The 252,811-nt window shown below is 41.9% G+C and overlaps 2 protein-coding genes, 4 long non-coding RNA genes and 2 pseudogenes across 7 annotated transcripts; 1 reads left to right on the top strand and 7 right to left on the bottom strand.

Annotated features, from left to right (window-relative positions):
- Nucleotides 1–11,490: 11,490 nt before the first annotated feature.
- On the bottom strand, nt 11,491–19,816 carry LOC108699953 (PR domain zinc finger protein 12). The gene is made up of 5 exons (XM_018232699.2): nt 19,056–19,816; nt 16,271–16,461; nt 14,579–14,734; nt 12,871–12,982; nt 11,491–12,347 (listed from the first exon to the last, which is right to left on the bottom strand). Exons 1-5 carry the CDS (start codon nt 19,276–19,278, stop codon nt 11,962–11,964), a joined length of 1,068 nt encoding a protein of 355 aa, XP_018088188.1. The 5' UTR covers nt 19,279–19,816; the 3' UTR covers nt 11,491–11,961.
- Nucleotides 19,817–43,264: 23,448 nt separating this feature from the next.
- On the bottom strand, nt 43,265–92,726 carry fubp3.S (far upstream element binding protein 3 S homeolog). Of its 2 annotated transcripts, NM_001089921.1 has the most exon segments (18): nt 44,653–44,912; nt 51,191–51,318; nt 51,525–51,596; nt 53,302–53,378; nt 54,006–54,079; nt 54,248–54,408; nt 56,198–56,339; nt 56,453–56,553; nt 57,670–57,772; nt 59,486–59,590; nt 60,759–60,857; nt 61,668–61,830; nt 64,921–64,978; nt 65,632–65,703; nt 66,678–66,727; nt 73,456–73,489; nt 80,350–80,455; nt 92,488–92,695. In NM_001089921.1, coding segments are annotated over 18 exon segments (1,641 nt in total). In that variant the 5' UTR covers nt 92,575–92,695; the 3' UTR covers nt 44,653–44,903.
- On the top strand, nt 92,656–158,992 carry LOC121397671. Its single transcript, XR_005963822.1, has 4 exons — nt 92,656–92,789; nt 101,471–101,544; nt 142,217–142,281; nt 156,573–158,992. It is a non-coding gene; the product is annotated as an uncharacterized LOC121397671 (long non-coding RNA).
- On the bottom strand, nt 122,801–166,116 carry LOC108700512 (annotated as a pseudogene).
- Nucleotides 166,117–178,981: 12,865 nt separating this feature from the next.
- Nucleotides 178,982–209,125, bottom strand: LOC108700645 (annotated as a pseudogene).
- LOC121397692 lies at nt 193,660–196,094 on the bottom strand. The gene is made up of 4 exons (XR_005963835.1): nt 195,598–196,094; nt 194,997–195,156; nt 194,646–194,717; nt 193,660–193,809 (listed from the first exon to the last, which is right to left on the bottom strand). It is a non-coding gene; the product is annotated as an uncharacterized LOC121397692 (long non-coding RNA).
- Nucleotides 199,866–201,006, bottom strand: LOC121397694. The gene is made up of 3 exons (XR_005963837.1): nt 200,233–201,006; nt 200,023–200,119; nt 199,866–199,932 (listed from the first exon to the last, which is right to left on the bottom strand). It is a non-coding gene; the product is annotated as an uncharacterized LOC121397694 (long non-coding RNA).
- LOC121397693 lies at nt 202,371–205,132 on the bottom strand. Its single transcript, XR_005963836.1, has 4 exons — nt 204,851–205,132; nt 204,072–204,492; nt 203,184–203,364; nt 202,371–202,484 (listed from the first exon to the last, which is right to left on the bottom strand). It is a non-coding gene; the product is annotated as an uncharacterized LOC121397693 (long non-coding RNA).
- Nucleotides 209,126–252,811: the final 43,686 nt, after the last annotated feature.

The following is a 252,811-nucleotide window of genomic DNA, read 5'->3' as shown; positions in this document are numbered from 1 at the left end:
ATTCGCAGCGACTAAGTTTACTAAACAGCGATGCGCTCAGAAGTCATTGCGATCACTTGCGGTAACTACGTTAAGGAACCAGCTTACGTTAGCGGTAATTTTAGCGAGTTGCGAATTTTCTGGCGAAAAATTACGTTTTTGCGAATATTTATGCTATAAAATAGTCTTGTTTTATGGCGGTTATTATGGCAATTTTTACTGTGACATTTATGGCCAGAAATGCATCTTCAAAACTTATAAACTTTATTGACTGATGATTATACCATCCAACAACATCACCAGAGTAATACCAATCAAACATGTCTGCATCATATAAACTCTTCTGCCAATAGAATCATAGGAAATGATACCAGTCAATCTCTTTGCTTCATAGAAATGCACAGTTTAATGTAGCCAATCCCAATGAAACCAAAAAGTGTAGAGGCTGACGAATCCTTGGACTGTGATGCCACTGCCAATAATACGACTCTGAGCTGAAACTGCTGCTGTTGCACCAGATAGAAGCAGAAGCCAAAACATCCTGTCAGCAATAGCTACAGATCTCTCTCCTGTCAGCAAAGAATGATGGGTAAAAAAAAACATTATTATGGGATATTTCCTGCCCCTTGAGAATTTTCTGGCAGAAAAAATACTTTTACGCCACTTCATATGTGGCGGTAAAAGTTTGCGAATATTCTGGCGTTAATTTTGTCTTTAGCACATTTCGCTGTTTAGTAAACCATGCGTTAATGTGTACGTAGCGTTATTTTCAGCAAATGCGATAACTGGCGAACAATTATTCTTGCGCAAGAAAATTCGCAAATTTATATTTACCGCAGGTTAGTAAACTGGCGATAACATATTTGGCGAAAATTCTGTCTATATATTGTGCGAATATTTTTAACGCACTTTAGTAAACGGACCCCTTAGTGCGTTATGGAATAAACAATTGTAAGCAACTTATTAATTGGTCTTCATTTTTTATTTTTTTGTAGTCTAATTATTTGCTTCTTCTGACTATTTCCAGTTTTCAGATGGGGGTCACTGACCCCATCTAAACAACAAATGCTCTGTAAGGATAGAAATGTATTTTTATTGTTACTTTTTATTACTCATATTTCTATTCAGTCTCCTCTCCTATTCATATTCCAGTCTCTTATTTAAATCAATGCATGGTTGCTAGGGTCATTTGGAAATATTAATATATTTTGTTTAAAAAAGGACAACTTAAACACTAAACTGAATTTAATGTGGGGCCACAGATTTGTGGCAAGGCCACTAGGTCGGCATGCCACCCAGCTGCAGAGTGAGGGTGAGGCAAATCCAGCCCTGATACCCAGGCCCGGATTTGTGGAAAGGCCACCTAGGCCCGGGCCTAGGGTGGCAAGATTTTAGGGGGGCAGCATGCTCCCAACCACACCCACATTGGCTCAAAAACACTGGGGATGCCTTGGAGATACAATCATTTTTTAAATTTCCCGTGCACCAACCCCCATTGTTCTGGTCCAGATAATGAAAATTTGCACGAATAAAGGGGAGGGGACAGGGGCAACGAACGGCAGCGGGCCTAGGGGCACCCACTATGTAAACCCGGCCCTGCTGATACCACTGGGCACAGGCTGGCATTGGGTATGGGCATTGATGGATCAAGACTGCAGGGTTGGAACTAGGGGTAGACAGAAGAGGCACAAAAGTGAAGTGGCATGTACCTCTTCTAAGCACTTACCCCTAGTCGGGCCCCACTTCCGCACACTATGTGCGCTCCCTGGCACGCTTTCCTGACGTCAATTTGCGATGGAGCACTCACATGTGTGACATCAGTGTGCCAAAGAGTGGGCATGAGGGAGGGGGCAAAGTGGCCAGCCTGGTTGCCTAGGGTGCCTGGCTGGCTTGGCCCGACTCTATGCCAACTTGTGCTTCTCTAGATTTTGCAGAATTGCTTTGTCAGCAGCTTGAGCTGCAGAGAGAAAGGGTAGGAGATCATTTTTCATCTTGGATTTGGATTCTTTGGTCCTGGTTCACATAATTTTGGGAGCTGGTCTCTATAAAGCTGGCCATAGATGCAAAGATCTGATCGTAAGAATCATCGTACGATCTGACTTTCCCATCTCCTGACCCGCCACTAACCATTCAGATCAAAGTCTTACCAGTCAGATTAGTTAAAGAACAGATCAGCACTGAAAATCGTACGATCGGCAATACACGCAGAGATATTATCGGCAGCCGACAGAAATTTTCTAACCTGTCCGATCGACCAAACGACCGATCTCCGCCGGACGAAAAATGTCGAGACTCTCCACACACGGTCCGAATATCGTACGAATCCTCGATTGGTACGATCAGATCTTTGCGTCTATGGCCAGCTTAAATGTTAAAGGAACAGTAACACCAAAGAATTAAAAGGTTTTAAAGTAATGAAAATAGCATGTAATGTTGCACTGCACTGATAACATGTATCTGTTTGCTTCAGAAACACTACTATAGTTCATATGAACAAGATGCTGTGTAGCAATGGTGGAAATTGAAAAAAGGCTATATGGCAAAGGTTAAATAGTTGATAATGGATAACACCATTATGTTCTACAGAGCTTATCTGCTATCTGCTTTGTAAGCTGAGCTTTTGCTCCATTGAATAGCTGCCCCCATTGCTACACAGCAGCTTATTTATATAAACAATAGCAGGGTTTCTGAAGCAAACACAGCAGTTTTACCAGTGCTACACTACATTATATTTTTATTACTTTAAAACACTTTCATTTTTCAAATTTAATGTTCCTTTAATCAGAAACAGACACCCCAGCTGCAGTTCTCTCTTTCATGCACCAGGGGGTGCTACAGCCTAGGACTTGAGGCACATTTCTGGAATTCAGGGTCCTTGCCTGTGACACTGATTATTATTATTATTATTATTATTATTATTATTATTATTATTATCAATAAATATCTATTTGTAGATAGATAGATAATGGATGGATAGACAGACAGAAAGATAGATAGACAGACAGACAGACAGACAGACAGACTGACTGACAGATGGACGGACAGACAGATAGACAGACAGACAGACAGACAGACAGATGGATAGGAAGATAGATAATATCCAGTGTTTCATCCAGCTCACTATCACGTTCATCATCATCATCCCAGAAAGATAAAACAAATTCCAATTTTATCAATTAAGTTTGTGTGTGTGTACGGAATAGTTGGACGGACACACAGGCAGATCAGATATTAGAAGATAGAGAATGAGATAAAACGACAGACTGGTAGATATATATATATACAGGAAGAGATCATAGAGTAAGAGATGAAGAAAGAGAAAGAAAATAAAAGAAAGAGACAGACACATAGATAGATAGTGAGATAGATAGATAGATAGATAGATAGATAGATAGATAGATAGATAGATAGATAGATAGATAGATAGATAGATAGATAGATAGACATAAAGATAAATACTGGATGGATAGATGGATGGGTAGATGAAGAAACAGAAAGAAAATAAAAGAAAGAGACAGACACATAGATAGTGAGATAGATAGATAGATAGATAGATAGATAGATAGATAGATAGATAGATAGATAGATAGATAGATAGATAGATAGACAGACAGGCAGATAGAGAAAGATAGATTGGTAGGTAGCAAGATAGGCAAGTAGGTAGAGAGATAGGTAGGTAAACCAAGAGACAAAGAGTTACTCACTCCCTGGGTTAATTAAATGTATTGTATTATATCATTTGGGGGGTTTACTTCCATTTTAAGCAGAATTCAACATACTCTCGTGTATTAGGCGCAGATCCAGGACATCACTCGGACAACAGCGTTAGATGCATAATTCAGGCTTTATTTCATCATACACACAGGTAAGGGTTTAGGCGGTGGGTGTGCACGCTGACTTACACGTTTCTTGCCGGATCCACCGGCACTTCCTCAGAGTCACGATGCGAACCGCATCTTTTTCTTTTTTCGTTGAATTCCATTTTAAGCACTCTGAAAAAATAATGTAACGTGATGTCACAATACATGTATTATAATTATTATGGCTTATCTATGGAATAAGTTGCACTTGTGGTGGCATAGGAGCTAACCCTCTCCTGCCTGGGATTGAGGCCGTGGGTGCCTGGGAACTGGGGGCATCTAAAGAGCTGAAGGGGGGGGCACAGACATTTGATAATACAATTAGTAGTGAGCTTGGGGAGAGAGTTAAATTCACACCCAGCAAATGACAAAGAGAGAAGCTTTCAGCATCACATAGAGATTTTCCCCATCCCTCCATCATCATCTTGTATTACCTGTATTTTGTAACATTTCATGTGGGCTCCCTGCTGGGAACAAACACAAATACACAGGCAAATGGGGTCAGGCTGTGAATGGATTCTAATGTCTGCCATAGGCGCCTATTCATTGGCAGTAATAGGTGCGGAGCGCCAACATTGATTCCTCCCTCTGCCCCCCTCCCTTGCCACTTTCTCTGTTGTCTCTGTCTGTCACCACATTGTCCCATCGCACAGCTGAAATCATAAATAAACCCATTTTTACAATAGATCCATATGTGTTATATCTATTTATTATCCATGGAAACTCCTGCGCCCCCATTGGCTCATAGACAGACAGACAGACAGACAGACAGATGTTTGATGAGATAGATAGATAGATGGATGGATAGATAGATAGATAGATAGATAGATAGATAGATAGATAGATAGATAGATAGATAGATAGATAGATAGATAATGGATGGGTGGGTATATAGACAGAAAGAAAGAAAGATAGATAGATAGATAGATAGAGAGGTAGGTAGAGAGGTAGGTAGTTAGGCGAAGAGACAAAGAGTTGCACACTCCCTGGGTTAATTAAATGTTTTGTATTAAATTATTTTACACACCCTGAAAAAATGATGATTTATAGATAGATAGATAGATAGATAGATAGATAGATAGATGATAAATAAAAGGATATATGGATGGAGAAAGATAGAGGGGGATGGCTGGAGAGAGAGATAAAGAAAGAGAGGAAACTAGATAGCTATATAGACAGATAGATAGACAGACAGACAGACAGATAGATAGATAGATAGATAGATAGATAGATAATTAATAGATAGATAGATAGATAGATAGATAGATAATAGATAGATAAATAGATAGATGATAGATAGATAGATAGATAGATAGATAGATAGATAGATAGATAGATAGATAGATAGATAGATAGATAAAGAAATAGAACTAGATAGATAGACAGACAGACAGACAGACAGATGTTTGATGAGATGATAGATTCCCATTTACACACCCTGAAAAAAATTATGATTTATAGATAGATAGATAGATAGATAGATAGATAGATAGTGGATAAATTGAAGGATATATGGATGGAGAAAGATAGAGGGGGATGGCTGGAGAGAGAGAGATAAAGGAAGAAAGAGAGGAAACTAGATAGCTATATAGACATATAGATAGATAGATAGATAGATAGATAGATAGATAGATAGATAGATAGATAGATAGATAGATAGATAGATAGATATAGAGAAAAATATGGATATATGGATAGAGAAAGAGAGAGAGGGATGGACGGCTGGGGAGAGAGGAAATAGAGGAAACTAGATAGATATACAGACAGACAGATAGATAGATAGATATATAGATGATAGTTAGATGATAGATAGATAGACAGACAGACAGACAGACAGACAGACAGACAGACAGACAGATAGATAGATAGATAGATAGATAGATAGATAGATAGATAAAGAAAGAGAACTAGATGGATATATAGACAGACAGACAGACAGACAGACAGACAGACAGACAGACAGATAGACAGACAGACAGACAGACAGACAGACAGACAGACAGATAGATAGATAGATAGATAGATAGATAGATAGATAGATAGACAGATAGTGGGGGTAGATGGATGGATAGAAATGACAGAGTATAAGATAGAAGGATATACACAGACTCAGTGGTGTAAATATAAGACCCTGGGCCCCCCACATAAAATCTTCAGAGGGACCCGGGGTGCACAGCCACAACTAGCCCGCCCACCTCTATAGTTGCGCCACTGCACAGACTTATATAAATCTATATTCCATTTCACACACAGTGCACAACAGCAGAGAGGAAACTAGAAGTAACTGGGCCCCACAGCAAAATCATTTTAAGGACCCTCTAAACTTTTGGAATAATATATATATTTCACAAACTTCTTATCATTCATTTTTCCACTGGACCCCATATATCTCCTGGGCCCCCCATCAGTTGCTGGGTCCACTTGCTTTTTAGTTACCCCACATAATGGAGTAGAGAAATGGCTGTTGTTCTAAATGTTCCACAATTTTCAGGATTCCCAGCAGCAAAATCTAAGTGTGTTCTAGGCTGTAATGTACTGCGTCCTGCTGCTGCTTCTGCTCTCTGTGTATTCCTGATATAATGGGCTATTATGTACCCATAACATGGGATGGAACACACTGTTACTTGCAGGTAACCTCCAAACAACATTCTCCTTTTATCTATTCAAATGTACTCCAACTGTACTCAATACTATTGTGTTTGTAATAGATCCACAAAGCTGTGTGACAACTGAAAGATATCTCTCGACTCTGCAGCAGCATCTCCTTTTGTAATACTGGGGATAATAACTTCTACCTTGCATAGTAGGGAGAGATGATGCCTATAGTAGCAGTAGGATAATAGTCTCCAGGAAGAGACTGTGGTTGTGGAATAGCAGGTATAGTAGGGGAGAGATGATGCCTATAGTAGCAGTGGGATAATAGTCTCTGGGAAGGGACTTTGGGATAGCAGGTATAGTAGTGAGAGATGGTGCCTATAGTAGCATTGGGATAACAGTCTCTTGGAAGGGAGTGTGGCTGTGGGATAGCAGGTATAGTAGGGAGAGATGGTGTCTATAGTAACTGTGGGATAATAGTCCCTGGAAGGGACGGTGGCTATGGGATAGCAGGTATAGTAGGGAGAGATGGTGCCTATAGTAACAGTGGGATAATAGCCTTTGGTAATGGAGTGTGGGCAGGTCCGGACTGAGAATTAAATTAGGCCCTGGCATTTAAGGTACACAGAGGCCCACTCAGTCCACACAGAGGCCCAAACAGCCCCACCAGCCCACTAAATACTGACATTCAATTGGACCTTATAGCAGCCCCTCTGGCAGAACCCACAGATTGCCAGTCCGGGCCTGAGTGTGGCTGTGGGATAGCAGGTATATAAGGGAGAGATTAATAGTAACAGTGGGATAATAGTCTCTGTGAAGGGAGTGCGACTGTGGAAATAGCAGGCATAGTAGGGAGAGATTGTGCCTATAGTAGCAGCGGGATAACAGTCTCTGGGAAGTAGTGCAGCTGTGGGATAACAGGTATAGTAGGGATAGATGGTGCCTATAGTAACAGTGGATAATAGTCTCTGGTAAGGGAGTGTGACTGTGGTATAGCAGGTATAGTAGGGAGAGATGGTGCCTATAGTAACAGTGGGATAATAGTCTCCGGGAAAGGGCTGTGGCTGTGTGATAGCAGGTATAGTACCGAGAGAGATGAGGATATTATATGCACAGTTATGTTAAGATGTTAAGAGGAGGATAAAGATATAGAGGATGTCGGCTGTTGATATCAGTGGAGCTGTTACATTAACCGGTAACATTAAATGTAGGAATTAAAATGAATATGGAAATAATTAGCCATAAGCACACTTTATGAACACTTGAATTTTCCTATTAAAGCATTTTCATTAATCGAGCAACCTAAAAGCTTATTCTTCTGCGACCCTGGAACATGAGGTCAAACAAGCAGTTCAAATCCCATTTATTCTGCGACAATGGCACAATCACAACCTCGGTCGCTGCCTTATAAAGTGTTGTTGTGGGCTGCGGATGGTATAACACTCTCCTTCTATAAACCTGCCATTGTCAGGTGTACATTGTGCCACTTCAGCAGGTCGAGGTCACTGCAGAAATATTCCATTGTGCCTTAATGGCTGATGCTGGGATTATGCATTTTCTCACATTCTTTGTTGTTTTTGTAAATATATGTTTTAACTGAAGGAATGGCTGTAAAAATGCAATTATTCTGCGTCGCTTTGTCCTCAAAGCCAATCGCTAGCAAATTGTCATTCTCCTGTCATCTTCTGTTTTCTATGATTCATTTGCCCTTTAACCTCTCACCTTAAATTAAAAAATCATTGTTTCCTATATCCTGCTAAAATATTTCCTGTCAATGCATCCTCTATCAGTGTTTCCCTTTAGTTCCATTTGACTGTCGTACTTTCAGTTCTCATATTTTCATTTTCCCCCAGAATTGTTTTTTGCTCGTAAAAACTTGATTGACGTTCCAATTTCACCTACAATTAAATTTGAAAATATTTAAACAGCAGGAAACCCTGGTCTTTTTTTTTAATCTATAAGATTTAAAATTAAATAATTTCATGCTCTGATTTTAAATGCTATAAGGAGGAAGAATTAGATAATAAAGAAAGTCAAAAATATATATTTAAAATAAATAAAGAGAATATTAAATAAAAGAAAATATTTGGGAAGGTGTCTGCTATTAAAACTCACTATCTGGCAGCTACAGCCAGGAACAATGTTTATAATGCTGGGTTAGAAAAGCAGAATAAATGTTTACATTAAAAAAGTTAAAAACAAAAACAGATTCACAGATTGTGAATTTCACCTAAAGTTAAGTTTCAAAATTCTGTTAATCTCAGGATGCCCTGGTTTTTATTTATTTTTTTATTTTTTATTTACAGGACTTGTGCTTGAAGATTAAATTATGTTTCAATACGGGTATGTTTCAATGAGGAAGAAATAAACAAGGGAGAATTTTTTAATATTTTAGGGAAAATAGAATAAATTGAAATAACATTTTGTAACGATCCTGGCTAGTAGGCATATTGCCAGCTAGATAATTGTTTAAAATACTGGATCAAAAACAAATACTATAAGTGAATTACAAAAATAAGGAATACTCCACGGGAGCACTACATAGATTCATTGCTGCAATAACATCCAATGTTTATAAATTACCCATTATATAAGAAAAAAAAGTCCTGTATAAAAGGGTGGAATGTTGTAGGAGTTGTACATTGTCTTTGAAGTGGAAATTAATTTATTGAAAATGCAATTATTTAAAAAAAAAATTTAATTTCTAGGCCAGATCCTAGGCCCATTTTTTGTGTAAATGGTTGCATTGATAAAAGATAAAGAAAGGAACTAAAATTGTCAATAAAATTGAAAGCGGTATTTGTTTCTTACTTTCTGTTCCCTAGGTCTGACTCTTGACACAATGTAGAAAAAAAAGTCTGGTCTGTTAATCCACTGGCTCTGCTGACTTGTTTCTGGAGTCGGAAAAATGGAAACAGCCGGACGCATGCAGCTTTCAATATAATTTTTATTTACCAATTACGGATATTTTTTTAATGAACATATATTTCTCATTTGCTTTTGCATGATGAAGGAAAATGCTAAAATATGTAAAATTGAGAATTTGGAAATTATTTGCCGTGTAGTATTTATAGATTCTTCTGCGAAATCCTCCAGCGCCATTCCACGTGCAACGAGAATAACCATTAATAAAAATGTTAATAAAAAAATATATATGGTTGTTATTTTCACACCAATGAACCTGCCTCTCAGGAACACCCTGTCAATAGAATAATATATAAATGCATGTATATACACAGGTATGGGACCTTTTATACAGAATGCTAGGGACCTGGAGTTTTGCCAAATAAGGGGGTCTTTTCCATAATCTGGATCTCCATACCCTAAATCTACTGAGAAAATCATTTAGATATAAATTAAACACAATAGGATTGTTTTGCCTTCAAAAATGAATAATTATATCTTAGGACAACGTACAAGGTCATTTTATTATTAATTATTATTATTATTATTATTAATAACATGTATTTTTAGAGCGTCATCATATTGCGCATTTTCATTATGACAGAGAAAATGGAAATCATTTATCAAAAATGTTAATTATTTTGCTTAAAAAATGGAGTCTATGGGAGATTGCCTTCCTGTAATTCAGAGCTTTCTGAATAACGGGTTGCCGGATAGCAGATCCCGTACCCCACGTAGAAATATATTTGTAATAGGAACACTTATTTTTCAGCTCCATGTTTGCTCCTGATAACCCATAATCCTTTTATGCAGGGTCGGACTGGGCCGCAGGACACCAGGAAAAAAAATGATGGGCCTGGGCCTTCATGGGCCCTGCTGGCCCAGACCTACTTCCTGTACATAACCCTGCTGCTTATGACCTCCCTAATTGGTCCCGCCACAAGAAGAAAAAAGTAGGCACGGGGTTGGGATGGAGGGGGGTTGTGGTTCAGGAAGGGCTCCAAAGGGGGCCTTTGCGGCTGCAGTGGGGGCCCCACATTCTGATGCTGCTCTTATGAGTTTTTATAGTGCAGCACTACATAAAATTACCGATTAAGGGTTAATGATACATATAACAGATACATTTTTTTCATAGACAACTATTATGATCATCTTTCAATGCTGAGTTGGTCAGGGACATGACAAGTTCTAGAGCCTTGGCTTGAGAATACTGTATATTAGCAGCTCCCCGGCTGCATGTCAACAAGTGCAAGTTATATGGCAGCTTCCCAGTTTGGCTGGCAATGTAACAACAATATAAATTGGAGCATCCAGTCACCAGCACTATACTGGGCACATAGTATGGAGCTACGTGACATGTAATTTCCCCTTTATTTGGGAAGGGGAACGAAAATAGAAAGTTTAGTGCTGGTGGCCATTTTAAAAACAGAATTCTGTTGTTTTCTTGCTGACTGATTTCCCTGCCAATAAAAATAAAATATATAAATCGCCTCTAGTTCTGCTATGCCTACTGATATTGCATGGATTTCCCCCTTCATTTGGGAAGGGGAACAAAAATGGGAAAACTGTTCGGTGCTGGCAGCCATTTTGGATACAGGATTCTGCTGTTTTCTTGCTGACTGATTTCATAGACAATACAAAAGGAATTCCCCCACCCACATCAATAAATAGCCTTTATTTTTCTTAACATTGCAGTCAGCTTCATTCTACTCACTTGTTCGTAGCACCAGCCTCCATTTGCAGCACATGAGTAGGGACTTTATTGTAATTATTATATAAACATTCGTGTGCAGTTCCCTCTTATAAATCTTCCTTTTGCCTGTGCTTTATACTTGCACTCGTTTTGAACCGTGCCCTGTTGATGCTTCCCTGCTTCCTATTCCCTGAAAGCAGCCATCTTGAATTCCTAGCCACCTACACTGCTTTGAGTCACGGTAACCCATAGCAACTAATCAGCAATGAGCTTTGAGCAGCTTACTAAAAGCAAAATCATGACAACAAGTGTCTGGTTGGTTGCTGGCGAGGTCATAAACAAATCAGGTAAAATAAGTAAACCAAAGCAAAGATGTGCAAATTAAGGAGAAAAACTCACAGGTTACTATGCAAAAGGGCTCAGTCCCCTCTTTCAGAAGAAATTCACTTGGACGCCAAGTAAATTTTTGCTCCTTTATTTTGGAATAAGTGATCACTACAGAAAGGTAGAAATTTCTTACAAATATTATACATTTCATGGGGGACGGCAGGTTGTACATATATACAGAAATAAAGTGACTCGTTTGGTTTAATTTTTTCCCATTCCGAGGTTAAAACCCAATACATATACATTAGAGGTAATATACGTTCATTTCTTTGTGTTTTTTATAAGATATTTATATATATATTTATTTATATATTTATTTATATAAAGCTTTTATACAAGGGGGGGACGTGAACGTCAGCTAACAGGATTTGCTGGAGGACCCCTGTGTGAAACAGGCCATCTTCCCAAAGGCTTGAGGGCCTGGTAACTCCCATTGGCCACCTGCAGAATTAACATAAACAGACATGGCAGCTCCATCCAATACCCAACAGCACAGTCCATATTGAAGCTGGGGGTTCAAATTCAGTGCAGTGGGCATGGTCTTCACAGCACCATGGTTGGAATGTGGTGTGCCAGAGTGGCATGGTGTGGCACTGGCAAGTTTGGAGAGTGGGCCTGCAAGGAACCACTGGGTGGGCGATGCCTGGCACTTTTCTGATGAGCCCGCAAGCCAGCCAACTGCGAGTAAGCGCTCTGGCACACCTGGCATTTGTATGGGCGCTCTCCAGTGTGCAGGCGGACATGGTTACGCAGGGTAGAGGACTGGCTGAAGCGGCGGTTGCAGAAACGGCAGATAAAGGGCTTGTCCAGTGTGTGGATGCGCATGTGGGATCGCAGGTTACTGCGGGAATTGAAGCCACGGTGACAAATGACACAACGCATGCGGCTTGCTAGCGATGGCCCGGTGGAGTCCACGCTTCCAAAATCCTCTGGGAATGGAGAAAAAAAATCACGATTAGTTTTTATTTTCCTTATTAAGATTATAAACTACAGCTTCAAGCATTCTTTGAAGGCACAGTCTATTCTATATTAGATATCCAGTATATTCAATATCAAAATATCTGAATCTGTGGGAGGACTGGAACCAGGCCCGGACTGTAAATCTGTGAGTTCTGGCAAATGCCAGAGGGGCTGCTGTAAGATGCCCTAAACAGTCTCTGTGAACTTGAAAACCAGGGCCCATTTTGAATCCCAGTCCAGAACTGATTGGAACTTGTAGTTCAACAATAACCAGAGGGGCCCCCCTTTTGGGATTCAATCATTCATATACAGAAAAAAAAGCATGAGTTGTTTCTCATTAGCTGGGGGGGGTCAGATTCCTGAACACCCTTCTACTTCCTAGAGCCTCCTGACCAGGAAGTGCCACCAAAACAGCTTCCCTAGGAACACACTTGCACTCACTATTGTGTCACGTTTATAAAAGTGAGTCATAATCCAAACAAAAACACTCACCATTCTTGTTCTTTTTCTGTTCCTCTTCCATTCCTGGTACCCCGGGGATTCCAAGAAAGCTATTCAGGGAGTTTCCATACCAAACCAACAACTCCTGATCCGGTGGGATAGTCTGCAGAGAATGAGGCAACATTATGGCTCTCCCCATTGATTGAAAAATACTGATTTATAGTAAATATACACATTTTCACCACATAGAGAAACAACTAAAGGTGTCCATCCATAATTTATGTGGTGCTACTTTCACCATCTCTCCCTACTATACCTGCTATCCCACAGCCACACTCCCTTCCCAGAGACTATTATCCCACTGTTACTATAGGCACCATCTCTCCCTACTATACCTGCTATCCCACAGTCACACTCACTTCCCAAAGACTATTATCCCCACTGTTACTATAGGCACCAACTCTCCCTACTATACCTGCTATCCCACAGTCACACTCCCTTCCCAGAGACTATTATCACACTGTTACTATATGCACCATCTTTCCCTACTATAAGTGCTATCCCACAGCCACAGTCCCTTCCCAGAGACTATTATCCCACTGTTACTATAGGCACCATCTCTCCCTACTATACCTATTTATAATTAATAATAAATAAAATAATTTTGTGTTTTGATATCATTCTGGGTTTCTCCTTTTGACTCCACACTGGTAGCTCCTTGGTTACCAAGGCCACTGGTGAATACGTTATTTTACACGGTTCCATTAAACAAACGCACCAGGGGGATGCAGGATAAAAGCAGTGAATGGGGAGGGGGTGCGGTTCATTATGTTGGTTGCTTGTGGCCCCTAACAATGCGTGTGGTGACCTTGGGGGGAGAAGAGAATTAAAAGGCAGGGCAAACCTAAGTTACACCATAAGGGGGGCATCATAACGAGTTAAAGCCCTGGCTTGTCAAGAAGAAATATAGAAATCGTAAGGTACGTAGAAGGCTTTTATTAGGTAACTGATGTTTATATTAATGAATTTCAGAAGCACTTAATTCTCTTGTCCAAGCTTGGGCAAAGAAGACATCTAGAAGCCTCTATTAGTTCATGAGATATTCTCTGTACCCTGCCATTTGTTGGATGACAAATTGATTTCTTGTAAGACAAGAGAATAACCTTCCTGCTGTGACAGGAGTATGAGAGCACCCAATTCTAGCTGCTGAAACTCCGCAATCAGGACTAACAGTGATGCTCAACTGAAGCTCACAAAGGCCTTCTCTGCTCTTAAAAAAGGAAAAGGAACGTTTGTTTATTTCCCCCCATTTGATATTGTTTGGCCCTTGTGCTTAGAATGTGGCCAAGCAGTTGGGAAAGTGGGGGAATAGCAGGTATAGGTATTTGTCTACTTTGCTGTGAGACAAATAAAATCACGACACAAAATTGAATCACCCATCAAGTGTGCTGCAGTTTATTGGACTTCATAGCAGGTATAGAAAGGCATGATGTGCCAGTAGCCTGCTGCTAATAATGAAAACAGGGGAGCCCAAGAAGCACAGAAGAGCCTGGTGGTAATCCTAAATGCAAAATGAATCATCTCCCTGAAAGTTTAGGGGTGATGGGAGAACCCTAAAAAGAAAAAGGTGCATCCAACTGAACTGGATGGAGCTTAGAAAAATGGGACATTGAGGATTGTTCCAGTTGGCATGAAGAAAAGGTCATCACTGAATATGCCTAGGTCAATCAACTCTCTAGCTAATCTCATCTGAACTCACCTCAGTGGCTTTGTAGAAGATGCTGTTCCCGATCTGCACAACTTCCAAGTTCTGCTCTTGCTCGTTCCGTGCGCACTTGATGTATGTCATCCAACTGCGATGGTCCTCTTGGCTGGCATCAATAAAATAACGTACGGTGCCATCTTCATTAAACACCTGGTGGGTCAAAGGCACACAATAAGGGTTATGAGGAGCTCCAGGGGATCATTAGAACTTAGGCCCATAACATGACATGAAGCAGTAATCCTTACCCTATGTCTAATAACTCACTGCAATCCAATTAGCAAAAGGTTTTTTAATGGTTAACAGTTTGAAAGCATCTGATTGATTGCTATGGCTTCCTAGACCTGATCAATACCAATCCTCCAAGTAGGAATCCTTCTATGTAGCTGATCTTTAACTGAATGACGGCCTCAAAGGGTAAGCGGCATTTGGCTACCAAAGGATGCTGGGAGTTATAATTGTGCAACAATTGATTTAAACTCAATAACAATCTGATGGAAATTTAATAAGCTTGACAAATATACATATATATATATATATATATATATATATATATATTATTTTTTTTATATCTAAATGCCCATTATACAATGCAGCTACTAGCCCACAGAGCTTACACTCTAAAATCTAAACTGCTATTTGGTTCAAAGTTTGGGCTGTGATGGCAATTTGTTATTGTGACTAAAAATAAAATCCACTTATGACATCAGAAACTATTATAGGAAATAATACTGATATTTGTAATTTTGTGTTATATTATGCATAGGAAGGTAAGGGGGGGCAGAATATCTCATCACATATCAATGCGTATCTTCTATTGCTCTGTTTCAGGCCTTTTCATGCTAATTGGGTTTTTATCTAATTTCTTTAGTGGTAAAACTGTCTGCCCCTTATAATTACATAAAAAATTGCCGCCTTTGTTTCCCCTCTATTAAAGTCATCATTAGTAAAAGAGATAAACAGTAATGAGTGATCTGCTCTTTACATGAGATAAATGACTTTGGGGTGTGGGTCGTGTCATTACACTGATAAGCTTGTCTTTCTCTCTCTATCTTTTCATTTGCTGGCTGCAGAAGTGCTAGGGGCGTCGGGTGGCAGGGTGGGGCAGTTGGAGTCTTGTAGAGGAACCAGGTGTCCATAAGGTGGTGCTGCTGCTATACAGATCTTGGTGTAAAAGAGCTGGCAATCACTATGTACATTTAAAAATTGGACACATAGAAAAGAAGTTAGAGAATGTAAGTAAAAGTAGAAAATCAGAAAAGCTTTATAGGTTTAGGGCCCTCAGCATTATAAAACGGGCAGCGATGGACCCACAATACAATAAATGTTGCACCCTTCCACATGGCACATGGTGCCCTTATTTTACATTAATATGGGTTTCTGCCCAACTGCTGCCTCAGTTGCTACTATTATGCCCTTACCACCAGCCCACCTTTACTCCAAATGTCACATGGACGATTGAGGATTCACCTGGACGTGGGTGATACTGAGTTTAAACGACATGACCTCCTATTCCCATTGGCTGTGTCCTTCTGGCCTGAGACTTGCTTTCAAGTTCTATCTACTCAAGTGCTAATCTGATTCAATTAGCTGCCTCCTGGGGCTACACTTCCTGCCCTCTCTCCTGTGTAAATCATCAAGAAGGGACCAGAGGTCTGTCTGTGCACCCCACCAGTGCCTGGGACTCACCTCCCACATCAAGTTGTTGTTCTTGCACAGATCCACATGCTCTGGAGAAATGGCTCTGCCAGTGAAAGGACCCATCTCTGTGCCAGCTTTGATCCAGGTCTTGGAGAAGATGCCCAGTCCCTCACCAGGAATGGAGCTCTGGGCTATGATGACTTCAGAGGGCAACACCAAGCTGGAGAGCTTCTGGACTTCTGAAGACAAGGGACAGCAAGGGGTTAGAATAAAGAGATGCCAACTCATGATGGCAATGATCACGTGGGCACCTCTGGGGAAGAGGTCCATACAGAGAGCAAAAAAAGTCAGTAAAGGTTAAAGGCTACCTTTATAGAACCTATAGGCAAGGGGTCATTAGGAAGTTAATGATATGGTACCCTGGATTCCTAACTAAGGCTGAACTGAGCAATAAATAAGCAGCATCTATTTATACTGCCATCTGGGTGCTACCAGCTTCATGCTGGGATGCCCTGGGATATATATTAAGAAAGAAGCACTGGGCACTTACTAATAAAATCTTCAATTGATGCTATATCTATGCCACATAGATACAGATAGAACAGAAACGGGAAATACTAACGAAATAAAAAAGTAATTTTCTTATTAAAAAATATATCTATATGAAAATATAATAGTTATGTTCGCGAGATTAGTCGTTCTTAGATTCGTTTTGAACGAATTTCGCGCAGAAGAACTGCACAGAAGCGATTGCGGTGCATTATAATAAAAAAAATTCAATCGCATTTGTTTCTTGCGCTTTTTCTTTTCTCCTTTTTCCCGACAATTTGCAGTCACGCCCGTATTCAAATAATTTGGATCTCGTTGTATTTCCATTTTAAAGTTTTGATAACTAAAGCTTTCTGTACCAGTATTTACTTTATAAAAGTGCAGCGTCCAAATGATCAATTAAAATAAAAGCTCTCTCAGTCTACAGATCGCTGAGATTTTACCGACTTTTAAATCCCATTGAAATATCCCTTTCAGACTGTTTTTTTAAAAAAAATGGGGGAGACATTTAAAAAAATGATTTGAATGGAGAGGGGTTAAATAGTGTCACCCATATTTGAGGGCACCAATTTGTCACACTGTTAAAGTGATAGGCATTCATGAAACTCAACAAGAAAGGAATGACTAATTCTAAATTCATTAGCCTTTATGAAAGCCGCAGCGATACATTTCTGTTGCATGTACACAGGGGGGTCTATAAAGGCTCTGGAATTTCACAGACAAAATGGGGAGATTAAATGGTTGACATGGTATGAATGCAAATGGATTTTTAGTTTTCATGGCAAATTAAGGAAGGAACAGTAAGGAGAATGGCTGGAGACAAAGCCCGGGCAATAGATGCCAAGAGAAGGGAAAGAGATTGATGAATGGGGGGAATAAGATCTTGAGGCATTTTTAAAGAAAAGGGAGTTTGTATTGTCCCCCTTGCCCTGTCTTGGAGTTGGTTTAAGTGGGAACGTTCTACAGGTCAAGCCCAAGTTAACTAAATGAATTTTAAAAATTCCTTGCAGTCTGCAACTATTACACGCCTTGCTAAGCTGGAAGAGGCACAGTGAGAGACCCCTCCAAAAATTCATATTGACAAGGAGATAGGGAGGGGGTGAGAAGAGAAAGGTGGGAAATTGGGGTTGATGGAATGGGAAAAAAGTCAAAGGGGATTTTGTGAGGGAATCTGAGTAGAATAGAGTTGGGGTTTTCAAGGGAGGTTGGTAAATCTCACAGAGTGCTGGGAAAATGCCAAATCCACAGCGTGAGACTGTGTGAATGTGTGTGAGTGTGCACTAATATTGTGTATTATCCACTACACAGGTACCGACATTGTCTGTCTGATGTATGTCTGTATTAACACCCAACAGTCGCATCTGTCTATGAATTGGTCTACTGTCAATATATCTATATATCCATGTATCTATCTATCTATCTATCTATCTATCTATCTATCTATCTATCATCTATCTATCTATCTATCTATCTATCTATCATCTATCTATCTATCTATCTATCTATCTATCTATCTATCATCTATCTATCTATCTATCTATCTATCTATCTATCTATTTATCTATCATCGTTCTGCATATCTTTAATATATATGAATTGCCTGTATACCTATATAATATATCCCCTGCTATTCATTATCTATCTATCATCTATCTATCTATCATCTATAATGTATCTATCTCTGTCCATCTATAATCTGTCTGCCTATATTTAATATATATTCATTTCCTGTATACCTATATATCATCATCCATCCTTGTTATATTTTCATTAATTATTTCTATTATCTATCATCTATCTATCTATCTATCTATCTATCATCTATCTATCTATCTATCTATCTATCTATCTATCTATCTATCTATCTATCTATCTATCTATCTATCTCCATCTAGAATTTGTCTGCCTATATTTAATTTATATTCATTACCTGTATACCTTTATATCATCTCTCTCTATCCCTGCTATTAATTCTCGCTATATCTATCATCTATCCATCCTTGATATATTTTCATTTATTATTTATATTATCTATCTATTATCTATCTATCCAACTTATCTTCTCATTCTCTATTTCATATCATCTATGATCTATCCTTGTTATCTCTCTACCCATCTGCCAGTGACAACAAGGAAATATTCAGTGCCCAGTAGACTGGTTAGGAGCACAGGTGTTTGGGAAGAGAAGGAAGAAGTTGGGGCACCAAATAGAGAATTGCTGCTCCTGGGCACCCCACTGTGTGTTGCTGTCCACCCATCCCTTCAGTGTTAGCTGGGTACTCACCCCCCGAGAAGGACTGTGCTAGGACCTCTGCGGTGAAGGCAGTTTTGGGGCTGATGTGATTGTTCTTCTCCTCAAACAGTTGCTCCCCTAAGACGTTTCTCCAGCGCCCATAGAGGAAACTGTGTAGGATGTCCGAGGTGATCAGTTCTGCCAAGGAGAGTCCTGGCTGTTTGAGGCCACCCTTCAGCACCAAGGCTTCAGCTGGCAGCACCGAGCCCATCATGAATTCTGCCTGAGAGTATTGGCAAGCGGACGCCAAAGGGAACCAAACGCAGGTACCACAATTATATAGCTGTGGGAGCCCACCTTGAGCTTTCCACCAGGTCTGACTGTAGTGGGAGAGTTTGCTGGATAGAGAGAGAGAGCTAGAGACACAGAGAGACCCCCCTCGTCTACCTCTTCCAAACAGTAGACTTGCCAGAATCCTCCTTTCCCTAAGCCCCTACCCTCTATATATGGCTTTCAGTGACCCTCCTAATTGGTTATTAATGACCTCCCTGACGTTGGAAGATAGACTTGTTCCACCACAGAAATAAAGAGCCAAACCTAAAGAGATCCCCTCCCTCTCAGAGGCAGAAAGTAGGGGGTGGGTGTAGGGGGGGGGGGGGGTTAGGTTTTCACATCCCACTATTAAGCCCCTAGTGTTGGAACAAGGTCTCTCTCTGGACACCTGCTCCTTAGCCCACCTAAAAATCTCACATTCGGAAGCCTTCTTTTTACTCCACTTTCCCCATAATTTAGTTTTGTGTCTTGCGCTCTGCGCTGAACATCGCACCTTAAATCCACGCATTTTACTAAAAAAAAAAAACAACCACCTGCATTTCGCATATAAAGGATCTATCCAGTTAAAATAATTAGCATTATTCCACAAATGAGTTTCAGTTAGTCACTTTGCTCTAGTGTTTATTTTAGGGATCTTTCGCATACATTTTCCTTTTCTAAACTGTATTAGATCAGGTTGCGCACACTAAAATACTTATTTGCTCTTTATATTCTTTCCTACTTAATAAATAATATATATATTTCTATTACAATTTCGTTTCCTAACCTCATTAGATCACCACTGATATGGTTTAAAATCGTTACTGGAAGTTGAAGAGGACGATCGCTTAAAGCGCTGATCTTTATCGACTTCTCTTTTCATGTGCAAAAAAGAAACAATTCCTAATCTCGCCTAATAAACAAATAATCTATTTTCAAAGCGAGGTTTGTTAGAGGGGATTAATGCCAAACGAAATATAGTGTTTCTTGCCTCGGGGATCCACGAGAGGTGGAATTTTTGGGGGGATTTATAAAATGATGGATTGCTTTAACGGGATATGTTAAACTGCGCTAAACCAGTGTCGGAAAACAAATGATTGCTAAATTAAATAACGAAATTTGACAAATGAGAGAGATTGACACATTAGGATAAACTATTTTGCTCTCGTGTATATTTTGTGATGATTATATCCCAGTCCATTGTTATTAGGATTACTGCTAATTGGCACTTTAGCCGAGCAGTGTCCCTGGCTCTATGAAAGAAGCAATACAGGGGTCTGGGGTTGGGTAAATAGACCATTCCTGGCACAGGGAGAGAAGGGAAAGAAAGAAATAACGAAATACAACCTTTACTGAAACAAAAAGGGTGAGTGAGGCTTGCAGAAAGAATAAAGTACTGTTGCTGTATACAGAGAACACATTCACCTCTGTGTGTGTATAACTGTGAGCGCATATATATATACACAGACACAGTAGATAAGGTTGTATCGCTCAAACAAGCCATGAAGACAATCGGGGGGCTGCACCCAGCAAGAGACACAGAATAGATTACTATAGGCAAGTATAGGGGTGGGTTATTGATACGAAAGAGAGAGAGAAAATGTAGATACAAATGCACAGAGTAAAGAGGGTTCATTAAATGACAGACTCGGATAAATACAGGTAGACGATAGAGATCAGCTAGGGGTACATATTGATATGGATGGATCGATAGATAGACAGACAGATCAGGAAATGGTACAGCCTGATATGGATGGAGATGATGGATAGAAGAAAGATAGATAGATAGATAGATAGATAGATAGATAGATAGATAGATGATAGATAGATAGATAGATAGATAGATAGATCAGCAATAGGTAAAGACTGAGGGAGGGATACATAGATATTGTAGAGAGATAAATAGACATACAGACAGATACACATATATAGACATATAGACAAATAGAAAGGCAGATATAGATAGATATGGACAAATAGATCATAGAAAGATGGATAGATAGATCAGCATTAGGTAAAGACTGATATGGAGGGATACATAGATACCGTAGAGAGAGAGAGAGAGAGAGAGAGAGAGAGAGAGAGAGAGAGAGAGAGAGAGAGAGAGAGAGAGATAGATAGATAGATAGATAGATAGATAGATAGATATACATATATACTGTAGATAGAAAGATATTCAAACAGATAGACAGACAGATAGACAGACAGACAGACAGACAGACAGACAGACAGACAGACAGACAGATAGATAGATAGATAGATAGATAGACAGATAGATATAGATCAGCAATAGGTAAAGACTGATATGAAGGCATACATAGATACTGTAGAGAGAAAGATAGACATACAGGCAGATAAACATATATAGACAAAAAGATAGACAGATAGATAAGTCAAAAGAAAAAAGTATGGCCCATACTTAAACAAATAGACAGACAGACAGACAGACATATATAGACAGACAGACCGTGATAGATAAATAGACAGACAAACAGACAGATAATAGATCAGCAGTAGGTACAAATTGATATGGATAGATGTATAGATAATATAATATGGATAAGATATCAGACAGATAATACACTAATAGAGGGATAGGGGGGGAAAGGGTGCTATGGACACATATACTAATGATAGAGAGACAGACAGAGACCTAGAGAGAATGGCTGTAGGTACATAGACTGATATATGGCAGGTGGGAGGTTAGTAATAGACAGAGTGCAGGTATCTGACCCTGCCCACATACAGCGTCACACAGGTGTATAGAGCAATATTGAGTAGTTGAGGCAGAGGAGGGAGGTGGGTGTATCAGGGACTTTGCCCGAGTAAGAGATGCCAGAGCAATTAGAATGCACATAGCAACAGTGCAAGGCAGCCTGGGGCACAGATATGGGGCCAGCATTGTGCAGGTATCCTCCCTACCCACCCCCTCTCCCAGGTGCGAGCTGTAAACCTTCCTGGATTGTTCCCCCTCAGGCACTGAATGGGTTAAGAAGGATGCTTTCCTCATAGGAAATGCAAAACACCCCCAGATATAACGCACATTGTCCTGCAGTTACATTGCATTAGAGTTAAATTCTTTACAAAGTGCAGTCAGGCACTTCATAGGATACAACACAGGGATTTCTGCTTTTGGGTGGTGGCTGGGGGGGGGGCATAAAAAGAGGCATCTGCACTGGGTCTCAAAGATTGTGGGAATATAGAGAGCTGCTGTGGTTGGTAGGAAGAGTGATAGCAGATATAGTAGGATGTGAACAGTTGGGCAGTATGGAGGCAGTGAGTCAACATGGAGATAGTAGAGTAATAAGACAATGAGGCAAGAGAGAGAAGGCAATACAGAGAAAGTGAGACAAAATGAAGACTGTAGGGCAATATGGGGACTGTAGGACAAGATGTATATATTAGGGCAAGATGGAGACATAGAGGCAAGATGTAAATAGTAGAACACATTGGAGATGGTGAGGCAAGATGGAGATAGTAGGGCAATACACAGACTGTACAACAATATGGAGACAGTAAAAAATGGAGACAGTAGAGCAAAACAGAGACAGTGAAGAAAGAAAGAGATAGTAGTGCAACATGGAGACTGTAGGGCAATGTGGATATAGTAGGGCAATATGGAAGTAGTGAGGCAAGATGGAGACTGTAGGACAATATGGAGACATTGAGGAAAGATGGATATAGTAGAGCAATATGAAGGCTGTAGGGCAAGATGGATATAGTAGGGCAATATGGAAGTAGTGAGGCAAGATGGTCATAGTAGGGCAATATGGAGATATTGAGGAAACGTGGAAATAGGGAAAGATGGATATAGTAGGGCAATATGGAAGTAGTGAGGCAAGATGGAGCTAGTATGGCAATATGGAGGCTGTAGGGCAAGGTGGATATAGTAGGGCAACATGGAGATATTGAGAAAATATGTAGATAGTAGGGCAATATGAAAGCTGTAGGGCAATATGGAGACAAGCAAGATTGTAGAGCAGTATGGAGACTGCAGGGTAATATGGAGATAGAACAATATGAAAACTATATGGATACAGTAGGGCAAGGTGGAAACACCAGGAGCTGTAAGAAGTAATTCTAAAGGATATTGGGTCGGAGAGGCCTGCCATATATAAATAATGGGGCATTGCAATGTCTGTTTTGCCTTGGGCTCCATCACCACAACTAAATATGGGACACTCCACTACTTTAAGAGGGTGGTGGGGGGTGAATGAAAGTAAAATTTTGATGCCAAACATAAAAACTCTGGTTTTGGGATAGGGACCAAATCTGGCTCATGCAACTCCAATTGGAAAGTCCTGAACTAAGTGCCACAACTTTAATCTCCAGTCCACTAAAGCAAAGCTATTTTGTATGGTTTAAAGCGCTATCCTTAAAACTCTCACTACCCCAACCCCTTGTGCCCATTTCCCAAGTACTTTAAATATTCATGACAATTAATAGAGCTGCACACTATATTGGGGTATTGTTAGGAGGTATATATCTCCCTTGCTTTGTCAATGGCCTAAGTTCCTCCCCCCTATTCTCCCCATTCTTCTCGCCTTTTCCAGGGTTGATGGGGCAAGAAGAAAATGCACCTCTTTTCTCTCCATCTCTTCAACCCTCCCCTTTCAGAAAATGTCTCTATTTACTGCCTATGGACTCTCCGTTTTCATTCATCCCCCCGCCTCTCTTTTTTTTCCTCTCCTTTCCACAATGTCAGGCAGAAGAATTGTGAGTGAAATCAATCTCCTGGGGTCTTTTTGAGTCCCATTTGACATGTAAGGATTGAGACTCTTTGAGAGCCTACAAGGGGATGGACAAAGTTGGATGGCTGGGTGATGACATGGCACCCAGTCCTGCAGGGAGCTAGAAGAAAAGCCTGTCCCACCACCATCTATATTGGCTTCACAAGTGTGAATGACAGAGGAAGAAAGGGGATTAGTATTTACAGCTGCTTTTTTTTTCTTCCTCTTCTCCATTCCAAGAGGACTGGGTTGAAGGGGGGGGGACTTGAGCCCTATTTCTCTAGCACAGGGGTCTTTCAGTCTTCCAACATGAATAGGATTTGAACAGCCTGGTGCTGATTTATATGTATTGCGGTTAAACATTTATTGCTGTCAGTGAAAGAGTGGGAAAAGAGACTGGCACAAAGGCTTCTTTCTGTATGAAGTGGTGACTGGGGCAGGTAGCACACAATAATGGAGAGCAGATGAGCCATTTCATTAGCTTGGCATTTCAACCAGTTGGCGATAAAGGGTGGTGCGGGGTTTGGCAGGGCAGACTCAATTATACAGGGGCAAGAGTTCTGAGTGCACTCGCTCACAATACAGATATCTCTCACTAAACTACAACCACTCTCAGACCCATCACTGAGTTCACTCACTCTCAGTCCTCATGCCTCTCACTCATCCCAACTCTTCCTAACTCTGAGGCCACTCTCTTGCAGATGAGTCTAGTCACACTGAGTTTTCCAGAGTTTGGCCAAGACATAATGGTGCCCAAGGCAAATTCAGTGCATCCCTAGTATACACTGAACATACAAATTACATCAACAAAACAAGTCAATAATCAATTCAAGAGAGCCCCAAAAACCCAAAAGTGGTTTACAATCTAAAATACATTAATATCTCCCTTCCTTAGCTTTAACAGCTAAGTTTTTTAATACCTATCAAGATCTAGGGGGAAGGGGGGTAACATTTTATCCAACGAAGGTGGGCCTAATTACAAAAAAAAAAAAAAAGACTGAAATTGTCTGTCATATTGGTTTCAGTTTACACTTAGTACTTTAGAACATTAAAGAGCATATATGTGCATTCTCTTTGCAGCCATTTGTTCATCTAAATTGGGCCAAGTGATAGGGGTCCGTTGTACTTTCTAATACAAAAAGTGTCTAGCCCTGGAAACCACTTCATATGACTTAAGAGGCATGACATTAAAATGATTCCTAATGGAGCTGCGTGACTCAGGCATGCTGTGTATAATTCTCCCTCATTGCCCGTTCTGTCATATCCTAAGCTCAGCTCCCCCCGTAGCAGAATGATGCCTTTTGTTAATCCTAGAAAATACAATTTTAGTAGAGATGGATCTCTCTTTTTTTTTCTTTTTTTACTGCTCCCTTTTCTTTGAACTTTGAAAGAAAGTCTCCAATATCCTCACCCCATGTAAGAAGAAGGGCCTGCTTCCCCTCTATGCTCACCCTTTAAACATCTGCTTAGGAAATCCACCCTTCAGGGCAAATTCTGTAAACACAGCAAGTCATTAAAAAGATATTAGTTGAACTGGGAAGGTCCATCAGACTGTATTGATCAGGGCTAGGCAGCGATGGCAGAGAAAGAGACAGAGTCTGTATGACAACGCAGAGGAAGATTCGGGACCTCTGCAGTTTACTGCTAATTAAATAGGAAACGCAGCAATTTATTCAAATGATGATGGATTTGGAAAGCTGACAATGTGCTGGGATCCAAAGAAGGGCAATTATTGTGTTTATTTTTAAAAATAGATTTACATATGCTGTTTATAGACACCTATTAGCACAATGGACAGGGAATTTATAAGAAGGATCTGGAAATGATGGCAATCTATAAATATTAATATTAATATTGCGCCTGAATGTTGTCTTGTCTAGATGACATCCATGAAACATATATTTAATCGCCTTGTTCAGAAAGGTATCCATCGAGAACAAATTCTTTTTTGGTCCTACATGGTGTAAGGACAGGGATCCCCAAACATTTTTTTATCCGTGAGCCTCATTCAAATGTAAATGAAAGTTGGAAAGCAACACAAGCAAAAAGAAAGTTCCTGGGGTATTGTAACGATCGCCGCCCGGAGCAGGCCCAGGAGCTCCGGGCGGCGCGTCCATCTTCGCCGGCGTCGCTCCCAAAATGGCGGCGCCCATGGCCGCCACGTGGGTAGCGGCGCCGGGCGATGACGTCAGCGCGCCGACGTCGGCGCAAGAGCGTCAATGACGTCAGAATGGCGCCAAATTTGAATATAAAAACTCCAACTAGACGCCAGAATGGCGCCCAAGAATAGGATTACTTTCCTGAAGTATATCCTGGGTTTCCTGTGTGCCTTATTGCCTAATATTGTTCCTGCCTTGTATCCTGACCCTTTGCCTGGACTTTGGACTTTGATTGTATTCTGCCTGCCTGTGAACTCTTGCCTGATCCTGACTATTCTCCGTTTAACCCTTTGGATACCGCGACCTTGTTCCCTCAAGAGGGCTTCCTCCTTGATCCAGACAACCTCCCTGGAGGGAGCTCCCGGCTCCCTGACATTATTCTTGGGCGATGGATCCTTCTGAGGAAGCCACACCTCATGTCGGACGAGCGCTCCGCGGACTGGCATCCCGCATGGAGGACTACGAAAACCAGCAGGTTCGCATTGGGCAAGCACTCGATGTCCTGCTGGCTCAAGTGCCTTCTGCGTCCTCCACTGCTCCACCTACTGGGGATCCCCCCATGGCGGCAGCCCCCACGAACACAAGCTACCCGACAGGTGAGCCTCGCATTCCTCCTCCCCCTCGTTTCAGTGGGGACCCACAAGCCTGCAGGGGATTTGCCACGCAATGCCAAATTCAATTTGAGTTCCAACCCACACAGTTTCCAAGCGAGCGTTCCAAGGTGGGGTATGTGATGTCTCGATTGGAAGGCAAACCACTGGAGTGGGCAACGTCTCTTTGGGAGAAGAATTCCCCGCTGACTTTCGATGTTAAAGACTTTCTCCAAGCTTTTCGTATAGTCTTTGATGCTCCAGGTCGGGTTACGAACGCCCCTGCCCGTCTCTTGCAGCTCCGGCAAGGAAGCCGCAGTGTCAATGAGTATGCTATAGACTTCCGAACACTGATGGCGGAGACTTCCTGGTGTGATGACGCTTACAAGGCTGTATACTACCAAGGCCTATCCATCCGCATCAAAGATGATCTCGTCTCCAGAGAGACTCCTGACACCCTGGAAGGGTTGATCGCTCTATCCATTAAGGTGGACACTCGTCTCAGAGAGCACCAGGTGGAGAGAGAGCACAGTAGACGATTTTCTCCCATGTTGGCCCCTCGCTTTCAAAGGCCGATTCTGCAAACTCCCGCTGTTCCTGTGACCCATGTGTCGACGTCTCCCTTGGAGGAACCCATGCAAGTAGGAAAGACTCGCCTCTCCGAGCAGGAAAGACTCCGAAGACGTATGGCAGGTCTCTGTTTATACTGTGGTGGGCATTCCCATTTTGCCAACGCCTGTCCTGCCAAAGCCAAGAGTTTTGTACCCCGAGGTATGTCTCAGGTTTCTTATGTAGGGGGCATCACTCGAGGTTCTCTGGAGAAGTATCAAGAAAATTCACGCAGGCTTCTCCTTCCTTTGCAGATTCACCTGGCAAGTAAGTCTATCTTCGAAAGGGCCTTCCTCGACTCCGGAGCGGATGGCAATTTCATGGATGCCTTTTTTGCCGAACGCATGAAGATTCCTCTGCTTCCATTGTCTTCTCCCCTGCGAATTACTGCCATAGATGACAAACCCCTGGAGTTTGAATTCGTCACAAAGTTCACGGCGGAACTATCTGTACAAGTTGGGGCGCTGCATCAAGAAAAACTTTCATTCTTCATCATCCCCTGTCCTTCTACTCCAGTGATATTGGGTCTTCCATGGTTACGTCTGCATAACCCCACCATAGACTGGTCCACTGGGCAGATCTCTCGTTGGAGTTTATTTTGCCTGCAACATTGCCTTCCGCCAAAACCCCTCGAGAAGGTGAATGTCTCCTCTGCGGAATTGAAGACTTTGCCCTCCACTTACAAGGGATTTTCCGATGTGTTTTGTAAAAAGTCTGCAGAGTTCCATCCCCCACATCGCTCCTACGACTGTCCGGTTGAACTCCTGCCTGGAGCTATGCCCCCAGAGGGCGTACCTACCCTCTCTCTCCTGCAGAGACTACCGCTATGAAGGAGTACATCCAAGAAAATCTCCAGCGGGGGTTTATCCGCCCTTCTACCTCTCCTGCAGGGGCTGGGTTCTTCTTCGTGGAGAAGAAGGACGGAGGCCTTCGGCCTTGTATAGACTATCGGGGTCTGAATAAGATCACCGTGAAAAACAGATACCCTCTGCCCCTGATTGCCGAGCTCTTTGACCAGCTGAAAGGGGCCAAGGTTTTCTCCAAGTTGGATCTCCGGGGGGCCTACAACCTCATTCGCATCCGGGAGGGTGACGAATGGAAGACGGCATTCAACACTCGGGATGGGCACTATGAATATCTCGTTATGCCCTTCGGCCTATGCAATGCCCCTGCCGTCTTCCAGGAGTTTGTGAATGATGTGTTCCGAGATCTCCTAGGAAGGTTCGTAGTCGTATACTTGGACGACATCCTGATCTTTTCCAAGGACCTTGAAAGTCATCGCTCCCAGGTGAAGGAGGTACTCTCTCGTCTGAGGAAGAACTCTCTCTTCGCCAAGTTGGAGAAGTGTGTTTTCGAGGTATCCAAGATCCCCTTCCTAGGATACATTATCTCTCCAGAGGGATTTGAGATGGACCCCGTGAAAGTGTCGGCCATCCAGGAGTGGCCTCTCCCACTGAGTACCAAAGCAATCCAGAGATTCATCGGATTTGCTAATTATTATCGACAGTTCATCCGGGGGTTCTCTTCCCGCATTGCACCTATCCTGGCCCTCATCCGAAAAGGGGGTAAACCCAGCCTGTGGCCTCCATCTGCTATAGAAGCCTTTCAGTCCTTGAAAGAGGCCTTCACGTCCGCTCCTGTTCTTCGACATCCCAATCCTGCACTACCCTTCTGCATCGAAGTTGATGCTTCTGAAGTCGGAGCCGGAGCTATCCTGTCTCAGAGACATTCCTCTGATGGAAAATTGCACCCCTGTGCGTTTTTCTCCAAGAAGTTCTCATCCGCAGAGCAGAACTATGACGTCGGGAATCGAGAACTCTTGGCAGTCAAGCTTGCCCTTGAAGAATGGCGTCACCTCCTGGAGGGTTCTGAAATTCCTGTCCAGATTTTCACTGATCACAAGAATCTGGAGTTCATACAGTCCCTCAAGAGGCTAAATCCCAGACAAGCCAGGTGGGCCCTTTTCTTTTCCCGATTTAACTTTGTTTTGACTTATAGCCCAGGTTCCAAAAATCTGAAGGCCGACGCCTTGTCTCGTAGCTTCACTCCGGTGGACCGTGACCCTGAGAGACAGGAACCAATCATTCCACCAGTCAAGATCATTGCCTCTCTGTATCCCCAATTTGCCGACCAGATTCTGGCTGGGCAGTCCTCGGCTCCTCAAGATACTCCGATTGGCATGGCCTTCGTCCCTCCAGAACTTCGCCTGGCCATCCTGCAACAAACCCACTGCTCCAGGCAAGCTGGACATCCTGGTTCGGCTAAGACCCTTGAACTCTTGAGGCGCCTAGTCTGGTGGCCTGATATCCGCAAGGATGTAAAGGACTTTGTGGCTGCTTGTAATGTCTGCGCCACTTCTAAGCCTAGCCATTCCCGCCCCAGTGGGTTGTTACAGCCTTTGCCGGTACCCTCTCGTCCATGGACGCACCTCTCTATGGACTTTATTGTCGAACTTCCTCCCTCCGGTGGGAATACTGTGATCTGGGTTGTTATTGATCGCTTCTCCAAAATGGCCCATTTCATCCCTCTGAAGAAGTTGCCCTCTGCGGTGGAGTTGTCCCAGCTTTTTATCCAGTACATCTTCCGCCTGCATGGTTTCCCGGTGGAGATCGTCTCCGATAGAGGCACCCAGTTTACTGCCAAGTTCTGGCGTTCCTTATGCAAAGACCTGGGAATTGTTCTTCAGTTTTCATCTGCATACCACCCGCAAACGAATGGGGCAGCTGAACGTGTCAACCAAGCCCTGGAGCAGTTCCTGAGGAACCACGTATCCCTCTGCCAGGATGACTGGTCTGATCTCCTCCCATGGGCGGAATTCGCTCATAATAATGCTTGTCATTCCTCTACAGGAAGGTCTCCGTTCATGTCGGTGTATGGTCAGCATCCTCAAGCTTTTCCCCAAGACTTTGTGCTATCTGACGTCCCGGCTGCTGACGACTCCGCAGCCCATATGTCTGCTATTTGGGCTGCGACCAAGTTGAACCTAGAGAAGAGTGCTCTTGTTCATAAGACTTTCGCGGATCGTCGTCGAAGATCCTCTCCTCTCTACAAGGTGGGTGATAATGTCTGGCTCTCTTCCAGGAATATCCGGTTGAAGATACCATCTCCCAAGTTGGGTCCAAAATTCGTGGGACCATTTCCCATCTTGGAGATAATCAACCCTGTGGCTGTCAGACTCCAGCTTCCACCAGAGATGAGAATCCCCAACGTGTTCCACGTGTCTCTGGTGAAACCCGCCATCACCAACCGGTTCTCTGGCGGTCAGTCTCCTCCTCCTGCCATCTCAGTGGAGGGTCAACTCGAGTACGAGGTGGAGAAAATCCTAGACTCCAGAATCTCCAGAGGGTCCCTTCAGTACCTCATTCAGTGGAAGGGCTTTGGCCCTGAAGAATGCTCCTGGGAAGGACACCGTGATGTTCACGCTCCTCGTCTGGTGAGGGAGTTCCATTCCAAGTTTCCCCAGAAGCCAAGTCCTGGTGGTCCAGAGGCCCCCCGTGAGGGGGGGGTACTGTAACGATCGCCGCCCGGAGCAGGCCCAGGAGCTCCGGGCGGCGCGTCCATCTTCGCCGGCGTCGCTCCCAAAATGGCGGCGCCCATGGCCGCCACGTGGGTAGCGGCGCCGGGCGATGACGTCAGCGCGCCGACGTCGGCGCAAGAGCGTCAATGACGTCAGAATGGCGCCAAATTTGAATATAAAAACTCCAACTAGACGCCAGAATGGCGCCCAAGAATAGGATTACTTTCCTGAAGTATATCCTGGGTTTCCTGTGTGCCTTATTGCCTAATATTGTTCCTGCCTTGTATCCTGACCCTTTGCCTGGACTTTGGACTTTGATTGTATTCTGCCTGCCTGTGAACTCTTGCCTGATCCTGACTATTCTCCGTTTAACTCTTTGGATACCGCGACCTTGTTCCCTCAAGAGGGCTTCCTCCTTGATCCAGACAACCTCCCTGGAGGGAGCTCCCGGCTCCCTGACAGGTATCAGTTATGAGCTGTGTTTGACTATTATAAGCCCCTATGTGGACAGGCTGTCCACAAGAGGGTCTATTTGGCAGCACACATGGTTTTTATTAAACCAAGACTTGACCCCAAACCAGCAATTGAAAAATAAGCACCTGCTTTGAGGCTACGGGGAGCAACTTCCAAGTGGTTGGTGAGCAACATGTTGGGTTGGGGACCAATGAAAAAAGTATATTTATCTTGAACAAATTAGATAGGAATCCATAAAAAAATCAGGAATGTCATGCAAGAGATCAGATGAGTTTTGGGCTGGCAAAGTGCCTTTTTCAGCGGATAGTGAGCCAGACTCTGCCCATGGCCATCAGCGGCCCTTGACATTAGTGCATGGAAACTCCTTCTATATTCATACTGAGGATATCTGCCGTCATTCATTTACTTGCACTTTTCCTTACCATATGGTGATTTCACAGATGGCGGTCAAGCAATGGTATACAAGCAATGGCAGGTTGGGTTCAGATAAGGAGAGGGTGGCTTTGGGCCGACTGGCCGAGTGCTGGCCAACTACTTTTCAACCAGTATATCACTACTAAATAATTTTGTTCCAATATTGCCCAGTTTTGTGTAAGATGCAACTAGATGGGATCTATTGAAAACTTTTTATACCCTTATATTGCCCTGTTCATTGAGGGATCCATCTAGAACAAATTAGATAGAAACCCACAAAACGTCTAGTTTAGCGCAGGACCGATCTAGAACAAATTATTCAGTAATCTGAAAAAAACCCTAGATTGTCTATTTGGTGATAAATCTAGAAATCTATATTAAAAACTAGATCCTCAAACATCCAGTTTGTTGAAGGATCTATACAAAAGAAAAAAGGTTGAAATTCAAGATTCAAAATATTTTACTTATGTTTAAAAAAAACAATAAAAAACAACAGTCTTCCTAGATTAGTTTGTTTCATCAGTGGAAGCTGATTTGACAGCATATTGTATTGTTAAATGTTTTGCCTGAATGTGTCCGTTCCGAGGTCCAGCATAGGCTCACTAGTACAAAAGTAAAAAGGTAATGTTGATGAGGCTTTTCTAATGGAAAAAAGGGTACTTAGGAGCCCCCCCCAGGCACCCGAGACAAAAGATCTGCAAATGTTTTCAATGGATTTACTCAATGAAGAGTACATTTTCCAAAGTATTATAAAAAAAAACCCGAGTGAATGCTGATTGTTTGGCTGAAAAGCGAAGCTGGGGAAAATGAGGGTTTGTTTTCTGGGATCAAATTTAATTAGCTTAGTACAACCCTTAGAGGACAAAGGAGTCTCAATCTGTACCCAATCTAAAGTTCATTTTCTAAGGCAGGCCTTCTGCAAAAAGTCAAAAGAGGAACATGGAAAGAAAATGGAAAAAAAAGATACTTAGGATCCAAGGGAGAAGGGCGGGGGGGCCTGCAGGTGACTGGCACGTGTGAAAACAAGAGGCTCCTATTTGGCACAAGGTTCCATTGAAAGAAAAATAGAAACAAATGGAGTTTCCCTCAGGTTCTCCCTATTTAGAGCATCTAATGGAGAATAGGTTGAAAAGGCTGAAAAGGGGGAAACGCTCTCATAAAGCAAACAGAAGCCATTAAGAAGGCACGGGAGCAAAGGCTGGACACACTGCTGGGGAAGGATTTGGTTATGGGAATGTGTCCAAATGGTATCTGACCAAGCAAAGGAGATACTATATATTATTACAGAGCCTCCAGAATGCTCTAAATATGCTGTAACGTTTCTGGTAGTTAGACAGCCACAGCCACAGATCACTTAATAGATGGACAGAAATCCTAAACAAAAAAAGAAAGAGAGTGATGGGGCTGTTTTTTCTTCTTCTTATGGATGCTGCCACCAGTCTTCCCAACTATATATATATTTTACATTTATTTGTTTCCCCCTCCACTACATGACAATTAGGCATTATTACGCAGTCCTTAGACACAGTTCATTATGCTTTGATAGAACACTGCAAGGCAATGCATATCAATGAAAGGGGAAACTCTTTCATCCCAGGGCTAAAGCCACTGCTAATGATTAGTTCACCATCTGAAAGTACAAGCAAAAGATTTAATGGACCATAAACTATAAATTAGCTCCAAACAAAAGAGCATATTGCAACATACTGTTCCTTTCCTCATCTCTACAGCTGTTACAGTAGCGCTTCAGAGGGCCTCAAAAAGTTGAACAAAAATAAAGATTCCCTCTTACGAAAATGATCAAGCCGGACCTATGAAATGAGGCATTATTTCCGCATCTAGTTTATGACAAGCTTGCTGTGCAAAATAAATAGAATGTAGTGTGCTCACTGGTAGCCAGCAAGTCTATATTTCTTTATTTTTTTAATTTGGACCATTTACGGAGCCTTGTTTTTGCCCAAACTATTTTGGGCTCTATTATGAGCCCATTTTCTTGGACGGAGCCATTAAGTCAGGAAACCTTTTTTAATATGGCATCACTAAACTTGGGAATGCACGATATTTCCCTTAACAACTTTACATATGAATTTGGTTATTGGGAAGGTAGAGCATGACAAGGGCCAACATTAAGAAGCAAAATACACCTGATGGTAATAAAGAGGGAGAACGCCAAAGGGAAGCAGAACAAACTCATTTACCAAAATGCTCCTTCTAGAGACCAGGTTTGGTCCAAAGAGATAAGTTCAAGGCATATTGTAACCTGTCTAATGGATAAACAAGAGGAAAATCCAATTTTTGGGTCTCTTCCAAAGGGTGATCTCATAACAGCCTGACTTACAGGGAATGCCCTGTAGGGTTTAGGTATTGTTTTGGTTATTATGACAACTACCACATGTTCTGGCTCCAGTGTTCAGAAGCTTAATATCTCTAAGTGAATGGGAGCTACAAGGAGCCCTGCAGATCCTAGTGTATCCAGCAGGGCCCCTGACAAGTGACTGACAATTAGAACAAAAGGAAGGGACAAAATAATCTTCAGAGGGTAGACACCTGCAGTATGGCATAGCTTGGATTAAACAGAGAGTTCAACAAAGGACTGATCACAAGAGCCCCTTTAATGAGAGTCCAATAGGATTTCCATCCAGGGCATTAGAGGGAAACGACAGCTAAGATTCAAGTAGTATCTACATAAAAAAGAGCTTAAAAGAGAACCTAAACCTATGTCAACAAGCAAGCTTTGTGGGGTGTACTAGGGTTGAAAGTTCATGCAGTGGAGTTGCAGGAAGAAAGATCTTGTTATAAGGTATAATGGGGAAAAATGCAACAGCAACTTATGACCCTCCGATGTCAGGGGTGCTGTTAATAACTATAAAGAGGGATATTACAGTGTGTATTGGCCAACTAAAGACAACCATGTCAACAGCAGTATAATGAAAACATATATAAGGTTGTACAACACTTTACGATGGCAACAGCGCGACGCCTTTTCCCTTCACATTAGGCACAATGGCCCAGGGAAGCGTCTAATGCTAGCGCCACCGAGGCGCCAAATGCCATTCTAATGGCTTCAAGTATATGTAAGTAAAGCATACTGGGTTTTAGTAACATCCAGTCTCAACCCCCGCCCTCCTAAAACCCTTTGATAAAAGCTTGAGTCCTAATAAGTGATTTCTATAATTCATAGTATGGGAATACCACAGGGGAAACGTTGCTTAACTGTACTTACAGATATATTTAAAAGATTGCATCCGCCTGCATATTCTTAGGCATTTATGACTTTGGCACAATTTGCAATGCTCAGTCTTCAATTACAGGACACCTCAGAGTTCATTATCGCTCAATTACTCCCTCTCAACCATGCCAAATGTGATTCTGGCACAGAGCTCAGAAGATAAATTAGAAGCAAAAGCTTGCTGTAATTCTCCACTCTCAATTCCCATTCCAATACTCCGCATTAAAGGCTTGTCTCAGCAACTCAAGTCTGTCAGGGGCTCGGAGGGCTCTCACATCATCCACCACTCGCCTTAGACGGATATCGCCTGTGTTGTTTTTATTCTTTAATATCCAGATATCAATCAGAGTCTGGTTCTACAACCTGCAAGATAATGATATGATTAGATAATGTCTCAATATCGCGCTGAAATTGATTTCCGATAACAAGGATAATGGACAGTAATGAAGGCCTTGTATCCGGCACTTTTCCCCGAATAAGCTTTTGGAAGGTGCTTTTAGGTAACGTTTCTTGTACGTGCTTTTTAAAGACAAGAAAAACCCAAACAAGAGGAGGTGGGGGTGGTGCTTGTTTTGGCTTAGCTTATTGTATAATAAGTGACTTGAAATGCGCAGAATTCTGCAAGGATTAAATACAGTTTAAAGAGTTGGCGAGTTTAGGAGAACGGGTGGTCAACTCCACACCAACGAGTCATGTTTTTCTTAATATCAACAAAACAACACATGTAGCTCAAGATACTAGGGCACTGCTATTTCTATCAATCAACTTAGTCACTGACCAGGAACCTCTATGTTATTGTGTTGACTCTTGTAGTCAGTAGAACTTGCCCAAGCCTATAGAGCTCGAACTGGAGTGTATAACTACTGCAAAATCACTGTAATCCTCCCCAGAGTCTACAAACTAATGACAGCCATGGATACCAAGTAATATACCCAAGGACGAATTGAAATGGTGACATCATAGTTGTAGTCTATGATCTCATTCCAATTACTAAAAATTAAGGTCTTTAGCAAACACGTGCCAACAACAACTTTTTATAGGTTTCCATGTTCAACATTTCAAGATGTATTTTGTCATATCAGTCAACAGTGACTGTCCATATATGTCACCAGCATACAGGAATGGTGGCGGTGACAGCAGCATACTTCAGTGACATGTCCTTCAAGTGACACCAATCAAGCAGAGCAAGGTTTAAGCCATACATTATTATGTCTGCTCATGTGGCGAGGTTGTCAAATTAGCAGATCTTTTGCCAATATGTCCATTTTGAAGTTTGAAATATTGTGCTGATCATATTTGCTGCTATGGTAGTGGTTGAATCAAGGACTGCATCAGATGTGGACCTCAATCCAACAAGAAAATCAAACATGCCCGATTGACATCTGGATGATTTTCAGCCAGACATTGGTCGGGTGAACTCACCAGAAGCCCCCATACATGGGCAAAGGCCCTAATCGTCAGTTTAAAATGGACCTATGTATAGCCACTTTTAGACAGCCGCATTATACACACAAACATCAGCTTTTAAGGCCGATATAGAACCTGCCATTAAATGGAGTCCTGGTAAATGGAATACAGGGTGACCCACAATAAACTCCCAAAATATGCCCCTAAAATTGGTCCTTGCTGGCTTTAGGACCGTATAATGTACTCAGTATTTCCCTTCTGAAGATATGGAGAAAGATGGAAATAGAAGGCATATACATGCACCTTAGAAGCGTAGTGCTCAGATATGGGCAGAAACCCCATATCTAGTCAGTTTTGGGTTACAGCTTAGGGGTGTCATACATGTAAAGCTGGCCAAACACAGTGTGTTGAGGTCATTACTAGGATACCGGGGAAAGTCCAGGACGGAGCATATTTATGCCCCAGGTTCCTAAAAGAGTGGTTCCGGGACTGCTAGTCCAGCCCGGGTGTTTTGAGTTGTCCTGAGGCATCTCAGGTGGTTAATTAAAAGGCAACTAAAGCAAGAGAAGCTGTCTGTGTGAGCCCAGAGAGATTTTTGAATCCCTACAAGGTTGGAACTTTGTTTGTACTTCCTTTTCTTATGTTTTAGGGAGACGGGCAGTAGGCCTACTCCTGGTTAGTTAGTAGAACGTACATGTATTAGTTAGAAGCCCATTAAGTGGCAAGGAGTTTATTTTTGAATTGTTTATGTTGTTTTGCTGCAAGTGAAAATAAACTGCCAGAAAGAAACAACCCTCTTATGAATTGTGATTGTGTCGAGGGCTGCTTTACCCCCAGAAAGCTGATCCCAGCTAACTAAGCCCTTACATATGGTGGAGGGTGCTCTGGCACAAAATAAAGCAACAAAGGGCAGTATAATATTGCAGAGACTGTGAATTAAAGGGTTAGTTATCCCGTAAGAAGCCGGCCATAATGCCGCACAGCAGCAATGCTGGTCCTACAGTTGCAGCAACAGACAATGGCCCAGCAACATGCACAGCAACAGCAGATAATGACCATGTTTAAAAAGCTGGCAGAAGATACAGAGGAAGACCGGCAGGTACTGACAGGATTGGTCCAACAGTTGGCACAGAGACTCCAGGAGCCACCTGCAGTAGTTCATAGCAACGTACCCAAAATCAATGTAAGCCGCTTCCTCAAAAAGATGACATCAGAGGATGATCCGGAGGCATATCTCTCTACATTACTGCCAAGGATTATGAGAAACTGAAAAAAGAGATTCTGGCCCACCTTGGCGTTACCCTGGCGCTTCGAGCCCAACGAGTCTACAGCTGGACTTATCACCAGGACAAGCCTCCAAGCTGACAGATGTTTGACCTGATCCACCTGGTGAGAAAATGGTTGCAGCCAGAGTCCCTGACCTGACCGGAGATTATTGAGAGGGTGGTGCTGGATCGCTACCGGAGGTCCCTTCCTTTTGCCCTGCGCAAATGGGTGACCCATGGAGACCCTAAAACAACAGATAACCATAAGGAGTTAGTGAAAAGGGAGTTTGCCGCTGAGAACTTTGGCCCCTCTTCCTCATTGTTCTCTGAAAGAGAGGTACACTCAGGCAACTGGTAAGACTGTTCAGGGGGACATGGTTGGTGGTAAATCACCCTTAAAGGGAGAGACTTTTGGAAAAAACCCAGGAGGCTAGCAATCTGAGACTGGAAAGTCTGTGACTCTTAGGTTTAATTCTGAGACTGTTAAATGTTTCCGTTGCCATGATTTTGGTCATATTGCGGCAAATTGCCCTTTGCTTGATGATCCTATGCAATGTGATTTCTCTTCCAGGAACAGACGCCAGTCCCTGTTTGCTACTGTTACCTGCACTGCAGTGCCGGTTCAAGAAAAAAAATGTGTAAAGTGAGCGTGAATGGGATACAATTGCTTGCATTGCTAGACTCCGGTAGTCTAGTCACTTTGGTAAAAATAGACTCAGTAGGCCCTGTTAAGTTCCTGTCCAAAAGGGTCTATGTGGTTGTATTCATGGTGACACACGGGAGTATCTCGTGGCAACCCTGAAATTTAGAACGAGCCTTGGTAAAGTGACTCACTCTGCAGGGGTAGCACCACACCTGCTGCATGATGCTATAATTGGGAGGGATTTTCCCCAGTTTTGGGATCTCTGGGATCAATTAGTTTCTCCCTGCTCTGATTCAGTAGGGGAAGGACATGTGTCCACAGAAAACAGGTTCAGAGGATCCTCCTCAGGAAACCTCAGCTTTCCATTTCTCTGTTTTAGCGGGAGACTTGGAGGACCCTGCAGATGGTCCAAACCCTAGTGGGGAAACCAGTAATTCAGTTAATAATGACGATTTGTGGATTTCTCTGACTTGGAGGTACACAAAGAGAATTTTGGTACAGAACAATTAAAGGACCCTATTCTTATAAAAGCTAGAGAAAATGTGAAAGTAATTGATGGGAAACCCATTCAGTCAGGGCTCAGGATGACCTATCCTCACATGGCTTTAAAAGGGGATCTACTAAACCAATTATCAAAAAAATCAAATGAGGGGATTGAACAATTAGTGGTACCCAAACCATACAGAAAAATGGTGTTGGACCTTGCCCATGGTCATGTAATGGGGGGACATTTGGGTGTTGGAAAAACTACAGAAAGAGTTTTGCAGAGGTTTTTTTGGCCTGGAGTGTATCAGCAGGTAAAGGATTACTGCAGGTCCTATCCTGTTTGCCAGATTTCTGCTCCAAGGCCACACTTACATAGTCCCCTAATCCCATTACCTATTATTGAAATACCCTTTGAGAGTATAGCCATGGAATAAGTGGGCCCAGTCTGTCCGGGGACATCAATATATTTTAGGGATCATGGATTATGCCACTCGCTACCCAGAAGCTATTCCTTTGCGTAACACTTCTGCTAAAACCATTGCCAAAGAGTTACTTCAGGTGTTCAGTAGGGTTGGGATCCCTAAAGAAATCTTCACTGATCAGGGTACCCCTTTTATGTCCAGAGTAACTAAGGAACTCTGTAAACTGTTTAAAATTTCACAATTGCGAAACTCTGTATACCACCCTCAGACAGATGGTCTGGTAGAACGGTTCAACAAGACCCTAAAAAGTATGTTGAAAAAGGTAGTGGACAAAGATGGGAAAGGCTGGGACGGCCTTTTACCCTATCTTATGTTTGCTATTAAGGAAGTTCCCCAATCCTCCACAGGTCATTACCCATTTTAGTTACTCTACGGGAGACATCCTAGGGGGCTCTTAGACATAGCCAAGAAAACCTGGGAAGGGACACCCCACAGGAGTGAAATTGAACACATATCACAAATGCAAGACAGAATTGCTTCAATTATGCCCATTGTAAGAGAAAACTTGGCCTAAGCCCAGGCTGCCCAACAAAGGATATACAACCGTAATGCTAAAATACGTGTTTTTTCACCTGGAGTTTTGGTCGTCATGGTGGAGAGTAAGTTCCTTGCAAAATGGCAGGGACCCTTTGAAGTCATTGAGAGAGTTAGGGAGGCAAATTACAAGGTACACCAACCAGGCAAGAGGAAGCCTGAACAACTTTATCATGTTAATTTACTTAAACCCTGGAAAGACAGGATGTCATTGATTGCAGTACCAGACTATGCTGTTTTTAATGTAACTCGCGAGACCCCCGGTCCCTGAGGTTACCATTGCAGAAACTTTGTCCAACTCCCAAAAGCATGAGGTAAAATAATTTCTAATGAGGAATAGGGATACCTTCTCTGACTTCCAAGGAAAGACTCCCATTGTGGAGCATGATATTGTCACTGAACTAGGGGTTCGTGTTAAACTCAAACCCTATAGGATTCCCTAGACGGAAAGCTGTGGCTGATGAAGTGGCAAAAATGCTTGAATTAGGGGTAATTGATTGCTCGTTCCCAAGCCAGATGGTAGCCGGCGGTTCTGTAATAATTTTCGCAAGCTTAATTCGGTGTCCAAGCTTGACACATACCCAATGACTAGGGTAGACGAGCTCATAGACGGGCTTGGTACTGCTCAAAAGGGTATTGGCAGATACCATTATCTGAACAGGCCAAGGAAAATACTGCTTTTGTCACTCCTGGTGGTTCTTTCCAGTACAAATTAATGCCCCTTGTCCTACAAAATGCCCCAGCCACGTTTCAAAGGGCTATGGATAGAATATTAAGACCTCCCCAACAGTATGCAGCTGCATACTTAGATGATGTGTTGATACACAGTACGGATTGGGACTCTCATCTGCACAGAGCTCAGACTGTGTTGAATGCGCTCCGTAAAGCAGGCCTTACTGCCAACCCCAAGAAATGTGCCATTGCTTTGGAGAAGGTCAAGTATTTAGGTTACACGATTGGCAGAGGTGTGGTAAAACCCCAGGTACTCAGTTGAACTATTTGCACAGGGTATACATCACTCCCCAACGACTTCACAAGTTTAAACCCAATCAGATTCCAAAATGTCCTAGATGTAATTTTAGTCCTGCAGACTTTATGCATATGGTGTGGGGCTGTCCAGTTGTGCATAATTATTGGGAAAAGGTGGTGCAGCTGATCCGCATAAATACAGACATTGTTCTACCACTCGACCCTATGGTGCTAATACTAAACCAGATTGAGGTACTACCCCTACAAAGAGCGCACCAGACATTGATGTCAATCCTTTGTATGCATGCGAAAAAAAATGATAGCGATGCACTGGAAGTCTCCACAAGGGCCTACCTTGCAAATGTGGGAGCGCCACGTTGAAAAGAGTGTCCCTTTATATAAATTGACTTATATAAAAAGAGGTTGTCCCGGAAAATTTCAAAAAGTCTGGGATATCTGGATAGATGACGATCCTGAGGTAGAGCCTGCTTAGAGAATTCGTGGTTTTTCCAGGCTGCCCATAAGGGTTTGCAGGACTCCCATGGCTGGCTCCACTCGGGGGGTGGGGAAGGAAAATCACTCAATAAGGATAGGTTTCTTTTTTACATCGTGCTCTGATCTGTGCTCGGTGGCACTGTACCCTAGGTTGATTATGGGTGGGGGATGAATGAAGACACCATGGTAGTTTCTTTGAATATATTTGTTTTATTTTCTTTTAATTTGTTAAAAATGTAATAATGACAAACTGTGTTACAGTTTCTGTGCAAACAAAGACCATTATAATGTCTTCTGCCTCCTGTGTACTACTGTATTTGTTTGTTCAATAAAATAAATGTTAAAAAAAAAAACCACAGGTAAATAAAACAGCAGCCATTCAACAGTGGCCACGCCTCTTAATAAGAAGCAGGTGTGAGCTTTCATAGGTATCACTGGCTATTACAGAAGGTTTATTCCTCATTTTGCCACCTTGGCTGCTCCCTTAACAGACTTAACGAAGGGAAAAAACTGTCATGATCAAGTGATCCCCTGAAGCAGAAAAATATTTCTAGGCCCTCAAAGATGCGTTATGTGCACAACCAGTCTTGTATTCCCCAGATTTTTCAAAGGACTTTGTGGTCCAGACAGACGCATCAGATGTGGGTTAGGGGCAGTATTATCCGAGCTTTATAACAGGGAAGAGCATCCAGCGGTGTACTTAAGCAGAAAGCTGAATGATTGTGACAGGAAGTATGCCACAATTGAAAAGGAGTGTTTGGCCATAAAGTGGGCCCTAGACGCCTTAAGGTATTACCTTTTAGGCAGAAAATTTGACGTTATTATGGACCATGCACCGCTAAAATGGATGGCCCAAAAGAAGACCAATAGACGAGTGAATCGTTGGTTCCGCACGCTGCAGGACTACCGTTTCACAGTGAAACATAGGCCCTGGTCAGAAATGAGCAATGTTGATGCTCTGTCCCGGGTTCATTCCTGCTGGGCCTCAGTTGTTCCAACCATTGGTTTGAAACAAGGAGGGGGGGGTATGTGGTAAGGTCATTACTAGGAGATCGGGGAAGTCCTTATTTATGCCCCAGGTTCCTAACAGAGTGGTTCCGGGACTGCTAGTCCAGACTGGGTGTTTTGAGTTGTCCCGAGGCATCTCAGGTGGTTAATTAAAAGGCAGCTCAATCCAGAGTGTAGAGCAGCAGTCTGAGGGAAAACAAGACACACTGAAGCTGTCTGTGTGAGCCCAGAGAGATTTTTGAATCCCTACAAGGTTGGAACTTTGTTTGTACTTCCTTTTCCTATGTATATATTGGGGAGACAGGAAGTAGGCCTACTCCTGGTTAGTTAGGAGAACTGACCTGTATTAGTTAGAAGCCCATTAAGTGGCAAGGAGTTTATTTTTGAATTGTCTATGTTGTTTTGCTGCAAGTGAAAAAAAAAAACTGCTGATTGTGCTGTGGGCTGCTTTACCCACAGAAAGCTGATCCCAGCTACCCAAGTCCTTACAACAGGTAGATTTTAGTTGCCCATTCAGTCCCTTCAGACAGAGGTACCAGCCTATCTGACCATGTGTGGACCATCCCAGCAAGTTTAAAAATCCCATCAACTCATCAATATGGTCCTCTCCCAACGGCCTGTATTGGCCTCTATGATTGTTGGCCCAAAGTCAAAATGATTAGATCAGCCTGATATGGCCCAGCACATAAGGGGGGAAAGGTTATCAACCACTCATTTGGTGACCTCGTAATCAGGATTGGTGACTTCACTAAGCGAACAGATCTTTAAGTTTATGGCCAGTTTAAGAATATCTTGAAATTGCACACAGAAGCCCACCTCAGCTGCTTTTGGGTGCTTTCATCCTGTTACTATGCCATCAGGTGTGGCTAAACTATAGAGAAGTGCCTGTAAGGAAACTTTATTAAAGAAAAAATAAAAATGGAGAATTCAGGCAAGGGGATTTTGATCCACAAGAAATCTTGTGACATTTTTATTATATAGAGTGTAAAATGCAATTGTCAGATGAATAACATCTCTCTGTAACATACTCAATATAATCCAATCGTGATTTTATTTTTAATAGCTAAACATTTTTTTTAGGCATAGAAGAAAATAAAAAGTCAATGATTTTTTCCAACCCCACCCCACAAAAACAATATGGAGAAGAAAAAAAAACCAAACAAACAAAACAAAAACGGGAATGTTCCCATGGATTAAATTTAAAAACACTCAAAAAAAAATTAGCTCGGATTCCGTTTTTAATTAAAAAAGAAAGTCATCTGTACAAGAAAAACCCCCCACAAACGTTCAAAATCATTTCCCTTTTATTAAAAATCAAAAAAATGTTTTTTTAGCACATACTGTGGTTAATAATAGTTTTTATTTATCATCTATGGTAAATCTGACAATTAGATAAGAAAATATTTAAAACGAAGAAAAACCAAAAGGAGAAAAAAAAAAAAAATTCCAAACCAAAAACAAAACCCTGGAGTTAAAAAATAGTTATTACGATTTCTTTTTTTAAACTTCATACTGTTAAATGTTCCACAGTGTTTGCATTAAAGATTCTAAACAGCTGATTTATTCATATTAAAAATAATAGTATTTATATTTCTAACAGCACAGAAAAAAAGTAAGTATTTTTTTCCCCTGTTATTATAGCTTGGATGTCTGATATACAGAGGCAACAGAATAACTGATAAACATTGCTTTATAAAATGAACCCAATGTCCTGCCAGAGAGAGAGAGAGAGATCTGATGCACTCTGCTCAGCAATGTGTTACCCTCCTCTCAGGCAGGTAAAGGGTTAACAATCAAAGTTTTTTTATATTAACCCTTCAAAACCCTAGGTATTATACAAAGCCTACAAAATATCACCCTGCTCCCTGTCCCATTTTTTTATCCCCCCATGCTCCCGACACAATACTTGTCTCAAGAAATAGTTTCAAATATTCGTATGAAACAGGTAACACGGATTGTTAACACGGATTTTTCTTCAGAAAAAAAATAACGCAATAAAATCAAATAGTTATAATAGCAGAAAAAATTAGACGTAAAACACTTCATGAATTTACAGTTAAGAATATTTAAATACACAATTAAAAAAAAAAAATTTTTAGGAGCTGTGTTCTTTAAATTAATTTTATCATTGTGATAAGACCTCAAAAACTGTATTGTCCAAGAAGACAAAATGCTACACAAAAAAAACAAAAACTTGAGACAAATATGTTGCAATATCAGCACTGTGGGGGAAGCAGGGGGTTACAAAGTGAATATTTTTTTTTTCTATTTTTTATCCTTTTAAAATTAATCAGTTCCGTTTCAAAAAAGAATTCATGTTAACACTTTTTTTTTTTTTCAAGGGTAGGAAACAAATACAAAACAAAAAAAAAAAAACCAATCCCAAAATAAAATTTTGCAAAAGTTCAGTAAAGAATTAACCCTAGGACTAGTGTTTTATAAACATAACATGTCTTCATCAAAACATCTAGAAACCTGTTACAAATTAAAGTTCTTCTTCTGCAGGGATTCCGAGGGAAACGAAGAAAAGAAAAGACAACCAAAAACCAAATCTTGCAATCAACCGGACAATTGTTCTACTGCTCCTGAAATAGAGGTAAAAAAAAGGAATTTTGTTATTGGAGAGGACAAGAGGCAGCTACTGGAGAACACAAGGGTCAAGAGAGAAGGCGTGGCATGTCATGCAAATTCATAATCATCATTTGGGGTATTAAACTGGTACAGGTATGGGACCTGTTATCCAGAATGCTTAGGTCCTGGGGGTTTCTGGATAACGGATCTTTCCATAATTTGGATCTTCATGCCCTAAGTCAACTAGAAAACCATGTAAACATTAAGGGGCAGATTTATCAAGGGTCGAATTGAAAATTAGAATTTCAAATTTGCCACCTAAAACCTCCCGAATTGCTGTTTTAGTCAATGGGAGACATCCTGAGATCAATCTGGAGTTGTTTGGTGCCTTCTTGACATTCAAGTTTTTTCCAGAGACTTTTTAAGACTCAAATCTAATTCGATTTTAGTTTTCGGGTCGATCCTATTCACCCAAATTTTAAAAATTAATTTTTTTAAATACATTTCGAATTTCATGGGAGTTTAAAAAAACAACAAAAAAAAAACCTCCCATGAATTCGAAATTTGACCTTTGACAAATCTGCCCCTAAATAAACCCAATAGGTTGGTTTGCTTCCAATAAGGATTAATGATCTCTCAGTTGGGATCAAGTACAAGCTACTGTTTTATTATTATAGAGAAAAAGGAAATCATTTTTAAAAATCTGGATTATTTGGATAAAATGGGAGTCTATGGGAGATATCCTTTCCGTAATTCTGAGCTTTCTGGATAAGTTTCCGGATAACGGATCCTATACCTGTATTTGGTAAAAACGCCTTTGCACCAAAAACTGCCCATCATAAACCGCTTGTTCCATAAACACAGAAAGTTCAGTACAGGTATGGGACAGGTTATCCAGAATGCTCAGGACCTGGGGGTTTCCTGATAACAGATCTTTCTGTTATATGGCTCTTCACACGGTAAGTTTACTATAAAATCATGTAAACATTAAATAAACCTAAAAGGCTGGATTAATTATATCTTAATTGCGATCAAGTACAAGTTACCATTTTATTACTACAGAGAAAGGAAATTATTTAAAAAAAAAAAAAATCTATTTGGATAAAATGGAGTCTTTGGGAGACAGACTTTCCGTAATTCAGAGCTTTCTGGATAACGGATTCCATACCTGTACTACAAAATAATATATCATTAATTGAATATATCTCCCAAAAGTCAGTCTAAATCTGTGTCCCAGGGCTCACTGGAAAAACAATAATTTGTGATTAGATGAGAATTAAAATTCAACAATGAATCAGGCTACAAATGCCAGTTCTAATGTTTCTGTGCCAGCCTAAGGCCTCCAAATGCCCCCATTTTCTGCTCATTCATAGCACATGTCTTGGGCTGCTGTCACTTACCTGAACTAAGGGAACTGGGGAAAGACTCACAATTTACTGTATATTAGGGGTCACCAACCTTTTTTAGCACTGAGCTAAATTCAAAGACAAAGATTTGGGGAGCAACACAAACATAAAAAAAGTCCCTGGGGGTGCCAAATAAGGGCTGTGATAAATTGGAGTCTATGAGAGATGGCATTTCCGTAATTCAGAGCTTTCTAGATAATGGGTTTCCGGATAACGGATCCCTTACCTGCAGTGACAAACATCAGAACTGAAATGGGCGGATTTATCAAATGCATTCCTGTTAAAGTTGATTTATTTTTCAAATTTAAGAAAAAGTTCACAACCTTTCACTGAATTTCAACAATCTCGCTCAGTTACCAAAGGAATTCCTAACTCCCCCCAAAGTTTATCATCAGTGGATAAAATTGGGAAAAAGGTTTAATGTTTTTAAGTAATGTGTGTAAAAAAAAAATTAAATAAAAATAGGTTACGTTTTTAAAGTACAGGTATAACATTTATGGTTTTACTAGGTTTTACATGGCAAACTGTTCTTTGAGTTTTTTGTGCTAAATCTTGAAAATTCGTTTCAGAAACCTGAATTAAGAAAATGTGGCCCCCACATCTGAATTTTGATTTGAACTTATCTAGGTTGATTGAAAAACAAAAGAAACAAAGCAAATAAGGTTAGAATTTAACAGTAAGAGGCCCATTTATCAAAGGTGAATTTTGAATTTATTCGAATATATAAGAAAAAATGTCTAATATTCGATCAAATGGTTCCGCCCAAAAATTCGTAAAAAAATTGTATTCGATTCGCATGAACCAAAATTTTCTCCCGAAAAAACCCCCTTGAATGTCAGGAAGGCTATTAACATCTTAAAATGGCTCAACGGACCTCTACCATTGACGTGTACATGAACTCGGCAGTTTGTATGTGATAAATCACACATTAGAATTTTGTGTACTTAACGTTAAATCTCTCTCTTCAGCCACTTGGGGGACACAGGGACAGAGGGTATAGCTGGTACCTCTAGGAGGGCAGGACACAATAGGAAAAAAATAGCCCCTCCTCCACTGGCTATACACCAGCAGGCGTAGCTTAGCTCAGTTTGTTCCAAAGTCAACAGGAATTATAACAATTAAAAAACTGACCTTAATAACTGAGAAAACAATGTCAAAAAAACATATGTCTGACAAAAGCGAGGGCCTCAATCCAGGGAGGGAAGCCCTGTGTCCTCCAAGTGACTGAAGAGAAAGAGATTTAACGGTGAGTACACAAAATCTCTTTTCTCCAAGTTAGCTTGGGGGACACAGGGACAGTGGGGATGTACCAAAGCTGTCCCCTAGAAAACTCTCGGGTGGGAAAGTGAGGCCTATGTGGAAGTAACCACTGCGGCTTTAAGCACATTTTTTCCAAAGCGAGTGTCCGAGGCTGCAAAGGTGTCAAAATGATAGAATTCTGAAAAGGAGTGAACAGATGTCCAGGTATGCTGCCCTGCACAGCTGATGCCTGGCTCCTGAACGCCCAAGACGTACTCATCCCCCTGGTGGAGTGGGCTCAGAGTCTAGCTGGTGGCGTTTGACCTCGCTTGCTTGATCCAGCGGGAGATTTGGTGGCCGGTGCCCCTTGGTGTGGACCTGAGGGAATGACCAGTAGTGAGTCAGTCTTGCGGATGTCCTGAACACTGTGCAGATAGAACTTTAGAGCACAGACTTGACTTTGTTTAATGCTCCTCTGCTTCTTGTGCCCCCTTGGTGCTTGATGTAGGCGACCGCTGTGGAGTTGTCGGACTGTATCTTCACAGCCTGACCCCTCAGACCTTGCTGCCAATGAAGCAAGCAGAGCCGGATTGCCCGGATCTCGAGCAAGTTGATCTGTAGCTTCTTTTCCCATGAGTTCCACTGTCCGTCCTGAGTGTTTTTCAAAAACTGCTCCCCAGCCGAACAGAACCAGCCCAGTTCCTGTAGGTTGTCTATGTTTATCTTGAGCGATCTCTGAGCTTCCGCAAAAGGAGGGTGCTTCGATTAGCAGGTCGTACAGATATTGGGTGATGGAAATCTGCGCCGATCATTGCTGCCATGATCTTGGTAAAGACTTGAGGGGCCAACATTATGCCGAATGGGAGGCTTGTGAACTGGTAATGACATTTCTAGAAAGCAAATCGCAAGTGTTTCTGATGTGGAAGGAAAACGGGTACATGAAGGTAAGCGTCCTTTATGTCGAGAGAAATCAGAAAATTGTCCAGGGGACATTGCTGTGATGACCGATCTGAGTGACTCCATTTTGAATCTCCGTGGACGAATGAATTTGTTTGTTTTTTTCCTTGAGATCCAATATGGGTTGGACAGACTTGCTCTTGTAGCAAGTCTGGATATAAAAAAACGATGGGGGGAGGTAAGGAAGATTCTAGGCGATAACCTTGGGGGAATCTTGGATAAGTGAGATCCATGTGTTGGCAAAGAGATCCAGCCTCCCTCCTATTGGCTTCTTGTCTGCCAGAGTGAGATCGCCGGTCTTGGGAGGGGGGCGTTTCCGGTTCTTCCAGGGTGGTCTTTGCTTATTACCGAAACGTCCTCGGTTGGTAAAGGAGTGATGTGGAGGAAACGACCTTGTGTATTTGGTTTTGGGGCAACGAAAAAACTTGCCCCTGCGAAAGGAGGAGTGTGCTTTAGGTTGCGGTAGCAAGGTACTCTTGCCCACTGTTGCTTGGCTGATGATCTTATCCAGGTCGGCCCAAAGAGAAGCTTACCTTTAAAGGGAATGGAAGATTTTTTTAGAAGAAAGGTCTGCTGACCATAATTTCATTCAGAGTGATCTATGGGCTGCCACTGAGAGTGCAGATGATCGACTGATGACTTGAGCTGCATCGAGAGAAGCTTCAGAGAGATATTCATTTGCTTCCTTGATATGGGAAGCCCATTGGGAGAGTACATAGCGGGGTAACCCAGAGGCAATGGAGTTGAGGAGAGCATCGGACCAGGACTGGATAGCTCTGCTGACCATGCTGCCGTGGCTAAAACAGGACGTAGGGAAGTGTCAAACGCTGAGAACACGGAGCGTAGAAGGCTCTCGAATTTTTTGTCCATCAAATCCCTGAAGAAGGAAGAGTCAGGGAGGGAAAGGGCCATATACTTGGAAAGCAGGGATACTGGTGCGTCAACCAAAGGTGGAATCAACCATTTTTCTGTGAGCTCTTTAGGGAAGGGGTAAGGCTTCTGAAAACGTTGGTTGGTTTGAAAACGTCTCTCAGGAGTGTCCCACTACTGCTGGATGATCTGGTCAAGCCGAGAGTGAGAAAGGAATACTGGAGAGGTCTTGTTGTGACGCTTACCGTAAAAAGACTCTTCGAGGAGACGAATGAGACATCCGGTTCTTGAAGGTGGTGAGTCTCTAGTACACAAGTGATTACAGAATCTACTGAAGAGTGTTTGGGTGAATCCTCCCCCTCTTAGTCTGAATCGGGGGACAGTTCACTCTCTTCATCGGATGGGGAAGGAGCTCTGCGTTGAGACACTCTCCCCCTGGCAAGGCAGAAGAAGAGTTTGTCCAGTGAAAAGGCTAATTTTGGGATCCCAGTGGCTAATTGTGACGCCAACTTTGGGGTGGAAGGCTGTCTGTGTGGTGGGGAATCCCTGTCGGGAGAGGACGATTCCCATTGAACAGTCTGGTCCACTTGGGGAGAAGCAGGTCCTGGGGAGTCAGGGGCCAGCTCAGGTGGTTTGCATTTACTGCATATAGGGTTTTTGTGTCCCCTTGGCTAACGTTTGTGACATTTGGCACATGTTAGAAATTTAATTGGAGCAGCAGGTGCTGTCCTGGAAAAAAGTCTGTTGCTAGGCCCTTCAGACATGGTAACGGAGGTTACTGTGTCACTTGGGTAGACCGGTGTAAATCAGCAGGTCTCTATGAGCACTACCTACTGTGGTTATGAGCCAGGAAAAAAAAAAAAAAGAGACCAGTTTTTGTCCTAGAAATGTCCTGAAACAGCACTAGCACAGACCCCCTGCCTGTGTAGACACTTGGCGACTTGTGGTAGCTGTCCCCCAGTCATCGCTATAGTCGTGTCAGCCTGCACCTAGGTGCTCTGGTGGTGGCTTCCAAGATAGCAGCCGCGATAGAAATGGGGAGTAAATATCAGACACGTTTCTTCTACGTGCAGAGGAAAATTTATTCAGGCTGGATGGTCTGTGTCTGGTTGCACCCCGGAGACAGCTCAGACGCTGTGGGATGCCAATGGGAATCCTCTGCTCAGTGTAGAGGTCCTGGGTATCCACTGGTGTCAAGTGACGAGTAGAGAAAAAGCAATAAGATAAAAATAAATGTCATATCCTCCTGAGGACACAAACTGAGCTAAGCTCCGCCTGCTGGGGGTATAGCCATTGGAGGAGGGGCTAGTTTTATCCTAATGTTGTGTCCTGCCCTCCTAGAGGTACCAGCTATACCCCCAGTGTCTGACTTGGAGAATATTCAAATGTGTGAATTTTGTATGTCTTACTATTTGACTCTTGGAAATTTTGGTTTATTTATACAATTTTGATCATTTTTAAACAGTAGGAACATTTCCCTCGTTCTGTGACAAAAAATACTTTGGTCTATTACAGTTAACAATTGTTTTCTGTAAGTATGAATAGAATGCAAATTTCATGGAAACTGATGGAAAAAGCCTGGTAAAATTTCAGAAATAGGCAGATCCAAAATACTGGAAACAAAAACGTGTTCAAAGTTACTTAAAAAAAAATAAATATATATATATATTTTGGAAAGATTTGTTGAGGGAGTTATTTTAAGTAAAATAATGGGCTCTAAGGGAGCATCAAATTTATTTTATAGTTTGACAAGATGGGAGGAGTGAAAGAACAGAGATGGAAGAAATGTGTCCCCCTCCAGAACCTTAAAGCTCACTCACCTGGTTGTGAGAATGAGTCTGCCCCAGTGACTGCCCATAATAAGCGGCCTGTTGCCTATAATACTCAGCCCATGCCATCGTATAGTCTGGTTGTGAACTTGCCTGGGAAGTGGCGCTGGCAGCCTGGTCTGAAGAAGGCAGGAGAGAACCGTTATCCATTTATAAGTAACCCCAGGGACATTGTGATTATAAACAAGAAGAGGGGCACTAAGCAAGGTGCATATGAATATCAGGCAGCGTCGACCCCTTAGGATAGACAAAGAGTAATGGACAGAACCTTAGCTTTGGACTAGCTATAGCTGTGCAACAGTTAAGACTTGGTAGTAAGACTTACTCTGCTTCTTGTAATACTCTTCCCAGGCCTTGCTGTAATCGGGCTGTGCATTTTGCTGCTGGCTTTGCGGACCTGCCAAAATAAAGAAAGATAGTTTTACTCCATAAGCTTAACACATCTTGGCCTAGGATCAGTTCCTCAAACATGGTCTGAGCACAGGTGCAATATTTTGATAAACTAAAAGGAATAAAGCAAATGCCACACCAGGCCGTTTCTCCGCCTGCATCCAAACGCAGATGCGGAGAAAGCCATTTGAGGCATTAGCTCAAGAGACCATTAAGACATTCTTATAAGATAGGTTACTTAAAAGCAAGAAGAAAACAGCTCCAGGCTCAAGGTAATTTTTCAAATAACTAGGGTGCAATGAGCTAAGAAGCATAAGAGTGCAGCCCTTAGAGCTCACTTTCCAAGCTCTTGTTCCCTAGGGATTGCTGCCATAGCATTTGGTGCAGAGAAGAGCATAGGCAGTTCCTTACCCATCTTAGGGTAGTTGGTAAGAACAGGGCCCCGATGTGGGCTGTGCCTCCGGATACTCCGTAATTTGTGAGTCTAAATGGTATGCAAATTAGGGGGTGGGTGGAGTGGCACCTCATAGCGCTCCTGCCACTCTTGGGATTAAACACAGTGCCCTGCACTGTAAATTACCCCTACAAAGCCATGGTGATGGCCCAGAATGCAAGCTCCTACCTATAACTTAATTAGCTATGAATTTAGAATAAAATACTAGTTGTGCAGAGTTTTTAATGCTGAATAAAAGGACATCTTTGCTCAAAAGTTACTTGCCAAACAAACATTCCACCATGCTTTATTCATATAGCAGAGATGGTCCTTGATAAATAAAAGCCCGATATTGTGATTCAATTATTTTGGACCTTAACTAAATGTTAAGCGGCTCAGGAGAATCTGAAAACCAAAGAGTTAAGCATGCTGATAAGGAATGATGTGGAGTACCACTGCCTGGATAGGGCGTTTCGGGACTTGACCGATGCATCCAGTCAGACCGCTGTCTCTTTGTGAATAGCTGTAGGGTCACACAAAGTGCCCACCTGCTAATTCACACAAAGAAAAAAAATAGACCTACATGAATGGCCTTTCTTCTAAGAGTCATTGAGGGATACGCCAATTAATGGACTGCAAGCCGGCATTGTTTTACCTCATTGGACACTTTATTTAGGTGCTGAAAGGGAGGGAGGTGTAGAGGAGGCAATAAAATCAAAATGTTTAGATCATTCATTAGGATGGGAGTGGGCGGAGGACGGATTCGCTGAATTTGTTTCCCATTTGGCCTGCGAGTGCTTACAGACATTCTTTTTCTTTTGCTGGTTGCATACAATTAGGTCTTATTTAACAATAATGAGGGGCTCTGTATTGTGTCTTTCACTGCAAGCCAAGAAAAAGGGACCTAGTCCCTCACAAAGACCATATGTCTCTAACCTGGGTCATTATAGCCTTTTCATTCTAGGACAGTGATATATAACCTCTGGCACTTTAGCTGTGATCTAACTAGAACTATAAAAAAAAAAAAAAAAAAAAAAAAAAAGGATATTTCCAACAGGCTATTTTAGCATATATGGTGGACCAAAGCAAATCATATAAATCCGAATAAAGAGTAAGTGTTAAACGGAGTTTGAATGGTCTGCACCACCTAACCCTTGCATATTCATGTCGAACCAAAAACGGAGAGCAGCACAGGGAAAGGGCTTGAAAATGGAAGCATGGGCCCTTTATAAACAAGCCATTCTATTTTCAATGGGAAAAATTAGTGTTTACTACTCACCTTGGATCTGCTGTGCAGTTTGCTGCCATGCCTGGTAAGTGCTACCCCAACCCTGTGTTACAAAAGCTTGAGGACCACTGCATAAATAGAGGGTAAAAAAATAATAATGAACAGAGATTACATCTATTGCACTCCTGTTTCAAGCAGACAAAACAACTGAAAGATTACCAATAATGTGCAGCTTCCTGCAATGCTCTACCTAGCCTGTATGAAATAAACTTGCAGCTTCCGGACCAAACAAGCCTGTGCATAATAATCCTCTATTTGCAACATCCTCTTCTAACCAGCGGCTAGCCAATAATGTTACAGTTCTGTTTATACAGTATATTATATGATATATAATACACAAAAGCCATGAATATCCTGTAAATTATATCCTTATAAACGGTGAGTTCTGATGTCATCAGTTATAAACGGTGAGTTCTGATGTAATTTCTGTCACATGACTCATTAAAATTTGTGTATTATAATAAATAAAGTAACCCCAGTTGCAAAATATGAGGATATTAGAAGTTACCTCGGAGTTCCATGACCTGTATAAAAACACTCGGCCTTCGGCCTCGTGTTTTTATATGGTCATGAAACTCCTCGGTAACTTATAATATCCTTATATTTTACAAGAGGGGGTACTTTATTCACTATATATTTAACCACATGACATTCCAAAACAAAAATCGTTCTATGACGAGATTTAAACAACTTACTTTTGATGAGGTGTAGCATGTGCCTGGCTGAAAGCACTCTGACCAAAGCTGCTGGGGCCACCTATTGTAGTACCCTAGAAAAAACACAAAACGTAAGAGTCTCTCACAGCAACAAATAAGCAGATAACATACTGATCCCCTTAGTTGCCACAGGTTACTACTCCTGGTGCAAACTTTTCAATATAACAATCAACAGAAACCAGATACAAACGTAATCAGAATTAGAAAACCAAATTACTTACCCCAACTTTCTCATCGATGAGATGCCTGGCCAGCTCAATCTGCTGGGGGACACCCCGGATGGTAAATATCCTGACAGCTGGGTCTGTGTTGGGAGGGGGGTTTCTCTGTAGCTCCACATGAGCCCCTGACTGCTGGTTTATATTTTTGATATTTTCACCACCTGTTGGATGAGGGGGAAGGAAGAGCAAGAGTGAGGATCTTTCAGCATCAATGTTAGTAAGCAGAGAAAAAGTTGGATTTCAGTCTAAAACCTAAGATGTGACACACAGAGGTTGTAAACAGTAATTAGTAGAGTCCATAGCAAGAATAACTGATTTAAACGTGACCTCTGCAATACACTCCTTGTCAATACCTCTTCTCCTCCCAATTAAGCACAAAACAACAAGGCCCAGCCCCGGGAGATAATATTGGGACGAAACATTCTTATGTAGGAAACCAAGGGCTCCTTCTCCCCCTAAGCAATAGGTTCTTATAGGCACCATGCTACTAGTTGTATTGGTTTCTATTTAGTTCCTATTTCTCATGCAACCAATGGACCATCTCTTATTAAAACCGTCTTGCAGAATAGAGAAAAAGCGACAGAAAAAAAAAAAGAATATTTCATATTTTATTAGTTAAGGTCTTGGTGTGTTTTTGGTAAGTTGCTCATATGCACTATCGTCCAGTTGGATTTTTGGTTTTCGTTATTGTAACTGTGCTACACCAATAAACTCAGACTATTGTTTGGTTGCTATTGATTGGCTATGTTATTACACCAGCCCTAGTGTGCTACGATATCCACAGAAAGGCAAGCAATGTTCAACTTCTGCTCATCCTGTGGCCATCAATTCTGAATGGCACAAAAGAGCTTGGCCGCAGCTACTCTGACCAATTAAAGGAGAACGGCACACAGCAGGGGGACCATGTACTCACAAAAGAGCCTCTAATTACTTGGCCTATTCACTGCCAAATGGACCTGCAAAGCAATTGACTGAAGAATTCAGTTCAGCTTGGGGAGTAAAACAGATATTAAATGGTTTATAAGGGTGATCGAGGCTCCCAGCTGTGAAGCTGTGAACGCCTAAGTAATGGTATATTGCAGTGGAAATAAATTGCCAGTGGTGAGTTCTAAAAGTGCTAGGGTTGTTAAACATTGAGATGGGCACAATTTAAATCAATATGCCAGTTAGAATGTAACGCAAAGCCAAGTTAAAGAGGTCCTATTTATTGAAGAGAGTCTATAACAATCCCCCATTTATGTTATTATTTCAGACTCCGAATAATGGGGTGGTTTGGGGGTAAAAATCCTCTCCTCCCTGTTATTCCCCCTGCCAAGAACAACTGTGGATACCATGAGCTCCCCAGCTGGGTGGCAAATCGTAAAGCAATAAATCAAAGCCGCTAAAAGGCAGATTGGACAGGCAGGGACATTGAACCCCCATCTGACAGTGACACACTGTTTATCATGGAAATGTGAATGGGAAAGTTGACAGGGGGAGGGGCCGCTTCAGAGCTGGCCTGGTACAAATGCTCTTGCTAATCTAGCGGCTTCAGGGTTAACCTCATTTTAAGGCTGAATGAGTAATAACAAGTACAATGTAAAAAGCTGGCTGCCATAGTACTAGTGTCTGTCATGGTTTAAAAGATGCAAATAGTTTGCTTTCCTGTTATTATTGCAATTCTGAGCAATTCGGGGCTGTGAAAAAAAAAACAAAAAAAAAAAAAAAAAACTTTACAGGGCTGTTCCATGCATGTACACTAGAAGCATCCTTAATTCTGCGCTGCTTTAGGAAAAGCAAATTTTTCCTGCTGTTGGCAATGCTCTTAGGCATGATCTGCACTTCATAACTGCGTACACGGAGTGCAAGATTCATTAAGAATACCTAGCATATGGAACAAATTGATCAGAAGTTACTGACAGCACGAAGGTGTGCACAGGATTAAAACTCCTCTGCCCAAAGTGTTCTAACCTTTGCCAATCACGAGACCACATTTGTCGGCCGGCACAGTGTAGTTGATCTCTTGCATGCTTCCTGGGGTACTGAGGTTCCAATCACCACGGCTCCGTCCCCTTCCCCGTGCCAAGGAGAGACCTCCAAAGCCATCACGTTCCTGCAGCACGGGAACAGACATGACAATTATGATCAGATATGTCAGTTGAGGGTCACAAATAAGTATGGATAACAGCTCTTTAGAGATATTGATGCCTACTCAGGAAGGCTCACCTGTGCTGTAAGAATAAGTTCATTGATGATATGAGCAGCATGCTGACACCGGTCAGGGAGGCCCATTACCTGTGCCACTCGCTCAGGGCTGAGCCCATCATCTGCAAGAGGAAAAACATAGTGCATATTTTAACATTTAAATCATATGTGCTACTATTTTATCAATATCTTAACTGTAGCATTAGCTGTTCGTATCCTCATAGTAATCAAGCTTTAAGAGAAAACTTTAGCAATTACAGCTGCAAATAATTGCCCCCTAAAATCATATCTGGCACAGACATGGTGTTCCCGGCTTACTTGTATAGAAATTATGATAAAGAGAAGATCATTCAACATGAAAACCTCTGCCCTTATATAAAGTAAGGTGCTGCCAGAAGACATACTGGCAGATATTTGACAAACAATTATTAAACATAAGGAAAATATCTACACTTGCAGGTGTTACCTGCCATTTAACCTTATAGTAATCTGTATTGGAAACAGAGACCAATTCTTTCTTTTTACATACATAAGATACAGAATATGGGATAAAATTCTGCCCAACGGGTGAGAAAATCTTAAATTATTAGTTGCTTGGCAGGTTGCATTGGCCAGCCAATGCGGATTAATCCATCAATTTGGTGAAACGACTGGATCGTATGGGTGAGCCTGTGCAGAACCATATACATAGGAATCATCCGCACTTCGTCAATACAATAAACTTATCATCGGACAGGCTTTTTGGATAGTTTCCAAAAGATAATTGAGCTGTACAATGAAATGTTGGTTAGAAATGCTATTGTTTTAGCCCCATAAACGGCTGGTCAACAGCTTGGTTAAGAGTGACCAAGTTGGGAGCCAACACTAGACCATGTGGAGCCAAATATATTCTGCACACCTTAGGATAGCTATACACAATCACCTCTGGAGATAATGTAGTAAACTTTTTATAAATTAATTTCAGGCCTCATTTGCCGTACAGTGCAATGAGGAATATTCTAGGAAGGTAGATATCCTACATTACAGTGGAGAATTCCCACAGGCTTGGCACTATATGATTGCAGAGAGCATTAGATAAGACATGGATTTTGTTCTAGGACTAGCAGGAAAAGGCTGCATAGGCCACAGGATAACGACTGGGCCTTGTTTAATAAGATGTCTAGGAAACAGCTGTCTAGATGACATGGATTGATTTGTCGTGGAAAAGAAACAACTGCAGAGAAGTTAAGGTCACAAACCTGGCTTAAACTGAATCCTCACTCCAGCATCATTCTGGATCTTTTTTATCATTTCACCATTTCTTCCTATTATGATTCCCACAGCAAACCTAGGTACAGACACCTGTTGGAAAACACAAACTGTGCTTATAGGGGAAGCTTCATGAAAACCGAGTGTAAAACTCTACTTGCTACTAAAGAGAGGCCTGTCATTTGACAAGCCGTTACATTGATACAACATTGTATTTCAAACATCAGTTTTACAGTAAGGCCCATTAATCTTTGGACAGAGACATTTTTCTAATTTTGGTTCTGTACATTACCACAATGAATTTTAAATGAAACAACTCAGATGCAGTTGAAGTGCAGACTTTCAGCTTTAATTCAGTGGGTTGAACAAAAAGATTGCATAAAAATGTGAGGAGCTAGAGCCTTTTTTTAAACACTTCATTTCAGGGGATCAAAATTAATTGGACAAATGAAAAAACTGAAAATAAAATGTTCATTTCTAATACTTGGTTGAAAACCCTTTGCTGGCAATGTCAGCCTGAAGTCTTGAACTAATGGACATCACCAGATTCTGGGTTTCCTCCTTTTTAATGCTCTGCCAGGCCTTTACTGCAGCGGCTTTCAGTTGCTGTTTGTTTGTGGGCCTTTCTGTCCGAAGTTGAGTCTTCAACAAGTGAAATACATGCTCAATTGGGTTCAGATCAGGTGACTGACTTGGTTATTCAAGAATATGCCACTTCTTTGCTTTAATAAACTCCTGGGCTGGTTTGGCTGTATGTTTTGGGTCATTATGAAATGCATCCCAATGAATTCGACTGCATTTAGCTGGATTTGAGCAGACAGTAGGTCACCTCAGAATTAATTCGGCTGCTTCTGTCTTGTGTCACTTCATGGATAAACACTAGTGTCCCAGTGGCACTGGCAGCCATGCACGGCCGAGCCATCACACTGCCTCCGCCGTTTTACAGACGATGTGGTATGCTTTGGATCATGAGTCCACACCTTCTCCATACTTTTTTCTTGCCATCATTCTGTTAGAGGTTGATCTTGGTTTCATCTGTCCAAAGAATGTTTTGTCCAGAACGGTGCTGGCTTTTTTTTTAGACTCCTCCTGGAGTGTTGTTCACTTATTTGGCTGTTGTGAAGGGGTTTCTCTTCAGCATGGAAATTATTCTGCTATCGTCCACCAATTTTGTCTTCCGTGGACGTCCAGGTTTTTTTGCCTTGCTGAGTTCACCAGTGCTTTCTTTCTCATGATGTAACAAACTGTAGATTTTACCATTCCTGATATTGTAGCAATTTTTCGGATAGGGTTTTTCTGTTTTTGCAGCTTAAGGATGGATTGTTTCACCTGCATGGAGAACTCCTTTGACCGCATTTTGTCTGTTCACAGCAAAATCATCCACATACAAGCACCCCCCCCCCCTCAAATCAACTCCAGGGCTTTTATCTACTCAATCGATAATGACATAACGAAGGAATTGCCCACACCTGCCCATGAAATAGCCTTTGAGTCAAAGGTCCAATTACTTTTGATCCCCTGAAATGAAGTAATTGTGTTAAAAAAAAGGCTTTAGTTCCTCACATTTTATGCACTCTTTTTGTTCAACCCACTGAATTAAAGTTGAAAGTCTGCAGTTCAACTGCATCTGAGTTGTTTCATTTAAAATTCATTGTGGTAATGTACAGAACCAAAATTAGAAAAAAAGTTGTCTCTGTCCAAAGATTTATGGGCCTAACTGTATGTAGGCTGCTTTTTATCACTGGTGTCACAGTTGTACTCCTGACTGCGGAAGAAAAGGTTAATACAAGGAACACAGCAACGTACCTCTACGCTACCCCCACCAATCCTTGAGCTGAAATCACTTCGGATGCCCCTGAAGTCAGCCTGGTCTTTTTCTCGGATGATCTCCAGGACCAGATCTCTTGCTTGCTGCATGGTAATACAAGAAAAAGTGAACTTTAAAAAGATACAGTAGCACAGTAACCTTCATGCTGGGAACAGGAAAGTGAAAGGGAGGGGTCATGTGCACTTGCCGGCATTAAGGCTTATATCTCAATTAGTGGGGTTTCCACTCACAATTTACTTTAAAGTAACCCTCCTATTTCTGTGTACATGGGGCGGAAAATGCACATAGGGACAAATTGCCAAAAAAAGTAAATTTCAAGCAAGCAAGGAGAAATAGCGGCATAGGATCTACTTAGTGTGACATTAGCCTAAGGCAATGAAGTTAATCGCTAAATGCAAAGCCACCTCATGTCTATGGACTTAACAGTCCAATCACCTTGCAGATGTTTTAAGAGATTGTTGCTTACCAGTAAAGGACTATTTACTTAACTAAAGTATTAAAGTAAGTATTAAAGGGGTGGTTCACCTTCAAGGTAAATTTGACTATGTTATAGAATGCCCAATTCTAAGCAACTTTTCAATTTGTTTTCATTTTTTTTATAGTTTTATAGTTGCCTTTCTTCTGACTCTTTGCAGCTTTCAAATGGGCATTGTTGACCCTTTCTAAAAAGCAAATGCTCAGTCTGTATGGCTACAAATGTATTGTTATTGCTACTTTTTATTGCTCATCTTTCTATTCAGGCCCTCTCCTATTCATATTCCAGTCAGTGCTTTGGTAATTTGGACCCTAGCTCCCAGATTGCTTGAAATGCAAATTGAAGAGCTGCTGAATAAGATAAATAACTAAAAAAAACCCTTCAATAATAAAAAAATAAAACCAATTGTAAATCATCTCAGAATATCACTCTCTACATCATACTAAAAGTTATCTCAAAGGTGAAGAACCCCTTTAAGGGTTTGCGGCATCAAACATAATTTAGTTCCCTGCTGGCATCTTGATCCTGCATATTCCCATAGGGCAGTTCTGCCCCAAATGGTTAGTACTTCATTGTGTGCACCCATGAACAGGGCAAAATTTGACCACCTCTGGTCCACTACAAAAAAAAAAAAATATATATATTTTCATCCATTCTCCCTGTGCGTACACCTGGTGGTGTGGGTTCTCACAAAGCCCCCCACTGCTGCTGTGGTGTCTTCTGCCCCTACAAACACACACTGTGATATTAATCACAGAAAGGATGAGCCTTCATACCTGCACTTTGAAAGGGTCACCAGTTATCCTCAGAGGCTTGTCTGCACCAGTTGGTAAAGGACCATCTTGGATCATGATCATTTTAACACCAGTCCTCTCCTGTAAAGAACATTTGTATAATGCAAATTTATCTTGAAAAGTCTTGTATCACCCAAGGATGCCTATGTTCAAAAATTAACTTCCGTAGCCCAACATGAGATACTTGCTGCAAAATCTAACAGTGAAGCTGTGCTTTTGAAGTTAGCACACTACAATCTAATCAGTGCATGTACAACAATCTACACACACTTGCCAATTGGATTTGAAAACAATTGGGTGAGGGAAGTAGTGCAAACCTATTACTTCCCATTTCGGGCAGCTTCTTGTGTCCAACTTATGCTCTATGGTACCAGGACATGCATTTGTGTCCCTACGGTCCTTTAGGGTCTGTAATGTGCATGTACACGGTCCATGAAACCTAGTTTTCTCGACCTGCGCCACGGTAAAAGAATGGTGTGTGTGTGTGTGTGTTTTGCATTAGAACTTACTCTATGCTTTCTGTGTCCTGGTCAGGACACAAGGTCTCTCTGGCATACCTCCACTGCATATCAGCTAAGAATGCTTATCTGGCAAAACCATATCTTGAGCAAACTTTGAACTCATTTACTACCCTACACTTTCTACTGCAGAAAAAGACAAAAATTTAAGTGATAATTATAAGCAAACTCCTTTGGAAATTAACATCCTACAAAGCCTGCAGCATATGGAGCATAATTACACGCTACTACCTGCTGCTGAGCAAAACTATTAGCAGAATGAAGTGGATGGGGCAGGCAGGGTGGAAAAAGGGGAGAGAGATGACGGGCCAGACTAAGATATAAGAGCCCTTTGGTTTAACGCCTTTGGAGAAGAAGCAAAGGATCAACACACCTGCAGCTGTTTGATGGTTTCCCCGCCTTTGCCGATGACTAGGCCCACTTTTGAAGCCGGGATGAGGATCTCCTGGACTGTGGTGCTGCCGTCCATGTCATTGTGGAACCCTGGTCCATTCCGACAACGATCCACAATCTGGCCCAGGAGTCGTTTTGCCTGTCTGTAGAGAGTGATGCAGAATTACCAACTACACCAGAATAATCAGTATTATATAGACAGTACAGCTTATTGTGCGCCCAGAACATTCTTTTAATATTTCTACTTAGTAAATGCGGATGGGAGTTGCCATATTGCTTCCATAAGAAGGAATGTTCTGGGCAGACAAAAAGCTTTACCCTTATACTTTACTGTCTAAGGCAGGGATCACCAACCTTTTGAACCTGTGAGCAACATTCAGAAGTAAAAGGAGTTGGGGAGCACCAGTAGCTTGAAAAATGTCCTTGGGGTGCCAAATAAGTGCCGTTATTGGCCTTTTGGTAGCCTCTATGTGAAATGTCAACCTACATTGAGGCTCTGTTTGGTAGTGTACCTGGTTTTTATAAAACCAAAACTTACCTCCAAACAAGGAATTCAAAAATAAGCTCCTGCTTTAAGGCCACTGGGAACAACATCCAAGGGGTTGGAGAGCAACATGTTTTTGCTTCTCCTACTCAATGTAACTGAATGTGTCTCAGTGGGAACTGTATTTTTACTATTAAAGGAACAGTAACACCAAAAACTGAGAGTGTTTTAAAGTAATGAAAATATCATGTAGTGTTGCCCTGCACTGCTAAAACAGAGATGTTTGCTTCAGAATCACTACTATAGTTCATATAAACAAGCTGCTGTGTAGCAATGGCGGAAATTGGAAAACGGCTAAATGGCACAGGATAGATAATGGATAACAGATAACACCACTAGACAGACAGAGCTTATCTGCTGTGTCACTTGAGCCTTTTCTCCTTTAAATGGCTGCCCCCATGGCTACACAGCAGCTTATTTATATAAATAATAGTAATGTTTCTGAAGCAAACAGCAGTTTTACTAGTGCAGGGCAACACTGTATTATATTTTTATTACTTTAAAACAATTTAATTTTTTGATGTTACTGGTCCTTTAAGTGCTGTTCTTAGATCTACCAGTGAGCTGTAATCTTGTTAGTGAGCTGCTATCTGGTTACCTTCCCATTGTTCTGTTAGGCTGCTAAGGGGAAACGAAGGGGTGATATCACTCCAATTTGCAGTACAGCAGTAAAGAGTGACTGAAGTTTATCAGAGCACAAGTCCCATGACTGGGGCAGCTGGGAAACTGACAATATGTCTTACCCCATGTCAGATTTCAAAATTAAATATAAAAAAAAAAAATCTGTCTTTAGAGAAACAGATTTCAGTGAAAAATTCTGCTGGAGCAGCACTATTAACTGATGCGTTTTGAAAAAACATGTTTTCCCATGACAGTAACCCTTTAAAACTAACCTCTGCTCTCCTACCACTAAACAGCCCTGCAGATTGCTTTGAATAGCTAGCAATATATATATATATATATATATATATATATATATATATATATATATATATATATATATATATATATATATATATATATATATATATATATATATATATATATATATATATATATATATATATATATATATCTATATATCTATCTATCTATCTATCTATCTATCTATCTATCTATCTATCTATCTATCTATCTATCTATCTATCTATCTATATCTATATCTATATATATATCTCAAACAAAACAGAAACCCAATGACTTTAATGTAATATGCAATTGGCGATAACACTTTTTTTTCCATCTCATCGCTCACAGCAGCTGAGGGGGGGGGGGGAGGGTTCTGAACACCTTAACAGCTACAGAGACTAGCTACAGTGCAGCAAAGCCAGTCAATCTTTGGGTAGACAGGGAACTAGGCCAGCTGGCCAATACCAACAACTGTCAGAGAGTGTGATGGCATGGTGGTAAAACTGCCTCCCTCTCTGCTGCAATACTTTCAGGAACTTTTGTGTTTGCTTACTGAGTGAAAACGTACAACAATTTTTTAAAGAGAGTGGATAAGAGGAGGGGAAGAAACCATGGGAGCAGGGCTCTGATTTGAGTAAGTTTATACTTTGCAACACTGAAATAATTTCAGCTGCAACATGCAGGTACAGCAACAACAAACATAGGCTGAAGTGATTTACATGGGTGCAGCCATGATCTGCATATGGATTTGTGTTCTGACCACGTAGATCATCCGGTGGAGAAACAGTAGAAGACAAAGTACACCTGTCGCAGATATTACTTTTTATAAGGAAAATGCTTGAATGCTTACAGACAGCTATGGTGTTTCCCATTTAATAATATCAAGGGGCAGATTTATCAAGGGTCGAATTTCGAGTTCAAGGGAGTTATTTAAAACTCCTATGAACTCGAAATGCGACAAATTTATTTTAAATTCGAATTTTTCAAAACTCGGGTGAATAGGATCGACCTGAAAATTCGAATTAATTCAACTCAAGTCAGGAAAGCTGCAAACAACTCCAAATTGATCCCAGGACGTCTTCCATAGGCTAAAAGAGCAATTCGGCAGTTTTAAGGTGGCGAATATTCGAATTCAAGTTCTTAAAGGGCCAGTGTATGAAATCTTGAAATTCGAATTCTTAAAGGAGAAGGAAAGGTTAAAACTAAGTAAGCCTTATCAGAAAGGTCCATCTAAATATACCAGTAAACCCCCAAAGTAATGCTGCTTTGAGTCCCCTGTCAAAAGAAACACAGCATTTCTATCCTTCTATTGTGTACTCATGGGCTTCTGTATCAGACTTCCTGCCTTCAGCTTAAACCTCATTGCCCTGGGCAAGAGCATGCTCAGTTTGCTCCTCTCCCCCTCCCTTCCCTTCTCTACTGTAATCTGAGCCCAGAGCAGGGAGAGACTCAGGCAGGAAGTGATGTCACAACATGTTAATACTGCAGCTCCTATCCTAAACAAACAGAGTTTTTAGAGGTATGGTAAAACATTCTACAGAATAAATATAGCATTCTAGCTTGCACTATTGCAGCTAATCTATTGGCAATAAAACCCCTCCATAGCTTTCCTTCTCCTTTAATAAAAAATCAAATCGAATTTTAACAATTCCCTAGTCAAATTTCAGAGTTTTGGCCATAAAAAAAAAAAAAACTCGAAAATTTGAATTTTCCCTTCGACCCTCAAAAAATCACCCCTAAGAGAGGTGACAGGGGGAGAATGTTTTGCATTACAACTTACTCTATACTTTCCGGTGTTCCGGTCAGGACACAAGGTCTCTCTGGCATACCTCCGCTGTCTGGAAGGCAGGAGAAAAGAAGGAAAACATTAAGGTGCAATTCATGGCAAAAGTTAAATTTTTCAATGTTTAATAAACTAGAATAACCAAAATGAGACCTTATTGTTGCAATTGACGGAATAATCAAAATTAGGGATGCACCGAATACAATATTTTGGATTCGGTTGAATCCTCGAATCCTCCAGGAAAGATTCGAATCCTAATCCTGTTGAAAAAGGCCGAATCCCAAACCAAATCCTGGATTCGGTGCATCCCCAATCAAAATATCCTTAATGGTTAGTTTAGGCATTGCTTCCCACAAGAGAGTTGTTGATGTGTTTTACAATGCAGACTGCTTTGATTGTTCTACATAAATCTAATCCTATATGCTTAGGTTGAAACCACTTTGGAGAATGACCTAATCCAACAGGAATATACGGTTATTAATGGGGGCATGGTATATGACAACAGGTAAAGACTGATACCAGTGGGGGAATTGCCTAAGTCAATAGGCATTTACTGCGAGTGAGGAATGGCCTATCAAATAGTCTGCAAACAAAACAGCAACAGGAACCACCACCTAGGCTGGCTAAGAACATATAAATACCATAAACCCAAGGCTAGCACGATTGTTCCCCATCTGGAGAACACCAAGAAAATGTTGCAATGCCCACCTGGAGCTATCTGTATCTTGCAACCAGATTCTGCTTGGATCCGTGAGATCTGCTCCCCACCTCGTCCAATAACTGAAAGAAAACAATCTATTTGTTACAACTCTTAGTGCTAGAACGTGTGAACTCTGTAGAAAAAGGAACACTTCCCAAAGATGTCCTGTTGCCCAGCCTAATATAGACCTGTAGAAGTCAGCATATCAAGGGCTTGGTTCAAGTCAGCCCAGTACTTCTTGCAGGATCTGACTAAAGCAAAAATAAACCCTTAAATGGGTAAACGTTTTTGTTTTTTTGTTTTTTAAAAAAAGGCATCAGTAAATAGCGCTGTTCCAGCAGACTTCTGCACTGAAATCCGTTTCTCAAAAGAGCAAACTGATTTTTTTATATTTAATTTTGAAATCTGACATGGGGCAAGTCATATTGTCAGTTTCCCAGCTGCCCAAAGTAGTGTGACTTGTGCTCTGATAAACTTCAGCCACTCTTTACTGCTGTATTGCAAGTTGGAGTGATATCACCCCCTCCCTCCCTGGGAAGGTAACCAGATAGCAGCTCCCTAACACAAGATAACAGCTGCTTGGTAGATCTAAAAACAGCACTCAAAAATCCTGATCCCACTGCGACACATTGAGTTACACAGAGTAGGAGAAACAACAGCCTGCCAGAAAGCAGTTCATTCCTAAAGTGCTGGCTCTTTCTGAAAGCACATGAATAGGCAAAATTACCTGAGATGGCTGCATACACACCAATATTACAACTAAAAAAAAAATACACTTGATGGTTCAAGAATGAAAATCATGACAGAATCCCTTTAATGTTTAAATTCACCGGATGTTAAACAATATTTTAGCCAGATGTGATGAATATTTCATATGCTGCAAAACTAAACCACAATCAACAGGCATATGGCATCATTGAAATAGATTAATATTTGAATAAAGCATCAACCAGGAATGGAAGCCTCTACTGTACAAGTAGTGAGAAGAGACCTACAACTTCTGCTAAAGTACCAGAACATTCAGTCTGGGTAGTGTAAACCAAAGGGAACTTACTGAATCCCACCATCTTGTCAGGCACATTATATTCCTCGGTCATCACAGCCCTAGAGCAAAGAAAAACAAATCTTAAAACAAATCCACAATGAATAAAGATAAATATTGCTTTTGGTTGTTTTAGGCTACCTAACCATCCCATCCTTTGTAGGTTACCCTTCTAAAGATCTTGGGGTACTGAGGGTACAAATAAGCACACCCCAAATCTGCCCCTAAGTGGCCTTCAGGCTGGGCCCCCTTAGCTCATAACAAGGTTACAGATATATAGAAACATTGTGGTAACAGTCACAGTCCCTTTAAACACCAAATCTGTACTAGTGTACTATTCTACAGTAGCTGATCTTCTTAACTTTACCCCCAAGGGATTATACAAGCTCTATGTTTAGGAGTCAAAAGCATCTGGTCTCAGGAACTAATGACATTCTAACAATGTGCTCCCTGGCAGCCACAAAAATTTGTGTGATACAATATGGCCCCCCAACATTAGCTGTAGCTGTGCCAGTGCTTTGGTCTTGTTTTTTGCAATAAAACAGAATGCCGCACCAGATCCATCCAGCTCTCCAGTGTTATAAGAATGTGTTACTAAAGCCGGCATAGATGCAAAGATGAAGTCGTATGAAATGAAGGTTCCTACGATTTTCAGACCGTGAGTGGATACCCTGTCGATTGGTGGTTTAGTTGGACGGGTTAGAAGATTTCTATCGGCTGAAGAGAATATCTCTGCATGTTTTACCTGACGATATCCATAGGTGACTGTCACTAGTTATTTGTTGGACATAACTTTTGTACGATTGCAGTCTGTGTTTTCAATGGGTTGCTCACCTTTAAATTAACTTTTAGTATGATGTAGAGAAGTGATCCCCAACCAGTAGCTCGTGAGCAACATGTTGCTCCCCAACCCCTTGGCTGTAACGCTCAGTGGCCTCAAAGAAGGTGCTAATTTTAGTGCCTTGAGGGCTGCCCTACAGAGTATTGATTGGGGCATTAAGTTATCAGCTAAAAACACAGAACAGAAATGGTTGTCATTTAAAATGATATTAAATCATTACTGTTCTCAATTTATTCCATTAAGGAGTAAATGTAGAAGCTCCAAGAATCATCCTATGTGGCTTAATACAGAAGTAAAGAAGTTAATAGGAAAGAAGAGAAAGGCAGTGCATTTAATGAATATAAACACTGTAATAAATGTTGTAAATCATCAATCCGGAAGGCAAAGAAAGGAAATGAAGAGTTAATTGTGGTGGAGTTGAAAAGTAACCCTAAAAAGTTTTTTAAATATATTAATAGTAAAAAGATGCAGGTTGAGAGTGTTGCTCCATTAAATAATGGTACCAGTATGGTTGTAACAGATACAGAAAAGGCAAATGTGCTAAATCAGTTTTTTTCTTCAGTATATACAATAGAGGAGTCTGAGTTCCCAGGCTCACTTTATAGCTGCACTAATGGCTCAGCTCAATCTAGTCAGTGGCTGACTCAGGATATGATTCATAAAGCTTTAATAAAAATGAATGTAAACAAGGCTCCGGGCCCTGATGGCATACATCCCTGGGTTCTAAGAGAGCGTAGTTCAGTTTTAGACCAGCCCCTATTTCTGATTTTCTCAGATTCACTTTCATCTGGTATGGTGCCTATGGATTGGAGAAAAGCTGATGTTATTCCAATATTTAAAAAGGGATTACGATCTCAGCCTGGCAATTATAGGCCAGTAAGTTTGACATCGGTGGTGGGCAAATTATTTGAAGGCTTGTTAAGGTATCGGAATCAAAATTTTGTCCTAGTCAATGGCATTATGAGCAACCTTTATGAAGGTTAGGTCATGTCAGACAAATTTGATTGCTTTTTATGATGTGGTAAGTAAGATTCTGGACAGCGGGGGGGGGGGGGGCAGTAGATGTGATCTATTTGGATTTTGCTAAAGCATTTGATACTGTGCCCCACAAACGACTGATTTCTAAACTAAGGTCTGTTGGGTTTAACAAAGTCGTTTGCACATGGAAAAGAAACTGGCTACAGGATCAGGTACAGAGGGTGGTTGTTAATGGTACATTCTCTACTTGGAGTAAGGTTCTTAGTGGGGTCCCTCAGGGCTCGGTATATTATTTATTTAACTTGTTCATTAATGACTTAGGGGAGGGTGTTGTAAGTAATGTATCAGTGTTTGCAGATGACACAAAACTATCCAGCCCAATTAATTCCATCCAGGATGTGGCATTCTTGCAACATGATCTTGACAAACTGGCAATCTGGGCAGCTAAGTGGCAAATGAGATTCAATGTTGATAAATGTAAAGTCATGCACCTGGGATGTAAAAATATCCAAGCCAATTATACCCTTAATGGGATTGCACTAGGCAAATCCATTATGGAAAAGGACCTTGGAGTCCTTGTAGATGATAAACTTGGCTGTAGCAAGCAATGCCAGTCAGCAGCATCAAGGGCAAATAAGTCTTGAGCTGTATTAAAAGGGGCATAGAGTCACTGTCATTCTTCCACTGTATAGAACACTTGTAAGGCCCCATCTAGAATATGCCGTACAGTTTTGTCTCCATCTCTCAAACAGGACATTATTGTATTAGAGAGGGTACAGAGAAGGGCAACTAAACTGGTAAAAGGTATGGAAATTCTTAAGCTATGAGGAAAGACTGGCCAAATTGGGAATGTTCACGCTGGAGAAGAGGCGCTTAAGGGGTGATATGATAACTATGTATAAATATATAAGGGGATCGTATAATAATCTAATGCTTTATTTACACAAGGTCACCCATTCTGATTAGAAGAAAAGAGGTTCCGCCTAAATATTCGGAAGGGGTTTTCTACAGTGAGAGCTGTGAAGATGTGGAATTCTCTCCCTGAACCAGCTGTACAGGCTGATACATTAGATAGCTTTAAGAAGGGGTTGGATTTTTTTAGCAAGTGAGGGAATACAGGGTTATGGGAGATAGCTCATAGTACAAGTTGATCCAGGGACTAGGCCATTTTGGGGTCAGGAAGGATTTTTTTCCCCCCTCTGAGGCAAATTGGAGAGGCTTCCTCTGGATCAACTAGCAGTTAGGCAGATTAAAAAAAAAATTACTAAAAGGTTGAACTTGATGGACGTGTGTCTTTTTTCAACCTTACTTACTATGTTACTATGCTTATTTTTCCAGTTTCTTGGAGGCAAGTTTTGGTTGCATAACAACCAGATGTACTGCCAAATAGAACCTCCTGTAGGCTGCCAGTCTACATAGGGGTTAACAAAAGTCAATCACATCCCTTTTCTGACACTACCCAGGAACATTTTACATGCTTGTGTTGCTCCCCAACTCTTTTTACATCTGAATGTTGCTCACAGCTGAAAAAGGTTGGGGACCCCTGGTGTAGAGTGATATTCTGAGATAATTTGGAATTGGTTTTCATTATTTTTTATTATTTGTGGTTTTTTAGTTATTTAGCTTTTTATTCAGCAGCTCTCCAGTTCGCAATTTCAGCAATCTGGTTGCTAGGGTCCAACTTACCTTGGCAACCAAGCATTGATTTGAATAAAAGACTGGAATATGAATAGGAGAGACCCTGAATAGAAAGAGGAGTAATAAAAAGAAGCAATAACTATACATTTCTAGCCTTACAGAGCATGTGCTTTTTAGATGGGGTCAGTGACCCCCATTTGATAGCTGGAAAGAGTCAGAAGAATAAAGCAAATAACTTAAAAAAAAAACAAACATCAAAAAACAATGAAGACCAATTGGAAAGTTCCGTAAAATTAGCCATTCTATAACATACTAAAAGTAAACTTAGAGGTGAACCAGCCCTTTAACTGCCAGAACATCCATCGTTGGATTTATTTTTTGCTACTTTATTTAATCTGAAGGATTGGTTGTAGGTTGGGATCTTGCAATGTATGATCACTCGTCGGACATAAGGATAAATCTGGTCCTATGTCAGGATGAGGCCAAGAGAAAGAACGATTGGTCACTTAAACTGATTTTGGGCTGTCAATGCTTATTGAAATACAAAAACAAAGGCATTTAGGGCAGTGATCCCCAACCAGTAGCTTGTGAGCAACGTGTTGTCTCTAACCCCTTGGATGTTGCTCCCAGTGGCCTTAAAGCAAGAACTAATTTTTGAATTCCAGGCTTAGAGGCAAGTTTTGGTTGCATAAAAACCAGGTGCACTGCCAAACAGAACCTCAATGTAGGTTAACAATCCACATAGGGGTTACCAAATGGGCAATCACCCCAAAAACATTTTTCATGCTTGTCTTCTGAATGTTGCTCATGGGTTTAAAAGGCTGGGGGATCCCTGCTTTAGGGAATCCAACTGGATTTGTGGGAACCCAGTATACTTGGTTCTTGGATACTTTTATTTTGGGTACCGAATGCCTTCAATATCACCACTACATTGATGGCACTAAATGAGCAGGGTCACTTCTGCATAATGATTAGGTCATTATTTCATAATAGCTGATGATGTTGCATATTAACAGTCCCTTGTAAACTGCCATTGTGTTTAAAGAAAATGACCATGACATCATGACCAATGTGGCCTTTTGATCCGAGCAGCTCATCGGGGACATATAAAATTCCCTTAATAAATCACGTTATTGACCAATCTCCACTTGTCCCAGTCCCTGGTACAAGCCTCAAAGGCATTAACTCAGTGCCCCCCCCTATCAAAAGAATGGAGAGGTCCAGCCTGAAAAACAACGTGGGCGTAATTTGGGGATAATTATTGCTCTTCTATACATGCCTGAAAGCTTAGAAGGTAAGAGTATAAAAGTATAACTTTTTATACATTTCTATATATTTTTGATGCTATGGCTGATAAAGCAATGTTTTCCTGCATCTGTAACCTTGTTTATAAGCTAAGTGGGCCACAAAAATGTTGAACCTCCAGGGGGGCCTTTAACTGAAAAATGTCAACCATGTAAGCATTAGTATGGTATAGACATTTGTATTTCATATCCTGAATATTCCACAAAGGTTTTGCCCAAATACCGAACCAGGACCTTAATTTGCATTTTCACATTTTTTTGGGGTGTGTGTGTGTGGGGGGGATTTGTATGAATTAAAATGAAATATTGTCATGTTCAGTTACAGAGTCTTAAAGTTTAAGGTAAGAGTCTTGTGTTGGGTTTGGTACCTGCAAAATACCCAAACTATGCAAATGTATAACCAGTATATGCAATATTTTAAATCTGTTAAATGAGCTTACTCCTATACAGGGTGGGCCTGGGTGCACACGCCCCAGACCTTCAGCAAAGGGAGCAAACACCTTGAAACATCAAAGGAGGCTCGCACAAGCCCGGACCCACACAGTAGTAAGATCGGAGTCAGATTGTAAAAGGTTAAAAAGCTTACATTTTATTCTCCATAATTAAGAACCAAGGCCTGACGCATTTTGTGTCATGACTAAGTGTCCCTCGTAGCCATGAAACGCGTCAGGCTTTGGTTCTTAATTATGGAGAATAAAAATTATGGAGAACCTGGTAGGGTTCAGTGCATCCCTAGAAGAAACCAAACAGATCAATTGTGGTAAATTGCCTATTGAGGCCCTCTCCTATTCATGTGTATAGTTCTTCATTCAAATCACTGCCTGGTTGCTATGGCCAGCAAGACCATAGAAACCAGATGTTAAAATCCCAAACTGAAGAGCTGCAGAGAACAAAATTGAATTATAGATACACAAAACTGCTGCCATACTATATGTTTCTATTACAAAAAATGTCTAATTTAAAGGAAAACTAAACATCATCTACCAAAAGCCCCCTCCCAGTGTTGTGCTTTAGTTTAAAAAAACAAACAAACAAACAAAAAAACCCTTTAAATAGTGGTTCACCTTTAAGGTAACTTTAATTTGGTTATAGAAAAGCCACTTCTAGGCAACTTTTCAATTGGTTTTCATTATTTTTTATAGTTATTTGCTTCTCTTCTGGCTATTAGCAGCTTTCAAATGGGCGTCGCTGACTACCTTCTAAAAACAAATGCTCTGTAAGGCAAAAAATATTGTTATGGTTACCTTTTATTACTGATCCTTATAATCAAGCCCTCTCCTATTCATATTACAGTCTCTTATTCAAATCAATGCATGGTTGTTAGGGTAATTTGGACCCTAGTTACCAGATTGCTCAAGATGCAAATTGAAGAGCTGCTGAATAAAAAGCTAAATAACAAAAAACGTCAATAATAAAAAATGAAAACCAATCGCAAATTGTCTCAAAATACATCATACTAAAAGTTGTCTCTCTACATCATACTAAAAGTTCTCTCAAAGGCGAACGACCCCTTTAAAAAAAAATTCTGATCCTTAAATTCAGAGAAGCGCAGTGGACAGCCAGGTCGCCATTTTCTGGCTCTTCGTAGTCTTCGGGTCTCTTGGCCGAGACGAAACCTGCCGGCCAAGTCAGGAATCTGCTTCAACTGTGCACCCACAAATCAGGGGTTTAGACCCAAAGACTATATAAAGAGCCGGAGGATGGCAACCGGGAGCTCCGCTGCTATTTTCAGCATTTAACCATCTGAATTTTTTTAAAGGTGTTTATTTTTTGCACTAAAGCACATTGTGGGGAGGGGGGCAATGCCCGCAAGTTTGGGGGGGGGGGAGCTTTTGGAATAGAGGGGGTTTAGTTCTCCTTTAAGAGGACACAAATCAGCCCCCTCCCGTTGAACTTCAACCCCAAAGAAAACACGCTCAGAGTTTCAGACCTCGACTTGCCTCATACTAGTCATACAAGAGTACAGATGGCAGATCAATAAACAATTAGATCACGATCAATAAATAATAAAACGCAGCCCACTGCTTACCTTTGATGTACGAGGGCCCCTAACTGGTTACCAACTGTGGAAGAGAAGAAAAAAAAGACAAAAGGAAAATGAAAAGTATTATTTCGGATAAGGCAACTTCATCTTGCTGGAAAACACATTCTCCATTTAAGGGGGGGGGGCTGAGGCGTTAAGGCTCACTGGCTACGGGATATGGCCACTTTGTGATCAGCATTCTATAAACTGCACACACCAGCTGGGAGAAAGCAGCAACATTGATCGCATGCTCTCATGCAAGGGTGGGGGGGGGGATAAGAGGCGTACATCTACAGTGACCCTTCCATCCTGAATCCGAGGGGCTTCTTGGGAATATTAAAAAAAAAAATAGGAAAATCTTTAAATCCTCCCCACTGGCCACCAAATTAAACATGATGTAAAGATTAAGCAGATTGCTGTACACATTAATAGAGGCAGGCAGTAACGCTGAAGACATATGTCTGCTTTCACAGCGCAGATCGATTGGCCCGGGACGCAATTTGCTTTCTAAATAAAGAGAGTGAAACGCGTCCTCTGAGAGTTTGTTTGGAGGATTCCTGGTTGGGGGGGGGGGGGGTTTGGAAAACGTGGCCCCTATTTATAAGGCTGGATACTTAAAAAATGATTTGTGGTCCTGACGTTATGTATGCTTGATAAACTCCAACAGGTGCCACAGTGACACGTGCACTTATGTATTGCTTATAAGATGCCAGAAGCAGGACACCATTATAGAGATAGTCATCAAGAGCATTTTCTATGTAGTCATATGACTTCATAAAGGGGTGATTCACCTTTAATTAAGCTTTTAGTATGTTATAGATGACTAAAATAAAAAACGAAGGCCAACTGAAAGGTTGCTTTGAATTATAGTTTAATTATTTGCCTTCTTCCACTTGCTCTTTCCAGGTTTCAAATGGGGGTTCATGGATTCCTTTTAGAAAAGCAAATGCACCAGCCAGGGGTTCAAAGGTTAGGCCTTGCTTTACAGCATATTTTATATATATATATATATATATATATATATATATATATATATATATATATATATATATATATATATATATATATATATATATATATATATATATATATATATATAACATTGATTTCAATCAATATGAATAGGTGATTTCAGCAATCTGGTCGCTAGGGTTTTAATTACCCTAGCAACCATTGCCTGAAATATGAATATGAAACTAAAAGTTAAAGGTGAAGTACCCCTTTAAATATCGGATGCAAGCAAGTATGGTCCGGCCATGATTGCCAGCAGCTCTACAATGAGTGGATGGGAAAAGAAACAATCGATGCAAACAGAGGAAGCAGTCGCTGCAAACATTTACTTTCAAACAGCATTTAAAGGGGAACTAATTCCCTGCAATCAACATCAGTCAGCTGAACGTTGGCTTTCAACCTACTGCTTTGTTTAAAATAGCTACAGTTACAGGTATAGGATCCATTATCTTAAAACCAGTTATCCAGAAAGCTCCCAATCATAGAAAGGCCATCTTCCATAGACTACATTTTATCCAAATAATGCAGATTTTATAATAATTTCCTTTTTCTCTGTAATAATAAAACAGTATCTTGTATATGATCCAAACTAAGATATAATTAACCCTTACTGGAAGCAAAACCAGCCAGGTTTACCATGTTTACATGATTTTCTAGTAGATTTAAGGTATGAAGATCCAAATTGCAGAAAGATCCGTTATCTGGAAAGCCCCAGCCCCTGAGCACTGTGGATAACAAGTCCCATTCCTTATACGCAGAGTTAAACAGAAATAATTTTCAGTTTATATCAGATGCTACCTCTTTGGTTTGGAGGAGACATTCTCAGAGAAAGCAGTGCATCAAACTTCCCTTTCCCATTAAGCACTTGTGTAATATACTCCTTATCTGTAAGCCTGAGACACAGGAGACAAACTGTAAAAGAAGCAGCCATGCAACTAGAAAGCATACTGCCCAACCCCAGCACAAACACAGAGTAGACATGGCTGCCAAGATTCACAGTTATCTATAAGCAACCAGCGATAAGTTCCACTGCTTAGTAAACAGTAATAAAACATATCAGTGGCCACAGAGCAAATAAAGGCTATGTGCTGTACTCTGCTTCAGCAACGCTTTCATATATCAACCATGCCTAGGGGAAGGACAGAAGAAAGGAACTGCTTAAAGGACAAGGAAACAGATTCCTAGGGGGAGCAAAATGTTGCAAAAACAAATGTGAAGATAATTACACAAGATTCAGCAAGGAAGAACACTCCATGAAGGTTTGTTAGTGCCTCAGGCTGCCAGAACATCCTAATAACTTGGATTATATTAATCAGGTGCTCCCTAAACAGGATTATTTTAATATCTCAAATTCTACAGCCTGATGTCTTGCAAACCTATTTAAACACTGGTTATGCAGGTATGGGATCAGTTATTGTGAAACCCATTATCCAGAAAGCTCAGAATTATGGAAAGAATGTCTCCCATAGACTCCATTATTATCAAATAATTCAGATTTCCTTTTTCTCTGTAATAATAAAACAGTAGCTTTTACTTGATCCCAACTAAGATATAAGTAATCCTTATTGGAAGCACAACCAGTCTGGGTTTATTTAATGTTTATATGATTTTCTACTAAACTTGAGGTATGAAGATTAATTATTAATTGAATAGGTCTTTCAATAGTCAGTCCAACTGTACTGCCCAAGGATCTCTGGAGAAACTATAATTGGTGATTTGAAGAGAATTAAAGAAGTAGAATTAGGCTACAAATGCTTTTTCTTATGTTATGGGCTTCTGTGCCAGCCTAAGCGTCCACAGCAGATGCCCCCATTTTCTGCTCATTCACAGCACATGCCCTGCACTACTATCACTTAACTGAGCTAAGGGACTTGTTTACAAAATACTTTATATATTAAAGAATTTATCATGCAGGACTGATCATCAGGATTATTAATCAGCCCAGTTGCATCAGCTTCGAACCTCATTTGTTGCGCAGCAATTTCAAACAACCACTAAGTTTAGCTACTTAAAGGAGAACTAAACCCTAAAAATGAATAGGGCTAAAAATGCAGTTTTATACACTGAACTTATTGCAACAGCCTAAAGTTTTATCTTCTCAAAATCAGCAATTGTCCAGGACTTAAAACTTGTCACAGGGGGTCACCATCTTGGAAAGTGTGTGACACTCACATGCTCAGTGGGCTCTGAGCAGCTGTTGAGAAGCTAAACTTAGGGGTTTTTGCAAATTATCAAGCAGAAAATTAGGTTGGTCTGTAATATAAGCTAATGCTACAGGGTTGGTTATTAAATTCTGATGCTAGTTGCATTGGTTTCTGTGCTGCCTTGTAGTAATTATCTACATTAATTAATAATCAGCTTTAGACTGTGGCAGCACAGAGCATGTGCAGTGAATCGGCAGAAAAGAAGATGGGGAGCTACTGGGGCATCTCTGGAATCACAGATCTTCCCTGCTAAAGGGCTTTGGTTGTCCGGGGCTGGCACAGAAGCCCATGATGTACAACATTTCGAGTTTAACTTTCCTTTTCCTTTAACAGCAGCCCAGAGCACACGGAGCACGTGCAGTGCCAACGACACATAAAAAGATGCCCAACATAATCCAAGATGGGAAGATGCTGGGGACAACTTTAAAAGACCTACATCATTGTCGTTATAGGGCTGCTCAACTTCTGCACTGCTATAGTAAGTACAGCATACAGGCCAGGCATTTATTTAGGCTTTAGTCCTTCCTTACATTTTCATTGAATTCGATTTAGAAAAGGATTTAAATGTGAATGATAAAACAACCTTTGTAAAAACTCTTAAAGAAAACCGTATGGTTAAAGCACAAATGCCTCTATTAAAAAGCATCCAATGCAAGTTATGGATGCTTCCCAGATGCACGCACATGCACACTGGGCAAGAGTGCTTTTGGATGTCATTATAAAAGCAGAGGCAAGCACCAAGGCAGGTCCCACCTATATGACTGTTCCTGAAAAATGTATTTTGCCTTAGACATACAAAGAAAGCTGCTCACAAACAGGGCATACTTTGCTTTACAACGTGCAACGGGTTTGGGACAAGCAACACATGCAGCTAAATGGTTTAGCTCATGCTTCTCATCATGCAAACTACATCTCCCAGGTTTCTGTCTGCTTACAAACAAAAGAATGCAGAGGATACTACACAGAGACGAGACCAAGGAGCAGAGGGGGTTGTTGAGGGGCCGGGAAGGGAGGGTTTGTGTTTTGTCTTTCTTCCCAGCTACAGACCAGGTTGCGGAGGTGCAACATGCAGAAGTCAAACCGTGGACATATACCTGCATGAGATGCAGTGCAAAGTTACTTACGATCATTCACAGGTGCCAATTATTTTTAAAAAATCCGGCTGGTCTGTCAGATGGAGAAGAAAAGAAGAGAGGAGGGAACACACAGTGCTCTTATTCATTGTGAATAAAGGGGGCATGCGGAACCAGCACACAAGAATGTTAGCTAAAGCCATCCAAGCAGGAGTCCAGAACTGGGCCTGTAGCATGCTCTAACCTCAGCCTAGTTGAGTATGGTTTTAGAGAAGACGGCATTTGCAATTTTTCTAGGTCATCTAAACCCTATAAAAATATGGTGTAAAAGTAGCAATGCCACTTTTCCACCAAGAGGATCCCAGATAATATAAAAGGATGAGACATTTATGAGTAAATTGGGTGGGGAATCCATTGAGCTTCCATCAATACTAAGTATCTACCAAAAACAAGGTAAAACCTTAGGGCCCATCATTGGATCGCAAAAGATTTGGCTAATACATGAATATTCACCCATGTGGCCTACAAGATGGACAATGGCATTGCCCAAGATGTCGACCCATTAGATCTCCAGGATAAAAGAACCTTCTACACGTGCAGATGATGGTCAACAGCAAGCAGATGTTGAGTGGTGACATTCAAATTATTATAAGGGGAGGTGTGTCCTTGTGTCTAGGAATCAGGAGAAGCGTTCCTTGCTCCTGCCACCAAAGGTTCCCGCAGTGGAAAGGCAATGCCAGTAAAAGGGACGAGTTCAACCATGTTCAACGTGATTCAATGTATATGGTCACTCATACCTGGTCGGTACAGACCGTTAGCTCCTTAAGGGCATAAAAAAAAAAAAACAATTCCAAATAGTATACGCATGGAGTTCTCTGCCTACAGTATAGTTTTCCTTTGAGTAGACTTCAAATAATGTTACTTGCGTTGAAATGGACTCTAGGACATGGAAGCCAACTGCACTTAAACAAACACTCTATATGCTGCATTACAACAATGCAGTAAAACTCGCTCATATTTCAGGGAGTGTGATTCTTGGTAACAGTTCTTTTTACATGGCTGCCTGTAATAAGTAACTAGGCTTTTTTCAAAGAAAAATCAATAATCGCTGTTTGGACAGCTGCCAACACCTCCACAGGTATCTGCTTAGAAGGTTGTACTGTATTGTGGAAGCAGGCATGGTGTCGACTGTTGTAGAAGTACTACTCAGAAGTAAGAGCACAAAGTTATCGAACTGATCTTGTTGTCCATGACAAACAAGAACATTTGGCTATGTGGCTTATCAATAGGGATGCACCGAATCCAGGATTTGGACTTTTTAAGCAGTATTCGGACTAATCCTTCTGCCCGGCTGAACCAAATTCGAATTGGCATATGCAAATTAGGGGTGGGGAGGGAAAGCGCGTGACTTTTTGTCACAAGACAAGGAAGTAATAAAAGTTTTCCCCTTCCCACCCCTAATTTACATATGCAAATTAGGATTCGGATTAGGTTCGGTATTCGGCTGAATCTTTCGCGAGGTTCGGCCAAATCTAAAGTACTGGATTTGGTGCATCCCTACTTATCAATAGAGAGAACAATGGAAACCTCATGATGCAGGACTGGCTTTCTGGCAAGCATTCAGCTAGAAGTGAAACTCTGGTACCATGAGTTCATCTCATCTATGGGAGAACACGATTTTTGGGTAACTGTATGAATAAACTCATTTTATGGGACCTTCTGCTTTCATCAAATAGAGAACTGTACCATAAGTCAGGAACACATGGACAGATATAACCCAAGCTCTCTAAAATCAAGGATCATTGTGTTTGTATGCTTAGCACCTACGCCCTACAACAGGAATATTATTTAGCCACGCCTTCCTATCATCATTAAACTACAAAGACAAATTGTTTTAGATCGAGCCCAAACCACAGTTATAAAAAAATGAAAAAAAAAAGGCAGTTGATAATGAACATACGATCCTATTGAGAACAAGTGATCTATGTAGCATCTCAGCATGGCAGAGGAAGCCAAATTTCAAGCCTCATCTCCCAATTAGACGTCTTTAAAGCAGACTGGAAAATACAAAGGAGTAGAAGGAAGCATCTTTCTCCATAACAATCACTGCGCTATTGTTGCTGTGATCAGTCTGTATAGTTTCTCCGTAAAGGAATTGTTCAGTATAAAAATAAAAACTGGGTAAATAGATAGGCTGTGCAAAATAAAAACGGTTTCCAATATAGTTAGTTAGCCAAAAATGTAATTTATATAAAGGCTGGAATGACTGGATGTCTAACATAACAGCCAGAACACTACTTCCTGCTTTTCAGCTCTCTTGGTTTCATTGATTGGTTACCAGACAGTGACTTGAGGGGGGCCCCACAAGGGTCATAACTGTTGCTTTTGAATCTGAGCTAAATGCCAAGGATCAATTGCAAACTCACTGAACAGTTATGTCCCATGTGGCCCCCCTTCAAGTCACTGACTAACTAGAATTAAAGAGCTGAAAAGCAGTAGTGTTCTGGCTATTGTATTAGATATCCAGTCACTCCAGCCTTTTTATTTATACATTACATTTTTGGCTAACTAACTATATTAACTAACTATAGTAACGTCTCAATTGTACTTACCAGGATCATCCATGGGTCTCTTTTGGACTCCATAACCATACAAAGATGCGTCCACTAAAGGTCCGGAATTATTCAAGTGGGGGATTCCGTCAATTTTAGCAGCTATCTGTAAAAGGCAGAGTAAAAGAAGAAGAAAAAAACATGAGTTGCAAACACAAAATGATTATAAGGTTATAGAAAAAATGCTGCTGGGGAAGGATATCAATGCAAATTTCAATGGCACACAACGCACTCCAGGAAGGGGAGATTAAAAAACTTGATGTGGCCCTTTGCTAATTGCCTCTCTACTTTAAAGTGAAGCAGATCATTTCTGCACCGTGACGTGGTCCTCTTCCGACGGGTAGAGCCTAGGATCCAATTGTTGACATTAGGGTTAATTGGCTGGGACATCCTGATTTTTTAAGTTCAGTTTTGTATTATTTAAAGGGGTTGTTCACCTTTGATTTGACTTTTAGTATGATGTAGAGAGGGATATTCTGAGACAATTTGCAATTGGTTTTCTTTTTTGTGTGGTTATTGAGTTATTTCGCTTTTTATTCAGCAGCTCTCCAGTTTGTAATTTCAGCCATCTGGTTGTTATGGTCCAAATTACTGTACGGCACACTATCACCGTTGAAAAAGCCGGGACACGACAAAACCGTGTTAGGAAACAGATTTGACAGACTTTATTGATGAACAATCATGTTCTGCTAAATTTTAGATAATTTAGATAATTAAATAAAGGCAGTGTGCCCTGCACTTGTAAAACTCATGTGTTTGCTTCAGAAACACTACTATAGTTTATATAAACAAGTTGCTGTGTAGCCATGGGGGCAGCCATTCAAGCACAGGATACACAGTAGATAACAGATATGTACAACTATTGTTTATATAAATAAGCTGCTGTGTAGCAATGGGGTAACTTGAGCCTTGAGAAAAGGCTTAAGTTACACAGCAGATAAGCTCTGTAGAACACAATGGTGTTATCTGTTATCCACTATTTAACCTGTGCCATGTAGCCTTTTTTCAATTTCCGCCATTGCTACACAGCAGCTTGTTTATATGAACTATAGTAGTGTTTCTGAAGCAAACAGATCAGTTGTACCATAGCAGGGCAAGATATTTTCATTACTTTAATACACTTTCATTTTTTGGTTTTACTGTTCCTTTAAGATAATATACATAAAACGCTTGATATTTAGGAGATCATCTATGTATTTGGTAAGTGTATTCCAGTTTTTACTTTACTCAGCTGTGACCTGTTGGCAGCACGGATACCACAGGCAAGTGCTGACTAAGAAGAAGGGGGCACGGAGCAGAAACAGTTCAGCTGCTCAAGCTCTGGACACTGAATGCCAAGGCTGGCTACAATACATGACAAATAACTCCCAGCATGACTCAACTGAACATTGCTACAAGTTGCCAGCAGACACTGAAGGTTTGGATCTCTGCCTGCATTTATTGTTTTAGTGCATCAGCTTCATGGGACAGGCCATGCAGGAGCCTACAAACAGGAATTGGATTAAGACTGAAAAGCGCGGCATAAAGAGTTATGACTGCAAAAGAAAAAAAAAGGGTGCAACAGGAAAACAGCCCACGTGCATGGAAGCCAGAGCCAACAGTTCAATGACTTGGTGGACAGAAGAAGATAAGAGAGTCAATGTGACACCGGAATATTAGCTGCACCGCTCAGCTCTCCCCACATTAATCCGAGTGTGACCTTCAGGGACGATGCAGGCTACTGGTTCTCATAGCTCTGCAACAGGGATTAACCAAGTTGTTCTCTGTTTTTTTCGTGGTATACAAACAATTTTTTTTTTTTAAATGTTTGATGTTACTGGTAACAGTATTTATAGGGCAATTATACATTCAACCCCAAAGCAGATCAAATTGAAGCAGAAGAAAGCATTTCTGCTCAGTCGTTCAGTTGCTAGGTTGCTGGAAACTTAGTAACCAGATCATTACTGTGAAGTAAGGAAAAAAGACTTGGAACTCCTGGTGAGAGCGGCCATGTCTTGCATAGCACATAACATGCTTCTGTTGCTCATTATGTGCATGTGTCAGCACTGGTGGAGGTTAAATTAAAGGAGAAGAAAAGGCTAAAACTAAGTAAGCTTTATCAGAAAGGTCTATATAAATATACCAGTAAACCCTCAAAATAATGCTGCTCTGAGCCCTCTGTGAAAAGAAACACTGCATTTTTTCCTTCTATTGTGTACACAATGACTTCTGTATCAGACTTCCTGTTTTCAGCATAAACCTCCAGGGCAGGGCTTGAGCATGCTCAGTTTGCTCCTCTCCCCCTCCCTCGTCCCCTCTCTGCTGTAATCTGAGCTCAGAGCTATGACGGAGCAGGGAAACTCAGGCAGGAAGTGATGGCACACCAAGTGAACATGGCAGCTGCTATCCTAAACAAACAGAGATAGTGTCTAGAGCCGTTTACTCAGGTATGGCAAAGCATTCTGCAGAATAACTAGTGTTATAGCTTGCACTATTGTGGCTATTCTATTATAAATAAACTGCTTTGGTACCTTTCCTTCACCTTTAAATAAAAAAAACCTACCTAACCCAACATTTTGGAAATAGACAGAGGGACAAAAAGATTTGCCGCTCGGAGTGCAGCAATTTTTTGACCACACCTGTTTGTGGCCAAGCCCCCTAATTACCATATTCTTTGTACAAACTTTGGCAGGTTATGAAAGTTTGAACACATTTCTGTGGTTTTTAATGTGTTATTACAATTTTGCAAACAAAGGCAAACTGGCCAGTGGCAGACGGAGGGGATTAGTCGCCCAGTGTCAAATCTCCCCTACTTCAGGCGACTAATCTCCCAAAATGCCTTCCCGTCGGCAAAAATAGGAATCTCCGACGGGGTGGCATACATTTCCAAAGTTGCATTGTGAGACAACTTCGGGCCACTTCGAAAATCTGAAGCGATTCTTATGCCATCCTGTATTCTTGCCGGCAGAAAGGCATTTTGGAGAGATTAGTCGCCCAAAGGAGAAGATTTGTCACTGGGTAACTAATCCCCCCAAATCTTCACGTGTGCCACCACCCTTAAACTGCAAGTCAGTTTCTTCCCCAAGAGACCTGCTTATCTTCTATAGTTAAAATTATTTCTTTGCTCATCTTCAGTGGTTACAAAAGTATCTAAAAGCACTTTGCCACATATTCTGGGCTCTCTGCCAAAAGCCAATTGAGCTTTAGAAACTTAGTATCTTTTTCTGGCTGTTCAGTGCAGGAGATTTCCTTTGCATTGGCTAGGAAAATGCAACTGCAAATGAGAATGAATCCATTCAAGCTTTGGTGAAAGTTATAGGACTCTCAAAAACAAACAAGAGGAGAGCACACATTTGTATATGATGCACTGAAAAGAACTGAACCCCCACACTGACAAATATATATGTGAATGATGTATAATATTTGTAATGCAGAATACGCTGGCAGTATATAAATAAAGATGGGGGTCAATAGTATACATATATAACAAACACACCGAATAATATACTGTATTTCCGTTAGCAACTGTCCATAATATAAGCATTAAAAATAAAAAATAAAAAAATAAAAAGCTGTATACAAATCTTTGCACCCAAGTGGTTACGGAACTGATTGTGTTTGAACAATAGGTGCTGTCACATCTAATTGCCCATTCTTTGGTCTAAGGCAGGAATAATTATCAGACTTGGCAAATTGTTGCATTTACAGAAGTTCTTGGGCCACTGTTATGGGATTTGACATTTGAAAGCTAAAGCTCAAAACAGAAATGGAATTTGAACAAAAAAATACAAGTTCAGATGCTTTTCAGCAAAGTGCAAAGTGATATTAACACAGTGTGTGAATGAAAAACACAGAATTTACCTGTTTGGAGTAAGAATCTGACAAACACTAAAGGGAATCAGTGATAGACAGGACAGCTGGTTTCTATGGGTTTTGGAAAGGATATTCGTCCCTGTGACAGAATGCTCTGTTATACAGATATCTAGAATCTCAGCTGCCATAAAGCAGGGCTGTACTGCTGCTTCCAATGTGGATCAGACAGGATCTGTGCAGCCACTGGGACAGAATGCTCTGTTATACAGATAACTAGAATCTCAGCCATAAAGCAGAACAGGACTGCTGCTTCAAATTCAGGATTCGGCCTTTTTAAGCAGGATTTGGCCAAATCTTTCTGACCAGCCGAACCAAATTCTAATTTACATATGCAAATTAGGGGTGGGGAGGGAAATCGCATGACTTTTTGTCAGAAAACAAGTAAAAAATGTTTCTTCCCCCTTCCCACCCCTAATTTGCATATGTAAATTAGAATTTGATTCGGCCGGTCAGAAAGATTCGGCCAAATCCTACTTAAAAAGGCCGAATCCCGAACCGAATCCTGAATTCAGTGCATACCTAATTTGAAGCAGCAGTATATGCAAATTAGGATCCAGATTCAGTTTGGTATTCGGCAGAATCTTTTGCCATGGATTTGGTTGTTTCGGCCGAATGCAAAATAGTGGATTCGGTGCATCCCTACGTCAAATGTGTATGACGTAGGATCTGTGCCCTTGTGTATGCACCAATACAAAGATAGCTAGAGACTCAAGCAGGACAGGCATAATCAAATATGCAGCAGCAAAGGTTACCACTGTTTTTACCATTGGGGTTGCGGTTGATATTTAGTTTATGAAAAACATCAAAGTTTACCAAAGAGCTATTGTACCATCTACAGATATTCTGTATATGTAATCGCACAGGGAAGGTGCACGCTTATTAAGCTATGTTCACAGGGCTTTAGCACAAACAGAAATGTACAGAACAAGATAGCAAACATCTGGGATTGTCATACGTACGCTGATAACATTTTGTGCTGAATTTCACTTTGGTGGAAGAGATCATGCATGGTTGCACTATATAATGCTCTTTAAAGTTTAACCTTTTGAGGTTGGTGCTCCGTAATCAATACGATCTTGGCTGAGGCAGGGGTGAGCTAGTCTGCACACAAAACATATAGATCCGAATCCAACACTTGGACACAAACACAAATGAACAAAACCCACGATTAAAAAGTGTGTAGACAGTGTCTATAAGTGATCATACCTAACTGTATGACAAAGCCTCTACTGAAGTAAAGTTTTATGTAAGCATTGATGCAAAACAGCTCTCTGTACAAGCATGGGACTGTTCGAGGTAATACCAATGTGAAGTTTTCTGGTATCCGTGTACAAGCCAAGAATAAACTTATCCGGAAACCAGTTATCCAGAAAGCTCAGAATTACGGAAAGGATGTCCTCTTTAGACTACATTTTTAAAAATTTGGTTTATTTGATTATAATTTCCCTTTTCTCTGTAATAAAATAGGACCTTGTACTTGATCCAAACTAAGACATAATTAATTATAAACCTTATTGAAAGCAAAACCAGCTTGTATGGTTTAGTTAATGTCTATATAATTTACTAGTAGACTTAAGGTATGCAAATTACAGAAGGATCCGTTATCAGGAAAACACCAAGCATTCTGGATAACAGGTCCCATACTTGTTTAGGGAATAACCTATTGGACTAGGTCAGGGATCAGGAACCTTGGCTCTCCAGCTGTTAAGTAGGTAGTAAGGTGATAAGGAAGGCTGTGAGCAGTCAGCACAAGACAATGGTAGCTTATCCAATAAGGATGAATTCCACCAGTAGAGAAAACTCCTGTGGGCAAATTCACTAAGATTCGTAGTTGCGCCAGGCGTAACTTCGCCGCACTTCGCCAGGCGTAGTTTCGCCAGCAGTTTGCAAATTCACTAAAATCCGAAGTTGCGCTCAGGGGTAGCGTAAGGTTACGAAGTTGCGCTAGCGTTGATTCGCTAAGTAAAGCGAAGTTACGCTAGCGAAGGCTAATTTGCATACGGCGCCAAATTCAAATTTCAATGGAGGAATATGTAGCAGCACTACAAATGCCTAGAAAACCTTCAAAACATCAAATAAAAATTTTATTTTGCCCTACACATGTGCCCACTGTCTAGGTAAGTTGCCATGAGTCAGGAAATGTAGGGGGGAAGGAGGGGAGCCCCAAAAAATGTTTCAATCTTTTTCAGCCTATCACCCATAATGTAGAAAACACGCCAGCGTTTTTTGGGACTTAGAAAAAATGTTGACTTTTTTTGAAGCAATCCCTATCTACTCTATTGCGCTTCGCCTGGTCTGAGGTGGCGAAGGAAGTCTAGCGTAAAAGGTAGCGTTCAGTACACTGCGCGCGTTAGTGAATTTGCGCAGTAACGAAAATGCCAAACGCTAGCGAAGTAACGCTAGCGTTCGGCGCTTAGTGAATTTGCCCCCTGGCGTTCAAAGTTCCTCAAAAATATCCCCATTGGAAGCAGCAGTCCTGCCCTCATTAGAGAAATAGGAAAACATCCCATAGGTCATAGTCAAGTAAGCAATACTTTCCTATAATCAAAGGTGGAGAAAAAGGAATATAAATAATGAACTATATTAGACAAATAATAGGGGAACTAAAAATGATGAGCAGAATTGTGATGCTTACAAGTGGAACACACACTGTAAAAACTTCTTGTGCTATTTCCCTTTCACCTATTTTACACAGAAGCTTTTGCCCTACCTACTACTATCCATGCTATGGATTGTAGAACAATATATCTTTTGTTGCACCAAACAAGCTGGGCTTCATTTAGTGCAGAGGTGTGTTTCACAGTATGGTCACTTCTACTGAAAGAGAGAGCTAGCAATGAAATTAAGCTACAAATGGACAAGTCCAACCCAAAACACAATATAATTAAATATTTTGAGCTTCTGGTCACGTCACAGCAGCTGCAAAACCTTTACATGCACATTCCAATGTATACATAAGAACCTAGCCGTCGTTAACAAAAATCTATTGGGAATAAGTCAATGGAATTAAGAGCACAGCCAAAAACCCATTTAATCGCATACTTAATCCTCTTCCTATAAGGGTAAGGCCAGACGAGGAGATTTGGGGAGATTGTCGCCTGGTGACTTATCGCCACATCTTTTGCGCGACTGTCTCCCTGAACTGCCTCAGTGTTTTTCCCCATTGGCTACAGCGCAAAATCGCCTGCGCTAATGCACCCGCGGTGATGCGTTTTCAATAGTCGCCCAAAGTTGCCTCACTGACGTGGCAATAAGTCGCCAGGCGACAAAATCTCCCCGACTCTCCTCGTCTGGCCTTACCCTTAAACTAGTAACAGGTAGAAACTGGGCCCACACTAATGATCCTACATTCATTGCTAAAACAACAATGTCTCAACCTTTTTCTGAAGTCAGTAAATCAGCGTCTGGACTGGTTGCTTAGATCCAGAGAGTACTTAGGGTGCAACCCGCTCTAAACAGCATAGGGATCCATAGGAAGGAAGTAATGTTTTCCCAAAATGTTCATTGCTGTACCACCCCCAACACCCAATTCTCTAACACATGCACAGACCATAATGTACTAGGCAAGGGCTAAATAAACAACAGTTCCTCAGCTGCTGTTTCACATCAACCTACCCATCAGACACCCGTTGTAGGTGAACAGCTGTCAGAGAATTGGAACGTTAAGTTTTGCAAAAGCCACCCCCCCCCCACACACAAACTCAGATCTTGGTCTTCTGTGCATTTAACGTTCTAATTCATCATCCCAAGACAGCGGCTTCTAAACACAGCAGACACTCATTAGCCGAGGCTGCTGCTGACAGATTAGATAACTGCAGCCACAAACCACAGTATGTGATCAGAAATAGTCTGACGCTGCTTGAGGTCACAGGAAGATGATAAACTCTACAGAAGCCTTAACAAACCTGCGCCCTTCCTTACTAAACCACTGAATTTACAGTCATCGACTCTGTCTCATAGCACCTTGCCCATAAACACTTCCTCCGCCTCTATAAAGGTTTTGCCAAACAGTAAAGGTTTTGCTATACACTGTAATTATAAAAACGTTGAAACCATGTCACTGCTTGTCTAGTTGCCTCTGCTCTCTGCCAGTCATATGATTCTCACCTTAAAATCATTCGATGATCAGAAATAACTTTAACCCACCAATGAGCAAGAGACTTGCCTGGGAATCCAGCACCCAGACAGCCACCCGTTTCTGAAAAGAACTCCAGTATCTCGGAAATGGGCCACGGCTTGAAATTCATGGGTGGCTGACTTGCTGTAAGCGTGAAGATTTCCAGCAATGTTGTCAGAGAGCTTCATTGCTGATCTTGTGCGACTGGGCAAAACAACAGAGGCATGATTTCTCCATCTTCCAAAGGTTGCCTTTGAAGCTACAAATACTTTCATAGACGGGAGACTACCTCCACACTCTGTTTAGGCACGTTTGAAAGGCACCAGATTATGACGCCATTAAAACTTTGCTTTTGGAGGCAGAATGATCCATTTTCCATACAGTGATGCCCTGTCACTGAACCATTCTGTGTCACTTATTCAAGTGCAGCTATTAACTTGTGAAATGCCCATCCAACTAGTGGCCTTCAAAGATGAAGGTTTTGCCAGGGTTTCTAAACTACTCTAAATCCAAGATAGCACCAATCCTCAGAAATTTTTAAGATTCCAATTCACCTTTAACCCTAGGATTAACCTATAATACTCTGCATTTGTAGAAGTTTGGGCATATGCAAATTCGACCAGGTTCTAAATTGGTCACATCTGATATAGAGGAACCTATATACAGCCAAACCCAAAAAACTGATGGATGGAGTAAGTGCTTGAATAGTTGCAATCCATGAGGAAGTGTAAGGAAGGTCCATTGCAACCATGCAAAAGGTGGGTACCAGATTCTAGTAATATATCAATCCCATAAAATCTATACCTGCTATCAGCAGAAGATGTGACTTTATTCATCTATATCATCTATACTTTTCTATTAATATAATGCCTTTACAGTACTGATCAGGTAGCAAAAATACAATAGGAGCTACCAGTGCCTGCTGACTGACATTTACAGCTCAGCATAAAATTAGAAGCTCTATACAATCCTGTATTTAAGGATTATTTTGTCAACTCCACACCCCCCCATATTGAGCACAAGTCAAGTCCACTCTTTTAGAGTTAGCACATCATGACACATTCCTCCACCTCTTCCATTTATGTCAAGTCTCTCTAGACTGACTACATAGCAGGACCGTATTTGTATATAGGCATCAGGAGGGGAGTGCCTATATAGAAATGTAAAAAAAAAAAAAAAAGAAATAAAAATAATTGTCTCCAGCCTGCCGTCAGTGAACCCAGCAGCAGGGCTGAGATTCCCCTTTCTTCCATGGTACTGTATATGTTTAGACCAGGGATGTCAAAAAGGTAGATTGGTATCTACAAGTGTTTAGCTGGTGATCAGTAGTAGTGATGTGCGATCCCTGGTCGGGCCAACTTCCTCAGTACGTCCTCAGGCGGGTTCAGGTTGAACTTAAGCCTCCATTCTCCCCACACACAGCCACCTTCTGCCCCATTTCAGACTCTGGGGCAGATTCACTAAGCGACGAATTTGCGCTAGTGCCCTCTTCGCCCACATCGCCAGGCGTAGATTCGCAAGGACAACGCAAATTCACTAAAATCCGAAGTTGCGTCAAGGGCGCCGGACGCTGGCAAAGTTGTGCTAGCGTTACTGCGGCAAGCGACTAAGTTGAGCTTGCGTTGGCTAATTTGCAAATGGCAGGAAGTTAAAGTTGAATGGATGTATATGTTGCAGCCAATACATTACACTACACAAGCCTAGGAAACCATAATAAGAGAAAATAGAGTTGTTATATTGCCCTACACATGAACCCAGTGTATAGTTTGTGTACCATATGTTAGGAAATTTAGGGGGGAAGCCGAGTACCCCAGAAAAAATTTCCGATGTTTTGCAGCCTATCACCCTGAAAAATGAAAAGTTGCCAGTGTTTTTTGGGAATTTTCAACTATTTTTTTGAGAAACTCCTATCTACTCTATTGCATTTGGCCTGGTCTGAGGTGGGGAAGGCAAGTCTGGCACAAGAGGTAACGTTCAGTAAAATTCGCATCTTAGTGAATTTGCATAGTTTCCCTTCGCCAGAGTGCAACTTTGGCAGGTGTAAGGGAGTGAATTACCGCTAGAGTCTATCTCCTTCGCTAGCGAAGTTAGGCCTGCGCCCGTTAGTAAATCGGCAAAGTAACTAAATGACGTCACGCTGGCGAATTTTCCCTAATGTTAGTCACTTCACCATTCAGTAAATCTGCCCCTCTGTGTGAGCCAAAAGGGGCAAGCCATGCCCCTTTTGTGATGTCACAGCGGGGTGCACATGGGTATATAAAGAGGGGAGCGCGATTAGTTAGGGTCAGGTGTGGGCTGGGATGCAGTGGGTTAGGGTTGGGTACGGTTCTAGTTTTTCTCGACCCGCACATCACTAATCAGTAGATATCAAGACAGTCAACAAACAGCTTGTCTAAACTACCCCTCCAGTTTCATTCAAATATTTATTGTTAAATAAGAAATAGTGGTTTCTTGAATATAGCAATATACAGGGAATTCTCTCAAATATAATAATTAAGGAATATTTTAAATGGGAGAGAATAACAATGCTTTTATGGATGTAGATCCTAATGGGACAACATCACTAAAAGTAAACTCCTGGTTAGTAATACTACTGGTATGGACTATACAATGCATTCAACAGTGGGCCAGAGGAGAGGGCATAGGCCCTAACTAACCCCGTTTGTGCAAGGATGGGACAGAGAGTGCATCTAAGACCCGTGACCCATAGAACTCACTATTACTATGTCCTGCAGGTACCAATGCCACCTAGCGTTGCAGCAAAAGCCTAGTTGCAGCACTCAGATGGAAAGAGGGACTAGAACACTGGAGTAGTTAGCTCAAGGGGGACATTTGTGCATTTCTGCGTTAGTGCCTGCACCTTGACAACACTTGGGGGTATATTTATCAAAGAGTGAAGTTAGAGGTTGCCACAGTCCTCGAGTGAAATTCCGCCACTCTCCATTCATTTCTATGGGATAAAAGTGTATTTATTAGGGATGCACCAAATCCAGTTTTTTGGATTCGGCCGAACCCCCGAATCCTTCGTGAAAGACTCGGCGACTACCGAGCCCTAATTTGCATATGCAAATCAGCAACGGGGAACGTGCGCGGCAAAATAAATTTACTTACTTGTTTTGTGACAAAAAGTCACATGATTTTAAGAATTCGGTCAAATCTGAATCCTGCTGAAAATGCCCGAATCCTGGCCGAATACCAAACAGAATCCTGGATTCGGTGCATACCTAGTATTTATCAATGGGTTAAATTTCATCCCTTCAAAATCCCATAGAAAAGAAGGGAGATTAGCGGAAATTCCATCTAGATGACTGTGGTGATCTCTAACTTCACTCTTTGATAAATATATCCCTAAAGGTGGCCATACACGCGCAGATTAAAGCTGTCAATATTGGTCCTTCACACCCATTTGGCATCTTATCTGCCCGTGTGTGTAGGTACCAGATGGGTCCTCCCAATTGATATCAGGCCAAAAATTGGTCAGATACTGGTCAAGTTAGATTTTATCAACGATCCAGGACCACATCAGTTAGTTGTTGCGGTCCTGCGACCAATTTGTAGCATTGTAATCCAATCGCTCGGATTCACCCGATATCTCCAAGGCCGTTAGTGGGCATATCCGCTTGTTTGGCAAGGTTTTATAGTGTATGGCCCCCTTAACACTAGGATCAACGTCAAGCAGAAAATAAGCTTTAAGTACTTTTGGTGCTGTGAAATATCAGTTTGTATTTCTGCAATGAAGCTGGGGGGGAGGGGGTAGCCTCAGGTCCTTGAAGTGATGCAGCCTTTGAGGCCATATTTTGCAGCACTGCAGTGCAAATGCCCACAACCACTATCTGCAGAATAAAGTGCAGAGCAGCCTTGCTTACATACACTGCTGCAGTGCTTTCAGATGTGAAAGGAGCAGCCAAGTAATTACTGGTAGATAATTAGTAAAGGGGGAGGGGTAGAGTGCTAGCTCTTGAGAAGAGAAAATCTTCTGAAAGTAGCTGATAAAGTAGAAGTCTGCATGGTTATGCGGCCCAGTGGGATGCAGCCGTATAAAAAGATCTCTCTCAAAGTATCTACGGAGGAAAACGTGTCAGTAAAGCAGGGGATGGCTCCCCCCCGCCCCTCAGGCCTATACCACCCCACCCCCCATAAGGCCTGACAGCGGCCTAACTTCGCCTCACCTGTCGGACCCGGTGCAGCGCGTCGGCGAATCCCTCGGCCTTTATCCCTACAGGAGCCGCGCTCTGTCCTTGCACCAGCTCTGCCATGGCACCCGCCGCCCACAGGAGGAGGCCGCCGCTGCTTCCCGACCTCACTCGCTGCTAACCGGGACCCGGAAACGGAAGAACCGCAACTACAACCTCTGAGACACTTCCGTCGAAATAGAAGCCAACCCTTGCGTTTGCAAACATAGGACGCAACCAAGATGACGTCGATGGCAGGCGAGAACGAGGCTCGGGGGGCGGAAGTGGCTGTGAAACATGTGAGTGAGGAGGAGAGTTTAGACCTGTTGGTGGGGGGAGGAGGATGAGTTTCCTGGCTGCTGATGTGTTGGCAGTCCCCTAATAGTAGGACTTTGTTTATCGCTATTAAATAGTTAGGAGCATCTGGGGCGTCAGAATATAATTATATCAGGATAATATGATTGATTAGCATTTTGAGCCTTGCCACGTGTACTGTAGCCTGTAGGGTAGCAGCAGGTCATCTGACTGGAGGGGCTGCAATTAGCATGGCATCACTAAAACTACTTAATGTGCTGTAGTTGTACAGTGTCCATTACCCTAACTTAAGAATTGCTGGCACCATGATATGCGGCTGGATTTCCGTTAAGAGAGGTTTATTTGTCCTTTAAATATATTGATTGTGTTAAGAGTAGAGATGCACCAAATCCAGGATTCAGTTAGGTATTCGGCCTTTTTCACCAGGACTTGGATTTGACCAAATTTAAATGCCCGTATTAACCAAATCCTTAAAATCACGTGACTTGTCATTTCTCCTTTCATTTTGGCTTCAATTCGGAATTCGGAAGAATCTTTCATAAAGGAGTCCGGAAACGGCCTAATCTTAAAAACTATGGCATCATAGGTATTCCCCTGTACTAAGCACAATTCAGCAGAACAGTTCCTAAGTTTGCTCATAGCCTGTACAGAGAGATCCCATAAAACAGTGGCAGCATAGGTATTCTCCTGTACTACGCACAAGTGTTTACTTGTCAATTTATTTTTATGTTGCTGGGGTCTGAGGCCCTAACAACCAGACAACAGTTTCACCTGCAGGCCAGAATCAGAAGTCTATTGATTTGAAAATCATACAAAATACATAATGCAGAACAAGTAAAAAAAATGCTTAGAGTAGTGTATAACATATTTCATAGCAAGCCCTTTACCCAAGAACATTGCTGTCTCCTAATTCTTAGGTCACCCTGGTGCTATAAATAACTTGTCAAATATATCCTTATACCAGTATGGGAACTGTTATCTAAAATGCTTGGGGTATGGGGTTTTCAGCATAACGGATTTACCCTTAATTTCAATCTTCAAACCTCAAGTCTACTAGCAAATTATATAAACATTAAATAAACCCAGTAGGATTATTTTGCCTCTAAATATGGATTAATTTGGTCTTTGTTGGAATCAAATAAAAGCTACTGTTTTATTAATACAGAGAAAAAGGAAAACCTTTTTAAAAATTTAAATTATTTGATTTTAAAGATGGAGTCTGTGGGAGATAACCTTCCTGCCATTTGTAGATAATGGGTTTCTGTCATTTGTGGATAATGAGTTTCCGGATAATGGATCCCATACCTGCACTATGGTTTTAAGAGATGAATAGGGAGAACACACTATTTATTTTCCTTATGCAGGATATAGGGTCCTATTGCCCATTGGATAGCTGCTCAGTAATGCTGACTAGATAGTAGTAACTGACAGTTCCCAACCCTGGTATCCAGTTGATAAAGTGCCCCCCCATCTGCCTGGGCAATGAATCAGCTTGTGAAAAGAGACGTTGGCACCAGTTCATGGCATCTTTCCATGTCGCATCATTAGTCACGCTCTGCCAGCTTTCCTTCTCTACCAGGAATGTAATTGCTGGCATATTAAGAGTTTACTAATCAGAGTACCCGCTTCTCCCACCCGCCCTGGTGGCAAGAATGATTGGCTGAGTTATCACTGACAGACGTGTAAATCTCCTTTCCGTGACTGTCAGCGCCGGAAACTTCCACAGCAGGATTTCCAAACACACAGCTGTGCCGTTACAAATGCAAGAAAATGAATCCCCGCTTTATTTCCGTTTTATAAATATTCATGAGCCAGGTATTCAATTACGCTTTACTAGTGCAAACAGTGCTCCTGCTCACCAAATGTCTCACGAAGGTTTGTGGGATTTAAGAACTCATCTCATGTTATGCAAATGAGAAAACCTAAGGCTTTGTCCCAGAAGGAAAATGCCATTTATAGCCTTTTCTGCATAACCACACCCCTATTGTCACCGTGAGGGACAAAATGGCGGCAACAACTAGAAACTGTGCCAGTGACACCTTCAATGAAACTCAAGAAAATAAATATTCAATGTTTCTACTATACAAGACCAGAAGGATTTTTTTTTGAAAAATGGAGGCCCTTTAAAGGGGTTGTTCACCTTTACAATTTAAAGGGATCCTGTCATCGGAAAACATGTTTTTTTCAAAACGCATCAGTTAATAGTGATACTCCATTAGAATTCTGCACTGAAATCCATTTCTCAAAAGAGCAAACAGATTTTTTTATATTCAATTTTGAAATCTGACATGGGGCTAGACATTTTGTCAATTTCCCAGCTGCCCCTGGTCATGTGACTTGTGCCTGCACTTTAGGAGAGAAATGCTTTCTGGTAGGCTGCTGTTTTTCCTTCTTAATGTAACTGAATGTGTCTCAGTGGGACATGGGTTCTTACTATTAAGTGCTGTTCTTATATCTACCAGGCAGCTGTTATCTTGTGTTAGGGAATTGTTATCTGGTTACCTTCCCATTGTTCTTTTGTTTGGCTGCTGGGGGGGGGGGAAGGGAGGGGGGTGATATCACTCCAACTTGCAGTACAGCAGTAAGGGTAAGGCCAGACGAGGAGATTCGGGAAGGTTTTGTCGCAATGAGGCAGTTCGGGGAGATAGTCGCGCAAAAGACGTGGCGATTAGTCGCCAGGCGACAAAACCTCCCCAAATCTCATCGTCTGGCCTTACCCTAAAGAGTGATTGAAGTTTATCAGAGCACAAGTCACATGACTTGGGGCAGCTGGGAAATTGACAATATGTCTAGCTCAATGTCAGATTTCAAAATTGAATATAAAAAATCTGTTTGTTCTTTTGAGAAATGAATTTCAGTGCAGAATTCAGCTGGAGCACTATTAACTGATTAATTTTGGGAAAAAAAATTCCCATGACAGTATCCCTTTAAGTTTTAGTATGATGTAGAGTAGTGATCCCCAACCAGTGGCTTGCGAGCAACATGTTGCTCACCAACCCCTTGGATGTTGCTCCCAGTGGCCTCAAAGCACATGCTTATATTTGAACTTCTGGTTTGGAGGCAAGTTTTAGTTGCATAAAAACTGGGTTAATGCCGAACAGAGCCTCCTGAAAGCTGCCAGTCCACATAGGGGCTACCAAATAGCCAATCACAGCCCTTATTTGGCACCTCCAGGAACTGTTTTTATGCCTGTGTTGTTCCCCAACTCTATTTATAATTGAATATGGCTCATGGTAAAAAAAAGTTTGGGGGCCCCTGATGTAGAGAGTGATATTTTGAGACAATTAGCAATTTGTTTTCATTATGGCTGAACTCCAGGAGTTTTGACACATATTTTGTGGGATCAACGGCCGCCTACAATATGCACGCGACAAGTCGGATGGAGTCGCATGCGTGAATAATTGGACTGAATGAAAAGTCGTTCTAATTGGACTTTATGAAAAGTCTGAGGTAACAACTACATTACATCCGACGTGACACAACTGTTGTATGTGGACACAGAAAGCAGCGTCTTCATCCTACAGTCGGACCGTGTAGTTGTTAACTCCAATTATTAGACAACTCTCCAGTTTGCAATTTCAGCAATCTGGTTGCTAGGCTCCAAATTGCCCTAGCAACCATGCATTGATTTTAAAAGAGACTGGAATATGAATAGGAGAAGGCCTGACTAGAAAGATGATTAATACAAAGTAGCAATAACAATACATTTGTAGCCTTACAGAGCATTTGCATTGGTAGAGAGGTGCCGAACGAGCATGCCGGGCCCAGGCTCTCCAAAGATTATTTTCTTGCAGGGGGCTTGGCCCATGGTAGTTACACCACTGGCTTTAACCAAGTTGGCCCTGCACCCAGCTGGCCAAGCATGCAAAGATCCTTCTACACATTGGATGAACTCCCCAAACAAGTGGAGCTTTCTATTCACAGCTAGCCATGCCATGCTAACAATGGTCTTGATCAGTGATCCCCAACAGTTGCTCACCAACCCCTTGCATGTTGTTCCCAGTAGCCTCAAAGCAGGTTCTTATTTTGAATTCCTGGCTTGGAGGCAAGCTTTGCATAAACCTGGTGTACTGCCAAACAGAGCCTCCTTTAAGTTGCTAGTCCGCATAAGGCTCAAAGTGATCCAGTCAGCACCTGTGCCTTTCAAGCTGTTTCACACTGATGCAGGTCCAACCGTTTCCCCTCAAAACTTGTTAGCCAAATACTTGTGTAATGGACAGCACCACTCACGATTCTCTTTTTCTTTAAAAAGCCTTTATTCAGCCATGGGCTCTGACCCCAAACAATTCGGCAACGTTTCAGACCGCCATCGGTCTTTTGTCAAGCTTGACAAAAGACCGATGGCGGTCTTGACAAAAGACCGATGGCGGTCTGAAACGTTGCCGAATTGTTTGGGGTCAGAGCCCATGGCTGAATAAAGGCTTTTTAAAGAAAAAGAGAATCGTGAGTGGTGCTGTCCATTACACAAGTATTTAGTCCGCATAAGGCTACCAAATAGCCAATCACAGCTCTAATTTGGCACCCACAGAGACTTTTTATGCTTGTGTTGCTCCCCAACTCTTTTTACATTTGAATGTGGCTCACAGGTATAAAAGGTTGGGATCCCTGGTCTAGATACTATGGAGTATGCCTAGTACAGTTGAAGATTGGAGTCAATAATTTAATTATTGCGGACACAATGCTCCAGTATTTTTGGCAGGCCACCTGGTGTGCAACTGTGAGCCCACCTGATCTCTTGAAATTAAATCAGTCAGGGGGTCCAATACCAACAATATATGAGCATGGATGCAAATTCTTTGTGGTTGTGATTTATTGATTTGGAATATTTGTTGTATGATAAATTTAGAATTGGTTGTTGGCTAAAGGGCCGCCATCAGGGGGTATAAGGGGGGGTGGAACAGGGGCATGGTCTTCCGCCTTGGGTAACTTTTTTCTTTGGGGTCCCATTTTACTTTTTTTTTATTTTGGCAGGTAAACAGTATTTAATAGTTGGGGCTCCCTTGTATATTTACCGGCTGTTCTGCCCCAATTTCTTCAATCAATCCCTTTTAGCTACTCACCAACGCCCTTTTGGGCCCCTGGCTTTCTGCTGCGGAACCTACAAGGAGTAGTGCGTAAATAGTAACCCAAAGTAAGTCCAAAATGAGGTACCTGCAAGGATTAGGCAAGACGTAGTCGAAGATCAAGCGAAAGGGTCAAGGCAGGTGGCAGGAATTGGAGTAAAAAATCAGGCAGGAGTCAAAAATACAGGACTTTAAGCACAGTATAATGCTTAGGGAGGATCTGTACACAGAAGCCAGCTAGGGCATTGTTACCAGAAAGAGCAGGGCTTAAAAAGGAGATTTGGCGTAAATTTTTGAATTTCGCCGCATAAGGACGTCATGACGTGTGTGGACATCGGAAGCCTACGATGACCTGGACCATGAGCCGTGGGACCCAAAGATGGATGCGCCGGGAGGTAAGGGAAGGGGCCGATCTCCCACGTCAATACCCCATCCTTCAGGCGTACCCTCCAGGGACTCCCGTAACTTGTCAGGAAATTTTCTGTGAAAAGCTCTGGGCAAATGAGGAGCATTGGAATTGGAGGCTTTTGCCCAAGACCTCTCCTCAGGCTCAAACCCCTTCCAGTGCACCAAATACTGAACATTGGCTTTAAATCTTTGAGAATCCAGAATCTCTTGGACCTCAAACTCTTGATGATCACCGAGAAAAATGGGAGCAGGAGGAGGTTGATCACAGGAAAAACTATTCCTCACCAGAGGTTTGATCAAAGATACATATTAGGAGGAAGATCCAAATACAGGATTAATGATCTCCTTAATCTTGAAAGGTTCAATGCAATGATGTCCAAACTTGGGAGATGGTAAACGAAGTTTGACATGTTGGGTTGAAAGCCAGACTGAATCTCCAACTTGAAAGGGAGGGCTGGAACAGCGACGTTTGTCTGCCGCCATCTTCTGAAGAAGAGATTGATGAACCTGAGACCAGATAGCTCTAAAGTCACGGACCAATGCGCCTGCCGCAGGAACCTAATAGTATTAGATGGAAGTAAAGGATTATAACCAAAAACGGGGAAAAAAGAAGCAAAACCAAAGAATCACAATGAAGAAGTTTAACCAAGTACTTCTTTTGGGAAATAAAACCTTGTAAGAACTGTTCCAGAGTTTGATTGGTCCTTTCTGTCTGACCATTGCTTTGAGGATGGTAAGCAGAGGAAAAATTTAATTTGATACCCAAAAGTTTTGAGAAGGATCGCCACAATCTGGAGACAAACTGCACACTGCGGTCTGACACAATAGATTGAGGAATACCGTGCAGACGAAAAACTTCCTTGATAAAAACCTGGGCTAGGACAGCAGCCAAAGGAAGTTTCTTCAGAGGAATAAAATGAGCCATCTCTATCTATCGAAAATCTATCGACTACTAATAGAATATTAGTCATCTCGGATGATTTAGGCAATTCCACAATGAAATCCATGGCAATGTCTAGCTAGGGTTGAGCAGGTATAGGCAAAGGTTGATGAAGACCACAAGGTAAGGAATGAGGAATCTTCTGTTGTGCATTGTGACAGAACAGGCTGAAACAAAGATCTTTGGCTTGTAAAGGCCACCAACAGTATCTTGACACAAACCCGCGCAGCTTCTTTACCCCAGGATGACCAGAAATCTTAGATGAATGGGCCCACTTAAGAACTTGAGGAACCATTTGTTGAGGAATAAAAATCTTCCCAGACGGACATTCGAGAGGAGAATCTAGAGAGGAACATTTGGACAACCACAGAGAAGTAGGAGCCACTACAAACTCAGGGGGAGTAATAGGGCAGGGTGAGGAGGGGTCAGCTTCCTTTTCCATGAGACATCTGGATAGGGCATCCGCCTTCATATTCTTGGAACCCGGTCGATAAGAGATTAGGTAATTAAATCTGGAAAAGAAAAGGGCCCACCAATCTTGACGAGGATTGAGCCTTTTGGCAGAAGAAATATATTCTAGATTCATGTGATCGGTCAGAATGGTAATAGGTTGATTAGCACCCTCCAACAAGTGCCGCCATTACTCAAGAGCAAGTTTTACAACCAATAATTCACGGTTGCCCACATCATAATTTCTTTCTGCTAGAGAAAGTCTGTGAAAAAAGTAAGCACAAGGGTGAAGGGTTCCTTGGAAGTTTACTCTCGGGGAGAGAATGGCACCTAGGCCCACCTCAGAGGCATCAACCTCTTCAGTTGTTTATGTAAAGAGAGAGAGAGGAAGAAAAGCTTAATTGATTAGTAATTAGTTTGTAAAAGGAGCTAGTTAGTCATGGTGCAGAACACAAAGCAACTGGATGATATATCTGTGACCTGTATGGTGGGTCATTTGGTGACCCTACCTGCAGTGCTTTTCTGCTCCCCACCTGGAGAGAGATGTTGGCCTGTCACTCAATAAGATGGAGAGGGTTGCTCAGCGAAATAACCTCATAGGCCACCGTACGTCTCCCTGCAGGTGGGCAATGATTTGTGGGGTAGTTGACATTATATATGTGCCGTTCTCTTCCCAGGTGCAGTGATAGCAGAATCATATGCCAAGACCCTGACAAAGTGATGCTGGCCATAAGAAATGAAGTGGAAGTTCACAATAGAAATGAACTTTTACTGTGAACTAAATGAAAGCCTAGACTTTTACAGATCTTCATTTTGTGTCTTTTTATTATTTTATTTTGATGTTAAACAGAAAGAGTGGCTCCCTACTAGTGACACACAGGTCAGGAATAACTTTACCCACACCCAGCCCTAACCTACAAAATGTTTCCATTGTAGGACCAGTGCCCAACCTGTACCTGCATATTCTCGTTCTGTACACTACTTCGGTGTGTGCCTCTTGGTTCCAAGACAGGGAATCTTCAGGAGAGGTGGAGGAGTGTAATCTCCTTGTCTGTCCTGTACTCAACCTTAACCCGCCAAATTTCAAGCCAACCAGTGATCTACCCACAGGTTTTGAATCAATTAGCACATCCAGGCAGACCCACCAGCGCTCATCTGGCAACCCTTTGGACCTGCTACCTGACCTGCAGGTTGTTTTTAGGGAAGCAAACCAATAACCCCCCAGTGGGCTGTGTAACCAAAAAATTAGATTACTCCAGGAGTCATATTACACAGGTACAGAAGGTCTGTGACTTACTAAGGTCCAAATAAGGGTACTCGGAGAAAGCCTGCACAGTAAGTGTTATTCTCTTTGAAAATGAACTGCTTTTCAAGTATTCTGATGGTATCCAGCCTGGTGCAGGACTTCTGTAGAAGTGATGTGCGGGCCGGCCCAATACCCGCGGGTCGGCAGGTTTGGGCCGACCCCGCACCCCTCTTCGCTGGTGACCGCCACCTTGCACTACCGAAGAAGGCTGTTGGCTTCAGGCGGTTGTATTTAAACAATGTCTGAAGGGCCATAGTTTGGACAGTTCTAGTTTATATAAATAATAAAGTCACACAAAGTCTGGTTTGTCTCTTCCATTTTAAAAGACAGCCACTTGTCCAAATATTTTGTGAAATGGAAAATGCTGTTTTTTATCCCCCCCAAAAGATAATAATCATAACCCACGTACAGCTTCACTCTGTCTCTTTCTTTCTGCGTATAATAATTTACTTGTCTTTCATGTCATTACAAACATCACTTTCCTTTTATGTTCCGCAGAGTCCTTTATTTCTTCCTATGCAACGACTACACACAATCTTGTCTTGTCTGCTCGTCTAGTCAACTCACCCAAGGTAAGTGGCTTTGTTATTTTAAAATGCTCTTCTGAATTGAAAATAGGACTCAGCAAATCATTGTGAATCAGCTACATTAATATGAAACCCTGGAATTTATATGATTTCCTTTTTCTCTCTCTGTAATAATTAAACAGTAGCTTGTACTTGATCCCAACTCGGATACAATTCATTTCTATTGGAAGCAAAACCAGCCTATTGGGTTTATTTCATGTTTATACAATTTTTAAGTAGACTTAAGGTATTCAGTTGGTATCCAGCCATATCTTGTGAGGCAGATCCACTGTCTGTGCAAATCTTAAATTTATCCCTTTGAATATAGCTTTCCCACAGTTTCTCTTGCTTTTTTTCCCCTAAAATAAAAGTTAAAAAGTTAAGGAAAAAAGTAAGAGAAACCTACTGGGAAATCTATTTTCAAAGGGATAAATTTATGTTTAAAGGAGAATTAAAGCCTAACTAAAGAAGTAGCTAGAAATGTTGTACATTATGTTTTGGGCTTCTGAACCAGCCCAAGGCAACCACAACCTTTAGCAGTAAAGATCTGTGTCTCCAAAGATGCCCCAGTAGCTCCCTATCTTTTTTTCTGCTGATTCACTGCACATGATCTGGCTTAGGGACCCACTCACAATATATAGTACACTTAGAATATAAATGTTACAATATATGGCTGATTAGTAATTAATACAGACAATTACTACATGGCAGCACATAAACCAGTGCAATTAGCATGATAATTTAAAAATCAGCCTTGTAGCATCAGCTTATATTACAGGCCAACATCATTTTCTGCTTGATAATTTGCAACAACCCCTAAGCTTAGCTTCTCAACAGCTGCTCAGAGCCCACTAAGCATGTGAGTGTCGCAGACACTTTCCAAGATGGTGACCCCCTGTGACAAGTTTGAAGTCCTGGATCATTGCTTCTATTGAGAAGCTGAAACTTTAGGCTGGTGTAATAAGTTCAGTATATAAAATATGGCATTTTTAGCCATATTTATTTTTTAAGGTTTACTTCTCCTTTAAGACAGTAAATCCTCCTCACAAGATACGGGTGGATACCAACTAAATTTGACTCCACATTTTAACTTAGTTTTAAGTATAGGTATGGGATCCATTATCCGGAAACCTGTTCTCCAGAAAGCTCTGAATTACGGAAAGACTGTCTCCCATTGTCACAAACCTTGTCCGGAGCGCCGGCAGGCGCGTCTATTCCCTGCGGTTCAATGCCGTGTTTAGGTTCTGTTTGTAAACGTTCCTGGATGCTCTATAATTCTATTTGGATTGATTACTGGACTTTGACCTTGATTTATTCCGCCTGTCTTCGAACTCTTGCCTGGATTTGGATCACGACTTTGCTTGAACCCTTTTGTACTGCGATCTTGGACTTTTCCCCTAAAGGCTTCCTCCTTGGTCTTGACTACTCCCCGCATTGGGGGCCGATAGGTCCCTTGACAGTGTACATGGGCCATGGACCCATCAGAGGAAGCTCAGCCTGATTTCGGCAGGGCCTTTCGTTTTCTGCATTCTCGCATGGAGGCTTACGAGACTCTGCAATCCCATTTCGGACAATCATTGGAGGCGATCCTGGAAAAGCTATCCATTCTTACACCAGCAACACCAATGCCAGTTCCAGTCGCTGCTCCACATTCTCTCACCGTTAAACCATGTATTCCGGCACCTCCTCTCTACAGTGGAGATCCCCAAGCATGTTGTGATTTCGTGAACCAGTGCCAGATCCAGTTTGTTCTGCAACCCACTCAATTTGAGTCAGCGCAAGTCAAGGTGGTATTTGTAATTACTCGTCTGGCTGGGAAAGCTCACGAATGGGCATCTCCGCACTGGGAGAAGGAGTCTCCTTTAATTAATGCCAAGGCGTTCCTCTAGGAGTTCCGGACTGTGTTTGATGCTCCCGGTCGGGTTGCGGCCGCTTCATCACGGCTGTTTCAGATTCGCTGTTTTCCCTTTTCTCGGTTACATCATCTCTCCAGAAGGTTTTGAGATGCCAAAGTTTCTGCGATCCAGAAGTGGCCCTTCCTTTGAGCACCAAGGCCATCCAAAGATTCATCGGATTTTCGAACTACTACCAAGGGGTTCTTCTCTTGCATAGCCCCTAACCTTGCTCTTATCTGTAAAGGAGGAAAACCTAATTCCTGGCCTCCTTCTGCGCTGGAAGCCTTCCAAACCCTGCCTCAGTTCTTTGTCACCCTGATCCCCAGTTACCCTTTTTTATTGAAGTCGATGCTTCTGAGGTTGGAGCAGGGACTATAATTTCCCAAAGACACTCTTCTGACGGGAAATTACACCCATGTGCTTACTTTTCCAAGAAATTCTCCGCTGCAGAACGGAATTATGATGTGGGAAACCGTGAACTTCTGGCAGTGAAATTCGCTCTTGAGGAGTGGCGCCACCTGTTAGAAGGAGCTTCAAACCCGGTTACCATCTACACTGACCATAAGAACTTAGAGTTCATACAAACTCTCAAGAGACTAAATCCCTGACAGGCAAGGTGATCTCTCTTCTTATCCTGCTTCAACTTCGTTTTAACCTACTGACCCGGCTCCAAGAATCGGAAAGCAGATGCGTTATCCGAAGTTTCACTATGGTGGATCGTTTCCCTGAAAGGCAGGATCCTATTATTCCCCCCACCAGAATTATTGCTTGTCTTTTTCCCAAATTTGCTGAGCAAATCTTGTCTAGTCAGTCTTCCGCTCCTGCTAATACACCTATTGGGATGGCATTTGTTCCCTTGGAGCTTCGCTTGCCCATCCTGCAACAGACTCATTGCTCTAAGCAGGCTGGACATCAGAAAAGACTCTGGAGCTTCTACGACGTCTCGTTTGGTGGCTGACTATCCGCAAAGACATCAAAGACTTTGTTGCTGCTTGTAGGATTTGTGCCATGTCTAAGTCTAGTCATACTCGCCCCAGCGGGCTATTACAACCTCTACCCACTCCCTCTCGACCTTGGACTCACCTAGCGATGGATTTCATTGTAGATTTACTAACCTCTAGAGGGAACACTGTTATTTGGGTAGTTATAGATCGCTTCAGTAAGATGGCACACTTCATTCCTCTGAGAAAACTTCCCTCTGCGGTGGAACTCTCCCAATTGTTCATCCAATTTATTTTTCATCTGCATGGCTTCCCAGCTGAGATAGTCTCTGACAGAGGTTCTCAATTCACAGCACTCTTCTGCCTACCATGCCCAAACCAATGGAGCAGCAGAAAGGGTAAATCAAGCACTGGAACAATTCCTGAGGAACCATATTTCCCTCTGTCAGGATGACTGGTCTGATCTTCTCCCATGGGCGGAGTTCGCTTATAACAATGCTTGTCACACTTCCACTGGGAGATCTCCTTTTATGTCTGTATATGGACAACATCCTCAAGCCTTCCCACAAGATTTCTGTTTGTCGGATGTTCCCGCTGCAGATGATCATGCAGCCCATATGTCTGCTATTTGGGCTGCGACCAAAGCGAATATAGAGAAGTGTGCTCTGGTACATAAGACTTTCGCTGATCGCAGACAGAGTTTCCTTCCACCGTACAAGGTTGGAGACAAGGTGTGCTTGTCCACTAGGAACCTTCATTTGAAAATCCCTTCAAGATTTGTCCGTCCTTTCTCCATCTCAGAGATTGTTAATCCTGTGGCAGTTCGACTGTCTCTTTCCCCGGAGATGAGAATTCCCAAAGTTTTTCTTGTCTCCCTAATTAAACCAGCTATTTCTAATCTCTTCTCGTCTGATCAGCCTCCTCCTTCATACATCTCTGTGGACGCTCAGCAGGAGTACGAGGTGGAAAAGATCCTACACTCCAGATTCTCCAGGGGTTCTCTCCAGTTCCTTATCAAATGGAGGGGTTTTGGTCCTGAAGAATGTTTTTGGGAAAAACACTTTGATGTACATGTCCCTCGTTTGGTAAGGGAGTTCTACAAGCAGTTTCCCCAGAAGCCAAGGCTTGGTGGTCCGGAGGACCCCCGTGGGGGAGGGGGTACTGTCACAAACCTTGTCCGGAGCGCCCGCAGGCGCATCTATTCCCTGCGGCACCTGAACCAAGATAGTGGCACCCATAGTCACCATGTGGGCAGCAGCGGCACCAGCGCGGTGAGGACGTCGTGGTCTGGCGCCAAATTCAAAATAAAAGGATGCCCAGGACGCCGGTTCAATGCCCATGTATAGGTTCTGTTTGTTAATGTTCCTGGGTGCTCTATAATTCTATTTGGATTGATTACTGGACTTTGATTATTGCCTGAACTTTTACCTTTATTTATTCCGCCTGTCTTCGAACGCTTGCCTGGATTTGGATCACAACTTTGTTTGAACCCTTTTCTACTGCGATCTTGGACTTTACCCCTAAAGGCTTCCTCCTTGGTCCGACCTACTCCCCGCAAGGAGCCGATAGGCCCCTTGACACCCATAGACTATATATTATCCAAATAATCCAAATTTTCTTCCATGTACTTGATCCAAACTAAGATATAATTAATTCTTATTGGAAGTAAAACCAGTCTATTGGGTTTGTTTAATGTTTTTTCATAGTAACTTTTAAGTTTTCATTAATAAACAAGATAAAAGTATAGTAAAGAGGAAGAAAGAAAGGTAGACATGGAGAAGATATATTGCACTTTCTCAAATATAATTATTGTACAGTTTTTGCGGGTGAATCCAGCCAAGGATTCCATATTTTTCTAATTTCTGTGGGCAGCCTCTGGCAATATAAGTTAACTTGTAATGTTCCTTGCGGGAATTTATGATTTTAATCCATTTTTTAAGAGTAGGAGGTGTTGGTCCCATCCAGTGTAGGGCTATTGTTTTCCTGGCATGGAACAAGAATGCTCTCATCAATAATCTGGAGTGGGTTCTGGGTACCAGAGTATCTGTTATGCCTAGTAGGCAGGTAGTTGGGTTCAATACTTGTGGTAGAGTAAATTTGTTGGCTAAAAATTGCATTACTTTTTTTCCAAATTTTCTGTATATCTGGACAATACCATATGAGATGTTTGAAGTTCGCATCTGGTGAATTGCAGCGAGGACATCTGGAATGCTCTAGGCGACCCATAAGTTGTAGTTTTTTGGTGTCAAGTACATTTGGTGTACAATTTTAAATTGAATGAGCCTGTCTGATTAGAGGGAGATTAGAGGGAGAGGCTGTCCTCCATCTCTTCCCAATCATCGGGTTCTAGGTGAACTCTACTACCTTCCCACTTAAGTTTAACCCTGGGTCTAGGGTCATATTTTTGAGATGCAAGGTATGTGTATGTTTTAGATACTAGCTTATGTTTCCCTGGTGAGTGTATTATAGTTTCTACTGTTGTTTGTTGTATTTTGGGTGGAGTATTATGAAATTGAGAGTGGTATAAATGTTGCATTTGTATGTAGCTATACCCTGACAGATCTGTTCTAGATTTCTTATGTAATACTAAAGTCAGGCAATCCAATAAAAAATAGATGAGGTGATGCTCAATGTTAGTTTCTAGGAGCGATTCCTCTATATACTGGAGGCCTTCATTCTGGGGAATAGAGGTGTAAAGACTCTGTATGTCTATACTACAAAGGCATAGATTGGTATTTGGGAGAGATAGATCCTGGATTTGTCTAAGTAAATCAGTAGTATCTAATAAGCATGTAGATATGCCACGTACAATAGGTTGGAGATATTGGTCTACTAATTTAGACAAGGGTTCCAGTACCGATCCAATCCCTGAGATGATGGGACGCCCTGGTGGATTATATATATTTCTTTGTAATTCACTTGTTTTCACACTTGAAAAAGGGCATATGTTGCCCGAAACATTTCGTGTGGATAATAAATTTGCACACCAGCAGTAATTCTGCTTCAGCGTCCTTTCTGTTCTCAACTTTCGTGAAACTATATTACTAAATTTTGGTGCTTGGACGGAGCACCAGAGAGACAGTTAAAGGACCAGCTATACTCTCCACCGTGTATATATCTACTATTAGATCTGTTCTAGAGTTTTGAAGATACTCGCTTGCGTTATATGTTGATTGACTACCGCTCTTGCCCAGAAGTCCCCCCCCCCCTAAAAATTTGGCCTATTATTTGCAAAATTGATTTTGGTATATAGCAGGGCGAGTTGGTGAAGACGTATAAAAATTTGGGAAGAAATACCATCTTACAAATGTTAATCCTGCCAATTTGTGTTAAAGGTAAGGCGGACCATTTTGCTAGTGTAATTTTCACAAGTTGTATAAGAGGTTGCATATTAAGAGAAATAAATTTGGTTGGATCTTTATGTATTAGTATTCCTAAATATTTGAATGTATCAACTGTTTTAAAGGAGAAGAAAAGTCTAAAATTAAGTAAGCTTTATTAGAAAGGTCTATTTAAATACACCAGTAAACCCTTAATGTAATGCTGCTCTAAGTCCTCTGCCAAAAGAAACACTGCATTTCTTTCCTTCTATTGTGTACACATGGGCTTCTGTATCAGACTTCCTGTTTTCAGCTTAAACCTCCAAGGCACGACCTTGAGCATGCTCAGTTTGCGCCTCTCCCTGCTCCCCTCCCTTTTCCCTCCTCCCCTCACTACTATAATCTGAGCCCAGAGCTATGAGCGAGCAGGGAGAGAGACTCAGGCAGGAAGTGACGTCTCACAAAGCTAATATGGCAGCTGCTATCCTAGAGCTGTTTACTCCGGTATGGTAAAGCATTCTGTAGAATAAATATAGCATTCTAGCTTGCACTATTGTGGCTAATCTATTGGCAATAAACTGCTTCAGTAGCTTTCCTTCTCCTTTAAGGTTAATTGTAGGGTTTATTGTCTGTAGAGCTTGTGTGGTTAGTAGAAATATTTGAGATTTGTCCCAGTTGATTTGTAGGCCAGAAAATTTCCAGAAAGTGGAGATTGTGTTTAGAGTAATTCTCAGTGAGTCTGCTGGGTTTGCTAAGTATAGAAGAGTGTCATCCGCGTACAAAGATATTTTTGTATAGTAGGCCCTGAATCTGGGGATTTTGTCTAATTACAGTGGCCATGGGCTCTATTGCCAAAGCAAATAGTAAGGGGAATAGAGGGCAACCCTGGGGTTTGTTTAATCTTTGCATGATTTTCTAGCAGACATGTTATGAAGATCTAAATTATGGAAAGATCCGTTATCTGGAGAGCCCCAGGTCCCGAACATTACTAATACAGTACATATAAAAGAAAGTAAAAGTGTATTTTCTGCTAATAACTATATTCTGCCAGGCAGGTATTGCTTAAAGTAAGAATTATATTTACAGGCAATTTTGAAACCTTTATTCGTAATTGATGTATTTTGGAAAATTGCTTTGAATTTATTTTATTAGGCAAAATTCTTTTTGTTTCCCATAAATTTCGTGTTTGGCCAAAGAAGAAACAACAGCATGACATTTTGTTTGATATTACCATAACAATTGCTTCTCAGTAAGCAAAGTGTCACTTGAAGAGGAGCGTCCAAGATAACTCCTGGTATAATATACAGGTATGAGATCAGTTATCCGGAAACCTGTTATCCTGAAAGCTCCGAATTATGGAAAAGCTGTCTCCCATAGACTCCATTTTATCCAAATTTTCAAAAATGATTTCCTTTTTCTCTGTAATAATAAAACAGTAGCTTGTACTTGATCCCCAACTAAGATATAATTAATCCTTATTGGAAGCAAAACCAGCCTATTGGGTTTATTTAATGTTTAATTATTTTCTAGTAGACTTAAGGTATGAAGATCCAAATTACAGAAATATCCGTTATCCAGAAAACCCCAGGTCTGAGCACTCTGGATAACAGGTCCCATACCTGGATGTTTTATTGTTAACAAAGCACTAATATATTCACAGTAATTTTTTGTTTTTGGACGGTGCCTGATTTGAGTAGATCTAGCTATGCATTGTTGTGTAAGACTACTATAAAATTATATAAAAAGGGTGGACATTTTTAAAGCTTAATCTTATGACACAATAATCAAAGGAAATTGCACTCGGTTTCCAAGGTAAGTTTTTGTTATAATTATGAAAGAAAAAAGAGCAATAGAAATGATTTGGCATGTGTAATTCTCAGCTGCAAAGCGACTTGTGTTGGGGTGGGGAGGAACGAAAATGACAAATAATGCAAAAAGCAGTTTGGATGATGGGTGTGTGTATAATGGGTGGAGGTAGCAGGGGGGACGCGTTAGCAAATTTATAGCAACACATGACTACCGAGGCAAACAACTAGATCACTCTTGCTTCCCGTTACCTCTGGGTTTTGCTCAAGGATTTATTTGTATCGTAATGGTTCAATTACTGAAAAACCCCACAGAGAAAATTATGGATGTTTGCCTGTGTTTTTCTCGCCTTGTCTGGACAACTGGAGATATTTTATTTCTTTTTTTTTCAACCCCTTTCTTCTTCTTCTTCCTTTTTTTATAGGCAATGGGGGAGGTATGGAGGCTTCTTAAAAAGATGTTGCTTTATATTTAGATTGTGAGCATAACTGTTGGGAAGTGGCATAGATGTACTTATTGATTGGTCATCTGCTGTTACTCTGTTACTGTTTTATGCTATCTCTCTTTTCCTTTACTGTCAATGTACAGTAAGTAAATTAATATTTATAGACTTTAACTTGACCCCTTTCCCAGAATCCTTTGCCACACAAGGCAATGCTTGCCAAATATGGTTTATTGCTTCCTTTCTTTCTGTATGTTAGTTTTAACTGACTCTAGGGAGTCTGGAATTCAAGTTAGAGTGGAATTTTCAGGTTAGTACTTATTTGTGCCCTGGGAACCCCAGAAACTACAGCAGGATGACTGTTACCCCAATGTTTCTATATATCTGTAACTTTGTTATGAGCTAAGGGGGCCCAGCCTGAAGGCCAGTTAGGTGGAGATTTGGGATGCTAATTTGTGCCCTGGGCAGTTTTGAATACACTGAACATGTAGCATAAAATTATACTAACAGTTTTTAAAAAGATGAAATAAAGAGATGATGTTTTAAACTATTCCGTGAGAGGCTGCAGTTGATCCTGGGCAGTGAGTACGTATTACATGTTTGATGCTGTTTTGCCTAGTGGGAGTGTCCGGGAACCTGCAAAGGATCTCTGGGAAGTGAAGAGGAGAGCTCCTCGGCTCGCATACGAGTGAGGAATTTGTGCCCTGGGTACCCCAGGAACTTTAGCAGGTTGACTTTATATGTTTAACCTTGTTATTAGCTAAGGGTGCCCAGCCTGAAGGGCAGTTAGGTGACGATTTGGGGTGAGTGCTTATTTGTGCACTGGGTACCCCTGGAACTATAGAAGAGTGACCCAATGTTTCTATACTGTATATCTGTAACCTTGTTATGAGCTGAACAGTGCCTGACCAATAGACCAACAGGGAGAATACAGTTTCCTTCAAACAGATCTGATGGTGCCATTTTCAGGCATAATATTTAGGTGATTCTGCACGTATAACATTCCAATTGATATAATTGATCACTGAAAAAGATCAGTTAGGCTGTCCCTTTGCTATAGAGTGTGACGGGAGTGAACAAATATCAGTATGAACGAACTATGAATTGGTCAGCTGAAAAATACTGCAGAAAAAAAAATTAGTTGCTTATAGAATTTAATCATGCAAATTCCCATCCTTATTTCAGCTTGTTTTACTGCTATTGCTTCTTTACATCACTTCCCTTTACTGCCTGTGTAGGTCTGCCCAAGGGTTGCCACCGGGCTGGTATTTTACTGGCATGGGTGGTAAAAACGATGGCTGATCCCGATGTTATTAATAGGGAAAAAAGATAAATATATAGGCCGGTGTTTTTTTCCAGAAAAGGTGGCAACCCTAGTCTGCCCATTTGTCAGCACTACTGTGCTGATTGGCTTCATTCTATTCCTTCTTTACATCACTTCCCTTTACTGCCTGTGTATGCCGGCCCATCCATCAGCACAGCTGTGCTGATTGGCTACATTCTATTCCTTCTTTATATCACTTCGCTTTACTGCTACTCACACCACTGTGCTGACTGACTATATCCACTTCCACTTTTATATGATTTCCTTGCTGTATTTTTCCCCTACTAATAACATTGGGATCAACCATCGTATGTACCAGCCAGGCCAGTAAAATACTGGCCAGGTGGCAATTCTACCTCCTACCCATCAACCATCTGTTTTGCTGGGAAGTATTTTCACAGAGAACCTCCATTTTATATCACAACAGCCAGAGACGAAGTAGCTATTGTCTGAAATAAAGATAATGTACCTTAGCAGGCCCCTCATAATGTCATGAATGACTGTCATGGGGATTCAGTACACATGGGCCCCTCTACTATTTTGTAAATATTTGCATGGAAGAGCTATGGGGTGCCTAAACGTGGCAGTTTTAGCTGTAGTTTATTGGCTAGGAAAGTGATGTACTGGCTGGAGGGCAACTGTAGACAAACCCCATAGTATCATGAAAAGGGCATGGGGTTGCCTAGTAACACTTTAAAAAAAGTATAAAGTATAGTCCACTTGCTGGGCACACCTTGAGACCCACTTAAAAGTCCACTTGTATGTAGCTATTAATGTGTGCAGAACAGGACAACTTCCCCTAAGTTTCAACATTTTAAAGAGAAAGGTGGAGGGGATTTGCTGCAGAGACCATTATCCTACTATTTATGCCTATTCTGAAATAATCAGTTTGCTTGAAGTCAGCCATGTCTTCAACACATTGAAATAATAATTTTTCATCACCTTCTTCCCCTGTAGCATTTGCACTTGATGGCACATGAAGCAATTTTGTTTTACTATTCAAAACACAGTACGAAATTACCCTATCTAACCACTGCAAGAGAAAAAGGGGTAAAAATGTTGATGTGGGTCATTTTTATCCTGTTCTTGCCTGAAACCCACGCCTGTATTTTTGATTGAGGACTAAAAGGGCAAATTTTCTATACTGGGGTCTCCTTTAGTTTTTTTGGCTACAATGAGAAGTAATTGGAGGTGTATGGCTAGTGTGTTTTGAGAATGGGGGGGGGGAGTGCAGCGGCCGCAACTCTGTAAACATTTGCCATGAGCCTTTAACTGTTGGCTGGTTTTCCCTTTAATTGGAGGGGCGGCAGAAAAATTCTCTTTCTAGAGATTGTGGGGGTGTTAGAAAGAAGAGAGCTGCTGCTAAAATAAAAAAGTGCCTTGATAGTCTCAGCCGAACACATAAAGCAGCAGGGGGATAAATATGTGTGCTGTATCTTTAAGAATTGGGGAAAGAAATAAAAGAAAAAAGGAACGATCTGGGCAAATTGGCTCAGTAGGTAGAACTGCTATTTAAATGCTGTTGGGAAAAAAGTACAGTGAATTACAGCGTAGATGATAGCGCTGACAGCTGCCATTTGCTCTGGCTTTTTTGCTATAATGTAGTTGAATGCAGCGGGCTCTGCATGCTGACAGCTAGGGGGGGGAAGCTGTAGTTGCCTTGACAGATGGGACTGTCCAACCCAAAACCAGTAATCCTTTTGATTCATAACCGGCACCCGGCGATTGTAACTGCTGCGCTGCGAGAAATTGTAGAGAAAGGCACAAAATACATGCAGGAATAAAAAGGGTATATGAAACGACACTTTGTATTGTTGATGGAGAGGCAGGGGGTGGCTGTGGAAGCATAAGAGTTAATACCCCCTAGTGCTTCTTATTGATACCTGCCAAGGGTATAATTTAACTCCTTGTAAATTTACCGGGCTGCCATGCAGCTGAGGTGGAAGGTTTTTTCATACTGAAGCGACGTCACCTTTTTCCTGTATTTTACATAAATTGGAGATTGTTCAGTGCTAAATGTTGTAAAGAAACAGAAACACATATAATGCAGTAACACATGCAAGCTCCTTTAACAGCTTCACTACTGCTGCAGGGATCAATCCAGAAGGAAAGTTCTTGTTCCAGCACATTATTTTGTAATATGTCTACCTAATATAAAATTTAAGGATGTTGGAAGTTCCATTACCATGCAACGGCACAATGCTGCAGATCATGGAGCTCCGAGGTGACTTCTAAAATCCTTTTATTTTACATCTGGGTTACGTTATATCACTAAACACAGATTATTACTGATGACAATAATGATATATTTTGCAGGTTATTTATGGCTTGTGTATAATAGATAGATAGATAGATGATAGATAGATAGATAGATAGATAGATAGATAGATAGATAGATAGATAGATAGATAGAAAAGCCACAAATAACTGTAAACTTTTGGTGTTTTGAAACCTGAGCATCTATTATCTGGAAACCCGTTATCCAGAAAGCTCAGAATTACGGAAAGGCCGAGTCCCATAGATGGGGTTTTTAAAAATGATTTCCTTTTTCTCTGTAAAACTAAAACAGTACCTTGTACTTGATCCCAACAAAGATACAATTAATTCTTATTGGAAACAAAACCATCCTATTGGGTTTATTTCATTTCATTTACAGTAGTGGGTACATTATCACTTATAATACATGAGTGATACTCAGAGTTCCCTGTATAACTCAGCCTGCAGCATTGTGCCTTTATATGGTCACAGAACCCCTCAGTGACTTCTAATATCCTTATCATTTACAGTAGGGGGTACATTATCCCTTATAATACATGAGTGATACTCAGAGTTCCCTGTATAACTCAGCCTGCAGCATTGTGCCTTTATATGGTCACAGAACCCCTCAGTGACTTCTAATATCCTTATCATTTACAGTAGGGGGTACATTATCCCTTATAATACATGAGTGATACTCAGAGTTCCCTGTATAACTCAGCCTGCAGCATTGTGCCTTTATATGGTCACAGAACCCCTCAGTGACTTCTAATATTCTTATCATTTACAGTAGGGGGTACATTATCCCTAATAATACATGAGTGATACTCAGAGTTCCCTGTATAACTCAGCCTGCAGCATTTTGCCTTTATATGGTCACAGAACCCCTCAGTGACTTCTAATATCCTTATCATTTACAGTAGGGGGGTACATTATCCCTTATAATATGAGTGAGTTCATTTATATGAATATATGAGTTTAGTTGCATGCCGAAGTCTTCACCGTGCATTGGGATTCTATATTATGCTACGGTGCTGTGCAGCTAGGGTATCTCTACTGTGCTGTGTATATGTAGGTGTATAGAACACAGCTCAGGTGTAACAGTGCGTTTTATATCTTAGCAGATATTTCAGTATATTTACCTCTGAGCCTTTCTGCATGTTCCTGTAATATGCCCCGAGTATACAAATAATACGTTATTACACACCCTGTAGTGTTTGTGTGTTGCTATCAGCTTTGTGTTCTAGTGTTTGCGTTTGTTTAGGTGTATGTGTATTTGTGTTTGCAGAAGCAGAAGGCCCATAGGAAGCAGTACAATTAGCTAACAAGTGGCTGTTTTGTGCAGGATTGTCGCTGATGTGTTTTAAGTGTTTTTTTTTTTGTTTCCTTCAAGTGGAAAATGTCTGTGTGAGCGAGTGTTGCAGACAAAGGGAGAATGCATTAGGTTTTATTGGTCTGCACGGCACACATCTGACGTTAATCTATTAAGCAAGTTCTACTCAGCCTTTTTGAAATTGAAAAAAAAATGTAAAAAAAATTTTTTTGAAAAAAAAAAGAAGAAAAGCTATGAAAAGAGCCCAACCAGCTCAGGCAATAGGATAATGGGCTAAGAGACATTAAACTGTAGCTGGCAGATGGGACCTACGTTTCCTTTCTGAGAAGGGGCAGCTTTAAATAAAAATGCACACGGGTTGGTGGGGGGAAGAAAGGAACAGGAATAAAACAGCATTAAATAATTAGCAAACTATCATATTGTTACGAGTATAATGCACACAGTTTCATTTTATTCTTAGCTAACCTCCTTTGGTGCATCAGCCAACGTCTCTCTAACCCTTTCAAGGACGCTACTTGTTGCTAAATAGGAGAGGTATTTCTGAACTCAAGAGAGCGTGACAAAAGGCAGAAAAAGGAGAGAAAGACTCAGGGGTGCTGTGACTCCCCCCCCCCCCCGACTTATCTAATGTTTATTCCTTCTTTGCCAAGATGATAGAAGCAATGAAATAAGGGGCATTAAGGAGATGATTCAGTTTGGGAACCTTGCTCTGTTTGATATATTATTATTAACTTAAAGGGACAGTAACACCAAAATAAGAAAATGTTTTAATATAATGAAAATATAATGTACTTTTATGCTGCACTGGTAATTTGGGGGTGTTTGCCTCAGAAACTCTACTATAATTTATATAGACAAGCTGCTGTGTAGCCATGGGGGCAGCCATTGAAAGCTGAAGAAGGAGAAAAGGCACAGCAGATAACAGATAAGCTCAGTAGTATACAATGGGATTCTTTAGAACATATCTGTTATCTACTTTGTATCCTGTGCTTAAATGGCTGCCCCCATGGCTACACAACAGCTTGTTTATATAAACTATAGTTGTGTTTCTGAAGCAAACACAGCATTTTTACCAGTGCAGGGCAACAACACATTATACTGTCTTTCCTTTTAAACACTTTAATTTTAGGGTGTTACTGTTCCTTTAAAGATGGGCATACACAGGTGTGCATGGGTTGGGTGGGTTCGGGCCGACCTCACACCCGCTTTCCGGGGGTGAACTTTTATAAATGGCGGCTTCCGGGTTGAACTTTTATAGACGAGCTCCTGCTCGCCCTGCCCCTTTTGTGATGTCATTTGCAGGGCGGGTAGGCACGTATCTATAAAAGGAACCCGGAAGTCGGGCTCAAGCGGGCGCAGGTGGAGGGAGATCGGGTGCAGGTCGGGAAAAACCTGACACGCACATCGTTAACAGGAATTTCTACTCGTTTGGTCAACAAACGAGCTGATGTGATTGTCTATAGACCAGCAATGAGATTGGAATTAGGGTATTTTCCTCATATGGTTTTTCACAGAATCTAGCCGGTACAATTCCAACCATTGCTGGTACTATAAATTTGCTGGAAATTTAATTTCTCATTCATTTCTCCTAACCTCTCTCCCAGCTCTTCATGTATCCCATAGGTACTAATGATGTGTGGTTCGCACCTGACCCTAACCCGTCCACCCGCAACCCGACCCGGCAAGACCACTGTTTTTTAGCCCGCACCCCACCTGCCCATTTCTGATGTCACAAAAGAGGGCAGGACAGGTGTGCGCCTATAAATAGAATGTGCCGGAGGCAGAAGCCAAGGTTGCGGTCGGGGAGAGCAGAAGGAGGAGCTCAATCTGCAACCTGGAAATGTGTAAATTGGGCTGAACCTGGGTAAACCCACCAATCCTGTGTGTGTCGGCCAGCCCACACATCACTGCTAAGCACCTCTGTAACCATGCCCTAATCAGCTTATTCCTTCCAGATTCATCCCTTCATGCCATGACTTGGCACCCTACTGCCCCATCCACACCCTTCATGACATTGGACCAGCTCCTTCTCCTTTATATACTTTATAAGTCCTAGAATCAATGTAGGTGGATGACAAGTTGTAATGCACTACTCTAGTTGCTTACTTTAGACCCTGAGCCAATCACGCCTTCTCGTCTAAAACTGCACTGGCACCACCATATTGTTTCTGTGGCCTGCATTCTCTGTGCCTGCCCTGGACAAGTGCATGCATGGGACATCAATTCTTCAGCGACTTATGTACTTTGCAGGCACAGAGGATCTACTCATTCTGTAAGGACTCCAAACAAGAAGATTTTTGAAAGGCCGGGCCACCCAAGTAGTAGTTGAGTTCAGGTCCAGTGAGATTCAGTTGAACCCAGAAGGTAACAGATATAGACAGGACCGCTGCGTTTTCATTTTCATAAGATCAGTCCATTACAAAGTTCATGTTAACTTTGATTTGGTCCTTTAACATTATAAAAGGTCACTGGGGTCTGAGGCCCCCCTCTTTACCTCTTCCCTTTAATTCCTTCATTAGTGGCTCTGCTCCTTTATTCAAATATTTTCAAATAACTGAACAGGCAGCTAGCTGTACCATAACCTACCACAGAGTTCCTCCTCCTTCCATGCCTTGTGGATATATCGACTGTAGCAGGGTCAGAGGTTCCAGGCCACATCTGCCAAGGGGCATCTCAAAGGGGGCATTGGCTGAGTCCTGAGTGTACTCTGATATGCCTCTAAGGGACCCAGGCCAGGGGGCAGAGTGCTTGGGAAGGGGGTGGTAAAAACAGATCAATAGCGGGATAGAGAGGGATGTGGTAACCCCTATGACCCGTGACACCCCCCCCCCCAAAATGCTTAACGTGTGACAGTAAATCTGTGTTATGACTGTTGGGAGTGGAAAGGGACAGAAACATTAGAGTTAGGGCACTGGATAAAGAGACTTTAATGAAAGCATGTTAAGTTGCCTCATTATTTATTAAACCACTAGAACTGCCTTCCCTGTTAACTATTCTCAGCTAAAATGCATTATAGACTGTAAGCTCTTAGGATTAGTGGGTTCTGCATTACTCTGCTCTCTTGATGTCTCTGTATTACAACAACATCTATATTAACTGTGCATCTTGTCAATAAAATTGATCCCAGATGTAATGATAGCAGATAGCAGGCCGTGTAATTGTAACACAATGGACTACAATTTAATGCTTCATGAATACATGAGAATATCGTTTAACTATCAAATCACCATAGTGCTCAGCACCTGATAAAAACGACGCTAATGTGGGAACAAGCAAATGGCCCAGGTTGGAATTGAGAACAGAGCCCAAGTACTGGGTTAGATTCCAAGCAGCACCTCTTTCGGTGCTACTATTTCTTGATTTATAAGGACAAACTAAGTTATACTTTCCCTTTAGTGTGTTTAATGCAAGAGACCATTAGTATATAAAACCATTGTCTATCTCCATTGTAACCAGTCTTCCAGGGTCCTTTTTTTAATACCGAATGTCAACAGGTGTGACCTTGTGTTTTTAACTGAAAGCACAAGGGTAATTCAGAAGGCTGCTCCCCACTTCACTGATCGCTATTCTGTTACAGCCAAGTCACAAAGAGCTACCTGTCCTCTCCTATCTACAAAATAGTCACCTTTCCCTTTCTACTTGCCCCCTGGGATCAAGAGGGCAGGTGAGGGGAAGACTGGGAACTCTTTTGGCGTGACATAAGTTCCCCTCTTTCTCTAAATGACCATATGGACATGTTAGTTTTTCGGGATTCTATGAGGTCCTTGTCATTTTGGTACACTATGAATTTGACTGCTGTCCCCCGAGGCCATGGCTTTGTAATGGTGTGTATGTGTGTGTATTTATCCTGCTAAATCTCTGATCCCAGTTAAGAAAAGGGCAGCCCCCTCCTCTGACAGCCTCTCTCAGAGGGGCACAAATAATGTGTCCTTTCAGAAGGACTGGTAGCAGGGCCTGAGAAGTGAGCTGCAGGCCTAAAGCTATGGAATCCAAGCTCAATCTGTACAAAGCCACCTTGATGGGAAAAAAGCCATTCAAAGAGCAGAATGTGTAACGGCATTTCTGCTAACTGCAGCCCCCTGGCATTTTGGGAAATTGACTCTATTGCAGAGATGTCCTGAAAGACAGGGGAAATGAACTCTTTGTCTAGATTGGAGGTCTTAGATTTGAGGTGCATAAAGAGTTTCTGGTGTCTTATTCCTCTTATCTGTTCATTGGATTGCCATTGTGATTATTCATCTTTTTATGTAGGACATTTGCTCCAAAACTGTGGGGTTCCCCCCTCAGGAGGATTGAAAGCCCTCAGCCTATCTAAAGGGTAATTAGGTTATTTAGAGGTAATGGAATTTGCTCCCTCTAGATGCCTCTTAATGCTCAGCTTGAAGACCAACTAGGGTGAGATTTGAACATGTATTTGCTGCCCTATGATAAACCAATGTTTCCAGTATTTGTAACCTTGTTAATAACCCTGAGTAAAAGTTAGACTTCAAGATCACCTCAACTGAAAAAGTCCAAAACCCACTAATGTAGGGGAAAATGCTTTCCAGTTTTTTTTAAAAGTGAAGTGGGCAGAGTTCATGGATAATATAATACTGTAATGATATCAAGCCTTTGGAGCTCTTGAACAGGCACAAAAATAGTAGACCTTTATTTTGACGACTCTGGTGTTTCATTCAATACACTGATCTTCCAGCTCTCCAATTCAGACTCCAAACTGTTGTTCTAATAATTCTGGAATGTCCAAACAGTGGACCAGAGATGCCAACCTGCATTTCAATGATCCAGGTGCATCTTGACTTCGCCCCCCCCCCCCATCCATGCTCCTGGTCCACTGCTTTGGATATTATCAGAAGACTTTGGGTTCAATAAATGAGTAGTTAGGTGACCGGACTTTAACGAGTCTGACTCCTGAAAAATATGGATGAGCTGACTCTGCATGACAGAGTGTTTTTATTAACCAGGTATGTCCTTGACCCTGGTCAGATATCAAGTGGTGGGTCAGTTTACTTTAGGCCAGGGGTCCCCAAACTTTTTTAACTGTGAGCCACATTCAAATGTAAAAAGAGTTGGGGAGCAACACAAGCATGAAAAGGTCCCTTGGGGTGTCAAATAAGGGATGTGATTGGATATTTGGTAGCTCCTATGTGGACTGCCAAGCCTACTTGGCACTATACTTAGTTTTTATTCAATTAAAACTTGCTTTCAAGCTTGGAATTCAAAGATAAGCACCTCCTTTGAGGACCCTGAGAGCAACATCCAAGGGGGTGGAGAGCAACATGTTGCTCACAAGCTACTGGTTGGGGATCACTGCTTTAGGCTATGGGAGCATCTAGGGCACTGATCCCCAGCCAGTGGCTCGCGAGCAACATCTTGCTTACCAACAACTTGGATGTTGCTCCCAGTGGCCTCAAAGCAGGTGTCTATTTTTGAATTCCGGGCTTGGAGACAGGTTTTAGTTGCATAAAATCAGATGTACTGCCAAAGTCTCCTGTAGGCTGCCAGTCCACAAAAGGTCTACAAAATAGACAATCACATCCCTTATTTGGCTCCCCCAACTATTGTCATGCTTGTGTTTGCGGGTAAAAAAAAAAAAGTTGGGGACCCCTGATCTAGGGCATGTGCAATGTGCTCTTGACTGTATACAAGGGATTATCTTGTGCTTGGCCAACAAAATTTTCTGTTAGGTACCTGAATGAGCCTGATAAAAATCAGAATGGGGATCATTTGTGTCCAAAAGGCTGCCAGTGCAACCAAGAAAGGCATTCCAGTTGTGCTTTGGGCTACAATTCTGTGAAGGCAACTTACAAGTGGAGGCACGGGAATATACAGTACCTCCCTATGCTCCCCATTAATGTTGAGAGTTATGGTGCCCAGAGTCTTCACTAAATCGTTAATATTATGCACTAGATTCATGAAGTGGAAAGTTTATTTTTGCAAGTGTATTTGGATTTTGCTCAAACTTGAATATGCAGAATACAGTTCAGATTTTAGGCAAAATCTTTTTGCTCAGGATTTGGTATGTGGATAAAATCCAAGCCCTGGTTGAAATTTAAATTTTGGATGATTTCATTCATTGGATTCTATCACAGAACAGAACTTTGGCATTTAGGTCTTAGAGAGCAGAGAAATGAACGGCAGTCCCCAGACTGGCAACAAAGGGGTTTTGTGTATAAAGCAGCTATTAGGACAACATTATCTGCTTGACTGCACTCACTTTCATTGCTGTTTCCAAGTGGGCTGCGTGGCATTGCTCTCCTCACCGCTAAGGACAGTGGCATCTCTTGAGCTCCAGGACACCTGCGGTGACAGTACAGCTAAGGAAGATTAGTCTTTTCCACAAGAGAGGAGCCATTACAAGCATGCAATAGACTATCACTTCCGCTAGGAGAGGCCCAGAGATTAGATATTGATCGAAGTGACCCCAGCGGGCCTGACCAGCTTACAGATCAGACAGAGATTTTGGCACAGCAGGGGAGCACATGTAGGGCCTTGGGAAGCCCGTGACCCATCATGCAATGGGTGCATGGGCCATTTAAAAGTGAATAAAGCAGCATTTTTTTTTGCTTGTACCAATGAACATGATGAACAAATTATATTTTATTCAGCTCCAAAACCATTAATAGGCCATCTCTAGAGCAATGCATTTGCTGTGCTTTCTCTTTGTCAGTTCAAAATGTTGGAATCTCTCAACAATTTTCCTACTATTAGCCATTTATATGTACTGTCCATTCCAAAGAAAGAGTCCTGTAAATTCCACCTAAGAGTTCTCAGAAAAGCAAGGCTCTCCAGTTTAATATTCAGGTAGCAGCCCTAGTATTTGAACCAGGCCTGTGTAGACCATGTGAAGGGTCAGTTCACCTTGAAATTGATTCTTCACATCACATGTGAGTCAGTTTGCAGTTATGTGGCTTTTGAACATCTGACTATTTTTGCCTCTCATCAGCCTGAACCTGGCCACCAGAAATCAGATTACTCCTGAAGCCATGCCAGATGAGTGGATTCTGTGGTCCATAATGAAATGTGGCGTTGCCATTTGCCAGTAAATACCATCTAGCTTTAGGGTGGTGGCAGACATGTCTATATCGGGGGGGGGGGAGATTAGTCGCCCAGCGACAACTCGCCTCTGTTCGGGCAACTAATCTCCCCTAAATGTCTTCCCGCTGGTTAGAATGTAAATCACCTGCGGGATGGCACTCGGAATGCTTCGTTTTTCCGAAGTTGCCTCACGAGGAAACTTTGGGCGACTTCAAAAAGCCTAGTGCCATCCCAACATCGATTTACATTCTAGCCAGCGGGAAGACATTTAGGGGAGATTAGTCGCCTGAAAAGAGGTGGTTTGTTGCTGGGCGACTAATCTCCCCGAGTAGCCACGTCTCCCACCACCCTTAATGAATTGTGGATTCTACCAAATCAATTAGCTTGTTAAGCGTGTGCCAGTACTTGTTGCTTATGGGCCCCTGCGCAAGTACTACATTTGGACATCCCATGACTAATGAGACCTTTTCAGGGTCTGAGGGACAGGGCCCAGTGCATCTGTACACTTCTGATGGCTGATATCCTTTTAACTTATGAGAAGGTTTCCCAACTCGCCTAACTGGTCAATGACCTACTAGGGCTAGGCCGACATTTCTAATTTACCGACATTTCTAATTTACCGGCAGTTCTGATAAATTTGTAATGTTGTCCTTCCCTCCCATCCCTAAACAGTTCTGTTGTCTGATCTGGCTCCTTAATCTTTCTATTCCTGGCCCCTGACCATTCCCCCTTGTGATTTCTCCCCCATCCCATAATCATACTGCTATACCTCCTGGTCCTGTTGGACCCCACTCTTGTTTCCTCTGCTGATAATAGGTGTTGGAGGCCCTTTGATTCAGGACTTCCAGTGGGCCCCAGATACACCAGCCTGGGTGTATGTTGAAATAACCAGACTTCAGACAAATGCCAGTACATCCAGCAACTTTTATTGCTTCTACAAATACTACTCTGGACTAGGAGCCTGATTTACTGACATTGGTGCTAAATTGAACCGGTGAAGTTACCCTAATCTACTACTATTAGTTCTTTACTTGTAGTAGACCTTGCATCTGCTGGGGAGCCTTGGGGTAGTTTCAGTCGGTGCTTAGTCTTATTACAAAAGATTAGGGTGGGGTCCCAAAACTAGTAAGTAGACTGAACGTAACCAAATTGTTGTCATTGGCAACTGCGCCAGTGCAGTTTAGAACCTAGTTTAATACATCAGCCCTTTTTTTCTTTCCAATTGAATTATGAAATGTAACGTTAGGTGGTTTTAGTGCTTTGGATGGCTGATGCTTTACTGCACAAAGGGGACTCTTATCAGGCGCGCTCTTGGGGAAATGGGGTGCACTGCTGTTCTGTGTTTGCAACTATGTTATCCATTTATGACCTTCGCTCGTCATATTTAGTTTTGTTTGTCCTTTTGAAGCCGGTGATATTCTTTTAACCTGTAAAGAGAGAGGGAGGGTCGGTGAGGAAGGCAGTAAATTAGTAGAGGTTACCCCCCCACACACACCTCATCCATTAACATGAAATCAGTATCTAGGCTAGGGAGAGAGAAAGAGTTGAAATGTCAACTTTATTTCTTAATATGTCAAGGAGCTTTCTTGTAAGGAGAGAAAAATCAACTATAAAGTGAATTTTGCATTGTTTGTTCATTACTTGCCTTGAGAAAAAGTCCCTGCCGCTCTTCTGCTGCCAATTCAAAAGCCATTTCAAAGCCTTCTATGGCTGCACTGAAGAGGCTTTTATGGAACTGCTAACGGGGGCCATGACAGATGCAGAAAAGATGAATTCCAGAAAAGGCTTAGCCTCTTACTCCATCCGTTAAAGTGCAGAGAGGGCCCCCTTTTTTTTTTTTTATAAAGTGAGGTCTGTCTTGCCTTTATTTGCCCTTAGTCTCAAGGATAAGAACTGCCCTATTGCACTCAGAATCAGCATTTATTTATGATTCCCTAGAGATGCCATTGCTGCAGCCATCAGCTCTGAGTTAGGTGGGTAGTTGGGTTCGTCCCGACCTGGCACGCTCCTTTCCGGGTCGTGGGCGGGTGCAGGTTGAGCTCTTCCTACTGCTTGCGACCTTCCAAATGCCAGCTTCCGACTTCCGGTTTGAGTTTTTATAGACTCTCGCCCTGCCCCTTTTGTGACATCATTGGAGGGGCAGGTCTAGAAAAGAGACCCGGAAGTCAGGCCCGGGCCGGCGCGGGTGGTGTGTGCGGGTACTATTCTACAGTCTATGGCAGCTCCCACCATATGTATAAATACAAATATACAGAGAAGGAATGTTCTGGACACACAATAAGCTATACCCTCATACTGTACTGTACAAGGGAAACAATGTGGCACCTCCTTCCCATATGTATAAATACAAATATACAGAGATGGAATTTTATGGGCACACAATAAGCTATACCCTCATACTCTACTGTCTAGGGGAATCAATATGGCACCTCCCTCCCATATATATAAATACAAATATACAGAGAAGGAATGTTCTGGGCACACAATAAGCTATACCCTCATACTGTACTGTTTTATAGGAAACACTATGGCACCTCCCTTCCATATGTATATATACAAAAATGCAGAAAATGAATGCCCTGGCCACACAATAACCTATGTTGTCTAAAGGCATCTCCCTCCTGTATGTATAGATACAAATATACAGAGGGAAACACAAATGAGCAAAGGTGTGACTGCTTTTTGGCCTGAAAATGCTCATGGTTGTCCCTTACCGTACTGCATTGATCCTGATAAATCCGCAGGCGTCAGCCGGGTCATAATCTCCTTGAACATCCATGCTGGGAAAAAAGGAGATGAGAGAAGCCCGATTTGATTAAATTATGTCAGAATTGGTGCTTACTATGTAAGTGGGTGAGTTATATGCACAGAGAGAAGGGTATTATGAGCAAGGTTTGCTACAGGTCTACTAACCCATACAGCCCAGCAGCAGGTAGCATTACTGATCTGTTGTTGGAAAACAAACAGCTGACTGCTGGGTGGGTTATTAGACCTATACATTGCCCTGTATGTCTATTGTAAAAGTGTAAAGCTGGCTACACATAAATGTTGTTCCTCCAGCCAGTTATATGCTTATTGTCTTTTGTAAAGGGCCCTTCAGACAGCTTTTATGGCAATCAATATGGCACCTCCCTCCCATATGTATAAATACAAATATACAGAGAAGGAATGTTCTAGGCACACAATAAGCTATTAACTCACTCTGTAGTGTCTTAGGGAAACAGTATGGCACCTCCCTCCTCAGTAACGTAACTAGAGGGGGACGGGCCCTGGCGCGGGACGTGTAGCCGGACCCCCCCACATACGCTGATTTCTGGGCGGAATCCAGTGGCGTGCGAGCTGCCGGGGGGCCCTGAGGGGGTGCAGGCCATGGCCCAATCGCACCCCCTGCTCCCCCGGTAGTTACGCCACTGTCCCTCCTCCCATATGTATAAATACAAATATATAGAGAATGAATATTCTGGGCACACAATAAGCTATACCCCCATACTGTGAAGAGCTAGTGAGAATGCTGCTGCTGGAGTAGTGATTTTCCCAGGCCTGTGAGGGTCTCGGGGAGATCCATTTGCCACAGAAATTTCAGGGTTAGTCTTTGCTAAGCTTTTCCTATTTTGTTGTTTTTGCCTCTTAAATGAGGGAAAAAAAATTTCTGTCAAGTGCAGGGGGGCTGAAGCTAAGGAACAAATGTGGGTTCTGGAAAACGTGCAGTAAAATCCAGAGTTCAGGTGAAGTCTCTGGAAGCAAAGAAGCCAAGAAGTAAGAGAAAAAGTTTGCAGAGGAAAGTAAAGGCCGTGTCTGCAGCAGGAAAGAAGGAAAGTGCAAAGCATGGGAACAGCACAGTACCTTGAAGGGAAGCAGGAGGGCCAACACAAGCCGTGGACTCTGTAACAGCCATACCTGTCTCAGCTGAGATTACTTCTGCCATTACTGCCAGGGAATCTGGTCAGGACACTGGGGAAGGAACAAGTAGCCCTGCAATCTGCTTGGCTAGTGTTTCAGTCATGGAGGCAGCCATCATGGAGGGGGCAGCATGTCTGAGCACTGGGGATGCCTTGGAAGGGAGCTGCCATGGAGTACAGACCAGCAGTGATTCCAGCAGCAAACCAGCAGACAGAGCCCATGAGCCGGAAAGTGCTGCAGAGGGTGTGTGCTGCAAAACTAACATGGCTGCTGGAAAGGCTGGAGGGCCAGCTAGGGTTGCCACCTGGCTGGTATTTTACTGGCCTGGCCGGTAAAAATGATGACTGATCCCAATGTTATTAATAGGGAAAAAAGATAAATATATAGGAAGGCTGGTATTTTTTTCCAGAAAAGGTGGCAACCCTAGGGCCAGCAGAACTGGAGGAGGACTCCAAACTACTTGCAGAATCTGTTGCTGAGGAAACCCTGAGGGGGAATGAAGGTGCTGTACCTGCAGACAAGGTAAAACATTCTATTTCTTTGGGGTTCCAGAGTGCTAGAGATTTTGCTAAACTGAATGAGGGTTCAGCCTCCCTAAAGCAGCACAAGGGGGAGAGTGTGTTGGTCTCTGATACAATCATTAAGGCCATTAAAGCTATGGAATGTCTGCAGAAGAGGAAGGTGGAACTGAATGAAAGCACTGGCCTTGTTAGTGGGGAATCAAGCGCATGAGGACAATGGTTCAGTTAGAGGTGGAATAGGACATTGCTTGGACTATGGACGTTATCAAGCCCTGGGAAGAATTCTACCAGAATAAAGGCTGATTTGGGACACAGGTGACTTCTCAGACTGTTAAATAATCCTGAACTTGAATCCTAAACTCAATGAGCCCCCTAAGGACAGAGCAGTCTCTGAGTTTAAAGCCCATGTTGCCAGTACTGATACTGCTAAGAGTATGAATGTAGAATGTGTGGCGAGTGGTGGAGGGGCACGAGTAGATGGTTCCAGTGGTACGGATGAGATTGGGGGGAAGGAGGCACAGAGTGCAGGCTGGTGGGTGAGCACATGGTGAATGGGAGAATACAGTAATGCAGCCCAATATCGGGGGACAGCAGCCTGTCTGGGGGAGGAAAAAGGTCTTCACTAATCAGGAGCAGCAAAGTGGCACTTTGGAAGGGCAAGTTTTCAGAAGGCGGGATGTTGTGAGAATCAGGTGGGATGGGGAGAAGGAGAAGTTTCCTGGGGCAAGATTTATTTGCTGCAATTTAATCAAACAGTCCATGGGCTTCACCCCAGAATAGATGACATTTATGCCTTTGTAACTGCCTGTGATTTTGAGTACAATATCAGTTTCAAGCTCTCTCAGTGGCTGGACTGGAGAAATTCTGGGCGCTGTATGAGGAGAAGATGGAGTGCAGGAATGGGAGAGTTTTAGAGCCATTCCCATAACCAGGCCAGAGACAGGTGGTGACTATCAACTGACTACAAGTCAGGTTGGAATCAGGTAATGATGCAGGAGAAGTGAGGGAAGGAGATAGTGAGGAAGAGGAGGCAGGGGAGAAAAGTCAGAAAGACAGAACAGAGAGTCTCCCCAAGAGAATGCACCCCAAAGTCAAGGCAAGTGGGGAGTAGGAAGAAGGGTGGAAGGTGGTAGGAAAGGCAGGGAAGGTCCTTTTTGACAACAGCATTAAAGTGTCCAACAGATATGTGCTGCGTGAGGGTAAGAGTTGGGGGGAATTGGCAGAGGAGAAGGAGATGAGAAGGGGGGCAAGGGAAGGGATAAAAAGAAGGAAGATCAGGAGCAACAAGAAGTTAAAGGGAAAGTAAAGGAAAGTTACGCTTACAATCTACAACCCCAGGAAGGGGAAATAACTGAAGATCAGGGCAAGAAGAGAAAGGGGAGAATGTCTACAGAGATGGAACAAGGAGAATTGAAAACAGATGAACTTCTTTTCCTGGAAGAAGATGGAGATTTTCAGGAACTTAGAGGGATCCAAGTGAAGAGATACAGTGGGGAAGGGGAAGATGTTCAGAGCAAATCCCTTAAACCCTCAGAAATTCAGAGGTGCAGGCGCTCCTAATGTTGGGTAATAATCAGCATTTAAGGTTTATGTGATGTGAGAATTCACTGGGAAAGTACAAAGCACAGTAACTGTTATGGTATAGAGAAGTTTATTTTTTTTTCTATGATATGAGATAAAATAGTAAATGTATTTGGGTTTATTTAATATTTAATTGCTCTTCATGATGTCTGCGTATTTGTTCTGCATTTAGTATGTTAAATCTGTTATTTTATTTTATGCTTGTTTTAACCTGTAATTTGTATTACTCTAATAAACAAAAATTCCCTCCTCCCATATGTATGAATACAAATATACAGAGAATGAATGTTCTGGGCACACAATAAGCTATATCCTCATACTGTACTGTTTTAAGGGAAACACTATGGCACCTCCCTCCCATATGTATAAATACAAATATGCAGACACTCAATAACCTATACTGTCATGTTTGGATTTTGAGTGTTACTTCTTTGCTTCCAATTTCCCCCATCCCATCACTACCCCCACATATCCTCCAGTCTGTCTGCTCATTCTCTGCGTGCTGTTAATATCAAACTGGCTATTACCATGAGCCAGAAACACTGGAATTGTAAAGCCAAACTGCTGCCGAACCCCCCTCCCGCCACCCCTACTGAAAATTATCATCATCCTTAAATGGTGAGACCCCCCCCAAGACTTTAGAATGATTTTACCTCCCTCAACGTGAAACAAAAGTACAAAGTGCAAAAAATAAAATAAAGGAGAAAAAAAACCAGCAAGAGAAGAAACTCTTGCCTTTTATTTTTGCTCAGTGAAGTGGCTCTGACCTGCTCTATAATTACGTTACTTTATACCCACTGTGCGGAGGCATTTCCACCCTGCGCTGCTCCTCGCTAGTTACTTGCATCCCTGCTTCCAGTTATGCTGTCATTCAAAAGCTTTCAAAGCAGCAACGCAGAAATCAGAAAGAAAGAAAAGGCAATTGGTTGGAGACACGGCAAGTATAAAAGCCACCACTCTCTCTCCTGCTCGTGCTCACTTTTATATATTTCTGCCCCCCCCCCTTCCGCTTCTTCTCTTTTGACTTTATCCATTCAGTCTCCCCAAGTGAGAGAGTGACATAATGAGTGGGGTGGATGTTTGAGAAGCTGTTGATTTGGAAGATGACAGGAGGGGGGTGCTGCTCCAGGTGGTTAGTTTCGGGGAGGGGGGGTTGTGAAAAAGAGAAGATAATTTAAGATCCCCCCACCCATTCCTAGTCCACCTACGGAAGTCTGGTTATATACACAGTGTCTAGAATTGAGGAATGGAACATCGGAAGATGTAGAAAGCCACCATAGGAAGGGGCTTGTCCATTCATAAGCTACACGCTCGCTCAATACAGGTGGACTTAACCTTAGGTTCACAGATGTTGCAGCACCTCCCAAATTTTCTTCTCCCACAAACTCCCAAGTTCTGCAAGAACTAGAACCCAAAGTTTGGAACTGGGAAGAGGTTACAAAGATTGACATGGAAGCTGGGTTGTATTTATATAGATATCAATGGCCAGCCAGTAATATTTATATATCTGATGTGTCAATTCTGGAGTGTCTGGAATAGATCTAAGTATGAGGGGTCGGGATGGGTCAATTGCTCAGGGCACTGCAGAGTAGAAGATGGAGCAAGAAGAATGGCGGGTTAGTTACAAGATGGGCAAGATGGGGTCAGTAAGGCAGGTTGGCCTCCTTAGTGTCTGGAGCAGAGCTGTCCATTGGGGGTCCAAATAGGGTGATTGCTTGGGGCAACTCAGAGTAGAATGGGGGCATAGAAGAGGAAGGTAGAGTCAGCAGGGTGAGACAGCAGAGCAAGCTGGCATTATTAATACTCTATATCATAGTTGTGTAGCCTATGATGGCTCTTCAGCTGCTTTTATCAGGGAGCTTACACTTATTCAGACCCTCCAGACCAAGTCGGTAGTTTATTGGAGCATGAATGGGGCAAGATTCTTGACCTTACCAACTGATACAGTATCTGGCAAATAACCACATTGATGCATCGACCCCTGTTTTGATCTTGTCATTGGCCAGGGTGAGGCAAATACTGGTGTATCACGCACACACATATGGCCAACTTCAACAAACAGAAAGTTGGGCCTGTTCCATGAACTCTTGTTGTAGGCCTGTACATTAACCTGTAGGGAGGACATCATTATAGAAAGGTTTCACATCCTGACCCCTTACCTGACCAGCTCCTCGTTGTACAGAGAATGGGGTGCCTCCCTGCCTAGCACATACACTTGTCCTTTCAGCACAGAAACTAGCACCTTGCCTTCCACCATCTCCTGAGATTTGGTGATACAACTGCGCACAAACTCGCACTCTGGGCTATACCAGAATCCTGAGAATAGAAACCCTTGTTATCGTCATTACAGCTTATTGCATGTATAGGAGCATCATATTCTCATTTAGAAACTCAGGTTATTAGAGGGGAACAAATGATCTGGTATACTGTAGGGTCCTGTTGGCAGAAGGGCGTCGGGTAAACCCAAAAGTCGAAGTTGTAATGAGACAGGGCTTGCATAAGAGTCGTCGTGGTTTGAGTGTATCCTGAATGGATTGGGGTTGTGATCAGATGTGGAATTTAGTTGCCCGTTTTTGGGGAGTCCCATTCTACTTAGTTCGCAGGAACCACAGCTCAGCAGGTTTATAGGAGATTATAACAGGATAGGAAGTCTATGGGAGGTGATAAGGAGTCTTGTGCCTAAGCCACGTGAAAGGTTAGACATGGCTGAACCAACAATGTCAAAGTGGAACAGCAAGATGGACATATACATCTAATTATTTCCAATACAATGATACCGAGGGAAGAAATTACAGTATAATGATTCTTTCAAATGTAATCTTAGAACAGGGCTGCAAGCAGAAATCTGTACCCTTGTTTGAGATTTAGATTTCCCAATGTGAGGCAATTGGCTCGGCATCATATGTAAGTTGGTTCATGTAATATATCGGTCATTGTTTTAGTTCTTTGCGCTACCTCCTTGTGCCATAAGTTACCTTACTCCCTGTGCAATCCCTCTGCTAATAGATGCCAGGCTGCGGCCTGACCTCCTGCCTTTATCAGGGTCAAAAATCAGGACCATATGGGCTGTTGTGTTGTGAGAAGCAGTGACAGGTGAGCTCACCTTCTCCAGCTTTCTCCTAAGGTAACCTTAGTCGCTTCAGGAAGAAAGGGCTAGGGCTTGGGTGCCTAGAAAAGAATACCAGAGCACATCTGTCTCTGAGACTCTAACTGAGCCGCCAGTCCCAAGGGCAGTCCCGATATCAATAAGGAGCAAAATGAACTGGCCTGGAACCAGACACAGGACCTCTGATAGTCTACAGACTTGCGCTGTATTATGTTCTGTGACTTGGAACCAAATGTATATCCGAAATCTGGCAAGGCAGAACTGTCTTGTGCACTTCCCCCGAGAACGGCATGCTTCTTCTCATTTACATTAAACTTAAAGGACAACTAAACCTTAAGTTACTAGGGGACGTAATTTGTGAGACCCACTCTCAGCGAGTTAAAACTCCCCTCCAACTGGTGCACTGGTAATAGACAGAAGGCAATTTGGGAGCCACTGTCATTTTAATGCGCACAAATCTGCCCCTTAAAGGGGAACTATCGCGAAAAGGAAAATTTCATATAACCTTACTCATACTGAAGAAATAACCTTTCTAAATACAATCAATTAAAAATTCTGCAATGTTTCTGAAATAATCAAGTTTATATTCACTATTCCTCTCTCAGCATCTGTTTCTCTTCATTCTGCCTTCTTGCAGCAGTTGGGTGACAAATGATCCAATATATCTTATAGGGGGGCTCCCTTTCCGAGCAGATGAATTAGAGCTCACTCAAATAACTGATTAGGGATGTCGCGGACTGTTCGCCCGCGAACATCGGCCGTTCACGTCCGCCGAATGTTCGCGAACGTCGCGCGACGTTCGCCAATTTGGGTTCGCGTTAGCTGGCGCTTATTTTTGCCCTCTCACCCCAGACCAGCAGATACATGGCAGCCAATCAGGAAGCTCTCCCTCCTGGACCACACCCCCTTGACCACTCCCCTTCCATATATAAACTGAAGCCCTGCAGCGTTTTTTCATTCTGCCTGTGTGTGCTTGGAAGAGCTAGTGTAGGGAGAGAGCTGTTTAGTGATTTGAGGGACAGTTGATAGTAACTTTGCTGGCTAGTAATCTACTTGATACTGCTCTGTATTGTAGGGACAGAACTCTGCAGGGATTTGAGGGACAGTGAGTTTAGGTTAGTTAGCTTTGCTGACTAGTAATCTACCTTCTACTGCAGTGCTCTGTATGTAGCTGCTATGGGCACTGCTTCTGATCTCATCTGCTGACTGCTGTAATAACCCAATAGTCCTTGTAAGGACTGCTTTTATTTTCTTTTTTGTTTTTTTACTTTGCTACTATAAGAGCCCAGTGCTATTAGTCTAGCTGTGTTCGGGAGTGGGACTGGTGTGCTGCTCCTCCTAGTAGTTCACCACTACCAGCACCAACCAGAGTCAAAATTGTTACAAAGTATCTTATTTGCACCTGTTAGCTGTTCTGAGCTCTCTGCCAAAAGCCAATTAAGTTAGAAACTGGTTTATTTCTGGCTGTTCAGTGCAGAGAAAAGAGGGACTTTCCAGTACAAAAGAGGGACAGGGGGTTGAGTGGTCAAAAGAGGGACAGTTGGGAGGTATGCAAGTGCCACCTAGCTGTGTGAAGTTTTTCACATTCTGTCTAAATAACAATAATAATTCCGTGTCCGTAAACATCACCTGAGTGATGTTTTTACAGAAGCAATAATATATTCCGTATCCACTACTGTATACGTTGCCCTTGCAGGCATTGTTTGCCCAGTCTTTAACCAAGTGCCACCTAGCTGTGTGAGCTTTTTCACATTCCGTGTCCAGAAACATCACCTGAGTGACGTAGTGTGATTTCTGCCCTTTACAGAACAAAACGCAGCGCTGTGTCAACAATGTATTTTTCAGATACATTTTTGCCCTTGATCCCCCTCTGGCATGCCACTGTCCAGGTCGTTGCACCCTTTAAACAACTTTAAAATCATTTTTCTGGCCAGAAATGTCTTTTCTAGCTTTTAAAATTCGCCTTCCCATTGAAGTCTATGGGGTTCGCGACGTTCGCGAACCGTTCGCATTTTTGGACGCAAGTTCGCGAACATTTTTTCCGCCGTTCGCTACATCCCTATAACTGATTCCAGTACAAACAAAATCTAACAAAATAACTTCCTTTTGCACAAATCCTGCATATAGAGAGACAAGATGGCTGTTGATTTTAATAGAATGAGCTCTAATACATCTTCTAGGCAAAAGGAGCCCCCCTATAAGATATAGTGAATCTAACTGCTGCATGAAGAAAGAATGAAGAGAATGAAGAGAAACAGCTGCTGAGAGAGGAATAGTGAATATAAACTTGATTATTTCAGAAACGGTACAGAATTTTTAATTTGATTGATTGAATTTTTAATTAATTGATTGTATTTCGTTTAGAAAGTTTGTTTTTTCAGTTTGATGAAGCTTATATTACATTTTCATTTTTGCGATAGTTCCCCTGTAAGAGTTAACTTTTAATATGATATAGAGAGAGAGATATTCTGAGACAATTTGTGATTGCTTTTCATTTTTTTATTATCTGTGGTTTTTCAGTTTTTTAGTTTTATTCAGCAGGGCTATTTTTCCAATCTGGTTGGTGGGGTCCGAATTCCCCTAGCTACCATGCATTGATTTGAATAAGAGACTGGAACATGAATAGGAGAGTCCTGAATAGAAAGATGAGTAATAAAAAGTAGCAATAACAATAAATTTGTAGTCTTATGGAGCATTTGTTTTTTAGATGGGGTCAGTGACCCCCATTTGAAAGCTGGAAAGAGTCAGAAGAAGATGGCAAATAATTAAAAAACGTTAAAAATAATTAATGAAGACCAGTTGAAAAGTTGCTTAGAATTAGCCATTCTATAACATACTAAAAGTTAACTCAAAGGTGAACCACCCCTTTAATAGTTAATAAGGCCTAAGAAGTTAAGGTGGTTTAATGTGCGCATTAATAATGTTATTAGCATGTAACTTGAACCAAAACAGTTGTGGCTCTTGACGCCACCCGTTGCAGGATCCCTGCAATTACTGGCACATTCAGCCTGGCGATAGTTCCATAGTTCCCTAGCATCCAAGGTGGATGAGCACTTTATTGCATTTCCCTCTAGTAAAATGTATGGGTGCAAGTAGGTGGTCATTCTTGATCTTGGGGCAGAAGTACAAGAGCACTATGGGGAGCAAGAGTGGGCCTCGTAGTGCTCATTCCTGGAGCACTTGGTGTATGTTTCGCTTTGCATTGACCGCCAGATGAAAAATGCAGGGCTCAGTATAGAGGGCAGTATCACGACACACAACACTGCCAGGCCTACAGTAGGTGGTAAGGAAAGGCCCAATGCACATCCTGCCACCCGTAAAATGACTTGTTTCCTACATTCTGGGGTAAGAGTTTCTGTTTGCACCCTTCACTTCCTGAGGTTCTTAAGTGTAACCAGGTTAGGAATAGAGGAGTAATACAATATAAGGTAGAGTCCAGCGCAGGTTTATTTTCTTATATCTGTACCCAACCCCATATCTGCTACCCATGACCTACAATAGGCTAACTAATCTTCCGACCTGGGGGACACACAAAACCGGAAGTGACGTCACTTTGGTCCAGATGTGATGTCATTCCAGTGCCTAATCTGCACGAAAATAGAAAAGAAAAACTACCAGAACCACAGGGGAGGTTGGGAGGGATCAAGCCTGCACCTGTGTTGGGTACCCAGCCAGGTTACCCGCGGACTGCTCACATGCCCAGGGAATCAGAGACTTTTTGCCCAAAACCCGACCACTTTGCGGGTATTCTACGGGTACACGACCCGATGCAGGACTCTAATATAAGGAATAAAGTTTGTACCAAGTCTAGTAACCCATACCAACCAAGTGTAGGTTTTTAAACAGGTGACCAGTAACTGTGATGTGTTGGTTGGTAGATATGGGGCGTTACGTTATGCCTTTCATGACCCCAACACCCCTTTTCTAAATATCATATGTGCACGGGAACACGCCTGCAAAACCACATTAGATACGGGATGCACATACCATTGTAGATCTGCTCGGCAAACCTTTGTGACAGCTGCTGCTTAATTTTGCGCACTTCACGGTCCATGGTAAACGCCTCAATGTCTAAGTGAGCTTGGTAGAGTATGGTCCCCGCCGGCGTCTCGTAGATACCTAGCCATTTTTCCAGGCAGGGTGAGAAAGAAAGAAAGGAGGGGTTGGATAGAGGAAACACAAATTGCCTGCAAATGACACCGTTAATGAAGCTTGTGACAGCGGCATGGCGGTGGGACCTCTTTCAGTCCCAGCTTGCGACAGAGAGTATGTGTCATTACTGCGCTGCCGGGGGCAAAGACAGACCATTTCGCACCTTGCGGTGAAAATGTCTAGATTCCCCTTTTCTGAAGAGGCTAAAATGACAGGTTTCAGGGACTGATCAACTTCACCGTCGCTAGCCTGCCGGACTCCCGCAGAAAGCCTGTAATTAAAGGCAGAGCCAAGGAGAGGAAGCACAGTGCAAAAGGGCCTTTAAATAACAGGTCTCTCTCCCCCTCTTTCTTTTAACTCCCCCCCTTCTCTCTCACTTTCGCCCAGGCATAATCTGCAAGAAAATAATAATATTTAAAGTGAGGAGGCAGAGTGGAAGGCTGGGGGCTCATGGTGTGACTGAGAGCTGCTAAATCCCCTCCAACCTATCTCTGACAATCCCACCCCAGGCCTGTCAGCCGCTTGGCTAAGTGACTGCGATCCTGCAAATATACTCACAGAGAGGGGCTTGTCAGCTGTCATGTCAGGGGCTGATCTGCTCCAGCAAGAGCCCCTAATGCACTCTGCTCTCTGGGAGTAAGAACTCCCTTGCACTCTCTACTCTGGGAGCTATAACCCTATATTTACTGTATACACGGCACGGAGTATAATAACCCCATGAGTCACAACCGTATACATAGGAGTTATAATCCCCTTCTAGCCTGGGAGCTGTTACCCCATGTACTTTATACTCTGGGTGTTGTTACCCCCATCTGTTTTAACCTATAGGGGTTTTTAACCCCATGCACGTTATTCCCTGGATGTTGTAACCCCCATACACCTTATTCTTTGGATATTGTAACCCTCATACACTTTATTATCTGGATATTGTAACCCCCATGCACTTTATTCTCTGGGAGATGTAATCACCATGCACCTTATTCTCTAGGAGTGATAAGCTCCATCCACTTCATACTCTAGGAGCTGTAACCCCCCATATTTTAGGGGGTTGTAACCCCCCCCCCCATCCACCTTATACTTTAGGAGTGGTAACCCTTTGCATTTTAATCTCTGGGATATGTAACTCTCATTCATTTTATTCTCTGGGTGTTGTTACTTCTATGCACGTTATTCTATAGGAGTTGTAACCCCCATGCACTTTATTTTCTAGGATATGTCACCCCAAATCACTTTATTCTCTGGGAGTTGTAACCCCATGCACTTTATTCTCTCGGAGTTGTAACCCTCATGCACTTTATTCTCTAGGAGTTGTAACCCCATGCACTTTATTCACTAGGAGTGGTAACCCTCATGCACTTTATTCTCTAGGAGTTGTAACCCCCATGCACTTTATTCTCTAGGAGTTGGAACCTCCATGCACTTTATTCTCTAGGAGTTGTAACCCCATACACTTTATTCTCTAGGTGTTGTAATCCCCATGCACTTTATTCTCTAGGAGTTGTAACCCCATGCACTTTATTCTCTAGGAGTTGTAACCCCCATGCACTTTATTCTCTAGGAGTTGTAACCCCATGCACTTTATTCTCTAGGAGTTGTAACCCCCATGCACTTTATTCTCTAGGACAGTGGTCCCCAACCAGTAGCTCGTGAGCAACATGTTGCTCTCCAGCCCCTTGGATGTTGCTCCCAGTGGCCTCAAAGCAGGTACTAATTTTTGAGTTCCTAGCTTGGAGGCAAGTTTTGGTTGTATAAAAACCAGGTGCACTGTCAAACAGAACCTCAATGTAGGGTGACAATCCACATAGGGGCTACTAAATGGCCAATCACACCACTTATTTGGCACCCCAACAAAATTTTTCATGCTAGTGTTGCTCCCCAACTCCTTTTACTTCTGAATGTTGCTCACGGGTTCAAAAGGTTGGGGATCCCTGCTCTAGGAGTTGTAACCCCATGCACTTTATTCTCTAGGAGTTGTAACCCTCATGCACTTTATTCTCTAGGAGTTGTAACCCCCATGCACTTTATTCTCTAGGAGTTGGAACCTCCATGCACTTTATTCTCTAGGAGTTGGAACCTCCATGCACTTTATTCTCTAGGTGTTGTAATCCCCATGCACTTTATTCTCTAGGAGTTGTAACCCCCATGCACTTTATTCTCTAGGAGTTGTAACCCCCATGCACTTTATTCTCTAGGAGTTGTAACCCCCATGCACTTTATTCTCTAGGAGTTGTAACCCCCATGCACTTTATTTTCTAGGTGTTATAACCCCCATGGGCTTTATTTTCTAGGAGTTTTAACTCCCATGCACTTCATTTTCTAGGAGTTATAACCCCTATACAATGTATTATACTATGTTTTCTTTAACTGTTTTAAGTCCTATGAACTGTTTACTAAATGCCTTACATTCAGGTAGTTGTAACCCCCCCCTTGGTAATAGTTTGATTTTGGGGCAGACCTACAGTATTTCCTCCCCTAGTTGTGGCAGTTAGGGCCTGAGCTACACTACAGCACAGAGTTGTCAGCTAATCTCTCACGTAGATGCTTCCCTGCAGAGTTTACAGTTTCCCACTGACCTGTGTGACACCTTGAAAGCTTATTAAAGCCTAAAGTAGTCACAAGTAATCATGTGCTAAACCATCCACAAACAAAGGGGCTCCCGGGTGATGAGGTTAAAACCTTCCTATTTCCACGGCCTACAGTATTACTCCCTTCTGCCCCCACTTTCAGAACAGTGTCATTTTTATTTAGAGACTTTAAAGGGGAACGTCATCCAGAACTGCATTCGTTTGCATTTTTTTTTTACATTTTTCATTATGCAAAAAAAAAAAAAAAAAAAAAATGGAGAAAAATTGGGTGGAGTTCCCCTCAAAGTAGACACCTATAAGGACACCTGGAGGCAACTTGCACCCATGCAGCGATCACATTGCTATTAGTGGCTGATTTGAAGTTCCCTAATAGAGCTCGTGTCAGATGGGGAGTTAAAGCCAATGGAAAGGATTCTTAAAAATGGTTTATAGCCAGGATCTATCAGCCTGCAGTCTCTTTCACTCTTATGTGTCAATCTTTCTGGCTGCTTCTTATATATTTAGTTTCTTTGCTGTGACAGCTGTTAGCAGCTAAAAGGCAGCGGGTTGTGTACCCTGTCAGCACATAGACAGCCGTGGTGCAGGGGGCAGCAACCTCCCACGCTGGTTCTGTGAATGGGCCCTGTCCGTGTGATACTGCCTGTACTGTCTCCCCGCTCCCTGTTTGCAGGTTTACCTAGATATCTCTGCTGTACATCATACTGTACTAAGGGAAACAATATGGCAGCTCTCACCTATTTGTATAAATACAAATATGCAGAGAAGGAATGTTCTGGGTACACATTAAGCTATACCCTCATACTGTACTGTCTAATGGAAACAATATGGCACCTCCCTCCCGTATGTATAAATACAAATAAACAAAGAAGGAATGTTCTACCCTCATTCTGTACTGTCTAAGGAAAACAATATGGCACCTCCGTTCCATATGTATAAATACAAATATACAGATGCTGGACAAAAGTAATATAACCTCATGTCACTGGGGCCAGAACAGTTGAGAAAGATTTTTTTAAAAAGCTCTGCCGTTTCCTTGGAGACAGAGTTTTATTATATAATTGCTCCTCTCTTCTATTTTAAGGGTTAAGAAAGAGAAGGAAGAAAAAATAAATCTCCTTTGTTCTTTAGGTAAAAAGAGCTTGAACCTCGCGCTCCCCTTTCCCTCCCACAGATTTCATTTTCTTCACTTAATTAGGCCTCCTTCAGAGCAAAAACCATAATTTGATAATGACTGTATGAAAAGACACAATATGCATCAAATCCATTGCAATTTCATCTGCCCCACGGGTGCCACTCCATAGTTAGCGTGGAACACCCAGCCCCACTGGATGAATGCGCAGCTATCTACACATGCAACTGGGGAAAAGGCACCCGCATACGTCTCTACTATGTCTTCTCTGAACTGCTTTTGCATGCTTGGCCATTTGGGAGTTTGAAATCACTAAGATGCTACAGCATATTTTGTGCCCAGAGCATGCCATCTTGTATGTTTGTTTTTATACATATGCGAGTATTTCACTTAGACAGTACAGTATGAGGGTATAGCTTATTGTGTGCCCAGAACATTCCTTCTCTGTATATTTGTATTTATACATATGAGAGGGAGGTGCCATATTGATTCCCTTAGACAGTTCAGTATGGGGGTATAGCTTATTGTGTGCCCAGAACATTCCTTCTCTTTATATTTGTATTTATACAGTACATATAGGAGGTACCATATTGTTCCCACAGAGTAGAGAATAATGGGATAGAATGCAGAAAAGGTAATTAAAGTGCTGGCAACAGGCAAAGGGCTCATTAAATATATGAGCAAGTGCTAATACATATAGTTAGCTAGTTACCTTAAATAAACTTTTAGCATTCACACAACCTGCAGTTAGACCTCATATACAGTATTATTATTTCTGTGGTTTCTATTATTTTGTTTTTTTGTTTTGCTTTGCAGCTCTTAGCCTTGGAATTTTAACTGCAGTTTAGTTTCTAGGGCTTAATTATCCTGGCAACCAAGCAGCAGTTGGGGGATCAGAATGGAAGGTTAATAGGAGAAGGCCTAAAAAGAAATATAACCCAAGAAAGAAGCAATAACACTGTAGTTTTGTTTTTGACGGGTCAGTGATCCCCGACAACTCAATGGGCAAAATAGGACTTCAAATATTATGTTAAATACAGAAGATCAGTATTTACAGAATACACCCATTGGCTTTCGTAGCCCTAAATCTCACCTTGAGACTTCATGCCAATGAACCGGTTCTCCACGATATCTACCCGGCCAACACCGTGCTTTCCACTGGGGAGGAGAACAACAAAAATATATCTGACCTGGGAACTCGAGAACAGACTAAGTTAAAGTTAGTCCTACAAAGAATCATACAGGAGGAAGTGATTGTAGTAATGGCCCAAGGCGCAAGTCCTAGCAACCATTCAGCAGTCGGTGTTTACTGTACTGCTGCCTGACAGTGGTAACTACGGGTTACTAGACTTTGTGCCTTTTAATATAATACTCCCATCAACTCAGAACAGCTAAAGGAGGCATTTTCCTTTCCATGGCCCACACCCAAATCATACATACCTAGCTTCACCCACTTTTTTGCAAGCCACACACCCATTTTTTGTCTATGGACTACTCCAGTTTAAAAAGGGAGGTATGGGCTGGAGGCACACCTGGAGTTGACATTCGCTGCTTAGATGCCAATTGCACCAGCTCTATAACTTAATGCATTGGCACAACACGAATAAAATGTTTTGATTTAGCAAATGCATCATTTAACCCAATTCTGACACATGCCGCTCAGGCACAGAACCATCCAAATGTGCCCTATCTAATTGGCTTCTCCTGCTCGGGCTCTCCTGTTTACCTCTTAGGCTCAGGTGTAGAGGCCAATGTAAGTTTAACCACTTCATACCAACTTGTATGGCTGTAACCAGGAGCATAGCTATAGATGAAGTACACACATATATCTATCTATCTATATATATATATTTACGAGAAATAACTTATTCACATTGTTTCAGGGACTAGGATGATTTTGCTGTGGGATCCAGCATTTCCTAGTTGAGCCACTGCAGGGAATAAAAAAAAACAAAAAACAAACAATGTATAAATATATATATACAGGTATGGAACCTGTTATTCAAAATTCTCAGGACCTGAATAAGGGGTCTTTTCTTAATTTGGATTTTCACACTTTAATGGCAGTGGCTGACGGGGAGATTTGTCGCCAGGGGTGTAACTACATATAAGGGCCCCCCCAAGGCCTTAATTCATGTACAATTTCAAGAAATATTGGTAAAACAGGTCAGGCAACTTAGCAATATGTTGGTCATAGCCTTAAGCGTTACGTGTTAACAAACACAGACACAGAGACTTTCCAAGGCATTTAGGGTAGGACTTCACGATGCGAGAGGAGCCGACACGTCGCAATGCGACAAAACGCATGCGACGTGTCGGATGTTCTAAAGAAAAAAGAAGTGAAGGAGAAATCGCAGGTAAGAAATATCCGACTGTCGGATGAAAACGCACTCTGTGTTTTCATCCGACAGTCAGATAAATGTAGTTCTTACCTGCGATTTCTCCTTCACTTCCTTTTTTTTAGAACATCCGACACGTCGCATTGCAACGTGTCGACTCCTCTCGCATCGTGAAGTCCTACCCTTAAACAAACATGCACCAATCAAAAAACAACATCAATTAAACAAATTAACCAGTGAATGCGCCAATCACTATCAAGGATTTTTTATATATGTTTGTGGTTAACAGTTTCGCCATTTTTCTTTCTTTTGGGTGCCATATTGGTACACCTTTGTTGGTTGGAAAGTTATATGGTGCCATATTTATACACCCAAAGTGCAAAGTACATAGAATATAATGTAAGAAATAGTATAAAAAATAGCATCAAGATAAATAAATATACATATAAAGATATAAAGTTTTTTTATAGAGTTTTTTTTATACATTCAATTGTAAATACAGTATGAAGTGCTAGTGAAGGTTATACTATAAAAAACAGATTTGTGCAATACTTAGTTGAACTATCTGTGTATATATATGGAATGTTTCTAGACATATATCAAATGAGTTTTAAATGAATTTTAAATTTCAGGTGGGAATTACAAATGTTACATGAACTTTGGTGGAAACTCCGTGTCCAAGGGTAAAGGGAGGGGACTAAAGAAAGCAGAAAATTTAATTAATGCCAGAGAAACAATAGCAAAAGTCAAAAAATATCTTTTTGTTTCAGAAGTAACATGATACATCATACTCATTATTTAGCTCCATAGCGAACCTAGTGGCCAGGATAAAGATCAATGTAGTACAATAATTTCTTAGAAAGATCCCCTCCTCTCTGATCTGGTGTTATTTTTGTATGCCCTGAAATGCAAAAAAAAAATTGACGGAGGCACAGTTTACAAAATGTGTAACTACCTTTGTTTCTGTTTTGTTCTTTATATTATTAATATGTTCTCTTGTTCTCTCTTTTAAGGTTCGGCTGGTTTGACCGACATATTTTATGCCACATTTGCAGCATGTGATCAGATAAATGACATGGTAAGTATTACAATTTATGTATTGGTTCACTTTGTAGTTTTTACCAGTGGTGTGGGACATAAAGGTGTCACCTATAGTGATATAGTTACAAGTGATAAACCTGTTTGCTCCACATTTATAAGATCCCTTGTTTTCCAACCATCTATGTTTCTGTGCAGTATTGATTCTGCTGGGAGATAGCGTGTAAGGTTCTGGGTCTTGTAAACACAAACTGACAGCCATTTTGTAAGATGTTGTCCAGAACAGGATCTTTTTTAAGGATTCTTAGATTTCTTTTTATAATGTTAACAATGTCTAGGTATTGTGGACTGTAGGTAAGTGTGCAAGTGGTTATGTCGGGATTATTCATATTATCTCGGGGGGTGAATAGTGCTCTTTTGAAGGATTTTAATAAGATTGGCATTTCATAGCCTCGGCTTTGAGCCGATCTCTTAGATCACATGATTTATTAACAAAATCTTCATGATAAGAGCATAAGCACCTTAATCTCAGGAATTGTCCAGTAGGTATATTTCAAATGAGATGTGGTGGATGGGCTGAGGATGCTCTTAGTAAAATCCATAGTTATTGGTACATTCTTCACTAATTGATGTGTTACAACTGGTTCATTTGTTTAATTGATGTTGTTTTTTGATTGTTGCACGTTTGTTTAAATACCTTGGAAAGTCTCTGTATAGTTAGCCTATGATTGTTTAACACAAAATGCCTAAGGCTATGGATACGATAAACTACTTTTCACTTTGAAAACCTTTGCCTTCTTGAGTGCCTGCTTCAAAGAAGTTTTGGTTGTCTTTAGCTATACAATAAAGATTTTTTTTATTTTTTATTTAATTTTAAGGCTTGTGAGTGCGGCTCTTTCTGGGATGGATATATATATATATATATATATATATATATATATATATATATATATATATATATATATATATAAAGTCATGTTCTGGTGGTGCACTCAAAAAACATAAGGGAAATGCCTGAGTGCTGGTAAAATTGTTGAAACATATTAAGTTTTAGAAAAATAACCGCACTCACAGGTCTGGTGAAAAAAAAAAGTGGATTTATTCAACGTTTCAGCCCCTACATCGAAGCCATCATCAGGCTTCCTGTATATATATTATATACACCAACAACATTATCTTTCCCAAAGTTTGGTAAACCCTATAGCCTATATATAACGGATATAAGAGATGCAGTGATATGTTTAACTCCAGAGGGGGCGCTAAATTACACATTTCAAGACTCCTCTGCTAGTTTTAATAATACGTCTTTCTCAAAGACAAAAGCAGACCCTGCATTTTCCATGTTCCTTAATTAAATTAAAAAGATGTTTTTTTGGTAACACAGGTGCAATTTTCATCTGAGACTGGCCTGTACCGGCATTTGTCATTCCAACAGTGCGGCTGTGGCATTGGTTATTCTTAATACAGGTACGGGACCTGTTATCCAGAATGCTCGGGACCTGGGGTTTTCTGGATAAGGGGTCTTTCTGTAATTTGGATCTCCATACTTTGTTTGCTAAAAAAAACAATAAATAAACCCAATAGGATTGTGTTGCCACCACTTATTTAAATCTGAATTAGGATTAAGTACAAGCTACTGTTTTATTATTACAGAGAAAACAGAAAATAATTTGGGGGAAAAAATTGAATTATTTAATTAAAATGAAGTCTTTGGGAGATGGCCATTCTGTAATTCAGAGCTTCCTGGATTACAGGATAACAGATTCTGTAACTGTAGTTCTACCTGGTAGAAGTGCTTGCCCTTTATATATAAGAAAGCTCAGTAAAACTATGAAAAGTGGGAAATATTTAGCAACAATTGGGGGTTTTGTTTGGCCAACTTACGCCACTCCGTTGAGATAGCAAAACAGTGCAAGTGCGGAGCCATGCTGCGTCTTGTTCTTGGTGTTGGTGATTTTCACGGGGACACCTGTAAAAGAGGACAATTACGGGTCCTTGGGGGTGAAGGTTATAAACCCAGTAAACCCCCCCAGGGAACATATAATTTCCCACTGAATACATAAAGCCCTCGTTACACCACACACACCCTATGCCTTAAATGAATGAGACAGAAATGAACTCTAAGTAACTTCTTAAATAGCAGGAGGTGATGGGTATGGGGGGGTGGGGGGGGTGAGGTTACAGATTCATGGCGAAATAGAAACGGCAATTAAAAAAAATACAAGGGCCCCCCTCCTCTCCTGTCTCTGTAGCATGGTCCCGTCTTTCATTTCATACACTGTGAAATTGCAACCAGCCCCATTACTAATGCCATTTCACGCTCTGCCATTGTCTTAGAGGCCTGCGCCTTCTGTCCCACCACTCACAGATTTCAGCTTGACAAATGGGGGCATGAAAAAGGGGGGGGGCAGCTTAAAGCTGGTGGCCATGTTGCACTATAGACCCAACCTCTTTCCTTCCATAAATGTCTATTTCAAAGCACCCTTCCCCAGCTCAACGTTAGTGACTGTCGCTTCTTAATAGCAGCTGCCCCCCCAACCCAAAGTTAAAGCCGGTTGGGCTGAAAGCGCTGCTGGTGGGGGAATCCCATGAATTAATTATTACACCTTCCAGAAGAAAGGAAGAGGGAAGGGTGTGGCGGATTAATGACGGATAGGGGCGAAGTGGGGGGATAACGGGGGGTAAAAGACAGCCCATGAAAAGAAGAGGGTAATTATTCTTTTGCAAAGCGAAATGAGCAATAAATGTATCAGCAATGTGACAAGGGGTTGGTCATCGGCAAAAGAAGATCTGTCCCAAAGTTTGCTGCCTAATCTTTCTTCCATCTGTTCCCCCCATTAGCATTATTCACTGCCAATCACATCTTAACAGGCGCTTTTCACTCCCTATTGCTATTAAATGTAATTCTTGCCAATAATGAACTTTAAGCTCTTTTCCGCCTGAATCCCATTTAGGGTTTTTTTTTGGTTCCCTTTCTTCTGCGGAGCTGGAATTCTCGGGCCCCCGCCGTCTATTACAGGCTCTCAACTGCTTATCTTTTTTTAAATAGTCAATAATTAGATTAGAACTTCAAATAAATGAAGTGGGAGATGAATAGATGGAATAGATTGAGGGGGATCTTTATAGAGAGAGAATTAAGAGGTTCCCAAAAAAAAGGTGCCCGTTGGTATTCTGTTTTCTAAGCGGATCCCAGTAACAATAATAGCAGCACGAATAGCCATACGGCATGTAAATAAGTAACTTTATGTTGGCTATTATATGATAACCTTGCAGCTGGAGCCTATTTGAGCATGGGGTGACCTTCGTGCCGAGTGCACGTGAACTTTCTCTTTTTCTTGCTGAATTCACAGAACAGACGCGTGTAAATCCCATATAGTGTGGCTCTTTAAGTTCATTATTTTCCCGTGTCAGTACGGGCACTGTGTGCATCTGTTCCTATGAAGCTGTTACACCCAAACAAATACTATATCTATTTGGAGGAAAGGATTTTAGGTTTTGGTGCCTCGTTGCTTGTTATCTTGTTTTGTTGGCCCCCCTGTTATAGTATTCCAAAGGTATCCAGAACAGCAACAACTCTGTGGGGCAGGGACCATTTCAACCTGTATTATACACATAGCCCCAAAATTCAACATGATTCTATTCCTTCTGTGGCCCCCATTAGCCATATTGCTATAGTATTGAGAAGAGTAAAATTTATGGTTACGTTGACATCTACCTGGCTTCACTTTCAGTCTCCCCCAGCAGTTATTGGTACCTGTTTGTTCTGGTTGTGAGCCCCCATGCAGTACTATGGGGTCCAGCTCTGTTTTACTTATATGGGCTGATATTGGTGTTACCCAATTTATTTCGCCAAACAGTTGGCTATAGTCCAAAGGCCAAAACAGAAGATGTTCTGGATCTGCTGATGCCTCATCTACATGCTTATTATCTACAGAATATTTACCTTTTTTGAACTCAATCTCCAGTATGTCTGGCTCATCTGGCGGCGTAGCAGGGTCCTTTGTCTTTAAGTACAGTCCAGGTGGAGCATGGTTCTGAAAGGAGAACACAATGATGGTGACACACTTGGCCCAGTAGGTAGTTGGTCAGTCAGTGAAAACGAGAACTCTACCAGGAAGAAACCAACACAATTATGAATATACAGACTCCATTCAGGGCTCTGGTTAACGTTGAACCAGGACACTAGAGCATCAAGTCAATTCTATGTTTAAGTAACGGAGGTCCATGAAGACTTGGCCTTGAATGGCTATAGCTTGATCATTGCCACATGAGAAACAAGAGAAGGAATGAAGAGAGGACATGGTGACATTTGTAAACAGATTAGGAGAATAAGAAAGCTGAGTGAGGAGAAAAGGATAACATGGAGAATGAGCTTGTGGTTTCTTGGTGGGACCCTCCTCTCAGTGGGGAGAAGAGAAAGGATACCATGGAGAGTGAGCTTGTAGTTTCTTTGTGGGACTCTCCTCTGAATGGGGAGAAGAGGAAGGATAACATGAGTGTGTGCTTATGGGTTTCTTGGGACCCTCCTATCAGTTGGGAGAAGAGGAAGAATACCATGGAGAGTGAGCTTGTGGTTTCTTTTGTCGGACCCTCCTCTGAATGGGGAGAAAAGGAAGGATAACATGAGTGTGTGCTTATGGTTTCTTGGGACCCTCCTCTCAGTTGGGAGAAGAGGAAGAATACCATGGAGAGTGAGCTTGTGGTTTCTTTGTGGGACCCTCCTCTGAATGGGGAGAAAAGGAAGGATAACATGAGTGTGTGCTTATGGTTTCTTGGTGGGACCCTCCTCTCAGTAGGGAGAAGAGGATGGATAATGTAGAGAGTGAACTTATGGTTTCTTAATGGGACATTGGCATCCCAGTCGAGACTGGCAAGGACTTATTTTGAAGGACTCTTCCCTAGCCTCATCTGTGCAGTGAGATATGGGTAGATATTGTTAGGATATTGTAAGGATGCCACTACAAAGCTACAAACGCGAGCTGCAGTATAATAGCCCCGATTTCCCCTTTTTATTGGTTAAATACTCTTTGTTTATCATGTGTCTGCCGGATTTTTATGTCCCCGCCAGTGCATAATACTGGCCACTCTGCTGCACAAAAGCTGTTGTAAATTGGTTTGGAAACATTATCTGTTGGCTTCCTTCCATGTTACATTAGCAAGGGATAGTGCTCGCAGGGAAAAAAAAGCTTTTCTACGCAAAGACTGTGTACGATGACTTTTTTTTATTGTAGGCAAAAGTGCTTGGGTAGAAAGCCACACACAAAAATATTGTTGTAAGAACAAGTCTGGAGTCCCAAGAGAACAATTGTCTGATACAGAAGCGAGTACAGTTAGCTCCACCTCTTTTCAATAACATTTTTCTTAAGTATATATGGACTCCAGTATATGCCTAACACAGAATGCAGCATATAAAGTTTCATTCTTGTAAATTATTAGTCATCACTAGATTTTTTAGTGCAGAGTATTTTTATTTTTTTAATGTTTAACCTAGCTGCTGGGGGGATGCCCAGTATACATGGCCATATTTGTACCCTTTAAATTGAAAAATCACGTAAACCCACTTGCTTTCAAAAAAAAGGTGTGTGTTTATACCATGAGGTTCAACCTGGCTCCTCAATTGCTCACCTGAGGAAAGGATTGGGTTACACACCACCCCAAAACATTGCGTATGGTGTGCAATTTGGTGTCATATTGAACCTCATGGAATCATGCAATCGTGCATATGGGGGGATATACGTGATCGGAGTCCGTGGGCCACAGTTTCCAGGTGAAGAAGCTGACTTAGGTCAGCCCAGTCTGACCCTGGCAGTAACATGGGAAGCAGGCCGGCAGTGCCCATGAAGGTTGAGGCCCACTGGGGTTTTTCCCGGTGCCCCACTGGCCCACTCTGACCCTGCTTGTTCGCCATTATGGAAAACCCTGAGTGAAAGATCCGACACAATTCTTTACAATGCTTTCATATATCTCCTATTCTTAGCATGCTCACTGGGATTTTTTAACACATGTGAAACACATAGGGAAGCGAGCATGCCCTGAAAATCATCCCCTCCATATGACTAAAAGGGAGAAGGTGGGGATAAAAAGCATTTAATGCATGAAAAAGCTTATGTATATCACAAACCAGAATTTTATTCTGAAAAAAAAAAAGATTAAAAATGAAAAGGAATAAGGCTGGGTGACCCCAGCAGGTACATTGACAGAACGCACTCGTACAGTGTCCTCGAGGTTAATAGATCCAGGGGAACCGCAATGCAGAAAGCAAAAACTCATCTAAAAACATATCAGCCTAATACCAGCCTTACAATGAATAGGCGCCTGTTCTCCGCACTCATCATTCAAGGCCTTTCTGGTTTAGTGGCTAAAGTCTGATTTTGGCCCGTTTGATTGCTTGCTGACTCTACTGAGTGGGCGTGCGAATGCCTGTCAATCATTCTTGCACCCACCTTTGCAATGACAGGCACCTACTATGTGTGCATGGGACTGAAGACAAGTTTGCTAAAGAGACATTAGAGGTGTGGGGGGAGCACTTAGCTACTACTGCTATCAGCCCAGACCGGTTGGAACAGATAAAACGCAGTTCTGCAGCAGCTGAAATGTTGCCATTTACAATGGTGTTTCAGAATATACTGCTGATTTTTTACTTTTTTTTACTCTTCTTGGAAGATTGGCTGCCATGGTCTACAGAGGTCTAGCCATTGGGTGAACCAGGATAGATTGTGTTTATGATTGCATTAACATAACCTGACCACTAAATGTTCATTGTGCTGTTATTTGGGGAATGGTTGACTTATTTCTAGACATATTTCCTCTAGGTATTGTCATGGTCAGAGGTGTCTCTATGGTATTCACTGGTTAGGGACAAGTTGGGCGAGGATACCTTTGAACCGTGCTCCCATAGATGGGACTTTTAAGTAAAACCATCACCCCGATATCATATTGATATCCATAAGATGACCATCTGAATACACTCTATTTTCTTTGTAAGTTAGAGCTGTAATGGGATTGCTGGTTTCACATTGCTCTTCTATTCAGTAGGGTTAGCAGTCAGTATTTCACCATGATGAGAGCAAAAAACAAAAACAAAAAACCAATGTTAAGAAAAGAGAATTACAGCATGCACTAGCGCCCATCATAATCGTCCAGACAAAGGTACCACCGTGTTTTGTGGTCTTAGGGACTTCAGTGATAACCATAACCCTGGGAAACTAACTGCCCAACCCAAACTCCCTTAAAACCATGTTTTGAGAATTTGGTGCTGCGTCTGTCTCCTTGTGTGAAACTGTACTATGTCAGGACCACCATTAGAAATCACAGGGGGCCCCGTACAACAACATTTTCTTGGCCCTGCCCACCCCAGCCCCCAAGACTCACCCCAGATCCCACCCACAACACAGTTAAAAGACCACACAGACATCCGCGCTTAAAACGGTAACCCCCCCCACACACAAGTTATAAAAAGCCAATGATGGTCAGGGCCCCCTTATAAGTTAAAAAAAACGGTGGCGCCAGGGCCCACCTATAAAAGTTTTTAAAAAATAATTGGTGGTCAGGGCACCTCATAAGTTAAAAAAAAATGTTGGCGCCAGGGCCCCTCATAAAGGTTTGAAAAAAAAAAAGACACCAGGCCCCCCCATACAAGTTAAAAAGAAACATTTGTGCCCAGAGAATATTTAAAAAAAACATTGGTGGCAGGGGCCTATAGAGTATTAAAATGATACATTTGGTGACTAGGGGTTTAGTAAAATTAAAAAAAAAAAAAAAACATTGGTAGAACTGAACTCGTGGCTTCAGAACTTCAACCTCCGGTCGTTTTGTGGCTTTGGGTCTTTTTGCGGCTTCAGGACTTCGAATAGTGCAGCTCAGCTATAGGCCCCTGCCACCAACGTATTTTTTAAATATTCTCTGGGACCCAATGTTTCTTTTTAATTTGTAAGGGGGGACCTGGCGCCAACGTTTTTTTCTTTAGGCTTAGGCCCGGTGTGATAGTACCACCTGTGCCCCCCATATGGCAGCCCTGATCAATGTATAAAAAGTCTTCCTTAAAAATGGCGTATACTTTGCACTAGCAAATGCTGACAGTGACACAGAACCCTTCAGTGACTTCTAATATCCTTATCATTAACAGTAGGGGGTACATGATCCCTTATAATACATGAGTGATACTCAGAGTTCCCTGTATAACTCAGCCTGCAGCCTTGTGCCTTTATATGGTCATAGAACCCCTCAGTGACTTCTAATATCCTTATCATTTACAGTAGGAGTTACATTATCCCTTATAATACATAAGTTATACTCAGAGATCTCTGTATAACACAGCCTGCAGCCTTGTGACTTTAGGGCAGAGACACACGCTGCTATTTTGGGAGATTAGTCACCCAGCTACAAATCAATTCTTCGCTTTCCGAACTGCCTTCCCGCCAGCTACAATGTAAATTGCCGGTGGGATAGCACTCGGATCCCTTCGGCTTTCTTAAGTCGGCCCTGAAATTTCCTTGTCAGGCAAATTCGGGCGACTTCGGAAAGTGAAGAGTTCCGAGTGTGCCATCCCGCCGGCGAATTACATTCTAGCCATCTGGAAGGCAGTTGGGGGAGATTAGTCTCCCGAAGAAGAAGTGATTTGTCGCTGCGAGATTAATCTCCCGAAATATCAGCGTGTCTCTGCCCTTATATGGTCACAGAATCCCTCAGTGACTTCTAATATCCTTATCATTTACAGTAGGGGGTACATTATCCCTTATAATACAAAAGTCATACTCAGAGTTCCCTGTATAACACAGCCTTGTGCCTTTATATGGTCACAGAACCCCTCAGTGACTTTTAACATCCTTATAATTTACAGTAGGGGGTACATTATCCCTTATAATACATTGAGTTACCTGACCCGATTGACTGGCAATTTGGTCAAGAGAGGCTAAACCGGCACCATAGATATCTGCTAAAGCAGCAGATGTTCAAGGCTCCTATTTTCTATGCCCTCAGCACACACTATGCAGTATATTTAAGATGCAAAAACTCAATACAATTTCTAGGAGGGAGTGAAAACATCAGGCTGAGATGGGAGGGGTCAGGTCTCAAGATTAAAACCTCTTTACTAAACATTGACAATCAGAGTCCCTTAGCGGCCCATTTCCTAAGCCAACTCAGACAACCTTTATTTAATAAAATAACCAAATAACAGCAAAGTGCCCATAAGGTCTGGCTTGGGGCGACATTGTACAACACATCGGCGCCAAACTTATTCCCTTTCAAAGCTTCGGTTCAAGTGAAAAGTCACCATTCTTGGCTTTTTCTATTTATCTCTCTCGGTTGGGGGGCTGCAGCTGTAATGTCATCTAGAAATGAACAGGAGTGAAAAAAAGGGAAAAAATGGAATTAAGGGGAAAAAAATTGGCCAAAGAGACAGAGAACAAGGGGCAAATGGCGAGTACTGGATTGGAAAAGAGGATGGAAAGAGTGTGAGAGAGAGGAATGGAGGGGGCAAATAAGCGAGAGGGAAAGATTAGGAGCAAATGGGCCATGAATGGAAGCCTAGTGTAAAGCTGCTAGAGTCATCAATGGGTTTTATTCACCGGTTGATGTTGTTGTGTCCAGGGCTGAATGAACTCTTTCAAAGAGCCATATGAAGTTAAAGCAAGTAAATTTCTATCTTTCTGCAATTAGAATGCCTCATTGCCCCTGAATCAGCTTTCATACAGCCACAAAATGACCCAACCATCTGTTGTTGTGGGTTTTTTTCACTTTTTTTTTTAATCCTTGCCATTGGCAGAGTTTGGGAAGAGATGTGGAGGGGGGGGGAAGAATATGCTATAGGTGCTGACTGCTCAAGAATATTAAGATACAGAAAAATAAACTACTCCGGGCCCTTAGAGATAATAAGTTGTTTGCAGAGGTAGCGTAAAGAAATTCCATTACAACTCACATCCATATGTGTAAATTAAGAGAAGGAATGCTCTGGCCACACAATACCCTCATACTGTACTGTCTATGGGAAAACAATATGGCACCTCCCTCCCATATGTATAAATACAAATATACAGAGATAATCAGTTGTTTGCAGAGGTAGTGTAAAGAAATTCCATTACAGCTCCTATCCATATGTGTAAATTTAGAGAAGGAATGTTCTGGGCACACAATACCCTCATACTATACTGTCTAAGGGAAACAATATGGCACCTCCTTTCTCCCATATGTATAAATGCAAATATACAGAGAAGGAATGCTTTGGGCACACAATACCCTCATACTATACTGTCTAAGGGAAACAATATGGCAGCTCCTACCCATATGTATAAATACAAATATACAGAGAAGGAGTGTTTTACTATAAGCACAGGTTTGGTAAAATTATCCCAACATGAGAGGTTTAACAAAAAAGAAATGAGCAGCCACTTGGCTTGTCAGAATGATCAGAGGTTGGAATGTTTATCAAACTACAGGAACAAAGTGGATTCTTCCCTTTCTTGCTACCCCTCTCCCTGCCCTGGGGACCTACTTATCCTGACTGATAGTGTAATTACTGCTGATGGATTAAGGTCTCACAGAACATAAACAGCAGGTGATGGAAATGCTTTCTGTTCAGCTGTTGCTAGAGGCTTCCAGGCGCTTCAACCACAACAACAATATAATCCCATATATGGGACCTATCCAGTGGTTTGCAATGGTTAAGGTGGCCATATAGACGTAACAATTACAATCTTTCTTGGAAAAGATCTTTCCAAGAAAGATTGTTCGTTTCAATACACACGTGTAGAGCTGAATCGTCAGATATACAGGTAGATATACGGGAAGAAACAATAGAATTCTACCTGTATCTGACGATTCAGCAGTAACAGTGGGCGATGTTTGGGTCCCTTCAAAGGCACCTGATCAAAATTTTTCGTCCAGCCTGATCGACAAGCCGACCGATATCCAAGTCTTCTGCCAATATCGGTCAGCTCTTTTTCCACCATACACGCAACGAATATCGGACGAAAATGTATTTCGTACGATATTATCTGTGCGTCTATGGCCACCTTTAGAGTCCCAAGTTTTGCTTTATCCATAGGCATTCAAGGAAAAACTGTAATTGATAGAAGGCCTTGTGTTGCTGGCCTCTGTATGAGCTTCAATTGTACAAATAAATACGGTCCCGTAGTACATAGCAACTCACCAAATCAAGGAAGAGGACGAGGTGCACCGCCCTGAGCCTTTAGCAAAGGGAGCAGTTCAAACCAGAATTTTGTAGAGCAGGCCCTCGAATAAAGGCATCTTCTACCATGCAGTAGATATAGGTGAAATTATTTATGTCACATGTATAGCCTTATTTGGGTTTGAACCCGAGCTTGTCTTCATTTTATTTAACTTCCCTTTGATATGCATCTACAATAGGGACTGTTAACCTATGGGTTGGGACCCCCAAATAGGTCCCCATTCTACTTTGGGTGGGTCACTATGATCCCCCTGAATACATTAACCTTCTGTTGTGTTATAGAAAATGATATGGTGCAGAACTGGTTCTAAAATAATTGCTGTCGGTTCCTTGAGTTAAACAGTCAACAAACAAAGGCCTAGAACCATCTAGATTTGAAAGCCATAAGTCGAACTTACCTTGGGGTTTTCTAGAATTCCACCTTCATAACTGAAAATAAAAGAGTACGAAGATCATTAGTTTGTGCCACTTGCGAGAAGTTATTCACCTTATAAACCCGTTATGTTTGGGGAAGGATGGATTAAGAAGGTTTGTAGGACCAAGATGAAAGTCTGCTTGGGATTGGGATCTTTGACCATTTGTTGACGGAATATGCTGGGAACTGTAGTTCAGGCAAGCAGAGGGTGCATTATTCAGAGATCACCTCATTATCCTAACCCTGTAAGGCTGGGTTTGATGTTTCATACATGTTGTCATGTTGTGGATGGGTGTGGATAATAAGGAAATTATACCTGATGTGCATGAGGTTCTCATCCATACTCCAAGGGTTTTTGGGAGTCACTGGGACAGGAATATTATGTTTCTGAAAAGAGAAGAAAAAGGTTGGCCCCAGTGAACATGGAACAGTCTGTACTTTAGAATTCTCTGTGCTGATTGTGAAATATGGTAGCCTAAAATATATGGTAAAGATGCATGCATGATTAAAGCTGCCAACTTGGCCCCTCTGGACCGAGTAATTAGGCCCTGTATTGGGCTTTCCAGTGGCTTGGCAGATTAATAACCAGATATCTATTGGCAATGTTAGAAAAATCAGTTGGCTAGGATGTTGATGTGGTCTCCTCCAAAGGTCTCCATATGGTCTAATTTGGCCTAGTGAATCAGTGGCCAAACCAGTTCATTTGGCCACCTTGAGTTTGGAGTTTGCTCCACTGGTAATAAAGGGCCCAAAACTCTAACTGCTTTTTATTGGGAACCAACTCTTACATCTACAACAATTGGTTTTCTGTCCAAAACCCAAACATCGGTGCATTTTCAGGTGGAGAATCTCATGTATCAGTAATGTCAGTTGGAGGTGGCAGGGTTGCTCCTCTGGGTTACACCAGTGGGAAATAATGTCCATTAGCCATTACAAATTATTTGGTTTTACCCATGCCTGTACTGCCTAACTTGTAAGCCTACCAACCTAAGCCATTCTTCACACAACTCCAACTAACTGGAGTGCTTTGGGAGGAAAGAATGTAACAATGGCTTCTATGGGCAAGGAAGAATTTGAAAGCAAGGGGAAGAATGCATCTAGTATGAATCTAATGAAAAAATGTTTTCTTAATACTTCCAATAGATGTTTAGAAATGAAATATAATTAAAAGTTAGTTTGCCTTTTAAGGAAACTAATAGTGAAGGGCCTGGTGTATAGGCAGAGAAATACTAAGCAGCATGACAGTTTAGTGGGTAAATCGGGAGCATGTAGGATTAACGCACATACACACAGGTGAATGAACACAGAACGGCCAATCGATTCCATGCATTGTAAACACAGCCCGTGTGCACTGAATCACAAGCGGCTCCTCTGGAACACTGCACTTCAGAAAATATATTCCTCCCCGACAGCAGCATCTTGGTGGGGACCTCAGGGAGAGGGGGAGACAAAGTCTCACGGACCCAACTACGAAATTGCTTCTGTCTCCGTTGGGGCTGCTAATCTGTTAACAAAGTCGCTTGCAGAGAAAAGTCAGGTCCAACTGGGACCTTAGGTGGTCTGCTGGAAAGCTATGGACTCAACCCCCCCCCTGCACTCCTTCGGAAGGGTATGATATATGTCCCAGATGAGTCAGACAAAAGAGACAATTGCAGCCCTTCCCAATTGCTCCTCAAGCTTCCTTTATGAAGCACCCACTGAATGCCACCCACATTCCCTAAAGACCTCGGCTAATGTGTAACTCAGGGATCTGTGTAGAGCCATTCATCCTTATGAGCTTTCCAGTTTATATCCAGCACACGGCCAGATGGAATAATGGGCATCTCATGAGCTTCACATAGAATCTACTTCATTATATCCACTCGTTCTTCATTCTAATACACTGTGAACTTTTCTACTGCCTGCTGCCCTCTAGCACAGACAGCCAGGCTGCAGAATGAGCCTGTTTCTGCTCCTCCTGTTATGTAAATGCTGTGTAGGTTTATTGTTAGAGCTGATCCCCTATATTCTGGAGATGACCATAAACTCAGATTGGCAGGCTTACCCAATAAAGTAATCCATGTGGTATGCAGTGGTGGCATAGATGAGTTTAAGGGAGTGCGGGCAGAAGCAAAGAAGAGACTGGGGCACCCTGTGCCTAGGGCTCAGGTTCACCAAGGTTTGGCACTGTGTATAGTGTTAACACCAGGCCCAATTTGGGGAAAGGCCACAAAGGCATGGGGCTATGGAGGCCAATAGTTAGGTATGGCAGGTTTTGCTTCAATACTTCTTCCTGTTAACAGAGTTAAAGGGTGGTTCAAAGCAAGAGATGTAAAATGGCAAGATATATTTAAATATATAGACCAGTTTGGTAAGATTCTTTAATATGTCACTTAATATGATAACTATCTGTTGCTTAAGTGTTCATGTGGGGGTATAGTTTTCCTTTAAAGGGGGTGTTCACCTTTAAATTAACTTTTAGTATGGTCGAGTAATATTCTGAGATAATTTGCATTTGGTTTTCATTTTTTATTATTTATGGTTTTTGAGTTATTTAGCTTTTTATTCTGCAGCTCTACAGTTTGCAATTTCAGCCATAGTTACCAGGGTCCAAGTTACCCTAGCAATGAGGCAGTGAGTGAATAAGAGACTGGAAATGAATAGGAGAGGCCTGAATAGAAAGATGAGTAGTAAAAAGTAGCAATAGCAATACATTTGTAGCCTTACAGAGCATTTGTTTTTTATACAGGTTCAGTGACCCCCATTTGAAAGCTGGAAAGAAGAAGAATTCAAATAATTCAATTGAAGACATTCGATAGCATACTAAAAGTTCAATGCAAATGTGAACCACCGCTTTAATCAAGAGAAGACGTCCATCAGAGCTTACCATCTAGGATGCAGATGCACATATGTAAATAACTAATCTGGTGCAGCAGTGCACATGTTAAAAGCAGGGGCTGGAAGCCTGCGAGGAGGTGGTTAATGTTACGTCCAGTTAATAAAGAGCCAGGCTTGGAGTTAAGTGAGAGCCTTTTACTTATCTTGTGCTCAGATACCTGATAAATCTCTGGCCCCAGGGGGGTGTGAATTGGAGAGTCCAGTAAATAGCAGCAATTATTTAGGGGAAAGGCACTACCTGAGAACAGAAGGGTGTCCGTGATACTGATCTTTTTCTCATTTACAGGAATCCCTATCCCAAATGATCCTGTGTTTGCTCCTAAAGGGGGCCTGGTGGGCTGTGGGCTAGGAATGGCCCAGCAGAATGACGAACAGAAGGAGAGAGGAGTTGCAAGGGGATAAAAAGAGCGTCTGTCTAACCAGGGACCCCACAGCTGTCCTTACACTTCTATCTATCTTGTGGCCTCTTAAAAAGGGACACAGGACAAACCATAAGCTCTCCCTGCCCATGTGTATAAAGATAAACCTGCACGTCATATGGGAGACACATCCTAAATCCAGTGTAATACAAAGGGGTGCCTAGGGACCCCCAAGTGGTCTACTGAGCCAATGTGTGCTCCTATCCCAGTGCAGATGAGGAGCCAAGTCATGTGGCACTTCATTACTTTTCAATAGCTGGTTAGTCAATTAATTCTGCTCTTTGTTTATCCTGAATGGGTAATAAGCAGCAGCCCATGGTGTGCCAGAGGGCAAATCACTCATGCACACACTCACATATCACAAGCCAGACCTGCCACTGGGTCTGCTCCGCTTTGACTGATGGGATTTTAACCTGCACCTTCATACCGTCCAATCAGTAGGGAGAAACCTACGTTACTAACTGCTCTGGTTCTGACTCTGGAATGCTGCCGAAGTCAGTCCTCCTCGTGTTCGGCTTAGTAGCCGCCTTCTGTGACGTTGTTTCAGTGAGTGAGAACCAGCAGTGCAGGAATGTAAACCTCTGTCAATAGAGATATATAGCATTTCTATTCATCTCTCCATTGGCTTGTAAGGCAAAACTGGAAAGTTTTTAAAGAATTTTTTTTTTTAAGCCCAAGGCCTTCTATATTTGATGGTACTTAAAATGTTGAACAATGGAATGCTTGACAAGTAAATGACATTCAGTACTTCCACTTGGTCGCAACCGAATGCACAGAAGTCCTCGCAGTTTTGCCGGGAGAAGTCAGTGTCTGACACTTTCCAACCCATTCTTCTGTCTCACTGGTCTCTAATTATATATATTGGGGGCTGCCACCGTCACACTGACGCAGGTCTGGACTGAGAAACAAAATAGGCTTTGGCATTTCAGGTACACAGAGGCCCAATCAGCCCCACCAGCCCACTAAATACTGACTTTCTTTGGCACCTTATATAGCAGCCCCTTTGGCATTTGCCAGAACCAACAGATTGCCAGTCCGGGCCTGCACTGATGCCAGCTAAATCTGATCATAGTCGTAGCTTATGACAGTGCAATTCTTTATTGCACGTGTAGTATCCCCTTAGAATTAACTCTGTCTGTCTGCTGCAGCCAGTGGTATTCAGCCACAATATGCATCTGGTCTTCATTTTTTATTTTGTGTGTGTGTATTTTTTTCACAATTTAGCTTTTTGTCATGGCTATCTTGTTGCTAGGAGCCTATTTACCGTAGCAACCAGGCGGTGGTGTCATTGAGAGACTATAAGAAAGGGACTGAATAGAAAGATTAGTAATAGAACAATAGAATGAGTCAATGGATCAGCATCACAAAGCTAATTGACGTTCTATTGACCTGGACAAATATACTTCAAATGAATGAAAGCGGGATAAAGCCCCCCTGGGAATGTGCATTGCTCAGTATCCCCTATTTATGTTTATAAAAGCCCTTTCTCTGCAACATAAACCAACCCAGCCTATCTCCATACCTGTCATTTTTATTCCCTTTATTAATGAAGTTGATTGTTATTGTACTGCTACCAGCGTAGCCTTCTATTATCTAAACTCCCAGTGCCTGATTTCACATGTATCTCAACCTCAGCACCTACCTTGGCATATTCCATCAGGTCGCTGCGTCCTCTGAATCGGTTGTAGAACTCTGGCTTACTCCAAGGGGCAATGATCTGTGGGTACAGAGGATACAGGGGAATCAGCACCAAGCCCCTTGGTGTTGATAAAAGGGGAGCAGCAGAGGGGTTTATGGGGAGCCCATTTAGACCAAGTCAAGGTTTATTGGGATTTAGTGTCCAAGCATGGGAGGGGGCATAACTTTGACTCTACGTCCACCCAGGCAGTGGAATTGGGGTAAAACCAGAAGGGATAGGCAGCAATTTATCGAATATTTACCTTGACTTCAGGGTATAGCGAGTAACGTGAGCTCGAAACGAATCTGATCATTACCCTGCAAAAGAGAAGGAAAAAACCCAGTGTGATGAAAGGCATCCTGGAATAATGTGTGAAATGAAAGTTACAGTTCCCCTTTAATTTTTTACGGCTGTTCTGCTGTTTAATTACATGCAACATAAACTGCTGTTTTGGTTTCCCAGGGTAATAACACCCACAGTGATTCCAGGTTTTCTTCATCAGCCAGACAGTTAGCCCCCTTTCCTGGTTACTACGGGACGGGGGAACTTAGCAACTAGATAGCAGTTTAAATGATTATAGTCTGTAGCTCTCCCGTTTCAATCAACTGTTTACTCAGAGCAATAGAAGAAGCCTGGATTAAATACAAATTTGTATCTGTTAATTAAACACATTTTGGGGGAAATTTAATTCCGTAGGTCGGAATCGGACCTGAGAAGGAGCCCGGGAGTAGTGCTGAACTACAATTTGCTTTTAAAGGCATTAGAAAGCCACGGTAACAGAATACACGCTTGTAATATAGATTGTCATGCTGGAATAGTATCCTTTATATTAGGCAGATGGTGCAGAACATTCCTTTTGATGATCTTTGGCGCCACCTACAGGCCTTATATTCATAAGATGACTTTCTACAGCTGGGGGCAGATTTGTAATACAGCACTTTGGGGTTATAGATAATGATAGATAAGTGATAGATGCTCATCCGTAGCAATGTTATAAGGCTCATAAATATATTTCCATGTAGTGGGATTATATTGGATATAAATAGTGCACCCACTTTTTGCCCCATGAAGGAAGCTTATAAAGGGGCTGTTTTTTACCTTTTAGTATGATGCAGAGAGTGATATTCTGAGACAGTTTGCTATTGGTTTTAATTTTTTATTATTTGTGGGTTTGCGAGTTATTTAGCTTTTTATTCTGCAACTCTCCATTTTGCAATTTCAGCAATCTGGTTGCTAAGGTCCAAATTACCCTAGCAACCATGTGTGGATTTGAATAAGAGACTGAAATATGAATAGGAGAGGCCTGAATAGAAACACAAGAAATAAAAAAAATAGCAATAACAATACATTTGTAGCCTTACTGCGCATTTGTTTTTTTAGATGGGGGTCAGTGACCCCCATTTGAAAGCTGGAAAGAGCCAGAAGAAGAAGAAGAAGACAAATAATTCGAAAACTATAAAAAAGAAAAAATGGAGGCCAATTAAAAAGTTTCTTAGAATTAACCATTCTATAACATACTAAAATTTAACTTAAAGGCGAACCACCCCTTTAAATGCCCCAGCCTTATACAGAAGTTATTTTACCTGCACACTAGTGTCTTAAAGTGGACCTGTCACCCAGACATAGGTTAGATAGGTACTACTATAGTTTATAAAAACAAGCTGCCATTTAGCCATGGGGGCAGCCATTCAAGCACAGGATACACAGTAGATAACAGATAAGTACTACTATAGTTTATATAAACAAGCTGATGTGTAGCCATAGGGGCAGCCATTCAAGCACAGGATACACAGTAGATAACAGATAGGTACTACTATAGATTACATAAATAAGCTGCTGTGTAGCTATGGGGCCAGCCATTCAAAGGAGAAAAGGCTCAAGTTACACAGCAGATAGCAGATAATTTCTGTAGAACATAATGTTATCTGTTATCCACTATTTATCCAGTTCTATATAGCCTTTTTTTAAAAGGCTATATAGAGCAGCTTGTTTATATAAACTATAGTAGTTCTGATGCAAACAGATCAGTTTTACCAGTGCAGGGCAAAACTACATAATATTTTCATCACTTTAAAACACTTTTATTTTTTGGCGTTACTGTTCCTTTAAACCAGTTCCTTAATCTCCCACACACAGACCACCACTTTTAACCTATAACCCCTTCATGTGGGATTGGGAATTGACCCATTTGCCCTGCTTATTCCAGCATAGAGGGAGACATCTTAATTTTTTTTTTTTAAAGTATACTTTCCCTTAAAAAAAATTATTTTTACTTTATTTATTTGACCTCCATATATATAACACTTTTCATTTAGAAGCCTTGGCCATATAGGGGCCCTTTCACCTGCTGTGCCCAAAATTTGGTCTGTGGCGCTCTCTGCTGGCCAGTGGTGGGACAACAAAAAATTTAAAGTAGCAGGTTTTATCTACCATTATTATTATTATTATTATACATATTATACACATATTCCACAGCACTATTCACTATTACTTTACAATGTGCCCTAAACATACTGGCCAAGGTTAAATTTTGCTGCATATGGAACTTTTTCTATTTGTGTTCAGTGAAAGTAACTTCCCAAATATCAATTTGTTCTTCCTCTTTACCATTTCTAAAGGGATGTGTAAATGTCATTTCTTTTGACAGAAGTGTATGTCTGGCTGTTTATATGCTCTGCTCTGCTGGTTCTGACTCAGGAGAAGATGGGAAGGGAAAAGCAGGATTTATATTCATTTGCATGTAAATGCTCAGCTCTTCACAGCCATTTACATAGATACAAATATACAGAGAAGGAATGTTCTGAGCATGCACTATACTGTATTTTGTCATACTGACCTGCCTAATTATAGCAGTAAGATAGAACCTACTTTTGGTATTATGTTTGTTATTGAGTAAACAAATGAGTGGATATGGATAGAAGTACCTTTCCAGTAGCGCCATGGGACACATACTCTGCTGCTTCTCTCTTGGCAATTTCCACTTGCTTTCTGGCAATACAGGGACGTGCCAGTGAGGTGCCCAGTAGGTAGCGATCCTCATAGTTAGCATTGGCCTGTACTGCCGGCCAGATATATTCTTCCACAAACTGCTGTCGGAGGTCTTCTATATAAACCTGGAGGCAGAGGAAAACTTCAGTTTAGTGGACTGTTCCATAGGAGGTGTTATGGTCTCAGGAATACATGTGACGAACTATGACCAGTGTGATAGAATGCTCTGTTATACAGATAGCTAGAGTCTCAGCCATAAAGCAGGGCAGGACTGCTGCTTCTAATGGGGATCAGATAGGATTTGTGCAGCCACTGGGACAGAATGCACAGTTATACATCTAGAATGTAATAGAGAGGTAGGAGAAGCCATTACCAATGCAGAGAGAACTGCTCCGTTCCTCGGTACAACACTATTTTTACCTTCTTTGCACCAAGATTTACAGCCTTTTTCCGGGCCTCCTCAAAATCTTCATTCTGCCCAATATTTGCCTGGTAAGGAATCAGAGATTTTATGTCAGACATATAAGGAAGGGGGGAGTGACTGGTGTTATATATGTAATGGTTTTATATTCATTTTTGCTTATACTGAGCTGTTAACGAAATAAAGGGGTTGTTCACCTTTAAATTAACTGTTAGTATGATGTAGAGAGTAATATTCTGAGGCGATTTGCAATTGGTTTTCTTCTTTTATTATTTGTGTTATTTAGCTTTTTATTTAACAGCTCTCCGGTTTGAAATTTCAGCCATCTGGTTGCTAGGGTCCATATTCCCCTAGCAACCATGCACTGATTTGAATAAGAGACTGGAATATGAATAGGAGAGGGTCAGTAGCAGAAGGCAAATAATTCAAACTACCAAAAAATAAAATATGACGGCCAACTGAAAAGTTGCATAGAATTGGCAATTCTATAACACACTAGTGAACCACACTTAATTAACTAAGAGTGAACCACCCCTTTAACTAGTCAACATATCCCCATTTCTCAAGATAATCCACCCCTCATAAATATGTCTTTGAATGTCTTTGCCCATAGTTCCAAGACTCCCAAATTTATTAACATGTCTCCACCCTCAGTCCCAACATTCCCCAACTCATTAACACATCTCAACCCACAGTTTCAACATTCCCCAACTCATTAACATGTCTCCACCCACAGTACCAACATTCCCCTACTCATTAACATGTCTCCACCCTCAGTCCCAATATTCCCCAACTCGTTAACATGTCTCCACCCACAGTTTCAACATTCCCCAACCCATTAACATGTCTCCACCCAGTTTTAATATTCCCCAACTCATTAACATGTCTCCACCCACAGTACCAACATTCCCCAACTTGTTAACATGTCTCCACCCACAGTACCAACATTCCCAACTCATTAACATGACTCCACCCACAGTTTCAACATTCCCCAACTCATTAACATGTCTCCACCCTCAGTCCCAATATTACCCAACTCGTTAACATGTCTCCACCAACAGTTTCAACATTCCCCAACCCATTAACATGCCTCCACCCAGTTTTAATATTCCCCAACTAATTAACATGTCTCCACCCACAGTACCAACATTCCCCAACTCGTTAACATGTCTCCACCCACAGTCCTAACATTCTCCAACTCATTAACATGTCTCCACCCACAGTCCCAACATTCTCCAACTCGTTAACATGTCTCCACCTACAGTCCCAACATTCCCCAACTCATTAACATGTCTCCACCCTCAGTCCCAATATTCCCCAACTCGTTAACATGTCTCCACCCACAGTTTCAACATTCCCCAACCCATTAACATGTCTCCACCCAGTTTTAATATTCTCCAACTCATTAACATGTCTCCACCCACAGTACCAACATTCCTCAACTCGTTAACATGTCTCCACCCACAGTCCCAACATTCCCCAACTCGTTAACATGTCTCCACCTACAGTCCCAACATTTCCCAACTCATTAACGATTCCATCCACTGTCCCAACATTCCCTGACTCGTTAACATATCTCCAGCCACAGTTCTAGCCCTCACTTGTTATTCTTTCCATACTTTATGTAGAACCAATTAGAATTCAAGGGTTATTTCACTCCCTAATAACACTAAGACCAATTGTAACTTTTCATAAAAAAGGTCAATCAGTGAATACTAAAAGCTCATTGTAAGGCAATTTCCCCTTTTAATTAATTTAATTCTCCCCAAAAAGCCTGAATGCATGAGCATGTCTGTTATTATTTCTGCAGTGCAGCAGTTGGATGGGGGGGTAATTATATCATAGCGAGTTCATAGAGCATAGAGACATAGCAAGTTTGGAGAGTAAGAGGAATTAGGGGTAGAAGGAGGCCAGAGAGGCGATAAAGCAGATTAGAAATGAGGCGGGCAAATGAAAGGTGAATATGGGGTGTAAGCAATGTATTTTAATTGGGCATTTGCAGCTCTTGGCAGCACTGTTGTATGGGAAGGGTCAGGGGAAAGGAGTCTGTGCTCATTAAGATAAGGGTTCAGAGCTTGGCAGCCGATCTCTTGTTATACAGGAATAATACTGACCCTGCTTTGTATTTTCCACCCTGTTGGCTAAAGGAAGCGACAGGCGGGTCACTAGTTGGCTCTTGTTTGAAAATGTGACTCTGTTGTACTGCCAGGATCCTCTGTGTATATGGCACTAGTTAAAGGAGTAGTTATTCTTCCTACCAGCCCCCTATTATCTGCATTGCCTTCTGCTGTCCCCTTTATCTGAACCCCCGCAAGACTCTGTTGGAAAGGTGTGTGGCTTAGCCATGAAATACCATTAATCACATACTGGCCACATGGCCCCATCTCACCAGGTAAGCAATGACATCATAACCTTGTTCTCTGAGCCACACGAGAATGCAGGACGTGTCCAGTCCCACGCTGTATGCAAGGACCACTGTACCTTTACTCTGCGACTCCACCCACAGTACCAACATTCCCCAACTCGTTAACATGTCTCCACCCACAGTCCTAACATTCTCCAACTCATTAACATGTCTCCACCCACAGTCCCAACATTCTCCAACTCGTTAACATGTCTCCACCTACAGTCCCAACATTCCCCAACTCATTAACATGTCTCCACCCTCAGTCCCAATATTCCCCAACTCGTTAACATGTCTCCACCCACAGTTTCAACATTCCCCAACCCATTAACATGTCTCCACCCAGTTTTAATATTCTCCAACTCATTAACATGTCTCCACCCACAGTACCAACATTCCTCAACTCGTTAACATGTCTCCACCCACAGTCCCAACATTCCCCAACTCGTTAACATGTCTCCACCTACAGTCCCAACATTTCCCAACTCATTAACGATTCCATCCACTGTCCCAACATTCCCTGACTCGTTAACATATCTCCAGCCACAGTTCTAGCCCTCACTTGTTATTCTTTCCATACTTTATGTAGAACCAATTAGAATTCAAGGGTTATTTCACTCCCTAATAACACTAAGACCAATTGTAACTTTTCATAAAAAAGGTCAATCAGTGAATACTAAAAGCTCATTGTAAGGCAATTTCCCCTTTTAATTAATTTAATTCTCCCCAAAAAGCCTGAATGCATGAGCATGTCTGTTATTATTTCTGCAGTGCAGCAGTTGGATGGGGGGGTAATTATATCATAGCGAGTTCATAGAGCATAGAGACATAGCAAGTTTGGAGAGTAAGAGGAATTAGGGGTAGAAGGAGGCCAGAGAGGCGATAAAGCAGATTAGAAATGAGGCGGGCAAATGAAAGGTGAATATGGGGTGTAAGCAATGTATTTTAATTGGGCATTTGCAGCTCTTGGCAGCACTGTTGTATGGGAAGGGTCAGGGGAAAGGAGTCTGTGCTCATTAAGATAAGGGTTCAGAGCTTGGCAGCCGATCTCTTGTTATACAGGAATAATACTGACCCTGCTTTGTATTTTCCACCCTGTTGGCTAAAGGAAGCGACAGGCGGGTCACTAGTTGGCTCTTGTTTGAAAATGTGACTCTGTTGTACTGCCAGGATCCTCTGTGTATATGGCACTAGTTAAAGGAGTAGTTATTCTTCCTACCAGCCCCCTATTATCTGCATTGCCTTCTGCTGTCCCCTTTATCTGAACCCCCGCAAGACTCTGTTGGAAAGGTGTGTGGCTTAGCCATGAAATACCATTAATCACATACTGGCCACATGGCCCCATCTCACCAGGTAAGCAATGACATCATAACCTTGTTCTCTGAGCCACACGAGAATGCAGGACGTGTCCAGTCCCACGCTGTATGCAAGGACCACTGTACCTTTACTCTGCGACATGTCTGTAGGGACAGAAAGAAATATGTCAGTATTATGGTCTCTTGGTTGTAATGGATAAGGATTGCTACAATCTTTCTCAGCCATAAAGCAGGGCAGGACTGCTGCTTCCAATAGGGATCAGATAGGATCTGTTTAGCCACTGGGACAGAACGCTCTTTTATACAGATAGCTAGAATCTCAGCTATAAAGCAGGGCAGGACTGCTGCTTACAATGGAAATAAGAAATAGGCAATCAACATTACTGACCAGGTGACAATATGATGGATCAATGGGTTGTGCAGGCAGTTTCCAGCATAAAATAGAGAGCTCTGTAAATAAGAAAAAGATGAGAAAATTAACCCTGTTGTTACTCCCGGGGGATTCATTTACTCCCCAATATCTGCTATGTGGCCTTAACCTGATACAGAAATAGCAGAAAACTTAGTGCAAAGGGGACATGGACAGAAAGAGGTTTCAGAGTTCTATGGAGAGGCGTATGGTATAATGCTTGATGTGTGCCCAGAACATTCCTTCTCTGTATATTTGTATTCAGTGTAGGACTGTGGGGGGGCAGCTACAAACTATTCTGTGTCCCGCCGATACCTCCTGCACCCCCTCCATGTCTCCGGGCCCCTCAGACACAAACTATTGTGTGCCACTGTCCTGCACCCCCTCCACATGTGTGCATGCCGGTATGTTTTTCCTCCAGAAGGAGTGCAGGAGCGGGTGTAGGCCGACAGGGCCCAAAAGAGCCTAGGCCCACCGGGCTTTTCCCGGTATCCCGCTGGCCCAGTCTGACCCTGTTGGTATTTATACATATGGAAGGAGGTGCCATATTGTTTCCCTTAAACAGTACAGTATGAGGGTATAGCTTATTGTGTGCCCAGAACATTCCTTCTCTGTATATTTGTATTTATACATATGGGAAGGAGGTGCCATATTGTTTCCCTTAGACAGTACAGTACGAGAGTATAGCTTATTGTGTGCTCAGTGCATTCCTTCTCTGTATATTTGTATTCATATAGATGGGAGGATACTCTGTATATCGGTATGGAAATCTAGTAGTAGTAAGTACCCATTTAACTATGTACTTGTGTTCACACATAAAACCTTTCACTTTCCCCCTTTCTTATCTTACTGCCACTACTTTAGCTCACTGTGTCTTGATAACCACAAACACTTGCATCTCACCTCCAAGTTTGTTCTCCTGGTTTTATGACACCTTTAAACATCAAAGGACTAACCAGACAGACACAAATCTCATCAGCACAAGTAGCACCTCTAGCTTGAACGTCTACATTAACCCTCGACTCACTGTAGAACGAGAAGCTGATTCCGAGGCACCTATACAAAATTCTACCTACTTGCTTACTAGAAGAAGTAGTCTCTAGAAGTGCAAAGGGCAACCAACCCATGAGTGCATGAGTGCGTGACCTTTGTCTCCTTTTCCAGATTAAGGATCATGGCAAGAAAGATCTATAAGTGTATATATGTATTTATATTCACCAGTTCTTCACCCTAGCAACCACAAACTGCTTTGAACAAGAGACTGTAATATGAATAGGACAGGCCTGAATAGAAAGACGACTAATAAAAAAAATAAGTAGCAATAACAATACATACAGGGCATTTGTTTTTTAGATGGGGTTAGTAACCCCCATTTAAAAGCTGGAAAGAGTCAGAAGAAGGCAAATGATTTAAAAACTATTTTTTTTTTTAAAAAAAGGACGACCAATTGAAACGTTGCGTAGAATTAATCTTTCTATAACATACTAAATGTTAAGTTAAAGGTGAACCATCCCTTTAAAGGAGATGTAAAACCCAAATGTGCTGTGTCTGGCTTGACAAGAGTGAGTCAGTAGCAGAATGACAAACAACTTGCACCCTGACTCCATCTTCAGGGCTGGTTTCATCAGCAGCTCACATACGATTGCCTTATTCGACCCTGCTACATGTTGCCTGTGCATGAGTCCTGTGCTTTCATACTATAGTGTTGCAAATCATTATGGCAGCTCCTAGCCAATAGGTATAAATATAAATATACAGCAAATGAGTATGTGGTAGCAGTGAGTATGTCTCTGCACTGCTTTAGCCTGTCTCAAGTTAATGGCACAAAGTGATATATAGCTTCCATCTGTCCCTGCCCCACGAGGGAACCCTGTACATAGCTATGCCCTTTCAGAGTGCTTGCCTGTTCTTTATTAAGGGATCCCAGCCTCCAGCCCTGTGTTATAGACGTGAAAATCAGGAATAAAATCACAGACAGACGAGAGAGAATGAAGTCGGATGGACAAGGGAGCAGCAGACAGACACGGGGAGAATATAGAGAAGCAAGGATGATATATGGGGAGAAGCAGCAGGTATCATATACAGATAGGTATCTGTAGACCGACATATAGTCACAGTGCTTGCAGGTCTCTTGTGCTGCCCAAGTTGCTTCCCAGCTCCTTAACATAGCAACCACAGGCAAGGGAGGGCAGGGGGCGTGTTGCTGACATCACTGGGTGCTCCCCTACTTCTCCTCCTGTACTAACACTTACACTCTCATACCAGACCTGTAGGCTGCTTCCCCATAGGGCACCGTGTATTCATTCATCCGACAGTACAGCTTGTCCCTTTAGTGGGGGGGGTCCAAGTTGCATCCTGTTTAATTAAATGTAAGAGAACAAGGTCACCTTTAAACTTAAGGGGAACTCCACCTTAAAACAGAAAGGAAACATCATTCTAAGCAAATGCCCAATATCCATTCCTTCCTCATTCTCTCCGGGTTTATGGTTATGCGTAACTATCACCGCTGTCAAAACCAGGAATTGTTTTTCTCTTGGATTTAAGCAGCGAGAACCAGCAGTGCAGCTGTCTAGATACTGCATTCAGTAGCAATGACATTTACACTTATAAACAAGAAATTAATGGATATTATTGGAAAATTCCTTAGTTTTTTTCCCCCTCCAATGGACAAAAATATAATTCGGTTTTAGGGAGGCGTTCCTTTTAATGTGTAGGATGTTGCAGGTGCAGGTTCTTTTTGAGAAAATAACATTTTATTTCCCCCTATGATTACTTTATTCTGATCAGGAGTAGCTGGTGTTTGGCCCCAGCCCAGTGATTGAAAGAAGAAGCCAGTTTAGAATTTCCATAGACCCACAGAACTGGGACTAACTCTCCCCTGTGCTTCAGGGGCAGAATAGGAACGGTGCAGCACTCCCAGGGTGTAGTATAGGCAAATCAGCTGTGTAATCTCCTACTGCAGAATGTAATTTCCCACTGTTACCCCATATCTGTTACTGTGCTGCCTGCACTTCCTTCTCCTCCCCTCTCATTATTTTATCTGTGGACAAAGCCAGTCGGTATATATATATATATATATATATATATATATATATATATATATATATATATATATATATATATATATATATATATATATATATATATATATATGGAGAGATGGTGCCTATAGTAGCAGTGGGATAATAGTCTCTGGGAAGGGAGTGTGGCTGTGGGATAGCAGGTATAGTAGGGAGAGATGGTGTCTATAGTAACAGTGGGATAATAGTCTCTGGGAAGGGAGTGTGACTGTGGGATAGCAGGTATAGTAGGGACAGATGGTGCCTATAGTAACAGTGGGATAATAGTCTCTGGGAAGGGAATGTGGCTGTGCGACAGTGTCGGACTGGCCCGGCGGGACACCGGGAAAAAACCCGGTGGGCCCCAACCCTTAATGGGCCCCCGCCGGGCCAGTCCTCTCTCCCGACGCCAGTCCCCTCTCCCGATCGCCAAAAGAATAGTTTTTTAAAAGCACCACACGGAGCCATCTGCGCATGCGCAGCACCTATTCATTCATTCCTTCACACAGGCTCGTCTCGTCGAGTCATAGTAGGGGGGCGGGGGGTCGTAGGGGGCCCTGGACATTAGTCCCGGTGGGCCCCGGGCCCCCCAGTCCGACCCTGCTGTGGGATAGCAGGTATAGTAGGGAGAGATGGTGCCTATAGTAGCAGCCGGGGTTAATAGTGTGTGGCTTCGTGCCACAGCTGGAGGAGTACAGCTTTAAGATCTTGGAACCAGATGTACGGGGGACATGTGGTTTGTGTGGGATTTAGACTTTACAGATGAGAATACTGAGAGTGTGTGTGTGTGTGTGGGGGGGGGGGGTTAGAGAGAGAGTATCAGCTGATACTCAGTGTAAGAGCAGATCAATAAGAAGTGCATGTCTCCCAGAGAGTTTTGTAATCAGAACAGAATTGGGAAATTATAAACAAAAAAGAAGAAAGAAATGACCCATCCAATTGCACCACCGCATTTAGGTATTGCCAAACTCGAGTGAAGTAATTAATAAAACTTAACTTTTAATAACCTATTAAAAAATAGTCTAGAAAGCACCATTAAAAAGAAGGTAGAGGTAAGGAGGCTGGTAGACTGAAAACCAGGGGGTTGGAGGGGTTTTACGAGTCAGAAGTGACGGTTGGTTCAGGAGAGCTGATGTATGAACAACCAGCACATTGTTAACACTATATATCTGTACGTACAACAGTAGTGCCCCGAGTGCAGCCACCCCTTCACCCACTTCAGGATCCCTCCCTTCAGGTGTGCGGGCGAATCGCTAAGGATCCGAATAGTAAGCCTCAGTACATTTAAATCGTTCCAGAACTCTGTGTATTAGAGTATTAGCTTCGATTAGTAAAACCACGGATCGTATATTGAGCCAACCCATTCACCCTCAAGAGTCCCCTCCCGATCCGATTACCCCCGTGATAATTCTTTGTCCCTACCAGACGCCTACCTAACCAAAGCTAAAAGTGCGCCTGACGCGCGTTTCACCCGCCAATTTGCGGGCTTTATCAAAGGCCTTTGATAAAGGCGAAAATTGAGTGAAGGCTGCGCTGTTGCACAAATAGTCGGGTCGGGGAAAGCAGCACCAAAAAATAGTGGATCCACACTTCCACTGTGAGTAATAGAAGTCAGCAAGAGAGGTGCGCTATTAACCTTATAAATCCTTAAATACAGGCACCTAAAATGAAAAGAAACTACACATAGAGTAGTACGTTCGGCTCTTTCTAGAAATAACTTTGATGTTAGAACTACTCACAATCGTGATCCTCAAACAAGAGCGTGTAGAGTGTTCTTTTTTTAGCAGGGTATATACGATTATACGATGTTGAAGCGTGCGATGTTTCTGAAGGAAAGAGACGCTACAGATGGTGAAGAATCGTTAGAGATCCGACTTAGACCCTGCGGGTCCTAAGGACTTACCGGACTGCCGTCAGAAGAGAGCGTTGGAAGACTCGCAAAGAGATCGCTCGATGCCGACGTGTTTCCCAGGCGCTGTTTGGACACCGTTCCCTGAGTTCAGGCAGCCTCGCTCACCCGCTGCGCGTCCGCAAACACTGCTGTTTCTCGTTCCACAGTCAGTCAGCTCGCCTCCGGTGCCGTGCAAAGGTTAAATAAGTGATTCGGAAGGGGATTAATTCTATAACAAACTTTTATTTCATTTAATACAAAGGCCCGCACACCTGAAGGGAGGGATCCTGAAGTGGGTGAAGGGGTGGCTGCACTCGGGGCACTACTGTTGTACGTACAGATATATAGTGTTAACAATGTGCTGGTTGTTCATACATCAGCTCTCCTGAACCAACCGTCACTTCTGACTCGTAAAACCCCTCCAACCCCCTGGTTTTCAGTCTACCAGCCTCCTTACCTCTACCTTCTTTTTAATGGTGCTTTCTAGACTATTTTTTAATAGGTTATTAAAAGTTAAGTTTTATTAATTACTTCACTCGAGTTTGGCAATACCTAAATGGGGTGGTGCAATTGGATGGGTCATTTCTTTCTTCTTTTTTGTTTATATTAATCATTATTTGACCCTGCACACCTTTCTTTGTACTTGATGGATGGTGCTCCCCAACCCCTAATTTGTTAATACTTAACTCTTTCCTTCAATTGAATTGGGAAATTAGCAGGTGACTTTTGGAATGAGGTGCTTCTGTGCCAGGACTGTCCTTCAATCCCCAAACCTACACTGTGATTAAAGGGGCGGCAGTGATACTATTGGTGTGTAAGTCACATAAGTCAGTGACTCCCATACTTGTCTTTGGTGAAATACTCACAGAATAATATCTATAGAACAAATTATACAATGTATACAAAGGCTTACCACTTTTTTGAAATGTGTGTCACCTCCCAGAGTCCCAGCAGTACCATAGAGTCCTGAACTATAACTCTCCAACCTGCAGGCACAAGTTGCACCCACTGTCATGCCAGTCAGTGTTGGGTATTAATCTCTGTATGTGACAGTAGCAGGTATACACACAGGAGCATTACCTGTACAGATCATATAAACCAGCTCACATATCTAATAAGCAGTACAAAAAAGACTTTATTTGAAGAAAAATGAATAAGAGAATTTGAGAACAAAATACAATGTCATTTAAAACGGAGAAAACTACATACATTCTGATTTTACTCAAAACACCTTTCCCCAAAACACATGCAAGTCTACAGTGGTGGCACAGTAACATTCCCAGGCATGGGCTGGTTGGTTTTCCAATTACTGGGCTTAAAGGGGTTGTTCACCTTTAAATTACCTTTGAGTATGATGTAGAGATTGATATTGTGAGACAATTTGCAATTGGTCTTCATTTTTTATTTTCTATGGTTCAGCAGCTCTCCAGTTTGTAATTTCAGCAGCTATCTGTTTGCTATTATCCAAAAGACCCTAGCAACCAAGGAGTGATTTGAATGAGTGACTGGAATATGAATTAGAAGAGGGGCTGAATCGAAAGATGAGTAAAAGTAACAATAACAATAAAATTGTAGCATCGCAGAGCAATAGCTGTTTTGCTGCTGGGGTCAGTGACCCCCGCTGAAAAGAGTCAGAAGAAGGCAAATAATTTTAAAAAACAATTAGAAATAAATAATGAAGGCCAGTTGAAAAGTTGCAAAGTATAGGCCATTCTATAACTTTTTATGTTAACTTTTCAATAATTATTTATTTTTTATAGTTTATTAATTATTGGCTTTCTTCTTCTGACTTTGTACAGCTTTCAAAAGGGGGTCACTGACCCCATCTAAAAAACAAATACTCTGTAAGGCTACAAATGTATTGTCGTTGCTACTTTTCATCTCATATTTGTATTCAGTCCATCCCCTATTCATAATCCAGTGCCTTATTTAAATTATGCATGACAATTTCCAAGAATGAGGAGAGCACTCAAAAGTAGCAAATTATGCTGTGATTATATTTATTCAAGGCTACTACACTGTGTAGTAGCCTTGAATAAATATAATCACAGCATAATTTGCTACTTTTGAGTGCTCTCCTCATTCTTGGAAATTGTTAAGTATATATCAGGATAGCGATGTACCCGTGGAGGATTTGATGCATTCGACTATACAGCTGAGGCAGTGCGGGGAACGTTTCTATTAATTAAATTATGCATGTTTGCTAGGATAATTTGGACCCTAGCACCCAAATTGCTGAAACTGCAAACTGGAGAGCTGCTGAATAAAAAGCTAAATAAAAAATGAAAACCAATTACAAATTGTGTCAGAATTTAACTCTCTACATCATACTAAACGTTCATTTAAGGTGAACAACCCTTTAAAGTTTTTTTTACCCCTTTAGATAGCCAGAGATCTGTACTTTGTTGGTCTGATATATCTCTGTCGTCACCCTCAGCTGGCAGCTGTCTAAGGGTGATGGGAGTTGTAGTTAAGAAGCCACAGTATTGCTATCATTAGGATACATCTTTTATAGCAGCAACATAGTCTAAAACCCTTGGGGGGTTATTTATAAGCACTGGGCAAATTTGCCTGTGGGCAGCAACCCATGGCAACCAACCAGATGCTGCCTTTCATTGTTTTACCTACAGCTGTCTTAAAAAAAAAGGTCATTACTGATTGGTAATAATGGGTTACTGCCCAGGTGCAAATTTGCCCAATGTTTATAAATATGCCCCATCGAGACATTAACGGACACAGGTTCCGCCTGCACCAAGCAAATCCACTGTGAGTTCTGGGTAACCTGGGGTTTATTTAATATGCATCAGCCAATGGGGATAATCGTAGCACCATAACAGATGGATTGGAAACTGGATTTGGGGGGCCTCGCATTGTGGTCGGACCTGGGATGCAAAGACCTGATAAGAAGTGTTCAAGCTGTTTGTGTTCCATTCATGTAATTTCTGTTGCCCTGAGTGAAGGTCACTTGCACTTTTTTGCCCAGAGGTGCCGCATGATAATCCGATCGGGTCATAGGAGCTTGCGACACCTCTGGATCAATACCAAACTTGTGCTACTGCCACATATTCAGCCGTCCTCTGTGTCAGCATCATCATTGCTCCATCACACAACCCCCCCCAGATTGTCTATGCAACTCGACAAACATTCCCAGGTCACATTTATTTTTTGTGTTGTCTCTTGTTATCCCCTTTCCACAGCCAGAGGGAAGCTCTGAAATGCCCCTGTCCCTGGGCAATAACTTCTAGAGAGGATCAGAACCTCTGCCCAGACTTACAGCACCCAGATGCACTGCACAGAGACAGTATTATACGGCTGGATATGAGTATGGGCCAGTGGGCAAACAAGAGCCAAACAGGATTACTACCCAAAATCCCCACTCACTATAATATACAGACATGCTCCCCAAAGGAGACAACCTTAAAAATGACGGTATAAAAGGGTCTTCCCTTTCAAGAGAACCCCATGACCCAGAGAAGGATAAAAGGAGGCACCCTACTGTATTGAGCTTTTCCATGGTTTTGTTCTTTTTGGTTGAGTTTTTGTCACGTTCGGCACCCTATATCCAGAACCAGTGCTAGGCTCACTGGTCTCGGCTCTTGCTTCTGCCTTTAACAGCCGCCTTTCACCTCGGGAGGAGCCCTTGGCTAATTGGATGCCGCCAGGTCTTACTAAGAGAGGAGCAAAGGGGCACAATCGTCTAACCAAGGATACTGGATGGAAGAACACAACTTGGAAGACAGGCCAGACAACACAGCGTGGAACAGGCAGACCGGGCCAGCACAAGCAGAGTTGGAATAGTCAGACAGGCCGGCAAACAGGATTGGTGAGCGTAGAATAGTCAGACAGGCCGGGATCAGGATTGGAGAGCGTAACAATAGTCATACAGGGAAAGGTCAGCTAGGAGAGTTATAGAGTTCAAGTAGCAATAGCACCAGGAACAATCTAATTGAACCTAACAACGGGCCATGTGTTTTACTACAAAGCCCCTTTAAATACTTTGAATTTCGCGCTATTGCGTGATGACATCATCATGCCAGCCCATAAACCCGGAAGTGCGCGGCCGCTCGCACCATAGGAACACCGGCGATGAAACACCGGCGCTGAAAGGAGAAGGCCGCATGCGATGGGCCGCCCACTAGACCACCAGGGCGAGTCTACAGTTTTGATTGTAAAATGTTTACTCGGAACTTCTCCCGGGACTCATAGTATTGAGCAACCTCAAAATTTGGTTAATGGAAGTAATTCCGATAGACCATTCTCCTAATTACACTACACGGATCCACCCTTGAATAACGAGATACGGGACAAGGTAATAATCAGAAGTAATGTCAACTTTATTGATGTTTCCATGAACAATCGTGTAAAACAACATTTTATTGTCTAGCTTTACTATGTAACCTGTCATGTTTAATAGTTAAAAAAGAAGCGTAGTGTAATGCTTAGGGGGTCATGGGGCTCATTTGCCATAAGTACAGGTTTGCTAAGGGGTGCTAAACTGTCATCAGTTATGTTAGTTCAGATATCAAAATACATTGAATTTGAGACTATAAATAGGCTGTATTTCCTATTTCCCTAGGTATGGGACCTGTTATTCAGAATGCTCGGGTTTTCTGGATAACGGTTCTTTTCATAATTTGGATCTGCATACCTTAAGTCTACTAGAAAATCATGTAAACATTAAATAAACCCAATAGTCTGGTTTTGTTTTCAATAAGGATTAATTATATCTAAGTTGGGATCAAGTACAAGGTACTGTTTTATTATTACAGAGAAAAAAAGGAAATCGTTTTTAAAAATTTGGATTATTTGATTTTAATAGAGAGTCTATGGGAGAATGCCTTTCTGTAATTCAGAGCTTTCTGGATAATGGGTTTCCACATAACGGATCCCATACCTTTATAAGGAAGGTAAATTCCCCAGGATGGTTATATAGCAGTAAGTAATTGGTATAAACCTTCCTGTCCAGCCTGATCAATCATTAAGGGTATTTAAGGATAATTAGGAAATCCCATATTTACTTGTGGTTATGGGGCTGATTCACTAAAGGTTGATACAGGGAGTGTTATTTATAGCATGGCATAAACATTTTATGACTTCTTATATTTTTAGAATTAACTAAATAAAGATGCATTAAAAGTTTACTTGTCTAACTTAAGAAGTGATATTTTTACATTCATTTTAGCTGAATTGTGTGCTGTATTTTATAGCATAAGTTATTTTTTGCGATATTTTAAGGCATTTGATACTGTCACACGTTATTAATGCAATCTATAGCACCTAAGACATTCAGGATGCCACTGGCAGAGTAGAAGTCTCGTTTTATAGTATTCTAGTCATTCCTTTCCCTGGGAAACTTAATATAATTCCATGACACAGAACGCAGTGCATTCTGGACCTGCCCAAGGTATCATGAAAATGTGTAAGTGGCTGTAGGTAAGTCTCCAGTTCCTCACAAAGGTCTTTAATTGCTGCCCTACAGCTCCACACTACATCTTCCTTTATGAATTCATGTAATGTTGTTTAGTAACGCCTACTCATGGGAGGTGTTAAATTGCACAGTAATGATCGCACTATTTTATGCTTTTATCGCTTAAAAGATGTTAGTGAATAATGCGCTCGGATTAAGTTTATTCTATAAATATCGCAATGCGATTAGAATACCACTGTGCAGAAATGTAGAATTAACGCTTGCGATATGTCTATTAACGCATGCAAAAATACTTTGATGAACCGTTCCTTAAATAACGCGCCTTAAATAACACACAAAACTGTGCGTTAAGGAATATTGACCTTTTTTTTATCAGCCCCTAAAGGTGGCCATAGACTCAAAGATCCGCTCGTTTGGCGACATCGCCAAACGAGTGGATCTTTCCCCGATATGCCACTAAACTGCGTGGCTATATCGGGGGTAATTCGAATTACGATGGGTCGGTCGGGTAAAAATCCAACCTTCCCGATCGATATCGTGGCCAGATATCGATCGGGAAGACCCGTCGGAAGCCCCCATACACGGGCAGATAAGCTGTCAAATTGGTCCAAACGACCGATATCGGCAGCTTTATCTGCCCGTGTATGGCCACCATTAGTGTTGAACCTTCTCCTCTGTCTCTGAAACAGACCGGTTCCTTGATCACGCTGCATTTAGGGGGGGTGGTTCCCCTTTGACTTAACTTTTAGTATATTATAGAATGACCAATTCTTAGCAACTTTTCAATTGATCTTCTTTGTTTATTTTGCATAATTTTTTTAATGATTTTTTAATGATTTGCTTTTTTTCTTCTGATTCTTTTCAGTTTTCAAATGTTCTAAAAACAAAAAGCCACACATTTATTGTTATTGCTATTTTTATTACTCCTCTTTCTATTCAGGCCTATTCAGGCCTCTCCTATTCATATTCCAGTCTTTTATTCAAATTAATGCATGGTTGCTAGGGTAATTTGGACCCTAGCAACCAGATTGTGGAAATTGCAAAGCTGCTGAATAAAAAGCTAAATAACTCAAAAACCACAAATAATAAGAAATGAAAACCCATTGCAAATGGTCTCAGAATATCCCTTTCTACATCATACTAAAAGTTAACTCAAAGGTGAACACCCCCCTTTAATTAGCTGCCTAACATCTCAATTTGCTCATTTCCAGCATGCCGGGAATATAATTGCTTTAGGGGTCCAGAATCAGCTTGTTTCACCCCCAGAGTTGGAGAAGAAATGTGTTGCCTTGCACTAACCCTTATTGCCAGCTGCCACAGTCAGTTACCCCTGTCTGACTGCTCTTGTGTTAATCAGGGAACTGGGAATGGGAAGAATCATTTGTATAAGGGTAGGACTTCACGAGCGTTTTTGTTGCGATCCGACGAGCTGCGACAAAACAACTTGACGCATGCGTTTTGTTGCAGCGCGTCGGATCTCGACAAAAACGCTTTTGGAGTCTTACCCTAAAGGGAATCTCACTTTTGCTTTTGTGATTGCAGCTGAAATACACAGTATGTATTTCTAAGCACCCCAAAATATCCACCCTGAGGGTAAAAAACTTTGAGCTTTCTTGCTGTCACACGATTAGGTTTGGAATCCACCAGGATCGTTATAGAGATTCATTAACACAAAGGAGCATCTATTAAATGACTAATGATAATATTAAATGATATTGGGACCACGGCAAGTGAGGGTTTTTGGGGTGTCCCACACTGCAGCCTCCAACAAACTGCTTGGTGTGTGCAGAAACGGATTAGGTATGTGTGTATTCGACAACAGTTTAAACATGATCTATAGAGCAAGAATTACCCTGTAATAAGAATACAGGTATGGATCTGTTATCCAGAATGCTCAGGACCTGGGGGTTTCCGGATAATGGATCTTTCCATAATCTGGATATTCATACCATAAGTCTACTAGAAAATGATTTAAGCATTAAATAAACCCAATAGGCTGGTTCTGCCTCCAATATGGATTAATTTTGGTTTGGATCAAGTACAAGGTACTGTTTTATTATTACAGAAAAAAAGAAAATCATTTTTAAACATTTGACTTATTTGGTTAAAATGAAGTCTATGGGAGATGACCTTTCCGTAATTTTGAGCTTTCTGGATAACAAGTTTCCAAACAACAGATCCCATACTGACATACTAATAATTTGCTGTCATTGCAGCCCTTCTCTGCCCACATGCTCAGCTCGTGCCTTACCCTGGAGTTGGCCCCCAGATGTAAGAGGCAGGACATGGGGTATCCAGGCACTGGTGGTCACCTCTGGTATTGAAGCACATCCTGTTGCTGCTTTGCCCCATCAGATTGCTATTCTGGCTAAAGGACAGCCAGGTGTACACATTATTTCCATGTATCCGCACTATCAACTTAAGCGCCCACTTGGCCAAGCTCTGAAGTGTTGTTGAGTCTCTCCAGGCCAGCAGATGATCTTCCATCACCCAGGAGGGCACTGGGTTCCCTGGTGGGCACAGCCATTTGTAGCTTCCTGCAATGTTCTGGCACTCCAAGGCACAGGGTTTGGGCACTTGCAGGCACTCGTTAATATCTGCAGGTGCAGATAGACAGATAGTGTAGTTGCAGTACGATATTGCCCAACATATTAGGATCTTCATTAATAACTCTCAATAAAAGCCCCAAGGTGGATGTCACCTCTGAATATGTCAATGTACCATCCAATATGCCCACAAGAGACATCATCAGCTAATTTGCAATCCCCTGGGAAAGCAGACAGGTCTACCAAAGCCCTCCCCACCTCATGTGCTCATAGACCTATGGAGTCCATACAAACCTAGACAAGGTCTTCCAATAGAGATGTCGCGAACTGTTCGCCGGTGAACTTGTTCGCGCGAACATCGGGTGTTCGCGCTCGCCGGAAGTTCGCGAGCGTCGCGCGACGCTCGCCATTTTGGGTTCGCCATTGTTGGCGCTTTTTTTTGCCCTCTCACCCCAGACCAGCAGGTACATGGCAGCCAATCAGGAAGCTCTCCCCTGGACCACTCCCCTTCCCTATAAAAACCGAAGCCCTGCAGCGTTTTTTCACTCTGCCTGTGTGTGCTGAAGAGATAGTGTAGGGAGAGAGCTGCTGCCTGTTAGTGATTTCAGGGACAGTTGAAAGTTTGCTGGCTAGTAATCGTTTTGATACTGCTCTGTTATTGGAGGGACAGAAGTCTGCAGGGGTTTGAGGGACATTTAAGCTTAGGTAGCTTTGCTGGCTAGTAATCTACCTTCTACTGCAGTGCTCTGTATGTAGCTGCAGTGGGCAGCTGTCCTGCTTCTGATCTCATCTGCTGACTGCTGCAATAACAGTAGTCCTTGTAAGGACTGCTTTTATTTATTTTTTTGTTGTTTTACTACTACTACTACTACTACTATAAGAGCCCAGTGCTATTAGTCTAGCAGTGTTGGGGAGTGGGACTGGTGTGCTAATCTGCTGCTCCTAGTAGTTCAGCAGCACCAACTTTAATTTTTTTTTTTAATATTCATTTTTTTTTTATTTTACTTTTTTTTATTTTACTACCGCTGTAGTGTATAAGTTGACCTTTTAGGCATTATTTGCCCTGTAGGCATTATTTGCACACTGTTTTCTTCAACCCGCCATCTAGCTGTGTGAGCTTGTTCACATTTTGTCTAAATATTGATAATATTATCGTCTCTAGAAAAACCACTTGAGTTACTTTTTTTCAAGCAGCATTCATATATTTTACGTAATCCGTATCCACCGCTGTAGTAGTGTATACGTTGACCTTGTAGGCATTATTTGCACACTGTTTTCTTCAACCCGCCATCTAGCTGTGTGACCTTGTTCACATTCTGTCTAAATATCCATAATATTACCGTCTCCAGAAAAAACACCGGAGTGACTTTTTTCAAGCAGCCATAATATATTTTACGTAATCCGTATCCACCACTGTAGTAGTGTATACGTTGACCTTGTAGGCATTATTTGCACACTGTTTTCTTCAACCCGCCATCTAGCTGTGTGACCTTGTTCACATTCTGTCTAAATATCCATAATATTACCGTCTCCAGAAAAAACACCGGAGTGACTTTTTTCAAGCAGCCATAATATATTTTACGTAATCCGTATCCACCGCTGTAGTAGTGTATACGTTGACCTTGTAGGCATTATTTGCACACTGTTTTCTTCAACCCGCCATCTAGCTGTGTGACCTTGTTCACATTCTGTCTAAATATCCATAATATTACCGTCTCCAGAAAAAACACCGGAGTGACTTTTTCAAGCAGCCATAATATATTTTACGTAATCCGTATCCACCGCTGTAGTAGTGTATACGTTGACCTTGTAGGCATTATTTGCACACTGTTTTCTTCAACCCGCCATCTAGCTGTGTGACCTTGTTCACATTTTGTCTAAATATTGATAATATTATCGTCTCTAGAAAAACCACTTGAGTTACTTTTTTTCAAGCAGCATTCATATATTTTACGTAATCCGTATCCACCGCTGTAGTAGTGTATACGTTGACCTTGTAGGCATTATTTGCACACTGTTTTCTTCAACCCGCCATCTAGCTGTGTGACCTTGTTCACATTCTGTCTAAATATCCATAATATTACCGTCTCCAGAAAAAACACCGGAGTGACTTTTTTTCAAGCAGCCATAATATATTTTACGTAATCCGTATCCACCGCTGTAGTAGTGTATACGTTGACCTTGTAGGCATTATTTGCACACTGTTTTCTTCAACCCGCCATCTAGCTGTGTGACCTTGTTCACATTTTGTCTAAATATTGATAATATTATCGTCTCTAGAAAAACCACTTGAGTTACTTTTTTTCAAGCAGCATTCATATATTTTACGTAATCCGTATCCACCGCTGTAGTAGTGTATACGTTGACCTTGTAGGCATTATTTGCACACTGTTTTCTTCAACCCGCCATCTAGCTGTGTGACCTTGTTCACATTTTGTCTAAATATTGATAATATTATCGTCTCTAGAAAAACCACTTGAGTTACTTTTTTTCAAGCAGCATTCATATATTTTACGTAATCCGTATCCACCGCTGTAGTAGTGTATACGTTGACCTTGTAGGCATTATTTGCACACTGTTTTCTTCAACCCGCCATCTAGCTGTGTGTATTATCGTTTCCAGAAAAACCAACTGAGTTTTTGTTGTTGTTGTTGTTTTTTTAAAAATAATGCCAGGCAAAGGCAGGCCGCCACGCAGAGGCCGTGCTAGGGGCCGTGCTGCTATGCAATCCTGTGGCCCTAGCAAATTGCCCAGTTTTAAAAAGCCAATGACCCTGAACTCCCAAAATGCTGAAGAGGTAGTTGACTGGCTTACACAGCACTCCCCATCCTCTACCGTTTCTAACTTTACCACAACATCCTCCTCATCCTCCACTGCTATGGCCACCCCACGTAACACTTCCTCCACCACCGGTGCCCCTTCTTCACTGGGGTCAGAGGAGTTATTTTCCCATGAGTTTCTTGAACTGAGTAATGCGCAACCATTATTGCCAGAAGAAGATGAAGGAGATGAGGACCTTACACCAGATTTAATTCTGGCAGAGAACACGATAGAGATGGACATAATGAGTGATGAGGAGGAGGTCCCCGCTGCTGCTTCCTTCTGTGATGTGTCAGAAGAAATTGATGCATCTGAGGAGAATGATGATGAGGAGATTGATGTTTTGTGGGTGCCTAGTAGAAGAGAGCAAGAGGAGGGTAGTTCAGATGGAGAGACGGAGAGTCAGAGAGGCAGTAGGAGAATAAGACTTAGAAGAAGCAGGGAGGACAGCCCGCAGGGATCAGTAGGGCAACAACATGTATCGGCACCTGTGTTCAGCCGGCCAACGCACCCGCCATTGCCGCCAATGCCGCCAACTTCTACTGTTACCCGCCAGATCGCACACTTCCAAAAAGTCAGCAGTGTGGGATTTTTTTAATGTGTGTGCCTCTGACAAAAGCATTGTAATTTGCAATGAGTGCAGTCAGAAACTGAGCCTTGGTAAGCCCAACAGCCACATAGGTACAACTTCTATGCGAAGGCACATGAGCGGCAAGCACAAAGCACTTTGGGAGCAACACCTCAAAGGCAACAGGCAAACTAAAAGCCACACTCCTTCTGGTCCAGCATCTTACTGCTCTACCTCTGCTCTCCTTGACCCGTCTGAACCACCCTCCACTCCGCCTTCCACCTTGACCACCTGTTCCCATTCCCAGTCATCTGCCACCAGCCAAGTTTCTGTGAAGGCTATGTTTGAGCGTAAGAAGCCAATGTCTGACTGTCACCCCCTTGCCCGGCGTCTGACAGCTGGCTTGTCTGCACTCTTAGCCCGCCAGCTTTTACCATACCAGCTGGTGGACTCTGAGGCCTTCCGCAAATTTGTAGCAATTGGGACACCGCAGTGGAAGGTACCCAGCCGCAATTTTTTTCTAAAAAGGGAATACCACACCTGTACCAACATGTGCAGAGCCAAGTTACCGCATCTCTGTCACTTAGTGTTGGGCCAAAGGTCCATATGACTACTGACGCATGGTCCTCCAAGCATGGTCAGGGCAGGTATGTCACCTACACTGCCCACTGGGTGAACTTGGTAATGGCTGGGAAGCAGGGAATGGGTAGCTCAACAACAACAGTGGAGTTGGTGTCACCGCCACGGATTGCACGCGGTTCTGCCACCACCTCTACTCCTCCATCGCTCTCTACCTCGTCTTCTTCTTCTTCTTACTCTGCTGCTGGGTCCTCCTTCTCCTCCTCCACACCTGTGCACCCCCAGCTCCCCCTAGGCTATTCGACGTGCCAGGTACGCCGTTGTCACGCTGTCTTGGGGATGACGTGCCTGGAAAGCAAAAACCATACCGGATCTGTACTCCTGTCATCTCTGCAGTCACAGGCCGATCGGTGGCTGACCCCACACCAACTGCAGATCGGAAAAGTGGTGTGTGACAATGGAAGCAATCTGTTGGCAGCGTTGAGACTAGGCAATTTAACACATGTGCCCTGCATGGCACATGTGTTAAATTTAATAGTCCAACGTTTTGTCTCCAAGTACCCAGGATTCCAGGACGTTCTCACCCAGTCCAGAAAGGTGTCGGCCCATTTCAGACGTTCCTACACAGCCATGGCACGCCTTGCTGACATTCAGCAGCGCTACAACATGCCAGTCAGGCGTTTGATTTCTGACAGCCAGACTCGCTGGAATTCAACGCTCCTTATGTTGGAACGTCTGCTGCAACAACAAAGGGCCGTCAACGAGTACCTTTTTGAACTGGGTGGTAGGACTGGATCTGCACAGCTGGGGATTTTTTTCCCCCGTTACTGGGTGCTTATGCGCGATGCCTGCAGGCTCATGCGACCTTTTGAAGAGGTGACAAATATGGTCAGTCGCACCGAAGGCACCATCAGCGACCTAATACCCTTCGCTTTCTTCCTGGAGCGTGCCTTGCGACGAGTGACAGATGAGGCTGTAGACCAGCGTGACGAGGAGCTGGAAGCGCACGATTTCTGGTCGGAATCACCAGAACGAACCCAGGCACCTGCTGCAACGCAGGGAGAGGTGCCAGAAGTGGAGTCAGAGGAGGAAGGTGGCTTTGTGGAGGAGGAGGAGGAGGACCAACAGGAGCAGGCTTCCCAGGGGGCTAGTGGTGACCTTTTGGGGACCCCTGGTCTTGTACGTGGCTGGGGGGAGGAGACCGTGGATGATGCAGTCCTTGATAATGAGGAAGCGGAGATGGATAGCTCTGCATCCAACCTTGTGAGAATGGGGTCTTTCATGCTGTCATGCCTGTTGAAGGACCCCCGTATCAAGAGGCTTAAGGAGAAGGACCTGTACTGGGTCGCAACGCTACTAGACCCTCGGTACAAGCATAAAGTGTCAGAAATGTTACCAACATACCACAAGTCCGAAAAGATGCGGGCATTTACAAACCAGCCTGCAAAACATGTTGTACAATGCTTTTAAGGGTGATGTCACTTCAGGAACTCATCAACATTCCAGGGGCAGAGGTGCCAGTAATCCTGCCACGAGCACACCTGCAAGGACAAAGCCCTTTGGCCAGTCTGTAACGTCAGACATGCAAATGTTTTTCTGTCCAAGGCAGCGCCACAACCCTTCTGGATCCACCCTCAAAGAACGCCTCGACCGGCAGGTAGCGGACTACCTGGCATTAACTGCAGATATCGACACTCTGAGGAGCGATGAACCCCTGGACTACTGGGTGCGCAGGCTTGATCTGTGGCCAGAGCTGTCACAATTTGCCATGAACCTCTTGTCTTGCCCAGCCTCAAGTGTGCTCTCAAAAAGGACCTTCAGTGCAGCAGGAGGGATTGTAACTGAGAAGAGAACTCGCCTAGGTCACAAAAGTGTCGATTACCTGACCTTTATTAAAATGAATGAGGGGTGGATCTCGGAGGGTTACTGCACGCCGGAAGACTTGTTCTGACTTCTATGCAGCTGTCCTTCTCTTCAAGCCTCATGACTCCACACACAGCTGTCCTTTAGCGTCCTCCTCCTCCCTCCGCCACCGTTACAAACTAGGGTGCAAACCCTACTGGTTTAATTTTTTCTGGCCTCTGTGCTTCAGTGGCTGCAACCAAAAAAACTGGGCAAACAATGTCTACAAGGTCAACGTATGGCAAAAAATGACTATTTTCAGCATTTATATGGCATATTTTTTCTGGCAACTGTGCTTCAGTGGCTGCGTCCAAAAAAATGCATATTTTCTGCATTTATATGGCATAATTTTTCTGGCCTCTGTGCTTCAGTGGCTGCAACCAAAAAATGCATATTTTCAGCATTTATATGGCATAATTTTTCTGGCCTCTGTGCTTCAGTGGCTGCAACCAAAAAATTTATATTTTCAGCATTTATATGGCATAATTTTTCTGGCAACTGTGCTTCAGTGGCTGCGACCAAAAAAATGCATATTTTCAGCATTTATATGGCATAATTTTTCTGGCCTCTGTGCTTCAGTGGCTGCAACCAAAAAATTTATATTTTCAGCATTTATATGGCATAATTTTTCTGGCAACTGTGCTTCAGTGGCTGCGACCAAAAAATGCATATTTTCTGCATTTATATGGCATAATTTTTCTGGCCTCTGTGCTTCAGTGGCTGCAACCAAAAAAATTTATATTTTCAGCATTTATATGGCATAATTTTTCTGGCCTCTGTGCTTCAGTGGCTGCAACCAAAAAAATGCATATTTTCAGCATTTATATGGCATAATTTTTCTGGCAACTGTGCTTCAGTGGCTGCGACCAAAAAAATGACTATTTTCAGCATTTATATGGCATATTTTTTCTGGCCTCTGTGCTTCAGTGGCTGCGGCCAAAAAAACTGGGCAAACAATGCCTACATTTGCCCAGTTTTTTTGGCCGCAGCCACTGAAGCACAGAGGCCAGAAAAAATATGCCATATAAATGCTGAAAATAGTAATTTTTTGCCATACGTTGACTCAATGTATATGGCAAAAAATGACTATTTTCAGCATTTATATGGCATATTTTTTCTGGCAACTGTGCTTCAGTGGCTGCGACCAAAAAAAACTGGGCAAACAATGCCTACAAGGTCAACGTATGGCAAAAAAATGACTATTTTCAGCATTTATATGGCATATTTTTTCTGGCAACTGTGCTTCAGTGGCTGCAACCAAAAAAACTGGGCAAACAATGTCTACAAGGTCAACGTATGGCGAAAAATGACTATTTTCAGCATTTATATGGCATATTTTTTATGGCAACTGTGCTTCAGTGGCTGCGTCCAAAAAAACTGGGCAAACAATGCCTACAAGGTCAACGTATGGCAGTTGTTTAAAGAGAACAGTAGATTACTAGCCAGCAAAGCTACCTAAGCTAAAATGTCCCTCAAATCCTGCAGACTTCTGTCCCTCCAATACAGAGCAGTATCAAGCAGATTACTAGCCAGCAAACTTACTATCATCTGTCCCTGAAATCACTAACAGCTCTCCCCCTACACTATCTCTTCCAAGCACACACAGGCAGATTTTTCAGATACATTTTTGCCCTTGATCCCCCTCTGGCATGCCACTGTCCAGGTCGTTGCACCCTTTAAACAACTTTAAAATCATTTTTCTGGCCAGAAATGTCTTTTCTAGATGTTAAAGTTCGCCTTCCCATTGAAGTCTATGGGGTTCGCGAACCGCTCGCGTTTTTGCGCAAGTTCGCGAATATGTTCGCGAACTTTTTTTCCGACGTTCGCTACATCCCTATCTTCCAACACCATGAGATCTGTAATCCCATGGGCAGGTGCAGCGATTTCCACCTGCTGTGTTCTAAGAGATCTGATTGTATCGGCACCTATCGATACAATCATCGATATCTAGAGAGAAGGTGATTTCATGAATGAATGGGTTCCTGTCATTTATTTTCTATATGCTAATATGTTTTTCAAGTATTCCATTAGAGACTGAGCCAGAGTTTTCACTCATCACTGCAGGTTCCAGACTCTGAGCGTGTGGTACAAGGGGGCAGTTTTCCACGCACTGGTAACTCCCCAGTGTGTTCTTGCACTGATGCTGGGGTTGACACACACCTCTCAGGCACTCATTAATATATATAAGAGAGTGTAGGCAGACACAGTTATCAATAGGATCAATACATAATACAGACAGAGGGTGCCTCTATGCTGGTAGCCAGGGTCACATGCACATCTGTATGAACCAATGGTATTGAGACATATCTGCTGGCACAGAGAGGACTGGACACACACATCAACATTTAATGGACAGGAAGAGAGAGAGAATAATTGGATAAACAGTGCTATAATTAGAACCAAATTCATCATCAACGTCTGGAAAGAGAGAGATGGAACTAGTGAGTGACTTTATTTAATAAGTTGATTACCAGTGGTGTAACTAGTTGCTTTCCACTGCCCTCCGCCCTACAAAGAGAACTTTGTGCTGAAAGATTCATAGGAACCTGGTGGACTTCCCATCACAAGCCTCTCTGATGGCTCAGTGCATTTACATCACTTTCCCCCCAGTAGTTACACCACTATTGATCACCAGTCATCCCTCTATATGCCTGCCTTCACCAGCAACCACTGGGTCTGCTTTTGCTACTGTTCCACCCATGCAACAAGTGGAATCCTCTGTAGAACAACTTGGTAACTATCCCCTCCACTATTTAATATGTTTGTGGCCATCAGCTTGGGATAAATACAGAAAACCCCGGTTATAGAAGCAAAATCTCACCTCTGCAGCTCCTGCCATCTGGTGCCAGGGTGTAACCCAGGGTGCAGGAACAGACGAAGCTGCCAATGGTGTTGTGGCGGGTGTGTGAGCAGGCATTGCGTACATCACACTCATCCTTATCTAAGGGCAGAGATGGTAAACTGGGTCAGTGCTCACAGCTGGTTCAATAGATTGAGCCCTTTGGCATAACTGATCCAGGGGAAAAATTAAAGCCACACTTGACTATGCTTCCTAATTTTGAACATCAAGGAACCACATCCTCCCCCTGAACATCCCCAAATTCTTACCTGTACAGTACAATTGTGCCAATTGTGCAAAGCCAAGAGGGCAGGCACCTCTGTTCAGGCCTAGGGTATGAACAAAAACATAATTACTATAGAGCAAGCAGGTGCCAGATGTTATTCAGATGCTCTGAACCATTTTTTTTTTAATATGAGAAACTCCTACACAGGTGTGGCCTGCCCACTTTAGTTGCATAAAAATATGTTTCCATTGGTCATTGACCGATTAAATTACCCATGTTTTAATAACGTGTTGGTGGATTGTAACAACAGGTCAAGCAACAATGAGATATCTGCTTAGAGGTTTTTGGTGTGGTCTTGTTTCATTTATACAGGGCTTGCCACATGGGCATGAGCTGTATGGCATGGAATTTATGTAGTGCCTGCTACAAATAAATATCACCCTATACTTGATGATTCAGAGCATTACACAGAGCATTAAAGAGACGTATAAGGCAGAAGAGATGGGAGAAGCCTTTACCTTCACGCAGAGAGGCCATCAGCTGGAACTGAAGCTCCTCTAGGCCAGAAAGATAGGTTGATCTAACAGAGCCAACATGCACTCACTGGGTGAGTTTGTGCTGCTGACCCAAGTTGGAGTTTATTTCACGGTGTGATTGCAGTGGAGCGAAAGGAAGCTGCCACTTTTAGAGAAGGTTGGGGACCCCCAGGAGTGGATCTGCCCTGGCCTTGTCTGCACGTACATCTCAGAATATTCCTACACAGAGGAGACAGAAGGTAAAGGCATTAGTTGGAGATAACTCAAGTTAAAGTCTGTTTCTCTGTATTTTATTGGGGATTCATATGCCGTACCTGTGGAATGAGATCAGAAGAAGCCAGAGCAGGCGGTACAAAGCCATTGATAACTATATCCAACCACAATTTGCCTTCTGTATCCAGCCCCCGAGCAATGTGAGTGACACGCAGGAGCTCACCTATGGAACAGAGGGAGTAACCTTGTTGTCTTATACAAAGATTTACTGTTCTTCTTTAATATTGGTGTCTGTGGGTAGAATTAAAGGTAACAAACAAGTAGATATGGTCATACAGCTCATCCTGGCTGAGATCAATTTAAGTGATGGCTCAATTACTCCATATCTAATAGTTTAACCTGTGAGATGATCACTGTATATTACAAAAGACAGCCTTTGTAAAGCTATTTCTTGATCAGGTCAGGTGGACTGCAGGACAATTGGTCCAAACTACTTCTCATCTTCCATACATATGGAGAAGGTCTGATGAGCCACATTCCTCATTTTGATTCATGTACATAACATAGAAGGCCAAGCTTGGTGAGATGTCGTATGTACAAACCAAAAATACCCTGCAACCAATGCACTCACCTGTGGCAAACTCCAGCTGGGTCTCCTTCTGGAATACTCCTTTGGTCAGGGAGAATCCATTAACAGTTTCATCGTGAGCAAATGCTGCCAACAAGTACAAGGGGGCAATTACAGAGACCAGGACCTTCATAAGATGACCTGCCAAAAATAAAACAGGCTATAGGACCATAAATGTCTAATTTGTCTTTGGTTTAAAAACTTGCATATCCATCTACAGAAGGTTTGCTGCTTCACCCCCTATAAGACTAAACACATATTAAACCATAATGGAACATGTACTGAAAAGCAGATGTAGACATATGTCCATATCAGTTTTTACTTTTGAGGAGCATCTGGAGCAGAAGCCTTGCATGTGATTGGCCCTCACCCACCAATGATGGAATATTCTTAGTGGAAGGCTTCTGTAATTTGCAGTCACCCACATGGTTTCAGCAAGAGGCCTGTGAGTGAGATTGTCTCTTGCTTACCCACTGAAGGCGGATTGTTCTCAATGCTGCTGGTTAGCATAGTGAAGCCAGTCAAAGGGTTTTCAGTCAAGTTGGCATTGAGCGCAGAGATTCCAAAGTCTTGGTCATTGAAAATACCAATGACACTGGCACATGCTCTAGAAGGACCAACTGTGCAACATGGACAGTAAACAGAAAGCAAAATGTATGAGAGAGATTACCTGGGCAGAGTGTTAATTTGTAAGCTTTCACGTCTATATCCGGCCCAATGCAGGAGCGCCCTCCATTGGCTGGAGGAGGGTTGTTACAAAGCCTGACCCTTTCTTGAATAATTTGTCCACATGTCCTGTGAATGGACCCCACTCCTGCCACTGAGAGAATCCTCCATGAACTGTGGGGGCAGAACAAATTAAAAATGAAAGTGAGAAGAAAAAGATGTGGCATTGTCCATAATCCTTTTCAGAGACCATTTTCCTGACTATTTGGTCATTATGTAAGGGTCATTATTAAAAAGTTGAGAAAAGTGTTGAATTAAGAAGATCTAGTATTGAGGGAACTTTATTATGTGACTACTGTAATCTTCATGGAACCTGTCTCTGCTTTGCTGACTTATCTGCTTTCTGACCCCCTGTGACTAGTATCAAAGTGACAGATACATAAGGGTATATTTATTAAAGAGTGAAGTCAGAGATCACCACAGTACGCTAGAGTGAAATACCGCCTCTCTACATTCATTTTTATGGGATTTTTAAAGGCATATTTATCAAAGCGTGAAAGTTCACCATTTGATAAATAAGGCTTCTAAAAATCCCATAGAAATGAATGGAGAGTTTCACATTATCAGACTGTGGCGTTCTCTAACTTCACTCTTTGATAAATTTACCCCTTAGTATTTTACTGGGATGGATCCTCCTAGACCATATTCTTCACTCAGTCTTGTGTCAAGTGGAAGCTACAAACTTACCAAATACTCAGATCTCCACACCCCGACTAGTCATTCCTGAAGAGTTGGTGACCATGCAGAGGTAATACCCAGAATCCTGCAGGAGAGCGTGGGGAATCCTGAGGGAGCCATCAGCAGGGAAATCCAGTCTGGAGGAAAATAAAAGATCCATTTAATGGGCATCTAATTCAGACATGGGTACTAGAAAGGGTAGTTGTTAAATAGAGCCCCATCCCTTACCTGGATATCTCCACAGACAGTGGACTGCCATCTTTTCTCCGTGATGAAGTTGGAAGGGGAATGCCCTCTATCTGGCACGGCAACACTGCTGTTTGATTAACAGAGACAGTGACCACAGAAAGTCCCGGCTGTATCATGGGGGCAACTGAAAAACAGTATCCAGAGGTGAGACATGACAACTGGCCAGAACGGAGTAAACACTGGAGTTGAGCTGTGGATCAATATGATACCTGTTTTATATTGTTAAAAATTAGTTATGAGCGAATTTATTCGGCAGCCATGGATTTGCCACGGAAAAAAACGCTGAAAAAAAGCCCATAAGAAAAAATGCCCATTGTCTTTAATGCATTAGGACAAAAAAGTTGCCATAAGAAAAAACACCCATTGACTTTAATGCATTTTGAGTAAGAAAAATTGTCACGCACGTAAAAAAAAAAAGTTGCACATAAAAACCCCCATTGAATTCAATGCATTTCGCAAATTGTTTTGTGAATTTTTTGCGAAACGGGAAGATTTGCTCATGGCTATTAAAAATGTATTATTGCCAATTCAAGAAAGGGTTTGGGGACACGCCACTCACGTTGTATCTCCACAGTGAAGTGCAGGCTGGTCGTTCCAGCTGGGTTACTGGCTATAAAGGTGTATTTGCCACTGTCTGACGGCCGCAGGCTATGAATTTGGACATAGCTACCCTTGGATAGAACCTGAATTCTGCCATCTGCCTGCCAATCAAAAAAAAGAGCTTTGGTGAGTCACATGGTCTTTATATGCAAATATATGCATACTTCTTACATATGGATGCCCCCATGACTGGTATTATGTTGTACAGGTATCAACAGTCTGAAAGGGGGCAGCCTGTATCAGTTTCCTCATTGCGACCTGAGGAACACTTCATAGAAACCACTTAGTGTTACATTGTTATCTGAATCAGTAAAGGCTAGACACTGGAGGAACATCTCATGTAACCATTACCTGAAGTGGAATAGCTCCCCTGTACCACTGAAATGTGGGAGGCAGATCTGCTTCCACTTTACATTCCAGCTCCAGTTGTCCTCCAACAGATACAGCAAGAGGTCAGGGGTCGGCATATCCAACCACACTTGGGGGGACTGGGAATACAAATAATAATACACCAGTAATAATTAACATTCATTTTAACTTTGCCCAACAAAAATAAGGCAGCCTTGAACACTTGGCTGACCTCTGGTTGGTGATCAAACGACTTTGAAAATACTTTGTTAGCTTGCTCTTCTACTGAATATTACGGATTTAACTTATATCCGGACCCAGGTGGCCCTTGAATCCCTCCCCTCTGTGCTGGTTGCCATGCAAATGTAAATGCCGGCATCTTCCACCTGTGGGAAAAAGAACTATATTAACTGTCCAATATCATTATATTCACTGATCCTACTAAACTGCTACACAGCATAACACACAGAGCTGCCAAAGGACTACCACTAGCAAACTGTAACATGCTAAGCAAAGGTCTCTATTAAGCTTTTGACATGATCAAATACATCTCTTTTTCCTAAGCTTTTAAATGAATTTCACACAAAGAGCCTGTTCTTCTGCGTTGACAGATCCCGTTAATGCAGTGCCAGATTCTCTGCTTGACTGCTACCTAATCCTTTTCTTTGGCTGTATCCCAGGATCATTTGTTTTCCCTCTCTTAGTTAATTTTGATTGATGGGTTAGAAGAGAAGGAAAGACATCTCCTGTGCCAAAAACTAGTTATTTCTCTGCCATCTGGAGCCTCTTCTGACAAGACAGAAGCCATTTGGATTCCAAAGGACGTAACTGAACTCTCTTGATTCTCAGCACAGTAGCATTTCCCTTAAGAATGTCTGGTTGAGATAAGGGTCTTCCATTCTTCTCCCAGCTGATTTGAGGTGTGAGAACCCCTGTGGCTGTGCACCCCAATTCCAGAGGTGAATCAATAATAATGGAGACTTCTGTGGGTAAAGCTCAATCCTTGGAGGTTCTAGAGTACACAATATGGGGACATTATAGTGACTAGTTATGGCTTTAGACAACAATACATGTTTGTTTTTCCTTTATTCCCAAGTAAAATAAAGGTACTGCCACATGAGACTCCATTGTTCATGACAGACAAAGAATCTACTCTAGTGCCTGATGAACAGCTGCAATGTATATGTCACCCAGTAGTCTATGCAATCAATTATTCTGAGGCAAAGGTCCAAAACATTTTTGGTTTCTGGGTCCAATACAGAAAGATTTAGTTATGTCTCTGCAGTCTACACTTGAACAATTCCCAATACGTTTGTTTCTTCTACAAAATAGGCCTTGACCAGAACATACCTAAAACTGTGAGGTGGAAGTGTTTGCTCACTTTCCCTGCAGCATTTACAGCATTTACAGCATTTACAGAGTAGATACAGTAGTCCAGAGCATCGACAGACTCTAGGTGTTGCAATAGGTTGCTCTGAAGGTTCAGAGGCTGTCCATCTTTCTCCCAAGATAATGAGGGCAATGGTGTCCCATGGGCTTCACGGGTGAAGGACATGGATGCTCCTTTAATGGCCGTCACCTCCTCAGTGCTCTCAGACCTTTCTAGAATAGGCAGACCTGGAAGGCAATGTGAATCATGTAAGTACTTTGTTCACCCATAGTTTTGTTAAACACTAATTTTGTTGTTCCTTATATTTAAGGGTAATTGGCTTGTTTTTGTATTTATTATATGCATATTGCTGCTTCTTTCACATGAAGGGTTCTGAGTGGTTCCAAAGCCAGGCAGGCTGTATGAGTTGAATGATAGCTGCCTCCCTTTTGCAGAACTACTTAACACAGTAAGTGCTGACCTTCAGCAGTACTGTCTTCGGGGCAGACCATCTGCACTCATAGCGTTTGGTCAATTGTGCTGCAGAAGGCATGAGCCAGGTCTGACTTATACATCCTGCCTAATTTGGGATTTGTTTAGGTGCATCCCTGTGAAGTAGGATTTTCCCCACTTCTGGTATCAGCCCTACAGTTTGGGAAACTATCTCTGTACTATGGAAATTACAATGATGGAAAGTAAGGCAGATATACTGTATCATGTTGTGCAACCAAAGGGGCCTTCACGACAGAGATGCAAACACTGTTTGGCCAAGTAGAGTTGTAAATTGGGGTACCCAACACTACCCATGCAATACCAGACATTCCTTATGAAATCAGTCTTGGATGGGTAGGTGTGCCACTGTCTGCTATGCCCATTATAAGTGGGCATCCCACTATATTTTACAGTAGTGTTATCAATAGAATATTAGGTGCAGGGCATTTTCTTTCACACTTTATGGTCCTTCTTTCCGCTATTTGCACCTCATTTACATTGTATGTAAGAGAAGTGGTATTACAATATACTCCTTTGTAGCTGAGTATGGAGTGCCCTCCATTAATCTGTATTTTGCTTGCCTTCCGCTTACCCAAACACATTTGTATCTTCCGGAGTCGGAGGCCTGGACCAACTTTAGGACCAAGAAATTTCTATATAGACTCTGAAACAAGACAAGAGATCCATCAGCTACAGAACTGTACAAGCATCATACATTTAATGTAGGCCTCTGTCTACTTATTAAATGTATAAATTGTAACCTTACTGTAACATTCCCTAGGGAATTCTAGTGCAACTGCACATCACTTGCCTATGAACATAGGTCTTTTGGACGAGAGCAGCTAACCTCGCTTCAGAAGCAGCTACAGAGCAGGGCTACCTAGTCAACCCTGTGACCATAACCTATACAACATGTAAAATACATTCTCGGTGACCAGCTTACCTAGTGTTAGGAACCAAGGTCACATCCAAAGGGTTTCCGTCTTTGAATCACAAGATTTGGGGTGGTGGGCTTCCCTCGGGTCTGCACTCCAGTTTTACCTCTTGCTTCTCTGAAACGCTATGCTCACTGGGCACCACCAAGCCAAAAATTCTAGGAGCCACTGCATGGCAACAAAGGAGTTAATGCAAAGAAACAAAAGCAAGAAGAGTAAGTGAAAACCTAATACCTGGGAAGTAATAGAGTTGCTCATCAGTAAAAAAAAAAAACTATAATGAAGATTGATAGATCCGAACCCAAGTAATTGCATTAAAATAGAAACCACGGTCCAGTGTAAATGAGTGTCTCGGCTGGAAAATGAAAATAGACTTTACTGAAAATGAAAAGGAAATTGCAAATACAAGATAATAAAAAGGGGCTCTCTTGCATTTATCTCCCCTTAAATAGGCAGTTCAGTGTGCACAGAATATTCTCTCTGTATATTTCCAGTTGTACATATGGGAGCTGCCATATACAGTATACATATACAGGGAAGGAATGTTCTATGCACAAAATAAGCATATATATGATTACATACACACCAATATAGAGCCCTCCTAATTACCTTGAACCAACAAGACAAAGGCCTTATGAGCCGATGATAGACTTCTGGGCGAAATATCGATATCGTCCGGCATTGGATTGTTGTACACAGCTAATCTGTAGCCGACTGCCTTGTATAGTCAATCCTCGCACACTGGTCTATAGAAATGAAGACCAGACATTGAGCTTTTATGCAAGTTAATTACTAGTGTTGGCACTGATATAGGAGTAAGGCTGCTAATGTTTAGTTTCTGCCAAGCAAATATGGTGCAAGCAAAATCCATTCTGCAATGTAATAATGTCGACGTAGCTATTATCTAGTATAAAAGCGTTTGTATTGAACAGTTTGTTTCCCTGTCTGTCCATGGTTATCAATTCATCCATTTGACATATATTACTTACCAAGAGGTTCTCCATCTTTTAGCCATGTTACTACAGGAGGAGGAGAGTAATCAAATTCAAATTAATGACACTGACTTTCACAGCACTTCATAACTCTGCCCCACCCTACATCTCTGAACTCATCTCTATATACTCACCCAACCGCTTACTACTCTCCTCTACTGACCTGCTACTCAACTCTTCTCTCATTACCTCCTCACATGTTCGCATTCAAGACTTTGCAAGGGCTGCACCCCTCCTCTGGAACTCTCTCCCACTGTCTGTCCGACTTTCTCCCAATCTTTCTGCTTTCAAGAAATCTCTTAAAACGCACTTCTTTCGAGAAGCCTACCCTCACTCTGCTTAACTATCAAACGCAACACCACATACAGTACCACATTTCTTACCCACTTAATTCAATCTTGCCCACTCCCACACCTTGTGTATTACTCCCTTCCCTTTAGAGTGTATGCTCCTTTGCATAGGGCCTTCCTCACCTTTTTGTACCGGTATTGATTGTGATGTACGTAACTCCATATGTTCTATGTATACAATTCATGTGATTTAGTTGTATAATCACATTTACTTTACAGTGCTACGCAATATGTTGGCGCTATATAAATACATGTTAATAATAGTAATAATAATGATAATATTCAGCCTCACAGGAGAGGACGATGGAATTCCCAATGATATGCTGGATAGTCTCAGTCGGTGGATGTATGATAGGATAATGGAGAGAATAGACGGATCAGAGGTAGAACAATTTCACAGATGTGGACAAATCCCTTTTGACCTCATTTAGGTCTAGTGGAAATGCAAGTTCTCCATGTAGGTTAATTCCATTTCTCCTGCCATATTGGTCACTTTGCAGGTGTACTGTCCTTTATCGGATGCCTGTAATGAATCACACGGTCAGCCATTTAGGACAAAGCACATAGGTAAGTCAATCATAATATATAAAAGGTTCAACTAAATAGAATTCCAACTTATATTTTGTAAATATTTATTATTATTAGGGCTGAAAACCCCATAAACACGTTCTAAAAAAAACATAACGAAGAGCTTTGCACCTCAATATCTCGAATTTCTAAGTGCTGCCCATATATCATGTATTTGAACGTTCTCTTTTCCAAGAAGCTGCTGACCATTTTTATACCATGTGATGGTGGGTTGTGGCACTGCATCAGATTCACATTGCAGGGTGAGACTGTCCCCCAACCTTACAACAGTCTCCTGCTTGCCACTGGTAGGTTCTTTGATGCTTGGTGGAACTAAACAAGAATGTTCTCATGTTATTATCTCTACCAATCAGAATGAAGTATCCTTGAGAAATGGAGATGTTCAAGAAATATCTATTGGACGTTTTTTGCCTGGTGGTCCTCATTATCGTCCTTACCATAGACAGTGAGATGCAAAAGTTTTTCTGCAGACCCAGCAGGATTATGGACTTTGCGCACACACACACAGATTCCCTGGTTGGACAGCTGTACTCGGCAATCTGGAGAACCTGTCCACCTAGAACACATTTCATTGTTAGAGCAGCCAGACGTTTCCTCCGCTCCCCCAAGCATCTGTCTAACTAGTGGAGTGTTGCACCATACCTGGCATGATAAGGAGTCCCTTAGTTGTTGTTAGGAGCTGCCCATCTTTGTACCACATGATCTGTGGTGTGGGATGGGACTGGACATCACATACTAGAGAGATTGAGCTTTGTAGGACAGCACTGATGTTCTCTGGGTTTGGACCAGAGATAATTGGTGTAACTGAATCAGAAAATGAAATGTAGGAAGTGGATATTACTAAACTGATTATTTTGTAGATGAAGTACAAGAGGAGATTGGCAGGTGAAGAAGTGAAGGTTAAGCTCCTATAATAAAAGTAAATCCTATTCAAGACTCTGTGGATCTCCTAACCTCCAATGATCATGGGCATTGCAAGATCAACAATTCTGCCAAATAGTGTCACGTGATCTGATACACACATTTATTATCTCTGGCACAACTCTAATATCCTGGTATTTTTCCTACCGTGAACCATCAGAGAGAAAAGTCTCTCTGCAAATCCAGCGGGATTCTTTGCCACACAGACATGGCGGTCTATATCGCTCACCGCCACACTGCAGATCTAAAATTCCAACAAAGAATTAACCAAAACCTTGGAAGATACCTCCTAAAATATATATTGGGATGTACTGGCTAACTTGCAGCGTCTTGCCCTCATTCAGTATCTGGTATCGTTCAGTGTCACCATTCCTCAGCCAGTTGATACTCGGAGGGGGGATACCTGTTGCATCACAATTTAGTTCTGCTGTCTGGTTATATATGAGAGACACTTCTTGGATCAGTTCTTCCACTTCTCCCTTCATGACTGGTGGAGCTGTGAAAAGATGGGGAGAAAGCTGTTACCAGCCAGTATGTGACAGTCATGTGGCTGAAATAATAATTTTTTTAGATATCTGTGGAGGACAGTACTTTCATCTCCTTCTTAATCTCTTCATTACTTCTTGTGTCTGTCCTACACCATTCACAGCATTGAAACACATTTCTTTTTCCTGTGTCCAACATGGCAACTACAGGGTTAAACCAAGGGTGTATCCTAATGATTGGCAGCTGTGCACAGGCGTTTGCATAGCTTGGAATTTGTTTTTATGAGTTTTCTTTTTTAGCTTTTATGTTGTAATCTGCACAGACTGTTATGTTCATTTACTTGTAAAAATTTTAATTATTGTTTAAATTGAATATTTGTTTATTTTAAAATGTATGATGTCACGGAACCACAAAGCATGCTGGAAGCCTTGGGTAAAAAAGACTGCTCCCAGTCAGTAACAGTCAGTCTGGTTTAGGCTCTCTGCAAGGAAAGACCTAGGGAAAGACTAGTCTGATGTCATACTGTATTGAGCTGTGTAACACTTTACCTTTTGCTTTAAAGAAATAAAGCTACATTTTTCTTTGCCAAGCAAGCTTCAGCAACCTCTGTTAAAGGGCCCACACCACACATTAAAAACATTCTTCACTGGGTACCAAAGAATGAATATGTCTATATAATAACATAGTGAAATCTGTCTTCTCCAGCTTCATAAGTTGCCTCGAAGGTGTATGTCCCAGCATGCTTTACATGAGCCAGGGGGATCTGTAGGATACGACCCTCTGTAGAGAGAGAACAGACTTGTTATATAGAATCTACAGCCCTTATATATATTTTTGCATTAACAATTATCAAAATGAAAGGCCTTACCAAGGAGAATCATCACCCCATCTAAAGAAGAGAGAAGTTGACCGTCTTTGTACCAGGTCAGACTGGGAGGAGGAATGGCATTGGTATCACAGTACAATGAAATAGGTTGGTTGCCACCACTTCCCTGTTCTCAGTCAACTCTTCTTCATCATTATCTTGAAAGACCAACTCAAAGGCAGCACTAGGGTTCCCCGGAGGGAACTTGGAGAACAAGAGAAAAAGATGAATTAATTCTTGTCATATACTTATAGCCAATTATATGAGAAACAGCCAAGTTTGTGAATTTGAATTGGTGCTTTTAATTAGTACTGTCCCTGGACAATTACATAAAATTATTTTTCGTCTTCACCAGCAACATTGGCGGCAACACAGGTGTAACGTCCTGAGTTAGACAGGTGAATCGACTGAATCTGTAGCTCCTGTCCATCGATTAAAATTTGGACACCGCCTGAACTCTCCAGAAGCTACAAGAGGGAATGAATGGAAAGGCTGAAAATATTGACCAAAACTTCAATGAAATAACATGTTGCTTCCCCTTTATCTGCCCAGCCCTACATAGTTCAAGCAGAAATCAATTTACATTCTAGATGTCTAGGAAGTTCTGACCTGTCCATCTTTGTACCAGTGTAGAGTTGGTTTTGGTACCGCCTGGGATTCAGACTGCAAAGTTAGGCTGCTGTTAACTTTAGTCTTTGCTTCCTTTCTTGATTAGGATCATCCTGTTTAATCACTGGAGGAACTGAGAAAAGGAGGACAAGGAAATGAGAACATATTAGCAATTTTAGGCAAAAATAATTAAATAAAAATAGGTATGATCAAAACCACTCACTGAAGACTTTGACTTCATAATTCCTGATGGCTTCACCAACCTCATTGGTAACCACACGCATGTACTGGACAGAGTCTACTTTCTGGGCATTTAAGATCTGTAAACCATGGCCACCAATCCAGACAAGGACAAGTTAGGATACAGGGATATATATCAATCACTGGAAGTGATTACAAAACTATTAAGATTACAAAAGGATGGGACAGTGACCTGGAAGGAGGCATAGGTTATCAGAATCTTTGAATGGTTCTCCATTCTTCAACCGTCACACTCGGAATAGGGAAACCCAGAGCTTCGCAAATGAGAGAAATGGGTTGTTAACAATGATGATGACATCTTCGTTGGCTTCATCATCAAGGGATCCAGAGATGGTGGGACTCCCTATGCATAGGGCCAAGAATAAGCATATCAATCAATATGTATGCAATTGTGTGTATGCTTTAGTAATACATAATTGTATGACTTTTTTGGCTTCAACAAGGTGAAAACACCTGGCAGCCTCAGCCTATTTATAAAAACTTTCCACTTCCAGACAAAGTCATATTTAGGAAAGTCAATCCAAGGAGCTGTATTCTGGAAATTGCATGAAACAAACCTGTTGTAATAAGGCTGTTTGTCATTTTTTATTGATGATGTTTCCATGGACCTGACTTTCCCAGAACAATTACAATATAGTTTTTGCTTCTTTCAGCAATTGAGTTAGTAGCCACACATGTGAAATGGCCAATGTTGAAGACATTGGCTGTCTGTATGTGCATTTCAGAGCCATCAGGAGACGTGAGAACCTTGTCTCCACTCTTCAGGGGCTGGCCATCTCTCAACCAAGTGATCAAAGGCTTTGGATGACCTGTGACCAAAAATACATATTTTCTAATTTGTTTGAAGATCTATAGTCTATAATACCTGTTTTCTTACATAGGATGTGCAAAATATTCCTCTGAACTCAACACTCACCAGAAACCCTGCAACTTAGTGGATTGTCCCTCAGGCACCCTCAGGTCATTGTCCTCACCGTCTATAATGGGAGGTACTAAATAGAACAATATATCATTGCTAGTGTTCAGATTTTTGGGTATACCTTAATTTGAGATACAAAATAGTGGTGCCTCGCAGTATTGGTCACCACAAAGGCATAATGTCCTCTGTCTTGGACTTGGGCATGTGTTACCTTAAGGACCCGTCCACCTGACAAAAAAAAACACATGCCCTTTAAATTTCAATAGTCATGTTTTATTAAGCTTTAGGGGAGTTATTGGGTCTCAGTGACCCAGAAACACTGCAGCATCTTAATTTGCATTGTTTGGTTGTAGAGCCAAATAGCACCTTTACTGTGCAATGACCATCACCCTTTTAGTTGCTATGGTTGTAAAGCACCCAGTTACCTGACTGAAGGTGTACATTCTCCCTTGGTGACAGGGCTTCATTGTTTCTGAGCCAGGTGATTATTGGGGGTGGAATCCCTGTTGCTTCACAGGTAATGGTGAAAGTTCTGTGCAGGGACGTAGATACATTAAGCAGGTCTGTCTGTATATTGGGAAGTTCCGGTGGAACTGTAGAAAAGAAAACTACACAAGGACATTTAAAGAGAATGGTCAGAATTATAGACATATCAGAATGTTGGGGTGGTCAGTGATATCAGTGGTTGGGCCGGTCAATGGCAGTGGGGACCTTGTGCTGCGGTCACCTGTTCAACACTGAAATCTGATTGACACAGGAGGAATTGAAAGGCTGATATAAGCCCAACAACAGTGTTCATCCCCAATGACGAGCAGAGGGCACAGGCTGTTTTAGCAGCAAATCAAGAACAAAATGCTGGCCAGGCATGTGGCCACATACATTTGGCCAAATACTAGGCATGAGCAGCAGTCTTCACTAGTCGATCTTCCAGAGGATGAAGGCATCTCTTGACTCTAGAAGAAAGGAGGCCATGGGAATTTTTGCCTGTAGTGTTGGTACTGGCAGATATATTGGATAGTTTGAAGGGTTAAGCTTATTGGACTTTAGAAACGTCCACTCCATGTGCAAGGAACATCTCCTATATGCCACTTCACATTCAAGTTCCAGGATTTTAAGATCTTAAAACAAGAAAGACGTCTTACCATAAACCTCCGGCCAATACTCTCTCTTGCTGCTTCCTGCCTCGTTGCTGCACTCACACATGTAAGATCCCTCATATCACAGCTGGACCTTCCCAATATGTACAAGTCTCCCGCCTGCAGAAACCAGGCCTGAATCCTCCATTGCAAGGGGTAATACTAAATTAGCAGAAACATAAATACTTGTCACTCCTGTCACAATACAATGCTAGCATACAGTTGAGAGCTAACAGACTTCAGTCTTACCATTTTTGGTCCAGGTGAGTGTTGGTGCATGAACCCCAGTGCATTCACAAGTAAAGCTAACAGGTTGCCCTTTAATTATTGAGTGGTGGGGAGAAGAGGGTTTTGGGAAAGATGGTGGCACTGGGAAAAAGACATACAGTAGATACATATTAATATTAAAAAAAATAATGCTGGATCAAAGGATATCCAAAGAGGGTAATCTAATGACTTCCAAGTTCACAAAGGTGTAAGACTACTCCTTTGGGCAGGAGTAGTTAACCTTCTCTAAAGCTGTGGTTGAAATTAAGCTCTTTTTTGTTGGGCTGAAGGTAAGAGGGCAAAAAATAACTCCACGGTTGGGGAAGTGTATGTCCTTTTTCCTTGTATTAACATATAACACCTAATTATTTATAAAGGATTATATGACTTGTATATTATTACATGCTGTCATTACACCATATGATGACGTTGTAATGTTTCTCCGTACATCCAGCATCATTGGAGGCTTCACTCCAAAACAAAATAATCAACCAACCTGTACACCCACTGCAGTCATCAAATGAATCTATCTTATACCTGGTTTATTAAGAACCAATCTATACTAGAGTGCCCTTGTGATCATAAAATGAAAGCAAGTGACCTAATGGGCACGCATGGCTGTTGAGTAATAAGTGCTCAATAACTCATCCACCAAGTTGAGGGCTCCAGGAAGGGCAAAAACAATATCTGATTATCCATTCAAATTAAGTGAAATGCCCCCATAACTTTCTTCTCATGTATCAGTTTATATTACTATCTTTATCATCATCCCACAACCCTCTTTTTTCAACCATCTCTTACCTGCAGATAGTGACCATCGTCTATATATATACTCGCACCCCAGGCCTCTGAACATAGGGGCGCCCATCTTTCAACCAAGTGATAACTGGGGGAGGGATTGCAGTGCTCTGGCACTCAAGAAGAAGAGGCTGGTTAACATAGATGGAGGAGTTTAGTTCTTCTCCCATGTTACTTGGGGCCACTGCAAAAGAAGAACAAGACCAAAGGAAGGTCAGCTACAGGTGTCTACTGTTCCCGAGACCTGAGCAGGCTTACTTTATAACATTTTATACATTTATTGTTATTCTATAACATATGAGCTGGAATGCATGACAGCAATAGTTGGCTTGGCCTGACATCTGGCACTTACCATATACTTGCAGGGTAATATGATGGCTGTCTTCACCAGCAGGGTTGACAGCAAAGCAGGTATAGATCCCAGAGTCTGAAATATGTGCTGTTTTTAGAGAAAAGATTCTCCCTTGCTCTAAGACAGGGATCCCCAACCTTTTCGACCCGTGAGCAACATTCAGAAGTAAAAGGGGAGCAAAACATGCATGAAAAATGTTCTGAAGTAAGAAGTAAGTGCTGTGATTGACCATTTGGTAGCCCCTATGTGGATTGTCAACCTACATTGAGGCTCTGTACAGCTGGTTTTTATACAACCAAAACTTGCCTCCAAGCCTGGAATTCAAAAACAAGCACCTGCTTTGAGGTCACTGGGAGCAACATCCCAGTTAGATGTGGGAGTTGGAGAGCAGCATGTTGCTCATGAGCTACTGGTTGGGGATCACTGCTCTAAGATCTAATATGGAGCACAGACCAATGATTAAAATAAGGTGTTGCTGGTAGAATAACATTGAAAGACCACCTATACAATAAGTGAGGACAAAGGGAGTAATCACTGACCTGTAGGCCAGCTATTTCAGTCGAAACTGGTATTTGGTCCTTCAGCCACATAACCATTGGCTCCGGCACCCCTGTTGCATCACATTCCAGCCACACCTGCTCATTCATCAAAAAGGTCCATAATGGAGACAATTATTGGAGCAACTGTTGAGGGGGAAAAAACCTTTTGTTCTACTGAAAGAGACAATGTCCCTGCTAATCCCTATAGCTGCTCCTGGTTCTTCCATCTCCATAATCAAGACCTTTGCACCTTTGCATGTTGTATTGGAATTCAATGGTACCAGCTTTAATAGAAGCTACACACAGTATTCTCCACTTTCTGAGCTTTGGGCACTCTCAATCTGAAGGGTCTTGCCATCGTTTAGCAGGGTGATGCCAGGCGCAGCAGACAACAGCTACTCCCCTCGATACCAGGACACAACTGAAAAGACATAACATTGGGATCACTGATCAACATTAGATACACATTATAACATAAAAACATATATTGTAATAGATAAAGATTACAGATTTTGGCCCTATGTATTGTAGATTGGAACTTTAACCTACCTATAATGTAGCCTTCCAAACAGGCTCTCCCTCCAAAAACACTTGGCCCTTTGAATCCATACATCCTTCATTTGACTATTCTGGCCCCTAAACACTTTTGTTCCCCAGTTTTATTGCTTGTGGCTTTATATGAACAAGTAAATTCTCATTGTACCAAATCGTGACTCCATGAGTCAACATTACATTCTAAAACCCAAATCGTTTAACCATACAGCGTTCGTGAAACTTACTTGGCAATGGACTTCTGGATACCAAGCACTGAAAGGATGCTGGAAGATTCTCAACAACAGTCTGGTTGACATCTGATGGTTCAATATTAGGCAGCACTAAATTGAAGCAAAAAGAATAAGATCTTAAAGGACAACTAATTTTTAATGGTTAAAAAAAATCACCCACCTAACACTGTTAGCACCACATCTTGTCTTCCTTCTCCTGCAAAATTAGTAGCCACGCAATTGTACACTCCTTTATCGTTAATAGATACAGAGTCAATCTACAGAAAAGAAGACTTAAGAGTTATACTTTAGAGAACAAATATTAATTAATTGAAGCTATAACCCCAAGTCCAAAGTACCCCATATTTTAATAATTTATTCATGGATCTTGTGTTCTGCAGTGGAATTCTTACCTGCAGTTTGGGCCCATGGATGGGAAGAAGGAATCCATCCTTTCACCACGTCACAAAGGGTGGTGGATTGCTTGACACATCACATTCCAGGACTACTCTCTTTAGAAAGTTGACGACCATGGTGGTTCTGCCAGTGATGGTGACTGATGGGAGCTCTGTCATGGAAATAGATAGAAAGAGAGAAAGCTAATACCGACATGCACATGTAATTGTTGGGTCATAATAGGACTCTTAACTTCTTCTCTGAAGAGGTAAAAGATTAACACCAAGAGGGAGAAAAGATGGCTGCTCACATGTATGTAAAAGGTAATGTTGGTGAGCAGAATGCTCTTAAGCATCGATTTTCCACATGGAGAAAATTAGTGTTGAAATACATTTGTAGTGTTCTTATATGCTGATGCCATTTTGTGGCGCTTATGGTTGGTAAAGATGAATATGTAATTGTTATATTGGAAGATGCTTCTAATGCAAGTGGAAAGGAGAGCATTCCAACAATCAGGTTAACTGCTAAAGTGAGGTTTATTTCAGACTAACTGACATAACATGTTTTGGGCCCCAAACTTGTGCCCAAAGTGACACTTGAGAAAGGGCACCAGTTTGGGCCCTGACACATGCTGTATCAGTCTTAAATAAGCCTCACTTTAGCCGTTAACCTGCTTGTTGGATTGCTCTCCTTTTCACTTGTATTGAAAGCATCTTCCAATATATTCCACTTGTATTAGAAGTATATTCAAGGCAGGTGGTACTTCTTTAAAAAGGATTGATGCATTCCGTGTATGGACTGATTTGGTAGTGCGCTGAATTCCGTAAAATTTCTATATCTGATTCCATGGCCTAGAGCTATCTATACATTGACAACTGAACCCAGTATTTTGAGGTAGAAGCATAACTAATAGACGCGAAGATTCTTCTTGCCGAACGACCGATTTTAAGGAAGCCCGACCAATCCTTCGAAATTATCGTGCGGTTAGTGGGATTCGAACGATCGTACATCTTACGATTTTTTGGCCGACATCTGTCGGGAAATTGATAGGCCAGGTCAAAAAATCTTTGTCGGTCCCAGCGCAATCTATTTATGTTTGCAGGGCCAAGCAGGCAGCTCCCCTTTGTTTTCCTGGCAAATTGGTCTTTTTAGTTGATGGTAAATTCGTACGATCGTACGATTGTTCTGAGAATATCGTGGTCTCACGATCAGGATCTGACCTTTTAAAAATCTCAACATCTATGGCCAGCTTTAGGCAATGGGGTTTTTGTTCAGGAGTCAATACTTGAATATTCACCTTGTATTTCCACCTCCACCAATGCCTCTGCTGTTCCAAAATCCCCTTCTGCTTTACACATGTATTTCCCAGCATGTTCTGGCTGGATCTGGCGGATGGTTAGCCTCCATCTAATATTTCCACCCCATCCTCACTGCTAAGAGAGTGGTCAATTTTCTACAACATTAGGGAAGAAAAAAAATCCACTACCGTCCTTCAAGTTGGCTTTCAGGAATATCTAGAATAGAATAGCAATATTAACCCTAAATCTAGCCCTAATTGGATTGAAAGTCCCATAGCTTGGAAACATATGCTTTACCACTTACTGGATAGTCAGAGTTGGATAAACAGTAGCATGACATGAGAGGTCCAACGGGTCATTAGCTGTCACAGTCACATGTTCAGAGCCTTCACCAATCAGCACTTTGGGGGGAACTGATCAGAAGAAACACACTATTTTATAACTGGAACAGAACATATTTAAAGCCCTCACCAGGATTAATTTGTAATATTTCATGTTGGCCTCTAGAACAGTGTGGACTTTTCCACTTACCAAGGACTGTTACCACGAAGTGCAGGACATTCTCTCCACCCAGGCTGATGGCCACGCAAGTGAAAGTTCCTTGTGTGCCCTCCAACATATTCCCAATGTGTAGGGTACAGCCGCCATCTTTGATCTTCAATCCATTCCTCTCCGAGAGCATAAGTCCATCCTTCAGCCATGACAAGGTAGGGGGAGGGTGACCAGTGGCTGAGCAGTCGATCCAGAGAATGACCAAGGATGGCTTTAATGGGCAGTGGTTTGGCACCTCCTCTTTCAATATCAGGGGAAACTAAATGAATGAAGGAAAACATGGTAAAAGAAGGTGTTCAACATTAGCAGAAGACCCTCTTTATGTCTGTGATGCCTCTGCAGAGCCCCAAGATGTGTGGGCCCAGGGCAGTAGCCCCTTTGCACACCTGGCAAAGACAACAAGAGTAACCAATAGGTTTCTTTTAAATCATTAGTCTTGCTGTAGATGAGCTAAATACGGATTGGTTGTCTGGTATGTCTGGTAACAATAGACTTGCAGCCCTGTGCATGAGTCACTAGCACAGGGAGACTTTACATGTCCCCTTAAACCAGAGCCTGTACCCTAATGAATGGGTGCGAGGATATCTGATTTGAATTGGGCAATCATGTATTACCACTGGGTGGCAGTACAGTACTGTACAGTTATGCGGCAGTGCAAAGGAGCTAGTCACTTACTGTGGATTCTCAGGTTAAAATCCTTGATTTGCTGCTCAGCAGCGTGATTGAATGCCAAGCACTGGTACCTGCCCTGGTCCGAAAGTCTTGTGTCGTTTAGTCGGAGTACCTGCCCTCTTTCGGCAAATTGTACGTGGGCCTCGGAGGGTTTTCCAGTAAAATCTCAAACATGGGGGGGGATTCTATTTTATTTTTCAAAAACAACAACTGGCCAATCGGCACAACATATGGGAGGTTTCCACAAAAAATTATGCTAAATTAAATATTAGTTATATTCAAAGTGGTGCTGTTCTTGTGCACCGCAGTGATTGAGGCTTTCTATTCCTTCCATATCACTGCTTTATAAAATAGATCGTAAGCTCTTGGGACTCCCCTTCCCTGATTGATCTCTGCAGATATTAAAGTTATAATGTAATTAGTGTTTGTATCTGTGCCGAGTACCCTGATGAATGGATGGATGAATACATCCATGTACAAAGTGAAACCCTCAGTCTCTGGCGGAACCCCCTCTTTGGACTTATAGCACTGCTTTCGCCCAGAGACATTCTGTTTTGACTGCAAGTTGCAGTTTATAGGGAGGATTAGCTCCCAGATTTTCCCCTGACATCAGGCTAAGAATGACGGCAGCTGCCTCTATGCAGGTGTTTGGGAGGTGGAGGGTGACAGATTTCAGCCCTTTTTTGGAATAATAAAGACCTTAAAGGTACACCAATTCCCATCCCACTCCTCTCCAAAGTCATTGTCTTCATCTTTCCCTGGGTCAGTGGGGACATGCTATTTCCTAAAGCTAAGTGCGAATGGGGCCATCTGTCAGGGGTGTCATTATACATGAAGCAGACCCTGCAGCTGCTGAGCAGGGAAGGATGTCCTAGAAGGAAACAAAGAACACTAAAACCTTGACCTACAAAGGTGCTTTAAAAATCTGTGCTGGTATAAGGCAATGACCTGAACCCCTTATATAACCCAAAATGGGTTTAATAAAGAAACAGCAAGCCAAGTTGTGCTAAAGAGGTCTTGATGTATGCAGTGGGACTTCCCCTTTAAGAAGGAGATGGGGTCAGTGGACAAAGAGGATGCTGAGATCATTGTCTGTTGCTGCATTACTAATGGGAACATGCAGAGGGTTTGGCTCGTATGTCGGAACTCGCCATACACAATCTGTGGGGGAGAAGATGCAGCTTGATGCTTTCTGCCTCCCCCTTTTTCTTGGAGCAGGTGACTGATTCCAAGGGCAGGCGGATATTAGGCGGATGCACAGATGCTATTTATATCAGCAGGACAGGGGCCGGCATGTATTACAGGTGCACTGATTTAATGTGGGTTTGTTGCTTAGTAAACACCTCTGCTCATTGTCAGACTTACTGTCCATCCTTTGTCCATTCTACTTGGGGTCTAGGGACCATGATGCTTTGCATTGAAGCTCAACCTCTTATTCATCCCTTGTGGTCATATCCTGAAGGGAACCAGCTCCATAAACAGTTGGGGCACTAAATGTCACAGTAAGAAAGTTATTTGATAAAATACATTGGTCAAAGGTCTGTTCTAGCCCTGAACTTTAAATATTGTCCCATCCCTGAGCTTTGTGTATCATCTTATATATCCAACTAGTAATGGTGGTTTCTGGTCAACACGCACATCACTATATATGACCCCTTGCTGAGTTTTTATATAGTCTCAATATATCAGCCCACCCCTGAGCTTTGTGCATCATCTGAATAAATCCATCCCCTTGCTGGTATCATCCTTGCGAATCCGGTGAAACCAAACAGACTGCTGCCGGCCAGCAAGCTCAGCCCAGGAGCCTCTGTGAGCTAGAGAAATGAAACAACATAGCAGGACTTAAACCTCCAAGGCCTAAGAGGGATGAAAACCAATATCCATGACTGGTCTCCTGTCATATCTCACCATTTTGCCATTTTTGGTCCAAGTCACAGTTGGAAAGGGAACACCAGATACTTCACACCTTAATGTCAATGGTTGATTAGCCATCATGGAAATGTTATGGTCCTGTCCATCCTCTAAAATCTTGGGTTTGGCTGATGATACAGAAGGAGGAATTGTAGTGAGTTGGGTTTTCTTTAAACACAGATGTTAACCTGATTGGTGGAAACCTTGACCCGGTTATATATGACCCCATGAATTCCTTATTAGACGGGGCTTTCTTGGTAACATTCCTTACCATACACTAAAAGCTTTGTCTGTCTCCGTGCTGAGCTGGCTTCATTGGTGGCAACACAGATGTAGTCTCCACCTGGCTTGGAACTGGGGACTCAATCAGCAAAGACCCATTGCCAAGTTGTGTCATCCCTGGTAGGTTTCCCACAAACTCCACGCCATTTTTCATCCAGCGAATCAGTGGTACCTGCAGAATGAACAAAACGATTGCTAGGACAATTTTTCACACCAAATCTCATATACTGTCATATAAAAAAGTTTGGGAACCCCTCTTAATTCTTTGGAGTTTTGTTTATCATTGGCTGAGTTTTCAGACTAGCAACTTCCTGTTAATATATAACATGCCTTATGGAAACAGTATTATTTCAGCAGTGACATAAAGTTTATTGGATAAACAGAAAATATGCAATATGCATCATAACAAAATTAGACAGGTGCATAAATTTGGGCACCCCAACAGAGACATTACATCAATACTTAGTTGAGCCTCCTTTTGCAAATGTAACAGCCTCTAGACGCTTCCTTTAGCCTTTGATGAGTGTCTGGATTCTGGATGGCAGTATTTTTGAACATTCGTCCATTCAAAATCTCTCCAGTTCAGTTAAATTTGATGTCTGCCGAGCATGGACAGCCTGCTTCAAATCATCCCATAGATTTTCCATGATATTCAAGTTGGAGGACTGTGACGGCCATTCCAGAATATTGTACTTCTCCCTCTGCATAAATGCCTTTGTAGATTTCCAAGTGTGTTTAGGGTCATTGTCTTGTTGGAATATCCAACATCTGCGAAACTTCAACTTTGTGACTGATGCTTGAACATTATTCTGAAGAATTTGTTGATATTGGGTTGAATTCATCCAACCCTCGACTTTAACAAGGGCCCCAGTCCCTGAACTAGTCACACAGCCCCACAGCATGATGGAACCGCCACCAAATTTGACAGTAGGTAGCAGGTGTTTTTCTTGGAAACAAAGTGCTTTTTGTTATGACCAAATAACTAATTTTTTTGTCTCATCAGTCCAAAGCACTTTGTTCAAAAATGGCTTGTCTAAATGAGCTTTTGCATACAACAAGTGACTCTGTTTGTGGCATGAGTGCAGAAAGGGCTTCTTTCTCATCACCCTGCCATACAGATGTTCTTTGTGCAAATTGCGCTGAATTGTAGAACGATGTACAGATACACCATCTGCAGTATGATATTCTTCAGGTCTTCGGAGGTGACCTTTAGGTTGTCCATAACCACTCACAATCCTTTGCTCCTGTATTTTTCTTGGCCTGCCAGACCTGGGTTTTACAGCAACTATGCCTGTGGCCTTCCATTTCCTGATTACATTCCTTACAGTTGAAACTGACAGTTTAAACCTCTGAGATAGCTTTTTGCAGCTTTCAGATACTGAACAATCTTTGTTTTCAGATCTTTTGAGAGTTGCTTTGAGGATCCCATGCTGTCGCTTTTCCGAGGAGAGTCAAACAGACGCGCAATTTGCAATTGGTCACTTTAAGTACCTTTTCTCATGATTGGACACACCTGCCTATGAAGTTCAAGGCTTAACAAGCTAATCAAACCAAATTGGTGTTGCCAGTAATCAGTTTTGAGCAGTTACATGCATTCAAATTAGCAAAATTACAAGGGTATCCAAATGTATGCACAGCCAGTTTTTCACATTTGATTTAATCTCATACAACTGAATACTGCTTAACTAAAAATCTTTGTTCAGAAAAACCCCAGTACTCAGATGTTCCTGGGGAATGAAAGACATACCACTGTTATGTTTTTTGATGAAAGTGGAGTAAATTATTATGCAGACTGAGAGGAGTTCTCAAACTATTTCAAATGACTGTAGAAGAAAAACAAATATCCAATTGCAAATAATGATATCGGAGAAAGGACCTCATGACCGACCTTGTACTGGACAGGTTAGAATCAGAAAACATCTGAACCTTCTTCAACGGTTGGTGCTTCTGATTAAAGATAAACTGAATATTATTGAAAGTAAGATGCCCACAGTCATTGTGAACAGAGGAAGATTCCAGGAACTCTCCTAATATCTCCAGCCTAAACTCCAAGAAGTCTTCTCCTGCACTGCTGGTTGCCACACAGCGATAATTACCAAAATATGATATCTGCACCTCTAAGACAATGATACTACCATATGGCCCTTAGCCTCAGTGAGGCAACTTTGGGCGACTATTGAAAACGCATTGCCGCGTGTGCATTAGCGCCGGCGATTTTGCGCTGTAGCCTATGGGGAAAAAACGCTGAGGCAGTTCGGAGAGATAGTCGCGCAAAAGACGTGCCGATAAGTCGCCAGGCGACAAAATCTCCCCGAATCTCCTCGTCTGGCCTTACTCTTAGAGAAAATCATGGTCTCCAACTCTCATTGCTTTTCCATCGTTAAACCAGCTCAGTGTTGCCATAGGGTCTCAGTAGGCCAGACATGGTAGTTGCAAGGTGTGACCCAGTAATGCCTTCAGGACCTTTGCACCTGGGTGCACCCAAAGTGGAACTGTGGTGCAAAACAGATTGATGTATAACGTTAGTGGAGAAACAGGGCAGAGAAAATGATTCTCTGTGCAAGACCGTTCTCAAACTAAGATGGTTAAACCATACATCCATTGGGCTACAGATTCCAGAGTCTGTTATTCCCACTGCTACCATAGGCACCATCTCTCCCTACTATACCTGCTATCCCACAGTCACACTCACTTCCCAAAGACTATTATCCCCACTGTTACTATAGGCACCAACTCTCCCTACTATACCTGCTATCCCACAGTCACACTCCCTTCCCAGAGACTATTATCACACTGTTACTATAGGCACAATCTCTCCCTACTATACCTACTATCCCACAGCCTCACTCAGAGACTATTATCCCAGAGACTATTATCCTAATGCTACTGTAGGCAACATCTCTCCCTACTTTACCTGCTATCCCACAGCCACACTCCCTTCCAGAGACTATTATCCCACTGTTACTATAGGTACCATCTCTCCCTACTATACCTGCTATCCCACAGCCACACTCCCTTCCAGAGACTATTATCCCACTGTTACTATAGGCACCATCTCTCCCTACTATACCTGCTATCCCACAGCCACACTCCCTTCCCAGAGACTTTTATCCCCGCTGCTACTATAGGCACCATCTCTTCCTACTATACCTGCTATCCCACAGTCACACTCCTTTCTCAGAGACTATTATCCCACTACTACTATAGGCACCACCTCTCCCTTCTATACCTGCTATCCCACAGCCACAGTTCTTTCCCATAGACTAGTAGCACCACTGCTACTATAGACACAATCTCTCCCTACTTTACCTGCTATTCTACAGTCCAGTAAAGGGAACTATACCCTATTTTCTGTATTATTTTCTGTATTATTTAGCTTATTGTGTGCTCAGAACATTCCTTCTCTGTATATTTGTATTTTGATACATGGGAGGAGGGAGGTGCCATATTGTCTACTTTTAACAGTACAGTATGCGGGTATAGATTATTGTGTGCCCAGAACATTCCTTCTCTGTATATTTGTACTTATACCTATGGGAGGGAGGTGCCATATTGTTTCCCTTAGACAGAACAGTATAAAATGTATAGGAATGTTCTGGGTACACCCTCACCACATTTTTAAGATATACTCATCTTAGTAATACAGTATTTAGAGGTTTGTGCTTCTCCTTCCCCATTCAGTAGATTTCATCTGTTGCTATAATGATTTGTAAAGACTTTACATATTAACTCAAAACCAAAGTTTCCTGTTATAACGGTATCCCTGTACCTTGAACCTCCAGGCAGGCTGCAGGTGAGTGATGTGTTCCCCGGCTGGGTTGGAAGTGAGGCAGGTCTAATACCCACTGTCCATGACGCTCAGCTCGGACAGGCGGAGAGACCAGCTGGGCAGCAGGGGTTGCCTATAAAGGAATAACAGTGGTTTCTATCTGTTCACACAACAGTCATAGCCTATCACTCAATTAGCTTGAGTTATAATATCGAGTGGTACTATTACGACCTTAAAATGAATTGCCCAAACATCCTCGGCTTTAAGGTGAAATCCAGTTAGTAAAGTAATTTAAAAATAATATCTGGAAAATCCTTCCTTGGGCATTAATCAGTGGTTCAGTGTCAACCATAACAAGCCATATACGAAGCTGAGGGAGATAATGGGCTGCTGAAATGCCGTCCAATGGCTGGAAGGAATTAAATTGGAAAGTCACCCCGAAGTAGGGGAATTGTCTGGCAGATAAGATGGACAATGCATGAGAAAACAGATGTCTCCCACCCTACATCCAAATTGTCCACTCATCCTGACTATCTCCAAACTCTGAGGCATTGTTTATTTACAAGACTCTAGCAGGCCGCATAACTGGCACTTGTTTTGGTTACACTTCTGCTCATTCCAGTTTGTTCCCTGCCTGGCTTTAGGCAACAAGGTCAACCCAGACCACATCTGTAGAACCTGAGCAGCGGAAGTAACAAATTAAATGGGGGTCCCACTGTTTACAAGTATCACATATCCAGACAGAACTAAATAAAGGCCCAACCTGTCAACACTTACATAGAGATTAAAATAAGTATATATATATATATATATATATATATATATATATATATATATATATATATATTCCCCCACAATCACAGCACTCACGTTTAAGGATCTCTTCTTGGCCTGGGTGCGTGTGTCCAATGTAAACTGTAGTCCTCCAAAGCAGAGACCGCACTCTCAGGGCTTATGAGAATATAAATTATTTTATTAGAAAAAACTAACGTTTCGGCTGCGTACCAGCCTTTGTCAAAGTATATATATATATATATATAACAAACAAGGGAAAGTTGTGCTCACCACTAGTTTTTAAAAACATTAGGCGGGGGTGCAATGAGGGTGTGACCACAAAATACATATAGACAAATACAAGATTCCTCTGCACTCAACCCCATTATCAATATATTAAGACAGAGACATTTTGTGCATACTGCTACTGAAAAATGCCTTACCCTTTAAACAAAACAGGGATTGTTTGTCCATATATTGCAATATATTTAAGCTGGCCAACTACGTCAAAGTCATCCCATATCTGGCCAGTCCTATGCTCAATTTTCATCTGATTCATTAAGAATTCTATGGTTTAATTATACATTTTATAAAAGGGACGAATACGTTTTACCTGCAACTTACTAGCTGCTTTCAAAGTAAAACTCCCAAACTTGGCTGCCCTTTTATTAGACACCAGTGGGATCACCTGACTATAGTTGGAGGGGGTGGGAGCTACAACATAGAGCTGGTCACTGCTCTTGTAGAACTATAACAAACAAGGGAAAGTTGTGCTCACCACTAGTTTTTAAAAACATTAGGCGGGGGTGCAATGAGGGTGTGACCACAAAATACATATAGACAAATACAAGATTCCTCTGCACTCAACCCATTATCAATATATTTAAGACAGAGACATTTTGTGCATACTGCTACTGAAAAATGCCTTACCCTTTAAACAAAACAGGGATTGTTTGTCCATATATTGCAATATATTTAAGCTGGCCAACTACGTCAAAGTCATCCCATATCTGGCCAGTCCTATGCTCAATTTCATCTGATTCATTAAGAATTCTATGGTTTAATTATACATTTTATAAAAGGGACGAATACGTTTTACCTGCAACTTACTAGCTGCTTTCAAAGTAAAACTCCCAAACTTGGCTGCCCTTTTATTAGACACCAGTGGGATCACCTGACTATAGTTGGAGGGGGTGGGAGCTACAACATAGAGCTGGTCACTGCTCTTGTAGAACTATAACAAACAAGGGAAAGTTGTGCTCACCACTAGTTTTTAAAAACATTAGGCGGGGGTGCAATGAGGGTGTGACCACAAAATACATATAGACAAATACAAGATTCCTCTGCACTCAACCCATTATCAATATATTTAAGACAGAGACATTTTGTGCATACTGCTACTGAAAAATGCCTTACCCTTTAAACAAAACAGGGATTGTTTGTCCATATATTGCAATATATTTAAGCTGGCCAACTACGTCAAAGTCATCCCATATCTGGCCAGTCCTATGCTCAATTTTCATCTGATTCATTAAGAATTCTATGGTTTAATTATACATTTTATAAAAGGGACGAATACGTTTTACCTGCAACTTACTAGCTGCTTTCAAAGTAAAACTCCCAAACTTGGCTGCCCTTTTATTAGACACCAGTGGGATCACCTGACTATAGTTGGAGGGGGTGGGAGCTACAACATAGAGCTGGTCACTGCTCTTGTAGAACTATAACAAACAAGGGAAAGTTGTGCTCACCACTAGTTTTAAAAACATTAGGCGGGGGTGCAATGAGGGTGTGACCACAAAATACATATAGACAAATACAAGATTCCTCTGCACTCAACCCATTATCAATATATTTAAGACAGAGACATTTTGTGCATACTGCTACTGAAAAATGCCTTACCCTTTAAACAAAACAGGGATTGTTTGTCCATATATTGCAATATATTTAAGCTGGCCAACTACGTCAAAGTCATCCCATATCTGGCCAGTCCTATGCTCAATTTTCATCTGATTCATTAAGAATTCTATGGTTTAATTATACATTTTATAAAAGGGACGAATACGTTTTACCTGCAACTTACTAGCTGCTTTCAAAGTAAAACTCCCAAACTTGGCTGCCCTTTTATTAGACACCAGTGGGATCACCTGACTATAGTTGGAGGGGGTGGGAGCTACAACATAGAGCTGGTCACTGCTCTTGTAGAACTATAACAAACAAGGGAAAGTTGCGCTCACCACTAGTTTTTAAAAACATTAGGCGGGGGTGCAATGAGGGTGTGACCACAAAATACATATATATATATATATATATATATATATATATATATATATAGACAAATACAAGATTCCTCTGCACTCAACCCATTATCAATATATTTAAGACAGAGACATTTTGTGCATACTGCTACTGAAAATGCCTTACCCTTTAAACAAAACAGGGATTGTTTGTCCATATATTGCAATATATTTAAGCTGGCCAACTACGTCAAAGTCATCCCATATCTGGCCAGTCCTATGCTCAATTTTCATCTGATTCATTAAGAATTCTATGGTTTAATTATACATTTTATAAAAGGGACGAATACGTTTTACCTGCAACTTACTAGCTGCTTTCAAAGTAAAACTCCCAAACTTGGCTGCCCTTTTATTAGACACCAGTGGGATCACCTGACTATAGTTGGAGGGGGTGGGAGCTACAACATAGAGCTGGTCACTGCTCTTGTAGAACTATAACAAACAAGGGAAAGTTGTGCTCACCACTAGTTTTTAAAAACATTAGGCGGGGGTGCAATGAGGGTGTGACCACAAAATACATATAGACAAATACAAGATTCCTCTGCACTCAACCCATTATCAATATATTTAAGACAGAGACATTTTGTGCATACTGCTACTGAAAAATGCCTTACCCTTTAAACAAAACAGGGATTGTTTGTCCATATATTGCAATATATTTAAGCTGGCCAACTACGTCAAAGTCATCCCATATCTGGCCAGTCCTATGCTCAATTTTCATCTGATTCATTAAGAATTCTATGGTTTAATTATACATTTTATAAAAGGGACGAATACGTTTTACCTGCAACTTACTAGCTGCTTTCAAAGTAAAACTCCCAAACTTGGCTGCCCTTTTATTAGACACCAGTGGGATCACCTGACTATAGTTGGAGGGGGTGGGAGCTACAACATAGAGCTGGTCACTGCTCTTGTAGAACTATAACAAACAAGGGAAAGTTGTGCTCACCACTAGTTTTTAAAAACATTAGGCGGGGGTGCAATGAGGGTGTGACCACAAAATACATATAGACAAATACAAGATTCCTCTGCACTCAACCCATTATCAATATATTTAAGACAGAGACATTTTGTGCATACTGCTACTGAAAAATGCCTTACCCTTTAAACAAAACAGGGATTGTTTGTCCATATATTGCAATATATTTAAGCTGGCCAACTACGTCAAAGTCATCCCATATCTGGCCAGTCCTATGCTCAATTTTCATCTGATTCATTAAGAATTCTATGGTTTAATTATACATTTTATAAAAGGGACGAATACGTTTTACCTGCAACTTACTAGCTGCTTTCAAAGTAAAACTCCCAAACTTGGCTGCCCTTTTATTAGACACCAGTGGGATCACCTGACTATAGTTGGAGGGGGTGGGAGCTACAACATAGAGCTGGTCACTGCTCTTGTAGAACTATAACAAACAAGGGAAAGTTGTGCTCACCACTAGTTTTTAAAAACATTAGGCGGGGGTGCAATGAGGGTGTGACCACAAAATACATATAGACAAATACAAGATTCCTCTGCACTCAACCCATTATCAATATATTTAAGACAGAGACATTTTGTGCATACTGCTACTGAAAAATGCCTTACCCTTTAAACAAAACAGGGATTGTTTGTCCATATATTGCAATATATTTAAGCTGGCCAACTACGTCAAAGTCATCCCATATCTGGCCAGTCCTATGCTCAATTTTCATCTGATTCATTAAGAATTCTATGGTTTAATTATACATTTTATAAAAGGGACGAATACGTTTTACCTGCAACTTACTAGCTGCTTTCAAAGTTGCAGGTAAAACGTATTCGTCCCTTTTATAAAATGTATTTTGTGGTCACACCCTCATTGCACCCCCGCCTAATGTTTTTAAAAACTAGTGGTGAGCACAACTTTCCCTTGTTTGTTATAGTTCTACAAGAGCAGTGACCAGCTCTATGTTGTAGCTCCCACCCCCTCCAACTATAGTCAGGTGATCCCACTGGTGTCTAATAAAAGGGCAGCCAAGTTTGGGAGTTTTACTTTGAAAGCAGCTAGTAAGTTGCAGGTAAAACGTATTCGTCCCTTTTATAAAATGTATAATTAAACCATAGAATTCTTAATGAATCAGATGAAAATTGAGCATAGGACTGGCCAGATATGGGATGACTTTGACGTAGTTGGCCAGCTTAAATATATTGCAATATATGGACAAACAATCCCTGTTTTGTTTAAAGGGTAAGGCATTTTTCAGTAGCAGTATGCACAAAATGTCTCTGTCTTAAATATATTGATAATGGGTTGAGTGCAGAGGAATCTTGTATTTGTCTATATGTATTTTGTGGTCACACCCTCATTGCACCCCCGCCTAATGTTTTTAAAAACTAGTGGTGAGCACAACTTTCCCTTGTTTGTTATAGTTCTACAAGAGCAGTGACCAGCTCTATGTTGTAGCTCCCACCCCTCCAACTATAGTCAGGTGATCCCACTGGTGTCTAATAAAAGGGCAGCCAAGTTTGGGAGTTTTACTTTGAAAGCAGCTAGTAAGTTGCAGGTAAAACGTATTCGTCCCTTTTATAAAATGTATAATTAAACCATAGAATTCTTAATGAATCAGATGAAAATTGAGCATAGGACTGGCCAGATATGGGATGACTTTGACGTAGTTGGCCAGCTTAAATATATTGCAATATATGGACAAACAATCCCTGTTTTGTTTAAAGGGTAAGGCATTTTTCAGTAGCAGTATGCACAAAATGTCTCTGTCTTAAATATATTGATAATGGGTTGAGTGCAGAGGAATCTTGTATTTGTCTATATGTATTTTGTGGTCACACCCTCATTGCACCCCCGCCTAATGTTTTTAAAAACTAGTGGTGAGCACAACTTTCCCTTGTTTGTTATAGTTCTACAAGAGCAGTGACCAGCTCTATGTTGTAGCTCCCACCCCCTCCAACTATAGTCAGGTGATCCCACTGGTGTCTAATAAAAGGGCAGCCAAGTTTGGGAGTTTTACTTTGAAAGCAGCTAGTAAGTTGCAGGTAAAACGTATTCGTCCCTTTTATAAAATGTATAATTAAACCATAGAATTCTTAATGAATCAGATGAAAATTGAGCATAGGACTGGCCAGATATGGGATGACTTTGACGTAGTTGGCCAGCTTAAATATATTGCAATATATGGACAAACAATCCCTGTTTTGTTTAAAGGGTAAGGCATTTTTCAGTAGCAGTATGCACAAAATGTCTCTGTCTTAAATATATTGATAATGGGTTGAGTGCAGAGGAATCTTGTATTTGTCTATATGTATTTTGTGGTCACACCCTCATTGCACCCCCGCCTAATGTTTTTAAAAACTAGTGGTGAGCACAACTTTCCCTTGTTTGTTATAGTTCTACAAGAGCAGTGACCAGCTCTATGTTGTAGCTCCCACCCCCTCCAACTATAGTCAGGTGATCCCACTGGTGTCTAATAAAAGGGCAGCCAAGTTTGGGAGTTTTACTTTGAAAGCAGCTAGTAAGTTGCAGGTAAAACGTATTCGTCCCTTTTATAAAATGTATAATTAAACCATAGAATTCTTAATGAATCAGATGAAAATTGAGCATAGGACTGGCCAGATATGGGATGACTTTGACGTAGTTGGCCAGCTTAAATATATTGCAATATATGGACAAACAATCCCTGTTTTGTTTAAAGGGTAAGGCATTTTTCAGTAGCAGTATGCACAAAATGTCTCTGTCTTAAATATATTGATAATGGGTTGAGTGCAGAGGAATCTTGTATTTGTCTATATGTATTTTGTGGTCACACCCTCATTGCACCCCCGCCTAATGTTTTTAAAAACTAGTGGTGAGCACAACTTTCCCTTGTTTGTTATAGTTCTACAAGAGCAGTGACCAGCTCTATGTTGTAGCTCCCACCCCCTCCAACTATAGTCAGGTGATCCCACTGGTGTCTAATAAAAGGGCAGCCAAGTTTGGGAGTTTTACTTTGAAAGCAGCTAGTAAGTTGCAGGTAAAACGTATTCGTCCCTTTTATAAAATGTATAATTAAACCATAGAATTCTTAATGAATCAGATGAAAATTGAGCATAGGACTGGCCAGATATGGGATGACTTTGACGTAGTTGGCCAGCTTAAATATATTGCAATATATGGACAAACAATCCCTGTTTTGTTTAAAGGGTAAGGCATTTTTCAGTAGCAGTATGCACAAAATGTCTCTGTCTTAAATATATTGATAATGGGTTGAGTGCAGAGGAATCTTGTATTTGTCTATATGTATTTTGTGGTCACACCCTCATTGCACCCCCGCCTAATGTTTTTAAAAACTAGTGGTGAGCACAACTTTCCCTTGTTTGTTATAGTTCTACAAGAGCAGTGACCAGCTCTATGTTGTAGCTCCCACCCCCTCCAACTATAGTCAGGTGATCCCACTGGTGTCTAATAAAAGGGCAGCCAAGTTTGGGAGTTTTACTTTGAAAGCAGCTAGTAAGTTGCAGGTAAAACGTATTCGTCCCTTTTATAAAATGTATAATTAAACCATAGAATTCTTAATGAATCAGATGAAAATTGAGCATAGGACTGGCCAGATATGGGATGACTTTGACGTAGTTGGCCAGCTTAAATATATTGCAATATATGGACAAACAATCCCTGTTTTGTTTAAAGGGTAAGGCATTTTCAGTAGCAGTATGCACAAAATGTCTCTGTCTTAAATATATTGATAATGGGTTGAGTGCAGAGGAATCTTGTATTTGTCTATATGTATTTTGTGGTCACACCCTCATTGCACCCCCGCCTAATGTTTTTAAAAACTAGTGGTGAGCACAACTTTCCCTTGTTTGTTATAGTTCTACAAGAGCAGTGACCAGCTCTATGTTGTAGCTCCCACCCCCTCCAACTATAGTCAGGTGATCCCACTGGTGTCTAATAAAAGGGCAGCCAAGTTTGGGAGTTTTACTTTGAAAGCAGCTAGTAAGTTGCAGGTAAAACGTATTCGTCCCTTTTATAAAATGTATAATTAAACCATAGAATTCTTAATGAATCAGATGAAAATTGAGCATAGGACTGGCCAGATATGGGATGACTTTGACGTAGTTGGCCAGCTTAAATATATTGCAATATATGGACAAACAATCCCTGTTTTGTTTAAAGGGTAAGGCATTTTTCAGTAGCAGTATGCACAAAATGTCTCTGTCTTAAATATATTGATAATGGGTTGAGTGCAGAGGAATCTTGTATTTGTCTATATGTATTTTGTGGTCACACCCTCATTGCACCCCCGCCTAATGTTTTTAAAAACTAGTGGTGAGCACAACTTTCCCTTGTTTGTTATAGTTCTACAAGAGCAGTGACCAGCTCTATGTTGTAGCTCCCACCCCCTCCAACTATAGTCAGGTGATCCCACTGGTGTCTAATAAAAGGGCAGCCAAGTTTGGGAGTTTTACTTTGAAAGCAGCTAGTAAGTTGCAGGTAAAACGTATTCGTCCCTTTTATAAAATGTATAATTAAACCATAGAATTCTTAATGAATCAGATGAAAATTGAGCATAGGACTGGCCAGATATGGGATGACTTTGACGTAGTTGGCCAGCTTAAATATATTGCAATATATGGACAAACAATCCCTGTTTTGTTTAAAGGGTAAGGCATTTTTCAGTAGCAGTATGCACAAAATGTCTCTGTCTTAAATATATTGATAATGGGTTGAGTGCAGAGGAATCTTGTATTTGTCTATATGTATTTTGTGGTCACACCCTCATTGCACCCCCGCCTAATGTTTTTAAAAACTAGTGGTGAGCACAACTTTCCCTTGTTTGTTATAGTTCTACAAGAGCAGTGACCAGCTCTATGTTGTAGCTCCCACCCCCTCCAACTATAGTCAGGTGATCCCACTGGTGTCTAATAAAAGGGCAGCCAAGTTTGGGAGTTTTACTTTGAAAGCAGCTAGTAAGTTGCAGGTAAAACGTATTCGTCCCTTTTATAAAATGTATAATTAAACCATAGAATTCTTAATGAATCAGATGAAAATTGAGCATAGGACTGGCCAGATATGGGATGACTTTGACGTAGTTGGCCAGCTTAAATATATTGCAATATATGGACAAACAATCCCTGTTTTGTTTAAAGGGTAAGGCATTTTTCAGTAGCAGTATGCACAAAATGTCTCTGTCTTAAATATATTGATAATGGGTTGAGTGCAGAGGAATCTTGTATTTGTCTATATATATATATATATATATATATATATATATATATATATATATATATATATATATATATATATATATATATATATATATATATATACTTTTATATACCACAATTATTACTCTGTGTTCCTTTAATCTTTTTTTTTATCCACAGCAAGCTTTGGAGCCACTTATGGGGACAAGGAGTGAGTTACATATTACCACAAAACCAGGTTTATCGGCTCCACTTGGGTACATGATTGAGTTCAACCTACCAAGGCCAGTGGCAGAGAGCAGGATCTCGGCCTGGACCCAACTGAAGGCGTTCCTTGCTTAACAAACATAGACTGCAGCATCATCTGGTCTTGCAACTAAAGAGAAAGATGTAATTCGAAACTTTTGATTAATACGTATACTTAGCAATGATCTGAAAACCACAATGAGTTGATGCTGAAAACTACTGATAGGTATGATGTACATCTTCAAGAGGAAGTTACACCCTGACCCATCATGAGCCAGAAAGTTCATCTAAAACATCAAAAGTAACAGGTAGTCAAAGTGATCATATAGAGATTGGCCTACACACAACAATAATAATGGCACATTTAATGGAGAAGAAAGTTTCCATTAGAAAACTATTCCAACAGCAGACCATCTAGACATCTAAACAACAAGGTGATGATACAATGGGCATCTTGATTCTTGCATTTCAGTAAAAGATGAATAGAGAAAAAGAGTAAATATATTCCGATTTCAGAAGATTTTCAGGAGTCATCCCCTATAGTCAGCGCATTTACTTGGCTATCTGTCTCCTCATTAGGTTTGGAGATGCATTTTGTTATACCCTCTGCAAGACGTGATGATGCTCTGTGTATCATATCCACACAAGGCAAAGACTTCAGGGAACTACTGCAATCTCCTAGCACTAAATTGCATGTAATGTCGACTCATTAACTACTCGCTGTTTGATCTTTTTTTCTGGGAGCCCCTGAGAACTAAATTGATCAAGTGAAATGAAACCGTTAGTTCTGACAAACAATGACTGCATTATTCTGAGAGCCGTGTCTTACCGAACCCTCTTGGTTACTCAAAATCTTGGAAAAGATGGGGCTGCAGAACGTGATTTTATTTTTAGTGTCCCACCGTCTGTAAATAATATGAGTAAAGCACTTATCTTTCGTGCAGCTAAAGGGAATAAAGAAAGGACTAATAAGCAGCATAACCCTAACACGGGACACCTACCCAATAAGAACATTTGGCAATAATAATAAAGGCACTTCCACATCCAGAGGAAAGTCTATGAACTGAGTGGAGCTAGAAGAAGAGTTAAAAGAGGTTTAATTACCATTTCCAGAAATCAGAAACCAATGATATGGTATAAGATGGTATAACAGGCAATGTTCAATGGCAGGGGTCCCCAATCTATTTGAACCACATTTAAATGTAAAAAGTTGGAGAGCAACACAGGCATGAAAAAGTGCCTGAGGTTGTGCCAAATAAGGGCTCTGGTTGGCTATTTAATAGTCCCATGTGCACTTGCAGCCTACAGGAGCCTCTGTTTGGAGGCAAGCAAAACATGCCTCCAAACTTTTGATTACACTACAGAACACGATGGAAGTACGTTTATTCTAGCATAGGGGCCGATTCACTAACTTCGAGTGAAGGATTCGAAGTAAAAAAACTTCAATATTCGAAGTCGAAGGATTTTAATTCCCAGTCCAATATCGAGGGTTAATTAACCCTCGATATTTGACCCTTTGTGAATCGGCCCCATAATGTCTTTGGAATGGAACACACATGTTCTAAGAAATAATGGTGGCCCCTACCCCTATGTTGAACTATATATTTGAACGAAGAGTGCACACAAATAGCTATAACTTCATATATTACTGAACATACAATTAATAGACTGTACCACTTTGAAACAGTGTTGAACCCATCCCTAATCATACATCACAATGCCATTAAATGCATTTTCAATAGAAATGAAAACACAACCCCAGTGGGATTATTTTTCATTGTTGAACTTAATTACATGCGAAAATACTTTCAATTTAATTAAATAAATTGCCTCGAAACCCTGCAAGCCGAACCTTCGCTTCCTTTTCCCCTGACTAAAAAGATTTATAGCTCTTGGCTGCTTGGGAATCGTTCAGAGAATAATTAACTCCTAATGAAGAGCTCAGTTATCTTCTACATAAACGGTTAATAATGCCAACAGGGGGCCCGGGAACAGCACGTTTTCATTTTCTGTCATTATATTTCGACAAGAAAAGTTGATGCAATTGTCAGTTGTTTTTGGGTTATGAAGTGAAAACTGTTCACAGTGAGCAACTTGGCCATTCTCTAGCCATGGCTCGAAGGAGTCCGATTAACTCTGGAAAACAGTTGCCATGACAGACTTATTAAAGAGCCGTTATGCAAACCAGTTAAACCATGCAGGTTTTACAGGGGTTCTCTTGTTGAGTAAAATTAGGGTATTTCGATATATGACAGATATTTTGTTTAAAGGTATACAGCAGCAAAAGTAAGCAAGCCTGCCGCCATTTTGTTTTCATAAAAACCAACCAGTGGAATTCACAAGATTTAAAATACTAACATAGTCCACATCTTCTAAAACAACATGTACCCAAGCATAAAATGCATAGCTTTTCATTTAAAAAGTGGGAAAATTTAGGCCATTCCTAACCTGCCCCCCCCCAATACCAAGCTGTCCCCCTTTTCCATATGCCTTTCTCATTTTCCTTAATGCTTGCACAGAAGCCAAGAAAGTCATTTCAGTGATAAATGGTCTATTGCCTCCACTGACAGATTCCTGACACCTTCTCACGATGAGCATTTGTGGAATCTCAATTTTGCCATTATTCAACTGCTGGAGACTATAGACATAAAACAGTCAAGCGGAACAACTGTTAAGGGACAGACACCAGCAGCAGTGAAATAGCCTTGCGCCCTGTCAAAGCAAACAGCTGGTAACACATTTTTGTTAAAGAGTCAGAATTGATTAAAACTATTTTTTTTTCAAAAAAAAGAAAAACTAGTCTGGAGCAGACTAGAAAGATTGTTCAATAACTGTTTTATTCCTAAAATTTTGAATTTCACTATACTGCCATAAGAGTCTTCAAACTCAAAGCAGCCATTTGTATTTCCTCTAGATTTAATTCACTCTCACAGATACATTTTCCAAGGAATTCAAATGGCTGCTTTGAGTTTGAAGATTGTTTGGTCTTGAATATTTCACCACTGCCCTAAAGGTCTTCAAACTCAAAGCAGCCATTTTTAACTTCCTGTAAATGTGGTCTTGAGATTGACACCAAAACTGGTCTTGAATATTTCAACACTGCCCCGTTTTTGGTGTCAATCTCCTGGCCAAAGTTATAGATCAAGCCAAGATGACTGCTGAGTTTGAAGACATGACTGGCAGTGTTCTACTCACTTTCATTGTCAATCTCAAGACCAAAACCAAGAAAATAACATTGTTACAATAGATAAGGTCACTTCTGATGGCAATCTCAGGAATACGTTTGCAAGGAATCAAAATCACTTAGAGTCTGGAGATAACTTTTGGTGTCACTCTCAAGACCAAATTTTGATGGTTTTCGTCTAGTTTTGTATCTGTGTCACTTTGTTTTATAGACTTTTGGGCTTGATTCCAAGACCAGATGAGTCTTGGAAGAGTCCAGACAAGTGCAGATACATCTGTACCAAAAAGTCAGTAATGGCCTCATAATTTACTTAATTCGCGGTTGTCCATTGTTGATTATTTTGGTCTTGACCAGAGTACTCCCTTGACTTGAGCTTTCAACACTGCTTAATGGGTAATTTTAAAGGAAAATCAACTAGGGTTGCACAGTATCCAAGATTTGTGTCTGGATTTGCCAACATCCCAGCACTTATTGCAGGATTTGAATCAATCCGTGACTAAACCCTTATGTGACCATAAGGTCCTGGACAACTAAGCCACTGAATATTTGTATTATGCAAATAAGGCCCATAATGTATGTACGCAAAACAATCACAACAAAGTTTCCTTCCATTTTAGCTCTTAGCATTTGTGTTAAGTCGGTATTCATCAAATCTTTTGTGGGTTGTTCAATATTCAGGGAAAACTATGGAAGGGGGCTGTATGTTTTGGGAAACATTGGAGGCATCAATCCACATCTTAAAACGAGTGCAGGGCCATTATTATGTATCCCACATCCCTTCCCAGAGACTATTATCCCATTGCTACTATAGGCACCATCTTTTCCTATTATACCTGCTATCCCACAGTCACACTCCCTTCCCAGAGACTATTATCCCACTGCTACTATAGGCACCATCTCTCCCTACTGTACCTGCTATCCCACAGCCACACTCCCATCTCAAAGACTATAATCCCACTGTTATTATAGGCACCATCTCTTCCTACTATACCTGCTATCCCACAGCCTCACTCCCTTCCCAGAGACTATTATCCCAATGCTACTATAGGCACAGTCTCCCCCTACTATACCTGCTATTCCACAGTCACACTCCCTTCCCAGAGACTATTATCCCAATGCTACTATAGGCACCATCTCTCCATAGTATGCCTGCTATCCCACAGCCATTATCTGCACTGTTACTATAGGCACCATCTCTCCCTATTATACCTGCTATTCCACAGTCACACTCCCTTCTCAGAGACTATCACACTTTTATTATAGGCACCATCTCTCTCTGCTATACCTGCTATCCCACAGGCACACTCCCTTCCCAGAGACTATTATCCCAATAATACTATAGGCACCATCTCTCCCTACTATACCCGCTATCCCACAGCAACACTCCCTTCACAGAGACTATTATCCCACTGTTACTATAAGCACCATCTCTCCCTACTATACCCTAGAAATCTTAGAGTTCCATTTTTCCCATGCTCTGTTCCAGTCATCTCTTTGTCATCTGTGAAAAGAAGACAAAGGTCAGACCAAGAACTGTGGGCCCACCAGAAAACCAACCTCTAGGGTGCCCCTCTGACCACTGGCACTCTTGGTGTACTCCATGCCTCTCCACCCCTGCTGATCTCCCCATCCAGGGCCGGCCTTAGGCCAATTGGACCAATTGGGCCCAATTGGGCCCCGCACCTCTGGGGGGCCCCGCACCACAGGGCAGCACAGATAATATTTCCCTCAGCACATGATGCTGCCTGGCCTGCCCCCAACTTTGAGAGTCCAGCCCATCCCCAAATCCATAGGTCTAGCCTGCCCCCAACTCTCATAGGCCCAGCTTTCCTCCAACCTTGATAGGCCCTGCCTGCCCCCAATCCAACCAAGCCTGCTCCCAAGCTGAATCGGCCCAGCCCCAAACTAATTGGCCCAATTCACTCTCCTATTTCCTCCCACTCTCTCTTACCCTGTGTGCCCCTATTATGTGCCCCTATTTCCTCCCTCTCTCTCTTACCCTGTGTGCCCCTATTATGTTACCTTGTCTGCCCCTTTCCTTTCTATTTTGTGCCTGTATGCCCTTATTTTCCTAAATACTTGGTGTGTCAGTAGCCAGCAACACTTTGTCTAGGGGCCCCGCCAACATGGTCCCAATTGGGCCCCACATTTGATAGGACCAGCCCTGTCCCCATCTTAATGCCCCCTACACCAAGCCCACCTCCCTGCCTGCCAACCACTGCTCTCAGTACCGACCCCTGCCAATTAACACTTCTGCAAGATAGTGGGTGGGCAGGCAGCAGGACTAATGCCCACCGTGACTTTTTACAGTACCAGGCTGGCCAGTCCAACCCAGCTGGCCCCAAAACATGTAGTATAGCGAGTAGTTGGCCTACTATATGGATATAGCAGTCTATCTGGAGGCTGACAAGCTGGAACTCCTCTAAGAGCACAATTCTTTTAATAGTATATTTTACCAACAGCAATAGATGGTTAATTAGCAAATAATTTAGGTATACACTGGAGGAATTACTGGTGGGGGCAGGGGATTGCTCCTGAACCAGGGCCTACCCCCCATGGGGCTTACTAGGAGGTCCTTAGTACAGAGACAGTGCTGGGATGGTAAGTCACTGTTGCACTGGAAGGCTTTATAACATACATTCCAATATGGCATCCTCCCCAAGAGGAACTTGCACCAGTGCCTTCACAGCGGTGGCTTTTGGAAGTCCTGCAAAAAGATGGATTCCATGTAAATCCAAACTATTGCAACACAGACTGAGATTGTTTTCGAGGCAGGTCCTTACCCACATATGTCAGGAATACAGACTGCTCATCTGTTCCTAAACTGTTGGAGGCAACACAGCTGTAGTTCCCAGCATTCTCTTGGTCGACATCTTTTATGAGCAGAGTACTGTCATCATGAATGGTGTACCTCTATGGAATAAATTGCAAAAGTGATATAGATAGGATAATCTAAAGAACATGCAGTAGACTTCAGTCCTGACTGAACACTTATATGATAGTCTAGGGACAAACCTGCTGCCATTCGTGAGAAAAAAGTCTTCGTGTTTCCAAGAGATTTGGGAAACAGGGTTACCACATACATCACATTTGAGGGTAACCTCCTCTCCGTGGCCTAGTTGCATGGAACTTGACTTAACTTCTATACTTGGTAGAGCTACAGAACAAAGAATCTTTTATGAGCTCCACAGGTGTGCTGGTGAACAATTTAGCAGTGTACCACTAGAAATATTTTAAACCCTGTATAGTGAGCCACAAGCTGGCAGTTGTGGCCCTGTGATTGTTGCTGGCGGTGCATTGGTACTCTCCAGCATCACTAGGCTGGGCATTCAAAATCTACAGGGATGAGTTGGGTAGGATCTGAACTCTGCCCTCCAGAAACACTTTCCCACTATGTGCCCAACTGAGGTTGTAGTGGATCTCGCCAAGAACTACTAAGCCACCAACAAAGGTTGTGATGTTGCGAGGAACATTTAACGTTGGTGGAGGGTCTGTATCCAAATATAAAAATATCAAGATATCAGAGAGAAATGGCCAAAGGCACAAATAGAGAGACATTTGTTATTTCTGGGCACCGGTTGCTGTTCATACTACTCAAAACCACCCAGACTGGATTTTCTAAAGGGGCTCAGCTCTCCTGATCGCTCACCTACCACTGATACATTGGTACGGGCATAACCTCCTTCAGCTTTGTTCATGGCTGTGCACAGGTAATCTCCTTCATGCCGAGCAGAGGCTGATGAGATCTCCCAGGTGGCATTGCTAGATTCCCTGGAGAATGAAGAAAATGAAGTAAAGTCTATTCACATCTTATTTCTCCATACACATCTCTATAGCCAAAAAACTGGACTTCTCCAAGGCGTTCTCCATATTTGGAGAAGCAAAGGCAGAGGGGAATTTCACTGATATTAGAATCTGTGCAGCCACTGGGACAGAATGCTGTTGTACATATAGCTAGAATCTCAGCCATAAAGCAGGGCAGGACTTGTGCTTCCAATGGTGATCAAATAGGATCTTTGCAGATACTGGGACAGAATGCTCTGTTATATTGACAGCTAGAATCACTGGTGTCATACAGCAGGGCAGGACTGCTGCTTCCAGACACCAAACAACTATGACAACATAGGTATTCCCCTGTACTAAGCACAATTCAGCAGGAACAGTCTCTAAGTTTGCTCATAGCCTGTACAGAGAGATCCCATAAAACTATGGCAGCATAGGTATTCCCCTGTACTAAGCACAATTCAGCAGGAACAGCCCAGCAAGTGCCAGTGTGCCTGTATATATGTGGATGTGATTCAACGCATGCAGTGCAAGTGGCAGCTATAACTGGGCAGCTTCCCGCAGGAACACTCTGTGCCTAGAGTCAATGTGCTGTTCTCCCCACTGACTGATGCTTATGAGACATAATGGAATCAAGATAATCTGCACTTAAAGCACAAACCTCTTTATCCTTCAATCGAAATTGGCTTTTCAGGAGCCGCTTGTGCGTCAGTGCAGATATGACTCATGCATAAATTATACGGTATTTATTAATATTCCTGCGGCTCAGTGACCCAACACTTTCGGCAGTAATGAGTCTCTGCTCTTGCTGAACTACAATTCTACAATACTCACCAAGTAGAGACAGACATGTTAATCAGCAAGAGCAAGGGACTTGGCACAGATGAGAGAGAGCGTGAGATGCAGCCGTCCTGCCATTAGCAGTCACACGATAACATGGAATAGACATAAAACAGATAACTGCACCTGTGCATTACCCCCTACTGGACACATGAAGGCTTTGCATAAAGCACAGAATAGTAAAGATTCCATTTCATTTTCTGCAGTAGATCTCTCCCTATAGTTACATAATTATACTCTACTTTGCTACAGTTACCCTTCTTTTTCCACCCAATATTCAGCACTGTCCTTCCCAAAACATTCCTTACATACATATGGGAGGAGGGAGGCGCCATATTGTTTCCCTTAGACAGTACAGTATGAGGGTATAGCTTATTGTGTGCCCAGAACATTCCTTCTCTGTATATTTGTATTTATACATATGGGAGAGAGGTGCCATATTGTTTTCCTTAGACAGTACAGTATGAGGGTATAGCTTATTGTGTGCCCAGAACATTCCTTCTCTGTATATTTGTATTTATACATATGGGAGGGAGGTGCCATATTGATTCCCTTAGACAGTACAGTATGAGGGTATAGCTTATTGTGTGCCGAGAACATTCCTTCTCTGTATATTTGTATTTATACATATGGGAGGAGGGAGGTGCCATATTGTTTCCCTTAGACAGTAATTATACTCTACTTTGCTACAGTTACCCTTCTTTTTCCACCCAATATTCAGCACTGTCCTGCCCAAAACATTCCTTACATACATATGGGAGGAGGGAGGCGCCATATTGTTTCCCTTAGACAGCACAGTATAAGGGTATAGCTTATTGTGTGCACAGAACATTCTTTCTCTGTATATTTGAATTTATATATATCAGAGGAGGTGCCATATTGATTCCCTTACACAGTATAGTATGACGGTCAGGGCCGCCATCAGGGGGGGACAGGGGGGACAAGCGTACCGGGCCCGGGCATGAAGGGGGGCCCGGCAGCGCTGCATTTTTTTGAAGATCCGGGCCCCCTTACGAGCGCCCGAGCCGTAGCCGATGCGACGAAAAGACCCGAAGTCACGGAAAAAGCCGAAGTCCCGAAGTCACGAAGCGCCGAAAAGACCCGAAGTCACGAAAACAGCCGAAGCCGAAGTCCTGAAGCAGCGCAAAGACCCGAAGTCACGAAAACAGCCGAAGCCGAAGTCCTGAAGCGGTGAAAAGACCCGAAGTCACGAAAGGAGGCGAAGTTGAAGTACTGAAGCCATGAGTTCAATTCTACTGAACACCAGTTTGTGTTTTTTTTTTTTTAATCCCCTGGCCACCAATGTATTATTTTAATATTCTATAGGCCCCTGCCACCAATCTTTTTTTAAAACTTTTGTTTTTGGGGCCCCAATTTTTTTTTAACTCGTAAGGGGCCCCTTGCCACCATTGTTTTTTTTTGGGTTTTTTTTTTAAAAAAAAAAATTAATTTTCTTTTTGGTGGCCCCAAATTTTTTAAACTTGTAAGGGGGCCCCTGCCACCAGTTTTTTTTTTTTTCAAAAAAAAATTATTTTTTTTTTTAAATTTTTTTTGGGGCCCCAATTTGTTTTTAACTTGTAAGGGGGCCCCTGCCACCATTTTTTTTTTTTTCAAAAAAAATTTTTTTTCTCCAAATTTTTTTTTGGGGCCCCCAATTTGTTTTTAACTTATAAGGGGGCCCCTGCGCCAATGTTTTTTTTTTTTTTCAAAAAAAAATTAATTTTTTTACATTTTTTTTTGTTGGGGCCCCAAGTTTTTTTTAACAGGGGGCCCCTGCCACCAATGTTTTTAAAAAAAAAAAAATTTTAATTTTTTTTTTGGGGCCCCAATTTTTTTATAAGGGGGCCCTGACCATCAATAGCTTTTTACAACTTGTGTGTGGGGGGGGTTACTTTTTTAGCGCTGATGTCTGTGTGGTCTTTTAACTGCGATGTGGGCGGGATATGGGGCGGAGCTTGGTCGTCAGTGTGGGCGGGGCCCAGGGGGCCCCAAAAATTTTGTTGTACGGGGCCCCGTGATTTCTAATGGCGGCCCTGATGACGGTATAGCTTATTGTGTGCCCAGAACATTCCTTCTCTGTATATTTGTATTTCTACATATGGGAGGAGGGAGGTGCCATATTGATTCCCATAGCCAGTACAGTATGAGGGTATGGACTATTGTGTGCCCAGAACATTCTCTATCTAATAATATACTGTCTATTTAAGGCAAATACAAGAACCCCTGCAGCAAATAGGGCATATTGTCCCGTTAAATGATCCATGATATCTAGTAACAAAGGCCCATTTGAGCCGTTGCCCCCTTAATGCAGAGCAGTGAACAAGAGACAATTTACTATACATCCCTTTACATGTAATCCCCCCCAGGCTGGAACAGAGATCAGGGGGAGTTAGGAAACAGAGGGGTCTATTCCAGGGATACCCAGGAGCTATCTCTCACTTATTTGCCATTCATCTCCTGTGAAACATTTCCTCTGCCTCCTGTCGGCTCTGTTTTGCTTCCCTTCTCTCCAGCATGTCATTCCCTGACTGCCAGTACTCCCTGCACCTTAAAGTGATTATATTCCCAGCTGGACACAGGCATTCGGCCCTAGTCATCGAGTTTCATTTTCAGTGTGTGGGAGGCCAGGAGGGTTTCAGGGGAGGCTGAGCAAGTCCTCAGATTGTATGTTCCAATGGCCTGAGCCGAGCCATGAGGTGGCCAAACACTGTGACCCATATGCTTAGGTACTTGATAGACTGGCCCATGTAGAGGGCATTCACAGCCCATGCATCTGGACATGCTCCCTACACTGGCATATGTGGATCATCAGCACCAACATCCATGTTCAACCTACCACTCTACCAATACCCATGAAACAAATATAATGGGAGGGGGGTGTTGGCAGTGATTAGTAGCCATGGCAGAAATAAGAGGAAACATGGCTCTGCATGGGAGTGGCAACTGTTCTGGTCCCCCCTCCCTTCCACACTCAGTTCTGCATGTGAGTGGCTCCTCTCTCCTTCTCCTCCACTCAGTTGTGAATGAAAGTGGTATCTCACTTCTGCATCTATCATGGCTGCTCCTCAGAGGTAGTTCTTTGACTCTTGCGATGCTGCCCCCCCACTTACCTTTTTTGCTCAGTAGCGGGTCCATGGAGGGTCACATTGCTTGTGCAGGCAGAGCAATTGTGCACTCTGCACTAGAAGAGGCAAATTCAAGGCTTAAAGTTACCAGGAACAGTTTTTTGCTGTCTAAGGCGAGTTTCTCAACTCCTTACTTTCCTTGCAAGTTGTGCATGGGTGTGGCTTCTCTGTCTATACTGCATCTGCCATGGCTCCTTCTCCCTTCCACACAGTTCTGCATGGGAGTGGCTCCAGAGGGTTGTGTGTAGCCTGGCAGAGGAGGAGGACCAGCAATACCACTGATTACATCAGTGCTGTAAGGAGAGGAGGTTTAGAAGAGTGGGAGTAATAACAGCAGTAAATAAATCAAATATATCAAAGGAATGTGCAACATGGGATGGACTCTTCTCATAAAAGGAATGCAATACATAAGCCCCATATATAGAATAAGCAGGTGGATATCTGGTTACTGTCTATATGGGGCTTATTTAGAATATAGAACAGGTAACACTAGACAATGCAGACATTACAGTTGTGTACCAGATGCAGTTTGCCAGATGCAGATGCAGCCAGTTGCAGATAAACTTAGGGGTCATGGAAAATGGGGCTTGCCCTTATAACACTGGCTTTTCATGGAAAAATCGCTGACCCTGGAGGGTTTTCCCCGCAGGTGACTAATAAGTGATGCATCTGGAGCTTCACACATCTGGGAGCTGACTCACTTCCAATTTTCCCAGCATTCCCCCGCCAGGCCTTAAAGTTGTTTCTAAGGATCAAAGTCCCTAGACTCTCAGACCCCTGCCCTGCATCAACTACAGGGCTACAAAGAGTACATTTTCTAATTGGACCAGTGTTGTTAGTGGAGTACCTCAAGGCTCTGTACTAGGTCCCTTGCTTTTCAACTTGTTTATTAATGACCTGGAGGTGGGCATTGAAAGTACTGTTTCTATTTTTGCAGATGATACTAAATTGTGCAGAACTATAGGTTCCATGCAGGATGCTGCCACTTTGCAGAGTGATCTGTCTAAATTGGAAAACTGGGCAGCAAACTGGAAAATGAGGTTCAATGTTGATAAATGCAAGGTTATGCACTTTGGCAAAAATAATATAAATGCAAGTTATACACTAAATGGCAGTGTGTTGGGAGTTTCCTTAAATGAGAAGGATCTAGGGGTCTTTGTAGATAACACGTTGTCTAATTCTGGGCAGTGTCATTCTCTGGCTACTAAAGCAAATAAAGTTCTGTCTTGCATAAAAAAGGGCATTAACTCAAGGGATGAAAACATAATTATGCCTCTTTATAGGTCCCTGGTGAGGCCTCATCTGGAGTATGCAGTGCAGTTTTGGACTCCAGTCCTTAAGAGGGATATAAATGAGCTGGAGAGAGTGCAGAGACGTGCAACTAAATTGGTTAGAGGGACGGAAGACTTAAATTATGAGGGTAGACTGTCAAGGTTGGCGTTGTTTTCTCTGGAAAAAAGGTGCTTGTGAGGGGACATGATTACACTTTACAAGTACATTAGAGGACATTATAGACAAATAGCAGGGGACCTTTTTACCCATAAAGTGGATCACCGTACCAGAGGCCACCCCTTTAGACTAGAAGAAAAAAACTTTCATTTGAAGCAACGTAGGGGGTTCTTCACAGTCAGGACAGTGAGGTTGTGGAATGCACTGCCGGGTGATGTTGTGATGGCTGATTCAGTTAATGCCTTTAAGAATGGCTTGGATGATTTATATAGAATTTAATTAAAAGTAGGGAGGGGTGTGTGTATGTTTGCTGGGTTTTCATTTGGAGGGGTTGAACTTGATGGACTTTGTCTTTTTTCAACCCAATTTAACTATGTAACTAATTAACTATGTAACTAAACCAGGGGTGCCTGAACTTTTTGCAACGAGGGCCAGATTTGGTGAGGTGAAAATGTGTGGAGGCCGACCATTCAGCCTGACATTCTTTGAACCATTAACATTAAATTACAGGAATCGAGTAATTGTAGCAGTAATATTTGGACACATAAGTGAAGTGATCGGCCACTTGGTCTATACTGCTGCCTGTGTCCTGAAGGTGTTAGTAACAGACATGTACTGGCACGCCAGTGATGCCATACTTCTTTAGTTTACTGTACTGGCTCGTCCGTACGTCTATTGACACCTTCAGCCCTAAAGAAGTATGCAAGAGTGGCGCGTCACTATGTGCCAGTACATGTCTATTACTAACACCTTCAGCACACAGGCAGCAGTATAGACCAAGTGGCAGATCATTTCACTAATGTGCCCAAATATTACTGCTATGGGATTCCTGATCGCACTGTGCTGGGGTGCCTTATTATTATTAATTTCATGATGGAGGCTGAGGGCCGGTGTCAATTTGAAAACGGCCCGCAATTGGCCTCCGGGCCGCACTTTGGACATGCCTGAACTAAACGGAGCAAAAACCCACATAAAAAAACTCACTTATGAGTCAACAGAGCAAACAGGAAGAGATATATGGATACTGCACTATGGGGGCTGCTGTTTGATCTCTACAAATTGATACCCACCAGGCAGGCCTGGACTGAGATTCCCTGGGATTTCAGGTACACAGAGGCCCAAACAGCCTCCCACCAGCCCAATACACAGTGACTCTCTATGGCAACTTACAGCAGCCCCTCTGGCATTTGCCAGAACCCACAGATTGCCAGTCCGGGCCTGCCACCAGGTGAGAGAGGCCAGAGTGCCCTGTGTGTGTCAGGGTGACCGTGTGACTACCTTGAACATCAAATATACAGAGAAGGAATGTTCTGGGCACACAATAAACTATACCCTCTTACTGTACTGTCTAATGGAATCAATATGGCACCTCCCATATGTATAAATACAAATATACAGAGAAGGAATGTTCTGGGCACACAATAAACTAAACCCTCTTACTGTACTGTCTAATGGAATCAATATGGCACCTCCCATATGTATAAATACAAATATACAGAGAAGGAATGGGCACACAATAAGCTATACCCTCATGCTGTACTGTCTAAGGAAAACAATATGGCACCTTCCTCCTCCCATATGTATAAATACAAATATACAGAGAAGGAATGTTCTGGGCACACACGCACAACAGTATTGCCTACAAACAGGGTACATTTAAGAAGAAAGCCTGTTAGAATGTTCTTTGTGTCAGTGAATATACATGTACACATAGAAACAACATCTCATAACATTAATGACTGGAGACAGGGGACCAAGGGACTTTGGTTCAGCTCATTGCTATGTTCGGCCAAACTAGAACAGGGACCAGTTAACAGCATTATTTTTTTGGAGCCAGGAAGAGAGTTAAATGATTTCTGCTTCTGTGTCTCTCATCGCAGAGATGGATTATATGTTTAAAGGGGAACTCAGAGAATATAACTAGACATTGTTTTCAATAGCAATTATATTTTCAAATAGCTGTTAAACCAGTGATATGTAATAAATGTGTATTGGTAAGTCAGTTAGAATTACAGTTTATTGTACAAAACAAGTTTTGGGTGCAGTTCCCCTTGGCTCCTTGAGTAGCATTTAAGAGGTTAAATACTAGGTGGAATGGAGTAGTTCTGCAGTCACAGTATAGGTAAGGAGGAAGGCAGTGGTGTAACTAGAAATTATTGGACCTCACAGCAAATTATTTTTCAGGCCCCCAAAATGTCTAGTTGTTGATCTTTTTTTACCAATATTGATTGAAATTGTATATGAATTAGGGCTTCCTGAGGCCCCTATACCTCCTGGGCCCCCCAGCTGCAGGGTCTGCTTCCTCTGTAGTTACACCCCTGGAGGAAGGAGGTTCTAAAAACCAATCCCTTCTATTTGAGATGATCCATATGATACACATGGCATTCCATGAGCGTTATAGGGAGGATGGAAAAAAGGGTGTAACTATAGTGGAAGCAGACCCTGCTACTGCAGTGTTTCCCATGAGGTATAGGGGGGGCCCCATGAGGCCCAAATAATTTCAACAGAAAATAGGCAACATCTGGTTATGTTGGGGGCCCTAAAATGAATTTGCTGTGGGGCCCAGCAACATCTAGTTACACCACTGATGAAAGAGAATGTTTATCAATAGACATCTGCCAGCCAACTGTGCTAAAACTTCAACTCCCACTATCCATAACTAGAAACAGAAATGCCAACTGTTTAGAATTGTGGACAAACAGGAACGAAAAACTGCAGGTACTGTGCTGCAAAGTTTTATTTATCACAACATGTTTCGAGCTAAAGTGGCTCTTTTTCAAGTGTTAATCATTGCACATTACAAACAAGTTTTTAAATCCATATAAACTCCACCCCCTTGACGTGATAGGTTGCTAAAAACTTAGCTCAACGAGGTCACTGCATTGGGGATTTGTTAGCTGACCTCATATCATATATCAGTGTAACTGTGGTACAGTGGTACTTAGAGTCCAGTGTGGTGAAAAGTCTTAGACAATAAAACCATGAAAAATGGTAGGTTACACTTTACCCCATGTATTTCAATTCACCTACAAAAAGAGTCCAGTTTGCTGCAAATTCTAATGTTAATTACATGAACATCTTATTACTTAAGTAACAAAATTGTATTGCATAAGAGTTAAAACTCTTTGACCGTATTGCATTATATAACAATGTAGCGGTACGGCCCAATACATCTTACCACTAAGATACTGTATGAAATATTGTTTCTATTATATTTCAAACTATGGGGCAGCCGCATCTTTTTCTCTGAAAAGGAATATAATAACATATTAAATTGAGATAAACTAGAGTTTAACTGACAGTAAACTTGCATATTTCAGCACTGGCACAATATGTAAAAGCAAGATTTATCCCGAAAGGATTAAGGGTTAATTTACAACCAAACCTGTGTGCCGACGATCCAGTACTCACTAAGCGCTGGGAAGAAATCTGCTATAAATGCAGTCTTGATCTTATGGTCCTTACAATTGAGCATCTACAGGATAAAGCTAAAATCGTAAATGAGAAAATTGCAGACCTGAAACAACGGGTGACTGCTACGAAAGATGCTGATGCAACAGAGAGTATCCTCGCTGAACACGCTGACCTCCTACTCGAACATCGTGAGAAGTTAGTAGAGAGGAAGGAGTGCAAGCTGGAGTGTGACATCAGGGACTTCCAGGAAAACCGTGTGTACACCTGGCGTGAGGAACAAAGGAGGCAGCAGGGGCAACAGAGCGGTAGAGGTTTCAGACGCCAAACCGGACTGCCAGATCCTCACCAGCACAGGTACAGACCAGCGCCTAGGCAGTAAACAAGGGACACCGACAGAAGGAGTGGATGCGACTACCCACAATACGACAGGGATCGTTCAACCGATAGCAGCAGAAGCAGCACATCAATACAATCGACTAGCAGTGCAAGCAACAGCAGCGCAAATCAAGTTTTTTTAGGAGGAACACCCACAAAAAAAACCCCCAAGGGCGCCAATACAAAGGGAACAGTATCCTAACAGGAAAAGAAGATAAAGTTAAATAACATTATACTTAATATCTCTTCCTACACCCTTACATCTGCAGAAGAAAAAGTATTAAATAAAGGACTGGGTTTTGTTCCTACCTATCAAGTTGACTACATGACTTGGGAAAGAGACTTTTAGAAATTTCTAAGGAACTTGAAAGTAAAAATGGGTTTTTCTAAACCTGATACCTGCTGGCAACAAAACCTTAATTGACACATGCCTGTATAAAAAGTCTAGTAATTATGTACCTAACATTACTAATGAAGCTTTAAGTGCGTTTGAATTTGTTGTTACCTCAGAAGTCAAAAAAGAGTTTGAATCCTCATACACAGCAAAATATAATTTATCCTACAACAAAAGAGCAGCCTTGACAAATAATGAGTCAATTGTGATCAAGAAAGCAGATAAAGGTGGCACTATAGTTGTAATGGATAAATGTATGATAAAGAGGTTATGAGACAGCTAGACACCCCAAAAAATGGTACAATCACCAAAAATTGCAGAATATCCACGAACTCCAGTATTGTACTTATTAATTAAAGTACATAAATCTTTGGAGAACCCTCCAGGCCGTCCAATCATATCTGGGATAGGCCCTGTGTTAGAACCATTAAGTAAATATGGGGATTTTTACCTGCAACCACTAGTCAAACAAATACCAAACGGCTTGAAAGATAAAAGTGAACTATTAAGAAAACTGAACACCTTAGAGGGCTTACCAGAAAACTGTACACTATATAGCATAGATATTGAAAGCCTTTACACGTCAATACCACAGGATGAGGGGTTAAGGTGCATAGAAGAGTATCTTTCAAACATTTACTTTCTATTATATTACCTCATTATAGTCCTTAAAAAGAACTATTTTAGAATTAAAGGGGAATTCTTTTGGCAGTCTCAAGTGACATCAATGGGTGTGCTGTCGCTCTGCATTTGCTAACCTGTTTGTACATTTTCTAGAAAATACATTTTTCTTACAACACAGGTACAAAAAACACATCATAACCTACCTAAGCTATGTGGACAACTTCCTGGTAATCTGGGAGGGAGAAATAGACAAATTCCATGAAATGGTTAAAGAAGCAAAAGATAGCCACCATAAAATTCACTACTGGAGTAGCGACAGGGTCTCTGAATTTCCTGGATGTTCAACTTACATTAGGCCGAAGCAAGATTTGTACAGACCTTTATCGGAAAAGTACAGATTGAAATAACCTATTGAATGCAATGAGTTTTCACAATCCAAAATGCATTAGGGCTATCCCAAAGGGCCAATTCTTGAGAGCTAGAAGAATAACATCAGAGGACAGTGGGTACAAGAAAGCAGCAGGAGAATTAATTGAACGGTTCTCAGAGAAAGGCTATAGGAAAGAAAGGTTAGTATCCTTGGCAAGTGAGGTTGAAAACATCCCACGAGAAACACTATTGATAGAGAAGCCTAAGAAAAAGGAAACTAATAGAATCCCCCTAGTGAGTATCAGACAGTGGGAGACACAGTAATAAAGTAGAAAAAATTCTGGCCAATTTTACAGAATGACAAAACTATAAGTAAAACGGTTACAAACACGCCATTATTTTGTTACAAACGGGGCCATACAGTGAGAGATATACTTTGCCCAGCAGAACCTAGATAAAATAGAATGCAATAAATATTCAAGGGTAAACCAATAGTAGGAACATACCCTTGTTTAAATTGTGTGTGTTGTTCTTCCATCATAAAAGGAGAGAAGGTACTGCATCCCACCAAGGGTAATAATATTCAATTACATAGCTATGCCACCTGTGTATCGTCGTATAAATGTTAAAATGCCCGTGTGGCATGGTGTATGTGGGACAGACCACACGAAAAGTGAAAGAAAGGATAAAAGAACACAAGGGAGATATCCGCAATTTTAAAAAAGAAACAACAACCGACACCCCAGTCTCACGTCATTTTAATTTACACAACCATCATGTGTCCCAACTAAAATGGTTAGTATTAGAAGTGGTTGAACTACAACATAGAGGAGGCGACATTAGAAAAATACTGGTACAGAAAGAAGCATTGTTATATAATGCAACATTGTTATATAATGCAATATGGTCAAAGAGTTTTAACTCTTATGTAATACAATTTTGTTACTTAAGTAATATGATGTTCATGTAATTGAAAACAGTAGAATTTGCAGCAAACTGGACTCTTTTTGTAGGCGAATTGGGGTAAAGTGTAACCTACCATTTTTTATTGTCTAAAGGACTTTTTTGGACTTTTCACCACACTGGACTCTAAGTACCACTGTACCACACTGATCACTATATATGATATGAGGTCAGGCTAACAAATTGCCAATGCAGTGACCTTGTTGAGTTATGTTTTTAGCAACCTATCACGTCAAGGGAGTGGAGTTTATATGGATTTAAAAACTTGTTTGTAATGTGCACTGATTAACACTTGAAAAAGAGCCACTTTAGCTTGAAACATGTTGTGATAAATAAAAACTTGCAGCACAGTACCTGCGGTTTTTCGTTCCTGTTTGTCCACAATTCTAAAGACTTGGCATTTTGCATTGCTTCTAATTGGGACAGAAGCTGTGGCGCAGGAGCCCTATCGTGATACCGGTACAAACTACTTCCTTTCTCACTAGAAGCAGAAATGTTTTTAGGGGTGTTAACTCCAGGGGCCTATACACATACGCAGGCCCCACAGATCTTTAGTTGTCAGTTTTAACTCCCAGCACCCTCTTGACAGCCTGAAAGGATCTGCAGTATACTACTATATCCTCCACACCATCATTAGTTGGCCCTGCAAGAGCAAAATAACTACAGAGGGGACTTCTAGCTACATCACTGGCACTACCACCCCTGGCAAAAAAAATCAAAGCAGCCCACTTCAGGTATGGGATTGTTTATCTGGAAACCCATTATCCAGACAGCTCCAAATTACGGAAAGACCATCTCCCATAGACTCCATTATAATCAAATAATCCAAATGTTAATTTATTTCCTTTTTCTCTGTAATAATAAAACAATAGCTTGTACTTGAACCAAACTAAGATATAATTAGTATTTATTGGGGGAAAAATCAGATTATTGGGTTTATTTAATGTTTATATGATTTTCTAGTAGACTTAAGGTATGAAGATCACCCCAGTGCAGGCATATGAGTTATTGAATTACAAATGAACATGCGCCCATAAGATTGATACTTTCAGGTCCTGTAAGGGACAACTGCTGTGTTTTCTGTAGCAAACAAACTGACCATCAGTTGAACATGTGGAGTCTGTATGGACTGGTGATTGGCCAACCCTTTACCCATACTCCCAGTGGAAGAGGGGCAACCAGAGCCTGAAGATGAGTTATGTGCACTGGGATGACCTAGGCCCATTCTGATGAGGCTTCAGGAACCCCTATAAATGCCAGGGAGGGCCAAAACCCTAGCCTGTTTATAGTAGAGGGGCCTGTGCAGTGAGACCCGGTATATGCCTTGTAGGGGCCACACAAATTAAACTCATGGCGACTCTACTGGGGGTCTGGCTGTAATGTCCATTTGCATAGCTGAGGTCTGTGAGACCCTATGGATAGGAGATCTGTATAGGAGATTGGTGGGAACCCCTCAGGGAAAAATGTTGGTCTGTTTGGCCAAAGACAAACGGCCTCCCCTGGCAGAGTTGGCCGGCGGCAGCAGGCCCATCACTTTCCCAAGGAGGGGTGGCGGTGGAAACAGCAGCTGATAGCAATGACAATCCCTGCCATTTGCCGGGTCGTAGGGGGGTCCCACGATGTCCAGGAAGGCAGAGGGCCCATCCAAATGGCTGATCTGATTCAGGTTCTCCCTGTGCGGAGCCAGCAGGCAGCGCGGGCTGTTATCCCCAAACTCTCCCACGGAGCGCATCGCTGCCTGGCGCACAGAGCCGCACTGGTAGGAGAGCAGCGGAGGGATGAAAGTGAGAGGTTTGAGAGGCTCCTTGCCTGCTGCCCTGCCGCTTGCAGGCGATCAAAGCCGTAAATGTGGAACTTGACTTGCTCCCAGACCCACATCTTCTGCCCGCACCCGGCTCATTTGCCGCAGCTGTCCCAAGCTCTCCGCCAACGGGCTCAGGCCGACACCTCCGCTGCTGTGAAAAGTCTGCCAGGCCACCTTCTGTATCAGAGAGCTCATTTCGTCCCGAGTCATCTCCCTCTGGCTCCTGTCAGCGCTTCGGCGAGGAGCTCATCCGTGCTGCATGCCTTCAGCGCTCCCGCTTGCTCCTTCTCAGCCGGGAAACAATATTGTGACAGAGAGGCCCGTGCGGCCCATTTACATATCAAAGACAGCGGCCCAACAGGCATTTACCCGAATTCACAAATGGCCAGTCCGGGCCTGCACACATGTGGAGGTTTGGCCACCTCCTAGCAATAGTCAGGAAGAAAGATCCAATGGCACACAGGTCTGCTGGAACACTTCAAGTGTAGGGATGTAGCGAACTGTTCGCCCGCGAACTAGTTCGCGCGAACTTCGACCGTTCGCGTCCGCCGAATGTTCGCGAACTTTTGGGAACGTTCGCATTTTGAGTTCGCGTTCGATCGTTCGACCATTCGACCATTCGAATTCCTTCGACCGCTAAAAATCGACTGATTTCCATTCGTTCGAACGATTGTAAGCATTCGATCGAATGAAAATCATTCGATCGAATGGCTTCGATCGTTCGATTCGAATGAAAATCCTTCGATCGAACGATTAAAATCCTTCGATCGTTCGAATCGAACGATTTTACCGGGTGTTCGAAGTTCGCGAACTGTTTGCGAACGTTCGCATTTTTTGCCGGTGTTCGCGAACGGCGTTTGCGAACACCAAATCGGCAGTTCGCTACATCCCTATTCAAGTGTTTATTGCGGACTGCAGTGCAACATTTCGGGGCAATGCAGTAGTTTCACAGATGGAGCACTGGGTATCAGAAGTACAGAGCATCTGTATTTTAATACAAGTGTACTTAACCCAGAGAGCTAGCAATCTATGCAATCTGAGCATCAGTTGCTCTTACCTGGGTCATGGAAAGGTACCAGGATGTAGAAAGGTGGGAGAAGATTAGGGTGCATCACTGTCCATGGTAGAAAAAGGTTAGAGAGGATTAGGGTGCACCACTGTCCATGGGAGAGAAAGGTGGGAGAGGAATTGGGTGCTTTTTTTGTCCATGGGAGAAGTCAAGTGAGAAAGTAGGTCCATGGAAGAGGAAAAGGGTGCACAACTGTCCATGGGAGAGATGCCAGTGGTAGAAATTCTTCCCCTGAGGATGCAGAGGTCGGTGCTGCAGTCGGTATAAAATCCCACTTTGGGTTTAGAAGGCAAGAAAGTTAATCCATGCCTGATCATGTACAAGTTGGACATTGCGGTGCATTAAATATATGAGCATTACGTGCCCAAATATTCCATTTATGTGCCCAACTGGCACTGACGCAGGGGACACAAACATTACTAACGAGAATATTCTAATCACATTCCTTGTGGTGCAACAGAGGAAGGCTCTACTAATGGGGGGGGGGGGAGTCACTTAAATATGCAAATACAGTTGCTGCTGTGATTTAGGTCAACACATTATATTTAAATAGGTGCTAATTATATTTGCACCCAAAGCTAACGTTGTTACATTTGAAGTCATTTGTGTCTTCTCTAACGTAAAGGTGAGGTAAAGCCAAAAATGAAAGGTTGCCTTATAAAAGAAACTGAGTTCAGAAATTGAATTGCTGTTGAAAGCAGCAGTGTCCCTTTCAGTTCTCTGGTTCTCGCTCTTGAAACAATGTAGCAGAAGCCATTTTCCTAATCAGTTGGATTCTGCTACATTCCAGTCAGAACCAGCAATGCAGATAATATAAATAGCCAGGTAAACCCTGCTGCCAAGAGCAATGACACTTTCACATCCCTTTAAAACCATTGAACTTTTGCAATTAAAATATAATGAAAAACTTTCAGTTAAAGGGGATCTAAACCCCAAAATGAAGTTTTTTATTATACATTATTACAAAGTTCAACGGTGATGTGAAAGTATATTTGTCAGCAGGGTTTGCCCATAAATCATGTTCCCCTGTCTTACAGAGCAGAACAAAGAGTTGGGGATTGTGGAACGAGATTTTTTATTTCAATGACTATTTTAATTACTTTATAAAAGGCCAGGCAGCCATTCAAACCACTCCCGGTTGCTAGGCTCCGTACACTTGACAACAGGTTGGCTCAATCCCAAGTCACACACCTGGGGAACTAAAGGGCAACCAAGCAAATAGTAGATGCTTATTCCTCATTATGCCCCTATAGATTACATACAGATATTGACCAATACAGAACAGGGCCTTGCTCAACAGAGCTTACAATCTAAAAGCACATAGCTGGGTATGTTTGTGCTTATTTATATATGTGGGAGTTGCCATACACAAATCCCAGTTAAACAACGCCACCCATAAGTCAAGGAAAAAAACGGCACCCAGGCTTTGTCAGCCAATAGAAATCTCCCTTTTGGAAATTGTTATTTAAAGGTCACATTAACACAGAGAAATGGGACAGGGGGGCTTCGAATTTCAAGGGGGTTTTACTATATAAATAAATAGTAATTTGGGGGTCTCCAGCATGATGTCTGCCTGCAGTATTTGTGAGCGCTGGAAAGGGCTAGGGGGGGGGGTTGGCTGGGGCTCCCCAATAAGCAGGGACATTCCCAGCGGGACAATCAGTGGGGTCACAGATCAATGGGACCTTGTGTGGTGTTTATACAAATGGCCTGTAGATGTCACTGTGTTCAGACTTATACTGTGCATACTTCCTGGACAGCTTAAAAGTGAAAGTTACTGTTGTGTAATGGCTGCATGAGTCTCTGCTAATAAAGCACTTTTATACTCTACTCATCCTCGGCTACCCAAAACATAACAGATTGGCGGCAGGATAGCCCTTCTACCTCTGCAGCGCCCTGCACCAAAGTGAAAGTTACTGTTGTGTAATGACTGTAAGAGTCTGCTAATAAAGCACTGTTATACTCTACTCATCCTCGGCTACCCAAAACATAACACCTTGGGACAATTATTACTAACACATACGCCCCAAGAAGGGGTCAGGGCAATTAAAATGCAATTGCTTCCCAGCTTTTTGATTGTTTTAGACAGGGCGACCAATTTGCTGGCAATTTGCAAAGGGTTGGCCATAAATTACCCAGCATTCTTTATTTATAGAGCTGAGCGGTATACAAGAGCAAGGGGACCCAAACAATAGCATCAAACGAAGGGGAGCGGAAACTGGTAGGCTTACACAGGATTAAATGGGGTCAATTTGCTCACTCAGTGGTGTTGGCTACATGTCCTCTCTGTTTATTCTCCCACATTAACATTATGTGCCAGAAGGAACTTGAAAATAAATTTGACTCATCACGACCCCCCCCCCACACATCAGTCTAATAAGCAGACGCCGACCCCCTCCGCTACCAATCTGACACCCTATTAGTTCTGAGTATCCACTTCTAGGTATAGTGGTGGGGCCCTCCAGCTGTGGCACCAGTTTTACATCCTCTTTAGCTGCACCCCTTGTTGTAGGCACAAGAATTCTAAGGGGAGCTACAACTGCTGCTATTGAGATTTTGCATTTTACAACATTTGATTTTATTATCTGTACTGCTGGTTTTGACTCCTGAAACAAATGCAGCAGAAGCCGGCTGGAGGAAAAGTGATTTGTGCTACATTGTTTCAAGAGTCAGAACCAGAGAACAGAAAATGCTAAGTACAGGGATGGTAGGAAACTGTTCTTTATCTGATATAAGACATTGTTGGGCAGGAGTTGCTAGATATAAATACAATGGAGGAAATAGTAAAACACAGAGAAAGATTTCCCCTTTAATCACTCCCTCCCTAGTCAATGGAAGGCAATCATTGGCTGTTTTTATAACCCATTTCCGTGGGCTCATGTCACACTGCAGGCAGATATGTTGCCAACAGGAGAGAAGTTGCAGGGACAAACCACCTGGATTGAGCAGGTTGATTGGACAAGGGGTGTAACTGAATGGCTCTGGGCGCCCTGAAAAAAAAGGTAAAGAAAAATAAAATTCGGACCACGTCTATCCCATGCACACTTAAAGGTGGACGACAGATCACATGTACCCCTACCCTTAGTTTCTTCTTACCAGGCCACCACTGTGGGGTCTGCTCCCCAGTAATAACTGGATGGGACATTGGATGTGTATCTTTAGGGGTGTCTGCCCTGGATACCCCCGAGGAGCAGCTGTAGCAATGGAAAAGTGTATAAAGAAACACAAAGTTGTTAATAAAGTAACATGGCACCCAGGGGTGTAACTATAAGTATGAAAGAGTTGTTCACCTTCAAATTCATTTTAGTATAATTTAGAGAAAGTGATATTTTAAGACAATTTGCAATTGGTTTTCATTTTTTTATTAGTTATGATTTTTGAGTTGTTTGGCGGTTTCTTCAGCAGCTCTCCGGTTTGCAATTTCAGCCATCTGGTTGCTAGGATCCACATTCCCCTAGCAACCATGCATTGATTTAAATAAGAGACTGGAATATGAATAGAAGAGTCCTGAATAGAAAGAGGAGTAATAAAAAGTAAAAATAACAATAGATTTGTAGCCTTCCAGAGCATTTTTTTAGATGGGGTCATTGACCCCCAGAGCCGCCATCAGGGGGGGCACAGGGGGTACTACTGGGCCCGGCTGTGCTGCACTTTTTGAAATAGCCGTGCTGCATTGCCTTACCTATAGTATCTATATCGTTCTTTGAGCATGTATTTAAAGTCTAATACGTAGATATAGACCTCCCGATCATTAAATTGGCTACTAGATCTTAATATCTTGCCAGTTCACTACAGATACATGACCTTAATTCCCCTTCAATTTATATTACTTCCCTTTAATCCTAACATTGTATTATATTTATAACAATGGGTGAATGTACCCCCTACTGTAAATGATAAGGATATTAGCAGTCACCAAGGGGTTGTGTGACCATGTAAAGACACAAGGCTGCAGGCTGAGTTATACAGGGAACTCTGAGTATCACTCATGTATTATAAGGGATAATGTACCCCTACTGTAAATGATAAGGATATTAGAAGTCACTGAGGGGTTCTGTAACCATATAAAGACACAAGGCTGCAGGCTGAGTTACACAGGGAACTCTGAGTATCACTCATGTATTATAAGGGATAATGTACCCACTACTGTAAATTATAAGGATATTAGAAGTGACTGAGGGTTTCTGTGACCATATAAAGTTATACAGGGAACTGTAAAGGCCAGATTCATCAAGGGTTGAATTTCGAAGCAATTGGAGTTTTTTGAACTCCCATAACTTCGAAATTCTAATAATAATAGACCAACCAAAATTTATTAAAAAATTTGAATTTTTTTTTCTGCTATTGAATATTCCGTATTAGTTCAAATTCGAATCATTCGAATCTAAGTAACATCGTATTCGATTCAAAGTTTTGTTTTTTTTTAAAAAGAGACAGAACATGATAAATTTCGATATTCTAATTTTCAGGATTTTTTTCAATCTTCCCCTAAGTATCACTCATGTATGTATGGATAATGTACCCCCCTACTGTAAATGATAAGGATATTAGAAGTCACTGAGGGGTTCTGTAACCATAACAGAAGGGCATTGCTTTGTTTCTGGTACCCAGACAGTTAAGCCAAAGCAGTAATCTGCAAATGCTTCATCTGAGTTGGCGAGCACAACAGGAAGTTAAAAATGCACTTAAATAATATACTGCCCCTTCTCTTATTTAACCAGAGCATGGATCATCCCACCACTGGCATATGCATGATGTATATCTGCGTGGGGCAATCACTATGTGCACAAGGCAATTATTTTTGCAAAGGCACAGACCCAGTACCCCCTGTGTTACACTTAAAGGGGTGGTTCACCTTCAGGTTAACTTTTAGTATGTTATAGAATGGCCAATTCTAAGCAACTTTTCATTTGGTCTTTATTATTTATTTTTTATAGTTTATGAACTATATGCCTTCTTCTCCTGACACTTTCTAGCTTTCAAAAGGGGGTCACAGACCCCCTCCAAAAACAAATCCTCTCTGTAGCTACACATGTATTGTTATTGCTACTCTTTATTACTAATCTTTCTGTTCCGACCCTCCCCTATTAATATTTCATATTCTCATTCAAATCAATGCATAGTTACTAGGGTAATTTGGACACTAGCAACCAGATGGCTGACACTGCAAACTGGAGAGCTGTTGAATAAAAAGCTAAATAACTCAAAAACTACATATAATAAAAAAGTAAAACCAATTGCAAATTGTCTCAGAATAGCGCTCCCTACATCACACTAAGGGGCAGATTTACATATGGTTGAATATCGAGGGTTAATTAACCCTTGATATTCGACTGCCGAATGTAAATCCTTCGACTTCGAATATCGAAGTCGAAGGATTTACCGCAAATAGTTCGATCGAATGATCTAACGAAAAAATTGGATTACAATCCATTGATCGAACGATTTTTCTTCGACCAGAAAGGGAAGCCATAGACTAACATTGCACCTCGGTCGAGACAGTACTTCGACTATCGAATGGTCGAATATTCGAGCGATTTTTAGTTTGAATAGTTTGATTCGAAGTCGAAGGTCGAAGTAGCCAATTCGATGGTCGAAGTAGCCAAAAAAACATTCGAAATTCGAAGTTTTTTTTATTCTATTCCTTCACTCAAGCGAAGTGAATGGGCCCCTAAAAGTTAACTCAAAGGTGAACAACCCCTTTAAAGGAAAACTATACCCCCCAAACAATGTAGGTCTCTATAAAAAGATATTGCATAAAACAGCTCATATGTAAAATCCTGCTTCATGTAAATAAACCATTTTCATAATAATATAATTTTCTAGTAGTATGTGCCATTGGGTAATTATAAATAGAAAATTGCCATTTTAAAAAATAAGGTCCGCCCCCTGGGATCGTAGGATTCACTGTACTCACAAACATACCAACAAACCATACATGTTAGGTCACATGAGCCAATTAACAGACAGAGTTGTGTCTTTTGCTTCCACACTTCTTCCTGTTACAGTTAGAGTTGAAGTATTTCTGGTCAGGTGATCTTTGAGACAGCACACAACCCATCACGAAATGGTGGCTCAAGGCAAGAGATGTAAAAGGGCAATATCTACTTAAATATATATTCCAGTTTGGTAAGATTCTTTAATATGCCACTTAATATGATATGAACTATCTGTTGCTTAAGTGTTCATTTTGGGGGTATAGTTTTCCTTTAACTATGTCCAATACTTCATATAGTACCCACTGCAGGGCATTTCACACCTCTTGAGAACCCCTACAGAACCGGGGGGGGGTATTATCAAAAAGACCCCAGCTCTTTACAAGTATAAATGTCTGCTTACAGAATGCTAAGAAAATATTCACAGAAAAATTGCTAAAGCTAATAACACAATACATTTACCTTTCTGCACTGAAATCCATTTCTCAAAAGAGCAAACAGATTTTTTTATATTCAATTTTGAAATCTGACATGGGGCTAGACATTTTGTCAATTTCCCAGCTGCCCCTGGTCATGTGACTTGTGCCTGCACTTTAGGAGAGAAATGCTTTCTGGCAGGCTGCTGTTTTTCCTTCTCAATGTAACTGAATGTGTCTCAGTGGGACATGGGTTTTTACTATTGAGTGTTGTTCTTATATCTACCAGGCAGCTGTTATCTTGTGTTAGAGAGCTGCTATCTGGTTACCTTCCCATTGTTCTTTTGTTTGGCTGCTGGGGGGAAAAGGGAGGGGGGTGATATCACTCCAACTTGCAGTACAGCAGTAAAGAGTGATTGACGTTTATCAGAGCACAAGTCACATGACTTGGGGCAGCTGGGAAATTGACAATATGTCTAGCCCCATGTCAGATTTCAAAATTGAATATAAAAAAATCCGTTTGCTCTTTTGAGAAATACATTTCAGTGCAGAATTCTGCTGGAGCAGCACTATTAACTGATTCATTTTGAAAAAAATGGTTTTTCCCATGACAGTATCCCTTTAAGGTCTCACCAAACTGCAATGTTGTTTGATGTAGAGTTAGAATCTCAGCCATAAAGCAGGGCAAGACTGCTGCTTCCAATGGGGATCACACATAGGATCTGTGCAGCCACTGAGACAGAATGCTGTTATACAGATACAGTCATTGGGAACCCCTCTTAATTGCTAGGAGTTTTGTTTATCATTGGCTGAGCTTTCAGATTAGCAACTTCCTTTTAAATATAATAACTGCCTTATGAAAACAGTAGTATTTCAGCAGTGACTGGTTTATTGATTGGATTAACAGAAAATATGCAATATGCATCATAACAAAATTAGACAGGTGCATAAATTAGGGCACCTCAACAGATATATTACATCAACTTAGTTGAGCCTCCTTTTGCAAATGTAAAAGAATCTAGACGCCTCCTATAGCCTTTAATGAGTGTCTGGATTTTACAGCAACTGTGCCTGTGGCCTTCCATTTCCTGATTACATTCCTTACAGTTAAAACAACAGTCCAGGCCTTCCCCTAAATCATGATACTGAACAATCTTTGTTTTCAGATCTTTTGAGAGTTGCTTTGAGGATCCCATGTTGTCACTCTTCAGAAGAGAGTCAAACAGAAGCACAACTTGCAACTAGCCACCTTAAATACCTTTTCTCATGATTGGACACAACTGCCTATGTAAATTTAAGGCTTAAGGAGCTAATCCAGCCAATTTGTTGCTGCCAGTAATCAGTATTGAGCAGTTACATTCAAATTCAAATTAGCAAAATTACAAGAGTACCCAAATGTATAGGTATAGGATAGTGTATGTAACCTTTGGTGCTTCAGTTGCCCAAGAACTACAATTCCCAGCATGTCGAACAGAAACACCAATGTGCATATAGTTCAGGGAGTGTTCATCTTCAAATCATATGAAAAGGTTTTAGAAAATCTAATTCAATAAAAATGATATTTTAGCTAATGACTTTGTTCGCTGAGACAGACGTATCCCTCCTCCATTTCTCATCACACCTCCACTAAACAGCAATAGCTCCCAAAATGAGGCAAGATCCATCCCAACACACTTATATATGATGTCATTGTGAAAATAAAATCACTTGTTCCAGAAAAAGCGGATTCCTGTTTATAGAAATGCACTAACCCCCCCCCCAAATTCAAGTAATTTCATTTCTTTGCCAAAAATAACTTCTTCCCATATACATTTTCCAACCTCTCTTTATTTCTTCGAGAATAGAAAATGCATTGCTGGAAATCTAGGAGCGGC

The sequence above is a fragment of the Xenopus laevis genome, chromosome 8S (assembly GCF_017654675.1).
Source record: "Xenopus laevis strain J_2021 chromosome 8S, Xenopus_laevis_v10.1, whole genome shotgun sequence".
In the NCBI taxonomy this organism is placed as follows: Eukaryota; Metazoa; Chordata; class Amphibia; order Anura; family Pipidae; genus Xenopus; species Xenopus laevis.
This window is presented reverse-complemented; position numbering and strand designations above follow the sequence as displayed.

Excerpts from the sequence above, each read along its gene's own strand:
- fubp3.S (XM_018231915.2), bottom strand. The coding sequence starts at position 92,574 with ATGGCAGAGCTGGTGCAAGGACAGAGCGCGGCTCCTGTAGGGATAAAG. Across the intron at positions 61,831-64,920 it reads GGAACACCGGAAAGTATAGA|ACAGGCAAAACGACTCCTGG; the intron begins GTAAGTTGTAAT and ends CACTCTCTACAG. Across the intron at positions 59,591-60,758 it reads GTGACCCTTTCAAAGTGCAG|CAAGCAAGAGATCTGGTCCT; the intron begins GTATGAAGGCTC and ends ATTACCATGCAG.
- LOC108699953 (XM_018232699.2), bottom strand. The coding sequence starts at position 19,278 with ATGATGGGCTCGGTGCTGCCAGCTGAAGCCTTGGTGCTGAAGGGTGGC. Across the intron at positions 16,462-19,055 it reads AGCACAGTCCTTCTCGGGGG|AAGTCCAGAAGCTCTCCAGC; the intron begins GTGAGTACCCAG and ends CCTTGTCTTCAG. Across the intron at positions 12,983-14,578 it reads TCTTCTACAAAGCCACTGAG|ACTATCCCACCGGATCAGGA; the intron begins GTGAGTTCAGAT and ends CATTCTCTGCAG.